This window comes from Hyaena hyaena, unplaced genomic scaffold (genome assembly GCF_003009895.1).
Source record: "Hyaena hyaena isolate Hyena2069 unplaced genomic scaffold, ASM300989v1 scaffold_74, whole genome shotgun sequence".
Taxonomy (NCBI): domain Eukaryota; kingdom Metazoa; phylum Chordata; class Mammalia; order Carnivora; family Hyaenidae; genus Hyaena; species Hyaena hyaena.
In genome coordinates, this window is record NW_024080706.1 from 481,193 (window position 1) to 769,550 (window position 288,358).

At 47.5% G+C, this 288,358-nt stretch overlaps 1 protein-coding gene, 1 long non-coding RNA gene and 1 pseudogene across 2 annotated transcripts; 1 reads left to right on the forward strand and 2 right to left on the reverse strand.

Moving 5' to 3' along the window:
• Positions 1-6,675: 6,675 nt before the first annotated feature.
• LDLRAD3 (low density lipoprotein receptor class A domain containing 3) lies at positions 6,676-241,409 on the reverse strand. Its single transcript, XM_039233380.1, has 6 exons — positions 241,335-241,409; positions 169,449-169,595; positions 129,631-129,756; positions 113,166-113,300; positions 11,563-11,908; positions 6,676-9,622 (listed from the first exon to the last, which is right to left on the reverse strand). Exons 1-6 carry the CDS (start codon positions 241,378-241,380, stop codon positions 9,385-9,387), a joined length of 1,038 nt encoding a protein of 345 aa, XP_039089311.1. The 5' UTR covers positions 241,381-241,409; the 3' UTR covers positions 6,676-9,384.
• LOC120232589 lies at positions 49,777-49,942 on the reverse strand (annotated as a pseudogene).
• LOC120232574 lies at positions 126,256-128,061 on the forward strand. The gene is made up of 2 exons (XR_005528592.1): positions 126,256-126,658; positions 127,478-128,061. It is a non-coding gene; the product is annotated as an uncharacterized LOC120232574 (long non-coding RNA).
• Positions 241,410-288,358: the final 46,949 nt, after the last annotated feature.

Here is a 288,358-nt window from a genome sequence, read left to right on the forward strand (position 1 = left end):
ACATCAGTGTGAATATACTTAATGCCACTGAAGTGTACGCTTAAAACTGGTTACAGTGGTAATTTATGTTACGCGTATTTTACCACACACACAAGAGGAGGTGCTGGGCGTGACAAACGTCCATTGTACGAACCTTAGGTTTTCATTTTCCAGAGGGAAAACGGAGGCCCAGAAAGTGACAAGACTAATTAGTGGCAAAGTTGGCCACTATCTGAATCTCCGGCACTTGCTCTTTTCCAGAAAGACACTGCTGGTAGGAATTTGGATGCTGGCTCTTCAGCCCTGCTCCCTCCAGGATCTAACAAGCAAGACAGGGGCCAGGCGAGCGATTAAACAAGTGGAGTGGGTTGGATGGGAGACACTAATGAGAAGTGGGGACTGCGTGATCAGGGCCGCTGTTCCCGGGCTCTGGCGGGTCCGACGTGTGGGAAGGGAGCCCAGTGCTGCTATAGCTTGTAGCTCTTTCAAAGAAGCCAGACTTCCAGATATTGATGTGCAAGTGCCTGAACCTTAATCATGGGCAACAGATTCAAACAAACAAATATAGCCTACAGGCCAATTAACATACAAGTATGGGTTGAATACTGCCCTTGGACTTGTGGTTTGCAAACTCAGGGTTGAGTGCAGAGGCAAGGACTCCAGATAAAGGCAGGATAGCAGTTTTGATGGTAAATGTAAGTGGCCCGGTAGTTTTTCAAAGCATAGGCTCCCCCATAAAGGCTGATAAAGTAAAACATGGCTAGTAACTAACTAGAATGTAGCCTCCGGTCACATTCTACTTCGGAAATTTAAATCTTCAGATCTTCCAGAGGAGGACTCGGACTGCAGCTTGAGCTCTGAGGGCTCTTAGCCACCCTCCTTGCTCCAAGGAGCACAGAGAGGCCTGTCTTCAGAGCTCAGTAAGCAACAGAGGGTGGAAGAGAGGACCGGGAGGGAAGGAGGGAGAAAGACAGAGAAGGACGGGAGTGGAAGCCTTGGGGAGAGTAGACATTCATTCCCTTTTCAAGGCTGACCCTTCCTTCTGGAATCTCTGGACTCTTGTTCCCACTTTGAGCAATCTGTACCCTGGTTGACATGGCCCCACGGATATTTTCACCTGCCTGCCTCTTACCTAGGAAATTTGCTTCAGCGAGAAGGTGTTAGTGAGCAGGAGAGAGGAATACCATGGAGGGGAGGGGCCAGAGGCCTTACATTTCAATGTGTTCTTTTGTTTCTAACTCATTTGGCTTCACAGCCAAACCTGTGGTCCATCTATCAGCCATTTCCCTCAGGGGAGAAGACATGCATTTTACTCCCATCTGCAGGAAGCTGCTCACCCAATACTCACAATTGTCCGTTTTGCATCTCCTTGGTACCACAGCGGGCAGGAGGAAGTTCTGTCCAGGGTCAAAACAGATCATTAGTACAAGTAACTCCCAAAGCAAAGCCTTTTCTATTTCCCAACACAAATTGTCCAAACAGCTTACCAGAAATTATAGCAAAATATAATGGAATTATGCCCCTATTCAAAACTATGGATTCCAATGAATGGATATAGCTAGAAAAATTACGGGGCAGAAATGACATTCCCTTCATTCACATATTACAAAGAACTTAAAGTCCAGCACTCATTGGACCCATTTGCTACACAATAAGAAATGTCACCTAGAGGACGGAGGGTCTGTTCTGGACCTGATGCACGGCCCGACCTCCTGGTCCCCACCTGTGGGCTGAGTGCTCATTGACTCCATTCTCACCTAAGGCTGGGGAGGCTTCCCAGAATCCCCTTCCCTGAACGGTTCCAGGGTGAATGTGTCATCAAAAGGAGCTCATGGAAGGTGTGAAAGGCAGAAGTACAGCAGAATCACTGTTCTTGGGGGTTTGGGATGATCAGACACATGGCTTTACAGTCCTTCTGTGAGCTCACTCGTTGCAGGGCTATTTTGGGGTCAATGTGGCGCCTTCTTGGCCTGTCTTGCAGGGTCTGGTTTCTGCATCTGTCCCTGGATGAGGCTGGGGTTGTTAGCAACATGTCTGGTGGCCTTTCAGGCCATCATTCGGCCAGCTCTTCCCACATCAGGGGAAGCCCTCATTTCCATATTTAGTTCCGCATTCTTATAATGCTTGCCGTGGCCCTGACTGATCCCAGCTGGTACGCACGCACGGGGCAAACACAAACAGCATCTTCATGAACGAGCCGCTTACTAGATTTAAGCCGAGTCAGCAAGTAGGGTCAAGACACTCACATTCAGTCATTTCCTGGCAACTGATTCCAATGGGAGGGATGAGTTATTTAAGTAGTTTATTTTTCACTTAGAAGGAAGCCATCTCCTTTTTTTCTTTCTATAATATCTCTATAACTCTTTCCCGTGTTTGAGCTAGATGTCAATTCCTCATCTCTGAACTGAAGATGCCCTCGTTTCCAAACAGGAAATGATGACCCTAGTAAGTTTCCACGTGCGTCTGTGTGCCCTTGAGCTGATTCACAGACTGATATACCAGGACACGCTCCAAGCTGAGGGTCTGGTTCAAGTTCCTTTCCAAAGAGGTCACACATCATGCAGGGGTCATTGGAAGAGCAGCCCCCCCCCCCCGGTGGGCACGTGTTCTCAGACCACCTCTATCCCGAGGTCCTGCTCTGCAGCGTCCTCGGCACAGTCCCGTGCATTTCTCATTTCAAGGGGTTTCTTAAGTTGGCTCACCTGTTGGCCCTTGGATAACATTAGCATTGGTCCAAATTAAATTTCTATACCACAATTTTCAAACACACTCCCTAATTCCCCTTCCCAAGTTCCGAAGTACTGCTTTGGTCTAGGAATCTCTCAAAATCATTTGGGTGGTAACTAGATTTTGGTCAGGAGAGAGCTCTGATATTTCTTTCTTCCTAGAGTCTCAAAGTGCCACAGCTGAGGTCCCCAAGACAGCACGATTAAGCAACTAAGTGGATGAAGGTCATGATGGTTCTCTGATGGGGAATAATATTCCAGGTATCTGGAGGCGGGTGTTTGGGCGGTTGGAAGAGCAAGAGCAAAGGGCTTGAGCTGGGAGTGTGCCTGGTGGGCTCGAGAGCCAGCGAAGGGGCCAAGGCAGCTGGAACAGAGTGAGAGTAGTGGAAAATGAGGTTAGACAGATAGGTAATGGCAGCTGATGGTGCCAGCTGACCACAAGTTTTATTTTTATTCCGAGTGACTTGAAAGTTATTCAAGCATTTTGAGGGGCACCTGGGTGGCCTGGTCAGTTAAGCATCCGACTTCAGGCTCAGGTCATGATCTCGTGGTTCATGGGTTTGAGCCTCACATCGGGCTCTGTGCTGACAGCTCGGAGCCTGGAGCCTGCTTAGGATTCCGGGTCTCTCTCTCTCTGTCCCTCTTCCACTCAACGCTGTCTCTCTCTCAAAATAAATAAATAAACATAAAAAAAGTTATTCAAGCACTTTGAGACTTAGGCTGAAGGGAGGCAATCTAAGAAGACAGATGATAAAAGGTATGTGGCGTTGAGAAATTGTCCTAATAGGGGGACACATTTGGATCTAACAGAAATTTTCACTAATCCTGGACACTGAATCTGGTCAGACTCAAAATCTGGTTGGGTTTCTTCTTTGGGGAAGGGGTGAGTGTATTTTATGGGAAGAAAGAAGTGTACAGACATATATTTGGCAACTGGCACCAAATTCCACTTCCGGTTCTTCCAGGACACACAGTCAACCTACGTTCCCAGCCTCTCCACAGGTAGGTGTGGTGGTGGGACTGACTGGCAGACTCTGGTCAATGTGATGTGAGCTGAGGGATGTGATGACTTCCAGGCCTGGCCCATAAATGCTGCCGCTGTGTGCTCCATTTTCGTGAAAAGTCCATAGGATTTCTTCATGTGCCTTTTCCTCTGCGGGCTTGCTGGGATGATTTATCAGGATGAACTTGGAAGCCCAGTAACCGCCTGGTACTGGAATTTAGCATGAATCACCCTTGCTCAGCCCACAGACCCAAACCCAACCCAAGTGAAGCATCAGTCATGATAAAATAAACAAGCTTCCTCCAATATCATATCCCAGTCTCCCATGGTCATGCCTTCCAGCCTCCACCATGATGGGAATTCAGCCCCTCAGCCCCTGCAACACCAGATGTCCCAGAATGGCCAAGCTGTGGTTCTCTAGATACTGATGCATCCTCACTCTCAGGGAGGCAGATAAAGGGATTAATTCGGAAAGCCCAGTTAACAGCATGTATAGTGGTGTCTAAGTCTTTGCGTAGCGTAACAAGGGTGGAAGATGGGAACGTATCTCTGATCTAACAACTTAAAAATCCTATGCAAGTTGAGGAGTCTTGCTAGGATATTTGCACCATTTCTGTACTTCCAATGGTCTGGGGACCCACTTCAGATGAACCTCTCACAAAAAGCACACCTACTCCAAGCCAATATACTTGTAGCTTGAAACTGACTTTGGCCCTACGTTTAAAGGCTGCTGTGTCCTGAAATTTTCACTGTAAACCTACCTCTGCTCCTTTCAGACCTATGTTGCCTGAAGCTTGTAGTTATATGCATGTTCTTATGTGTCCTAGAAATTCTGCCAGCCAGTTGTGGGTCCCATTCCTTGGTGGGTCTCGCAGTAGACATGTTGGTATTTTATTACCAGCCCCTTTCATATGGGAATCATCCCTGTCCTGTTTCGTATAATTCTGGCAGGACTGCAATTCAAGAGACTGACTCCCACCCATGATAGTGGCCATATGGCCAATCAAGGATGACCAATAGTAACTCCATTTAAGGGAATTTCTATGGACTTTAGGAGAAACAGGACCTCTTCTTCTGAGATTTTGAACTTGGATCACCTGGGACCCTCTTTTTTATCTAATGTAAAGCCATGATGCCAATGCTGGGCAAAGCAGGGCTCAGAAGTTGAGAGGGAGAAACCAATTCCTAATTACAGGTGTTGAGCAACGAGATCCAGCCCTGCCTGAAACCAACAGTTCCGCACCCTTGGACTTAGTTACATTAACTAATGGATCTTCTAAAAGAAGACTATAATACAATTAAACTTGCTATGAATTGGATTTCTATCACTTGTGGTTACTAGTGGTGAACCCATAATATTCTCTAACTGTGTAAGAGGTCAAGGAAGTCAGTATATTTCCTCACTGACGTTTTCCCTGAGAGTCTTGCTGGGTGCACTTATCAAACCTTCACTGTTATTTTATAGTTTATAGCCCCTTCCATTTTATAGTTCTCCCTTTGAATCTACTGCCTTGCCTCAGGGCGGCAAGCTAAGTGGAGAATATGGACAATACTTCTCAGAGCACCCCATCTCATGGACGTTTCTCTAAAAGATAGACGGTTGTGTCAGTTGATCATGTTAGAGAATCTCTAGTGAGAGTAATGTTTTGACCAGGACCTCTGCATTCAACCCAACGTCATTGGGAAAGCCTCTACTCCTCTTAATCCTGTATTTTCTTACTCACTGGAAAAGAGCTTACAAGGTCAATTAAAATTAATTTCACAGGTCCTTGAATTGTCTGCTTCATAAACTCTTCTATCTTTAATTTATTTTTTATTTTATTTTATTTTTTTAGAGATTGGTTCCATTTTAAGGGTTCTAACATGCCAGGCCATGAGCATACTGTTTCTTTTCCATAGCGCCTCTAGTTTTGGACCCATGAACCAAAGCCAGCCAGCTGCCTATTTTCATAAATTGTTTTATTAGAACATACCCACGTCCCATCTGCTTATTTATTGTCTATGGCTGCTCTTGTCACTCCTACAAAGACCATATGGATGCAGAGCTGAAAATATTTAGTACCTGGCCCTTTACATAAAAGTTTACTGAATTTTGTTCTAGATTTTAGTGCTTCTTGATCACTTCCTCACTCTGGTACCCCTAAATAATGGTACTCGGAGAGATGAAGGAGATAATATCCTGACAAATCTTTGGAGCATACTGCATGGGAAGGTCTACTCTAGAGTATGTGGGGCCGGCCATGGCCTGGTGTATATCTGGGATACCACTGTCAGATAGCCCAGTATTCTTTTTGAGACACCTGGGGATCAATACATGATCTAAAGCTTGGTTCCGTACATTCTGTGTTTAGAAACCCATATAGATTTCAATCTTGGCCAAGGGCAGGGTTACTTCTGTTCCTGGATGGTGGTGATCTCCTGGGCATCCTGACTTCCCATGGAGACTGTCCCTGCAGCATCAATAATCAACACAGGGCTCCAAAACAAGACTTAGAAAAGCACAAAGATGCCACCATCATTGGTGGGGCCAGTCTGAGCCATTTGGGGTTCAAAACTAATGACCAGTCTACCTGTGCCAGAGCTGTGGTGTGCCCTTGAATATGTGGTCAGACTCCTACAGCTGTCAGTCACTTGCCCTTTTCCCTCAAACAGAACCACAGTGATGGCAATTAATGCCCATCTTCTGATGGGCCCGTGATACTAACTGGTTTCCATGATGTCACTTCTGTATGTCAGTCACACGAGCTATGGAATCCTAAATCAATCTCATTTTGAGGTCCCATCACTATTCTCTTCCTTTTTCTCTTTTTATTATGGCATAAATTCACCACAGAAGCCAAAAGAAGTGACCATGCACTTGTTATATTGCTATGGAAGAGAAATGTGGATTAAGAACCATTCACACCAATAAAAAGAATGAAACTGCAAGTTTATTTAAAAGTATAAAAATTGAGAAACAAAAACAAAAACCCAAACCAAAACTTAACCAAAACACAAAAAGCAACCACACACAAACTTTCCAGTTTGCATCAACTTTGAACATAGCACACTATTTATTAACCGCTTTGTTGTGTGTTTAAAAAAGATGTCAATTTCAGAGTAGGGAGCTGAATCGGGGGTAAGCTATCAATTACATTGACGCTAATGTTAATGCTAAAATAGAAAGAATTTGCTGTTCTCATTTGAGATGGTTTTCTGGTTGGTGTAGATTCAGGCAGTGCATAAAAAAATATTCTGGATGGAATGAGTTAAAAAATATTGCTGGCCACTTATTTTGCCATTTTGAGTAGGGGAGAAGACAGGAAAATCCCCTGCGGCTTTGGTGCTCTATTTGTATATTTTTAAAAAGATTCATTAAAAAAATCAAATCTATAATAAAAATGTCCCTGTGTTATTTAAAAAAACGACAACATTAATAGGCTTTCTTATCTACTAAGACCATTTGTTTTTCCTAAGATGCCTGGAAGTGGAAAAGCGAGTGAGATTAATTCACTGCACAATTAATTAAAATTAGAATCCTTTCTTCTAAACAACTTCCAAAATACCAGAAAGAAGCACGGTCCCATCAAAGGGGGAAGAAGTAAAGCCATTCTGACTCACAGGAGATGAAACACACTCTGGCTACCATCAAAAAGTTCTTTCTTTATCAGAGTACTCGGAAAATAACTCATGTGTTATTTAAAAAATGAAAGACAGAAGCAACTAGCCTCCTTTTCCTTAACTTAAAAGAGAAAGAAAGAAATGATCAAGTCGCTAGCTTTCTGTGACATATTTTGGATATGGTTAAAAAAAAAAAAATCCAAACAAGTCCACAGAACAGGATCACTAAATGCCACTTTGTCTCCCACGCCTGCAAGCTCCATTTAAATTAGCATCAAAGAGGTTACGGGAAATTTCTTCCGCTGTGGAAAGAACTCCTGAATGGGTGAGAGCTGCCTGGAGTGGTTCTGCCTGGTTCCAGTTTTGTGCCCCATCGGGGTGGTTTCTTGCCAAATAGCATCTAACATTTCTACCCACTATTTCTCCAGGGAGCGGGCCCTGCGGCTAGCTAGGCACAGAGAAAGAAAAACGCTAGCGGAAACACAGAGGCTCTGAACCGAGGGAGAAAGACATCCCTCCTTCTGCAACCTTCACAAAGTCGATAAATAACAGCTCAAAGTGCAACGCTGCACAAACGCCAGGCACACAGGTCAGCCTGCAGTGACCTGGTGTCGGGGCTCAGCGGGACAAAGGTGTGATCTCCTTTTTGTATCTTTCTTTGGACCTCGCTAAGGGAAAACAAAAGAACACGAAACAAAGACACAGCTCTCCTATACACGTATAAATAATCCCTTAACTAGAAGGGAAAAAACAAACACACTGTTTCAAATGCATTTCTAAGAGATTAAAAAACAAAACAAAACAAAAGTCCGAATGGCAAATCTTGACTCCAAATTATCTACCGTCCACATCTTTTAGAGGAGAAACTGTGGCAAGTCAGAAGAAGCCCGAGCCTGACTCTAACTAACCCCAGCCCTAATCCTAGGTCAGGATGCTGGTATCTGGGCCTCGGGAAGGGGAGTGTGTCCAACACAGGGACCCAGGAGCTCTGGTGGGAGGTACTGAATGTTCTCATGTGTGTCACCAACCACAGTGTCCTCAAGTCCAAACGCACAGGTAAAATGACTTCTGGGTGGCAAGGGGATGTTGGAAGCTAGCGCTGAAAGCTGCATGGCTGGGCAAGACCGGCCAGGCGTGGTTTACGGGGACAGAGGACCAGATCAGATTTTTGGCCAATTCGAGTTGGGTCCTCATCCCTTGGCTCCGGGAAGGGGACGGTCCAGAAGCCAGAGAAGGACTGTGGGCCACAGCAGGCCCAGGCTCTCAACAGGCTGCATTTTAAGAGCTGAGAACTCAAACTCATGACGGAGGCTCCCTGCCTATTCCGGGATGAGGCTGATGACAGACGCTGCCAGAGAAGAGCCCTCGAGGCAAGGACTCTTGGGCAAGTCTTTAAAGCCCAAATCTATCAAGTAGATGGCTTCGGGGTCGTTCAGAGAACTAGAAGGACACTGGCGATTGCTGAAGGGCGTAACGCATGGCCGTTTCCTCTGGCCGCGAACCCAGGGCAGCGTGCAGGGTAGCGTGAGGCAGGATTTACTGCTCGCCTGGATTCCTTCCAGGGCCATCATCCACGATGGCCTCTTGGGAGGCTCATCCAACCCAAACCTCCGACGGAGCCACATGCTAGCAGCCACGGAGAATTCGGTCTGGGGTCTTCTGCCCTTCTGAACATCCAACAGGGCACAGGAGCGCCGCTTTCCCCAGGACTGCTGATCTGTCACCTTCTCCGTCCGCCTGCAAGCTTACACCGCCTACTCCGCAACATTCCGCCAGTGACACAATGATGTCGAGAGTGCGCTCACGATCCTGGGCCCCGAAGGACGCGTGCCCTCCCAGAAAAGATGCACAGTATATCGTGTCACCTGAGAGGCCAGAAAAACACCAGGTCTCCTTCTAAAGAACATCCCTGAAATCTGGGGAGGGGTGGGGGGAGGGGAGAGGAAGGGGACGGAGAGACAGCTGACACCCGGAATCTCTCCTCGAGGCACCCTGAGGAGCTCCCCGTGAGCTAAATTGTTAGGATGGTACCAAGTCAGAGCAGATTAACCCACACGGACTTTGGGAGCGCCGGGTTTACACTTCCGCGGCGCCCTGGCCGGGCGCGGAGTCCCTGGGCCCCGCAGCGCCCTCCGGAGGACCGGGCTGCCCCTGGCCGTGGCCGCTGTCTTCTGCGCTCAGGAGGCTGCTGGCCGCCTGGGAGCTGGCGCTGCCGGCGCTTCCGGAGCGCGAGCGGTAAGGGGGCAGGTCCGCTTGGTTCAGCGACTCGGTGTCGGAGGAGTAGGGCGGCGGCGGCAGGTCGTACCACGCGGGTCTGCAAGGGAGAAGGCAGGACCGGGCAGGAGAGGCAGGGGACAGCAGAGGGAGGACCATGTGTTAGGAGCCAAGGCAAGGAGGGCACCCCACCTTCCGCCCCAGGCTGAGGGATGCTGCTGTGTCCCCTGGGGTGGGGGGGGGCAAGGCTCTCCAAGCTCTAGGAAGACCCCTGGTCTGCGACAAGCCGAAGGGAGCGGAACAAGGTGAGTGTGCTCAGGCTGGCTAGTGCCCCATGGGCAGGGTCAAAAGCACATCCTGTGAGGGGCTCCTGGGTGGCTCAGTCGGTTGAGCGTCCGACTTCGGCTTAGGTCATGATCTCACAGTTCGTGGGTTCAAGCCCCGTGTCGGGCTCTGTGCTGACGGCTACCTCTAAGCCTAGAGCCTGTTTCGGATTCTGTATTTCCGTCTCTCTCTGACCCTCCCCTGCTCACGCTCTCTCGCTCTCTCTCTCTCTGAGAAATAAATAAAACATTAAAAAAAAAAAGCACATCCTGTGAGTGGGCTGGGGGTGAGGACCCCATGCACCCGCTCGCCTTGTCCTGGGTGGCCTGGCCAGGGACACTTCGCTCCACCAGTGAGGGGCCCTGCGGTCCAGGACTGAACCTCAGATGGCCCACAGAATTTGGCGTTCTTACTGAAAGTCAACTCTTCTTGGCTGTGTGGACTTGGGCGAGAGGGTATCTTCTCAATGACTCAGTGTCCTCTGCAGAAGGGGACAGTAATGACACCTAGCTTGCAGTGCAATAACTCAACAGCAAAGAGTCTGTTTTGCAGCTCTTCCTGAAGGCTTACTGTGAGTCAGGCTCTCTGCCCCCCGCCTTACTTTCATTACCTTATTTAGGGCTCTCAAGAGCACTTAGGGTAGGCCACTGTACTGGGGAGGAAACTGAGGCAAGGGGGCATTAAATGACTTGCAGAGGACCACAAATAACTAGCAAGCAGCACTTCTGGGATTGAGACCCAGGTGTTCCGTCTCCAGATTCAGCAATTTAAACTTTCCTCTACGTTGGATGGTCCGAACAAAGAGGTCATGAGCGGGGACTGAGGTCCCAGGCTCTTACACTTATTTGCAACGATGTCCTTAAGCACAGCCCGCTAAAGTGACGTTTTCCTTTTATGAGAAGGAGAAACAAAGACTAAGTAACACGAGAGCTGCCACTGGAGAGGGAGCCCTGTCAGCTGGGAAACAAGACCTGGAAAATGACTCTGCCACACCCGGGAAGTCCTGGGCTCAGGGGGAGAGCGCACGGGCACCTCAGAACCAAAGTGAGCTTCCGAAATGGGTTCTCTGGGATCCCCGGCAGGTCACCAAAGAAGGGAGGAGAGGGTCAGCGGGTCCACCGCCCGCTAGACACAGAATTCTGCTATGTGACTTTCTCCGTTGGGCTTTCCAGGGCACTCCATTTGAAATGAGGGTCCTATTGTTTTACAAAGGCTTGAGAGTGCTCCATCCCACTCCATTTATTTTATAAATGAAGGCAAACAAGGAACTCATTCATTCATTCATTCATTCACTCATTCACTGAATTCATTGGTTCAACGGTACGAACCGCCTCTGGTAGGGCCTGGCCACTGTTCTGTGGTAGCTCATCGGTGGCCTGACGTGTGTCAGTGTGGCCTTACTAGGGGGGTGCAGGGCTGAGCTGGCCAGGCTCCTAGCTCTATGTCCTCGGACAAATAACTTAACATCCCAGAGCCTCAGCTTCCTCATCTGTAAAACGGAGGCAAGCAGAGAACCTCCCCCAGTGGCTTGCAGAGGGGAGAACATGAGATGGTACTGTTTTGCCGGGACCCAGGAAATGTCACAGACTGCGGCAGCAGTGTCTGAGCAGCGGGCTCTTGGCAGGCACCAGGACCCCAGGTGTGTGCACGGGTTCCGCATTCCCCACCGGTGAGCTCCCCCCTCCCCACACCCCGTCCCTGCCGGCCAACACGCACCTTTGGTCCAGCAGCGCCTCTGAGTAGGAGGGCGGGGAGCCTACTTCCGACGCGTTCTGCTCGGCCTGGCTGGCCACGTACTGGATGCCGTTGTTGACGTTGTAGGTGACGTTGCAGTGGTGGGGGTGGTCCAGCACCACCAGGCGGGAGAGCAGCACGGGGTGCTGTAGCCGGTGCACCGGCAGCGTCATGAGGTTGTTCCGCTTCCGCTGGTGGTGCAGGACCAGGGCCAGCAGGGCCACCACCAGCACGAAGATGACGGAGCTGCCGATGATGGCGTAGGTGATGCTGGGGTAGTACACGAGCTGGTTCTCTGAGGTCACAAACACCTGTCCGCTGCCCGGTTCTGCGGAGCCCCAGAGGGGAGAAGAGAGGGGGAGGTTACCGATGTGGCTCAGCTGCTGCGTCAGTCAGGCCCAGGAAGGGCGTGCAAATGTTCACAGCGGCACGATTCACGGCATCCGCAAAGCGGAACCCCCCACGTCCAGTGAAGGGTGCACAAAAGGTGGGATGGCCATAAAAAGTACTGATACGCGTGACGACACAGATGAACCTCAAGACCATTAAGCCAGACGCACACACACTGTATGCATCCATTTACAGGGAATGTCCAGGAATGGCAAATGTACAGACAGAAAAGAGATGAATGGTTGCCCGGGGCTGGAAATTCCCTGGGAATTTGTAATACAAGGTCTATGGAGAGCAGTGGTCGGTGCGGCCGGGGTCCCTGTGTCTACAAGTGCTTATTTTACGCTAAGTCCTATCCGGAGCTTTTAAGAGAGAGCCAGCATAGCACAGGCCAGCATCATGCACTCGGGAGCCAGACTAGGTTCAAGTCCCAGCTGCTGTGCCCTTTGGAACTCACTCACTCACTCATTCATTCATTCATTTATTCATTCATTCAACAAATGAATGAACTTACTGTCTGTGTGCCCCTTGGAAACTGGTCAACCTCTTTGTGCTGTAACTTCCTCATCTGTAAACTGGGGACAGTAATAGTGACTGATTCCCTGGGCTGTTGGGAGCATGAAATGCATGAATAAGGATCGGGCACTCGGAACAGCTGACACACTATGCTACGGAGGTGCGTGTTCGAGACACACAGACACACGCTTCGTTCCATCTGCTTGCCTCACGGCAATTCCATGTATTAGATGCCATAACTGCTTTCTTTTTCAGATAAGGAAAGGGAATCTCAGAGGGGCTGGGTCCCCACACAAGGGTCACGGGGTCAGGAGGAAAGGAGCGGTGTGTGATCGGAGCCCAGTGATCCGACGTGAGAGCCTTGCCCCTAATGCTCCGTCCTGCAGCCCCCTAAGCAGACTCGCCAGGCAGTCAGCAACACTGCCTCAGAGGCCCTCAAGCAGCAGTCTGGTGCATGTCCTAACCCCCGCAGGTTGCCCACGCTCCGCTCTGCAAACGTGTAACAAGCCATCCTTCATATTCTCAGGTGAGGGGCTTTCTGGCCAGCAGGGCACATATGACAACAAGACAAGGCCCAGGCTGGCCCTGGAAACCAGAGTGGTGTCTCCTCGGAGAGAGCTGGGGGCTCCTCGTCTCTGCAGAAGAAGAATCACAACTACCACAGTTATGGCCCAGCTTGAAGAATAATCTAAATACGGCCCAAGTGAGCCAATCTGGCGACCACTCCCTGTGCATGTTCGACCTCTGAAGCAGTGAGGTTTGGGTGGGTCCACGGGAGCAGAAACATAGACGGAAAGTAGCAGTGGACACAGCAACTGCTGTCCACCCCGGCCCTGTGTCCTGGAGCTGGGCCAAGCATCCCAATCCCTCGTTACTAGGTGTGTACCTGTCCTGTTCTCCACAGCATCCCCACTGTGCAGGATGGGGGCTGGCACAGGGCAGGCCCTCAATAAAATGCCTTCAGCTCGGTGGAAAAAAATATGTATTCACACACCCTGGTAAGGCAGGTGTTGTTTGTATTTTATTATTCCTATCTTCCAGATAGCAAAGTGACTCAGAGGTGATTTAGCTTGTCTAAGTTCACATAAAATGCAAGTAGAGGAGTCCAGGCCTAGGACCCAGGTACATCTCCGTCAAAAAAACCCACATGCTGGGTGGGGGTGCACAGTCGGTTAAGCATCTGACTTCGGCTCAGGTCATGATCTCATAGTTTGTGGGTTAGAGCCCTGTGTCAGGCTCTGTGCTGACAGCTTGGATCCTGGAGCCTGCTTTGAATTCTATGTCCCCCACACTCTCTCAAAAATAAACATTAAAAACAAACAAACAACCACGTGCTGGGGAACACACTACCTTCTCTCCTTTCCTGATATAAACATCTCGATCCCCCGAAACAATCCTAATCTGAGACACATGAAGATTTTCTCCCTCAAACTCCAGGCTCTGTGTTCATTTCTTTCTGGTCATACTCAAACATGAACGAGAAGCTACGATGTTCCTGTAGGTCGCTGTTTCAATGATTAACTACACAGAAAGAAGCAAGTAACATCGCAGACCACAGGCAGAAGTGTGCTGCAGACAGGTGAGGGAGGGAGGCAGTTTGGGATTCTTCTCGAGTTGATTAGCTGTGACCCTCAGGCGTGCTGCTAGAGTTCTGTCTGCTCTGTCAGTTTAGAGAACTAAAAGCTGGGTGGGGGTTTGTATGTGTGTATGTTTCAGCACTCAGGCTGAAAATAATATATCTTCTTCACTCTGTGATGTCAAGCACAGAGCTGAGGGGTTGAGTCCTGGAGCCATCACTTCTAAAAATTTTTTAAATGTTTATATTTAATTTTGAAAGAGAGAGAGACAGAGCTTGAGCAGGGGAGGGGCAGAGAGAGAGGGAAACACAGAATCCGAAGCAGGCTCCAGGCTCTGAGCTGTCAGCACAGAGCCCGATGTGGGGCTCCAACTCATGAACCTGGAGATCATGACCTGAGCCGAAGTCAGACACTTGACCAACTGAGCCACCTAGGTGCCCCCTGGGGCCATCACTTCTAACTGCTGCTGAACAAGTTACTGCACTTCCATGAGCCTCAGCTGCCTCCATGTTTAAAATGGAAGCTGTGCAGTGGTGGGTGAAAACAGTAGCCAGATCCTTGGGTTATTGGGAGGATAAAATTCAATATATATGCAAAGTGCCTGGTAAGTGTTTGCCCGCAGTTAATGCTAGTTTTTTTTTTTTAATTGTGGTAAAATATATATGTAACTTATAAAGTTTGCCATTCTCACCTTTTTGAAGGGTGTGGTTCACCGGCACTAAGTACATTCACGTGGCTCTGCAACTCTCACCACCATCCACCCCCAGAACTTGTCGTCATCCCCAACTGGCTAATGCAAATTCTGAGTGTTCACGTTCTTTCCATTTTCCTCACTAACTTCTCTGGACCAGAGGCAGAGGCTGGGAGAGTACCTCTCTGGCTGGGGGAGCAAGAAGGAGGGAGGTAGAATAGAACTGAGGGTAAGGATGGAGTGAGCTCCTTTTTAGGGCGATATGTCTCCTAAAACACGAAAGCAGGCTTTTTATCAGGAAAGCAAATGGATTCAGAGATTTTAAAACACTAAGTTCCTTGTAACCGCTTGAAGTTTTAAGAACACAAGAGGGAGCGCTTTAAAATGAATGGGAAATGATTGCACATCTTAACGGTGTCATTTATGTCTCCGAAAGCAGGCTTTCTCCAGATCTACCCACTCTGGCAGGCGAGAAGCGGCAATCGCATTGACTCGAGAAATTATGATGTTACATAACTCAGTGGTGCCTGGTCTCCTTTCTGCTCGGTGTGTAAAATGTCATCTTGTATTAATTCATTAACTAGACTCACTTTTCTTAAGAGCTTAATGAGCCCGCTGGCCAAATTACTAATATCAGAGTTGCCTGGGACCTGAGTTCTAAGTGCATAATCCATAGATAATGAAGTTTCCATTTATTCTGGCTGCCCCTCAAGCTAACGCCCTCCTGCTCCGCTGTCAGACAGCTTGAATTCCTGTGCCATATCTGCTGCTTCCACTACATTAATTGCAGGCAATCTGGTTGCTACCCGGAAACCACTGAGCTCTCAAGAAGGCCAGCGGCTCCGGCCGCTGCCTGTGGTAGAGCTTGTCTCCAGCTCCAGGGGGTGTCTTCGCCTCGTCATCCCGGATTCGTATGGTTATCACAACAGTCTTCTGGCAGATGGCAGTCAAGTGTCCCGAGGAGGAGTGCCTTTTTCTAATTCACAGAGGCGCGCAGTCTGGCCTGGCGGAGGCATAAAAGCAGCCAGCGCTCATGACTGGGGTGTTCCATTGCTTCTCAAGTATCCCTTCCTCCAGAAGCAAATCAAATTTCCCAGGAGATGCAATTTCTCACCTGGCACACTGGCGCACGCACAGTTTGGTTTCACGTTTTGCTGGCCAGGTCTGGGGCAAACAGGTGTAATTATTCCTGCATGGTTGGTGGGAGAGTGAACTGGTACAGCCCAAGGTGGAGACGGGGTTCGCAATACACAGCAAAATAAAAATGTACGTATTCTTCAGCGCAGCCATTCTGCTCTCAAGGATCTAACAGATATACTCACACAAATGAGAATTAGCTTTTTCGTATGAGTATTCACTGAGGCATCATTTGTAATAGCACACATATCAGAAACAATCTAAATGTCTATCAGTTGTGGCTGGGCTAAATTAACCATTAACTGAGGTATCCATGCAATACCACACCTATCTAAAAAATTAGGGTAGTTCTACATACACCGATATGGAACAATTTGAAAGATATCTTGATACGTGAAAAGAAACAAAGTTAAATAAAGAATGCATGGAAGGGTGCCTGCGTGGCTCAGTCAATTAAGTGTCCAACTTCGGCTCAGGTCATGATCTCGTGGTTCATGGGTTTAAGCCCTGAGTCGGGCTCTGTGCTGACAGCTCAGACCTTGGAGCCTGCTGTGGATTCTGTGTCTCCCTCTCTGTCTGCCCCTCCCCCGCTCGTTCTCTGTCTCTCTCTAAAATAAATAAACATTAAAAGAAATTAAATTAAAAGAATGCATGGGGCACCTGGGTGGCTCAGTCAGTTGAGTGTCCGACTTTGGCTCAGGTCATGATCTCACAGTTTGTGAGTTTGAGCCCTGTGTCGGGCTCCGTACTGATAGCTCAGAGCCTGGAGCCTGCTTCAGATTCTGTGTCTCCTTCTCTCTCTGCCCCTCCCCAACTCGTGTTCTCTGTCTCTCAAAAATAAAAAAATGTTAAAAAATTTAAATAAAAAGAATGCATAGGACATTTTTAAAAAAATGCTTATTTTTGAGAGAGAGAGAGACAGACAGAGCAGGACAGACAGACAGGAGAGCGGAGGTGAGGGAGATTTGTTTACCCCTTTCTTTCTACTCTTTGTACTGCATTATCCATTCCAAAACCATGCCTACCTTCCACCAACTCTGGCACTGCTACACTGCCTGTTTGTCTTGGTTTTCCTTCCTTCTCTTTCTGTAATGTACGCACCTGACCCCTCAGGGCCTATGCCTCACCACTGCTCACTCACTTGAGACCCACGACCGACTCACCACTCCCGAGAACGGCATCCAATTCTGACCCCCAGAGTCCAGAATCCCGTGGGAATGTTCGCTGCCCGTTCAAACTGACTCCTTATCACTCTGAAAAATCAACTCCTGTGTGCCTTTTATTAAAAACAGTATTTTTCAAGTCTATTTTTCTCTAGATTACATATTTAAGAAGTCAGGTTGATTGACGTATATGTAATATACACACAATCAGATGCACCCTTTCAAAATGTGCACTTAAGAGTTGAACAACATGAAGCAGTTGTATAACCATGACCACAGACAAGATCTAGAACCTTTCCATTCCTCCCCAGAAGTTCTCTGTGGTCCCTCTGCTGTTAATTCACCACCCCTGGAAAATACTCGTCTGTGTTCTGTCCAAAGAGATGCACATTTTTCCAGAAAGTCATGTAACTGGAGTTACACAGTACGTAGCCTGCTGCGTCTGGCTTCCTTCACTTGAAATGATGCTTCTGAGGTTTGTCCACATTCCTGGGTATTAGCACTTCCTTCTTTGAAAATGCGGAGTTGGGGCACCTGGAGGGGGGGACTCGGTTAAATGTCCTACTTTGGCTCAGGTCATGATCTCACCGTTCCAGAGTTCGAGCCCCACGTCGGGCTCTGGGCTGACAGCTCAGAGCCTGGAGCCTGCTTCAGATTCGGTGTCACCTTCTCTCTCAGGAACACTTTTAAAAAATTTAAACTGCAGAACAGCGCTCTGTTGTCAGGAATCACAATTTGTACTGAGGGAGGGACCCGGGTGGCTTCCAGTTTCTGGAATGCAGGTCTTTGTGCCGACAAATATTTTTATTATTTCTTGGGTTTATACTTACGGGTAAGGCTGCTGGGTCCTACCGGGAGTGTACGTTTCTTATAAGAAGCTCTCACACTGTTTCTTCAAGGTGCCTGCAGCATTTTGCCTTCCCCCAGATGCTCTGCATCCTCACCAGCACATAATGTGGCTAGTCTTCCACAGTAGCCATTCTGGTTAGGTGCACAGCGATAGCTCGCGGAGGTTCTAGGTTGCATTACCCAGGGACTAGTGACGTTGAGCCTCTTCACGTGCTCATTTGCCATGTGTAGGTCTCCTTTGCTGAAGCGTCTCCTTAAATCTCTTGCCCATTTTAAAATTCAGTCGTTTGACTGCTTAGTGAGTACTAAGAATCCTTTGTACGTTTTGGGATCCAACCCCTTTTCCAGAAATGTGTTTTGCAAATATTCTCTCCCCAGTCTGTGGCTTGTCTCCTCCTTTACAGTGTCTTTTTGAAGATAAGCGTTAAATACTTTATGAAGTCTATTGTATTAATTATTTCTCTTATTTGTATTCTATCCAAGAAATCTTTGCCTGGAAAAGATTTTACAGCTTTAGCTCCTACAGTTACATCTCCGATCCACTACAACTTAATTTTTAAAACATTTTTTTAATGTTTTATTTATTTCTGAGAGAGAGAGACAGTGTGAGCAGGGGAAGGTCAGAGAGAGAGGAAGACACAGAATCTGAAGCAGGCTCTAGGCTCTGAGCTGTCAGCACACAGCCCGATGCGGGGCTCGAACCCACGAATCGTTAAGATCATGACCTGAGCTGAAGTCGGACGCCCAACCAACTGAGCCACCCCGGTGCCCCAACTGCAACTTAATTTTTGTTTATGGTACAAAGTTCAATGTTCTTATTTCCCCCTCCCTTTGGATATTCAATTGTTCCAGAGTCATTTGTTGAAAGCCTATCCTTTCCCACTGATCTGCCTTGGCACCTTTGTTGAAAATCACCTGACCATACAAGTCCGGGTCTCCTTCTAGATTCTCTATTCTGTTTGACTGAACCATATACCAGTCCTTGTGCCACTAAGCATGTTGATAACTAGAGCTGTATAATAAGTCTCAAAATCGGGTAGTGTGCGTCCCTTATGCTTTTGTGTCTTCCAAACTGAACTTTATTTCTGATTTTACACCTCCATTAAAATTAAAAGCAAAATGGAAATGTTCACACACCTCCTCCCACCCCCAAACCTACTAGGACAAAACAGTTAAAGAGTTTGGTGTAGACTAGGGTTGGGCAAACTTTTTCTGTCAAGGGCTAGACGGTAGGTACTTCCTGCTTTGTGGGGCATACAGTTTCAGCCGCAAGTACTCAACTCCACTGGTGTAGCACAAAAGCGGCTGAGGAAACACAGGTGAATGAGGACAGATGTGTCCCGATTTAGTTCCATAGACAGGCAGTAGCTCGGGTTTCGCTCACTGGCTGTAGTTTCTTCATCCACAGTGCAAATCCTTCAAATCTCCTCTATGGATGTCCACACGCATGGGTACTTTTGTTCCGGCTCTCCAGATATTTCTGCACGTGGACATCTTTCCTCACCCACCCACGCCTTTGTTAAAGAGCAGCTGTGAAGCAACCCACTATATACATGCATCACAACTTACTCAATCAACACCCTGCTGACATGATGTCCATTTAGGCTGCCTTTTTTTTTTTTCTATTTCCAACAACGCTACGCCATTCGGGTAGACTGAGCAGACCATAAGAGCCGCGAGGGTGGCCCTGCCTTGCTTCTGTCCGCCATGCTACACTTGGTGCCCAACACAATGCTGAGTAAGTCAGTGACCTGTGTTCACGGGTGCAGTTTCTTAGGACAGACTCCCAGATGCCAGCCACTTCCTTGGCCATCTGTTCCCCTGGGTTTGAACATTCAGGTTGTCTTGCACCTTCTCCTTTTCTCTGCCCACACGGAGCCAGCACGTGTGGCCAATTCCTGCTGTGCGTATCTCTCCCATCTCTGTTTCTGGGCTCCACTCGCATGGCCACGTCCATGTCCAGGCCAGGGAGAGTTCAGTGGTGTCCCCCCGCCCGAAGAGACGTCAACTTGGATCTCAGAATGTGATCTATTTAGAATAAGGTCTCTGTAGATACAATTAAGGTAAAGCCCCTAAGATGAGATCATCCAGAACTAGGTGGGCTCTCAATCCCATGATGAATGTCTTTATAAGACAGAGAAAAGGAGGAGACAGACAACAAGACGGGCAAGAAGGCCTTGTGAAGATGGGGGCAGAGACTGAAGTCACGTAGCTCAAGCCTAGGACAGCCTGGGATCGCAGCAGCCACCAGAAGCCAGGAGACAGGCATGGACAGACTCCCCTCAGAGCCTCTACCAACAGCCAACGCTGCCAACACTTCAACCCCAGGCCTCTGGCCTCACGACAGCGAGAGAACACAGTTCTGTTGTCTTAATCCATCCAGTCAGTGGGGGTCCATTACAGCGAACACAGGAAACAAATATGCCAGCCTATGAAGGAGCCCATTTTCCAGAGGAGGAAATGGGAATGCAGAGGCGTGAGGGAACTTGCCTATGTGGTCTAAAGCCTCCCGAAGAAACCGGGAGGAGCCCAGGCGCCTTCGTCTAGAACCCCTACCTCTTCACCCATGCCTCACTTTCATTTTTCACATGTCTCTCGCTCTAAAGAGGCAGCCCTGGGGGGCCGAGGCCAGCTCTCTCCTGGGAGTCCTCCTCGGGGCCCTGCAATCCTGTACAGAGGTAGGTACTCCATGAGTACTTGGTTCTAGCTGGAAGCTAACACTGGGACACAATCATTCACAATCTCATTTACAGAGAGATTCAAACACTGAATAAGATGAGGGTAACTTTGAAGTTGAGTGAAGCCTAGTCTTCCTGCCGCTAATCAAGATGTGAATGCTGAAGCCAAGGGAGGTTAAGTAACGTACTGAGGGTCACACAGCAAACAGGTGGCACAACTAGCATCTGCACTCAGGAGTCTGAGGTCCGAAACCAAGAGTGAGTGAGACAGCAAGAGACAGTTCATGAAAATGGGGAGCTCCGTCAAACAGGTGCGAGGAAAACTGGATTGGACAAATTAAACTACTCTCTTGGTAGCTGTTCAGAGTGCAGGCTCTGGAACCCAGGTGTTTAGACTCAATTCTCGGCTCTGTCACTTATGAGCTAAGTTACTTTTCCCCTCTGCACCTCAAAACCCTTTCATCTGTGAAACAGGGTAATAGTAGAAGCCACCTCATGGGGTTGATTATGGATAAAAAGAAATACACGTCAAAAGTTTAAAACAGTATCTGGCACACAGTAAGTACTCAACAAATCCTAGTTATTATTGATACAGGACTTCTCAGAGGCTTTATTAGGCAAATGTTCACCTGATGGCTTCACAAGATGATGTGACCATCCCACCAACCTCAGTGGTACCTGAGATGCCCAGAACACCCATCGTATTCCAAACAAGAACATTCCCAACATTCTGGAAGTTGTCTCTTCACAAATGGGGGGGGGGGGCCCTACTGTCGGCAGGGGGTGGGGGCGGGAGTTCTGCGGCTGCCACCTTAAGAGAAACAAATGCCTCGGCTCCTCCCCCGGCTTCCTGTAGCAGCGCCACCCTCCAGGCGGCTGGTTGGGGTTCAGCAGGTGATCACTGACTGATGGCCCAAGCACCAGGAGCCTTGATTGTGCAACTGTAGAGTGTGAAATGTGCCACTGGGTCTGGAGGGTTGCACGATGCCTCGCCCCACCCTTTCCCCCCCGCCCCCTCCCCACGGCACCTTGACACCTGACCAGACAGGTCTGCGAGCTGATCGTATTCAAATGTGCAGGCCTGGCCACCGGGTCTGCTCTCCGGGGCTGCAGGCTCCTGAGGGCCGCGGCCAAATCAGCTCACTGGTGCTACGCCTGCCCCGAGACCTTATTACCCAGGGAACTGCTGAGTGTGCGGCCTTGGAGCTTCCGAATGCATGCGACTTTCTGAATAATTTAGGGGCACTGGCTGCTAAGGGAAGCATTACAAGAGGGGCTCCCAAGAAGGAGCTTTATTGACCAGGAACGCATTCACCGCTCCTGGAGATTTCAGAAAAATCATAAGGACTTGGGCCCCCACCGTCCAGGGGGAAGGGAGACCTGTTTTGCAAACACTGGGATCTGAGGCTCCCGTCCCAGCCCACAGGACAGGAACTCCTCAAAGGGGAGCACGAGACACGGCTGATCCTCTCAAGCAGCCTACACACCGGCCCCTGGCAGGTCCTCCACCTCGTCCCGGTGTCACACCTTCCACCACTGCCACCCTTGGCCCAGCCAGTCATCCCCGCCCCACCCCCACTACCCTCTAGCCTCTTCCCCCTTAGCCACACAGCAGTCCTTCTAAAACCTGAATGCCTCTGTTGATGTGACTCCTCTGCTCAATACCTTCCAGCAGCTTCCCACATACTCAGTATAAAGTCCAAAGCTTCACCATGGCCTCCACCCTTGCCTCTCCCCAGCTTCTTGCGCTACAAACTCACCGGTCTCCTTTCTGTGGGTTCAGAACACACCAAGCATGCACCTGCCCCAGGGCCTTTGCCCTTGCTGTGCCCTTACTTCTGGATGCCACTGCTCCCTGGGCATCGGCATGACTCACTCTACCCCACCTGAGTCTCTAATCCTAGGTCAGTGTCAGTGGGAGGACCTCCGGAGCCACCGCCAAGCCTCTCCATCCAGCCCCTTCCCTGGCCTCATCTGTCTTCACAGCACTTGTCACCACCTGTAACCGTCCTCTGTGTTTGTATGGGATTATCTCTTCCCTACTGGAATGTAACTCTGGGGGGCAGAGCCGTATTCTGCTCGGCCACTGCTGTATCCCCAATGTCCTAGACGGCGCTCCGTGAAAATGCGCTGCTGGAAGTGGGCACGGGGTCTCTAACTCTGGGGCTCCGGAAGTTTCCGTCTCCGGGTGTTGTCCTGCCAGAAACACCTGCGATCTTCCACGTGAGGCTAAGTGCCTTACGTGCCAAGTGCTTCACGGCTATGAGTCCAGTTAGCGTCACAGGTGAGAAGTTAGTCTCAGAGCAGTCAGGTCGTCAGCCCCGGGTCACGCAGCCAGGAAGTGACAGAACTGAGACTTGAGCCCTTGTCTGTCTGACCACCAGCCAGAGATTCACAGGGTATGAGGACAGGTCCCACTCATGTCTCTTGAGGTGATCTGCTCACGGAATGTGGAACCACGCCCATGGCTGCCATAATCATATTGTTATTCAGTGGGCAGCCGGTGGAGCTCAGGATTGTAGAGAACTGTGCAGGTGTTCAGGGTACAACAACACTGTCCCATTCTTCCAGAACCTTCCCTCTCACAAATTAGTTGGGGAACAACTTAGCCCTTTCCCAGAGTCATCTAGCGACCCACCAGCTCTCAGGGCCAGGAGTGTGGAGGCAGCACGTGGGGGATGCTCTCCAAAGGGGCCAAGATGGCGCCCAGACCCAGTCAGGCCAGGCCCAGCTGGTGGAGACGGGCAGACCTGAGCTGGCTCTGCTCCCCTGCTCACAACCATGCCTGAACTTCCCCCGTCCCAGGGGCCAGGCCCCAGCTCCTCACTGTGAGAGTCCGTTCCTCCCTCCTCCTCTCATTGCATCCATCCCCCGCCCTCCTAGGCGCTGGCCAGCCCGGCCCTGGACAGGGTGCTCAGTTCTCCAGACACACCCACAGCTTTCCTGCTGGGTGCCTCCTGCCTGTCCAAGTGGGTCTCACCACCTCCTGGTTGAAAAAGGGAAACTGTGCTCAGTCGGTTAAGTGTCCGACTTCAGCTCAGGTCATGATCTCACAGTTCGTGGGTTTGAGCCCCACGTCGGGCTCTGTGCTGACAGCTAGCTCAGAGCCTGGAGCCTGTTTCAGATTCTGTGTCTCCCTCTCTCTCTGCCCCTCACTCTGTCTCTCAAAAATGAATAAACATTTAAAAAAAGTTAAAAAAGTAAATAAAAAATCAAAAGGGAGACTGGAAGAGTTTCACGATGGGACCACAGAAGGCTTTCCCAGCCCCAGGACTGCGTGGCTCCTAGGACCAGGTGACACCAAGGAGAGCCGAAAGGAGGCTGGGGGACCAGACATGCCACCCCTCTACCTTCTGCTGGTGCTTCCTGCCGGCCACAGCCGCCGGAAGCCAGAGGGGAGGAAGGCCCTGCCAATGCAGCCCGGGGAAGGGGGGCTGTGTGCGCAGTGAGAAGAAGTGGGGGGATGGGCTGCAGTGGGTGCAGCGAGACCATCCAGCGCTGGGACCCCAGCTTCTCTGCTGCAACCTCGCCCACGTTCTCCATCACAGCCTAGCAAATTCTGCCTGCCTCGTGGCCTTCACTCAAATGCCACCGCTTTCATGAAGCCTTCTGTTGGAATGACATGGTTCCTTCCCTCTCCTGGGCCCCTATGACATCCTGCTGGACGCCACAGGTGACATCCTGTTGGCAGTGAGGTGGCTCAGGCAGCACAGCAACAGCCTGCAGCCCTCCAGCTCGGTGCCCAGCAGCACTGCACGCCTGCGCTCAGGACCCCACTCGGGCACATGCCTTCCCTCAGCTGGTGCCCAGTTCCCCCACCCCTCCGGGTGTGGACATCAAGGAAAACCAGCCAAAGGGGGAAAGCAAAGGCTATTTATTCAGAGCTTGCTGTAGCCAGAGAGGCAGCCGCCGTCAGAGACTGAGAGACTCAGAGCAGGGAGAGGAGTGGGAGGAAGGGCAGGCTTGAGGTGTGTCCTGTGGGGGGGGGGCTGGTAGGGGAAGCTGGGGTGGTGCGTCCTGATCCTGTGAGATTCGTTAGGGGTGCACATTTGGCTGGTGGGTTCTAAGCTGGAAATGGGGACAAAAAGAGGGGGGCCGTCAGTTATCAGTCAAGTCATGGGTGTTTTGGGCCCCTTGTTACCAGGGTTATGTTTGACTTCATGGCTGGTTATTGCAGTTAATGGGGTGGTGTCCTGGGCTGGTTGCTGGAGGCTGTGGGTCACAGCGCCACTTTTCTTTTTAATGTTTATTTTTGAGAGAGAGAGAATGTGCACCTGTACAGAGGAGGGGCAGAGAGAGAGGTGGGGACGGGTTCCAAAGCGGGCTCTGCGCTGACTGCACAGAGCCTGATGCAGGGCTTGAGCTCAACATCTGCAAGATCATGACCTGAGCCAAAGTTGGATACTTAACCGACTAAACCACCCGGGCACCCCTCAGAGTTCTACTTTTACACACGGTCTGGCCACTGTCGGTCTGTATATTCAGTTTTCCACCAACGATCCAGCCCTCGTCCCCAAGTCCAGATGCAGATGGTACAGTCTGCATAGACAGTCGCTGCTATTACCACACACCTGTCCATTCACACAGGGAAGTAAGGCATAGCGTGAATGGGGACAGGTGTACCCCTATGAAGGGGCAGTGTGCATGGCAGTTAGTCCACGTTTGGGAGTGTGAGTGACGGGCTGAGAGTTCTGGTTTTGCCCTAGACTACATGAGTGACTTTGGCCAATGTGCTGCACCTTTGTAAGCGTCTGTAAAACAGGGACTGAAAACCTGTACCCAGCACACAGTTGATACAAACACTAAAGGCTAATGTACACAATCTGAGCCAAGTGAACCGCTGTGAGCTTGCTTCTGTCTTTCTAGCATCTGTGCAGTCTGGTCCCCTCACACCCAGTTGGAAAGGGGCTTGTGAGTGCCGACTGGTGGGGAAGAAGGACCGCTACCCAGCGGAAGGCAGGGAGGATGGCAGGACTGTAGGGATGCGGAGGCTGTGTGTCCCTTCCAGGATGCAAGAGAACTGATACTCCCTGCTGGTCTAGTCGTTAGAATTCCATGCTCTCAACAAGGCTGGAAGGAAGAGATGAGGAGGGCACACATTCGTTGATCCACTTAACGAAGCCCAGACCGTGGGTCAGGCCACACGCTGGGGATTCCAGTCAAAGAGGCAGAGCCCCAACCTGAAGGAGCTCCATGCATGGAGAGGCGCTGGGACCCACTTCTCTCCAGCACCCCGTGACTACCTCGACTGCCTGTGGCTGTTCTCTCCAGCACAGAAGCTTCCAGGAGCTATCTTGTCCACTGTGCACCAAAGGCATCCCCAACCCACCCTGACGGTCTCGTTTAAAACAAACAAACAAACAAACAAACAAACAAACGTCCCATGGGGCTGCAGCACCTTTATGGGTTCCTATTCCAAGCATATCTCGTGTCCCAATTTAGCTGCAGACTGAAAAAGTTTAATTTAAAGGGCAGACCGGCAAAGGACTGAATCGAAGGAGAACCACGAAAACCGCCAGCGAACCATTACCATGGTAACTCAAGTTTCTAAAATTAACTGGAAGAGGGTGATGGGAGAATCCACGCTGCCAGCCCATTCTGCATCCGACTGACCACAGCAGGAGCCGTCTCGCCTGAGCCCGAGGGAGACTAGGGGACCCATCTGCCGGGACGGAGCTAGGACTCTAGGACCATCCAGAGCCATGAAACAAGCACCAGAAGATCCAATGCAACATGAGAGAGGGGAGAGGAGTAAGACACGAGAAGGTGGTAAAACTGAAGGCAGAAGGAAGCAGACATCTCTCTGGGAATTCTTCGTTGTTCTTATTCTGAGAGACCAAAGGGCTTCTGGCCTTCCCCATCCCTCACTTACACCTGCTCATGGGCAGAGGGGACAGGGGAGCCTCCATGAAAGACCCTGACTTTTCAGCAGATGCTACTGAGCACATGCCAGTGGTCGCTGCTGCCGACAAGAAGGGCGACTCGGCAGGGAGGAAGCCGCCCATGATCCCCGAGCTCTTTGGAGCCTGCCTCAGAACGGTGCCCACCCTCTGAGCCTGCTCTCTGCGTTTGATGAGGAAGTGTGGCCGTGACAACCCAGGGAGTTAGGTGGCGAATGGCTTCTGCTAAGAAACAGGCACAGGGAAGTTACAGAGCTGGCTGGAGAATAAGGGACTTAATTGGCCACTTAAGGCAGAAAAGGGCATTTTTAAATAGGAACTCAGATGGCTACCAAAACTCAGTGGTGAGGGTAATTGGAGCCAGGGCCCCTGGGTGGCCTTTTTAGAACTCTGGTTCATGTTCAATCGGGTAATGGCTTTAAAGAAATGTCAACAGAAGAGTGCAGCAGAAGGAAGGGGGTAAGAATTCTCCAGTCCCTGCTCTTCTGCTGACCCGAAAGGCAAAAGCCAGTAGGAGCCAGCGGGGAAGGGGTATGAGGTGTGGTGCTGAGTTCAAGAAGTAGGATCAATGTTCCAATCTTTCTTTTTTTTTTAAATGTTTTATTTTTGAGAGCAAGATAGAGACAGCATGAGGAGGGGAGGGTCAGAAAGAGTGGGAGACACAGAATCCAAAACAGCTCCAGGCTCTGAGCTAGCTGTCAGCACAGAGCCTGACGGGGGGTTCAAACTCACAAACCGTGAGATCATGACCTGAGCTGAATGAAGTCAGACGCTTAACTGACTGAGGCACCCAGGCGCCCCATTGTTCCAATCTTTCTAACTGTCAAAGGGGACACCTCCAGGACACCCTCTCTCCTGTGCACAGACGAGCTCCAGGCGACCTGATCTCACAGCATGGGGGCTCCTGCAAGTAACCTGCTTGCTTCAAATGGATACACGGGCCTCCTGGAATCTGTCCAGTAAGGAGGGCTGCACAGAATTACTATTTCTACTGTGCACTGTATCTCTTTACCTCCAGTGTTTGGCGAGAGCTGCAAAATTAAATGCTTAGCAGACAGTCTTTGAACTGGATGGTCAGTTGGTTTCTGGTCCCGTAATGAGACTTGGTGAGCTATGGAACTATGGTCTGTTGAGCCTGCGGTGTCAGCGGCGGGGGTGGAATACTGCTAACGCAGGCAGGCCGCGGTGACGCTTTGATGGGTTTGTGAGCGCCGCGTCATCATACACAAATAGCATCGCAGGGACAAACCAACCTTAAAAACCAGGGAGAGGAAGCACATACACCTCAGGCATGCCATTGTCAGTGCCAATAAAACCTCATTAGTGGGAGCCGAGATGACAACTGTCATTATCAAGTATCCATCAAGGCCCCAACAGGCCATCCTCAGACACCCGTGAGCCCCAAGTCCCAGCAGCAGCCCTCGTTCCTGCCTTTCCTCTCCCCATTCCTGACCATCGCTGGTCCAGGGGCGGGAGCTGCTAACGTCGTTCCCGAATTCTGGGAAGCTTCCATGATCTGTGGCATGGATTCCCAGGTGGACTTCCTAGCTGGCCTCCCACTGTCCAATTTTGCTCCTTTCCATTCTCCATGCTGCGTTCAGAGCTTTGTAAGAAGGTTAAAATAAGATGCTGCTACCAGATTCCAACTCCAACTTCCTAGCAGGGGCCTCCTGAGGCCTCTCTGGTCCGGCCCTCGACTCTTCCACACCCTGACTCGAGCCACCTGCCTACTGGCAGCCCATGCTCTAGCCTGGGGATCAGTGAAGGCCAGGCTGCTTTCCTGGAACACAGTCATGGCCGTTCTATGTAGCGTCTACATCTGCTTTTGTACTACGAGGGCTGAGGTGCAGAATTCTAGGCTCTAGGGCACACAATGCCCAAAATACGGACTGGCTGGCCCCCACGGGTCTAATTCTGATTTCTGGAGCAGCCCCGCACGTAACGAGCGACATGCTGAGAGGCACACCAGCCGCTTTCATCCAGGGTGCTGTCTTTGGGAAGTTACTCTAATATACAGAAATCGTGATAGTACCATGTGGAAAATCAAGAGAGAAATCGGGAAGTCAAGGAGGGAATCAAGCATCCCCCCGCCCCGCCGTGCCTCCACCGGCTCTTGCTTTTTCTTGCCTATAGAAGCAGGGAATAGCAGATGATGTTCCCACAGGGAATGAGAGACTTGGTCTCAGTCTAGGATGTGAAACACAGGAATGGTTAACAACATGCTTGCTCTGTGCTGCTACCACCTCCCTGTGTGGCTGGCCAAGCCTGTCTGACTCCGCAGTCCTGTCTTTTGAGAGATGCCAGGATGTCGCTCATTTACGTTTCCTGAAATGAGGGCCCGGTGGAGGTTTTCATGTTCTCCAAGACAAGGGGCTGGAGGATCCGTTCTAACACCAGAGGGCCTTCTGAGCACCGGGTCAATGAACCAGGCTGTTCCGTAATGAATAACTACAGGGTCTCGGGCAGTGGGGGATTCAAAGTTACCTCCTTGATTCTTTAGAGACGAAACAATCACCGCGTATCCCCAGGGCTTCTGTAGAATCCGTGTTTCCCTGTCAAAAGCTTTCCAGACACCGAAGACAGGCAGAGAATTCAGGCAAGCAGTCAGAAACACTAAAGGGGCTGTGTTACAAGAAAGCGAAGAAATCAAAGCCTTCGGTCACTGACAGGACCCAAGCTGGCCTCCTTAGGAAGAGAATTAGGAGGACCCACGTGGATTGATGTGAGACAAAGATCAATCCCATGACGGGCCAACAGCAGAGTGAGTCACTTGCTCATTCACTAACCGTTTAGTGCGCATCCATTGGGGGACAGCAAGGGAGCCAGGAGATTCCGGGTCCCTGTGATGGGGCTGCAGTGACTGGAGAATGGACAGGCAGCCCGCAAATGTCGGAACTCCCATGGTTGCTTAGATTTTTTTTAATTTTATTTTTTGAATACATAATAGATGCCTGGTTTAAAACTCCACAGGGAAGAAAGGATTTGTAGAGAAAAGCAAAGCTGTTTCCTGCATCTGTCTTCAGGTCACCAGGGTCCTCTCCCTAGAGCCAACCAATGGCACGATTTTCTTTCTTTTTTAAAGATTTTAAAAACTGCTTTATTTATTTTTGAGAAAGAGAGAGCAAGGGCAGGGAGGGGCAGAGAGAGGGGGATAGAGGACCTGATGCAGACTGGTGCGCCAGGAGCAGAGAGCTCGATGTGGGGCTTGAACTCACGAAACGTGAGAGCATGACCTGAGCTAAAGTCGGACGCTCAATGGACTGAGCCGCCCAGGCGCCCCATACCATTTTCTTTTTGTGTGGGCTTCCAGAATTAGTCCAGGCACCTATTAACAAATATCTATTACTTTCACTACACATTTTAAATATGTTACTTTTAATGAAAAAAATTTTTTCACTTAAGGAACCACAGCAATACACCAATTTTTTAAAACCAAATACCATTTTGCCTATTTAATAAATACTACACTGCACTTACTATATGCCAGGCTCTTTATTTTTTTTTAACTCTTTACTTTGAGGTAGGTTTAGATTTACAAGAGAACTAATACAGAGAGTTCTCGTCTGCCCTATACCCAGCCGTCCTCAACGTTAACACCCTACCCAACCACAGAATGACCGTCGAAACGAAGAGGCCACTTTAGAACGATTATATTAATTAAATTCCAGGATTTAATCAGACCTTTCCCAGTTCTCCACTCATGTCTTTCTTCTCTCCTACTACCTGATCCAGGACCCTACAGAGCATTTGTCTCTTCTGAGCTGTGATAGCTTCTCAGTCTTTCCCGTCCTTGACACGTGTGAAGAAACTGAGGCGTTACTCTATAGACTGTCTGCCTATGTGGGTTTTTCCGACGCAATTTCACGACTGAGAAGAAGAGGTGATATTGAGGAGACCAGCAGAGGTGCCATGCCCTCCTCCATGTGCCCCACCAGAGGATGTATGATGTCCATCTACTGATGATGTTAACCATGACCATGTGGTTAATCGAAGCTGGCATCTGCCCAGATCCTTTGCTCTCAACTTACTATTTTTTCCCTTTGCAATTAATACATATCTTGGAGGAGAGCCTTTGAAACCATGGAACTACCCTGTTTCTGCTTAGACTTTTACCCACTAATTTTAGTATTCATCGGGGACCGTGCCTGCAGCAATTATTACTGTGCTGTTCTAATGGTGATTTTCAATTTCCCTTGTACCTTATGCATTCATTAGCTGGAATTTTTCTCTGAGGAAGATGGGCCCCTGCCTCCCATTTATTTATTCAGTTATTTATTCGCATCAGATAGACTCATAAATATGCATTTTACTCTCCAAGCTGTAATTCAATACTAAATTTATTATTTCATTTGTTGCTCAGGTTGTTCCAACATTTGGCCATCGGGAGCTTTGTCAGGCCAACTCAGCTCCTGTAAACTTTCAGCACAGCCTTACGATCCTTTGTGTTTGTGTGAGGGGCTACTTGTCCACTTTCTGGCAGAAAGCACTTCAGACCCTTGCATTTCCCACTCTCAGAACTGGAAACAACTCTTTCCACTAAATAGCCGGCATGCTGTGCTACTTGTCGAGATGCGTCAGGATCCATGATGGGCACCTGGGGTCGACTTCCAAGTGTTTCCTCTTAGAACCTTTCGCAGCAACAACAAAATCCTTGTGGATGGGTCATTCCGCAGTTCGACAACTGTTGAAGTAAAACCTGCAAGTCTTGGAGCGCCCGGGTGGCTGAGTCAGTTAAGCATCCGACTTAGGCTCAGGTCATCATCTTGCCGCTCATGAGTTCAGGCCCCGCATCGGGCTCTCAGCGCAGAACTCCCTTCAGTTCCTCTGTCTCCCTCTCTCTCGGCCCCTCCCCCGCTTATTCTCTTGTTCTCTCTCAAAAATAAATATTTTAAAGAAACCCCTAAAAGTCTTCACAAAGGCCTCTGAGGCCCTCTCTGACCGCAGGTCCTGCTTCTCATGTGGTGGGAGACCCCCAAGATGGCAGCTTCTGATCCTTTGTTCCTGGCGTTCGAGCTCCTGTGCGATCCCTTTCCTGTGAGACGGGCTGGACCTATTTCCCCCCTTTTCATGAAGAGACTGTGGGAGAAAGTATGAGCCGTCACTTCCAATATCAGGCTATAGAAAGACTGTGGCTTCTGTTTTGTCTTCGTGCTCGTTCTCTCTCCCTCCCTCGCCTGCTCTCAGGGCCACGGTGGGGGCTGTGCTACCGAGAAGTCCACCGGCAAGGACCTGAGGGAGGCCTCCAGCTGCGAGCCAGCCGGGGAGGAGCGGAGGCCTCATCCCAGCAGCCCGCCAGGAACAAAATCCCGACAGCAAATCCGACAGTGAGCTTGGCCGCTGATCCTCGCTGCATTGAGCCTTCGGATGAGACCACAGTCCGGCCAACAGCACCGGTGCGAGTGCGGAGGGGACAGTGAGCAGGAGCTATTTGTGAACAAAGGGTAAAGTCAACTCCTGCCTTAGGAAGCTCAAAGTGGAGAGAAGCCTCGTTAGTTACGGGGTCTCCAGGTAAACTGTGTTGGACGGCTTTCCTTCCTCGGACTGTCGCTCTTTTGGTCTACTGTGTCCTGGCCAACGTGACTTCCTGTCCACATCCTCACCAGCCTTCAAGATCAGAGCCACTGAGCCGCTCTGTCCCTGACTTCTCCCCCACCCCCAGCCCTCAACTAGGAATAACTTTTCTCTCCTACAACCTGTCACGGCCCCTCACCCGATCTACCTCACGACACTCATTCCCTTTCTTGCTAGAGAGTTACTGACACAGGGGACCCCTGGGGGGCTCAGTCAGATAAGAGTCCATCTCTTGGCTTCTGCTCAGGCCATGATCTCAAGGTCTCATGAGTTTGAGCCTTGCATCAGGCTCCACACCGACCTGCTTGGGGTTTACTGTCTGCCTCTCTTTCTGCCCCTTCCCCCATTCACACTCTCTCTGTCTCTCTCAAAATAAATACATAAACTTAAAACAAAAATTAGAGTTACTGATACAACCAGTTTCCTACCAAGAAAACCCTAAATTTCTTGAGGGTTGGATTCCCATTTAAGTCATGTTTAGAACCCGTTCTTCTTGTTTCAAAGCACTAAGTCCAGGCTTACACATATATATCAGATATTTTACAGTATCTGTAGAACCAGTAAGTAATAATAAGCCTTAAATTATGGGTTTAGGATCTACTTGTCGTCACAATGCTTACCGCACACCGCATTAGTCATTATAAGCATTATTGTCACCACTCAGTATTTCATAAATGAATGTTCTCTTTTCTCATATGGATTTGGTTCTCTGGAATCCCCACAGTCTTCCTCCCCAATGTTACAACTTCCCAGTTTAGAGGAAATATGAGATAATCCCTGACCAAAAGTCAAGGGCCTCTGGCTTAATTCTGTTGTTCTTCTGTATCAAGTGTCCCTTCTGGGGATGTCTTTGCCCAGAGCAACAAGGAGACACAAGTGTTAATACCAACCTCAAATCTCTCCTGGACGCTCAGAGCAGAAGCTTCCACGGAAGAGCACCGACAGAATCCCCGTCAATTAATATTCTATGCATCATTTCTGAGAGTTCGCTGGCCACCCCATCATCCCAGCAAAGCTCTCTTGCAGTTGTATCTATGTCCAATTGCACTAATTGAACACACAAATGAGGGAGATAAAGGAAGATGCGGCTAATTGTATTTTTTGTTGGCTCCAGGGGAGGAAAACTCCTAATCAGTCATGATTACAGACCCCCCCTTGTGGTCTCCACAGCACAGACTGAAGTTGGAGCTATTCTAGAGCATCTTGTCTGATGGCAGATAAACAAGCTTTTAACCCTTTCTCGCTCTCTACAGACCTTGAGGGAAGAGGAGGCAGTGCAGATCTCCCTGCTTCCTCCTTTGGTTTAGAAGATCCTTTAACCCTGGGTCTTCAGCTCAAGATGTTGTTACTTGTGGCACTTCTGCCATGATTGGTTCTCTTTGTGGATAAAAGATGGTGCGTGAGGGGCGCCTGGGCGGCTCTGTCGGTTAAGCGTCTGACTTCGGCTCAGGTCATGATCCCACTGCTCTTGGGTTTGAGCCCTGCATTGGGCTCTGTGCGGACAGCTTGAAGCCTGGAGCCTGCTTCGGTTTCTGTCTCTCTCTCTGCACCTTCCCACCTTAAGCTCTGTCTCTCTCTCTCTCTCTCTCTCTCTCTGTCTGCCTCTCAAATATAAATATAACCATAAAAATTTTTTTTAAAAAAGACGATGCATGAACAGCCCTGCAATATGAATGACGCTGAGGGTCAAAAAACCCTACAGCGCTGGCCCTGTGAGCCTGCAACCATCCTGCTCCTTGAAGGTCACGTCCCAAGGGGCGTCTGGGTGGCTCAGTTGGTTAAGGGTCTGACTGTTGATTTAGGCCCAGGTTGTGATCTCGCAGTTTGTGGTTCAAGCCCTGCATCGGGATTCTCTCTCCATCTTTCTCTGCCCCTCCCCCGTGTGCTCTCTCTCTCAAAACAAATACACTTAAAAAAAAAAGAGTCAACTTCTTAAGGAAGCAGAGAGAGGAACAGAGGTGCTGGAGGAAAAGGGCACCGGGCTTCCACTCGATGCAGAGATGAGCTGCGGGCTCCCTTAGGTTTTTCATACTGGAGACAGTCAACTGGGGGGTGAGTCCTGCCAACAGTGCAAATCTCAGGAAGAGCCCCAGCCTGCAGAGACCAAGAAGGGACCACGGTTTTGTCACCTTGACTTATCCTCATCTCACACAGGTCTTGTTAGAATTACAAATACAGCAAATCCAACTTGAATGGGATACTGAACACTGATCTCAAGCCCTAGCTGAGCTTGGAATATACACATCTCTGCTCCAGAGAATTCCAGCCTCCTATCAGTGAAGAGTGGGGGGGTGGGGGCGGCGCTGGGAGCCGGGGGGAGATGGAGCTGGGGAGGTGCTCGGGCAGGTGCTCTGAGCCTGGGGCTGCTAGCTCTCCGCAGACATCTACACGTATGACATAATGACCCGGACAGGCTGCCGGCGGGAGACGGGGTCTCAGGGCAGAACGTGACTTCGGGAAAACTCTGCAAATGTGAGAACCAGAGGAGAACAGAAATCATGACCGAAGACACTCCAATGACAGCAAGAAAGCCCCCAAGTGGCTGCAGAAGGGCACCGGCCCCCCGAGCTCAGCCCCGCTGCACCCCCGGGAGAGACGCAGGGGCAGGAGGCAGACCACTGGGCCTGGGCCTGCGTGCCCCCTGGCTGGCTCGCCCTCCAACTCTGGGCACACTGCTTTCTTCCTCTGTACCTCGGTTTCTCACCGCCTTATGCCGCGCCTGATGCAGCGTGAGGCCTGGGCCAGACCGCGCCCACCCCTAACGCCGCTGTCACGACGGAGAGGTGCCCAGGCCGCCGTGCCCGTGGCCTCCGGATCTTCCTCCGACCCGCACTCTGTAAAACGCTTCTGTCTCACTTCAGCGAGTCTGCCCATAAATACGTTCAGCTCCAAATTGCTTTAATTACAGAAAGAGGAAATTGCTTCCCTTGGCGGAAGGTTCTTCCCGGCCCACTAATGGCAGTCTGGCATGCGCGTGTGTGATGAGATTTTTTTTTCTTACTAAAGCCATCGAACTTAATGAGAATTGGAAGAGGGCCACGGAACCAGCATTCACTGGGACCCATCCTGGCCCTTCTGGTGAGCTGTGACTGCCTGTGAAGTCAGATACCATTCCAGAAAGGAACCCCTCACAGGAACGGAGTACTTCAAAAATCAAAAGTAGTCACTGACTAAGAGTGCGTGAGCGAGCCGAGAGGGGCTACAGCTGAGAGGCCTTTCTGCGGTGGTGAATTTGGAAATGAGAAGCTCAGAGAAAGTACTCCGTGTTAAATAAAAGCAAGACCCTGCAATGATTACAGTTTGACACAATCTACACTTCTCTCTTTGCTCTGGAGATTCTAGAAAGTTCTTTACAAGCATCCAAATATCGCCTCCGTTGCAACCGGGGGAAAATCTTCCAAGATGGCCAACACTCAGAATCTGGCTCTTGCCACCAGCGGGCGAGACTGAAGACGGCCTCTGTGGGGCCGTGCTTTCCTACCTGGGGGGAGGGGCTGCCCTTGGACACGGAAAGGGATTGAGAAGATGATGCCTGATGTTCAGTATATGCTCTAGCCTCTGGAGGCTGCCAGACCCATAATTAAATCCTGGCTCTACCACTCATTAGCTTTGCAAACTTGGCAGGTTACTTACATTCCTGGGCCTCAGTTTTTCCTTATCTGTAGAATGGGGATAACAGCATCCATCTCATGGCTGCTTGTGAAGACAGGACTTGGGTCATCATACAGTAGGTAGCACAGTGGCTGGCACACAGAGAGCTCAGTAAACATTTGCTGCTGTCACTGATGCATCCCCTCTCCCCTACCCCTGCAATATTATTCGTCATGGCTTCTGGCCAGGCGTTGCTTTACTGGCTTAGGTACCCCTGGTATGTCCACCTGCAGCAGGAGGCAACCTCAGAACAACAAGGATGCTGAATAAACTCTACCTGCAGCCTAAAGTGGGGACTAAAAGGATTTCTTTCTTTTTTCCAGCTTGGACAAACAGAAGAGTGGATGAGTGGTGAACAGCACAGGTCTTGGGGACAGAAAGAGCAGGGTTCAAACCTCGCTCTTGGCAAGTTCCTGAAGTGTCGGCTCTCTGTGGCTAGACGGCTGGGAGAGAACAATTCATGTCAGGTGCTTGCACATGAATGGCCTGCAGTAACAGCTCAATCATGGCGATGGCTGCTATGACGATACACTTGTCCTAACCCAACTCCCACATCCTGCACTGTAGAAAGGGATGACCAAGGAGGGCCAGCAAAGGGTCTTTGACACAGGCTGAACTAAAACAAAGTGGCCTAAAACAAAGTGGCTACGCTTCCTTGTCATATTTCAAGGAATTGTTCAGGCCACGCCCTGGGCAATGATGCATGCCATGCCAAGGATCCACGAAAACTAGGAGTCTACAAAATTAAGAGAAGAGTTGAGAAAAAGCCACTTGTGACTTTCTCCTTTATGTTTCTGGGGGCTATTGGTTTGGGAGAGGCTTTGCTAATAGTTTGGGAGACTGAAACACAATGCGGGCTCCCCGAGCTAAGCCAGCTAAAAGTTTAATTAAATACAATTGCTTGCTGTGCCTTCCTTTCCCAAATGGCCTCATACATATTCATCACGGTAATTATGGCAGTGAAAAAAATCCAAGACTAATTATTCCATGCTCCCCATCTTTTCACATGCCTAGAATTTTTGCATAATTACTGTTGAAATTAATTGCAAGTTAGTTAATTTTATACTTTGTTCTTTCAAAACTTAATTGAAAATTAATTTAAAAGATACAAAAAAAAAAAACCCCACACCAAAACCAAAACACAACCCAACAACCACACGAAACCCCCATCACCAGCCTTTACGGCAAACCTGGTTACTCAGACTTACGTGCGTTAAAAATGTGACGTAATTGCTGCTAACTCGAATGCAAGGTTGTACATGTCAAGCTATAATAAGAAGCCATCCCACAAATGTCCCTGGAGTAATACCTCTTTTTCTTCTACCTTCTAGCAACAAAGACCAGACTTGTGATGGCTGGAGAGGCCTGCCGATGGTCCGGCTATCTTCTGGCCATGGGCCTATCATTCCATGCTCCAGCCTCAAAGGACAGTGTGTGGCTTCCATTATTACCCACCCAACTTCTACCCTCAAATGTCTCCACTAATCACCATTTTCAGGATCAACTTCACTTTCATGCTTTAACAAAACAAAACATTTCTTCTGCCACTGGCCCTGGGCTATCACTGGCTCCTCTACTGAGTCAGCCCTGTTCACCCCATTCCCGTGATCTGTTCTGCGTGACACTTGAAAGGAAAGTTCATCAAGTGTCTACACCTGTCCTGCACTTGGTCTTAGGCATATACAAGGGTTTCATCTGATTGTCACACTTAACACGGTGCCTGACACGTCACGGATAACCAACCAATCCAGCAATCCACAGTTCTTTTTTAAAAATTTTTTAATGTTTATTTTTGAGAGAGAGAGAGACAGAGTGAGAGCAGGGGAGGGGCAGAGACAGAGGGAGACAGAATCTGAAGCAGGCTCCAGGCTCCGTTCTGTCAGCACAGAGCCCCATGCGGAGCTCGAACCCACCAGCTGTGAGATCATGACCTGAGCTGAAGTCGGAGCCTCAACCAACAGAGTCGCCCAGGTGCCCCGATCCATAGTTCTTTCTTGACTGACTGAATCAAGACTCGTAAACTCCTAAGTCAAGAACTCACTGCAAGCCCGTGAATGTGCATCCCCAGACCCACTTGTACAGAGCAGGAGAGGCGAGTTCTGACGGACTGTGTCTCGAGCTTACACAGCCAGTAAGTGGCAAAGCTGGCATGTGCTGCCCTCTCTTCCCACCGTGCCCCGTTATCTCCCCACCCTCCTCTTGATGCCTCACCAGCCCGACAGTTCAGATTTTATCTTCGACCAGTCACAGCCTCTTAGTAACATGCTCTTCTGAACCCCGAGTTCTGACACTTGTTGGTAATGGCCTAAATATGTGACTCCTGCCCAAATTCACATGTTGAAGCCCTAACCCACGTGTGATGCTGTTTGAGGTAGGGCGTTTGGGAGGCAGTCAGCGCTAGATGAAGTCACGAGGGTCGGACTTTGCTCACAGGATCAGTGTGCCCTTTTAAGAAGGGGACACGAGAGGGGCGCCTGGGTGGCTCAGTCGGTTAAGCATCCAACCGGCTCAGGTCATGATCTTGCGGTTTGTGGGTTTGAGTCCCATGTTGGGCTCTGTGCTAACAGCTCGGAGCCTGGAGCCTGCTTCGGATTCTGTGTGTCTCTCTCTCTGCCCCTCCCCTGCTTGAGCTCTGTCTCTCTGTCTCTCTCTCTCCTTAAAAAATAAGTAAACAATAAAAAATTGGGAAAAAAAAAAAAGAAGGGGACCCTAGAGAGCTTGCTATCTCTCTTGCTTCCATGTGAGGACACAAGATGGTGGTCATCTACAGACCAGGAAGAGAGTCCTGGAGGAACCACACTGGTCTACCCGTTGACCTTGGACTTTCCAGCCTCTGAAACTACGAGAAATAAATTTCTGTTGGTTAAAGCACATGGTCTGTGGTATTTAGTTATGGCAGCCTGAACACACTATAAGACCCTGGTGCACAAGTTTACTGAATGACCTTGGTTACCACCTTATAAGGCAGACAGACTCAAGGTGAAGCTAGGAGAGTATAAAGGGAAAGAGAAGTGAAAACCAAGTCAAAACAAGTCTTTGGGACACAAAGGAAGCTGGACGGGGTACTGTTCGAGGCTGAGGCTGGCACACGCCGGCAGCTGCCATCGCCCCAACTGGGACGAGGCAGGACGTATAGATGTATGTTAACAGAGCCCTCACCCAGAGCGCGGACACGTCTTCGACTGTACCACAGGGGAAAAGAATGAATCAACCTGTCACTGAGTAGATGGGGAGGAGAAAGAGGCGGAAAATCAATTCACAGAGCACAAGGCCGTTGATGATTTTTTTTTTTTTTGAGTCCATAAAACTATCTCCTTTAAAGGTGACTCATAGTGACCTGAGCCTTCAGCAATATGAAGACGAGCAATTCATCCACCAAGAGTCTAATACGGTTTAGGGGTTTCTTATGACCTCAGGGGCAAATCCCTTAGCAGGGATTCTTTAGAATTCAGGATCCCAAAATATAAGAGGTACTTTAAAAAGGAAGGTGATGTGCATGTGTATGTCAAACATGCTAAACATTCTGGAGCAGAACCATCCTGCCTCGGGGGAGGGCAGGGGAGGGGCGGGGCACAGAGGTGAGCCTGTGCACTGAGCCGGAAGGTCCAGAGAGGTGTCCACACTATTCGCCTGATGAAACAAAGTTCTTTAGGGAAAAATACGTACTTTTTAAGAGCAGGACGCCATTTTTGTGATGAGAAAACGTGTGTGTGTGTGTGTATTTTTATTCATTCATAAAAAGATATGGAAGGCTACACGGTAAAATGTTAACAGTGGTTATCATTGGATGGATAGATTATCGGTGGGTTTTTTTTTTCTTTTGTATTTTCTGAATTATAGTAAAACCTTAGATCACAAGTCACTTGCTCTGCGAGTGTTCCGCAAGATGAGCAAACATTTCTAATAAATTTCAACTTGATAAACGAGCGATGTCTTACAATATGAGTAGTACTTGACACTGAATGTCACATGATCACAACTGAGCCAATGGTTCTTGAAATGTGCTTTGATATTCAAGAGCTCTGGATGACAAACATGTTTCCGGAATGAATTATGCTCGCAAACCAAGGTTTTACTGTATTTTGGAATGAATTAACGCTTCTCCTCCCTCTGATCTCAGCAATCATCTCCTCCTCAGGAAAGCCTTTGATGACCTTCCTGATTAGGACAAGTCTCCTCATTGGGGTTCCCCTGGAAGGAGTTACCCTTCCCTCTTCTACTGTCTGAGTTCCATCATGATCTCGTATACAGTGTCTGCCTCTGTGCTCCATAAAGACAGGGACGGTGGCTTTTATTTTGTTTTTGTGGGCAGTTTTGTTCTCAGCATCTAGTAACAGTAATGATAATTAGTAATAATAACACTATCAACAATAGTAGCAGTGATGGTGGTGGTACACTTATATAGTACTTACAAAGGCCCAGGCACTAGTCTAAGGACTGTAAAATGAAGAAAGTATAGGGGTGCCTGGGTGGCTCAGCCATTTAAATGTCTGACTCTTGATCTCGGCTCAAGTCATGAGATTGAGCCCCATGTCGGGCATTCTCCCTCTCTGCCCCTCCCCTGCTCTCTCACAAGCACCCTTTGTCTCTCTCAAAATAAACAAACTTTAAAACAAACAAATTAAACAAGTAAAGTATGGTTGATTGCCCCATTTACCAAAGAGGAAACCCCAACACAGGAAGGCTGTGTGCCCAGCACAACCTCACACAGCGATTAAGGGTCGAAGCCAGGATTTGTACATGGGCCTCTGGCTCCTGTGTCCACCCTCCTTACAACTACATGCCCTGCTCTTTTTTCCAGCACTTAACTCAGCACACGGGGGTCCCTGACAGAGAGCTGTCAATGAAAGAGGGGTCACACATTGCTTTTTAGAATCCTCAAAATGCTATCTCCTTTCTTGGATGAACAGAAATAAATCACTCCCTTGGGAATGAACCAGAAGCATGAAAGAGGTAGTTATGAAAAACCAGAGTTTTCTGGAAAGAAATTTTCTTTTTCAGACAGCAGTGCGTGACTCTGAAGAAAAATGTTCCATATGAGGCTCATTCATTAAAACGAGCCCCCATGTTTTAACTTTCTTGAATCCAGAATGGACCAGGGACAGACAAGGCTCAATGCCTTTGTCTTTGCACATTCTGTAGCCGACTCAAGTTCCCATAACTTGATAAAGTCAAAGGTTCTGGTTCCCCATAAGTGGCTAATCAAAGGGAAAGACAATCCTTCATTTAAAACTTTCCCAGGCTCACAGTCAGAGCCCCGACCCTGAGAACGAGCGGTGTACTATGCTAAGGTTAAGACACGCCAAGTGCCTGGTGCATTGCATGAGGGATTTGGGTAAAACCATGTAGGCCTGGGGAATTATTGATCCCCCCCCCCCCAAAAGCAGGCAGAAGCGGTTATATTTGCATGGTCTTAGCAGAACATGGCTGCCTGTGTAGCTAAAGGGCCCCATGTGTATTGTTAGCTAGAAATATTTAACGGATTAGGACCGTGTGTACTGGCAGACAGACCTGATTTAAGTTTTTCACATGATGTGAACTCCCAAGGGTAAAACCCAACACGTTGGCATCGTTCCAGGTTATAGAGCAGGAGATAAAACTGCAAGAATTCAGGCCGCTCCATTCATTTCAAACCAAGAAAGAAAGCGGCTCCTTTATGGCTTATTGTTTCAGGATTAGCGTATGTGATGTCAGTGCCACACTGAATACCGATGAGATGGGGTCTCACTTCATTAAACATTTGATACGGTTAAGGTGCCACACCGTTTCAAAGCCTACAGGAATCACCGTATGCTGACGATGTGTCCCACAGATGGAACTTTGGCAAAGTCCGCTCCGCTCCCTCTTCTGATCATTTTAAAACCAAGAGAAAAAATAGATCCTTATCCCAACTCCCTTGTGTCTTAGAGTAAGATAAGAACACACTGCCTAGCATGTCTACCATTCCTTGGCTCCTGCCAGGGATATTAAACAACTCAGTGAAGCCAGATGTATTCTCCTCCTGCCAGAGAAACAGATCAGCTACCAGGCAGCTGTGAAATAGAGCAGCAATCCGTCAGGATTTAATTAGGCCAGCTTTTTGGATGAGGTATACATTTTTCTTTCCTTTTTTGGGGGGATGGATATTTTGGCAAAAGGTTGGGATGGATTAGGACTGTAGCATAGGTAGGTCCCTGATTCAGGTGATGTCTGACGGTCGCAGTAGCAAGGGTGACTTCCCTTTCTTTCCTCGATGATCCTGAACTTGAGTTGATACAGATCCGGAAGTGTCTGTATTTTGTGCGTATGTGGGAATTAGTGCCGTTTCTCTGGCGCCCCTGTCCTTCCCACCAAACCCACCACATGTCATTGCCTCGTCAAGTAGCCTGGGTGACTGAGCCCCAGAGACACGTCGCATGCATTTTTCCCTAGAAACAGGGACCCAGATCTGGCTTTCAGGAGGCAGACCCAGGCACTTGTCTGATGTATTGCGGGGAGGTTTCTCAGCTCTTTAGTCTGGCTTTCAGAATTATTAGCCATTTCCTCCCTTTTTGAAAATGTTCAATTTATATTCAGCTGTTCTTTCCATACTGTGAACCTTAACAGTGAAAAGCCACTTGAATGTTCAAAAGGGATTAGATGGTGAGACTTCAGAGGCCAACAATAGCGGATCTGTTGGAACCACATAATGGCTAATCACAGGGATTAATTGGACCCAGCACAAAGTTATAAACAGGGGTGAGGTGTGACTGCAGTGGCAGTCTTTACCAGGTGCTTCAGGCCCACAAGAAACAAGCTTCCAGGGACTAATGTGTGATGCAAACAGCCACTAATATAATATGGTTCTTGAAGGGAAAGGCAAAACTTTCCTTCCGGGTGCAACACCTTGCCATTCGCACAATGACCGTGGTGAGGAGGAGGATGGCAGCCATGATGACCAGAGGCATGGCTAATGTTTACCAGGTGCTTTCCATAGGCAATATCTTAGTGAATGTCTTCTATGAGTTCTCTACCTCAGTGCCTCTTTATAATAATCCTATAAGTATGCTTATCATTCTCACTTTAAAGATGGTTAAGACTGAGGTACAGAGAGTTCTAGGAGCTTGCCCAACATTCTGAGTAAGCGATGCAAACACTGGTAGGTGGGCTGTCTCTAGAGTCCATTCTCAGGCACTGTAGTTGACTGCCTGGTCTGTCCAACTGTCAGACCTGAGTAGGCAGGGAAACGTCTGTCATGATTGTCACTACGTGGTTATAAACACAACAGTGCTTGGTAGACAGCAGGTCTCGACAGTTATAGTATTTGTTGAATAAATGAATAAATGAATGAATGAGTCAAGGATGACAGAGCCCAGAGGACCGGGGTCTCTGAACATTGGTCATAATTTCCAGATGAGATACAACTTTCTTCTTTGCGTGTCCTCACTGCTGGGAGGAACGGCTGAGTCGTTAGGCAACTGGATTTGTTCTTGGTTTCTGGCAAAGGTTGGGGATCAGGCAGGAACCACAGACCCCTGCAGAACGGGACTGTATCTCATCACCAAAGACTCCAAGTGCCTGGCAGAGAACTGTACACCCAGAATTGACAGGAGGCTTTCAAACAGGCATCGCCACATGCAAAACCAGAGGCAGACTTCTGGAGAACACGGCCACCGTTAGGTGGTTGACCAATGTTCCTAAATTTCTCTCCTTCAAGATACACAGTAGGATTGGACCTCCCTGTCCCCTTAAGCATCAGGCTTGCCCTTGGGACTTGCTTTGGTCAATGAAATGTGAGAGGTCTGGATTGAGAAGGGCTTGCCCTACCAATCCATAATGGGCGTGCAGGATGAGCAAGAAATAAACTGTCTTAAACTGCTGACTCAGACCGACATGTTACCTAGCACACACTGACTGATACAGAGGGGTAAGCTGCACAAACAGAATATCCAGGTCCTGCACCTAAGGAGCTGGTGTTGTATCAAAGCAACAAAACAATGGAGGGAAGAAAATGCATATGTAAGCAACTAAATGCCAGATGTGATACTAAGGGACTTAGGTGGCTATTTCTTTTCTTCATTTTTAAATGTTTATTTTTGAGAGAGAGAGAGAGAGAGAGAGAGAGAGAAAAAGAGAGAGAGCCTGAGTAGGGGAGGGGCAGAGAGAGAGGGGGACAGAGAATCTGAAGCAGGCTCTGTGCACACAGCAGAGAGCCTGACATGGGGCTTGAACTCACAAACCATGAGATCAGGGCCTGAGCTGAAGTCGGATGCTTAACTGACTGAGCCACCCAGGCGCCCTAGATGTGGCTATTTCACAATGGCCCCTGCATTACTACACCTCTCGATGTCTTCATTTGTTAACGGGGAATAATGACGCTATTCCCAGTTCTCAAATTTTCATTTTACAAGGGAGGACACAGAGAGGAAAAATTATATCCCCAAGGTCTCCCAGCTGGTAAGCAGCACAAGTAGGATTTGAACCCAGACTGCACCAGACCAGTGCCGGTCACAGCCAGGCGCGCTGCCGAGCCGAGGCGACAAGAAGTGACCACAAGAGGCTTCCTGATGGCAGTGAGTTTCCAGTCAGCTCCTAAAATAAGTGATGTCGTTCAGAGGGGAAGCTGAGGAGGCACGGGATGGAGTGCCACCCGCATGGGCGGTGGACCCAAGTGCGTGAGGAATACAGTGAGGGCTCCCGGGCAGGAAAGAGGCAAAGCAGGAGAGCTGGGAAGGAGGTCGCTGTGTGAAGCTTTAAATCAGGCCGGGGTGTTTTTTTTTTTTTTTTTTAATGTTTTATTTATTTCTAGGACAGAGAGAGAGAGACAGTGTGAGCAGGGGAGGGTCAGAGAGAGAGGGAGTCACAGACTCTGAAACAGTCTCCAGGCTCTGAGCCGGCAGTCAGCACAGAGCCCGATGCGGGGCTCGAACCCATGAACCGCGAGATCATGACCCAAGCGAAAGTCGGATGCTTAACCGACTAAGCCACCCAGGCGCCCCGAGGCCGGGGTGTTTGATTTTATAACCACAGTGGGCTCCCCAGTGTGGGCAGGAAGTGGTAAAACCAGTTATTTCTGAAAACCTGTTCCGACACCTGTACGGAGGCTGAGCTACAGCAGAGACAGGGCAAGAGATGCAGTGGCCAGATTCGCTACTCTGCTCGCCAGGCAGGGGTGGCGAGGGCTGAGTGAGGACAGAGGCAGGGGGTGGGGTGGGGTGGGGTGGATGTATGGAAACAGAGCGAGCAATCACTACCCTCACAAACTCAGCTCTCACCAGATGCCGTGCCTCAGGCAAAGTCATGTGTACACATTGGCTCACATAGCGTTCACAACAGTCTCGGGCGATGCGGTATACCCCCATTTCACAGATGAGGAAACAGAGATTCGGAGGCATTCTCAACGTGATGTAGGGAATATATTACTGAGTTAACAGCTAGCATGTGATAGGTACTCTTCTAAGAATACATCTTAGGCGCTATTTCATTCTGTCCTATAGGTAGGATTGCTGTTTTTCTTTTTAATGTTTATTCATTTTTGAGAGAGAGAGAGAAAGAGAGAGGCAGAGGATGAGCAGGGGGAGTGGCGGAGGGGGAGACAGAGAATCCGAAGCAGGCTCCAGCACAGAGCCCGACGCAGGGCTCGAACTCACGACCTGTGAGGTCATGACCTGAGCTGAGGCCACTACTGTTATCCCCATTTTACAGAAGAGAAAACAGAGGTTCAGGGAAGGGAATTAACTTACTCAGAGCCACATCCAGCCGATTAGCAGCAAGGTCAAGATTTCAATCTGGTTTGGGTTGGTTCCATGCTCAAGCTTTGAGCCATGATGCTAATGAGAGTGTTTGGCCTCAGTGGCCTTGCGCTGGCTGGCCACCTGCCTAGGAGAGAGTGTCTGCTCTCACCCCAAGAGGTGCTAGGGGATGAATCAGGTAACCCATCCTGTGTCTGGAGCTTGTCAGGAATGTGCCAGAATGTACCTAATCAGGCTTATCTAAGAGCCTGAAAGAAGAGAGTAAATCCTCCTCCTCCTCCCCAGATCAGCGCCACGTGGTTTGGCTCTGAACACCAGGGCAGGATTATAAATGACCGCACAAATGACGCTTGTGCTGCCTTGTGTGTGACCCAAACCCACTGAGAGGGCACCTTGGCCACCTCTTCTGGCTTGTGGTAGACCAACATGCTCAGAATTGGATTTTTCAACAAACCACGCATCCCACAGTTATCCTGCACAGAAAACGTCAGGTCCTGGCTTCCATCAGTAAGGCAGAGCCAGACTGGGAGACGAGGGATGAAGCGATGTTTGGGACCCGGCCATCTGTGCTGAGGTGAGGGACCCACGTAACACCACTCTTGTAAATTTTGTTTTTAATGTTTATTTATTTTTTTGAGAGAGACGTTCATGAGTAGGGGAGGGGTAAAGGGAGGGGGGGAGAGAGAGAGAGACAAAGAATCCCAAGCAGGCTCCAGGCTCTGAGCTATTAGCACAGAGCCCGACGCAGGTCTCAAACACATGAACCGTGGGGCGCCTGGGTGGCTTAGTTGGTTAAGCGTCCGACTTTAGCTTAGGTCATGATCTCGCGGTTCGTGGGTTCGAGCCCCGCGTCGGGCTCTGTGTTGACTGCCAGCTCAGATCCTGGAGCCTGTTTCAGTCTGTGACTCCCTCTCTCTCTGACCCTCCCCTGCTCACGCTGTCTCTCTCTCTCTCTCCTAGAAATAAATAAAACATTTAAAAAAATATTTATTTATTTTTGAGAGAGAGAGAGAGAGGGAGAGAGAGCGTGCACAAGAAGGGCAGAGGCAGACAGAGAGGGAGACACAGAATCCAAAGCAGGGTCCAGGCTCTGAGCTGTCAGCACAGAGCCCAACGCGGGGCTTGAACCCACAAACCATGAGATCATGACCTGAGCCGAAGTCGGACGCTTACCTGACTGAGCCGCCCAGGCGCCCCTCTCAGTTGACTCCATAGCCATCTTGAGTTGGGTTAGAGATGGAGAAGAAAGAGTGATTAAATACACCCAAGCAATAGACATATTATATAGCCACTGAAAAAGAGTGGGGAGGCAGCGTGTATCTGCTGACATGAAAAAATACCCACTATCTGTTAAGTGCTAACAGCAAGATGCAGAACCATGCAAATGATTCTATCTTTGCAGTGAAACAAAATGCTGTGTGTGGATATGTATTTACCTACACGTCCAAATGTTTGTGTTCTATAGACACATGCACCCCTAGACAGGGCCTGGCTGTGCTCCGCCAAACCACGCATGACAGTCACTTCTGGGAAATGGGACTGGACGTGGGGAAAGACGTGCACTTTCTACTTTATCCACTTGTGAGCAGTTAAATTTTTCTTCTTAAGATAGACATGTTTTTTCCTGATCATAAAAAAGATGAACTATAAATTAAAAGAGTAACCAAGACAACAAAATCTGAGAAGAAAAGTACAGACAGTAAGAAGTCAGAGAGGGGAGCCTGGGTGGTTCAGTCGGTTAAGCGTCCGACTCTGGATTTCAGCTCAGGTCATGATCTCACGATTGGTGGGTTTGAGCCCTGCATTGGGCTCCGCTCCGACAGTGCAAAGCCTGCTTGGGATTCTTTCTCTATCTCTCTCTGTCCCTCCCTCGCTCATGCTGCCTTTGTCTCTCTCAAAATAAATAAAAAATAAAAATTTTAAAATTAAAAAAAAAAGTAGAAAGTCAGAGAAAGATGGGTGGTGGAGAAACAGCTAAGAAAGGGGTCAGGGGTTGCCTGGGTGTTTCAGTTGGTTAAGCGTCCGGCTCTTGATTTTGGCCCAAGTCATGATCTCACAGTTTGTGGGATCAGCCCTGTGTCGGGCTCTGCGCTGAGCGTGCTTCAGGTTTTCTCTCTCTTTCTCCCTCTCTCTCTCTGTCCTCCCCTGTGCACATGCACTCTCTCTCAAAATAAATAACATGGAAAAAAAAAAGAAAGGGACCAGGGTAGGCGGGGGGGGGGGGGGGGGGGGGGGGGGGGGGGGGGGGGCAGGTCACACACTTCTGCAGGAGATGTGTAACAGCTGTTCCTCCCCACAGCTGGTGACCACAAAAGGGCCCTCCTCAGGCCATGGTGACAGCCCATGCATCTATGCAAGCTCCACTACCAACTTATGGGGGAGAAAAATCTCATTTTAAAAAACCCTGTAATTTCCGTACAGTGAAATATACACATCTTGAGCTTACAGTTCAATGACTTTGAAAAAATGTATATACCCAGGCAACCCATGGGGGAATTTGTTTTTTAACATAATCTCCTAGCTGTATGTGGCTGGGTGGCTGGGTGGCTCTGTGGAGGACTGAGCTCAGCAGCCAGGCCAAACGCTGGAATGGCTTGGCTCTCTCGACCCCAAGAGGCTGTGACAGGTCAGCGGTGTGGGACTCACACCCCATCCACCTCACTAATTCCGAGTAGCACCTGCCCGGTGGTGATCTCTAGCCCTCCCTCTGCACGTCCCAAAGACTCCCTGATTCTAGATGCTCCTAATATGGGTGTCTCCCGGCTCAGTAACTCACACGTCTCTTGGCAATGACCGTGATAACCCTAGACCACACGTGCAGTCAGTCTGGCAAGGACGTACTGTGTGGAAAAGATCCTTGGATGTGGACCAGCTCTCTCCAGTAAGCCAGCTACCACTGTCAATTTCCTTTTTCAAAATGGGAGCTCTTAGCTCCCATGACTCATTGGAATGGGGGACTGTTTTATAGGTGTTGACAGTATCTGCACATAGTTGCTCTGGGCTAGCATAATAATCATGATAGCTCACATTTATTGAGTGCATGCTATAGCCAAGCATTCTATTCTAAGCAATTTACATGATTTATCTTTACAACAACACCATGAGATAGGTACCATCATTATCTCCATTTTATAGATGATGAACTCAGGCAGATATGAGTAACTCACCCAAGGTCACAGAATTAGTTAAGTGTCAGGACTGGAACCCCATGAGGCTCTGCTTTCTCTCACTGGGGAAGGACGGGCAGAACCAGAGTTGAAAATGTCATCTCCTGACTTCCTGGCTATAGCTTTCTTTAAATTTTTTTAATGTTTATTATTATTATTTTTTTATTTTTGAGAGAGAGCAAGCGAGCAAGTGGGGAGGGGCAGACAGAAAGGGAGGCTCAGAATCAGAAGCAGGCTCCAGGCTCTCAGCTGTCAGCACAGAGCCCGATATAGGGCTCAATTTCATGAACCATGAGATCCTGACTTGAGCCAAAGTTGGAAGCTTAACCGACTGAGCCACCCAGGCGCCACCCCTCCTCCCGCCCCACCCACAGCTTTCTTTGCCAAACTCCTTGGTCTCTGTCTAATATATAAAGCTGTCGAGTCCATCTTTCTTCTAAAAGACAGTAAATACAGTCATCTCTAGGTATAGCTCGGGCCACAAAGGGGTCTCTTAGCTCTGTCTAGACACAAAACCAACAGAGCATAATGCATAACAGGGTTTTATGGCCAGAGGTTTTTATCTTGTTGAGGAGTTGGGTGATAAATCAGGCTTCCCAGGTGGAGAGGAATGTGTGTTTTCAAGAGTGACTTTCAGGAGCAGAGTGAAGGGCAAGCGATAATGTGGCAAAGGGAAGCACCCTTCAGAACCGGTGGCAATCTCACCTCAAGAGACCAATTAATCCATCTGAGGGGATAATGAAGACGAGAGCGACAGGGCCCTAGTGCAGACCATCTACCCAGTTTTCAATGACAGAAGCTGGAGCACTCTTTCCTACTTGCATTTATCAGCCTCTGCGGTGGACACAGGCCACCTTGTGCCACTGCATTAATCAAAGCGCATCTGCTGGCTAGAGACACGCAGCGACTGCGAGAGGGAAGATTAGCCCAGGCTCATCTGAACAGCTGTGGCTCCCTGTCCCTGAGAATCTAAGGATTCCCGACCTCCATGGCATCCCCTTCGCCTCCTAAAAGCACCACTGGACCTTCTTGCTGCATTGCAGTAACTGGTGCTTTGAGATTGGAGCCATCTCACTTGAGACCCAGGGGTACCTTAGGGAGAACGAAAGTGAAAGATATGGGCAATGACAAGCATTCTCCCCAGTAGCAGGCCAGAGGCAGGGCTTCTGTTCCCTTCTCTATCAACTGTGGACTGGAGAGGACAGAGGCATGCTTGTCAAACTCTAGGACACAGGCTTCCAGTTCTGGCAATATGGTGGGCTATCTATTCGCACCAACCTTCCCAATGGAAAAAAAAATAACTATGACACTGGAGCAAAATATTTTCTACACTTGATCTTAGCCAAAAGGCCGAGAAGCAATTCAAAATATTTTCTAAAAAACATCTTAAAAGCATTGAAGAAGAGACAAAAAGTAATGAGTAAACATCTGGAAAACGAAGATAGCTTCTCTCCTAAGAGCAATGGTGGTTGTACCAACTTGGGTTTTAGTTTTGCCAAAGACTGAAGTTGAGATCCAGGGCCTGCCCAAAGCAGAGTCTAAAGGACCCCTCCTCTACCACATGACTCCAAAGAGTTAAGTCTTAGGATCAGGATGAAGCAGAGGTAAGGCGCCTCCTCCTCACCCAGGTGACTGCATCGAGGATTATCATTGCGACAGGTGCAACAAGGGAGACATGGAGGAATTTATCACTAGGAGTAGCCCTCTCTTGGGCTGTGTACCTTGGGTTTGCATTACTTAGGTGGTTTAGGGAACCTCAATAGTTTGGATTGAAGTGATACTGTACTGGTTAACACTCCAGGCACCTAGAAGAAGCCAAGCTCAATCTCTCTGAAGAAAGGCATTTTTATCATAGACCTTAATCAATCCCCACAAACAATTTTTCAAAGACTATGAGCAATATACAGCCCCAAATACCAAGCGCTTGAGGAACCAACGTACCATGAGTAAACTGGTAGAAACAACCGACATCAGACACAGACACACAAAGACTTCAACTATTAAAATTATCACACCAAACTGTAAACGTGCTTGCTATTTGTAAAGAAATTAAGGGTTGAATACATCCATCTGCAGCAAATAGTAAATGGCCAAAGAAATTAGAAAAAGAACCACACGGAAATATCTAGAAGTGAATAATACTGTAACTAAAATTGAAAACTCAATGGACCAGTTTAACAGTAGATTAGAAACAGATGAAAAGAGAATACATGGACTGAAAGAGGAATTACTCAGAAAGCTGCAGAGAGCAGCACAAAAAGATGGGAAATAACAAATAAGAAGCCAAGAGACATAGAGAGAGGCGGTCTGAAGGAAATTCAATATTATGTGCAGCAGAATCACCTTTGGAACTTGTTAAGATATAGATTCTGGGGCCCTAATCCCACCATCTCACTTCTTCAGGGCTACACTGGGGTCCAGGTCCAAGGTTACAGGAATGGAAACCACCTATACTTTAAGAAGTAGTGGAATAGAAACTTCCGGGTGGCAGACTTCAGAAGTTAAATTTTTTTTCTTTTACTTCTATATTAAGTTGTTCACCTCTCCCCGACTATGTATACTTAAAACAGTTGGGTTCAATGTGTAATATACCTTCTCGTATTATGGTCAATGTACTTTAATTCAATTGGGGCTTAGACAGCAGATTCAAAACATGTTTTGAAACCCAGTATTTCTATGCAGTGGATCTTTGGACAACGTGGGTTTGAACTGTGTACATCCACTCACATATGGTTTTTAAAAAATACAGTACTGCAAGTATATTTTCTGTTGGTTTTCCTAATAATGTTGTCTTTTCACTAGCTTACTTAGTTGTATGAATACAGCATAGGATACATGTAACATGCAAAATATGTGTTATTTGTTTATGTTATTGGTAAGGCTTCTGTCAACAACAGGCTATTAGCAGTTACCTTCTGGGGGAGCCAAAAATTATTCACAGATTTTCTTTTTTTTTCTTTTTCACTTTTTAACATTTATTCATTTTTGAGAGAGACAGAGCATGAGCATAGGAGGGGCAGAGAAAGAGGGACACACAGAATCCAAAGCAGGCTCCAGGCTCTGAGCCATCAGCACAGAGCCTGACACGGGGCTCAAACTCCCCAACTGTGAGATCACGACCTGAGCTGAAGCCCAACGCTTAACCGACTGAGCCACCCAGGCGCCCCACAAGTTATTCACAGATTTTCGACTGCACAGGGGTTCAGCACTCCTAACTCCTGCATTGTTCAAGGGTCATCTGTATTTCCAAAGCAAATGACACTTAAAAAATTGCTTCTAGCAGCTAAGATTAGATTTGCTTTGAGAATGTGTAAATTTCCTACATAGGCTTAAACTAGTATTTAATAAAAACTCAGGCTGCTGGTATTTTACTCACTTTAGCCTATAGAAAGTACTTCTCAAAAGCTAGCTAACTACCACGGTGTGTCTGGGGCTAGCTCACTCACTCCACCGGTGTCCCGCCTTCCTCGCCTGGAACACGAGCAACCCACCACTACATTCCTCACGACATGCATGGAGTCCTCAGCACAGTACCTGGTACACTGTCCAGTGCTCAAAAACTTGGAAGCCACTATTAATAAATGATGAGTCCATTTCTCAAACTGTAATCCCAACCTCACAGACTTCTCGTTTTCTCTCCAATTCCTTCTGCTTTCTCAAAGACAGCAACTTCTTGGTGCCGCCATGGTAGCCAGCCTGGCTCCTTTGCTTAATTAACATCAGGCTCTCCACGTGTGTAATGATAACCAAAAGCCTGCATTCCCAGACTAAGACCCGTGGCCCCTGGTAAGTCCAGGAACGGTTTCCCAAAGATGCAAAAGGTGACAGATAAAGGAGGAAAGCCTTTGTGACTCGTCATCATGTTCTTTTCTACAGAACGGTGCTTGCAAAAGCTTCAACAGGGAACTGAAGGTGACTGGCGGCTATCCACCGCCCCCACTTCAGAAGGCATAGAACTTCTGAAACCAAGTGAAGCAACTCTCCCAGGAATGCAAATATACTACTAAGCAGTAGATGTTACCAAGATGAGAACCCACTCCTTTCTTCTTAAAGGAGGGCAGGATGGGGGGAAAGTGGATAGGGCAGAAAAAGAAATGCTGAACGATGCCAAACATTTGAACCTGGGGGGCTGAATTCCCAAGATCAATCACAGCCATTACACTTCTGGCCTATTTTTCCTGACTTCCTTCCTAAGTCTCTTTCAAAATCTTATTTTTCCTTTTTGGTGTGTCTTCCAGCTCCAAAACCTGCAAACTGGCATACCTCTTGGTGATCAGTGTTCTATAGCTTCAGACCTCATTTATTCTACCTGGAAAGTACTGGTTCAAGCCCAGGACAGAGTTCCATCCAGGGATCACTTCCAAGCAAGCGGAATGCAAGCCACCTCCTATTTAGAGCTGGTCAGTTTACCCTCCTTAGTTTGCCTCCCCGAAGCAATTTGTTCCCAGTGATTTGCGCTGCTCCTGTCTACATAAGCTCCTCATGTCTGCTGTCTGCAGGCTCAGATCAAAGGGTCAGAGCCAAAGTTAGGGAGACAGGATGAGAGGCGTTCTAGCAGCTTAGTTGATTTTACCTTTTATTTCTAATGCTAAAGGTGTGTGTGTGTGTCTGTGTGTGTGTGTGTGTGTGTGCGCGCGTGCATCTCTGTGTGTATGTATGAGAGAGAAAAAGAGAGGGAGAGGGAGCCATGCAAAACTGACTCCCGTCCCCCTTCAGGGCCTTCTTATTAACAATTTAATGACACTTCACATTTTCAAAGTGTTATCAAACCATTAATAATTGAGCAACTTTTCAAAACAATGTTGGGCTGCCTTCTCAGGAGAGAAGCTGTAATTAGAAATATGGCAGTCTATTGAGAAAAGCCACGTTTAATTAGACCACTTTAATTTAATTTAGGTAGGGGCTACACTAAGTCGCTCGCATCCAACCCCACAGCAGGAGATGCCAGAGAAGGTTCAGGAGGCTCCTTCGTGAAAGCCTGGGGTTTCTGCTCCCAGGACAGTGGTCAAGAGCTGAGGCTTCTGGGTCTGAAGAGACACCATGACCACTGGCCACTCGCCCCCTCTCCCCCCTTTCACCAGCCTGGGGTAAATTACTCCCCTTGATACCACTTCCTGGTCCGGTACAAGGTGAATAAAGGTATCTACGTTTCAAAGCCTTGAGAAGAGATTATTGTGAGGAGATGCTTATCAAGCACTTAACCTGCTCAGGGCTGGGCTTGTAACCTGTAGAAACACATTATCTGCCAAAAAAAAAAAAAAAGGAGCAAAAAGCAAACTGAACAATAATTATCCCAGGACAGCAGGAGTAGCAAGGAAGACTTACTTTTTCACCTAAGTCATGTATTCTTAAAAAGTTGATTTTCAGGGGCGCCTAGGAGGCCTAGTCGGTTAAGCATCCGACTTTGGCTCAGGTCATGGTCTCTCGGTCTGGGAGTTCAGGCCCTGCATCGGGCTCTGTGCTGACAGCTCAGAGCCTGGAGCCTGCTTCAGGTTCTGTGTCCCCTCTCTCTCTGCCTCTCCCCCACTCACGCTCTGTCTCTCTCTCAAAAATAAATAAGCACTAAAAAAAATGTTGATGTTCAGCCATGTATGTGGTGGAGAGTTTCCAAACTGTCCAGAGATGAGCCATCTGAGGCCACCTGCACTCAGTCCAAAGGTGATACGCCCCCAGACGAGTTCCTGAGCTGTCCTTGCAATGCAATCCCCCTCCCCCCATCTCTGTTACCGGTGGCTCCATCCTGCCATTTCCTCAGGCCAAACACGCAGGCCGGCGTCATCCTCAACTCCTCTCATACTCCGCATCAAATCCATACGCAATTCCGGCTGACCCACTTCAAAACACAGCCTGATTCTCTCCCGAGGGCTTCTCACCACCTCCACTGTCGCGGCCAGGGGTGGTGGGGCCACCCTCGCATGCCGGGACGGCGCCCAGCGGCTTCCCAGCGCCCACCCACACTCCACAGGCTCTCCTGCACGCAGCAGCCAGGGACAGCCTGCGGGAGGCAGACCTTGTCATTGACCCCTCCGCTCGGGGCTCCCCACGGGCTCCATCTTCCCCGGAGGGGCGGCCAAAGTCCCTGCCACGCTCCTACCGTATTCGCCGTCCAGTCCCCACACGCCTCTCCACCCTGGGCTCCTTCCACGCTCTGCCCCCTCCCCGCCGCGGCCTCACGAGGCTCCTGCAACGCCCTCCTACGTATTTCTCGTGTTTCTAGTCTCTCTGGAGTCTCAGCTCCTGGCGGACAGGGATTTTCACTCATCTGGTTCACTGCCCTACGTCCAGGGTCTCAGGGGGTGTCTGGCCCAGAGAAGATACTCAACGATCTATGCTGAACAGATGGCGCCAATAAAAAGGTACTTCAAGAAAAGGCGCGTGCACGCGGTGTGCTTGGCCACCACCTGGCCGCAAGCAGCAGGAAGAGGCAAAGACGACGAATCCCAGGTGCAGAAGAGTGTGGCTTATGATGGAAGGGGCCTCGAATAACGCTGTGAGTGAGGAAAATGATACCCTACCAGAGGCAGGCAAGGGCCACCGGCGACCAGGATGCAGAACGGGAGGTGGCACTTGGGGAAGGAAACCAACATTCGCGCTGTCTCTTCTGATCTAAGTACTGGGGGGACCATGTGGATGGCAACAGCACCGGGCAGTAGAAGGTGGGAAATGACAAGGTCTGTCTGGGGAACGATAATCAATCCAGTTTTGCTGGGGCCTGGGGACAGAGTATGTCAAAGTCCACTGGGGTCAAAGCTCGGAATGGGAATGCCGGCAGAGGAGCTTACTCTTAATTGAAAAGGCACAGGGGGCGGTCTTTGGAGGGGGTTTGGGCGGGGGAGTTAACACCGGAAGGAAGATTGGGAAAGATCAATCTGACACTGAGCGTAGGAGGGGCTGGTCTGAGGAAGAACGAGGGGAAGGGAAGACCAGTTGGCAGATGAACAATGGGAGGGCAAAGAAAGGTGCCAGCTTTCTAGAAGGAGAGGATCCTCACAGTGGAAGGGGAGAGGCAGTAGGGAAGCCTGAGTCCAAGGTGGGAAGGAAGTTGAAGAAACTCATCCCAGGTGGACTGAATCTTCTCTGTCAAGAGGGAAGCATGAGCTCCCGCAAGACGGGGCTAGAAGATGAGAAAGACGATGGTTTTAAAATTGGATGGGCCACCAACTAGGAGGAGACCAATAAGAAGGATCTGTGTATCCAGCACATGAAGGGTCTGGCTGATGCCGGGTAACCAGAGTTTGCACTGACACGAGTCAGTAAACAGAAGGCTCTTGGAAGGGGCGTCAAAAAGCAGAGTGAGCCTCACCATGGGAACACAGTTCCTCATTACGCGCCATTCTTTCCAGCTACACTTCAGCCCAACTGTCAACACACTGAGAAGCATCATTTTCACGCTTGAAGAATGATGGGGGCTGTGTTCAGTCTCAGGTCCCCCTTGAGGCAGTCCTAAGAGTCACCTTGATTTGCTGAATTAGGTAGTTGAGAAATCACATTATCTAGGAGTTTGGTTTCTCCATGTTATCACTCTTAAGAAGAGTAATTTTGTTTCCTCGCCACTGATTTTGATTGATACCCCCCGCCCCCTGAAGTTGCAGTCACTGGTTTCAGACTTCAGTGCATGCGCATGGATGCGCATGCGCACACACACAATTGTTGCTGAGAAGTGAAATGAGTGACATTTACAGCTTTGCTTTCCTTGTGGAGGCTAACCCTATTGATCACAACTGACATATACTTAAACACTCCCTAGGGGTAAAAAATCTCTTGATTCTATCTCCTTCGGAAAATGCCAACAAATGTGCCCAAGGCAAGGGAGAGAAAAAAAAACCCATCCAGAATAAAATCATTTAACCATTTGCCTATAACAATGTTACTTTGGTAAGATTATGAGCTTAATTATTTCTTGAGTTCTTGATAGCTCACATTGTTAGCCAAACCCTCACCTGGGTATTGATTCTCCTCCTGTTAAACACAAGCACCAGTGAAGCACCGAGAATTGCCTGCTCAAGCTCATTGCTATGCCAGGAGGTTATATCATGCATATTAAATCTGGACAGCATTTAGGCTAAAGCAATCTTAACTTTATGATCCTGTTGGTTTTTAAAGCAAATGTTAATGAAATATGCATTACTTATGGCAAGTGGCAATCCCGGTGGGGGTACATTTTAATTAGTACAGTTTGTTCAATGAAAAGCAAATTTAACTCCTCCTCATCGGGTACCAGGCTGCCATGAAACCTGGGGGGCAGAGAGAAGAGAAAGCAGAGGAGACAGATGAGCATTTTCAGACCAGCTCTCAAGAAGGGGAGAGAAGAGAGGGGAGCCCTGACCAGTTCGTTCTCAGTCACAGAAGTTCTGAGCTTCTCTTCTCTGATGCAATGCTGCAGTTTGTGCATTTTCCAGACTCTGGGTCTATCTTTCAATGCAGTGGGTTACCAGAAAAGGCAAGTAAGTGATGATGTTCTTAGGCTTGTCACTGGCCTATTATTTAGGATTATTAGTTTTCAGCAGCTGGTCTAAAAAGTGCCACAAAGTATGTGGCTTAAAACAACATAAATGAAGGCTCTAGTGAATCCTTTCTTGCCTCTTCCTCGCTTTGGTGGCTCCTGGTAATCCTTGGCATACCTTGACTTGTAGATATGTCATTCCAGTCTGTCTCTGTCTTCTCACGGTCCAGTATGGGTACGTCTAAATTTCCTTCTTCTTATAAGGATGCCAGTCATATTGGATTTAGGGCCCACCCTAATCTGATAAGGCCTCGTTGTGATGGCTAATTTTATGGGTCACTTGGCTAAGCTATGGTACCTAGCATCAAACATCAGTCTAGATGTTGCTATGAAGGTATTTATTTCTTTAGATGTGGTTAACACTTCAATCAGTAGACTCTGCGTAAAGCAGGTTACTCTAGAATGTGGATGGGCTTTGTGCAATCAGTTGAAGGTCCTAAGAAAAAAGATGGTTGTTCTCCCAGGAAGAAGGTGGCTTCAGAGTTAGGACTGCAACATCAACTCTCTCCAGCCTGCTGGGCTGTCACGCACATTTTGGACTTGCTAGCTCCCACAATCACGTGATTCTTTCCAATTAGTTAATCAAGCTCTTTTCTCTCTCCAAAGATGACAGACGGCAAGATATCGATTCTGTGTTTCTGGAGAATGATAATACACTCCTCTTAACTTAATTACACCTGCAAAGACTGTTTTTCAGTTAGGTCACATTCGTCAGTCCTGGGGGACATGAATTTGGGGGGAACATGCTCAAACCCGGTGTAGATATGTGGACTAGAGCCTCGCTATTCAAAGAGTGGTTGCTCGGATCAGCGTCAACGGAGTCTCCTAGGAGCCGGGTAGAAATGCAGTCTTTCCAGCCCCCATGCATAACCTAGTGAATCAGAACCTTCATTTTAATGGATCTCCAGGTGATTTGTATGCACAACAGTCTGAGAAGCCCCGGGCGAGATCACACTAGCAAGCACTTACAATAAAAGGCTTGCAATCTAGACATTATAAAAGTTAGGCAACTCCAAAGTAAAGGGTCAGGGACAAGGAACGAAGAAAGAAAGTAGAAAGAACAGGGAGTTTCAAAATAGGTCACGTCTCGTTAATATGCACCTTACCAACAGCTGAGACTAGATAATATTTGTCACACGAGAGGACAAAAGAATAAATGAATAAACTGGGCTCTTTAAGACACAGAGGTTTTCTAATAAACTGGCCCCTATTTACAAGGAAAGCCCTCAGGCAAAGGAAAGGAAAAATCTCATTTCCACCAGCCAAGCCCATGGCGCCTCTCCCCTTTCCTTCTCAGAGGCACCCGCTCGGCTGGTGTGATTACTTGAGGACAGTGTCGTGCTCGAATACTGAAGTCTTGCTCTAGGCTCCCGCTGTAACTCATGTTGACATGGAGAAATGTTTCATTTTCAGATCCATATGTATGAATTTTTAATAAACGGTGTCAAAGAAATCAAATATTTCCCCCTCTACCCCTACTCTGAGGTATCAGGTTTTGACCTCCTGCCAAACAACTATAAATCATGTTCAGCACGAAGAGGAACAGGAGCCAGGGGCTGCCGCACATGGATTAGCCAGTTAATTTTCCTCCGTCAGACGTTCCCCTAAACTGTCACAGGATGGAGAGGGGAGGGGAGGAGGGAAGGAGGGAGGAAGGAAGAAGGGAGGGAGGGAGGAAGGAAGGAAGGAAGGGAAGAAGGAAAGAGGAAGGGAGGGAGGGAAGGAGGAAGGAAGGAGGGATGGAGGAAGGGAGGGAGGGAGGAAGGACTGTAAACAGTAGGCACTCAATGGTTACTTATTAAACAGTTAAAGTCAGAAAAATTAAAATCCAGGTAAGGTGGTTTAATTCCCTGCCCTTGTAGTTTGGTTAAATATTTCCTCAGGTAAAACGACTTACAGGGGGTGGGAGTGGGGGTGGCGGTGGTGATGAGAGTTTTCAAAAAGTAGAATGAAAATAAATAACTTCCTTTTTGAAGAGCACTTTCCTAGAATTTCCATGAACTATGCAAAATACAGCAGGTCTTCCTAAAATAAAGTCTCAATAGACACTTAACAGGGAGCTGCAGCATTAAAGACAATTAGATAACATTTCTTGACTAGCAATGTACAAGTCACTTAAAAATGGTCATATTCTATGTTGGCAAGGATGTGGTGAAAGGTTCTAGCCAATTACTTGTGGGGGTGTAAAAAGATACAATCCATTTAGAAAACAACTTAGTAATTGAAGTGCAGCAAGCCCTAAGTGTTCATACCTGGTATGAATCCTACGGAAATCTATCCTAAGGAAGTAATCCAAAAGATGTAACAAAGCTTTACAGACAGACCAGTACAGCTTTGTGTATAATAATTCAGTGGAAAAACCTAAATGTTCACCCATAGGTGTGTGGCGAAGTAAAAATAACAAAAACTGTGCAATCGTGAAGAATGCTTATTAAGGGGCGCTTGGATGTCTCAGGTCATGATCACAAAGTCATGACATCAAGCCCCATACTGGGCTCCACGCAAAGCATGGAGACTGCTTAAGATTCTCATTCTCTCTCTTTCCCTTGCTCTCGCTCTTGCCCCTCCCCCGCCCCTCTACGGCTCACCCAAGCATGAACTCTCTCAAAAAAAGAATCCTTATTAAGAGTTTATAACAATATGTGGAAACATTTATTAATACAAGTGAGGAAAAGGTAGGATGCTCAACTGAAAAAATATATCACTGCATAAGAACAAGAAACTCTCATTACATATGCACAGAAAAGAAAATGACAGAATATGGAAACATTTAAATTTAAATACAACAACTGCTGATAATCTATGTATCTATGTTGAGGGAAATATGTGTGACTGTTTCCTTCTGTGTTTACCAGATGTCCTAAAATAAGTTTTTATCCTTTTAAAATGGACACACAGGATTTTATTGGGCTTTTGTAAAGCATGTCAGTTGTAGAAGACTGAGAGATGTCTCCTTCAACTGACAGTAACAACTGAATCATGGCTAATTCAAGATGAAACAGATTTGTAAATAGCAAATTTTCCAATCCAGCCTCCAGGTCTAGGACGTAGAGGAATCTGGTCAGCCGCCTGCTTGCAAGGCATCTCTATCTGTCCAGAAGACGGCACTTAAGAAGCTAAAGGAAGAGTCAGAGCTGTCAGCTTTAAACTATGAGACTCTAGGATGAGTCAACCAGCTGCCACAGACACTCCATTAGCTGACGTTCCTTCACTGGCAGGAGATCCGCCGTGCGGTGCCTCAGAACAGACACACACGGGTGGACGAGCATGGACTGGACTGGACACTTCTCCTGCCGGAGATCAGCCCCAATCACGGCGCCCTCCTTTCGCTGCAGATCTGTGCACGTGACAGCCATCACCTCTAGCGTTCTGATCCTGCCCAAGCACGATGTTTTGAAGCAAGCCATCTGTTTTTCTGGGAACGAGAAGCGATCTAAGGCCGTATGCAGGGCATAGGGGTAGGGAACGGTGAGGTTATCAATCAGAGGAGAAGGACAGTGTGGGGGCAATGAGCACATGGCTGAGACCCACAGGACTCAACCACACCGCTGGCTTCTCTGAAACCTAGAGGTCACCAGGGGCAGGGGGAAGGGCAGGGAAACGCTCCTTACCACTGGGTGTCTTAACTCACTCTTGCCAACGACCCTGACCTCTTCTCTCTCATTAGAAGCTTTAGGTCTTCGTTTCCCTCACCTAGTCGGCCAGGTCGTGGGTGAAAGCAGGGGGAAGGGCACACACACAGAATCCCAAGCAGGCTCCAGGCTCTGTCAGCACAGAGCCCGAAGCGGGGCTCGAACCTACGAACTGTGAGATCGTGACCTGAGCCACCCAGGTGCCTCATCCATAAAAATTTTAACATGTTCCACCAATATAGACATTGACTAATTACTTATACACACGATCCTGTCAACCCACATACCAAATACACAACCTTTCTTTTTCTTTAAGGTAAAAAATACTTACTAGAAGTCTAGAGAATCACCTTCCCTACACATCCCTCTCTAGAAAACTGTTCTAAATACTTAGGCAGTTATCCAATACGTGTGGCAGTGACGGGGTGAGCACAAGTGTCAGGAAATATGGTTTCCTGCCTTTACAATCTTGTTGAAACAAGGAACACTTAAAGGGATCCCCATGATTGCTTGGTGGGTATCTCACACCAGCATTGTCCAAATTCCACTTTTGCACACTGGTCACCATACTAAATCTTGTCACAAGTAAGACTTCATTAACGTGGAGCCCACAAACTAATTCAAACCAGGCCGGGCTATGCTACCTTTCTGTGCTGTGCATTAAGGAGGAAGGGTCTGCTGAATAACTACAGTGGAGAAATCACGGGGGGAATGTTTAATTGCTGGAAGGAAATAGATTCTTTTCAGGCTCCATTTACATCTAAGCAATCCATCTACCAATTACAAGCAAGTTCTTATCCAGACATTAAAGCAGGCAACTGCCTGTGTTGGAAACCGACCAAAACTGCTTATCTTCCACCTTCCATAATTCCAGACCTTTTCCTGATTCACCCTGGCTTCCTGCCTAATGCATCTATTTGCACTGCCTTTCCTGCCCCTGGCTTTAGCCGCTAGCTTATACCAGACGCCTGTGCAGACAAACGCGGGCACGGCGGTGGGCACGTCTTTGTTTTAACTACCTGGGCAGGAAGACTCCGTTTGGCTTCGAGTCCACCTTTGTCTTGCTGAACATCACGGGGGCTGAGGCCCTGGAGAGGACCCAGTATAATGACAGCCCCATTCTGTTCCTCACCTCTGAAACAGTCCAGAAAAGAAGACTGTCATGAGAGGGGATGGGGGAAGTTGTAATGTCAGCCAACATTTTTTTTAACATGGAGGCTCCACACTGAATTATGGCTTGCCATTGCAAATCAAGCATTCGCTGTCCTCCTCCCCCTCCCCCCATCAGCCAAGCTAGCGCCCTGGCTAATTAAGTAGTCTCAAGTGCGATGCTGTGGGCTCAAAAGACGGTTGCTCGGCTGTTGGCTGAGGGGCTTGTGGCTAAGGCTCCAATCCGTCCTCCATATGCAACGGCCAGCAAGTCAAAGCTAATGCAAGAAGGAGAGCCACAGTCACTGGGCCTCCCCCCTCTGTCATGCGCGCCCACAGCCCAGGGCTCACATGTCCTTCCTCTGCGTTAACATTCCGTCTGGGTCTCCCTTCACACTCAGCAAGCCTACCACAGGCTGTGAATAAGGAGGCGAAGGGCGGGGAGGGACGCCAAGGAAGGGTTTCTTCCCACATGTGGTGCACAGCAAGAAAGGCCATTTAATAATGTGATCTGGAAAGACTCAAGAAAGATCGGATGTGCCCTCCCGTCCCTTCTCCCTTGACGAAGACTCCTGCCTGTGGGAGGTGATAGATATTCCCATTTTTCAAAATGCATCTTCCTAAAAATGTAGATTAAACTTTCATCAAAATAGCTTTGATGCTCCTCCAATTCCTCCTTCCCAGCATCCCTTCCCCACCCCCTGCGACAATGACTTAAAAATACCACACCAGGAATTTATATTTGGTTCAAATTTGCTTAGCACACCAAACCTAAATGCAGCTTATACACTGATCTTGTTTCCAAAAGCGCTTACTTGAACACGTATGAGATGGTAATGGAATGATTTATGGTTTTTGCTGAGCCCTTTTCACTGCTGGTTTTTGGAGATCTCTCCGGAGGTGATTATTTTTGGATATTTCTAAGTCTGTGAACTGCACAACTCTTGACAGATGTTAATTCATTCTCAGAGAGCCTCATGTTAATGGATTTACATGTTTCGTTCATTTCAACATTCAGTAAGCACCCAGGAAGCATTAAGTACGGCGGGGCGTACGAAACTGATTAAGGCACGGGCTTCCGTCCTCCAAGAACTTTCTCTTGTTCTCCGTCGTCTTACAAGTCAGGAGACGTGTTGCCACAGTGACCAAATTTACTGGCAGGATCAAACTTCCCTGGTTGGAAGCCACGATCTGTATGTCTACAAATGCATCTGTTCTAGCCCTTTAGCAAGAGGAGCTTGCTATCATTCCTGGCATGAAAATGGCCTTGGCCTCTGAGAATTGCTGGATTCCATGCATCCAGCCCAAAATGAATCACTATAAAGTAGACTCCACAAGGAGCTGAGGTTTTTGTGTGAGTGGTTTGGTTTTCTTGTTTTTGCTTTTGCTTGTGTTTCTATTTGTAAGTACATCTACTCCCCCCCGCCCCCGCCTGCAGGGACCCTGAGGCCTGAGCTTGATTTCCAGGTGCAAGAAAACTACTCTGTATCTCCATGTTGTGAATCAGAAAGTGGGGGTAATAAAAACCGCTTCACAGGGTTCCTGGGAGAAGTCAGCTAATGGTGACAAAAAGCACTTCACCCCAGGGTGTCTGCTCTCTTGCCCAGTGGACAGAGACATCAGGGACAGGAAGCCCTGGCTGGGTAGAGATGGGGAGACCGGCGCTCAGTGAGGTCCGGTTCCCACCAGGTCCCTGTGCAGCTCTGGGCAGGTCACAAGTGCACCTTCAGCCTTGGTTTCTTTGCTGTGAAAACACTCTTAAACAGAAAACTACTGGAGCACCTGGGTGGCTCAGTCGCTTGAGCGTCTGACTTTTTTTTTTTTACATTCTATTGAGCCAAGTACTATTTTATTTATTTTATTTTATTTTATTTTATTTTATTTTATTTTATTTTTATTTTATTTTATTGTTTTACAAATATTTTATTGTCAAGTTGGTTTCCACATAACACCCAGTGCTCATCCCCACAAGTGCCCTTTAGATCTCAGCTCGGCTCATGATCTCACGGTTTGTGGTTTTGAGCCCCGCGTCGGGCTCTGTGCTGTCAGTGAGGAGCCTGCTTGCGATTCTCTCTCTGTTTCTTTAAAAAATAAGTCAACTTTAGGGGCGCCTGGGTGGCTTAGTCGGTTAAGCATCTGACTTTCGCTTAGGTCATGATCTCGCGGTTCGTGGGTTCGAGCCCCGCATCGGGCTCTGTGCTGACTGCCAGCTCAGAGCCTGGAGCCTATTTCAGTCTGTGACTCCCTCTCTCTCTGACCCTCCCCTGCTCACGCTGTCTCTCTCTCTCTCTCTTAGAAATAAATAAAACATTAAAAAAAATAATAAAAAAAATAAAAAATAAGTCAACTTTAAAAAAAATAAAGAAAAATAAACCAAAAACAACTATAAGAAGGTTAACCAAGACTGTAAAGGGAATGAGACAGCATTATTTTATTCAAAGATCATCTCCTTTGACAACAGAATTCTTGGCTTGAACAATGAGATACAAAGATTTCAAAAACTGACCTCTGATGAGAAGGAGGAGAAACTCCCAGGGGCAGTATTGTAGTGTATTGTAGTATTATTGTATTGTATTGTTTTGTTTTGTTTTATTTGATTTGTTTGCTGCAAGGCTAAATAAAGGTTAAGTGGAAAGAACTGCTGAGCTATGCATTCATGTATCCTAGAATGAAATATTTCAGGGAGGATTTGGCCCAGCTGGCACTGCACATGGAAATGCACTCCCCCCACAGCCTTATCTCCTCGGGGCGGGAAAAGCACGCTGGCTGCTGGGCCTGCTGTGTCCCTGCAGCTTCCAGCGGGGCCGGCAGAGGCTGCCGTCACCGGGCCGCGGGCCGCACGCAGGGGCCACTGGGCGGCTCGCGCGGCTTCCCAGGAAGCGGCAAGTTGCAATGTTATCATTTCACTTCACCCGAGTGCTCATTCAGCACGCGGACTCCGGTTTCCTCTTTGTGTCTCAGGCAAGAAAGGGGATGGGGTGGGGGTGGGGGGGAGGATGCTTTTATTTTCGTCCCACCACTGCTTATCTGTCTCAGTCACAGCCCCGAAAGCCACGGAATTATAATTCTCCCACGACGGTCTTATCAGCCACGAGCAACGAACGTGCAGCAGTGGGGGGCCCAGCTTTTCATGGGGTCCCGAAGCAGGCCCCGCGGCTGCTGCCTGGGCCTCTCAGGGAAGGAAGACTGGGGCCTGGGCCAGAGGCAGAGGGAGGTGGTGGGCCCCCTACCGCGTCCTGGCCCCTGAGGACTGCGGGTGGGTTCTTCTTGTGGGAAGAGGCCACGGGCCCTTGTCACCTTGAGGCTGGGTCCCCGATCTCCCCTTTACCCCGGGCATTTTCACTTCTTCACATGGCATCGTCTCCCTGTCTAAGCCACTGTTCTTCCTCCTTTCCACTGTGATCCAAGTGGGGGCTCGGCCTTTCCTTAATGTCCTCAATTCAAGAGAGTCACAGTTAGGGGTTGTGACTTTTACTCGTTCCTTTGTTCAGTCAACAAAATCTTGAGTGAGCATCTGTCGCGGGACAGGCACTCCTCCAGACGTTTGGGGTTCAGTGCGTCAACACAACAAAAATTCCTGCCTTTGCCGAATTCACAGGGGAGCAGAGCAGGGCAGACAAAAAGTATAATACATTAGAGAGTGTATTGCTGGTCAGAAAGAACCAAGCAACAACCCCCAGAACCCCAGAGGGTGGACATTGTAATGAAGAGTGAGCACGAGTGCGGGAGGGAGGGGTGTTGCCATTACAAACAGGGCAGGCAGGCGAGCGACTCATCCAGAAGGTGGCACCTGATAAAGAATTGAAGATGAACCTTTGGAGGTCCGGAAGAAGCATGTTCCAACTGGAAGAAAGAGCAAGTGCAAAGACCCTGGGGTGAGAAGAGTCCTGCCATGTCAGAGGAACAGCAAGGGGCTTGTTCTGTAAAACTCGATGGAACACAAGTGAACCCCGGACAGTGACATTCCTGGGAATGTCCTAGCCAAGGCAGCTCTAGGAACTCATGTGCGGAACAACTCCTCATAGGATACACCCTTGCAGTGGCCTTTACACCTCAGGCCTGGGCCAAACACAAGGTGGAGAAACTAACACAGTGGGTCAGGGCCAGCATAAAATTAAAAGAGAGAGAATATATTAAACCTATCAGGGTGCTGCCTAGAGAGTGCATCCCTATCTGTACTTGACTGTGATGTAAAAATTAGTTCTTATTGTAGGTTGGGGTCAAGTTAACTTGAAAGCTACTGACCCATACCTACTAAGCCCTGTCTTCTGCCCCTGGGACAGGGACATCCAGTATAGGAAATCCAGATTCCCTATAATGCAGGCTCAAGAAATGAAGCCTAAAGAGACGATGAGGACATTTCCTTGCCCATCAGTCATTGCCTGCCTCAGGAATGACTAAAATAGAGGCACTCTACTTTCTCCAAAGATCGACACCCTGCTTCCCAGCCAGGGCTCCCCCCCGTCCCTTATCATGACCTCTGCATGACAGCGGGCATTCTACCTTGTGGGCAGTTTGATGGAAAATACCTCCCTGGCCTGACCAACGTTCATCTGTTCTCTTGCCCAAGGACTCATGGGTCACCTGGGATTTTAAAAAACGATGGGTAAATAAAAGGAAATTTAAGAATTAACAAAAGTGCTATAGACCATGGCTGCAATGTGGGGAAACTCTTCAGTCAATGGCCCTAATTTTTTCTTCTTCCAACAAAACCAAGTTTGTCTGGCATCCCCCAGAGGTCCTGCTTTATCTGGACAACTCATTTCTTGTGTTTGTAATATATCCTCTGCTAAGCAGGAAATTATTAATGTTCCCATTAAAGGTGAGAAGGGGCAGCAGTCAAGGGTGGGGGTTCTCCTGGCCAGCTCTGGGGGTGCAGGGGGCTGTGCAGAATCTGGAGCCCCCATCAGCCCCTTGTAGCACTGGCAAAACTATCCTGAACGAGGCCCTCTCTTTACAGCAGGAGACCAACAGATTGCTCTTAATAGAATTTTTAAATTGCTTAAAATTGCTGCTTCTATTCCAGGCTGAAAATTGCAGCCCTTGCTCTGTTTCCCATCCTCCCCCAGAGTTGCTCAGAGCCCCTGAGGAGATCTGTATTAACAACGACATCATCAACAAAACCCGAATGTACTTTGTGTGGAGAAAAATATTTGCAGCTTTTCAACCAGATCCAAAGAGGTTGTGACTGACACACAGGCTCTCCCAAATGGATTCGGCCTTCTCTCTCTCTCTTTTTTTTAACGCGATAAAAAAAAATTACCAGTGTGATTTATGTTGCTTTCTGAAAACATTACAAATCAGACGCTAAAAATCTTTGAAACCTTATCATGCTGAAGATGATGAACGCTGACCTTCCTCCTCTGTCATTCCGCCCGTCCTGTGGGTGGCAGAAGGTGGGAGGGAGGTGGCTGGTAAATAAGTTATTGTTTCCAAATAATGCCACATTGAGTCTGAGCGCTGAGACTGTATTCCTCACTTAACCTCCACCCAAGAGAAAGCCGTGTGGGTTAGCACACCAAACCCAATCTGTGTTTCTTTAGAGATGGGAGGCCTTCAGACAGTGGCTGCTCACCGCAGTGAGGTGGCACTGGCTTGGGAAGACCCAGGTCCTTCAGCTCATGCTAACGATGACAAATGGGGTGGGGAGGGACATCCCAGGGACCCAGGACCACCCAGTTCGTGTTCTGCCAAGGCACCTCACCTTACGCAGGGTCCCTCGGGGCAGAGCCGGCTGTATGAACAGAACAAACCTGCACTTTGAGTTTGCAGTGACAAGATACCTGTACAAACTGCTTTTAAAGTTGGGGATGATATCACCCCCTAGAGATAATGGCTTCTGATTCAATCTGGAAGCCCGAATGAAGATGGGAAACTACTGGACTTTTCTTATCCCTCTGAGTGCTCGGCATTCAATAAGATTCTATCATCTCCACTCAGTTCTCAATTAAAAGTCTTGGCTTTTTGGCCCTCGCTGCTTGCTGAATCACAAGGCCCCATCCCAGACCAGCAGAGTCCATTTTGGGGGGGTGGGGGCCCTGCCATTGAGACTGTATCAGCAGCTCCTTGGGCAAGTCTAATGTGTAATCGCTGCAAATGGCTGAAGGGGGGGCGGGCCACTTATTGGGGAATGCGGTCCCCCAGCAAAAGCTCTTTCTCATAGAACCCTCCAGGTGACCTCTGGGCTACTGTGGCAGCATCTTGAAGCTGGGAGGAAGAAAGTGCAGGGCCTTCGAGGGCTCAGGCGACCCTCCCATAGAGGATTCTCACATCAGCCATTGCAACATTTTCCTGACCATCTACTAAAGCCACATACCCTCACCAACACAGGAGTGAACAAGGGCCCCTTCCTTCTCCTAAAGGATGGATATGAAGGGGATGAGAGTATGCCACCCCAAAATATGCCGCTTTGGCATAAGGATTATTTGGGGAGGAAGGTAACTGAGAAACAGTAGACACAGGAAGGGTGCTCTGCCTGTCCTCATCTGCCTAAAAGCAGGGCACAAATGTCGCCCTGTAAAGGTGACATAAGTCCCTCTGCGAGGTGTCTTCTGCTCTTACACCAAGCAGAGAACGTCCTTTAGCCACCAGAGTCAGACGGCACTGAGATGAGTCTGTAAAAACACATCTTACCAAATAACTCTTTTCTACCAACGGTTTCCTCGTATTTTCACCTTCCCGCAATTTACCACCCATAGAAGCGTCAACCCTTTTCTTTTATCTGGTCACTTCTCCACAATTTATCACTTTCCCTTTGTTAAAATGGAATATAAACTCTGGGTCTCATCATTTCTTAAGGATTTTTAGTTCTTTTCCATAAAGTCTCCTTGCACATGAAGTTAAAAATATTACTATCAATAACATTTTTCTTCGGCTAACCTGGTCTTTCGTCTGTGTAATTTGCAGGACCCCGTGAATCACCTAAGAAGGTCAAGTTTTTCTCCCCCCGCCCCACAGATACCTCTGCTCTTGGGCTGTGTGCTAAGTGCTCTGCATTTTCAACTTCTCTCATTTGGTCCTTACCACCAATCTACGAGGTAGGTGTTTGTGGGCCCATCTTGCAGAGGAAGCAAGCCAGGCTCAGAAACATGAAACAGTTGTCCAAGGTCACAAAGTGAGGAACTGACACCAGTCTGACTTGTCGCAAGCCTCAGAGCTGGACAGGGGAGTAAACAGGCAGCAAAAACGCAGCGAGGAGCAGAGGCCTAAGTCAACACGGCTACTACTTAACCAGGGCCGGTAAAAAAGAGTTTTCATTACAATTCTTTCAACAAAGGAGGGAGAAACTCAAGTCATTTGGAATTCTTAATGACATGCTGAGGCATAGCTTCCAATACCCTGAATAAATAATGAATGTCACCAAAAGGACACAGATCAGAGTGGCTGAATCACATGCAGGCAGTGCCAGGAGCAGCCTGCACAGAAGCAAACACTTGACAGTGTGCTCTGTGGGTTGTTAACAACATCTGAAAACCTTTCTAGGTCAGCAGATTTCCTAGACAGCCACGATCTACTCTGAGGAGCCTGTCAGCTACCAGCTCAAGCCTGATCAATGAGAAACCAAGGGTGGCAAATAAACCACCTTGGACATGGAAGAGTTGTGGGTCTGAGGTCAAAGGCCATCCACTTACCAGCAGAGGTCAAGCTCAAGGGGAGGCAGAGGATGAAGAATGGGGAGTGAGGAGGAGAGGTAGGCTGGAGGAAGAGAGAAGAAGGGGAGGAAGAAGCATGCAGACGGATGATCTGAGCCTGAGGACAGGATGGGCGTGGGACAGGCACCTGTGGTGGGACGGCCACAGGGAGGCTGCCCGGGGTCAGCTGGTGATCCGTGTGCTCATCATGGACCACTCTGTTCCAAATGAGGTCGCCATCGGATGGACGCGGATGCCCCGCTGTGAGTTAGTTCGGCGGCTGTAACAAAGTACTGTTGACCAGGCGGCTTATAAACAACAGATTTGTTTCTAAGTTGGTTCTGGGGCTGAAGCCTTAGATGGATGGGGGTGCCCGTGTGTCTGGGTTCTGCTGAGAACCCTCTTCTGGGTTGCAGACTGTTGAATTCTCCTGTATCCTCAATACGGGAGAAAAGAGAAAAAGGTAGCTCTCTGGCCTGTTCTCACAGGGGCACTAATCCCATTCCTAAGGGCTCTACTGTTAGGATCCAATCACCTCCTAAAGGCCCCACCTCCTCATATAATCCACACTGGGAGTATAATTCCAACATATGAATACAGGGAGGGGGTGGGGGGGACACACATATTTAGGCTTTTTAAAGTTTACTGACTTATTTATTTTGTAAATATTTATTTTGAGAGACATAGCATGGGGGGGGGGGTTGGGGGTGGAAAGAGAGGGAGAGAGAGAATCCCAAGCAGGCTCTGAGCTGTCAGTGCAGAGCCAGATGCGGGGCTCAACCTCATGAACAGTGAGATCATGACCTGAACCAAAATCAAGAGTTGGACACTCAACTGACTGAGCCACCCAGGTGCCTCTTAGAGTTTATTTATTGATTGATTTTTTAGTACTGTCTACACTCAATACAGGGCTCAAACCCAGGACTCTGAGATTGAGAGGCAGTCACTCTTCTGACCAAGTCAGCCAGGAGCCCCTCAAACACTGAGTCTTTAATTCCCTGACACAGGCTCCTGGACAACCAGGATGGACAGTGAGACACACAGCAGATTCTGGACCAGGCGCCCTGCGGAATGGGTTTGCACAGGCGGGGAGAGGTGGGTGAAAAGGCGGGAAAGTAATGGGCTCTTCAGTCAGTTCAGGGCACACTGCTTACACAATGTTAGATTTCCTTCCAGCGGGACCTCTCCAAACCTCTTATGTGATTTCTAAGAGCAGGGCACTATCTCCCCAATCCGGTGACCACAGGTGGGCTGCTGCAGGTGAGGGCTATAAAGACAGTGAATCAGGGATGCTACTTGGAGACAGAAGGAATCCGTGAGGCCTGAGAGTCCTTGGGTTGTGTCCCCTCTTGCACACTAAAGGCAAGCCATCATTTATACACTCTGCCTCACCCTCGGCTTGGGGACATGGGCGGTGGGAGCAAGCTGGGTATATTCTTCACGTTTCATTCCACCTGGTGTTTCAAGTGTGATTTCCAGTGGGTATGATATTCTCAGAAACCAAAATCGGACTCTGCGCAATTGACTAGGGAGTGTGGGGAAAGCTGAGAGCCAAGCACAAACTAGTACCCTCCCCCACTCAGGTGGGATATGTGCGACATTCCTCAGGCACTCCTGGCTGAAGGACAAAGGAAAGGACAGAAAACAAATGGTTAAACTGATAGCAGAAAACAAATGGCTAAACTGATAGCATCTCCATCAGTTTACAAACATTAGTAAATTACAAGAAAAAGGCAATCTTATCGATGGCCTAATCTCTAGTAACCTGGAGACTCAGTTTCCTAGAGCCCCATCGTCACCCCTCCATAGCAATGTGGGGAACAAAGGCAAGAATATGAAAGTGTCTTTGGAAACTTCCCTTTTGACTTTACCTCCCCAAGTCCATAGTATATGAGGAGCCACTCCTCACAAGCCCAGTGCAGCTCTTCCTGCCCAGGGGTTCTGTCCCAGCGCTTTAATAAAACCGCCTTTTTGCACCAAAGATTCATCAGGAATTCTTTCTTGGCCGTCAGCTCTGAACCCCACGAACCCCATCATCACCCCAAAACCTCATCATGATGACCCTCTGAAAGAATGCCAGAACTGTAAGGGAACATTCTGGATCATCTCATCACTTACAGAAGAGGAACGGCCAGAGTCGCAGGGACCACCGAGTGGTGGAGAAGAAACCGGGACTGGGGATTCCTGGCCCTCAGTCTGAGCTCCCTCTCCCCTTGCTCCTCTGACTGCCCTCCTGCTCATCTGCTGAAGGCACAACTCCAACTAACATTTAAAATTTCAAGAGGAACTGGGGCTCAATGGGTTAAGTGTCCAACTTTGGCTCAGGTCATGATTTCATGGTTCGTGGGTTCGAGCCCTATGAAGGACTCTGTTCTGACTGCTCAGAGCCCGGAGCCTGCTTCAGATTCTGTGTCTCCTCTTTCTGCCCCTCTCCTACTTGCACTCTGTCGTGCGCTCTCTCTCTCTCCAAAATAAATAAACATTAAACAATTTAAAAAAATAAAAATCAAGAGGACCTATGTCCTTGGGCTGCGGGGAGGCGGTAAATTCCAGCTTCCCTTGGCTGGCCAGCCTCCTGTTGGTCTCTGATGACACTTCCACATTATTTATCCTATAAAAGAAACATTAACAAGAAAGCAAGCCAGAGAAACTCCTCAAGGCAGGGAGGGTAAATGGCTGCCCACCACTGGAGCAAGTAAGTATGCAAATGGTGATATCCTCCCTTCTCCTTTGTTCCAGAAGCAGAGGGGGAAAAATGGCATAAAGGGAGCATTTGGGAAATGGGTCACTGGGATCGTGAGATGTTCCACTTAGGCATTCAAAAGGAGAAACTGGCTAATTAGATCATGTACTTGGGAACTGGGTCTACATTTACAACTTCACAGACTGACCCAGAAATAGATAAACTAAGGTAACCCAGAGGGAAGTCTGTGTCCTTGGCAGGGAGAAGGAGGCTCGCTGATAAGTCTAGATGGAGGAGTCCATAGACAGGAGGTCTGGGTGGAGTGGAGATCCCCCCTCTGCCCCGCCCCCAAGGCATTCTATCGAAGGTTCTCTCCCAGGACAATCAGAGGCCAGCAGGTAGTCACACAGAAACTCACATGGAATTTACACACCTCAACTGACTGTAACCTCTGGGTCCTCCTGGACCCGGGTGCTTCCCTTCCCACAGCAATGGCAGGTGATTTATTTACTCTTGGATTATACATTCAGCACATTTACTATGGGGGTCGTCTACTTGCTGGGGGGCTGTGTTCTCTGAAGTGGGGACACAGCACTGACGACACGCAGCTACTGCACTCACGAAGCTCACACCAGCCACACATCTCTTCCGCTAGGTCTGGCATCACACTGACTCCTCAAGTATTAATATCCCCAATGTTGGGGACCTGGAGGCTCAGAGCGGGGAAATGACTTGCGCCAAACACACAGTAAATGGCAGGGTCAGGACTGGAACCAGGTGAGCAGGACTCCAAAGTCTTCACTCATAGGCCCTAATCATCCCTGCTTCTCTTAAAGAAAAAGGGTGTCTGACTGTGCCCTGGACTTGGAACTCATTTCCCCCTGAGTTAGGGGTCCCTAAGACCACCGGCAGAAATGACAGTTAAGTAGGAGGACTTGCTGTGCTCATGGTTACAATTTGTTACGGGACAGAAATCAACATTAGTAGTGGGAAAAGGGACCTGGGGCAAAGTCCAGGAGTGGCCAGATGCAAGCTTTCTAGAGTCCTCCCACGTGGAGGCGCACAGGACCGACTTACTTCCCCTGGCAGTGAGCTGCACCACCACACCGGGAATACTGTGCATCAGGAGAGCACGTTAGAGACTCACTGCCCAGGGGTTTACTGGGGCTGGTGGCACAGGCCCCCTCTGCCTAGCATGTGCCGGGTCCCAGACTCCCCAAAGGAAAGCAGGTGTCCGGCATAAACCACACTGTCCGTACAAGTGGGATGGGCCCAGCGAGCCTCAGGGCGGAGGGTGCTGGGACGGATCCAGGTCTCTCAGGACGTGTCTGGGAAGTCCCATTCCTTGGCTGTGCCAGTCTGTATGTCGCTCAGCAATGGGCTGCTTTGGGAAGAGAGGTGGTGTCCACAGAGGGCACTGTGGACTCGGAGTTGCCCAGCTGTGGGTGCTGGGGTCAAGTCCAAGAAGGTCATAGCACCCCTGGAGCGATCTAGTTGGCGATCCAGACTCTCCTTGTAATGACAAGATAACAGGCTTGGTGCCTGGGCTTTGCAGGAGAAGAATTGTGTATTTTGCTTCTTTCAACTCTACTTATTGATTTTAAAGCCTAACCTACTCATTTGAAGCCCTGCTAATAATGCCAGAGTCTCTACTACTGTGTACCTGGCCCTCGACAAGACGAACAGTTTTGGCCAATGAATGTTTACTGAGCTCAAAGGTGGAGAGGGAAGATTACAAAGAAATCAGATGGGGGACCCTGACCTCACAGGGTTTAGCATCTATTAGAATACGATGGAAAGAACACAGGCTTTGGAAACAGACCTGAGTTAATTATTGCCCGGCCCCATCACTTACTGGCTCTGTAGGAGCCAGTCAAATGGAGGCGGCGATGATCTATGTACAGGGAGTGGCCCCTGAACTGTGCAATGTGAGCCCTGGCCGTGTACGTACGTGTAAGAAGTGCTCAGTCAACGTGGTGCTCTCACACTCCTGGCAGTGGTGCTGCTGTGGGAGTCAGAGCTCCGGAGAGTTCTAATTGATCTGAGCCATGATGGAATTCAGTGTCCTTCCCAGATATCACTACGGTTCACCCCAAGGAGCCATCTGAATTAGAATTTGAACAGCTGGAGATCTTCTGCCTGGCCGAGACAGGGAGCGCATTCCAGGAAGAGGGAAAAGCGTGAGCAAATGGTGGGAAACCAAGGAGGACCTACAGGCAACGGTGAACAGAACCTTCACTACCGAGCAAGAAGCTGGGCTTTACGCAGCTGGCAGAGAAAGCAAGAGAAGTAGGACTGGGCTGGAGGAAAACGAACTGGAGGCAGGGCGGACGAGGGCCAGGGAGCCCCTGTGAAGGCAGGAGGCATAGGCATTCAGCTCCAAAAGGGGATTTTCACAAGCACCAATTCATGCCGCCTTCATTCAACAAACCGTGTTCTCAGTCCGGGGATAGGTGGTGACTAAGACAGACATGGCCACTAGGAGGTGCCATGGCTGTTCTTCCCTGGAGAATGGACATCGCACACAGTCTCCAGGTGGAGGACACCTGTCGGTAGCTGTTTCCAGGAATGGAAGAGGATCCCCTGCTCTTTCCAACCCCCACCCCCCAAGGCACTCCCCAACTTCATCGCCCATCCCTGCCGCAGGCCTTACGTACAAAAAACCGACTCTGTAAAAATGAACCTGAGCTTTCTTTACCTTCTCACTCAGCAACACGGGGGTCCTGGGGAGACAGGCGCATAACCCTTTTCAGAACCCCTGTCTCAGCCATGACGGCACCTGCCTCAGCACTCCTGGCCAGAAGGACGCTCAGGCTGTGCACATGCCCTCACCCCTACTTGCTGAGTCCCAGGTGATGGTTGTTTTCCCAATTATCGTCTGAGACAGACAAGGCAGGACAAGGCAGTGCTTCGAGGCATGGACCCCTGAGAGCCAGCACACAGGCAGTCACGTGGCTCCGACATTTTTAACAAGAAGTAAACAGGAGCAGGGGTCAGACCCAACTCCCTCTTGTCCTCATCTCTTACTGGCCAGTGGATATTGCTATGCAAGGTCGGTGACTCAGCCTGAGACAGTGTCCCTCGAATCATCTGTCTTTCTAGATCCTTCCAAATTGGGTTATTTTGTCTTTTTCTTTCTTTTTACCACATGCGAATACCTTCTTCCCTGTTTTCCTCTGGCTTTCTGCTCGCTTAATTTCATCCAGGATAGTTTTTGCATTTGCTTCTCCAGCAGCCTCTTTCCATTCTCTTATAGATTCGACTTGACATTTCATCTCCTTATTTCCATACAGAGTCCCTTGACATTCTTTCTTCTCTCCACTCGGTCCTGAATGCCTGCTTGGTGCCGAGAAGTCTGCAGAAAGCCCACCTTCCCCGGCCCTCCAAACGGGGTTAAATACCACCCTTATCTGCCATGTTGGTACTCAACAGAACTCATCAATTGGCCTCGGTCTGTTCCTCTTTTTAGGCCCTTAGTTTCTTGAGGGCTCAGATCTTACTTCTCTTTACAATCCCAGCACACAACATGGGCTGGCACCGATAGAAGGTGCCAACGACGCCGGCGGAAAGGACGGCTAGGGAAACGGATAAAGCAAGGGCTCGCTTCACAGACTTTGGCCACCCCTTCTAGATTGCCTCCCTGGACAATCTATGACAAAAGTTTCAACATAAAATGTTATTTCAATTCGTTACCAACACATTCCCCTACTTGAGACAGGGAAGACACCTCCTTCACAGGCTAGTGATGTGTGGGTGGCAGAAGACATTCTCCATGTCCCTCAGAACTTGGAAGATAGGGTTCCAAGCCCTGTTGTGTGGGAGAGACAGTTCCACAACAGCTCCCCTCCTGCCATGTGTGCTCAGGGGTCACCACAACCCAATGTCCAAGAGATAGGGAAAACCCTAATATGGCCCCGTTGCCTTCCTCTTCTTGGCCGTCACTCAGACCTCCACTTAGACCTCCAAACCCTTTGCCTCCATACGCTTCTCATCATAACTGCTATCAGACTCAAGGCTTTCCTCTGGTCCCACTGGCGAATACAGCTGTCAGGAGCATTTCCCAAAAGAAGGCAGCAAGGGAAAAATAATAAAGGGAGCAACATCCCAGCTCAGGAACAGAAAAGCATGACCTGCCACTAAATGAACGCCGATGCCCCCGAGCAACCACAGAGATTCAGAGAGGAAGTAAGAGCCGAGGGGCATCAGGCTAGCATCCGCGGACATGCCCTGCCCACCCACAAACCACTGAAATGACAAGGAGCTCAAACACAAACCACACAGGGGTGGGAGACTAGCACATCCTCACTGGCCCACCGATTTATGCTTTTCTTTTTGCTTGTCTGTGTTTTCTAGAATCCCTAGAAAACACACAATAGAAAAGGGGTAATGGAAAATTAATGGGGAAAAAGGGAACAAAGCAAAGGAACAGGTACTACAGACTCATGCCAGCAACTCACCCCTGCAACACTGCACAGGTGGAGGCTTTATTCCCATTACTCTTCTTCCGGTGGCTTTCTCTCTGGACTCGAACAGGAAGCAGCAAAATGCAGAATTCCCAGATACAGGTTTCTTCTGCCCCATGAGGCCATTCCTGGGCTAACAATTACAGCCAAGGTTTCTGGCAAATCCATCTTCTGTAGAAGGTTCACCAAGCCCAGTGGGAAGGTGAAGTGGTCAAAGCCACATTCACCATACCTGCCAACCTCTTGTGGTTTCTCATTTGGAGCCACAGGCCACCAAGGGGGTGGGGCGGGGGTCCCCAGGCTTGGTTTTCTTTCAGGCCAACGGGGAGCGCCTGACTGGCTGAGTTGGTAAAGCCTATCTATGACTCTTGATCTCAGGGTTCTGGGTTCAAGCCCTACACTGGATATACAGCCTACTTAAAACACACACACACACACACACACACACCCCACACACACACCCCCGCCCCCGTGATTTCTTTTTCAGGCCAGGAGGTGCTTTGTGACTTGCAGATAGGGAAAGCAAGGGACGACAGGATGGTAACAGGCTTTGGAAGAGAACTGGGTTCAGTGACTGCTTTCAATCACCCCTGTGCTTAGAAGCAAACTGCTTCCCCAAGTTGAGACTCTGTGTCCTCATCTGTCGGTGAAGCTAATCGTCCCCACCTCACGGCTGGGTAAGAATTTGCAATGCCAAGCACTTAGTGTCGTGGCCACCATACAGGAGGGCCTTCATAGATACTTTTTATGTGAATTAATGGAAAAGTTTCATAAACTTGGCTCCTTTTTCAGTGGTATTTAAATCCCCCTGCTGTCATCTGGCCTTTCTCCTCCTGCAGTTACATGAGCCTGGAAGCCGGGTTTTTGTGTGACTGCACCAGCTGATAAAAGGACTCTGAATTTCCATTCCCAGCCTTTAAACAGCACCTTAGCCCGAAAATTCTTAGCCCGAGTCCTTTTGATAAACCAAAGATGGCAGCACCCTCCTCCATGACAGTGTCGGGCTTGGAACCGAGCTGGGGCTTGTCTTTCAGGGAGTATGTGCATGGGGCCCCCCTGGCGGTTACACAACTGCCCACCTGCTCAGCCTCTTGAAGACATTTACACCTAGGACTCAGGGTGTAGTGCTCAGGGGTCAGGAACCAGCCGGGGGCGGGGGGGGGGTCCTGTCTGCACCACCAAAAGTAAACCAGTGCCTATCGGCTTTGGCTTTGGCTGTGGAACCGGCCTTCAGAGTTAACGATGGGCCACACTTCAAGTGGGCAGGTGAACAAGCTGTACCATTAAGACTTGCACCGTGAGATCTCTGTGGTAGGTATTAAACCGAACGTGACTGCAATCACAGCAGAATCAGAGAGGGCACAGAGAGACAGATGGATTTTCTTGCGTCTAGCTCTTTTGCAGCTCCCTTAACAAATCCAGTGGGGACGTCTGAATGAGGTCTAGACGGCAGGACAAACCCCAGGCAGAGGCTCAGGGTGTTACTGCACTCAGAGGGGCTCTGGCAAGAGGCCAGGGGCGCTACTGAGTATGGGTGCGGTCCGTCTAGGACCTCCGAACACGGTTTGGGGCGGGGGGAGCTTTCCCACAGAGTGAAGAAAGGGGGGGGAGGAGCTAGCAACAGAGATTTATTTTTCTCAAAAAATGGAGCGAATTAGCTCCTGCACATCTTCTCTGAGATTCAAGGCAAAGTCCCAATCGTATGGCTTAAGAAAAACAAAACAAAACAAAACACTGATACTGCAATTTCACAGAGCAAATCAATATTGCAGCTTAAATGAGAATCTACTGCCTTTGGAAATGCAGATGCGCCTGTTCTGAGTCTGAGCCTGCCTTCCGCCCGGTTCTGTGCCCAGTCCTGCTGCTGCCCATGGCTCTGGTTGCTCCAGCCGGCTAACTTCCCAGGGAATGGAGGGAGCTGTACGCACACCAGGCCCGTCTCCTCTGGCTGGGGACACCCGGCTCAGGCTCGTGTTGCCATAGAAACCACTATTTGAACACCTTGCCCTTCATCTATATTGGATAGCGAACGTCCCTTTCTCTCCCATCTCCTGTCTCCCTTTATTGACTGACTCTCTACCTCCCACCCCATCAAACTCTCCTTTCCCTTGAACTCTGGACACTGCAGACACTGTAATGGAGCAAGCATGCGCTCAGTGTATCAGATCTTTTCCAGAGACTGTGACGGCCAGAGAGAGAAAACCCCAGGACCTCAGGACAGCTGTCTCTGTTTTCCGGGAGGGAAGCATCTGCTCGCCCACATCCTCCCCAGCCTTCCAAGAGGCACATAAAAATCCAATCCCAGCTTTCTCTTTACTTTTATCTCTGCCATGTGCTCGGGGGGGGGAGTTTTTACAAAACAAACGAACATGAACTTCAAGGTATGGAGAGTGTAAATCACTGCAAATCCTCCTAGGCCTCCAAAAGCTACTTAGCCAAGGACCAAAGAAAAGCCCAATAGGTGGTTATTCTTATTAAATAAACACCACTTTACCTTTGCCTTGCATCCTAGTTGACAGAGCATTTTCACATCTATTAACACCATCAGATCCTCAGACAGCCCAGCAGGGAGAGGCAGGGCTTGGTAACATGCATGTCTCCTTTTAGGGTGGAGACTTTAAAAAATACATAGAAAAAAAATACGTGTATTTGTGTGTGTATTTATATTCAACAGTCAGAATTAAAATTGGCCAGGATTTGTTACTTTCCATTAACTAAAAAAATATCTTTCAGGTATAGCAAAGGTCTCCTGACCCAGCCCCACTCAGTTGTACTGTCTGCCCATCCCTCAGCCTGCCTGCGCTACGTAATCAGTTTCTTGAGTCTCTTTAACAACTTTAAAGTTCATTTTTAAATACTTTCATATACACATTTATATCTATAGTCAATATAATAGCACTAGTTTGCATTAGTCAGCACTAATTTTTTCTTTGAGAGAGAGAGAGCAGATATATATACATATCTATATATAAATATCCATCTATCTATTCATATATATATGTGTGTGTATATATATATATATATATATAGAGAGAGAGAGAGAGAGAGAGAGAGAGGAAGGGAGGGAGAGAGGGAGAGAGGGAGAGAGGGAGAGAGGGAGAGAGGGAGAGACCTTAAGCAGGCTTCATGCTCAGCACAAAACCCGACGCGGGGCTCGATCCCATAACCCTGGGATTATGACCTGAGCTGAAATCAAGAGTCGGATGTTCAACTGACTAAGCCACCCAGGTGTCTCTGCATGTGTGTGTGTGTGTGTGTGTGTGTGTGTGTGTGTGTGTGTGTGTTTTTAATGTTTTTACTTATTTTTGAGAGAGAAAGTGTGAGTGGGGGAGGGAAAGAAAGAGAGAGGGACAGAGGATCCGAAGTGCGTTCTGCGCTGACAGGTGAGAGCCCAATGAGGGGCCTGAAGTCACAAACCATGAGGTCATGACCCAAGCTGAAGTTGGATGCTCAACCAACTGAGCCACCCAGGTGCACTCCATGTGTTTTTCAAAGTGCACACGACCTGTATTGTTACCGTATTACTTACTGATCCACATCTTGCTCTTTTTTAAAACTCAAAGGTTGCAAGGTATTCCATCATATAGTTTGATTACTCCATCGATGGACATTTAAACTGTTTGGAATTTTTTTCATCATCAGAAACAATGAGAACAAGAAAATCCTTAAGCTCATCCTTTCAGAAATATGGCAAGATCTTCTCTGGCATGACAGAGGGCCCTTGCATTCTGATTCGCTCTGCCCTGTCTTCTGAAATGAGTGAGCATCTTCTCCTAGGCTCATGGTTCCCTGAACTTCCTCTTCTGCGAATGGCATTTGCTAAGAACAAGTCAGTCACATTTTAGGTAAAAGATACAGCGCTTTCCAAGGCAAAACAAATCACTCCTCTTGTCTTGCTCATCATTATTGACTCCTCTTTTCACAGCTGCCAGAGGGAATGTTTACTCTTCCCTGGCATGGAGCTCAGTCCAATAAGAGATGTGTCATTTTCCCGGGCATTTCAAGGACATCGGGCTGACCCCACACCTGACACGGTCTTCGGAGCTGCAGCACCATAGCCACCAGGTGCCCAATTCTACAATGGGGAGCATGCTGTCACTCTAGCTGGCTGTCCGCTGCTAGGGCTTCGTGGACGAAGAGAGCTCGTCACCTGTTCTTTCTGCACCACTTATTCCCACGTCCATGCACAAAGGGCACTCCCAGCCTCCCTGCACTCTCATCTCCTAGAGACCATTTAAGAGAATTTCTGAACCCCCGACAGGCAGAGATCTCAGCTACCTTCCCACTGCCCTCTCTGACCTGGTGAGGTTGTGGTTTCGTGGAAATGGCACAGGCTTCCATTCATCAGCTGTGTCACTACAGGTAAGTTACCTACCGCCTCTGAGCCTCAGATATCTTCCCAGTAAAAATGTTAGTGGTTTTAGGAAACAGGAGAAAATATGCAAGAAGTGATTGGAAAGTTATCAGGCACTCAATTCACGGTAACCCAATACCAATGTATCAAACAAGGATCAGGTCTGTGGAGGTATGAAGCTAAGATGTGGACCACATCCTGGATGGGAACACAAGAGGAAAACAAACACTAAAGTTGAGATCACCTAGAATTAACCGGTGAATACTGTTGGCTGGAAATGATGAAATAAAGTCTTTGTGGAGAAGGTAAAATGTTAAGGTGCGCCCGACACCCCAGGGACACTTGGCAATGTCTTAAGAGACATTCTGGCTGTCACAACTTGAGGACAGGGGTGCTAATGGCATCTGGTAGCAGAGGTCAGGGGCGCTGCTGGCCATCCGACAGTGTACAATGAGGAATTAGCCACCCCCCATGTCAGGAGTCCTGAGGCTGAGCGGCCCCAGGTTGGGGCACGGGGCAGAGAAGGGCGCTCTAGGGCAGGGAGAACGTGTGAGGGCAGCATTTTCCTGAGGCTGTCACGACATTTATTAGGCTCAAGCCAAGGCCACAACCTGGGGGATAAGGGGTGGGAAAAGAGGGGGCAGGTGGGATGTGCAAGAGGTAAAGATGGTCATGATCTCTATTAAAAGTAATAAGCTGAGGTCAGAGGGCAGCTGCCTGGACCCCTGCGGGCTCACAAAGCTGTGCCCTCCAGACAGGCGGGTCTCACGGAATCAGAGAAGGCTCAGGGGAACATGCCACCCAGACCAAGGGTTCCAAACCTTCCACCACCAGGGACTGTTTTTATTGCCCAGCCACCCCCCTCTCCCCCCCCACCAGGGGTCACAGGTCCTGACAGCTGCCATCTTCTGAGCCATGGGCAGTTTTCAAGTGAAGACGTAAGAGGCCAGTCTGGCAGCAACATCTATCAGCACAATGCAATTATTCAGTGCTAATTCATCTGATCCCTTTTTTTTTATTAACCATGAGCAAATGGAATGCCAATCCAAGGCTCTCACTGGCACGAGATAACAGGTGTTGCTCTGAGGCTAATTGAGCCGAGCCAAGAGCAAAAAATAAAAAAAAATAAACAATAAATCTGGTGTTTCTTATTCAGACTAAAAATGCCCTGTGGACCACCCCCATTCATAGGTTTATGGAACACTGGGCACCTGAGGACCCCATTTTGGGAACCCAAGATGTGGTCTGATCCCTTCACTATACAGAAGGTGAACCTGGTCTAGAAAAAACTACCCATGAAAACTAGCATCCTTCTAGCCCTGTGTCACGTGGCAGGCACGGGGCTAAGCACCTGATGCATCATCTCCCCCATCTTCCCAGGCACCCAAGGAAGTAGGAACTGCTATCATCCTTACTCACTTGCTTTTCAGAAAGATTAAGAATGGGAAGAGCCAGGATTTGAACCCAGGTCTCCGTGGGTCCAGAGCTCATGCTCTTGCGTACAAGGCGCTGCTCCTCTAGCAGCGGGCAGCCAGCTGGAGTGGCTGCAGACTGCGGGCCAATGCCATGATCTTCAGTCAAGTACTCAGGCTGAGGCTGCACAAGTACAAGGGTGAGGGGCAGCCCCTCAAGTTACATACGGCCCAGTAAATGGCATCCTTCTTTCCCCTTTAGTCTGAACACTTTAACATTACCTAAACCTTAAAAAATAATGAGCCCAGCTGCGCTAGAGAAGTTTGCGTATACAGACGAAACAGTTACTCGCCACTGGAGCAAATAAACCTGTAAGTGGTTATTCTGCTCCCCTAGCCTTCATCTATGTGGCGGGGAAGAGCAGCATTAATAGCGTCTTTCAAGTAGTGGTCTAGGATTATGTGGTGGAATTATTATTTATCCATTCAAAATATGAGTCTTGCTAATTAGGTCATAATGGTACTCATTTATCATTGGAATTTGAAGCATATATCGTATTGATCTACAGTGCTGTCCGTGGGCACAAGGCACTTAGGAATACCAGCTTAGCTCTGCCAAACTGTTCTCATAAACCTTAAGCCCTCTCGGAAACCAATTTAGGCGATCTGGGCTGACTGCAAATGACGAGGCTGATGTGATTACAGTTTCCGCTGGGGCTGCTAGGAAGGGGCGCTCTGGCTTCTGAACCTCCCCCACCCCACATCGCAGACGATCTGTTCATTCTGGCGGGAGAAACTATGGGTAAAGTGAACCCACACGGTTATGTCATCAGCGGCTCGGGGGATAAATACAGAACCAGCAGGTATGTGAACTGAGTCCCGTATTTTCAGAGGTGTTCAGGTGGCCAAAGGGTGGAAGTGCCTGGCTAAGGAGGCAGGAGGCTGTTCCCTGGTCACACACAAGTGACAACTGAGGCTCAGTATGGCTTCGTTCTGCCCCATGGACTCTTCCCAGTGGTTATGCTGAATGCTGGCTCTGCCCTTTATTTGCTGCAGGGCCTTGGGTGACCGAGATAACCCCTCTGTCCACCAGGTGGTGAGCCCGTGACACAGGGATAATGAGGCCTACCTACATCACAGTTTTGCTATGAAGTCTAGTAAGAGAGCAAGCGAAAGAGCCAGTGCGGGGGAGGTACTCAGGGTGTCACGCCTCAGTCTGATCTCAGAAATGGTCAGCTTGCTTGCTGTAGCTCACACCTGTGCGGACAAACCGTCACAGGCATCGGACTCAACGTGCACGGGTCCGCGGGCAGATGATGAACGAGGCTACAGCGAAGGAGCATCCTATCCTGAAGGGATGGTACTAGAAAGTCTCTGTCAGATTTTGGCAGTGTCGAACCACAAGATGTAACAAAAAGAAAGAATTCTATGGTCAGGTTCTTCGGGGGAAATGCCAGAGTCTGTCCGTATCCCACTTAGGGATGCCTGGTGGGCCCAAGTGCATCCAAAGCACTGAATAGTCCCAAAACAGACAAGATGGTTTAATTTTTTTTAATATTTTATTTATTTTTGAGAGAGAGAGAGAGAAGTGTGAGCAGGGGAGGGTCAGAGAGAGAGGGAGACACAGAATCTGAAACAGGCTCCAGGCTCTGAGCTAGCTGTCAGCACAGAGCCCGACAGGGGGCTTGAACCCACCAGCCATGAGATCATGACCTGAGCTGAAGTTGGACGCTCAACCGACTGAGCCACCCAGGCGCCCCAAGATGGTTTAATTTTTTTAATCATGTTTCTTTAAAATGTTTCGTTTGAGAGAGCATGCGCGTGCGCACGCGCAAGAGAGAGAGAGAGAGAGAGAGAGAGAGAGAGAGAGAGAGAACATGCCCACAACTGCCTGAGATGGAAAAAGAACAGCACAGAGCCTAATGTGGGGCTCAAACTCACACACTGTGAGATCATGACCTGAGCCAAGATCAAGAGTCAGATGCTTAACTGGCTGAACCACCCAGGTACTCTCCCCCCCCCCCTTTTTTTTTCCATAGTTCTTAAATCACAGATCTTCTCTAAAGAGGGGGTGGCAGAGGGCATAAAAGTTACCATGTTAGACACTCAGGTTAATGAAAAGACTCAGAATGTGCTGGGGCCTCTGGTGGCTCAGCCGGTTAGCATCTGACTCTTGACGCCCGCTCAGGTCACTGATCTCACAGTTCGGTTCATAAGATCAAGCCCTGCCTGCCCCACGTGGGGCTCTGTGCTGGCAGCGTAGAGGCTGCTTGGGATTCTCTCTCTCTCCCCATCTCTCTGTGCTCCGCCCCTGATGCACGTGCACTCTCTCTCTCTCAGAATAAATAAACTTAAAAAAAGAAAAGGCTGGGGAAAGAGTACTGGACCGTCATGACTGTCACCACCCCAGGCCCTACAGGCCAGAAGCGGCAACCGTCGACTCCACCCACGGAAGAAGAAAAGCTGGCCCCGTGTGTCTCGTGAATCAGATGGCACGGGGCTGGAAGGCACAGGCACAACTTTCCCCAGACCCTTCCCGGGACCTCTGCTTTGACCTGGGTGAGCTGGTTGCGAGCCGCAGCAGAGCCTTATGCTTTACTAAGCCTGTGTTTAAATGATTCCTATAGGCAAGTGGAAAGGCCGCATCTCGAAGGTGGGAGCCTCGGGCAACCCAACTGTACACCAGCCTCACAGTCATTCTGCCGCATCCACAACAGGGAGGAAGTGAGAGGGAAAGGGGAAAATCAAAGGAATGGGATGCTGAGTATGGGGCTGGGGTGGGGGGTGGGGAGTGTGAGGACCCAGGGGAAGAGAGAGAGGAGGAACCAGAGCAGCCAAACCACGAGAAGTGGTGTCTCATCCCGTGTGGCGCCCCCTGGTGCCGGCAGCAGTGGCTCTCCTGGGTGCCCAGAACGCCGGACGGACCCACCACCACCTTGCCTACTCCAAGCTCTCCTTCCTGCTCGGGCTGGAGGGCAGATTTTCCAGGCAGACGGGAGGCTCCAACGGTCACAGAAAGAGCCTCGGAGCGATTGCAGGGGTGATCCCCTTTCTCCATGAGGGCAGCAGCAGATGCCTTGTGTCGCTGCTACCCCCACCCCTATAATTCCTACCATTCAGCAGAAAGCCGGGCTTGCACTTAAATAACGACACCGCGGCCTCCTCCCAGGTCCGAGAAGGGGGCCCACATGGGCTCTCGGGACAAACAGATCTCATTTCCTACACCGCCATGAAGAGAGTATGTAAAATCCCCTCTCGGAGCTCCCTACCTTTGGATTAAGAAATCACTTCCTTCAGACGTGCCAATACGACAGACTCCATGGGTGAGAATCTGGGGAGCCTGATGCTTGACGGGAAAATAGGACCAGGAGAACCCAGTTTTTACAGGAACCGAAGAGAGAGCTTATTAATATTGTTACTTCACCTACAACACATCCTGCATATTAAGGAGACTGGCAATGACACTTCACACAAGTTAAAGTGCGGTAATGAGGGCTGTATAATGCGTTTCCATTTATCATCCCCGGCACGCAGGAAATTTCTCAGGATTTCCTTCCTCGCGGTTTCCGTTAAGATGCTAGATAGTATGATTTTGCGTCATACGATGCGATGTACAGACGAACACAATCTGTTCCCCGATGTCTGGTGTCTTGCCATCCATCCAAATGTCTGAGGTCTTTCTGGTTTTATCACCACTCCTGTTATACTTTGTCCAAACTTACCCAGGTGGATACAAATGCATGTCTGTGTGTACCTATATGTATGTATGCAGGTTTGCATATATTCATATGGAAATTGGAAAAAGAAGAGATAATAAACCCAACTTTCTCAGCTTTCGGTGCTCCCAACTAGAACAGACATTTAGGAACCAACGTCCACTTGGAGCCAGACCATCCCGTCCTCCAACGCAGAAAATGGACGCAGCCCTCTTGGGCGACAGAGCACAAGAATGTCATAGCAGAAGGTACCAGAAGTACGCGGCCGGAGAGCTAACGTACAGTTTCACTTTCCAGATCAAAAGTAAGCAACAGTAAATTTTATTTTATCAGTGAAGTATAGCTGACATACAATGTAACATCGGTTTCAGGGGTACAATATAGTGATTCAGCAAGTCTACATATTCAGTGTTCATCAAGGTAAGTGGAGTTACCATCTATCACCACACAGTATTACGTTATTACCGACTCTATTTCCTGTGCTGTACTTTTCATCCCCGTGACTTATATATTTTACAACTGCAAGTATGTATGTCTTAATCCCCTTTATTAACTGCATCTTCCACCCACCTCCTCTCTGGCCTTTTCTCTCTCAGATAACTTAATCTGACTTCCCTCAGGCTTCCCTCTGCAAAGTTTGTTCCCCTTAATCCCCTTCACCACCCCCCTCCTTTCTGGCAACCACCAGCTTGTTCTCTGTATTTATGATTCTGTTTCTATTTTTTGTTTGTTCATTTGTTTTGGTTTTCTTGGTTTCACAGAGAAGTGAAAACATAGGGTATTTATCTTTCCCTGACTGACTTACCCATGTTGTTGCAAACAGCAAAATCTTATTCTTTTTTGTGGCTGAGTAATATTCCATTGTATTTATACCAGACACTCTTAACCTACGCATTCATCTATCAGTGGACACTTAGGTCGTTCCCGTATCTTGGCTGGTGCAGGTAAATGCTGCTATAAACACAGGGGTGCATGTTTCTTTTCAAATGAATGGTTTCTTCTTTGAGTAACTATCCAGTAGCAGAATTATACTAATCATATTTTTTTTCAGAGAGAGAGAGAGCACGCACATGCACACACACACACACACACACGTGTGTGTGAGCGGGGGAGGGGCAGAGGGATAGAGAGAGAGGGAGGGAGGGAGGGACAGAGACAGAAAGAAAGAGAATCTTAAGCTTAAGATTGACACAGGACTCGATCCATGACTGTGAAATCATGACCTGGGTAGAAATCAAGAGTAGGACATTGAACCGACTAAGCCACCCAGGCACCCCTATATTTCTATTTTTAACTTTTTGAGGAACCTCCACACTATTTTCCACAGTGGCTGCACCAATTTACACTCCCACAAACAGTGCACAAGAGTTTCCCTTTCTCCAGCTCCTTGCCAACTTGTTGTTTATTGTCTTTCTGATACCAGCCAATCTGACGGGGGTGAGGTGGTATCTCACCGTGGTTTTGATTTGTATTTCCCTGCTGATGAGTGATGTTGAATAACTTTTCATGTGCCTGTTGGCCATCTGGATGTCTTCTTTGGAAATGTCTATTCAGGTCCTCTGCCTATTTTTTAATTAGACTGTAGGGTTTTTTGGTGTAAACAACAGCAAGATTTAATGAGCACATAAGTGGTAGACACTGTCCAAGGTGCTTTTATAATCAGTATGTCACGTATCCTCTCAAAAACAACAACCCACTATAAAGCTCACTTTATTTTGCTGCCACATGGAGGAACTAAGGCATAGGAGGGGAAACCACTTGCCCACACTCATGTTGTAGGTAAGTGACAGAGCCGGGGACCAGCCTCAGACCTACTGACTCCACACCGTTCCCCCTTCCTCCACATACAGCTTCTCATGGCTCCCTGCTCTGGAGCTCCCTACACCAAGCCAGAAACCCCAAGCAAGCTTCGACTGCATTGTTCCCACAAGCCGTGCTGCCTCGGCTGTCTCCTGGCACGGGGCGCCGAGGGGCCCCAAACTAGAAGGGACACGTGGAAATGAGAGACAACGGCCTCTGCCAGAAGCCAGCTGAGGGACAAGGGACAGCAAGGGAAACGTGCCATCACCTGCAGCCCTAACTAAACCCCAAGGCTTCGAAATGCCTCCATCACAACACACTTACTGTGACCTCTGCCCAATTACTTAACCATTCCGTGCCTTGGTTTCCTCCTCTATAAAATGGGCAAATAGTAATGTGAGTTTGGGCTGTCGTGAGGATTAAATAGTTTAAAATATAAAGCACTTGGAAGAGTGTTGGACAGTATTATATAGGTTTAGCTACACTGCGTTATTCCTCTTATGACTACTATTAGAATAACCACACATCTTCAAAGCATGTGCATGTGTGTGTGCACACACACACACTTATTCTTTTTTCTCTTCTCCCACACAAAACTGGTGACAGGATCACATTTTCCAATGAGCAAGTAGACTTGGCAAACGGGCCCCTCAGTGCAGCCTTCTTTATTTTCAGCTCGTAGCTCTCTTTTATAAATAGGTTCACGAAATTGATGCTTAATAGCCTCATATCAGGTTCATATTAATCTCACCCTGTCTGAGCTTCAAAGGGACAAATTGTTCTGACTATTAATGAAACAGATCTCAGCTACAAGTTTCCAAGAGATCAGAGCTGGAAAGAAAACCGGCGGATCTCAAAAGACAGACACCTCCTCGGTGCTCTTTTCCGTTTGGAGAGCCACCACCAGGAGCGTGGGACATCCAGCAGCCCTGGCCCCGATGGCACAAGATCCCACCAACACTAGATGGTGCTAGAACATGCTCAGAAGAAAGCTACCCCACATTTTGGCTTCCCTGGGCCCTCAGCCACCCCACCCCACCCCACTACCCAGATGGGTTCAGGGAGGCAAGACGTGGAAAAGACAATGCAAATCGGAAGAAACGACTCAAATGCTGGTAACTAGTCAAATGTGAGTAGTAGAGTCTTGAATGCTGAGAACGAACTGAGGACTGATGGGTATGGGGGGGAGGGGAAAGGGGGTGATGGGCATGGAGGAGGGCACTTGTGGGGATGAGCACTGGGTGTTATATGGAAACCAACTTGAGAATAAACTATTTTAAAAAAAGAATTAACACAAACAAAAAAAATGTGAGTTGTAGTCGTGGATGGTCAAGGAAGTAATATCATAAGCTTGCTTTGACCTCTCGGCACAAAATAAATTCAGGCTTTCTTTTCTGGATTTCAAAAGACAAAATCATCACAACGCTGTGAATATATTCAGCACTACTGAACTGTGCAGCTAAAAATGGTTAAGATAGATAATCTTACGTTCCGTATACTGTACCACAATGGAGGAAAAAAAGCCGACTCATCCCCAATAACAGGGACCGCCTTTTCATTCCCTAAAGAAGCACAAGAATTCGGGGATGGCAAGGATACCCTCTCTTGCTCTCGTATGAAGCCCTCCAGCAGCAAAGCAAGGGAAAGGCAGGTGTTTCACGAACGGGCCGGCTCCTCCAGGCGGCTCACAGCTCAGGACATCATGAAAACCTCACCTCTGGTAACTACCCACTTTCCCAGCTTTGAGACGGTTCTAGGCGGGTTGTTCTTATACGAACAAGGTTCTGAGCCCCAACTAGCGCTCCAACCCGGGGGCTGCCGCTCCCTGTCTATTTGCATCTTGCTCCTGTCTGAAGGCAGGAGACCCATGCTGAAGCGGGTTCCCTGCAGTGGCGGGGCAGGTGCGGCCGGACGCCCGGGGGTGGGGGGGGGGGGGGGGGGCTCAGACAGCCTCCTAAGTGCCGCCTGCTCAAGTGGGAGGAGCCGCCCCTCCGGTTCTCTGCCCTCCCTGAGTGGAGACCTGCACGACTCCGGTCAGGACCGCGCGTCCTGACAGGGGCCAGGACTGGGGCCGGCTGGCGGGGCAGCGTGAGGAGAGTGGGAGAGCCAGGGCACGGAGGGGAAGGAGGGCATGGGCACTGGACCGGACTCAGCCCGGAGCCTTCTAGAAGAGTGAACCTGGGCGAGTCTCTACACCTTGGCTTCCACTTGGCAAAGCAAGGAGGATGACAACGAGCCTCACTGGAGGATCACGGGGTTACGGGGTGCCAAGGACCTACCAGGGCAGCTGGTGCCAAGTGGGCGCTCTGACTGGGGCTGAGACGCTGGGAATGACGGGACAGCAACAGGGACCTAAGAGGGAACTTTGGATGCATCAGTCTGGGCTCACAGGTGGCCCTGGCTTAGTGGATAAAACTGGTGCCCCTGTGCCACAGCCCTGCAAGGCATTTGGGCTTCATCTGGGCAAGGCAGCCCTTCTCCAGCCATGCCTTCCAACAGCCCTTCAGACCCTCCCCTGGCCTCCCGCTGCTCTGGGGAGCAAGGCCAGGGTCGTAGTACTATTTTTAGGACCCAACCCCACCCAGCCCTGGTTGACCTTTCAAGATAGGTGTCTCCATACTCCTCTCCATGTGTGGACCACATTCTCTTCACCTATGCCCTCACGCGTATTGTGCTCTCCTCCTAGAAAGCTCTTTCTTCTCCTCAAACTCCTACTCACCCTTCAGAGGCCTCAACATAATGCCCTTCCCTCATGGAAGTCCAGCTTGTTCGCCATGGTGGACACGTTTTCTTACATGAATTGTCATGTTTGAAATTGCCTGTCTCCCCACAGTGCAGTGAACTAGGAGCATAAAATCTCAGCTGATAAAAGGGAGCCATTACTGTTATTATCCACTCGGCAAATATTTCCTGAAAACCTCCCGTGTTCCAGGCACTGTCCTGGGGCTGAGGATACAACAGTCAACAACAATAATAACAAATATAAATTTATATACTATAAAACCACAGAGAGGCTATTCTCAATCTGCTGGGAAGTATGCAGAGAATTAGTGCCATAACTCTTCTTTTAATGGTTGTTTATTCATTTCTTTATTTATTTTGAAAGAGAGCGAGCCCACACAAACACGTGAGTGAGGGAGGGACAGAGAGAGGAAGAGAGAGAGAGTCCCAAGAAGGCTTGATTCCACATCTGTGAGATCATGACCTGAGCCGAAATCAAGAGTCGGATGCTTAACCCTCTGAGCCAGCCAGGCGCCCCTGCAAGAACTCTTTTAAATTAACCTTTCTCTCTTCTCACATGTTGACCCAGGCACTCATATCTGGGAAGACCCACTAAACCCCTCCCCAACATCAAAACTAGGACTGGGATCTGTCACTACTTTGCTAATGTGTCTGGAGTCTGCCCTCTCCCCTCCCTCCACGGGGCAGAGCACCACCAGCCTCCTTCTGGAGGACACGGGTGGCCTCCCAGCCATGTCTCTCTGTATTACTCGTGGCCTCTGCCCTTCATTGCTCCACTCTGCAGAGTGGTTTTACTAAGAGCAAATCCGATTGTACCTCTGCCCTTTGGATTCTCCTTGTCTTTGGGATAAAGTCCAATTTCTGCAGCCCACAGGCTCCCACGGTCCTTCACTAGAGCCCTCTGGCATCTCCATCCCAGGGCCGCAAAGGAGCATCCGTGCGCTCGACAGCTGCATAATCTTTACTTGTTGAAGTCTCCAGCACAGAGCGAGGCAGACCAATTCGTGGTTAAATGGGTGAGACGGACTGACATTCCCCAGCTAACAGGAAGCAGAGGAGCCCCTCCTACTGGGCCCCGCCCTTACGGCGTGGATACTTTTACAGATGCCGATGAACTGTTTGCCTGGACACTGTACTACAAACAGGAAATTAATGATTTACCTTTCAATTCCCACTATAAGTTTAATTGCAAGCCATATAATTGCTTTACATTTCTGAAAGCCCTCTGCCATCAATAGGTACCGTTTGAGTTATGAATCTCCCGTGGCCTGATCCATCAGATCAGTCGATGCAGGTGGTTCCCGCCTCTTTGGACATATACTCGCCAGGAGGTGGCTTGATCTCTGCCGTGGGGACACAGATTGAGAAATTCCTGGCATATACCTTTGGGAGAGCATTAAAGCACCTCGACTGGAGGTCCTCTGACCCACGAGAGGAATGCCAGGGAAAGCAAAGGCAAGTGTGTATCTTGGGCACAAGATATAAGACAAGGTGATGGAAAATAGTGATTCACAGCATGAACTTTGGAGCCAGGGTCAAATTCTTACAAGCTGTGTGATCTTGGGGAGGTGACTTAACCTCTCTGAGCCCCTGCATCCTGATCTATAACATGAAGATAATAACAGAATCAATGTATAGAGTAGATGTGAGGAGCAAATTAGATAATTTAAACAAAGAACAGAGCATGTGGCTCAGAGCTCTATCCATGTTCCCTAAGTCACTATTGTAACTTTACTCCTGCTGCTACTTCTAATATGGAAGCACAAAACGTAGCTAAAAGCCAAAATATCAAAACAAGAGTAAAACTGCAGCAGCAAACATTTTACTGAGTAACTGCTACATGCTGGTCTTGTTCTAAGAGTTTTGCAAACATTAATTAATTTCATTCTAAGAAGAACCACTAAGGCACAGAGAGTTTAAGGAACCAGCCCAGGGCTAAACAGCACCTGCTATATGCATTTAAAAATGTAAGTGCAAAAATCCATTCCTCTCGAGTACAATTCTATTTTCTGATTTTACCCTAAACAATAAACTATTCATAAGCGATGTTCTTTCAAACCCCTGTTCAACCAATCCCACCTCCAGTGCAGACCTGCAGCTTTATTATATTACTATTTCCTCAACATAAATAAATAATAAAACAGATAGCCTTTTAAAACCTGTATACGAAGCTTCTAACAGTCATCTGCCCAGTCTTCTATACTCAGCTCACAAGATCAAGTGTTCAGGGGCATTGGTGTTATTTATTTTTAAATGTACATCTCTCTTTCAAAGCACGAAAGCAAGGTGCTGAGGGTGAAAGAATGAAAAGTGTCTACAACCAGACATAAAAGTCCCCAACGATCCACCCCCAGAGGCGACCACCCGCTCACATTTCGTGACTTCTCCTCCCAGCTGGTCCTGTACAATTTTGTTTACGGAATCCAGCTCCCGGCAGCCATCACTCTGCAGCGGGTCTCATGCTGGGTGGTTACGTCAATTACTTAGCCATTAAAGACACCCACTGGCCTTACAACATAGGTCCTTTGTAGATTATAATTCCACGGAGCTCTTTCTTCCTCTCAACAGAAATTAAAAAGGAAATTAAAGTCACAGGCATGCCACGCCACAGCGGGAGCCCTGGAGTGCCCGGGGGATAAAATCCCAGGGCCGCTTAGACCACCCAGCACCCTTTTATTGGATCTGTTAATGAGCTTCCGTTGGAAAACCCAAACAAGGCTGACAGCCCCGGTGGATGACCTGGGCGCCGAACCTTCTTGCTCCGAAGCCACAGCCAACAGCCAGCTGGCTTCTTCCGGGGACCAGCTTCCCCCTCCTGACCACTCTGAGAACCAGGCTCCCTGGGATAACTTACTCTCTTTAGTAAGAGATGTGAACATTTAAAAAAAATTTTTTTAAGGTTTTATTTATTTTTGGGAGAGAGAGAGATAGAAACAGCATGAGCAGGGGAGGGTCAGATAGAGAGGGAGACACAGAATCTGAAGACAGGCTCCAGGCTCTGAGCTGTCAGCACAGAGCCCAACATGGGGCTCCAACCCAAGAACCGTGAGATCATGACCTGAGCCGAAGTCAGACACTTAACTGACTGAGCCACCCAGGTGCCCCGAGACGTGAGCATTTTGGTAGGATAAGCAATTACACTGGGAGAAAGGAAACCCCATTCTCAGCAGATGTAAGCACCGAGGAAGGGAGATGCCGTGTGACTGAGAAGCTAGCAGAGGTGGGCGGCAGGAGCCGGCAGCAGAAGCCAGCAGAAGGAAGAAGAAAGGAATGGAGTGCAGGGAGGGTGCTAAAGTGTCGGGGCGGGGGGGGGGGGGGGGGGCAGGGGGGCTTCCGAAGAGGCAGAAGGCAAGGATGAGGGTGAAGAACGGGGCTGGACCCCCCCCAAAACAGACTGTGTAAGTGAAAGGTGAGGAGGGGCACGGCGTGCACAGATCACATGTGAGGCCCGCCTGGACCCTCAGCAGCTCCAAATTGGCCTCCTTTGCCCCCGACCAGGCCGCAGCATAAGCCTGCAGCTTCTGCCCTGAGATGCCCTCCAAGGGGAATGAACGTGCATAACAGACTAGATTGGTGGAGCTGTCAGTGGGGACAGACCAGAACCACCAACCTCACCCTCCTTGTGGCCTGGACCATTTTGCCCCCTGAGGGAGTAGGAAAGGACCATTCTCCACCAACAAAATCGCCTGCCCAACTCCACCAAAAGGATTTACAGAATTTACATGGGCTACTATGTGCTGCTAATAATAATAATATGAATAACAGTGATAATTATAGCAGTTAACATTTACTGGGTCCTTACTGTGTACCAGGCAGGGCACTAAAAGCATTTTTACAGATTAGCTAACCCATTCTCCATAATAACTCTCTTAGTATCCCTATTTACAAATGGGAAAACAGAGGACAGAGAGATCTAGTCATTGGCCTAAGGTCACACAGTCTGAGATGGGTGGCAGAGCCGGGATTTGAACCCAGGGAGTTGCTTCCAGAGCCTGTGCTCTGAGGCACTCTACTGCCTCTGCGTTCCAGAGTCTGGGCACGCAGAGCTGAATAAACAGGTACAAGTCCCGCTTGCAGAGAGTGCAGACCAGAAGAAGACGTGCAATCGCTGGTAAACAAATCTAAGAACTGCCCTGAAGAAAGGCACAGGGTGCTGTGAGCATGAATAGAAAGGGCCAGGGGAGGACAGCCTGCTTAGAGAGGGTGGCCAGGAAAGCCGTGGCCCCCGCGGGCACAGGGTTCTGAGCAGACGAAGTAGCACCTGCAAAGGCCCTTGGACAGGAAAGAGCTTGGCAGGTCTAAGGAACAGAAAAGAGCCCCGTGTGGCTTGATCCAGCACACAGAAGATGTGTGTGACTGGAGCCCTCTTGGGAGGGGGAACATTCGAGGCGTTGTAATCTTGGTAAAGAGTTCAGATTTCACCCTGAGTGAGGTGAGAGAACTCCCAAAATACCACCTTGCAGATTCCAATCAGGGGGGCCACAGATAAGTAACTCACCAGGTGCCCCCAAACTGTGGGGGACTGTTTCAGTTTACTAACCCCCTCCAGGCACCACTATCTTCCTCGGTAAGACAGGAATTATAATAACACCTACCTTACAGGGTTGTTGTGACAATCAGAAGACTCAGTTATACGTTCAAAAACAAACAACAACAATAAAAAACCCCCAAAATCAAGTAGGCTAGTGCTTGGCACACCAGAGCTCATTCATCTGTGTCCTACTGGTAGATTCTGCTCCTCCCACTCCAAGTTTCTGCCACACACCCAGTAAGTTTCCTATTTTACTGGGGGAAGGAGTGGTAAGGGCAGAGCCAAGAAAGCGAAGAAATGAAGCAAAATTAATTTGCGATCAATACTGCTCGTAGCCATTATGGTGACAGGCACCAGATAAACACATAAATAGCACCGAAGACCAGCTTCCTCCGATAGCTGTTGCCATCGGCCACTTTAGGCAATTATGCAGGCAGACGCAGAACTTTTATGTAATTAAGCATTCCCTGACATTTTATTTGCAGCTTTTTTTTTTTTTAATTCCCTCCCCCCTTTATTTAGTCTGCTTTCAGCTGTGAAGGTCCAGCTGCTGGCTTCACTCGGATGCACTGACTTACAGTAATTTTGAGTTAAGCTTTATTTTACAGTCTATGTAAATAATGAGTCAGAGGCAGACTCAATAAAAGGCAGTGCTAGCTGGGGCCAGGGTTCGGCTCTACGACCGCCGCAGGGCTTTAGGAGTTTGGGTGGTTGGCACAGAGTGTCAAGGTGAGGAGGGAGGTGCTTTGCCACAGCCGGGTAAATATCCTGGAGATCAAGACATCTGCCGGGTCAAGAACAGACATCTGTGGCCAGAACCTACTCCCCCTCCAAACTTCAGTGTGAAATGTCGCTTGCTCTTCCCCATTCTTTGCCCTTTCCCACAGTCATGCCCCTGGCCGTGTAACCCAGCAGTTTTCCTCTCCAGAGGCAGAGTATAAATCCTGTACCACTGACCTTGGGCTTGGCCTTGTGATTGGTTCTGGCCAATGAGGCCACGGTCTATGCCATGAGCAGAGGCTCAAAATGTGCTTGTGCAGCTGGGCATGGACTTTTCCACTTCTAACACCCCACCGTGAGAGAAACATGGCCCGGGTGGCCCAATCCTCCCCAAAGAGAGAGAAACAGGTGGCGCAAACCCAGACCCAGCGTGCATGGAGGAGGTGAGCCTGGCCTGCATCAGCCGAGCCCTCCAAATGGCAGGCCAGGTAGAATTCTCATGTGGCGCATATCACATTACATGTTAAGATAGTCACCGATAGTCACTCATCTGACAATGTCGCCTTGAGTACTCACAGTCTGGGAGTGGGGAGTGCGAGAAAAAGAAACAAGCTGTGTGGAATGGTCTGCTCATTCGCTTATCTCCTTCACTAGCCACTACGCTCCTCCAGGGCTGGAGCTGGGTCTTACGCCTCTCTCCTGGGCGGTCCAGCCCCTAAGACAGTGCCTGTGTGGTTATAACAGCAGTGACGCAGCAGCAGCGAGTAACAGCGGCCACTATCTCCTGAATGATCTCACCCGCCAAGCCCTCCGCTAAGCTCTTTACCACATTATTTCACCGGATAGTCACAGTAAGTGGGGAGATGGGTCATGTCCTCATTTTACAGAGGAGAAAACAGAGTCTTGGAGACGCTACTTCATCAGTTCTTAACCCTTAAATGCAAGCCCTTTCTATTCCCTCCCACACTCTGAGCCCCCATTTTCTGGCCCACGGCTCCATCTTGGACAGCATCTCCAAGCGGTTCATCCAGACACCCTCACTGGTTCCCTCGGGCACAGTGCACAGCTCTTCCTTGTTGTTTGCTCTGCGTTCACTTGGTCACCCAAACCAAATGGCGAGAGCCCAGGGGGCAGGGTTGTGTCTTTAGACTGTAATAGTTAAGAACTTCAGATGTGAGGTCACAAAAGTGTGGATTCAAGTCCTAGCTCTGCCATTTACTAGATGACTGTACAGCCAACGTTCTCTAGAGGAACAGAACCAAAAGGAGACTAGATAGACAGACAGAAAGATAGATATTTACTATGAAGAACTGGCTCCGGTGATTACAGAGGCCGCGAAGTCCCATGATGTCTCCTCTGTAGGCTGGAGGTCCAGGGAATCTGGTGGTATAGTTTGAGTCCAAACCCAAATGTCTGAGAATCAGGAAGCCAGTGGAGGAAGTCCGTATCTGAGTCCAAAGGCCCAATGACTAGGAGCACCAATGTCCCAAAGCCCGCAGGCAGGAGAAGATGGGTGTCCTGGCTCAAGCAAAGAGAGTGAATTTGCCCTTCCTCTGCCTTTCTGTCTCAATAAGTTGGATGAGACCCACCTGCATTGAGAAGGGCCGTCTGCTTTACTCACTCTGCTGATCCAAATGCTAACGTCTTCCAGAAACAGCCCGCACAGACACACCCAGACTCTGGGCATCCTTAGCCCAGCCGAGGGGACACCTAGCTTCAACCATCACAAGGACCTGAGGCAAGCCCCATGATCCCCCTAACCTCATTTCCCTTCCTTGAAAAACAAGGGTCATAACAGCAGGAGAAATGTCTTCAGTGGATTCCGGTAAGGTGCAAAACGCGAGTGCCCGGTGCCCCGCATGCTGCGAGCGTTTCCTCTAAGACTAGTAACTGCTGCTCGCTCTTCACAGGTTGTCAGGGGCAGGTACGGCTTCTCAAGGAAGCCAGCCTCGTGGCTTTGCTGCGCTCTCACACCGGCTTGGCCTCAGCCCTGCGAGCTGGAGGCAATTTTCCGGCTTACGGACTGTGAGAGAAGCAACGGGGCTCCACGTGCCCAGCTTGACGGACCGGTGACAACGCGCTTCCCGGTGAACACCTCTGGGGGATACCACGTCTCCTGAGCTCCACAACAAGCAGTTTCTTCCCAGAACGACAATCATGCGACAGGCATGCCGTGCCACCTCCTCATAGCCATCAATGTCCTGCCAGTCTGAGGCGACGCCCTGCTGGTCTGCAATGCAGCTCCCGGGCCCGGGCTCCCAGACCCCAGGCCAGCACCCTTTATGCAGTGGCATCAGATGCCCGGATGTATGTGCTTACTGGATGGCATTGCTATACTTTGCCTATGAGACCGCTTCAAGGGCTGCAACTTGGCAGCTCCCTCCTCACTCGGTGCAGCACTCCCCCTTCCCTACTCCCAGAGCTAGCCGGTTCCTCTCCCTGGGGCTCTGCTGGCTTGGGAATCATTCTCACTTAGGCCAGCTCTATGGACATCACTCCTCTGATCTGCACCCATAAATCAATCCGCCCTTCTCTTGGCCACTGCTCTTCTGTCTGGATTGTTCCTCGAGTCCTTTATTCATTCCATCCCACTGTGCATTCGACAAATGGTTACTGAGTGCCAACTGAGTGCTGGGCATCGGGGATGGAGTGGTGAACAAGAGAGGCCCCGTGGCCGTACCGCTGAAGTGGCCAGAGCGCGCACTGGTGTCTGGAGCTGGGTTGCTGGATTCAAATCCCACTCTTCACCTATGAGCTGACCAACCCAGAGCAAACTAACTAACCTCTCTGGGCCTCGTTTTCTGTGTGGATAAAATGTGGATAATAGTTACTGCCCCATGGGGTTCTCCAGGTTTAAATGGATGACGCATACAGAGTGTTCAGGGAAGTGCCTGGCACAGAGCAAACGCTCCTGCGAAAGTTTCCACTTAGTACAACTATCATTGCCTGTGGAGTAAAAAAATCTTATTCTGGTGAAGGAGACCGCACTGCCTTTATGAAGAAGAATGTGCTGTTACCAAGACGGCCAATGAGGAAGGATCTGACCACTTAAAAAAAAATATCTGCTGTATCATCACACAGCTTTGTCTTCTTTCTGAATATAAGTCCCTGGAAGGCAAGGACTGTTGTACGCTACTTATGAATTTGTCCCCAGACTAAAAATATAGCTGAGGGAGTCTAGGGTGGTGTATTTATTAAAAACAAAGCAGACAAGGGTACAGAGACCATTTCAATGAAGGAAGAACAGTCTTTTCAACAAAAAGGGGCTGGGACAGATGAACATTCACATGCAGAGGAGTGATGTTAGACCCCTCCCTCACACCACACATAAAAATGGACCCAAAATGCATCGGAGACCTAAATGTCAGAGCCAGGACTCTTAGGAGTCCAGTAAGAGCCTACGTCTCTTAGGGAAAAAAGTAGGAGTAAATCTCTGGCGCCTTGGATTAGGCAATGATCTACTAGATATGAAAACAAAAGCGCCAACAGCAAAAAGAAAAAACACATGAACTGGACGTCACCAAAACTGAAAACTCTTGTGCTATAAAAGATACTATTAAGAAAGCAGAAAAGACAATCCACAGAATGGGAGAAAATACATGCAGAGCACAGGACTGAAAGGCCTTGTGTGGAGAACATGTACATTTGGCCGGGGATATACTGGAAAGGGAGACGGCTGAGAACAAACCTCGGGGCCCCTGATCTTTCAAAGTGCACACAACGTGCTTCTAATGAACAATAATAAGGAACAATGATGGAAACAAAAAAAGACAGAAGCAGAACCAAGCTTAGTTCAGAAGCCAGCAAATTAGTACAGCTCCTTCTAGCTTTCGTTGCATGTTTCAGTTCATATTCCAGATTTAAATATAGTATGTATTAAATATGATGTGAAGCCATACTTTGACACCCTCTGTGCAAATTTTGCAATTCTAATAGAAAACACGCCATAAATTAGTCTGAGGTGACTTTTCTTTTCCAAATGTCTCAGAGTGTGATTGTTTAGAATGGATGATCAGTGGCTCCAGAGACATCTTACTCCCTTTTCTTCTACCCTCTACCGTACCACTTTTGCGCTAAAAGATTACTCTTGCGAACAGAAGGCAAATCTTTGTTCTTCCTCATGAATAATCAAAGTAATTACCTCCAAATGAATCAAGATTTACACGCAGCTTTTCAACTGGTGCTGGTCCGTAGAAATGGAGAGAACCACATAACGTGGGGCCCTTTCTTACTCAGTGATGCAGTCCAGGGCAGCCAACATTCAGTAGTATTTGCCGAGTGAACAAAGGCCAATGTGAGACTCACCTCTGTCATTTACCAGCAAGATCTTCCCTCCAAGGACACAACCAGTTAAGCTATCACGGAGACACTTTAGACAACGCAGGCCCCTCCTGAACATCTCCCAGCCCTGCCAAGCTGGTAGAAGGTCTGCTCCGCCTCCCACCTATATCTGAACGTTCACACTCCAGAATGTTCCACCGCTATTTCCACTTTTGTCAGGCCAGGAAGCAAGATGCCAGATGGAACCGAGCCTGTGGCCTGGCTCTCTGCTGGTAGGCAGGAAGGAGAAAAAACCTTGTTAGCTGGCAGAGACGGAGTACTCTGGAGAGCTCGCCGGATTCGTTTACACCGAGTGTTCCCCCAAAGAGGAAAAGGCTCAGGCCTGCACCTGTGGTGGTTGTTGGTTACACAGAGGAACTGCTGACCCATATGGGGAGTGGAATCCACAATCAGGAGCACCTGCTCTGAGCTAGGTGCTCGGCAGCCTTCTCTCATTCTTCCTTCCAGTGCTCCTGGAGGCTGGCCGTGGCATCTCGGTGTTGAAGAGGCTCAGAGTGGTTAAGTAACTTGCCCAAAGCCACCAAGCTCCTAGCTGGTAGGGCTGCTGCCTGACCCCATGCAAAGTCCGAGATCTCGACGTGTTGTACCATGACTATGTCTGATCCAGTCGCTAAGGGGACAGAAAGGTCTTGAACTACAGCTTGCTCCTAAAACCCATACCCAAAGCCTGATGGGATTGGTGGTGGTGGTGTTACTTTCTCCCATCGAATGTTCTCCTCTGTCTCCTCCATGCCTAGCACGGGGCTGGCCAAGGAAACTAAGGCTCCCCCAGATCTCTGTGGGCAGGGGCCTGGGCTCAGCACCTCACACGGCCTCCACGGACCACACCTGAGGTGTGATCACACTTGGGGGATGTGTCTGTGGGGTGTGCAGTACCACGTTTGAGAGCACTAGGGAGCAGGAAGACTACGTGAACGCTCTCTTGGGAAACGAGGCACCCAGCGAAGGCTGTGGGTCCATCAGCTTCTCTACCTCGGGGAGCAGATTAACAGCTCAGGGAGATGCTTTCTGATGGCATGGGGCTCCAGTTAGCTACTGCCGCATAACAAGTTGGCCCCAGATTTAATGACTTACAACGATGACACGTGATTCTCTCCCACAGTTTCTGTGGTTCAGGAACTCAGGACAGGAGTGGGAGTTCTCACTTGGGGTCTCACATAAAACTGTGATCAGACAGTGGCAGAAGCCGCTGGGGGCCGCCCAAACACCCTCTCCATGGTCTCTCTGTGCAGCCTGCATGGGGCTTCCTTACAGTATGGAAGCCTGAGGGCAGCTGGACCACTTAAACGGTAGGCAGAGCTTTTGCAGAGACTATTCCAGAGAGCAAGGAGGAAGCTGCAAAGCCTTTTACTCCCAGCCGTGGAAGTCACAGAGTGTCACTTCTACCATACTCTAGAAGTCACCTAGTCACAGAAGTTTCCAGGGGAAGGGACACAGGCTCTAGTTCTGGATAAGAAGAATACCAAAGAATCTGTGGACATACTTTAAAGCTGCCACACTGAGAGGCGCCTGGGTGGCTCAGTCGGTTAAACATTTGACTCTTGATTTCGGCTCAGGTCATGATCTCACGGTGTCATGAGTCTGAGCCCCATATCGGGCTCTGCAATGACAGTGCAGAGCCCACTTGGGATTCTCTCTCACCTCCTCCTCCTCCTCCTCCTCTCTGCCCCTCCTCTGCTCACACATGCTCTTTTTTTCTTTTAAAAATACATAAACATTAAAAAATAAAATACAACTGCCACACTGAGGTCGGGACAGAGACAGGGAAAAGTAATTAGCTGTGGACAGCACAGGGATGTGTCCAGTGGGGACAGTGGCACTATACGGCCACTTCCCTAACACACAGCATATTTCCAGAAGGGAGAAACAGGCAGGCACTGGTAGACCAAGACAGTGAGAAAGAAAATAAATAAAAGGTTCTGAGCCACAAGAAAGGCTGCCTAACCAAACAGCTCGTGAGGACAAAGCTTTGGTCCTTGGAGATTTCCCTCAGCTGCAAAGTGAGCCGGATCTGAGGCCCACTGACTTCTGCGGGAAAAGCAAATGAAAAGTCAGGTTCCTGTCATCTGAAGAATAACTGCCACTTTGATCCAAGATCAGGGTAAAAGCTTGGCTCTTGAAGGGTCATAACGCATTTACAGTAAATGAGTCCATGAAAGAAGGAACAAATATGTAAAGTGCCTCTCCAATTAGGCATCTTGGAGTGAGAGTGGCCACCAGCACAGGGATACTCAGTCCCACTGCGTGTGAGAGCCCCAGGAAGCGACGCGCCCACAGAGTGCGCTCGCTCAGGCAGTGTGAGCAATGCCACTCAGAGAAGTCTGTGGTCTAGTGGTGGCCAGTACCAAAAACTGACAGGGCTTGTTATTGGCATAAAACAACCTCGGTCTCTTGGCTCAGTTACAAGAGCCTGGGGCAGAGGGAGGCTAATTATTCCCCATTCGCTCCTATTCTGCCTCTCAGAACGTATACTCCTGAGATTTAGCCGGGCATTGGCGTACTCATAATGATAAAGAATACATGCAGGACACCTGGGAGGCTCAGTCGGTTAAGTGTCTGACTTCGGCTCAAGTCATGAACTCATAGTTCATGGGTTCAAGCCGTGTATTGGGCTCTGTGATGACAGCTCAGAGCCTGGAGCCTGCTTCACATTCTGTGTCTCCCTCTCTCTCTGCCCTTCCCCTACTTGTGCTCGCTTTTTCTCTCCCTCAAAAATAAATAAACATTAGGGGTGCCTGCGTGGCTCAGTAGGTTAAGCATCTGACTTCGGCTCAGGTCATGATCTCACAGTTTGTGGGTTCGAGCCCTGTGTTGGGCTCCGTGCCGACAGCTCGGAGTCTGGGAGCCTGCTCCAGATTCTGTCTCCCTCTCTCTGCCCCTCCCCCACTTGTACTGGCTTTGTCTCTCTCTCTCTCCCTCAAAGCTAAATAAACATTAAAAAAAAAAAAAAAAGAAGACATGCCTCAGCCTCTCTTGCAGCTCGGTGTGGTCATGTGACTAAGTTAAGGTCACTGGGTTAGGAAGAAAGGTGACCTGCGCAGCTTTTGGGTCACCTCCTTAAAGAGGAAGTGGCCTGTCCTGGTTTTCTCCTTCTTTCTCTCTTTCTGATGTCTGGGAAATGGTGGCCCCTGGAGCAGCCTCAGCAGGGCAGCACCGGAGGGCAGGGCTCCCTGTTGGCCCAGACGGCTCGTTTCTGCGATGTCGCATGTGAGAGACTTCGTCTTATTTAAGGCACTTATTTAAAGTGTCACTACCACCTTATGTTAGCCAGTGTCTGAGCCAATCTCCTGACTAATAACAGAGGCCCTGGGCCACTTCAAGCCTTCCAAACTAAGAACGTCATGGTGAAAAAAATCAGAGAAGAAACACTCAACACAGATCCTAAAGGTCCCAAAGGATTTGCACTTCTCCCTCTTTTCTCTGCCTCTCCCATCGTCCTATTCCCTCCCACCTGTTTGAGTACAAAACGAAGCTTCTATGACTCCGTGAATGGCTGACGCTTATCATCACGTGGTCCACGCGAATCAGCTCATGTGGAAGGGAAGGTTTACCCTGGGAAGCATCTGGGATAAAGCAAATACCGTCTCCTCTCTCTGGGGCGCCACGGCCTCTGACCTCTTAGACGTCTCCTCCTCTCGGCAGACGTGTACCCTCTAGCCTGAATTCTGCCTTTCTCTGCTGGGGTTTCCACATGGCTGTGTCCCATCCTTACACCTTTGCTCAACCTCTTAAGGCTGACTCAGCCCTGAGCATCTGAGTTTGAGGGAGATACCCTGATCCGCTCCTGGCCAGCCCATGAAAGGACTGGCCTTGGGTCACATGTCCATGCCTCATTGGGTCCAGATGGCTTAGGGGGCTGGGAACAGTCTCAGAACATGGAGTGCTGGGGTCTTAAGCTGACCCCACAGTCAGGGAGGAGCTGAGGACAGGGCAGCTGATATGACACATCTAACGTATGTTGGTATCCAGAATACAAGGCACATTAACGTATACTTTTAAATGCAAGGATTAACACAACATTTTTCAGGTTCATAGTGCTGGCCAGGGGGTGACTGTGCATTCCTGGTCTTTCCCTCAGCTGAAAATTAAGCTCCTAGGAATGACCTTGACTCCTCACGACACCCAGCAGAGTGCTCTCCCAAAGACCTTCCAGAAAAGCCAACGACCAATGTAAATTACAGAAGGGACAAGATTTCAAGGAAGAGAACTCACGGAGGGAGAACGTGGTCACGTGTCCCTTTGTGGCATTCCAGAACCAAAGACTCATAACCTGCAGCTTTCAGAGAGCAATGGGGAGGGAATGAGAAAGAGGTCCGGGGACCTCTGGGGAATGTGACAAGGGATCTGCAACATCAGAGAGCGTTTCCACATTTCACAGGCCGAGAGTGCTCAGGTAGCCAAACGGGAGCCAACAAGGGAAAGATAATTACAGGGCTGCATAACCCAAGAAGGAAGTGCACGCTATTAGTCAAGGGTGGGAGATGGGAATACCTAGCCCAGAGTCATTGGTCCTCCCCAAAGAGTCTCATCCTGGAGAATTCACAGGATCGATTACCCCCCAACCTCGTTTACAGTCTCCCCACATCCCGGTCAGGCCTCTCCTGCTGGTGGGAAAGCAGAGCCACGGAGAATCACCACGCTGGTTGTATGCAGTGAGAATCAGCCCCTCCTGTGACTTCCCTTACCAGGGTCGAGTCTCTCATTTCTCATTTTCTTCCTCTGGATCCACCTTCCAAGAGAGGCACTCAGGGAGGCGGGCGCCAACCCACCCTGACAGCTTCAGCCCCACCATGCCCCCCTGCCCCACTCGTACGCACACGCACGCTTCCTCCTACCTTACCCACTCCAGCTGGAGGCCCGGCCTCATGCTTGTTTCTGAGTCCATTTTTATTGATCCTTCAAGAGTATTTATCCATACTCCCTAGGGAAACTGTCCTTGCTCACTGTCTCGCTCAGGACCCTCGCGTGGCCACAGCGTGCTACTCGTTCCTCTGCGACAGCATTTATCACACTTTTGGGTAATTATCTGCAGGGCACTCTGCTTCCCCCTCGCAGACCATGAGCAGTTTTAATCTGATCTAGCGTGTTTCTTCCAGAACTCGAGTGAGGCAGGCAACAGGAGGCGCTCTGCAAACAGTGTGTGTGCGAATGAGTGTCGGGAAGAGTCAGGAAAGGAACAGGGTGCTGGGGGGTAGCGTCCACGGACGGGACAGATGATGGCACCTGCGCGATCAAGCAGCAGCTCCGAAAACTTGCAGAGCAGACTTGCAGTGAGGCAGTAAGCCCTGCACGCCATCCCACTGCCCCGAAACTTTGTCCACTGCCTCGCGTGTCCGGGTTGGATGCTGGGTCCCTCCCACATGCCAGGGGGAGGGAGGGACCGACAGACAGATGGAGGCGGAAGCCGGGAGAGCGAAGAGGAGGGCGACGTGCACAAGCCATGGGGGAGCTTGAAGAAATAGCTCTGAAGATTAGCGCGGTGGCTGCGGGATCAGGAAGCAATTACCACCTTGAGAGGAGAACCATTCTGACTTGCTGCTCAATGAGGGACATTTCAGGACTCCTCAAGCTTCTGCTGCAGCGGTTACAGGAAAGGAAGCTCTCATGATGCAAACACTCAATTATTAAGAAGTAAACTCGGCAGGTACAGAAAGACAGCAATCATCCTTGCCCACCCTCCTTCTTTCTGTGTCTTCCAAGGAAGTCAGCATTTGCGCCTTTCCTAACCCAGCTGGGCTCTCAAACTCTCAAATTAAAAGTGGAAAAAAGGTTCTGCCATCCTGCCATTAACAGTACCTCCAGCAGCTTTATTGTCGGCAAAGCCAAATGAGTTGTTTCGTGGCGACAATTCTTTCCGAGGGCCCAGCTAATGCAGCTCTCGACATCACTTGGTGGCCACAAGTTTTGTGGGAAATGCTGACCACCCACCAAATCCGAGCTTGAGACATTTTTGGTTGGATCCTGTAAACTCATAATGCTCTCTCTTTTTTTAATGTACAAAGCTCTTTTCTACTTGAAAAGTTACAATAAACACTAGCATTCTTCCATCTCATGCTCTAGAAATGATCTTTGGCTGTTGAATGATTCGGTTATGTTGTGTTGGAGTCCTGTGGCTCTGGGGTTTTCTCGGAGGTGTTTATCTGAGAGGGTGGGTAAGAAGCAATCCCTGTCCTCGCTCCCCCTTCCTGCAGCTATATATTTATTCACCGGAAGCCTGGGCTCCAGCTCCCACCCGGAGTCCGTCACTGGCGGATTTAGACTTGGCTGCGGCATCAGGATCGGCGGGTGAAAGCCACAAGCGCAACTGCCCTGACATCTCCATCAGACACCTGCGGGGGTGCTGACTCGCTGCGCAGACAGTTAAGGAGGCCTGTGCACTGAGAATAGGAGGGGCGCGTCTTGAGGTTAAGTCTGGGAGATGTCCTATCACTGAAGCATGCCCTCCAATGCCAAGGGCAGGCAGAGCAGCACCCCCCACCCCCAACCAGAGGCTTCGTGCTCACTGGCCACGGCCCCTCAGTGCACCGCGTGCTTTTACCTGTCCCCGGGCCCTGGTCTCACTCTGCTTCGGGGCTCCGGCCACCCTCCAGCAGCTCCCACCCCCTCGTTCATCCTTCTGCTGCGCCTCTTGGCGCAAGGCTGTGCCCGGCCTGAGGGTGACGTTCCGGGGGCTGCCTTTGCTGGGACCTCTGGTCACAGCGTGCCACCCGCCACATGGCGTAAATAACAGAAACCTACTGTCTCACAGTTCTGGAGGCTGGATGCTGGTGGGTGGGCTCCTCCCGAGGGCTTGAGGGAGGGTCTGCTCTGTGCCTCTCCCTCTGGTGGGACAGCTGGCTATGTCCGGAGTTCCTTGGCTCATAAGTATATTAGCTCCCTTTCTGCTTTCACGTTCACGTGGAGTACTCTGTGTGTGTGCGTGCAAATTTGCCCTTTCTGTTGTAAGGACACCAGTCAGACTGGATTCGAAGTCCACCTGATTCCAGTGCGCCTCATCCTAACTAATGACATCTGCAATGACCTTATTTCTAAATAAGGTCACATCCTGAGGCAATGGGGTTAGGACTTCAATATATGACTTTTCGGTGGGGGAGACCACAATTCAAGAGAGGCCAAGGCCATTACTGTATCCCCTGTATGTGGCTCAGGGCCCAGCACATGGAGACACCCGTACCTTCCCACTGACAAAATAGCAGAGAGGACTGCCTGCTCTCTCTCCCTCTCTTTCTCTTTCCCTCCCTCCTCCTCCTCCTCCTTCTCTCTCTCTCTCTCACACACATACGTACACACTTCTACAGAAGAAATAGGACAAAGCTGTCACTGTTAGCTTCTGGGGAGGTGCCAAACCTCACGGCCAGCTTTCCAAATTTTCCCTGAGCGTTATCACCAGGATACAGCAGGCGAGATAAAGAAACTGCAACCCAATAGCCAAAATACTCAATTAACTGTCTTGGCATTGGTGGCTTTTTTAGAAGAGCTTAGCTCCCCAGCATTGCTCATCAAGCGGGAAGGTGGACAGGCATCATTAGTCTTTCACACCGAGAGGAAAACCTGAGTATGGAAACGGGGAAAACGTGTCAGCCTTCATAGGCCACCTTCCCCGTGAGCTCACAGAACGGCCAAAGGTGGGGTGTGGACGGATCACCTGGAGTCCCTGGTCCCAGGTGAGTGACAACTGGGAGGCGGGATCACGGGACGATGAAGAACCACAAAGATTGGTGTGTATGCTGGACGAGCCAAGTTCCCATCCATCCTGGCCTCGCTATTTCCTCACCATGTGAATGCGGCACAGCCACGAACCAACCTGTGGGTTCCTGGGGCTCTTCATCTAGAAATGGGGATCATCTTCTGGGAGAGGGGCTGCTCTCACAGGGATTCTGTGAGACTGGATGGGAAAATAAAAGTATAATCCTTAAACCAGTGCCTGACGCTTACTTACCGCGCAAAGCAACGGCTATCCATATATCTATCTCCTATGTGCCTCATCTCCCTTCAAAGGTCTGGCCCCCTCAACAACACCTAAGTCTTCACAAGTTCTCTGTGATGAGAGTAATCAGAATTGGGACTCACTCAGGAAGTATTCATTTTATTAGTTATTTATTATTGTACTCCAAAATTTATAGGCTTAAGACACCACACATTTATTATCTGACAGTTTCCATGGGGGTCAAAAAATCTAGGAGGGGCTTAGCTCTGGCTCAAGACCTCTTATAAGGTCACAGTCAAGGTGTGTGCCAGGGCCGCAGCTCAGGGCTGGGCTAGCGGAAGATCCAGGCTCATTTCAGTCGGCCAGTGACAGGCCTCAGCTGCTCCCCGCCTTTGCTCAGAGCCTGCCCAGTTCCTTGCCACCTGAGCCAATCTGTGAAGCAGCTCACATGATGGCAGCCAGCTTCCACTGGCATAAGCAGGAGACAGTAAGCAAAACAGATGCCAAAATCGTCTCTAATCTAATCTTGGAAGTGGCATTTAATCAACGGTGCTGCTGCTCTCTTTACTAAACCTAAATCACGATTTCTACAGCCACATTCCTACTGGCTGTTCTCCACAACAGCCAAAAGGTGGAAGCCACTCAAATGTCCATCAACAGGTGAATGAATAAACCAAACGTGGTGTAGACAGACAATGGAGTTATTATCCAGCCTTAGTTAAAAGGAAGGAAATTCTGATACACACTATAGCACGAACGAACCTTAAGGACATTTAGACTGAGTAAACTGAGCCAGTCACAAAATGACAAATACTGTCTGATTCCACTCATACGAGTTATCTATGGCTGGACACAGAAAGCTGAATGGCGGCTGTCAGGGGCTGGAGTAAATAGGAAGGTGTTCAGTGGGTACAGTGTTTCAGTTTTAGAAGATAATCAAGTTCTGGAGTTTGGTTGCCCAACAATATGAATACACGTAACACCTTTGAACTATACACTTAAAAATGGTAAGGTGCTACATTTTATGTTATGTGTGTTTTGACACGACTAAAAAATAAAAGAAACCATGCAATTCACAAGGTCCAGATCACACTGAAAGGGTGGCATTATACCAGGGTCTGAGCCCCAGCGGGAAGGTATCACTGCAGGATGCCTACCAGTCATCCACTTATCCAAAGCTGAAAAGAATCTATCCTTTCAGTTAGGACAGAATCTAACACATCTAAGGCTACCTGAGTGCTCGCCACACCCAACATGTGCGCCGTGGTACCGCTGACTCTCAGACGGGTTCCTAAGAAACAGAAAAGCCATATGCAAGCCTGCTCCGAAGCTACTGCTTTTGGAATGATCTGATAAACAGGCTACGTTTCCAGTCAGTAAATCCCCAACTAAAAATCGATTCCACCGCAGAGTTCTTCGACCTCGAATACCCGCCGCCCCCCGGTGAAACGGAAAGGTACGGTAACGGCTGCACTTTCACAGTCCAATCCCACTTCTGATTTCAGACAGCTTGTTGTTGGTTCCAAAGGCCAAGATTAGAGGAGGGAAAGAAACCGGGATGAGGAAGAAAGGGAGGCGAGGCACACACAGCTGGTGTCTCTCAAGTGGAGACACGACTTTTTCATAGCCTCATCATGTCGGAAGGGAAGTATTTCAAGCACCCTATTTCCTATTTTAGGGCCAGTTCTCTCCACTCCATCAAAATAAACATTATAAAATATAATTTTCTTTCCCACATCAACTGAGAGCAAAGACGCATTTTTCAAGGTCTGGAAGCCCAGCCAGGGCAGATAGGATGTATTCTGCTGACTTAATGAGTTCATGTGCAGAAGGTGCTTAGTGCTGTACCTGGTGCACGGTAAGACTCGATGAATGTTCACATTATTCAGAGGACAATGGGTCAAATCTCGTGCTGTATGAGGCCACCTGTTGTCAAGTCAAGATGCCTCTCACATTTTTCAGGAAGCCACTGCATGGAGCTTGGTCTCTCAAAAGCCCGGTATGAGTCAGGCTTTCCCCCAGCACTGGAACACTGGCATTCCTCTGTTCAAGCCCCAGAAGTAGTAGCCAGTTCGCATTTAGAAGCCACGTGACAGAGACAAGCATAGCCTCTGATACTGGAATCACACCTGGAGCAGGAAGCCGCTCACCTCATATTGGGAATGCAGAACTGCACACTGGCCAGGCTCACAGGTCCAGACTTGTATCCCCTGCTCACTACCGGGCGTATTCATTCCCATTGAGGGAATGATGGAATCATCCACTCTATTTAAACAGCAGTGCGAATCCTCATTATTTTACTAGACTGTGTATACTTGAACTCACATAACTGAAACAGATATACTTCCATACCACAGAAGGTACAAATTAAATGCAGCTTCAAAACATAACACCCAATGGAGAAATGTCTTCTAGCGTCCAACACTTACTGAATCCACTACGTGCAGAGTGCTGTGCTGCTGGGTAGGATCAGTGGGATTTAGGGGCAAAAAAGGGACACTTCCTGTTCTTGGTTAGCTAGCAGAAGTGCCTTTCCACAACGGAAAGCGCCCGGGCTCACAGGCTGTCATACCAAACAGCAACTGACAGCTGCCACCCATGCCCGGATGGGATGTGTTTTATGAGAACACGTGCAAACAAAGCTTACATCATACGGGGGTGCCGTTTGTGTACGGGAAGCACAAAGCCGAAAGTCTAAGGAATGCTGCTCCAAGTTATGTATCAGCCAAGAGCTGGGCTTCATGTGTATAGTCCTTGCCACTGACTTACCCTCCACCTCTGTTTAGAATATGAGAGTGCAATGCAGAGAGAGAGAAAGGAGATGCATTTAGAAATACAAACTTCGCCCAGACATCAGAGAGAGTGTTCTTAAGGGCGAGCAAGAATCTGCCTCAGCAAAATGGAGGGATAAGCATGCGGAGGGTAGAGGGATGCTGCCAAAATCCATCAGGACAAATTCCCTAACTTCCAAGTTTTAGACGTAGGGGTCGTTTTGATGAACATGTCACGGCACCGTGGGTGAGTCTAGGATATATAAACGCATAATAAACTACATAAGAAACAGTATTTACAGAAAATGTTCCTCCATCCCTCCTATTTATGCTGTTCTTCCCCTACGTGGTACCTATCGCTGCTGATGGCAGATGCCATGGCAGTAATACTGGCACGTGGTGGGTTATAAACATCTGACTCTGTGTGAAGGCTAGAAACACCTTGCCGTTCAATCAGCAGTTTAGAAATTCCAGGCAAATGGCAAGATTAGAAATCTCTCTAAAATTAGTGTAAAACAGTGGTTCTCAGATTTAACGTGTGTTGGAATCACTTGGACGGCTTGTTAAAACACAGACTGCTGGGCCCACTTCCCAGGTTGATTCCGCTGGTCTGGGGCACAGCCTGAGCTCTGCATTTCCAGAGAGTTCCCACATGATGCTGCCGCTGCTGGACTGAGGATTATAGTCTGAGAACCACTGATGAAGAAAAATCTCAAGGAGGGAATTTTCTGGACAAGGACAACCAGAGGGTAATACTAGCCAAGACTTAACTCCCAGAGCTGTTCTCTGTACAAATTTTGGCAAAATCTATGTTGATACACTTTTGTCTTTTCTAGTCTATGGACCTCAGGCACACAGATTTAGATTGGTCATAATCCTTGATGACTGGTGACCTACCCTCACCAGCAGGCAATGCCTAACCCATCTATCCATCCATCCATTCATTCATTCATTCACTCAATCATCCATGTTTAATAATGGCTTACATCTAATCATAATAAACATCAACCAAAATAAAAGCTAGGACTTTGAAAAAGGCCTATTTGTAACTTCACAGAGCTTATTCCATCCATCTTGCCTCCTGACATATGAGCTAACCAGTTAGCCACCTTTCTCTTGCTTTTCTGGTTTACAATTTTATTAAATCTATAAACCGTGGTGCACACAGCAGAATACAGAGTAACAGTCACAACAAATGAACTCGGCCAAAAGCAACAATGTAGGCAAATCACAGCAACAGGATATTAAGTGGAAAAAGTAATAACTGCACACAGATCATGCCAGTTTATAACATTAGAAATACATACTTTATAGGATGCCTTAATTTGGATGTAGATTTTTAAATCTTTATATATATTTTTAATCACTGGAGAAAAGAGTCAATAAGTAGAGAAAAGAACCCGGTCCGTTTTAACAGAGGAGGATATGACCTTGCTGTGTCCTTCTGGGCTCCCTCAAAAGCTCATCTTTCCATCCCCCCAACTCTAACTCTTCAGATCCCATGAAACAGTTCCAAGATCAAGACTCCTGATAGGAGCAGGCAATTCACACAAGAGGGAATAAAGTAGTAAACAAACACACGGGGGAAGATGTTGACTTTGCTCATAATCAGAGAAATGCAAATGAACGCATTTGGGGAGCTATCATTCTATGACTCCTAAATTAGCAAAACCGGAAAAAAAATAGAACAGCAGCGAATGCCAGGGATATGAAGATAAAACTGACATGTGCAGACAATGTTAGCAACTGTGTAAAGAAACGGAAATATTGTTTCAGACTGCTGCAGGTTGAGGTGTAAGCCACAGGCTGTGCAGATACTGTGCTCTGCAGAATTTAGCCTAAAGAAGTAATGCCATGGGAAAAAAAACCAATCAACGAAACAAACAAAAAACCAATCCAGGTGGCCTTCAACCATGCAACAACTTAGAAAACCACAGTGGAGCACCCTGACTATATATATGCAAGGCAGCTGGGGCAAATCACAGTTTTGAAGAGAAAATGTATATGCGATACTGCATCCCGGAGAAATCCAAAATCCAAAGTGGTAGGTGTGTTAGGGTTAAAAGCATGTGTACAAGGGGCACCAGGGAAAGTGCAGAAATGAACACGGCTGTTGTATTTGGAGGAGGCACAGGTTTTTGTTCCTTTCCGCTCAGTGTTATTGTGGTGTGGCGATACAATTACTGTTGAAAGCTTGGGAGGCTTCCTACCTTGAGAGCTTTCACAGCTTTCCTCGTCGCTGTTGTCCTGACAGTTATTCTGCCCGTCGCAAATGAAGCTCTTGTCGATGCAGAGGCCGTTCTTGCAGTGGTAGCGGGCGGTGGAGCAAAGCAGAGGGTTCGCGGCTGTGAAGGGAGAACAAAGCAGATCATCAGGGAGGCCAGCGAGCCCCGTGGAGAAGCTCCCCAACCAGGAGTGCATCCTGCTCAGGAAGCAGTGAGCTCATCTGCCAAGACGGCTGACTCAACGACCACCCTGGAGTAAGACAGGACAAGACTGGGGAGCCTGGGTGGCTTAGTCGGTTAAGAGTCCGACTTTCGCTTAGGTCATGATCTCGCGGTTCATGGGTTCGGGCCCCGCGTCAGGCTCTGTGCTGACTGCCAGCTCAGAGCCTGGAGCCTGTTTCAGTCTGTGACTCCCTCTCTCTCTGACCCTCCCCTGCTCACGCTGTATCTCTCTCTCCTAGAAATAAATAAAACATTAAAAAAAAAAATTTAAAAAATTCTCATAGCTCCTTCTCCCAAGTCACCAGGCGGTGCCCTGTAACATACCAACATGGCCAGGAGGCAATGCCTCACTCCACATGGTCAACCTCGAAGTGGCCTAGCTGCCTCTGAGGGGCCTGGGGCACAGCCTGAATCTTCTGGGACAGTCAGAGCGAAAGGGCAGGTAGCATAAGACACGCAGAGAAGCAAAGCCTGGAGGAGGAGTTGAGTTGGGGATCTCTGAACCCTGCCACCCAGGGAGTGACATAATGATCTGGTCCAAGAGCTGGGTTGGATTCTTCTAGTTCTGTGACTATGGACCAGCCTCTTACTCCCTCCTGTATCTTTCTGGCTTACCAAGGTAAACTCAGTGGTCTCATTTCATTGCAATCCAAGAGCCATTAACCTTCTTGGCCAGCCTGACCAGCTCTGCTGTGAGGCTCCCTGGTCAAGGCACCTTCAGGACCTCAAAGGAAATGACAGGTGTCGTCCCCTCCCCACAAGGAAAAGGGTGGTACTGGCCAGCGTGAGGTCTACACAGAACTGCTTAACACACAAGCAGACTCCACAGAAAATCAGTATTTCTAGAACGCAATTTACCTGCTTCCTGTTTCCCACAGTGCAATTCAAACAAGGCTCATTGCTATTTTTAATAAATGAAGTAGCAAAGTAGAAATCAGTCCAATCCTAGCTCTTCCGGTTACTACCCGTGTAATCCTGTGCAAGTTACTTCACCTCTTGGAGTCTCCATTTTTTTTATCTATAGGCGGGATTGGCTACATCAGGGCCCGGTGCAAACTGAAAACATGGGGTCAGGGCAGCTGGGTGGCTCGTTGGTTAAATTTCAGTTCAGGTCATGATCTCACGGTCGTGAGATGGAGCTCTGCATCAGGCTCTGTGCTGAGCACGGAGCCTGTTTAGGATTCTGTCCCTCCCTCCCCCACCACCCCTCCCTCACTTGCTCTCTCACTCTCTCTCAAAAAATATTTTAAAATATATTAGAAATGAAAATGCAGGGTCAGCTGTTCAAAAGTTAGTTAACAATTTAAGAAAGCAGTGCAGGGCATAAAAGCCAGCATGAGGCTGTCCCCAGCGGAGCCTGGACCCTGCCTGACTGTGCGGGTGACACGACCGTGAAGCCCACCCTGCTTACAGCATTAACTGGCATATGACATGAGATGGCGTGTGAGAAAACATGCAGCGCAAAGTCTGACTCGTAGCACAACGCTCAGGGATGGTAGACAAACAGCCCTAGTGACATCTGTCTTGGTGCCGAGAGCCAGGCCCTCCTTGCACAGGCAACACTAGCAATGGTGAGGAGGGGTCGTACGGGATGTGGGGCACTGAGCCGAGCCCACACCTGCATCACACATGCTGGGAAAGGCACCAGACTGGGGCGCCGGGCCCAGCACAGAGGCTGCTACGGGATCAGGGGCAAGTCCGCTGTACTGCCCCTCAGCACTCCTCAACTGCGAGATGGCATTTGTTTTTGTTTTTATAATTTTTTTAAATGTTTATTCATTGTTCTCAGAGAGAGAGAGCATAAGCAGGGGCGAGGCAGAGAGACACACACAGAATCCAAAGCAGGCTCTAGGCTCTGAGCTGTCAGCACAGAGCCTGATGTGGGGCTCGAACTCACGAACCACAAGATCATTACCTGAGCCATAGTCAGATGCTTAATCAACTGGGTCACCCAGGTGCCCGTGCAAGATGGCATTTGTAACAAAGCTCCCCATGCGCTTCACTGGGCTATTGTTAAGATACACACAGATCGAGGGGTGCCTGGGTGGCTCAGTGGGTTAAGCCTCCCACTTCGGCTCAGGTCATGATCTCACGGTTCGTGGGTTCGAGCCCCGTGTTGGGCTCTGACAGCCAGCTCAGAGCCTGGAGCCTGTTTCAGATTCTGTGTCTCCCTCTCTCTCTGACCCTCCCCTGCACATGCCCTCTCTCACTCTCTCAGGACTAAATAAAAAAAAAATTAAAAAAAATTTGTTTTTAAAGATACACACAGATCGAGGCTGCAAGGGCTGAAGACTTCACAGGACTTCATAAACCCGAAGGACTGCAGAGGGTTTTTTTTTTTTTTTCTTCTCTCTCTTTTTTTAAATATCTTTAACTATTTAACTCAGAAAGCTTGACTTAAAAGGTCACAGGAGGAAGAGGGGAGGAGGAAGCCAGAGCTCTCAGGTTTAAAGATAATGGACCAGTGTAAAGTCAAACAAAAGTAGTCTGGCCTGAAAAATAGAAGTTTAAATTATTTAAAGCGCTGTGGGCCAGAGAGCAGTTCAACTTGATCAGAGTGAAACCAAGGTCTGATTTCAGCCAAAACCAAAATGGGGAAGCTTAAACCACAAATCACGTTCGGTTTCTGTCCAAGGCAGCCTTCCAAACCCTTCGGCAGCCCTCCGTGGTGGCCTTCAGCCTCCCTGGGACCTCGCAGGTCATGTGCCCACAGCCGAAGCATCAGCAGCAATCAGCTCATCCCAACGGACGGCCTCGGGATGGCGCTGTAAGGGCTCTGAGAAAGGACGCTGCGCACCTGCAGGAATGCTCTGGTGGGGAGTCTGTGCTGAGTCAACTTTGCTGACGGTGCCGGCATCCACTTACTCTCTGTCAGCTGCACCCCCTGGCAACCCTGCACACCTTTGCGCGGAAAAGGCGACATGGATGTGTGCGTGTGGGTGCGCGCGCATACGCACTATATATATGTGTGTTAGGTGTGTATACAGATCACACATATCTTCAAGATGAACTGAGCCTGGCTATCCCTTATGACACAGCTCTGATAAAGAATCCAGACTGAAAACTAAGTCACAGACCGGCTTTAACACAACCAAAAGGACTATCAGGCAGGCTATACAAAGACCTCTCACAACTCAAAAGGAAGAAGACAAACCACTCGGTAGGAAAACGGGCAAAACGATCGTGTGATTCCCACTAGAGGAATGGCCGATGGTCAATAACAACTTGAAAAACTGTTGACTGGCCGCGGTAAGTAAGAAAGCACCACTTTAATCACAAGATTCACCAAACTCATGGTCCTAAAATATCAGTTTGTCAGCAAGGATGTGGAGGGAGAGAAGGTCTCAGGGACCACCAGTGGGAGTGCAAATTGGTGGGTCCACCTCGGAGACCCATTTAGTCATAGCCCATAAAAAGCTGCACGTGCCGTACAGCCCAGTAATTTCGCTGACTCTACACTCCAGGGAGAATCCTGCACAAACAAAAATGTTTACTGAAGCACTGTGTTTAAAATAAAAAAATTAGAAATGACCCAAACGTTCACCCACAGGAAAATAGGACAAGGTGCTACATTGTTAGAACTCTGTAGCACGGGTTGGCTGACGGGTTGCTGACATTTTCGGTAAAGGGCCAGTTAGTAAATATTTAAGGCTTTGCTAACCATTCTGCTTCTCTGTCTGCCATAACTACTCAACCTTGCCATCGTAATGCAAAGCAGCCACAGAAAATTCATAAACCAAAGGGCATGGCTGTTTTCCAGTAAAATTTTATTTACAAAAACAGGTGGTACGGGGCACCTGGGTGGCCCAGTAAGTTGAGCGTCTGACTCTTGATTTCGGCTCAGGTCATGATCTCAGGGTTCATGGGTTTGAGCCTCACGTCGGGTTCTGTGCTGACAGGATGGAGCCTGCTTGGGATTCTCTCTCTCCCTCTCTCTCTGCCCCTCCCTGCTCTCTCTCAATAAATAAATAAATAAATAAATAAATAAATAAATAAATAAACTTTAAAAATTAAACAAACAGGTGATAAGGCATATTTGGCCCAGGGGCCATAGTTTGCCACCCCCTGATGAAAAGGAGTAAAAAGTCAATCAGCAACTACAACAACAAAAAGAAAGAAACCAAAGAGCCAGAGTCAGGATGGATAAACTTCACAAATATGATAGTGAGGGAGAAAAGTCAAGTTTAGAACAGTAGATGCCTCTGGAGAGAAGGGAGAAGGATGGAATCGGGGAAGGAGCACATACTGCGAATTTCTAATGATATCTGGGAACCTTTTATTTTAAAAACCGGAAGCAAATAAGTCAATGTGGAAATCATGAGTTTTTAAGCAAGATCTAACTGACATGTAATATTATGTTAGTTTCAGGTATATGAAATAATGATTCAGTATTTGCTTATATTGTGAAATGACCATCACAATAAGTCTACTTAACATACACCGACATCCACAGCTACTAATTTTCTTTCTTGTGATGAGACCTTTTGAGATCTACTCTCTCAGAAACTTCCAAGTATACAATACAGTATTATTAACTATAGTTAACATGGTTGTATCATTATTATATTATTAATAATATGGCAGATTATTACTATAGTTAACATAGTTATAATAATATGATAACATCAATAGATAATGAGATTTTAAAAACATGGTGCTGGCGACACAGGTGTTCATTTAATCTGACTTCTCCTTTTCATATGTTTGAAAGATTTCACTAAAACATTTTAAGTGTCTAGCCTGGCAGAAATGTTTCAGGGATCGCTCACTTTCCTTTTCCTTCACTCTTCCCTCCCGGAATTCTCTCTGGCCCACAAGCACGTGTTTTAGCATCTTTCACACTTAGGTGCCCAGTTGCTCAGAAGACATGGGTACAAGCTCGTGAACAGCCACACCTGGGGTTCCTCCTCCTCAGCGGCTCCTCGGGAAACAGCGTACCCTCCCCCCACCCAATCTCAGGGCAGAGGCACAGAAGCAGAGGAAGCCGGAGGAACATGCAGCAAACCTAGCAGCAAGTTGGAGAAAAAAGCCTTCGAACCATCAAGACACACACTGAAATGTCCAAGTCCTTCAAATGCCTGGAGCTTCCCCACCGAAGGGCCTCAAGCCTTCACCTCCCTCAGGGTCTGTTGCTTCTTCGTTTACGTAAATTCCGGCAAGGGTGGTCGTCCCATTCCCAGGGACAGAGCAAATGAGAAGGGAGAGGGGCTTCTGCCTGCCCTTCTGCAGACAAGGAATAAAAGCAGATGTCTATGGCAGGAGACAAAAAAGCTATAAAAAGCTGCCTTAGGAATTCCAAAAACAGAGCAGCCTACGATTGTTTCAAAAGAGACCAGAAAGTTCTAAAAGGAGCCAAAGCAACCCTGTATTATAGCCTGGTCTAAAAATTAATGTTCCTAAGAATGGCCCTGCACTGTCACCAACCAAGGTAAACACTGATTAAGCCAGGATGCAGCACATCTCAGAGAGATCCCTGTCAACAATGGTCCGCAGAGGCATACACAGATTCAGTTACTAGTCAGACTCACTTTCCCAGAGGAGCAAATCTCCCCTGGGGGCGCCTGGGTGGCTTAGTCGGTTAAGCGTCCGACTTTCGCTTAGGTCATGATCTCGCGGTTCGTGGGTTCGAGCCCCGCGTCGGGCTCTGTGCTGACTGCCAGCTCAGAGCCTGGAGCCTGTTTCAGTCTGTGGCTCCCTCTCTCTCTCACCCTCCCCTGCTCACGCTGTCTCTCTCTCTCTCCTAGAAATAAATAAAACATTAAAAAAAAAAAAAAATCTCCCCTAAGACCACAGACAGCTCGAGTTTCACTGTATTTCTTCCAGGCTCAGCCAAAGCTCGGAGTGAGTGTACACGGGACTGTGGTGAACCAGCCCCATGGGCTCTGGGTGGGCAGGAAGAGTCTTACGGGCTGCGTGGTCCCATGGAACCTTCCGCAGGACCCTGAAACAGTAACTGCTCAATGCACAGCTCATAAGTCGAGCGGGAAATGCTCTGTTCTTTAGTATGTTCTGTCTCAGTATTTTCTAGCAATACTGAATGTGCTCCAAATGTATGTTTTCTTTGTCCTTGGTAAGCTTGACTGGTCACCAGAAGGTGTGTTACTTTACTTAACTAGAAAGAGGAACGTTATTTATCTCAACAAGGATGGAAAAAATGGTCTGTAGAGTTGATTTCAAAACCTCAACCACAGACTCAACCACTCCTCAGTTATTATTAGCACAACAAACAGGGATCTAAGGATCTGTTTCCCAGCCTACAACATTCAGGAAAGAGAACTTGTCTTTCCCTGCCAGAGAGAGAAGGAGAGAGAGAGAGGAATGAGTTAAGGTTAAGCTCAGTGGTTAATTAAACTGGCAGCGTTTACTTCAACCACATCTGAAGGAAAAGGACCCGGGGCCCACAGCGGTCACCCAAAAGCAACCGACCGGCTTGGAGACAGGAAATGAAGCAATCTGTCTCTAGCAGGATGTAGGAAATGTCGCCTTTAATCCATTTTAAGTCTGTGAAGTCAGCCCCTCTTCTACCTCAAAGGGTTCTTCATAAAACACATCAATGAGAAACCCCTCATCACCGGCTCCCTCATTTCCCATCTGTTGCCCATCCCGGGGCGGTAACTCTTCCCTTCTTCACCGAGCATCCCGACCTCATGGCCTCCAGGAAAATCCTGTCTTTCCAGCCCCCATTTCTCTGGAAGCCAGGCAGCTGGGGGAGACGGAGCTGCCGGGAGACTTCCTCTGTTCCAGGATGCAGGGCGCCTGGCCGCAAGCCCCTGCGCAAATCATCCGTCCCATTAACAGGCACTCCCCGTTTAGCGGCCTGGAAAACGCCTGCCACCCCGACCTTCAAAGAGGCAGCCCGTGTGCGGCCAGCTGCACGTTCCTGCCTTCCTTTCTGAGTCCGCTCCGCAAGCCCCCTGACCCCCACCCCCCGGCCGTCCTCTGCTCACCAAGCCCTGTGGCCCATGCGCAGCCACGTCCTGGCGCTAGAACCTCTTCCGAGTCTGGAGGAGGGGAAGAGTCACTACCCAGGGCCAGAGGCTGCGGGCAGAGAGTCTTCGAGTCCCCTTGCCTGTTGTCAGTCTCAGGGCTCGGAGGATTTGAATTTCCAAAACCCCTCCAAAGTCCACTACGTGCCGCTGGCAGAATTTGCTGATTTCCTCCTCCCTCGAAGGGCTTCCCGTACGTGCCTACTTCCTGTCCGACACCCAGTTTCACTGCCCAACCACTGCCTTTTCATGGATGGCTTCCCAGACCTTCCCTCTTGCCCTGAACATCATTCCTGACGCCCTGTGGACACTCTGCTTGAGTATCTCCTCACCCCAAACTCTGCGTGTCTGAAATGGGCGACCTCCCCTCTCTCTCTTCCTGGGATGCCACTCCTATTAAAGGACCACCATGTCGCCGCTCCTCAGGCCCCGGCCACGTTTGACCTTCTCCCTCTCCTCACCCTGCACGCACTTGGCTCAATCCCAACTGCTCCTTACTGGGTATAAAACACAATCCCCAATTCTTAACTTGTCTTCTCTGCCCCAGCGCACCAGGCCAAGCAGACATTCTGTTAGGGTTAGAACTGTGTGTGAAGACCACCTGGGCTCAAATTTCAGCTTTACTACTCGCTAGCTACATCACGTTAGGAAAATCATCTGACTTCTCTCAGCCTCATTTTCCTCATCTGTAAAATGGGGAATAAAAATACTGCCTTTATCGGGGCACCTGGGAGGCTCAGTCGGTTAAGCATCTGACTCTTGAACTCAGCTCAGGTCTTGAAATCAAGGTTGTGAGTTCAAGCCCCATTCTACTTAGAAAGAGAATAGTGCCTATGTCACTATGTCATAAGATCTTGTTATAACTGAGCGAATGCATGCAAATAACTGAGAATAGCATGTAGCCCACAGAGGCATTCAACAAATGCTTGTTATAATTAGCATTATACATATTACACGTAACTATCCCTACCCATATAGTGGTTAAGGGTTTGGACCCTGGATTTACACTGCATGGGTGGAGATCCTGACTGCACCATTTACTGGGTGACCTTGGGCAAGCTACTTAACCTTTCTGTTACCTGTTTCCTTGTCTATAAAAAGGGAGTAACCTAAATGAGACAATCTAAAATGAGACTGTCCATGTAAAGCACACAGAAAGGTGCCACACGCACGGTAAGCTGAGCGCTCAGCAATCATCAGCCGCGTGGCTTCTATGCCCTGCAGTTTGCACACCCCCAGCCTCTGCCTGGGCCTCAGCCTGAAACTGCAGTGCTAACTTTTTAACGGTATTCACCTCCTAGGTCCACGTCCTTCAGCAGTTCCCACTGATGAGCCCAGAGGGAAATACCTCCCCCATCACAGCTTCCCACAGCACTCCCAACTGGCAACCCATGTTACAAGTATCTGGATGTGAGCATTGCTGTTTCCCTCGCTTTGAGTCCGATCTCAGCAAGGCCGGGTCCTGTATCTGACCCAGGTTTACAGCCTTTGCAGCATCTTGCAAAGGTCGGGCATAGACATTGTGGAAAGAAGAGAATCTGAAAGGTAGGAGCGGAGGGCTAACGAATAATGCATGGCCTAAATATCCCCTCTGGGTATACATCTGAGACGCAGGAGAGGATCAAGACATCCATACGTTAGGAATATATCCTGACTGCCTGTCTTCCTCTTTTAACCCTTTGTTTGATTAGTTAGTTGCTTCGCCCATTCATTCAACAGACATTTACTCCTGACTATTTCCTTTACATAAAGCACTCTGCTAGGCACAGGGCATAAAAGAAAGCCAGGTCTGTATGCTTCCAGAGCTCACATTCCAGTGGGGAGACAGGCAGGTCAATATGCAATGAAGGTAAAGCATGACAGGTGTGATTTGTTCCACACATATTTACTGCGTGCTAAGGCCGAGCCCAACCACACGCTCAGCGCTGGGATACGGCTGTGACTCTGCCAACAATACCACCCTCACGAGGTCACAAGCAAGGAAGACAGAAAATAAACACAGTGGTTCTAAGAAGGGTGAAGCAAGGAAGGAAACAGAGCTGAAGACTGGTGAGAAAAGGGGTTATTTCTTAACAGGGTGTGCAAGGCAGGCCTCTCTTCTTAGGTGGCATTTGTCTGGAGAATGGCCCAGCCCAGCCCTGGAAACCAGGGACGTTTCCTGAAGGAAGCAGGTCACACAGGAAGGAGTCTTTAAGGGGACCTTGATGAGGGGGCTCTGGAGCTCTGGGTGGAAGGGTCTTCCTGCTGCCCATCCGATGTGGGCCCGACTCCTTGAGGCCACTGTCACCGGCTGAGGAATGATGAGGAAATACAGCATCTCATCTGGCTGACATGAACAGAGCTCTGGGAAATGCCAGCACCCAGGGGCTCCGTGAACAAAAACCATAGGGACACTGGCGAAACCATTCAGTTGCCCAGGGGGGACAGGCAAGAACTCATCAGCAGGGGAAGAACACCGTCTAGGACCCAGTGGTGTTTATGGGCACGAGTACTGTGAAAACAACAGCATGAATCAATGGTCACCCAGGCCACCCTGCCATCTCAGTTCTGGGCAGGAGTCTCCATCCTCACTGAATGGGGACCTAGGTCAGGGCCACGCGGCCAGCCGAGCCAGGGTCTTCCCTCCAGCCAAGAATGTCTGAGCACAGGGAGGGGGCTAAACACAGCCAAGGGAGAAAGGACACAAGGCAAAAGAGTAAAATCTCAGCACTGTGAGCCTCTAAGAGGAAATACTGGTTCTTGCTTATCCTCACTCCTGAGTCAAATGCAAAAGGTAGGAAAACACGTCTATAAAAACAAAGCTCTTTAAAATTACAATTCTCCAAGGGTTCCTGGGTGGCTCAGCTGGTTAAGCATCCGACTTCGACTCAGTTCATGATCTCGTGTTTCATGAGTTCGAGCCCTGCATTGGATTCTGTGCTGAGAGCTCAGAGCCTGGAGCCTCACTCCCTCTCTCTTTGCCATCCCTCGCTCATGCTGTTTCTCTCTCTCAAAAATAAACATTAAAAAAAAAAGTATGATTCTTCAGTTATCTATGCAAAGTCAAGACAAAATTCAATGAAACCTCTCCTTTAGCTTATATTTTTAACGTTTTATTATAGAAAATTTCAAATATACAAAAAGAGAGACTGGCATAATGAACCCCAATGTCCCAATCATCCGGCTTTAAAAATTATCAACTCACGGGGCAACTCACTGACAATTTCATTTCAACCCTACCCCGTCCACTAGCCCTCATAGGATTTTATCTTCATATACTTCTTTATTATTATACTTATTATTATAAATATTTAATATACTATTAAATATTACATATGTACACATATAGATACATCTTTATATATGAGTATGTTTTAAATAATAAACAGATTATCATTCTCACACTTCATTTTTTTCCCCATGCTCACACTTTAAAAAACTAACAAGATTGCCTTAACATCATCACATATACAACCACAATTCACATTTTCCCAGTTAATTCAGTTTTGGGGGTTATTTTTTTTCAAATGTTTGTTTATTTAATTTGAGAGAGACTGATAGAACACAAGTGGGGGGGAGAGAGAGAGAGAGAGAGAGAGAGAGAGAGAGAATCTCAAGCAGACTCCACGCTCTCAGAGCTGAACCCAATGCAGGGCTTAATCTTACAAACCATGAGATAATGACCTGACTTGAAATTAAGAGCCAGAGGCTCAACTGACTGAGCCATCCAGGTGCCCCTATTTTTTTTTTAACAGTTGGTTTGTTGGAATCAGGATTGAAATGAGATCTGTATATTGCATTTGGCTGATTTGTCAGTCTTCTTCAGTCTGTAGGTTCCCTCTTCTCATTTTTCTTAAAATCTACTAATGGATGAAATGGAGTCCTGAAAAATCTGCCATATTCTGGATCTGGGATCTGACAGTGTGTCTCCCCATGGAGTCGCTAACACGGTCCCCTGTCCATGAATTTCCTATAAGCTAACAGTTAGTGTTACAGACCGCATGTTGTGTCTCCCAGAGCTCATGTGTTGAAACCCTAACCCCTAATAAATGGGATGGTCTTGAAGGGGAGCCTTTGGTAGGAGATTAGGGTAAGATGAGGTCACAAAGGTGGCATTCTCATGATGGCATCAGGCCCCTTATGAGAGGAGGGGCCCAGGGATTTCTCTATGTGTGGGAAAGTCAAGTGAGAACATGAACAGGAGAAGGGCCCAGGCCAAGAACCCAGCCATGATCATACCCTGGATGGTGGACTTTCCAGGATTATGAGAAATAAGCTTCTGTTTAGTAAGTCACCCAGTCCATGGCCTTCTGTTACTGCAGCCCAAACTGACTACAGCAAATTCAGAGGCTACATCGATGAGACTCAGGGTGGAAGCAACATCTCACAGTGACGATGGTGTTCTTATTGGGTCGCATCAGAAGGCAAGTAACACCCAGTTGTCTCTTTCCCTGCAATGCTAAGACCGACTTGAGGGAGGGTCCCATTCCAGGTCAGAAGCAGTAATCACACCCACTCCACCTCTGTCACTGCGTGCAGCTGCAATAAAAACCTGGCCAAATACATGGTGCAGCTATTTTTAGATTCTGGAAAGTAAATATGAGTAGACCAACTGGGAAGAGGACCGAAATTCCATCTATCACTGAAATTGTGGTAAGTTTACTATTCCCTCCTTCCCCTAGCAGCGTCCCAGGAAACCAGAAAGTATCAGAAAGACAGTGTTGGAGGGGGAGGAACGTGGAAAAGCAACCCTAGAGCATTATTTATGAACTTCTAGGCTGATCCCCGGTCTGCACGACCATGGATCTGGTCCTAATGAGCATACCCAGGACTTTGCGAACCAAACTCATAGACCACTGCCCAGGGCCCAGACACAGGAGGTGGCCAAGCACCGCACAGCCAAACAGCAGTGCAAAAACAGTTTGAAATCTATTACAACGGCAGTGCACAGAGTGCTGGTAGGAATCTGTGGCCTGACCCAACAGAGTCATCTGCTTACTAAAACAAAAATATAAGCATTCTCTGCAGGACTGACACAAAACCCAGAGGATCCTACATAATAATCAAAATATCCAGAATATAATCCATTGCCTTGCGAATAATCTGGAAAATCTCAATTCTCTCAGGAAAAGATCATCAACAGACATCGATGCCAAGACAAGACAGATGTTGGAATTATGTGACAAAGGCTTTAGAGCAGCTATTACAGAAAGACTCTAAAAAGCAATCACACAAACTCTTGAAACAAATGGAAAATACAAAGTCTCAGCAAAGAACCCAGAAGGTATAAAGAAGAACCAAAGAGAAACTTTAGAACTGAAAAACACAGTGACGAAAAAACGAAAGAGACACACTATGTGGGCTCAGATTGGAGATGACAGAAAAGAAAGTAAACTTGACAAAAGACTAATAGAAATGATCTAACCTGAACAATGAAAGGAAAAAAGGTTGATTAGAAACTGAACAGAAAACAAAACAAAACAAAACAAACAAACAAAAAGAAACTGAACAGAGCCTCAGGGGCCGGTGGGTCGATCAGAAAAGATCCAAAGTTGGTATCAGAATCCCAGAAGGAGAAGGTACAATACTTGAAAATGATTTGAAGAATGAATAGCTGAAAATGTACTGAGGATAGCAAAAGACAAAAGCTTACCCATTCAAACAGAACCCTACACAGAATATACTCAAAGAAATCCACATAGCCAGCCACACACACACTGTAATCTAGCTGCTGAAAGCTAGGCTAGGAGAAAACAAAATCTTCAAAGCGGCCAGAAAAATGATGCATTTTCTACGGGGAAACAATCTGAATGGCTGCAAATTTCTCATCGGAATCCACAGAAGTCAGAGGAAGAGGGACAACATTTTTTAAAGTGTTTAAAAACAGAGCTGTCAACCCAGAATTCCATATGCAGTAAAAATATCCTTCAGGAATGAAGGTGAAATCAAGACATTGTCAGATGCAGGAAAACTAAGAGAATGTGTTGCCAGCAGACCTGCTTTAAAAGAATCTCTAAAGGAAGCACTTCAGACAGAAGGGAAATGATACCAGAGGAGACCGGGAACACTAAGAACCAGAATGGCAAACCTCCGTGTAAATTTCTTAACAGACTGCTCATCTCCTCTAAGTTCTTTCAAACGCATTTGAGAGTCTAAAGCAAAAATTAAAACACTGCCTCTTAGGGTTTTGAAGGTATGTACATGTACCATCTCAGATGACTGGAACATAAAGAGATCTACGGAGCGACAGGGTTTCTGCGTTCTACTTGAAGTGGTGCAATACTGACTCAGGTCTGTCTGAGGAAAGACTTAATGGCTAGTTTCAAGGGGTTTCAGCCTGATCCATGCCTTACAAAGCTCCCCATCAATTTTTCATCTCATGGTTTCAGGAACCATTGATGATCCACATCTTCATCAGGGTTACAAAACAGACACTTTAAGTCTCTCCTTTTCCATTATAGTTCATTAAAAAAAAAAAAAAAGAACCCTTTCCTATGTTGGCTATTTAATTACTCAGAAGCACAATGCATCTAGAAAAAGGAGGCTAAATCCTTGATTCTCTCCTTTCATTTACTATTTCAAAAACAGTGAATTAGAACCATTATTTTTAGATGGTAGATATGCCAGAGGAAAATGCTGGCTTAATCCCTAATGATCTCATTTGGAATGGATAGAATTCACTCATTTAGACAATTAAAGACCAATATCCAAACATTTAAATCATACAGGGTCTTTAATATGACAGGGAGTATGTAGAATGGCACAGTCATTTAGAATGTACATACTATAATGTATCACACTTGCTTTTTATTGCTATTCAATTACTGTCTAGTATGTATATATGAATATATATATACACACACATATATGTACATATATACATACACATATATGTATGTATACACACACATATATGTGTGTATATATATATATATATATATATATATATATATATAAATTTCCCCTTAGATAAGATCCCCATAGACAGTAGGAAGAAGCTAAGATCAAGTTGAAACTTACTAAAGAACTTAATGAAAATAAAACAAGTATATCCTTAGACCTCCTAAGCCAAAGGTGAAATGCTAGTAAATACAGTCTTCCTTTCAACAGCTCAAGTTTTAAGTCACTGTCGGTTTTCAAAATCAACGACGCCTGGCCAGCCACCACACGAATCACATTTCAGATACAACCTGGTCTAACTGTCACAACAACCCAGGAAGCAGGCTCTTGGTGCCCCCATTTCACGAGAAGAGGAAACCACCGTGCAAGGAGATTACGTAGCACAGCCAAGCCACGCCTCATTAGCGCAGATGGGAAACCTGGAGCCAGACTTCCCAGCTCCAGAGTCATTTTGTTCAATCAGGCTGCTACCCTTTCAGTGACCTGTATCCCGCTGCTAAGGGGTGGTTCTGCTACGCTACTCACCATTCAACAATCTAGCCATTATGTCATGTTTTTGCCATCTGAGATCCAGAAGATGAAAAAAGGCAACAGGAGAAGGCACACGGGAGAGTTACCGACTTCCTCCCTGGTGGGGGTGGCAATCATTGTTCCCTGGGGGGGCATAAATGGTCATCCTCCTCTTCAAGGGCTTAAAACAGAACCAATGGGGTAAAGGGAAGTTGACTTCTCAAAACAATCACTGAAGTCATTAAAGCTTTTGTTTTGAAATAAATTTGTCACATATATAACAATTACATTCATAACAATGACAATCCTAATGAGTAACATGTGTACATACATACATACACATACATAGATATACACAGGGAGAAAGAGAGAGGGAGAAAGGACGGGCACAAAAAAGCCCACATATTACGTGTGTTATTCTGGGCAAATTTCATTTTCCATTTTATATCTTCTGTATTTTGCAAGTTGCAAAACCATTGCTGGGAGAGCCAGTACAGCACCAAGGCTGGGGAAGAGATGCCCGAAGGCCACTAAAGCTGACGCATGAAGTAGTTCTGGACACAGGGATGCTGCCCGGGGAGGGACTGCGTGCATTCGGGCCATGGAGTATGAAGCTCAACATCAGAGCTGCCAAGAGGCAAGGTGGGGCAGAAAGAACGAGAAGGGGGTGTGTCTGTCTGTGTGGTGATGCCCTGGAATATTATACAGCAAGGAAAAGGAATCAAGGCAGTCACAAGACAAGAAGAACTTTAGCTTTCTATAGTATTTGCGTATTTTTTTCAAAAATATATTCTTTTAAAAAATTTTAACATTTATTTATTTTTGGGAGAGAGACAGAGAGACAGCATGAGTGGGGGAGGGGCAGAGAGAGAGGGAGACAGAACCTGAAGCAGGCTCCTGGCTCTGAGCTGTCAGCACAGAGCCTGACGCAGGACTTGAACCCACAAACCACCAAATCATAACCTGCGCCGAAGTCAGATACCTAATTGACTGAGCCACCCAGGCGCCCTTCAAAAATATACTCTTATGACATAAAAAAAAACCTTTTTTAAGAGAGGCAAACCATGAGAGATTCTCGAATACTGAGAAAAAACTGAGGGCTGATGGGGGTGGGGGGGAGGGGGGTGATGGGCATGGAGGAGGGCATTTGTGGGGATGAGCACTGGGTGTTACATGGAAACCAACTTGACAATAAACTATCTGTAAAAAATAAAATAAAATAATTCAAAGTAGGAAGGAAAGCAGGCACATGAACACGGGTGCTGTGTGCGAGAGTCAGAAGCAGGGAATCAGCTCTGACATTCAGGACCCGAGTGATGCTGGACAGGTTCACCGACGTCCCTACACCTCAGATCCCTTATTTGTTACCAAGGATCGCATGCTGCACCTGCAGAGCTACAGTACTGAAGACAAAGTACGCCCGAGACCCAAGTGCCCAGTAGAGACCCCAATAAATGGCAGCTGAGTATTCACCCATTTGCGCAAGAAAGAAGCAGTGAGGACCGGGACGCAGGGGCGGCGGGTGGGGGGGGACAACGCAGTGAGGATGGGACGTGGGACATGGGGCGGTGAGGACGGGACACGGGGGACGGGACGTAGGAACGGACACGGGGGAAGACGCGGTGAGGACGGGACGCGGGGGACAGGGCGTAGGAACGTACACGGGGGAAGGGGCGGTGAGGACGGACACGGGGGACGGGGCGTAGGAACGGACACTGGGGAAGACGCGGTGAGGACAGGGCGTAGGAACGGACACGGGGGAAGACGCGGTGAGGACGGGGCGCGGGGGAAGACGCGGGGCTCTGGCCCATGAGAGGGAACAAGGCACGGCGGCCTGGCGCCCCGGCACTTACTACAGTTCTCCTCATCGCTGCCGTCGGGACAGTCCTCGAAGCCATTGCACTGGAAGCGGCCAATGATGCAGTGGATGCCGCTGGCACAAGGGAAGAACGTCGGGCCGCACTTGGACTTCGCCTTGGCTACAGGAGGAAATGCAAGACAAACAGCAGGTCACTGGGAGGTGAAGCTTCCTGACCACCACAGGCCCATGCCCATCCCTGCAACTGAGTGCGCAAATGAGTCCTTTCCCCAGTACCCTGAAGTCCCCAGAGGTTTCTTACCACCTCCACCCCCCTCCGATGCCCGGCCAGATTGGAAGCCCTCATGCATCATCCTCCCGGAAGGGGGAGGCTGATCCTGCTGTGTTTACACACCCTTGCACCAACATTGCTCAACCAGTATGTGCTGGACAAAGGAATGAATGGGCAAGCAGTTGCGGTGATGGACGGAGCCTGCTCTAAGTGCTAAGGAACCATTCAAAATTCGTTCCCTGACTGTCAGAGTAATTGTCTGCATTTATTAAATGCTTCCCATACTAGACAGCATGGCCAGGGCTTTACACGGATGATGTCGTTTAATCCCCCCAGCTAGCACCAACGGCATGTGTGCAGAAGAGAATTACCGCCGCAGGCCCAAGACGGCTACCCTTGAGTAAGGCTTGCTGACCTGCAAGGCTGGCCCTGGCCTGGCTGGTCTCAGGGACCTGGGGTTTCGGGAGGGTTCACACCACTTTCTCGTGAAAATGGCTCACTGTACCCAGACTCTTTACACAAACAGTGCAGCTGATGCCGAACACCCGCTTTTCTTCCGGGAGTCTGGGATTTTGGTACACGCCGGACAGACAGCGCCTGCATACCTAGCCCCCAGGAAAGACCCCGGGCACCGAGTCTGTAATGAGCTTCCCCAGTGGAAAACATCTCACACGTGTTGTCACAACTGGTTGCTGGGGAGCTAAGTGCACCCTGTGTGACTCCACAGGGAGAGGACTGGAGGCTTGAACTTGGTTTCCCCTGGACTTCACTCTATTTGCTTCTTTCCTTTGCTGCTTTTGCTCAGTGTCCTTCCGCTATGTTAAATCGTATGACTGTATGCTGAGCTCACTGAATCCTCCCAGCAAATTATTGAGCCTGGGGACAATCTTGGGGGCGTGGACAAAGATGGGTACGGCTCTTATCCCGTTTTGGAGGTGTGCTTTGGGCACAGCTGGAAAATTTGACCCTGGGATGAGCCCTCCGGCACTCAGATTCCAGAAGCCAAGCTCTCAACCAACTCAACCATGCTGCCTCTCTGCCAGTCTGTCACTTCTCCCAATAGAAGCCAGACTCCTGCTCGGAGAAATCCTTCTTCCACTCCTGCTGTACAAACAGTTTTAACGGAAACTGCTGTAACTCGGGCTTGATTGAGTGTCCCGCTAACCAAACAGCCCTGTGGGGTAATGTACTTTCCCGTTAATGGTGCCGGCTGCTCTGGCTCATGATTACGAGGTGTAAGATAGCATCTATTGCCGCATCCCAGGCAGCTGGTTCCGACTAGCATCCCTCCCATCTCCTGCCCTCGAGGCAGACCCAGGGTCCTCAGGAAGGAAGGGCCATTTCTTGGGAACAAACAGGCAGTAAATTACCTTCCTGTTCCTGCCATCAGTAGCATGCCCACTTTTGTGGCACAATCCACAATCAACAGGGTTTTAAAGGCCTGAGACGTGCCTCGGTTTTAAAAACCCACACTACTCTGTTTCAACCGGGAACTTCTGCAATGGGGCCGGCGTGCTCTTCAAAAGCACAAACTTGGGAGATGGCATCCTGGATTCAAATCGTGGCTCTACTGTCTATGAACTCGGGCAAGTTTCTAAATATTACTGAGCCCCAGCTTCCTCATCGGTAAGTTGGAGGTAACATCTACCTCACAGGGCCTAGGAAGGGTTTGATGAGATCATCTTTATAAAATGCTTAGCACACACCATGGTATGGTTGGTGCTCATTAATGGTAATGCTTCTTCTATTCTTCATCTTTAATTATAGAATTTTAAAACTTGGGCTCCTAATTTTTTTTTTCAGATTACCAAAGTTAAGAAAGCTCATTATGGAAGACCTCTATGAATTGGTACAAAATGATCTCCAGCACACACTGTTAAGTGGGGGGGGGAGCAAATTGCAAAAGAGTATCTACAGTATTTTAATTATCTTACAGCAAAAGAAAGGGATATAAGAAAATGTACCTGGAGTGGCTCACCCGTGCATAAGAGACACAGGAAGGACACCCCAGAAACTGGAGACTGCTTACCCGGGGGCGGGGTGGGAAAGGGCTGGAACGAGGCAGCCATGATGAGAAGGGTCACATTTCTTGGAGTCTGTATGGCTCTGAGTCTTAGAACCCTAATGTCTCAGGTGACTGCGTGGCTCAGTTGGTTAAGTGTCCGACTCTTGATTTCGGCTCAGGTCAGGATCTCACGGCTCGTGAGAGCAGGCCTCGCATTGGGCTCTGCACTGACAGCACGGAGCCTGCTTGGGATTCTCTGTCTCTCTCTGTCTCTCTCTCTGCCTCTCCCTTGCTCTCTTTTTCTTTCTCTTTCAAAAATAAATAAACATTAAAAAAAAAAAAAACCCGACTATTCACATAGCCAAACAGTAAATAGTTAAAATCATCCACATGTGTTTATGTAGGGGAGGTTCAGAATGGGACAGAAACAGTGAAGTGAATGCACCTAGATGACAGATGAGTAAGCCCACCACACCAAAGGGTGAGGGGAAGAGCTGAACCCCCCAATTCAGCACACTGTTATTTTGACTGGATTCTATAAGGCTAAGAAAAAGAGAATTATACACAAATATGGCATTCTACTTTTATCTGTCACCGGGGTATGGATTAGCCGTTCTGAAACTACCTTTGTGTGTACTCGGATTGAACAAATAAGTAAATATACTGCAGATAATAACAGCAAGGCTTCTCACTCTCAGAGGAAGAAGTTACAAATAAGGAAAGTAGAAAGGTTAAATGATCCCTGAGGCTTTGGACTGGAAGAAAAGGCATCAGTATGAACTCAAGATTTGTAAAGACAAATAGAGAGAAAGACAGATAAGAAAGAGAAAAGAGAACTACTGACCTGTGTATGTGCATGGGTCAGTGTACATAATACATTTATTTCCTAGTTCCGTCTGCCAAGAAAGACACTCTAGTAGCAAATGACCACACGGGGCGCCTGGGTGGCTCAGTCAGTTAAGCAAATGACCACACCCAGCACCAGACCCTGATTCCTAAATACCATTACCCAATAAAGGGAACCAGGGCTTCTTGGAGAAGCATTTAGTTCCAGCAGGAATTTCAAGATGAACTTGATGCATCATGTATTATCAGAAAGTCAGGAAGTACTCAAAACATGATGAAGACACATCAGAAGGACACAGGGGTCAACCTGAAGGAGCTGCCCAATGGCTAAAGCTACAACACTCTGAGGAACAAAATAATGACAGTACGGGACTGTAACCTATACAATAAATATCTGTGAGTCCATACTGGTATCATACATCATTGGATAAATAGGTAAATGGGGAAGGAGGAAAGTTTTTCCTTATAGAAGAATTCCAATTATTAAATGTGAAGGGGATGTAGGAAACAGAAAGTCACCATTTTAGCAAAGACCAGAGTATCAACTGTTCCAGGCAGGACCCAACAATGGATGCTCAAATTAAGAGGCTGAGTTGGCCTTGACCTGGTTGCGCTTTGAGGGATCAGGGAAGAAAGGTTGTTTATAGCCTTTGACCTCTGAGAAATGTTCACTTGTAAACCTCTATTCAGAATATCACTGCCCTCCCAGCAGCTTAGAAAAGCCTAAAGCCCCCATCAGAGCATCAGGCAGCTCTAGACACGTCTCTAATTCACACCCGCACCCACTCTCCCTGCCCGGTTTCATGGGCTTCCTGGCTCCCAGGGGAGCTGCCTGGCACCGTCCTACCCCAGGGGGTGCACCCTGGCCCCCCCCCCCCCTGCACTGCCTTTCTCCAGGGTAGCGTGGCCCTCCATTCATTTAGGTATCTTGAACCACTCTACTGTCTACCCAGAAACTCTGACTCGCACTCTCCATCTCTCTAGCCCTCACTCTGTTTCTCTTTCTTCTCCTCCTAGGAAAGGATGTTACCAGCTTTGTGCTGTGCTGTGCTGCTGATGAACATACACTCATTCGAGTACTTTCATTCACCACTTCTGACAGAGCTGTGCTATACAGCGCCGACACCAGGTAATAAATGCTTGCCAAATACACAAATGAGCCTGTAAAACAATGAGTGGGATTGGGTAATGACGGCAAACTGGCTGAATGTTTACTGTGGGCTAAGCACGATGCTCTAGGTTTTACAAATATCAACCTCATTTACTCCTCACAGAAACCCATTTCACAGATAGGAAAACTAAGGTCCGGAAGTGAGGGAGCTTTACCACTGCTAATAAACAGAGTCCAGGCTCAAACCTTGCCCTTGATTCATCTGCTCTTCTGCCTCTTCAGAGATTTCTAAGCTCCAGTCCAGCTCCAAAGGACTGGACTTGAGACAAAGAAAAAGAATATGAATAATTATAAATGAACTAGCTACCGTTCAATTAACCAGCCTTTGGGCCCTGCCCCTGACCCCTTTTCGAGAGTTACTGAGGAGACCCGATGCTCAGTCGCGGTCTGTGTCAGGGAGCCCGTCCTGTTACGATTTACATCTGCACCACCGGACGCCTGCTACGGCAACCGGCGAGGCGCAGGACAGGCGGCCGGCCAAGCGCCTGGCTGAGGCGCAGAGAGAAGCCAGCCGCTGACAGCAGCTGTCGGCCCCTCCTGACCCGTACAACCCGCCGGCAGGCTAGAGGGGGTAGTGCTGGACCAAGTCTTGACTGTCCACCCCTGACCCCATTTCCATGACGGGGAGGTTTCAACATGAAACTCAGCAGCCCCGGGCAGAAGGCGGAAGCCTGACCTGTCTCAAATCGGCCTGACAAAGGGGGGACAGGATGACTCCACGCCACTAAATACCCAAGTTCACGGTTTTTCGAGGACTTGCCCCATGAACTTTCCAAGGTGGCAGCTTTCACCAGCCGTGGGACCCGACCCAGGGCTCTCCTGGAGGCTGGTTTATTTCCTGATCTGTGTCCTCTCCCTCCTTAGAGCCGAGCTGTCACAGTTCTGATTTCCACGAGTCAATAAAATAAAAAAATGTTTTTAAATGAGATGGGCATGGGTCAAGGACAGGAATGCCTGCCAACTTTTTAATTTTACCAGCAAGGACATAAACCTGCAAGACTCTCTACTCACTACCATCCTAAGCGAAAATGCTTTTGCCTCCCAAATGCGGGACAAACCAAGTCCTCGGCCCATCACTGGGGGATGACGTCAGAACCAGGGGGGGACCGGGAGACATCTGGTGTGGTCAGGCCGGGCGGCCCTCCCAGCAAAGACCTGACCTTGATCCGCACAACGTCTGGAGCTGGTGGCTCACACAGCTTCGGTCAGTAACGAATTCTCACTTTCAACAGGGGAGAAAACGGAGGCCTCAGGACAGGCCATTGGAGGCGCCCCAAAGTCACACAGCTAATTAGAATCTGACTGCTCTAGAATCCGGTTCTCAGTCCCCAAGTCTAGCCTCTTTCAACTACAATGAGCTTCAGGCAGGGTGCTACAGGGCCAAGCCCTCAAACCCCACACCAGGCATCGCATTTGGGAGAGCTCCCATGAGACTGAAAGCCTCTCTTCCACGTGGCCGGAACTTTCCAAGCCTTGGAGAGAGATGCTCTGCACAAGGCATCAGGCCTGTGGCTCCCGTCGGCAGGGAAAGGGCTCAGGGCCGCTGCCCACTGGCCCTGGAGGACACTGGGGCTGCAGCTCGGACCTGCGGTCTAAGGCGCCTGGCCCCGACCCTCCCGGAGTGGGAATCCCACAGAAGAGTCACCCAGGAGCTGCGACGCCAGAGCCTCCCTATGCAGCCACCACCGCCAGGAAAGCAGCTCATCAGGCCTACAGCCTCTCTCAGGCTGTGGCAACAGCTCCAGCCACGAACACGAAAGCTTGGGGTCTCTCTTCCGACACATCTGTCACTGGCCAAATGAACAACAGCTGCTACCTCCGGCCCCCTGCCTGCATCCAATTCCTCTCCAGGATCCTGCCAGTGTGTCCCCGTGACAGCCCGAGGAACCAGAAGCAGGAGCCATAAGCTCTTCTGGAAAATTACCATCCTCATGACACAACTCGCTGTGAACAATTCAAACTACAGAGCAACGTACAAAGGCAAAAAATAAGAATTGACCCCAAACTGCTGTCGCCCAGGGAAAGCCACTGTGGCCATTTCTGCAAACTTGCTCCAGAAGCACGGTCTCAAAAACTATTGTGTGCAAATGGATCGCCTTAGGACCTTATTAAAATGCAGCAGGTCTGGAATGGAGCCTAGGATTCTGTATTCCTAATGCTCCCAGGTGATGTCGATGCTTTGGGTTCCAAGCACTTCACTTCCAAGGACCCCTGTTTTGTTCGCTGTTCTATCTGCGATGCCCAGGAAAGTATCTAGCGCACCAGTTACTCAACAATTACTGAATCAATACACAGAAATCTGAGCATACAGTTTCGCTTAAATGTACCCATAAAATACTATGTTATTCTAAACTTACTTGTGCCACCTACCAAAACATTGACGTCATTTCATGTCGATAACGAAAGATGCCCACGATCACTTTTAATGGCCAAAGGTAATTTCACTGCATCTCTGTACCCTTAAGTCTGACTGCTGATGGATATTTGGGGTGTTTCCAATAGACAATGCACATACAGATGCAAATATTATTTTCGCAGCTTGCGCAGTATCTCTTCAAGGTATAACCAGTAGGTCAAAGGCTATGCATATTTCACATTCTGGCATCCTTTTGATCACGGACAACCTCCTCCCAGAGGACCAGGTACTGTCTTCTGGCCACAGATGGCTACAGGAAAAGCCTCCAGCTCAGGACCGGGCAGCTGAGATAGGCTGACTCTCCCCGGCTGGCTGTGATGCTCCTCAAAGCACACAGGCTGCGAACACCCCGTAATTCCCTCTGTGTTTATATTAAGCAGATCCTTCCCTACTGCTGGTGCTCCATTATTCTCCATTCGTCTCTGTCTCTCTGAATTTTAACATCTGTGTATTTCATTACCTTGCAGAGTAGGGGACATTCCTACTTAGTCAAGGAAACCATGACTCTTCCTTTTATCTTTTAAAACTTGCACCGGGTGCAGAGCATCAATCTTTGCTGGCAATGGTTTCCCTGGGTTACACCAATCACAGGCTAATGCAAAGTGTCCCTCCTTTCAGGAGATGCTCCTTGGGCTAACTTTCCTAGACTGCACTGTCCCCTCTGAGGGCCCAACAAAGGGCAGGCTCTCCCTCCTTGGCAGTATTTCTGCAGAACATAGTGTCCCGTAAGGCAGTGTTTAACAAACAAAGGGGTCAGTGATCCGGAGAGGGGTGCTGGGAAAATGCAAATTCCCAGGCCTCTCCCCAAGGGCGGTCTGCATTTGTATTAAGCACAGAGGATTCCAACAGACACTCGTGCAAACACCCCACTGGACAGACTCTACCTATGTCCTACATCCCAAGGATAAATGACCTCCTCAGTCCTTTCTTCCTGATGTTGCCACTGCACAGACCAGCAGCCACTCCAGGAATTCCGGCACAGGGCCACTGTGGGGCCTCGTCCGGCCACCACCCTGGTAAAGTCTAGCACTCGCATCCCAGAGAGCATAGTGATCATGAAAAGAGTACCCACAAGAAAACCATGGGACTCTTTACTATCCTTCTCCATTTCAACAGGTTCTCTCTTCCTCCGTGTTCACGTGCAAGACACAAAATAACGCTGCTTTACATGTAAAAGCTCTGGGCTCATACTCAAATGGCTGCTGTCCTAGCAAAAAGGCCCTTTTAGAACTTTAAACCCCCCTAACAAGTTCTGTCCACTCTTTAAGGATTTACACTTTACCTGTGCATAATACAAAATAGCGATAAAGGGACCAAAACATGTTTAATGCCCCCTCTTGGCAAACAAAATATTCCTGAGCATCCTACTATCCGTCAGGCACTGGGTCAGTTCTGCGGTGACCCAACAGAACTCCCTAACTGAGAGAGAGGAAGGACAAAGACGAGTCAATAGGCCTCTGCATGCAGTGCCATGAGTGCCCTGAAGGGGGAGCTACAGGTCACCCAATCTCAGAACGAGGCAGAGGCTGGTGTCTGAAAAGGCTTCAGCAAAGACTTCACACAGGGCTAAGGTAGAAGTGAATGCAATGTTTAGACGGGCTGAGGCCTTACTCAGTTATTCACTCCCCTAACATTAATTCACAAACTCCGTGTCATACCCACACAGAGTGAGGATACACTGGAGACAGCTCGGCCACAGATAAAAGTTTAGTGCCGGTGAGACTGTTCCAAGAAGGAGGAACAGCATGTGCAAAGGCCTAGAGGCAGAAACAATGTGGTACTGGGAGACTGAAAGGGGGTCAACGCGAGCTTCCTTCTCAGGTCAGGAGAAAGTGCCTGGTATGTTTTAATTAAAAAGAATTAAAACCCTATTTCTCATAAGAAAGGTGCCACAAGTCAGTTGCAATTCAGTTCACACTAAAAATGTGAGAATTATCTACACCAAAGTATGAGTCAGAAAAAAAGTCAGATTATAAAATTCATGTAATTTGGATCGACATGCACACCGCACCCCCCCACAGAGTGAATACCCACGTGCGGCCACCGCTGGCAAAAAACTTCTCAGAAAGTAATGGACCTAAAATTGCTGCTATATTCAGTCCCCTGGTTCATTTTGTAAAATGTCAAACTGTGGTTCCTTTGAAAAGTCAAACATGACTTCATGGTTGGAAGCAAGAAAGCAGAAAGAGCCTTATAAAAAGTGACAAGCTTTTTAAAAAACAATATGCCTGGATTCTCTAAGAAGACTAGGAAAAGAGAAAAAAATAACAGGTGCTTCATGGTGGTCCTGGTGCAGAGGAAACACACCCCAGAAAGCCATGTCCGTGCCTGGAATTCAAGTTTGCACATCCATTATTACGTGAACAAAAACAGAACAAAACAAAAAACCACCACCACCACCACCACCACCACCACCAAAGGCGCTCTGCCTGTCACAGCAGTGAACGCCACATGACCACTGGAGTGGACTCCACGTCTACTGATCAGATATCGCCATGTGTTATTCCTTCCTAAAATACCATACTGGCTGCTTCAGAGATAGACACCAGGGAGCAGACAGAGCAAAAGACCACCTGCTCGCTGGAACATAAATACAGAAAGAAGGCATCGAGCTGCAACAGCCTCAGCAGAAGATTGTCAGAAAATTCTTTCTAAATATCTCTTTCAAAAGAATAGGAGAGTATGACACTTTGGGGCTAAGAAGTCAGAAGGGCTTAGCGTTCCGAAGCTTCTGGGCTTCTATCTCCGTTCTGCCACGTAATCGCCGAGACCATGGACAAGTCACTTAACCTCCAGTGGCCTCACTGGCCTCATCTGTAAAAGGGACATAAAAATAGCACAGACCTCATGAGTTGCTGAAAAATAATATGAGATTTTGCAGGTAGAAAAAACACTGTAATGGCTTGATATCTAATAGGGATATAATCATGTCTTCTCCTCCCTAACATCGTCCATGGGTCTACAATCTGCTCTTCTTCCCATATATGGATGGCCCTGAGAAAAATGAGATGGAAACTGATGTAACAGTCTAAACTGTAGTTTAGACTCATTGCATTAATGTTAATTCTCAGACTCTCTATGCCACACTTTGGACCAAGTGGGGTTGTTGCAAAGAGAATCAAACATTCAAATAGAACTTCTAGGAGTAAGGTGCCCCTAGCTAAGGCCAAGAAGAAGTGGGGGGGGGGGGGGGGGAAGAGAAGAAAAAAATAAAGGACAATAAACAGCTCATTGCAATGAGATATGGTAAGTGCTATATAAGCTGTATAAGTGTCGGTCTTTCAACACTGTACTATAGTAGGGTTAGAGGCCAGCCTGTCAGGGTCCAAATACTGAGTCCACCATTTAATGGACACATGACTTATGGCAACTCATTTCACCTCTCTGTGCCTCCATTTCTTCATCAGGAAATGGCGACATTAACAGTACCTACCTCACTGGGTTGCTGTGGGGATTAAATGACACAATACATTTAATTCCTTCGCCTTTTTCTGGAACACAGTATTAGCTATGATGGTTAATAACCATATTAGCTATTGTTACGTATATTACATATTAGCCATTATTATTTAGCATTACACTACACTAGTATTCTATATAGTACTAGAGTATTATATGGTATAATTACACAGCATTAGCTATTATTATTACTATTCTTTATGACTATTATCTTCAAACACTTTCTGCCCCATCCTGGAGGACCCCAGGAGCACAGCACAAACGATGGGGAGTCAGTCTAGGAGATTAGTAGGGATGTGTCAGTGGAAAGGGAGAGGGAAGGGCTTACAGGCAAAATGAATGACATGCATAAAAGCTGACTTGTGGCAGGGCTGTGGCAGGGCTGTGGCAAGGCGAGCCCATCTATACAGAGATCTGGGAGAGTTTAGGGCATGTGGAACCCAGATGTAGCAGGAGACGATGGTGGCAGAGGCAGGGAGCATTAGACACCCACCTACCCCACAAGCCAGCTGGCCAGGCAGGTGATTTGTCAGGTTTGTGTTTTATGAAGAAGATTTTTCCGATTCACAAGAATATTACGAGGCTCTGTAAGCATGTAAATATCCTTACTCCCAGAAAGTCCCGAGGGAACTGAATGGCCAAGTCTATAATATTCTTTGGGCTTTCAGGAAAAATGGCACTATAAACAGTAAGGGGATCCCAAGTGCCTGTCCTTGTCCTTTAAAATATTAAAAAAATTTTTTTAATGTTTATTTATTTTTGAAAGAGAGAGAGAGAGCGCATAAGAGGGTAAGAGGGGTAGGGGTAGAGAGAGGGAGACACAGAATCCGAAGGAGGCTCCAGGCTCCAAGCTGTCAGCACAGAGCCTGACGTGAGGCTCAAACTCACAAAGCGTGAGATCATAACCTGAACCGAAGTCAAACACTTAACCAACGGAGCCACCCAGGCACCCTGCCCTTTAAAATATTTTTAAGAATGAAAGGGAAAAGGTTAGCAAGTTTGGGATTAGGACATTATCTTGTAACCTGAGGGTCTTTTTCCCCAGGTTATTAATTTTAGCTACTTGAAATACACAAACATATGTGCATGAAGGTACGTGTGTATGTACATTTATTGGAATGAAAATTCCAGAGAACCCGTAAGTAGGAAACCAAGACATTCTCAACTGATTCTTCTACAGGCAAAGTTTGAGAGGAAAAGCTCAAAAAAGATAATAAATAAACGTGGGTCAGATAACTTAGCTTCCAGAGGCTTTTCACCACTTGGAGAAAAAACTTCCTGACAGTGGATCAGAGTCCCTGGGATGAAAACCAGATGTGGGAACAGACGTGCTGAACTGACTAGTTTCCAGTTTAAAATGGGTACTTTGATAAAGGCGTCATCCAAGGAAAGGTGATGTGCAAGGGCAACTCCTAAGACATGGGGGGGGGAGGTGAGTGATAAAGAAAAAAGTGGGGAACGGGGGATGACGGAAGAATCAAAGTTTTCAGGTTTGAACAGAAACGAATAAAGGAGAATCCATTCTCAGTCACTTTCCATCTTGCTGGGCATCACCTGTGCCCGCAGAAGCAGGTTGTACTTTCCTTAGTCTCTACCTGCCTCTACCCCTTGGGCCCTTGACAAATGCTAAGGTTTTTCTTCCTAAAATGCTTTCATTTCTGTGCAAGTCCTTTACCTTCAGACTTGTGAAAAGGATGCTCATTTCTGATCAGCCTCCGAGAAGTGTCTCTGACGGCCCCCTTACCCACCCCTCCTCGCACATCCACAGGGACACAGACTCAGTCAGACCCTGTCTCCTTAACATTGCGACACTGGCCAAGAGAGCCAGACAACGGCCTCTGATGGAGGATTACACTGTTGTCAGACCCACAGGAAAACAGGATGTGCCTTCACGGACATGAGGCGTAATCCTTCGTCGGCTGGTGCCAACACAGCGAGACAGGGGAGGCGGCTGAGAAGCTGAGCTGGAGGACACGGAGTCTGTCACGAGGTAGCCTGGAAACAGCAGCTTAACCCACCACAAATCTGGCTCCAAGAACGGTTTCCACCAAGGCGTCTGGAGGTTTCTATGATGCCTTCAACACCAGTCACAGGAATCACATAATCCCCTAGATAGCGTCTCTTAGTAGCTACAGGCTGGCTTTAAAAACAAAACACCGACCCTCAGCTTCTAACTTATCTAATAAGAGCAGTGACTCAATCCTGAATGCACATCACAATAACCCAGGAAGCTTCAAAACAAAACAAAGCAATCCCAAATGAAGGGATTTGACTATACTCACGTCAAACAAAATAGAATTGAAGACAAAAAAAATGTTCCTAGAGACAAAGAAATGGTCAATCCATCAGTAAGACATAATACATACACTTAAATACGCAGTCCCAAAATACACAGGACTGACAAAACTGAAGGGAGAAACAAATATTTAAACAGTAAGAGTTGGAGACCTCACTGCCCACTTTCAATAATGGATTAAATACTTAGGCTGAAGATCAGCAAGAAAACAGATGAGCATGAACAACACAGTAAACCAAACACATCTAACAGACATCCATCGAAATCACAATCCCAAAGGAGCAGGACACACATTCTTCTCAGGTGGAAATGGAACATTCTCTAGGGTATTCCAAATGTTTTTCCATAAAATAACCTCAATACATGGGGCTCCTGGGTGGCTCAGTCGGTTAAGTGTCCAGCATCAGGTCAGGTCATGAGCTCATGGTTTGTGGGTTCAAGCCCACACATTGGGCTTTGTGCTAAAAGCTCTGGGCCTGGAGCCTGCTTCCAATTCTGTGTTTCTCTCTGCCTCTCCCCAACTCACGTGCTCTCTCTCTCTCTCTCAAAAATAAATAAACATTAAAAAAAACCTCAACCATTTAAAAGGAATAAAATTATACAATGTATGTTCTCCAATCACATTGGGATAAAATTAGACATCAATAACAAGGAAATCTGGGAAATTCACAAAAATGTAGAAAATTATCAATAATCACCAATACCAGAATAAACACAACTACGTAGAAATTCCCAACAAATTACCAATGAGTGGAAGAAGAAAATACAAAATTAGAAAAATACTTTGGGATGACTGAAAACAAAAAGAACATGCCAAAATTCATGAGATGCAGCTAAAGCAGTATTGAGAAGGAAATAAATAGCTGTAAGTGTATTTTTTAAAATCTCAAATCCACAAAAAACTCTTAGAACTAACAAACAACTTCAGCAAGGGTGTAGGGACACAAAATGAAAACACCAAAATAAATTGAATTTCTATACAACAGCAGTCAAACATCCTAACATGAAATAAAAAAAACAATTTCATTTATAATTAGCATTAAAGCAAATACAGAAAACAAATAAAATACTTAAAAATACATTTATAAAAAGGCCTTGTGACCTGTACACTGAAAACTACAAAATACCGTTCAAGGAAATTAAAGGAAAAACTAAATAAACAGAAAGACATCCCATGTTCATGGATTAGAAAGTAGCTAAATATTGGTAAGATCCCAACACTCTCCAAATTGATTTACAGATTCAAATGCTTATGGATCAACAGAATAAAACTGAGAGTCTAGAAATAAACTAACGCTTTCAGTCAATGGGTTTTTGACAAGGTGCCAAGAAAATTCATGAAGGGAAAAGATAGTCTTTTCAACAAATGGCTGGGACAACGGAATACCCATATGCAAAATAATATGGAAGTTATTCATTCCATATAATGGAATGTTATTTGTTAAACAAAAAGATGAAGTACTGAGGCATGATCCAACACAGATGAACCTTGAAAACATCATGCTAAGTGAAAGAGTTACACATAAGGCCACATCTTCTATGATCTGTTCAGAATAAAGAAATCCACAGAGACAAAAAAAAAAAAAAAAATAGATTAGTGGCTCCCAGGGATTGGCGGAGGGAGGAATGGAGAGGAATAGGATTTCTTTTGGGGGTGATAAAAATGTTCTAAAATTAGGTGGTGGCAAGAATTGCACAACTACCTGCATGTAACTAAAGAAACAAAACTTTCTAAGAACTTCTGAGATCCAGGAAGGTTGGTGACATCAGAAATGAGAAAGTTGCTCTTTTCCAAGAAGGAAACTGTCTGAATTCCTCTCTGGTTTCCTCCCCAGGGAACATTTGGCATACTAGAGGAGAACGATGGGGGGACCTGGCTGGCTCAATAGGTACAGAATGCAAAGCTTGATCTCGGGGCTGTGAGTTCAAGCCCCACACGGGGTGTAGAGAGTACTTAAAAATAAAATCTTTTAAAAAATACTGGGGGTGGGGGGGAAAGGAGTGAGTGCTACTGGCATCCAGGGGGTAGACCAGGGATGCTGCCAGAAGTCTCATAATGCACAGGACACTCCCCCCACCAAATATACAATTATCTGGCCCCCAAAATGTCAACATTTCGAGGGTGGAGAACCCTATACTAAGAAAAGTCAATACTCTCGAACTTTTTGCCTTTTCTGAATTAAAGAAAGACCTAACTCTCAACTAATGGTAAAAAAAAAAAACAAAGGGTTAGGAATCCACTGCTTTTGGGGCGCCTGGGTGGCTTAGTCGGTTAAGCATCCGACTTTCGCTTAGGTCATGATCTCGCGGTTCGTGGGTTCGAGCCCCGCGTCGGGCTCTGCGCTGACTGCCAGCTCAGAGCCTGGAGCCTGTTTCAGAGTCTGTGTCTCCCTCTCTCTCTGACCCTCCCCTGTTCACGCTGTCTCTCTCTCTCTCTCTCCTAGAAATAAATAAAAATTAAAAAAAAAAAAAAAAAAGGAATCCACTGCTTTCCAGAAATGAGACCTTGGGCAAATTACCTACCTGCTCTGGGCTTTACTCTCTCACCTGTAAAATCGGATGACGGAATCAACCTTACAAAGTAAGTAAGGATTAAGTAAGAAGATGGAAGGTGCCTAGTATCAGTAAAGGCAAAGAGCTTTTATTACTATAGTTATTTTTCGTTAAGCCCCAAAGTGGCTTAGTACCAGGAAATGGGTGACTGGGTCATCTTAAAATAGGACTATTTCCTCCAGCAACAATTAGTATGTAAACTAGGACATTTTATGAGCTAATAAGCAACTAAAACATAACAGCTGACATTCCTCACTAGTATATTATGCTCTAGCTAAAGAGGGACTGGCCAAATACCCTGTTGCCATAGTAATAAAAAGTTTCTGTGAGTCTGACTCATTTTCTTTCCAGTAAATGCTTTCTATTTGTCAGGCTACACTTCATGTACAAGTTCAATGCATGGTGGCAGAGTCTTTTCCACCTACTACACCTAATACCTTTCTGCTACTCAAAAACCAATTTACTGTCATGGAAATAGCACCAAAAACAGGACAAGATGACAGGCTGTCATTTGCTATGGGTCTTTGTAATGGAGCTCACCAGTTAGTAGTGGACAAGAATGGCTCGATGAGACATTAAACCACCCAGGTCTTCCAACACCTCCACTAGACCAAGAAGTAGTTTGAGAGCCCCTCTTCCTCACTGGAAATGAGGGAAAACAGATAAAGAAATGAACACTTAACTAAATTCTTGCTGTATGTCAAGAGTCACTTTGGTGGACTTCATCCAATTTACATTCCACCAAAAAAACAAAAACAAAAACAAAAAAAACCCTAGAATGCTGGTTACTAACACTGCATAGAGGACACTGACAATCAGAGAGATTAATGTTTCCAGGGACACACTTTCCATATATATTTGTTTTTGCTCCATCTCAACTCATAAATCGTTTGAGTTGGCTTAGGGAAAAAACTCAGAAAAAAAATAAAGAAAACAGGGTGTTACAGGCAAAAGAAAAGAAGGGTAGTAGACAAGATGCACTCCACAGGGTATTACAGGATTACTAGCATCAGGGCCATGAGTTGCCAAGTGGCGAAAGCAACAAAGGAAACATGACAAGAAGTCACAGGAAAGCATACAGAACACTAAGACCTAACCAGTTAAGAGAAAAGAGATTCTTGGTACTCTGCCCTCATAACCCAGACATAAGTGAATAAATCACAAAGTGTGAGTCACAAAATTTGAACCCAGGTGGCCTAACATCTAAGCGTTCGGTGAAGGATGGACATGAATGTGCCATTGGTATTCCACATTCATGCCAACAGTGTGGCTGGGCAATGGAATGATTAAGATTCTGCAGTCATGATGGGCGCTGAGGAGGGCACTTGTTGGGATGAGCACTGGATGTTATTTATACGTAAGAGATTTATTAGGGGGTTCTACTCCCAAAGCCAAGAGCACACTGCATACACTTGTTTGTTAGCCAACTTGACATTAAACTATATTAAAAAAAAAAAAAGATTCTGCAGTCAGACTGCTTATGGTCAAATCCCAGCTCTGCCCCTATCTAGCGATATACTTTTTAACTCTCGGTGGCTCAGCTTCCTCCCCTGTCAAGTGGCGATGACCATCATGGTACCCAATCTCATAAAGCGAGTATTATTACCTGTAAACCATCTAGAGCACTTCTCAGGTTCTACTGCACAAGCGTAAGCTATTACTAGCACTCCTACTCCCACCACACTTTACTGGTAACCGATCACGTGCCAGCACTGTTCTCCGCAGCAGAGGACACACCCCTGTCCCAGGCAGGGGAGGTCCCGCCCTTACGGAGCTCCAGCAAACACGTGAACGAAATCTGACAGTGCTGAGTGCTCACGGAGATGGAAGAAGACGTGATCGTGGGTGCATGGTTGGTTCAGATGATCAGGAAGGGAATTTCAGAGGCCGAAGCAGTTACGGTCAGAACTAAATGACAAGCAGCAGCCAGCCAAGCAGAGATGAGAGGGGAGAGAGCCCATCACAAAAGCACACCAGTGACAATGACTGGAAAGGCCCTGGAATGGGAGGGGTGGCCAGGCAGGGCCGAGCAAAGAAACGGGGTCCAGGTCCAGGAGTCTGGGTTTGATTCCGAGTGAGAGCAATAGGAGGTATTACAGGGGAGTGATTTTATTTCCTTTTCTAAAAGGTGGTTCGGCTGCCCTTGGGAGAGTGGGACAAGGCAAATGAGGCAGGAAGCCATTCCAGGAGGGGAAAACAGTGCCTGGAGGTGTGTGGGAGTGGTGAAGATGGAGGGCTGTGCCCAGACTCAGAAATGTCCAGATCAGGGTGTCTCAACTGTGGCACTGCTGACGTTTGGCGCCGGAGAAGTCCTTGGCGTGGGGGACTGTCCCGTGCATGCAGGTATTTCACAGCATCCCTGTCTCCACCACTAGATGCCAGCAGCATCCCCGGTTCTGACAACCAACAACGTCTCCAGACTCTGCCAGATAACCCTGGGAGCCACAGTCGCCCCTGGCTGAGAACCACTGCTTTAGAGGCAGAGCTGGGCCGGCTTTTGCTAACAGATGGGATCAGGGAGAGAGGGCAGTGAGCGAGAGCGAGGCCTCGAGGATGACTGATTCCTAGGGTTTCATGCATAACAAGGCAAGATCACCTCACACATTGAGCATGCTTGCCTTGTCTGCCATTGGACTTGCTTTGGATTTTCAATGTCACTCATTCATTCATTCAAAGAGTCCAAAGAGGGGCACCTGGATGGCTCAGTCAGTTAAGCATCCAACTTCAGCTCAGGTGTTGATCTTATGGTTCCTGAATTTGAGCCCTGCATTGAGCTGTGCTGACAACTCAGAGCCTGGAGACTGCTTCGGATTCTGTCTCCCTCTCCCTCAGCCTCTCCCCGACTTGTGCTCGCAAGAGCGCTCTCTGTCTCTCTCAAAAATAAACAAACATTAAAAAAAAAACAAAAAACCAGTCCACAGAGTCAGCCTTACCTCATGCCAGGGAGGCAAACAGACTTAAAGAGCTTACAGTCTAACAGGGATGCAGACATATAAGCAAGTCAAGTTGGTACAGGACACGTGCACTGAAGCACCCGTGAGACTAAGCAGAAGCACGAAGGAGATCATGGCGCTTTACTCCTGGGGGAGGCAGGGAGGCACCACGGAGGCTGAAGGCTGTGCCGGCAGACAGAGGCCCACAGCATGTGCAAAGACCCAGAGGATGAGCCTGAGTGGCTGGGGAGGCACGCAAGGTGGGGCAGGAGCTGCAGCCGGTGAGATGGGCAGAGCCAGACAGGTCTCTGTGGGACTCCGGAGTCCCCTGTACTCCACGGGGGACCTGGAAGCCACTGGAAGGCTGCCGTTACTCATATTCCTCACATCTAAGGATTAAAAAAAAAAACCCTCCAAAGCGGGTTATCTACTGAGTGCTTGCATTATGCCAACCCCAGTGTAGGGCACTCTGCATAGATGAGGTGCCTCATCCCCTCCTCCACGTGAGAAAACAGCAGCCTAGGGAAGTTCAATGACTCGGTCAGGACTCCCCAGCTGCCAAGTGGCAGGGAAGCCCTGCCAGGCTGGCTGGCCCCGAAGCCCTCTGCTTCCTGTTTTAAGCAAGGGAGTAGTAACATGACTTGGCCTGTGGTTTAGGAAGATGATTCAGGAAATAAATATTTGGGCATCACCAGTTTATGGGAGTGGAGGAGATCTCCAAGGTGGGGAGTGGGGGGAGTATTGGATGGGAAGGAAGGAATTTATTTCTAGTAAATACTGATGCAGGAAGCAGATGAAGAGGGCCTCCCCACCAGGGAGAAGGGCAGCCTGGAAACAGTGGATGGAATCCCAGTGAACTAAAGATGGAAGTAGAGGATGTGGTCCGTGGTGTCCAACACGGCTTGAGAACCAGATAAGGTCAGATCTTGACACTGGATCTGACAACCAGGAGTTTCCTGTGACCTTCCCCAGAGCAAAGTCATGGCTGTGGTGCATGTGAAAGCCACACTGCAGAGGGCTGAGTCACAAACTAGGCACAACGAAGGAGAAAGGCAGTGCAGGGGCCTGTAGAACTCTGGTCTCAGGCAGAGTCTGGGGCCAGGGGAGAGACTAAAGATAAGGTGTTGAGTTCCCAAACCGGAGTGCAGGTCAGACTCACCGGGGGAAACAGGACCCAATAATTCTGGCCCCACTCTAGGCCCGTAAGCCAATCTTTCCCAGGATGACCTCAACCCACAGAGGGCTTGACAACCACAGTGGCTTAGGAGCCACCGCACTGGGCAGTGTTTCTCATAGTGTGATCCCGGAAACACTCAGCTCCAGGGTCCCCTCCTCAACCTGGTGGTTGGGAATCCTCAGGAAGGTCCTAGGAAGCTGTTTACTGAGGCCTCCGGGTCATTCTGATGCAGCCTAGAAACCACAGCCTCTAGACCCTCTCTGCTCAAAGTGTGGACCTCAGACCTGCAGCATCAACACCCGCCTGGGAGCCTTGCTCCAGACTCACTCAATTAGAATCTGTAGTTTACCAAGACCCCATGCCTTTCTGATATATACAGTGTTTGGGAAGCTCTAGCCTAGAATGGGAGGAGGGTCCTGGGGGAGAGGGGAGAGATGCTCGGGTGCCCTCCTGCCAGACATCTTTGTGCATACTGCCCTGAGATTTGCCTGCTGCCAATTTTTACAAAAGACAGCAAAGAGTTGCTGAAGTGAACCCCATACAAGTTTTAACGCTCAGGGCCCCTGCTGAACCCTGTGGGCAGAGGAGCAGTCAGGCATGACCACAGACATTTCAAATGCAATCCTTCCTTGCATAGGAATGGGACAGGCAGGACATTTAACATGCACTCCCCTTGCAAGGGAGGCAGGAAAGCGGCATCTGAGCCCCAGATTCTTTTGGTACAGATCCGCCATGACACACACGTACCTGCAGGGGGCAGCAGAGCAGAGCGGTCAAGCTGCTCCCTCAAGCCTGCATGTCTGCTTTCCTAACACACTGGGCCCAAACCCATTCAGCCAATGACCTAACTTCTCCAAGCTGCAGTTCCTCATCAGTAAAATGGGGATACTGGCAGGGCCTGCCTCATGGGGCAGCTGTGAGGACTAAATGAGATGACCCATGCAGCGCGCTGGCTACAGTGCCTGGTCCGTAGGTAAAAGTTTTATAGTCTGACCCCAGACCCTGTACACCGACTTGCTCACTTAGGGTCGCCACCATTCTGCACAAGCCTCAACAGGCCTAAATCCATCCCTGTGTGTGTATGCCCACGTGCCAGAAAACATTCTGTATTTTCACAAAGGGGAGGAAGCTCTATTTTAAATCACAGGCATCTGTGGTTGTAATGGGAGTTGGGGAAGATCCAGTCACTTTGCAGATGAGAAAACAAGGCTCAGAGAAGGCAGAGTGCATGCACACAGCAACGGTGAGTTCTCTGCGTCAGAGCAGGCAGCGCGGCGCAGGAAGAGTGGAGGCTACTGTCCTGCCCAGGCTTCGGCTCCTCCTCCGAGCACAGGCACCCAGGCTACGTAGGAAGCGCTGAGCAGGGGAGGGCTGAATGTGCTCCCTGGGGCTGTGCTAAGCACAGTGAGTGTCCCCACAAGCCTGGAATTAAATGAAGAAGCCGCTGAAGCTGCTGGGTGCCCTGTGTTCCTGAACACGAAAGCCCTTCATTACCCCCTGCCTCTAGTCTTTAAATCCAAGCAAAATATCAGGATACAATGAGCTGATAATAACAGGTGTCTAGGAAAAGGTTTAGAAAGAGAGAGAAAGACAAGGCTCTCCCAGAGGTCACACCCCTTGGGACCCAAAGGAAAAGGACAGGGCCTAGGAGGAATATTTACCCTCAGGAGAATGATTAATTAATGAGGAGGAACGGGTCAGGCAGAGAAGGACGGGTCAGGCTGTTAGAGCTGATCAGTCAGGTGACCCCTTTAAAAGTCCTGAGGGAGAAAGTGTGTGTGTGTGTGTGTGTGTGTGTGTTGTAGGTGGGAGTCAGGCTGTTAGAGCTGATCAGTCAGGTGACCCCTTTAAAAGTCCTGAGGGAGAAAGTGTGTGTGTGTGTGTGTGTGTGTGTGTGTGTGTGTGTGTGTGTGTGTTGTAGGTGGGAGGAATCCTATTCCTACTTAGCAACCCCATCTGGCTCCACATTAATAGGAAACCAGCTCTGACAGAGCAGTAGTACTAGAGGGATACAAGAAGGAAAGCAGAGATTTGCTCCCAAAAGTCCTTATAAACAGTCACTCTTCTCTCAATGGATGCTTTCACTGGTTCACCCAACAAACGTATACTGCGCATTTTCTGTGGGCCAGCAGCTAACACCGTTTGGTGTGAGGATAACAGTGAATAAGATGTATGTGGGGCTTTTCCTGGTTGTCCTGAAACTTCTAATATTACCTAGAAGACTGTACCTACCACTCTTTACAGCATCTGCTTGTTTACAAGTCCAAGGCAGAGAAAGGCTATGGAAGCAGGGACAAGACGGCTATAATGGAGAGGAAGGTCAGGAAGGCTTCTGGGTGGGGATGTGGTTATAGAATTAGAAGTTTCAGGGGTGCCTGAGTGGCTCAGTCGGTTAAGCGTCCGACTTCAGGTCAGAACACAATCTCGCAGTTTGTGGGTTCGAGCCCCGTGTCGGGCTCTGGCTGACAGCCAGCTCAGAGCCTTGAGCCTGTTTTGGATTCCGTATCTCCCTCTCTCTCTGCCCCTCCCCTGTTCATGCTGTCTTTCTCTTTTCTCTGAGAAATAATTTTTTTAAAAAAAGAAGTTTCTATCTTTATCCATCCATCCATCCATCAATTCACCCACTTATCCATCCATCCACCTATCCATCCACTCGCCCACCCATCCATCATTTCATCCACTGAGCCATCCATCAATCCATTTATCCATCAATCTATCCATCGATCCATCCATCCATCCATCTGTCCATCCATCCATCCATCCATCCATCCACTAACCTACCCATCCATCCATCCATCCATCCGTCCATCTGTCCATCCATCCATCCATCCATCCATCCATCCATCCATCCATCCATCCTTCTATCCATCTATCCATCCATCTTCCCTCTTTTTGAGCCGCAGTCTCTGCTGAGGTTTTCTAGTTCTGTTCTCCCATCAGCAGGGAAGTCAAAGAACTGGGTGATATCAATCCTGTAAATGTCTCTGGGAAGATGTCAGAGAACAGGCTCCTTCTCAGAAGGAAAAGAGAGCTCAACAAAGTAAAATCACATGCCGTAAGTTCCACAGAGAGTCATGAACAAAAATAGAGTCTGCACCCCTACCCTGCTCAGCTGTGGCATCCCAGCCTACCCTAAAATTCCCCCACAGAGGCACTGTTTTGTTTCCTCAATTGTTTGTTTTGTTCTGATTTTACTCACGGCCTCTGCAGTCACGCAGAGGGTAAATATGATCCCAGTCCTCTGTAATTTTCCTAAAGGCCAGCCTCACATATCAGACTTTAAGGAGGACTGCTGATCAGTAGGAGAAAGAGCCTGGCAGAATTAGCAAATTAAGTGATGAAACAAATCTGCCTTTGTACTCCTACGGTCTGGAATGAAAAACAAAATATTTCTGAAATGCAGCACACAGGGGGAAACCTGGCATGGGAACCAGAACGTTAAATAGGAGCACAGGGGAAGTGTGTTTCACATATGTATTGTTTTCATAGTGGTTCACACTTGCCAAGGTTTGGTTTGCATCGGGGCACGATTACACAATCCATGGCTCATGTTTCTGCTGAAATACGCCCTGCAGTGCAAAGGAAAGAGCGGGACGTGATGGATGCTACAGGAGCCATGTCCGTGGCCTTGTCTGTGAAGGACTTCACAAAGAGACAGAAAGAGGATCCCAAGCAGATGTTCGCCAGTCACTTGTGATTATTAGAGCAGTCAGGTCACCGACACCCACCACCCACAGTATGGAAATACTGTGCTTATAGCCTCATATTCCTCACGCAGTCATGCAGCCGGCAATTAGTGAAGCTGAGCGTGCTATCACCCGAAGCCTGAGCGGTTCTAAAAGCAGGGGACTCGTGAGTACTTAAGGCACCCCGGTGCTTCCACTAAAGAGTTCCAAAAAGCAGATCGGGGCCCATCACACAGAACAAATCCCTGAGGGCTCTTGTGCTACGGTAGCTGGACGTGAGCTCTGTCCTGGAGAAGGACAGTCATGGCGCTGTCTTTGTGACTGCAGGCACCAAGAAGGCAGCCAAGGGGACAGGGGCTTGTTAGGGACCTGGTCCGGTGGAGCCGACTCTTTTTGTCTGTTTACTGCAGAACCCTCCATGGTAAAAACAAAACCTTATGCAAACCTGCCAGGGGTTAAAAGAGAAAACTGTAGCTGCTTCGCTCTCAGACAGAAGAGCCCAAGTTCAAAGCCCCCAGGCTCCTGGCTCCCACGGTGGCACGAAGCCGTGATACTCCAAGAAGCAAAGTCTGAAACACTGACAGGAATCTCCCCCCTAGCTGTAGACACGAAAAGTCAGGCCCCAAACCAGACTGCAGCTGGCTGGCTCCCTGCAAACTCCTTCTGGTCTTTATAGCAGATAGTCTAGACCTTTCACACGTTAGCTCCTACAGTTGAGGCAGCCTCACTCTTCACCCTACGGCTACCTGACGCATGTACATGAAGATGATGATGTTATTATTAATGATGACAGATGGGGGTGCCTGAGTGGCTCAATCGGTTGAGCATCCAACTCTTGATTTCAGCCCAGGTTGTGATCCCAGGGTCATAGGATCAAGCCCCAAATTAGGCTCTGTGCTCAGGGGGTACCTCCTTAGGATTCTCTTTCTCTCCCTGGCCCTCTTACATTCTCTCTCTCTCAAATAAAAAAATAGGGGCACCTGGGTGCCTCAGTCAGTTAAGCATCTGCCTCTTGATTTCAGCTCAGGTCATGATCTCATAGTTGTGAGATCAAACCCTGTGTCAGGCTCTGCACAGAGTATGGAGTCTGCTTGGGATTCTCTCTCACTCTCTCTCTGCCCCTCCCCTGCTCACGTGTACTCACACAGTCTCTCTCTCTCTCAAATATTTAAAAACTTTAAAATAATAATAGTAATAATAACAATAGCTAATTCTTCCCAAGAGCTTAGTAAGTGTCAAGCATTGTCTAAACACTTAACAGATATAAATGTATTTAAACTTGGTGACGTATTTGATTATTCCTTCTATTTGACTGTTCCCCATGTTACAAATGAGGAAACTGAGGCACTGAGAGAGTCAATAACATGCCTAGTGTGCAGAGAACTAGGACAGACCCAGGCAGGCTCGTGCCAGGCTTATGCACTCTGAAGCACTCCACACACTGTCTCCCATGCAAAGCCTGTAAGAAGTTATTAGAAAAGAACAGCAGCCCATCATCCCACCTTCCAGAGATACCCACTGTTAACGGGGATTTAATCTTGTTGGCATTACTTGCTGAGATTTACAAAGGCCAGGCACCTCTTGCTGACAATTTCGTTTCTGGCTGAGATAAAGTCATTTTCTTTCGAGGGCAGTGCAGGGACAGCACTCAGGACCCATCGGCTTTCTTTAGGAGACAATACGCATGAATGCACCTTAGAGCAAAATGCTAACCCTTAGCACATGGCCAACGCATCCTGCGTTCAGGACGTTTTGCTCTGGAGGCCAACACACTGGCTGAGATACTTCCTGCTGGGGCTTCTCCGAAGGGATGCTCTCTTGGGTGTCCTTCCTTCCCTGATGTGGAAAGAGGCTGACAACGTGAAAGCTTTGTCCTAACTTCCTCCTCGATGGAGACTGTCAGTTGAACCACAGGACAAGTGAGTCTCACAGCGCAGCGGGCACACGGCCCACCTGGGCTGCCAGCTAAGATGCACAACCCTGGGTCCCCTTCTTGGACATTCTGTTTCAGAGGTTTTGAGTCGCCCCCAAGTCTACATTAAGAGATGAGTCAGGGGACCCACTGAGTCCGCTTCAGGAAACACTGGCTGGGAACTGTCCCTAAGGGCCCAAGGGCCCCAGGTGGCAGCCGCTTCGAGCTTCGTTCAGTTGTTGTTCAGGAGAAAACGCATGGAAACTCAGTTGTTGAGGTCTGGGTTTTTCATTTTTGATTCTGTCAATATTATACGGAGCGGCTTCATCCCGGTCCAAAGACACAACACTACCGCACTTTCATTCATTCAGAAAATGTGCCAATCGTGTCATTTTAAGAAGCCTGGTGACTGTCAGATGCCAGCAGGCAAGCATTTAAGCCTGTCAGACCATGATTTTCAAACAGGACACTTTAATCTTCATACTCCGATGGGACACACCTATCGCGATATCATTCTACAGACGGGGCAGAGAAGTACAGAAAGGTTAAGTAACTTGCGCAGAGCTGCACAGCTGGGAAGTGGCAGACAGGATGTGACCCACTCATCAGGCTCTTGACCATGAGGCACACAGCTAATGCCCTTTGTTGGTTTACAAGGCCCCGTGATTGGTTCCCCATCACATGCTTTTGTAAACAGCCCCTGAGAATCTGTCCTTCTCCCCACGAGCCACAGGAACTCCTACGGACACGCTTAAGTACACACCACCCTCTCTTTTACCCTGAGGGTGTGTGCAGTTTTCTCTCTCTGTTGGAGTTCTTCCACCTCTTTCTGGGTCATTAGCTCACCCTCTCTCTTCCAGCCTCAGCTTAGACCATGGCCTTCTCCCAGAACACGCCCTGGGTGCCCCGGGTGGGATTCGGGTCCCTTCCGTGGGGTGCCAGGGCACCCAGGACGTGGCTCTGCCCTGCACAGATCACATACCGCTGCCACCGCCTGTTTGTGGATTCACCTCCTCCCCTGACTTAGGGCTCTCATAGCACAAGGATTTCCTCATTCGTCCTTTTCCCCCAGTGCCAACGAGGGTCAAGTGCACAGAAAGTGCTCTGTAAGTGTCTGTCAAGAGAATTATGAATGTATAACCTAGCTCAGCAGTGGCTGTGACGATCAGGAAAATGCACTCCTCAGATCCCTGAGAACAGGAAGCATGACTGATGGTCCCAGCAGAGGACCTCTGCACCCACTGCCACATCTGGGCTCAAGCCACACCTCCCCTGAGCTGCTCTGAGCCCCTGACCATGCACGGCCGGTGTGCCAAGACAGGCCCACCCTTGGGAGACCGGGACTCCTGCAATAGGTACCTTTGGCTCTAGGACATCGCACGGGTCTGGCAGAACCTTCCGTGGGCCTGCCCACCCTGCAGTGTGAGGCTCCTCCTGCCCTCCTCCCCGGGCCGCTGCCCACTCTCCTTTCTCCAGTGCCAAACCTCCGTCACGGCTCTCCCTGCCCCTTGCACGCCCAGTAAAGCTCCTGGGTGCCAAATCCCATCCTGGTGGCTGTGTCTCAGCAGACCTAAATAATACAGTCATAACAGCTCCCCTTCGGCCTGTCCCCAAAGTCAGGGTGGCCAGACAGGCCCTTCCTCAAGTTACCGCTAGAGCCAATATCCCAGCACGCTGGGAAAAGGCTAACTGGAGATAGATGTGGGGCCTCGGCTGCATTTCCATCTCAGGAGAAGCTCAGAGGAGGTCCTGAGTGGTGGCAGGAATGGGGAAGGGAGTGGGCGCAATGGCCAGGCCCTGGCTCAAGGCACCAGGCACCATCGCTGCTGTTACCCCAGAAAAACACCTTAACTGTGGGCAGCAGGTGACACCCCTCACCCCTTCCCAGCCTCAGGGTGGCCAGTGTCCTCCATCCCGGGGAGCTGGGAACAATCCTGGTTTGGCTTTGAATGCAAGACAGCAAGTGGCTGAGACCCGCCACGTTGCGCATCAGACCATCTGCTCCCCGTCACACGACAGAGCCTCACTCCGCTGCCCACCAGCTGCCCACCCGCGGCCCGGCTGCTGGGAGCAGTGTGAGCATCTGGGAGAGCACCAAGGGGCAGGCTGTGCCCAGAGCGCAGCAGCCCGTGGCCCAGCGAAAGGCAGCACAGCAACAGCAACGGGCTCGAGCAAGCTCCTGCCACAGCTCCCCAACTCTTGGCCAAAATGTTCAAAGTGGTCCGGTGGAAAACAATACATCACGCTGGGTGATCCCCACAAAATCACTGGGTAACAAGGCTGCCCTCCCTGAAGCACTTCCTCTTAGCCCAGGAAGTCAGTAAAAACCACCAGCTTGTTGCCAGATTCCAAAAGAACTCAAGCAGGAAACGATGCTTCCACCCGACAGGAGGCAAGGGGTGCCAAGATGGACCCCAGGCCCTGCATATTTCAACCCCATCAAGAATCTGAGACACTGACTACCTACCTGCCTCCACACCCTCATTGATGCCTCCAAAGTGACAGGCACTGATGATAGAAATAAACAACTCAGGCACCTGCAAACCGATGCCTTTCCAAGAGACTCAGAGACTATACTCTACTTTGGAATGAACCTGAGGCTCTTCCAGGTGGTGGAGCATGACGTCCCTGCATATAAGTGATTTCGGTCCCTTCCCTTCATCCACTGATGCGAGCAAACCTCTTAGACCTACGTCAGTCTCATTCTTCCATTTTATGACTCCTTTTGCAGGAATCTTAGCAAAGGACGTGACATTAACAATGTCAAAAGCCAAAAGTTCCTGAAATGCTTTTTTAAGAGAAGTATATACAGTTAGCTTTTGACCTCAAAGCCTCTCTCCCCACCCCACCCCCATCTCCTCCCACTCTAAACCATCAAAAGCTATTCTTCTCAAGTGTTACAAGCAAAAGAATCTCTCTGGTCACGTGTCTGAATTCTATGAATGCCCCACATCCTCTTCTTTTAATTATGACTTTCTCATCTGTCTCTGAATTTTTTAAAAAGCCATTAGGCAATTGCAAACTAGCCGTGTCACAGATGAAAGCACACGTCTGCGTTAAAAAAATAATAAAAATAAAAAGACTGCACAGTCACAGCCTAACTTGGATCGGCAGAATTTGTCTAGATGTGCAGGAAAAAAAAATTTTTTTTGATGTTCTGTGATTTTGCAGCCATTTACATTTTATTAGCAATTACAGAGTCTGTTACCACTGACTGCATAGTGCGGTCACGGCCAAGTCTTGGCTCTCAGAGCGTGTCTGAATGACAAAGGCCTGGGAGACCTGGCCACACTCGTTCTATCGACACAAGAACACGTAGACGCCCCCAGCTCAGGCTACTTCATTAGGATTCTCCGGTTGCAGGGAAAAGGCAGCACGCAGCGCCGATAATAACAGAGTTCTCTGGAAGTGGCAGGGAGGGCCGGCGAGGCGGAGTGAGGCTGATATTTGCACAAGAGTTGATTTAAAAGATGACTTTAAGATGACTATGCCACTAACTTCTCTGCTGGTGATAGTACTGGCATTTCAATTGGTCGTTCCCAAGAAAGTGGTGGCAGGTTCCCAACCACAGCTGGCATCACCTGGCAGGGATGGAGGAAACCAGAGGGGGCTTGATGGGACTTCTGGTAGATGCCATGTGAATCTGTCACCACCAGATGGGACTGGAATGCCCCCAGCAGGGATGTGTGAAGAGAGCCATAATGAAATAATAAGACAAAACTTTCTAAGAGGTAGGGATGTTGGTGACTCAGAAATGAAAGGCGGTGGAGGGCGCCTGGCTGGCTCAATCGGTTAAACATCTGAGTTCGGCTCAGGTCATGATCTCAAGGCTCATGAGTTTGAGCCCCGCACTGAGCTTTCTGTTGTCAGCACAGAGCCTACTTTGGAACCTCTGTCCCCTTCTTTCTTTGCCCCTCTCCAGCTCGCTCTCTCTCAATAAATAAATAAACTTAAAAAAAAAAAAAAAGAAAGAAATCAAAGAGCTGCTCTTCTCCAAAAAGAGACCAAATTGGACAAATTCTCCCAGTCTTTCTCTAGGCTCTAGAGCACCTTACCTCAACCTTTCCCCCCAATCAGAGTCTGGGGTTTCCTGTCCCAGATCCAAGGGAAGGGCCACAGGACCTTGGTAGACAGGCTGATCCTTCCCGCCTTCTGGAGGAATCGATGGGGGCTCAAGAGCACTGTATCTGGAATGAGGCTCCCCCACCCTAAGTTGCCTCATAGTACTCCCCTCAAAACAAATATCATGGGGTCCTCGGGTTCTGGCTTCTGAAAATGGTTTGGAGAAGGGAAGGTGCTCATTCTGACCAGCATGTGGCTGTATTTCTGAAAGAGGAGGGTTCACCCTCCTTAGCTTAGACAACCTGCCAGAAAGCACAAACAGAGAGTCTCCCAGGCCATGTCCGAGGACTACAGGAGCCCAAGGAAGCCTGGATCAGAAATTATCAGCAACCCTAGAGACTACCTTTCAGGGACTCGTGCACAACTCAGGAAGCCAGAAGATGGGAAAGTGTGTTCTATTAAGCGCCTACTGAGCACCAGATATCAGCCCTTGCACATGTGATTTTCACACACCTCTTTTCAAACCTGTTCCCATTTCACAGATGAAGAAACTGGAGCTCCGAGAAGGGACGGGACTAACCAGCGGCAGACCTGACATCTCAACCAGAAACGTGTGAGCCTGGGTGGCTCGGTCAGTTAAGCATCTGACTTTGGCTCAGGTCATGATCTCATGGTTCTTGAGTTTGAGCCCCGCATCGGGCTCTGCACTGACAGCATGGAGCCTGCTTAGACCCTCTGTCTCTCTATTTCTCTGCCCTTCCCTGACTCAGGCTCTCTCTCAAAAACTAAATAAATAAATAAACATTTAAAAATAAATAAATAAATAAACCAGAAATGTAACTCCACCCAGCCAGCAGGAATACAGCTATTATTTTACTCAATGCTTCCTATGTGCCAGCAGCTATTTAAAAGGCTGTCAAGGTGTCAGCTCACTTAATCCGCCTAAAAATGCCATGGGATTTAAGGAAACTGAGGCTAAGTATCTCACCCACATCCCCAAGTTCAGCTGTGGCAGAGCCAGGATCCAAGGCATGCAGTGTGATTCAGAGCTGCCCTCCCTCACCCAACCCCGGAAATTTTGCACCTGTATCCTGTCCTCAAGCACCATATGGAAAACGTACACATGGTGAATTCTACCTGTTCGGAAATGTCAGTAGTTTGGGTTGAAACATCACGTGCTAATGATCAGAGAAAATTCTACTCTTTTTTAATTTTTTATTATATTTTTTTATTTATTTCTAGGAGAGAGAGAGAGTGAGAGCAGGGGAGGGTCAGAGAGAGAGGGAGATACAGATGCTGAAATAGGCTCCAGGCTCTGAGCTGGCAGTCAGCACAGAGCCCGATGCGGGGCTCGAACCCACGAGCTGCAAGATCATGACCTAAGCAAAAGTCGGATGCTTAACCGACTAAGCCACCCAGGAGCCCCTCTTTTTTAATTTTTTTATAGTTTATTTATTTTTGAGACAGAGACAAAGCACGAGCGGGAAAGGGGCAGAGAGAGAGGGAGGCACAGAATCCGAAAGATGCTCCAGTCTCTGAGCTGTCAGCACAGAGCCTGATATGCAGCTTGAACCTACGAACCACAAGATCATGACCTGAGCCGAAGTCAGATACTTAACCAACTGAGCCCCCCAGGTGTCCTAAGAAAATTCTATTTCACTGAATCTAACACACCATGGATTGGAAGGCATGCCACCGTTTTATGCACAACTAAGAAAGGAAAGAAACCTGGCCAATTAAGCTAGAACACCATGTTTTCCTACCCCATCCATTATCAGAGGCGTCTCCACTTCAGAGATCTGAAAACATGAAAAGATGCGTGTCTCAGAACCAAAGGAATAGTGGAGGCCTTTGAGTAAACAGGACAGTGATATGCATGACAGACACAGAGTGGGAACAGGGACTCTGGGTGTAGAAGGCATCCTGACGCTAAATCTGACTTTTCTAGAATACAGGATAATCCTAACTTTCATGCGCAATTTCCCAATTTAGAAACACTGGCAACTAATTGGTGTTTTTTGTGTCCTTGGGTAGGACAGAGGGGACCCGATGACAGCCCAAGCTGGCTGGGAGCCCTCCCAACTTCCTCCAGGTGGCCCAGAAGGCAGAGAGCTATAGGCCTGATGCAGTATTAGTAAGAGCCACCCTGAGGCCCTTAAAGGCAAGGAACGTTCATAGGCTGCCTCCACACTCACCAGTACCCAGAGTACTTTCTCATCATGGTAATGGCCAAATCAGGATGCCAGGTGAATTTTTAAAAAACTCCTTAAAAAGAGCTGAGTTTTTAAAAAATATTTCATTTTCTCATATAAAAACAAACCACATTCTCCCCAGGCTCTCAAACCACTCCTGATCTACTGACATGCCTGCACTTGACCCACGGCCATCAGGCTCTGACGGGAGGGATAAAAAAGACCACACAACAGCCCGAGTGGACCCAGGAGGATGCACACAGCCCGTGCACCCCCAGCGGGCCACGGGGGCTGCTGGTCAGGGCTCCACACTGACCCCATGGGCCAGCTTGTGCTCTGGAACCTGGGAACAAATGGAACCTCATTTGGAAACAAGGTCTTGGCATATGTCACCTACTTCAGGCTAATGATGGGTGTCCTTTTAGGAAGAGGGAAATCTGTGCACAGAGACAGAGGCACAGGGAAAGGTCACATGAAGGTGGAGGCAGACCCTGGAGCGTTGCACCCACAAGCCGATGACGCAAGGAAGAACCCTCCCGAAGAGCCTTCAGAGAGAGCAGGGCCATGTCGCCACCTTGACTTTGGCCATCCAGCTTCCAGAATGGAGAGACTTCCCTTCCATGCCTCTGTGCCATCCAGTCTGTGGGCCTAGCTAACTGATACACTGAGAGCACTCTGTACCTCTCTTTGTAGAGGAAAATCACCAGCATCTTCCAACAGCTACAAGGCCCTTTTAGAAAATTACACAAGGTCAAATCTGTGTTAGGTCAAGTAGAGCATGACAAGCCAGAAATGTCTGTATGCAGCTGTCGGGGGCTACCTGGGAATGTAAGCTGAGACAGCAATGCCAGGACTGAAAGTCTCTCCTCGCGTGGGCCTGGGCCACAAAGAGCACACCTGGGGGTGGAAAGTGGGCCGGGAAGACTGTCCTTCCTAAGGATTCTAGGTGGAAAACCTTAGAGGCCACCGCAGGGTGCCATGAGGGTTTCAATCCAGCACAGCAACGGTGGGGACTGAAAAAGACTGTTCAAGCAATGAAGCAAACTGCCATCATCAAAATCCACTTAGGTGCCTAATTGTGCGGGGCCTCGGCAGAGCCAGGAGCAGCCGCTGCCCGCTTAGTGGGCGGGGACAACTTCAGGGCCATCAGCCAGAGGTGCCCAGCTCCGGGCAGGAGAGCCACTTCCAAACGTCCCTCCCTCCCAGGCTCATCTCAGACCCTCAAATGTTTGTTTCTTTCCCTTGTGCACCAGCTCCGGTGTGTGGCCAGAGCTCTGGGTGAAAGAGAATCTCCTAAGAGCTCATGACAGTGCATTCAAGCCTCTCTAAATCGAAGAGAAGATATTGACCCAGCCAAAGGAGGTGTTGCCATGGCTTTGGTTCTGTAAGGGAGAGCAGGATGATAAGGGGAGAGGAGAAGGGAGCATGAAGGTCTAGGGGAGGTAGGCAAGGGGTGGGCTGGACCAGTAGTGTCCGGCACTGCACGGGCCAGCAAGGTGGCAGCAGATCTGGGTTTCAGCGTAACGTCATTAACACTTATGGAGGGACAATGGCAACTGTCGTTTACTGAATGCTTAACACATGGCGGGCCCCAGCTCTAAGCCTCACACGCATCAGCTCGTTTAAGACAACAATGTCCTGTGATCAGCAGAGCTGATCTTCACCCTATCTGTACCCGCAAACAGTGCCATTGTTTAGGGCCAGCTCATTTCTAACTGGCCTGGACACAGTACCTATCAAATGTTTTCAATATCACCCCTGAGGTAGGTACCACCACGAACCCCCTCTTACAGATGAGGAAATAGAGACAGAGTAAGGGAAGATTAAAGATTAAAACACATTAAGTGAAGTGGGGGACATGCCTGGAATTACCGAAGATGTTTAAAGACAAGGACATGAACAAACAAAAAGCGTAAACTAGAAAAAAGGCAACATTAACACCCAAAGGTGTTGGATTTCTTCCACACCGTGAGCACCATGGAGGAAAGCGAGTGTTCGCTCTGAAGACCTTAATGGACTTAGCGCTAAATCGCAGTGATATTCTCCAGACTCCTACACGTTTCAGTTTTGTTCTGTGAAGCTCAACGTCTTCCGAAAGCTTTTGAAATTCTGCCCTTAACAATGGCTTGCTAGGCTTCAGATCTGGAGGAGAAGGACATCTCAGTCACATGAGCAGGAATGAAGGGCATGACTTGCAGAGGCTGGCGGCATGGCGGGGGGCGGGGGGGGGGGTGTGAAGGTCCTCTGACTCCCAGATGGTTTTAACCGTCCCTGGGAAGTACGTGGATTAGACTTCCGGGGCTGCCACTTCAAAAATACTGTAAACCGAGCGCCTTCGAGCAACGGAAATTTTTTCTCTCACATTTCTGGAAGCCGGAAGTCGACAACCAATATGTCGACAGGGCCAGGCTCCCTCTGAGACTGCGTGGACCCTTTCCCTGCCTCTCTTCAGCTTCCGGTGGTGGCTGGCAATGCCTGGCACTCCTTGGCTCGCAGCTGCCTCCCTCCGATCTCTGCCTCTGCTGTCACCAGGCCCTCTTCCCTCGTTTCTTCACTCTGTCTTATTAGGACACCTTACTCCAGTATGGCCTCATCTTAACAAATCCATCCTCAATGACCCCAATTCCAAATAAGGCCGCATTCTGAGGCACTCGGGCTTAGGATTCAACATATCTTTTGAGGGGATGCGATTCAACCTAGAAGAGTAAGATTCTTGCTCTCTATTAAAGAAGCAGAAGCAGGATGCCTGTGAAATGTATTGTCTCTGTCTGGTAGGCCAGAAGCCCCAAATCAAGGTGTCAGCAGGTTGGCTCCTCCTGAGGGCGGTGAGCACAGGTCTTTCCCAGGCCTCTCTCCTTGGCTGCAAATGGCCATCTTCCCCCGTTTGTTCCTCTGCATCCAAGTTTCCACTTCCCGACTTTCTGGGAATTCTGCACGTGAGCCAGATACGAGGGCCTTGCTGGGATAGTTGAACTATTGCTGCAGTTTGATAAGGATAATACCTCAGACTCCAGTTTGGGGCGCCCATCTCTGCTCGCCCTGTAGCTCCAGGCTTACAAGAAAACACCGCACATGGCGCCACCCAGAGGCAGAAGATGAGAAAGACGATAAAAAGGAGGAAGTTTCGGTCCTTGCCCTTTCCTCCCCTTTTGTATTTCCTGGCAATCCTTATTCCAAACTCGCCCTTTCAACCCTCTTGTGGATTTCTGCCATCACACAGGAGCAGTGAAAAGTCGTGCTCAGAAAATGGTTGGAAACAGTGAAGGCCAAATAAACTCAATTTCCATTTTTGTAATTTTCTGTCTCTGGACTTGGAGATTCATTGAAATCTTATCATTTGACAAGATCCTTGAACGGATCCCCATCTCCTCTCCACTCCATCTACACGTGCACACATGTGCACACACGCATGCACACACACACACACAAGGGGCCTGAGATTTGAAAGTCTGTACATGCCTGATCAAAGATATCGATCAATTTCACTTTCCAAAGAAGAAAACACTTTGTAACCCAGAACTCAAACCGCCAAGATCTCTCCCCCACTTGGTCAGGACACAGAGAAATGGCAGCTAAAATCCAACACCAAGCTGGAAGGAGATTGTAAGGCTTGTGATTCCAGGTCACGTGTGAGTTCTGGATATTTGGACTGCTGCTTTATCATTACAGCGCGTGGCAGTAATTACAGTAGTCTCTTCTTTCACAGACTCGCAGCCCTAAAGGCCATTTTAGAAATCATATGCATAGAAGAACATTACTGACATTTCTAACTTTTTTTTAAAAAAGCAGGTTAGGGGGCGCCTGGGTGGCTCAGTCGGTTGAGTGTCCGACTTCGGTTCAGGTCATGATCTCACGGTTCATGAGTTCAAGCCCCACATCGGGCTCTATGCTGACAGCCAGCTCAGAGCCTGGAGCCTGCTTCGGATTCTGTATCTCCCTCTCTCTCTGACCCTCCCCTGCTCACGCTGTCTCTCTCTCTCCCTCAGAAATAAATAAAACATTAAAAAAATTTTAAACAAAAACAAAGCAGGTTAGTAGAGGGGTGCCTGGGTGGCTCAGTCAGTTAAGTGTCTGACTCTTGATTTCAACTCAGGTCATGATCTCAGGGTTCCTGAATTCACGCCCAGCGTTGGGCTTTGTGCTGGCCACAGCATGGAGCCTGCTTGGGATTCTGTCTCCCTCTCTCTCTGCCCCTCCTCTGCTCTCTGTCTAAACTAAATAAACATTTTTTAACAAAGAAAAGAGAGCAGGTCAGTAGCAATAACATACAGGAGAATCTGATTCGGCAGAGTAACACAGATCCAGGAGATCTGGCCTGTGATGGAGGCTCATGGCCGCTGATGGAGGAAGGGGAGGGGCGCTGCTTCTTTGGGACATCAGGCGAGTGCTGCATCATCTCACTGTGGCTCAGTTTCGTCATCTGGAAATGACAACGGTCCTTTCCTCATAAGCCTCCTAACAATCAAATGAGTTGCAACTAGTTGCAAACTAGTGCAAACACCAGGGAGAGTGCAACCTAGAGAAAGGTCCCAAATAACTTGTGCTTCCATGGAAGGGGCTTCTACGTTTTTCTAAAACATCTCTATTCCTTTTACTACCAAAAAAAAAAAAAAAAAAGTTATTTGGATAAAATGATCATTTGGGACATTTTACCAACCAAAAGCAGAAATTCACTCAAACTATCCCAAAATGAGCCTCTTCTCTCAAAACTCTAAGGAGGGGGTTCTCCAGATCACAAGGTGGAAAATTTAATGACTCAACCCGGGTGGAAATTTATTCTAGTCCATTAATAGATATTTCACCAAGGCAGAAACAGGACTAGTGAATAGGGGTTGGGAAAACACTCACTCTTTAGATAATAAAAAAATAAAAATATATAACTTCTCTATTAGCCAGAAAAAATATTTTTAAAGATATTCCTCATGCTGCCAAGACTAAAATAAAATCAGAATTCTCACACACTGCCAGTGAGGGCACGCTGGTGCAAACCTTTAGCAAAACAAGTGGGCATCTGTTTCAAGAACCCAAAACGGCTTCCTGTCCCTTGACCTAGTAATTTCATTTCTGAGAACCCAGCCTAAGAAAATCTCTCAAAACGGGCAAAGTCATATCCACCCTCATGTTCACAACATTGAACACTACTTCTAACAGTGAAAAAATAGAAGCAAATGCCAAATAATGAGTACACAAACTATATTATACCAACTCAGTGGACTATTTTTCTAGGCGTTAAAGCTCCTAGAGAAATTGAAAAAAAAAAAATACATTAAAATGTTAAAAGGTCAAAATGTTACCTGGAAAGATCAAAATAGAACACTGTATACCCACAGTGATTACAACTGGGAAAAACCCTGAGTAAAAACTTCTAAGAGGCTAACAGTGGTTCTTTAGAGTTGAAACTTCAGGTGTGATGCTGTCATTTTTCTCCTCCGCTCCAAGTTTCACAGTATGTGATTTTTATTATGTTTATGATAAAAAAAAGTTTCTTCCTGTCTTATGAAAACCTCTCCTCTGCTGTGGATACAGAATAACTTCTCACTGCATCATAACCCCACCATGACACAGCTGTCTGGCCTCTTCTCTCACCCTTTGGAAAGGGCATGAATTCTCTTTTGTCAAGTGTACAACCTTGTAAATGGCAACGCTATTTCACAGGATACCTGAAGCAATCACCTCTCTGAGGTGGGGCAATCAGCCACCTTCTCTCTCCTCCCCTGAAGTACCGCGTTGTTCCGAAGAATCAAAGAAAGGACACAAGGTGGCATGAATTCTATAACAGCCACTCTCTGGGTGCCCTCGGAAAGCTGATGCAGTTGGAAGACATTAGCCCGGCGAGTCTGGCTCTGGCTGAAATCATTGTGCATACTGTCCTCCAGGTATGGAGAGGTTTCTTAACTGACCCCAAAGGTTTGAACACGCAACCACAGGGGAATGGTTGGGTTACAATGGCATCAACTTCATGCACCAGTAGCAGCCTCACAAAACAACAACCGTGAAGGTGAAGTATGGTCACATGGCAGAGGGCCCCTAATATGAAGTAGAAAAAAATGGGTTACGCAATCATGCGTCGCCATGATGAGGCCTGTATAAAACACTTTGTGCAGAGTGGCCAATAGCAGCTAACGTTTACAAGCCACTTGCTACACCCAGGCACCGTGCTATGTGCTCAACGTGCATTTAAGATTCACGGCAATGCTTACTAGAAGCCTTATTATTCTCATTTTGGAGAGGAGGAAACAGAGGCACCAGGAGGTTAAGGGCTTCTCACTCAATCCTCCTAGTGGCTAAGGTCTAGAACATGCTGGTACCTTCCCTAAGATCACAGAGCACGTGGTCTGGGCAGAGAGACTTGCACAGTCTTTCCCCAGTGCTCATACCATCAGGTCCTAGATGAGGAACGAAGATGTAAACAATTCAAAAGGCAAGGAGAATTTGTTTGAGAAAAGTGACCTCTTTTCCACCCCTCTATTATCTCACTTTTTAATGCTCTGTTTTTATAAGTGAAAGACAAAAGAAAAAAAAGAGGTCAACAGAGGAGAGATTCTTTAATGGGCGTGTTTGTGTGTATGTTTTTTTGGTGGTTGTTGTTTTTAATGTTTATTTGAGAAAGAGAGAGTGCACACGAGCAGGGAGAGGGACAGAGAGAGAAGAGAGAGAGAAGCCAAAGCAGGCTCCACGTCGTCAGTGCAGAGCCCAATGTGGGGCTCCATCGTATGAACCATGAGATCATGACCTGAGCCAAAATCAAGAGTCAGACGCTTCAGTGACTGAGCCACCAGGCGCCCCTAAAATTATGCTTTGATCAAAACACTAAGTGAATCCAATCAAGTCCTTACTATGCCTGGGGGTTATGGGTAGGAAATGAGGAGAAAAAAAAGAGAACAGCCAAGGCAAACCTGTTCCAAACCAAACCAAATAGTGCCAGGCAGCTGCCGGGCTTTTTTTTTTATTTATTTAAATTCTCTTTCCATCACTTTCTCCAGTTTGTGCGTGAATTCTGAAATCATGGAACTGGACTGACACAAGACACAGAATATCCTAACATTACACAGCTGCTACTGACAAAGCTGGAAATAAAAGTTAAGTCTCAACTCCAAACCCTGTATTCTTTCATAAACGGACCCTGTGCTGAATGGCCCCAGCTCAGCTAGAGAAAAATCTGCATTAACTGGAGTTCAAATATACGCCATATTCCAAAAATGGTCATTCCACATATTTGTGTACTTTTAATAATGCTCAAAACTGGACAGATTCTAAATTCTTTTTTTTAATGTTTGTTTATTTTTGAGGGGGGTGGGGATGAGTGGAGGAGGGGCAAAGACAGAAGGAGGCAGAATCCAAAACAGGTTTCAGGCTTCAAGCTGTCAGCACAGAGCCCGAAGCGGGGCTCAAACCCATGAACTGTGAGATCATGACCTGAGCTGAAATCAGATGCTTAATGGACTGAGCCACCCAGGCGCCCTAAAACTGGACAGTCTGTAGAGTTCACACACACAATCACATATGTAACTCAAATTACAAACATTACGTTTCGAGCAATTTTAAAGACCTAGAAACAGAGAAAGCTGAAATAGACATTATTAATACTGTTGTAAAAATTCTGAAAAATGAAAATGCATTACGTATGCTGGTCCATTTAGAAAAAAGTCACCTGCAACAAGCAAAATTAATATTCCACATACATACACACACACACACACACACACACACACACACACAACAACATATTCCTAGTCCACCCCCTCCCAAACCCTCTCTGGATCTGGGGGCAGGCAGGGATATTGGAGCCCTGAGACACACAAGGCGCCAGCCCCTGAGTGGGCAGCCTGTCTGAGGGAGAGCATCACGCAGGTGGGGGAGCGCTGGCTCCAAACTGAGCTCCAAACCCAGTTCTCCTTCCTGTGCGTCAAATCCCAGTAACAGCTACGTTCAAGTTCAAATTATCATCTCTCAGCCATTTCCTCAGCTGGCTTCTAGAGAGGGGGCAGATTCAGAGCCAGAACACACAGTTCTCCTGTCAGTGAGGCCCAGTGGCCTGCTGCCCAAAGCCCACAGACCAGCCAAGAACCAGTGGCCAGCAGTGTGGTCCCACGGCAGTGACCCACTAGAGAACCCTGGGCCCAGTGCTCCTCAAGTGTGCTTACCACCTGCCAGGGCGCCATGGCCGAGCTCACTCTGTGGCGCCACACTCTGGTGTGGAAGGGAAATGCACTCTACGGGGCAGGGAGAGTGATCATCCGACACCCTGGACGCCCTCAAGTCACACCTGCAGATTTTGAGGGCACAAAATATGAAAGAGGCTGAAGAAGGAGGTGGGGTGGGTGGGGAGGGTAAGAAAGAATGCCACCCCCATTCGCCCATGCCATGTTAGCAGGGAGGAGAGCAGGTGAGAGCAAACTGCTATCAAGTCACTACCAGCCCCATGCTGCATACTTGGCATGATGCTGCACCTTGTTGAACCACTAAGAACATTCCACCAAGTACAAGATGTGAAAGATGATTTCCAGCTGGGGCCTTGGGGTCAGGCAGCCCTGAATTCAAATCTAGATCTGCCGCCTGCTAGTGGGGAGAGATGGCAGCCATATAACCTCTGGCAGTCTCAGAGTCCGCATATGGAAAGCACAAGTAGTGCCTCAGGGTGGGGTTTAGAAGAGCCTGGTGGAAGGGACCTCTGTTCTCCTGAGGCTGTGACTCTGTCCCCACCAGGGCCCCTGTCTCTGCACAGACCATGCTGCTCCCAGGCAGAGCTGTGGAGTGGAAAGGGTGGGACGGCTGGCCCGAGGCGCAGTGTGCCGAGTCTGAGTGGGATCAGGCCTTCCTCCCCTCTGCCCCGGGATCTCCCCCACCCCACCCTGCAGGGCCAGGCCACTCACGGCACTCCTTCTCGTCACTCTTGTCGAAGCAGTCGGGCAGCCCGTCACACTGCCAGGCGCCGGGGATGCACCGCCCGTTGCTGCACATGAAGTTGCCTGGAATGTTGCACTCGTTGGTGAAATTGTTTCCAGGGAGCAGCTGGCTCTCTGCAAAAGACAGAGGGGACAGGGACATGAGACAGGCAGAGGCGGCCGGGGTTCCTGTTGGACATGGGTCACATACGTGAGACTTCCAGTAGGCAACATTACTTCCCTGGGCTTCAGGTTCCTCATCTGCAAAATGACCCACCCTACCCCACCCCACCCTAGAGATTCAGAAAGAACTAAATGGAAAAATACAGGGAAAGCCTATAGCAAGTACTTGGCACACAACTGATGTCCACTGCTTTTCTTCTTTCTCTGTCAAAAAGCCTGGTCGTGGGGCACCTAGGTGGCTCAGTTCAGTTGAGCATCCGACTCTTGATCTCTGCTCAGGTCATGATCCCAGGGTCATGGGATCGAACCCAGCATCAGGCTCTGCACTGAGCACAGAGCCTGCTTAAGATTCTCTCTCTCCCTCTCCCACTGCCCCTCTCCCTTGCTCTCTCTCTAATATATGTATATACATATGTGTATATATATATATGTTTTTTTTCTTTTTTAAGAAAAAGAAATAGGGGCACCTGGGTGGCTCAGTCGGTTGAGCCTCTGACTTCAGTTCAGGTCATGATCTTGCTCAGGGGTTCAGGCCCCACATCAGGCTCTGTGCTGACAGCTCAGCGCCTGGAACTTGCTTGGGATTCTGCGTCTCCCTCTCTCTGCCTCTCCCCTGCTCACACTCTGTCTCTCTCTCAAAATAAATAAACCTTACCAAAAAAAAAAAAAAAAAAAAAAAAAAGGTTGGTTGTAAAACCCAAATCCTTTCCAGGCCATCAGCTGTGGCTAAAAATGATGGTTCTGGGACAGGAGTGAGTTCTAAACTCCCAATGCCTCTAACTGTAAGAATCATGGGCGCTGTCCAGGCCTCGAGCTCCGTGGCCCCACAGTCACCAAATTCTTGAACCTGGGCCTGTCAGCAGGAACACTGGCAGACCATTTCACTTTAGCCCACAAACCCACCTAAGGTCATATGGGGAGGAAGGGCCAAACTGAAACTTGAACTCAGGGCACAAGGTCACTGAACTATTCGCCAAGAATTCCTGGAGGTTTAGAACCAAGCCCCAATGTCTAGATTCCATGCCACTGAGCACAGTCACCAAATGCCAAGGCCCTGACGAGAAAGGCCAAGTGTTAGTCTGGAAAACCAACAGGGAAGGCCAAGGGGTCTTCGTGGGGATGGGAGTGCTGAACATGCATCCACCAACAGACCCCGGGGACAGATTTTCAAGGGAGCTCGAATCTAATCAGTCTGAGCCAGTGTGTTCAATGGCCAGGAGATAAGGAGGCATCTGGAAGGAAAGTTTTTTAGGGGAAAAGGAGAAAAAAAGACCAGGCCCCCTTGAGTGTCCTTTCTGAATCTTCAAAAAGCATTTATTGAACATTTATGACCAGGCCTATGTAGGTCTGGTCCTAAGGCTCTACATCCTAAAGATGCAGAGATGAAAGGTGGGGCTCCCCTCTCCAGGCCAGGAAGGCACGAGACTATGCTACTGGTCCTAACTGCCATGTGCATAGAAAGAGGGGCGTCCAGACCTTCCTGGGAGCACAGGAAGAGAGCCGGAACCAGGATCCTCTTTCATGAGCTTTGCCAAAGAGAGGCATCTCATTCCAGATCCCGGACGGGACCTCTCATTCATGCCACTAGCGTTTACACAGCTTCTTATGTTTACCCGGAATGCCCTTCGCTCTGTGAGTCCGCCAGGAAGCCCCTGCGTACCTCTGCATACAACTCATATGTTACGATCCATCTGAACTGCTCCCTGACTTCTCCAGGCAGGAACGAGCTCCCACTCTGTTGTGCAGCCCTAGCACTACCGAGGTGGTGCTAAAATATTTTACAACTAGGACAAATGGGCAACAACAAACTGGGAAGGACACAGCCCCGGGCAAGCAGTACCACGTCGGCCGTGGACCTTCCTCGCAGCCTATGCACCCCACCGCGCTGGATAACAGCATGCGTGCACACCTCCCTACTGGAGACGAGCTTTCGTCGCTCACTGAAGAATTCCAGAATGGTAGCCAGAGCGAGGGGCCTCGCCCTGCCCTACTGCCCACGTTAGCACCCTACACGTGTCTCTTGACCCCTCCTCACTCCATCACCGCCTGTGGAGGGCCAACCCCCGCACCCTGCAGTCGAGTCCCAGTGCCACAGGCCTGACTCCAGCCCACAGATCAGCATCTCGCACCAGTCTGGCCCCCTCGCCTCCCTGCCATGTCCTTCTCTGTAGCCAGCAGGATCTTTCTAAAGAGCAAATTGATCACGACACTTCCTCCCTTTAAAAATCCATTAAATGGCTCCCCAATGTTCTTAAGATGAAGTCCAATTTTAACGCGTTAAAGGGAAGAGGTGGCATTCACAGTGGATGTTGATACACACAGAGATGGAACAGAAGGCCCTTCAGGCCTAATGAGCACAGGAAGGCTCAGCCCAGGGCTCTGAAGGGTATGGAATAGAAAATACTCACAGCCCTGACTGTCGGGAATCGCCAGCACACCGTGTTCCCATTCCCCTATGCCACCACTGGGTCGTCCATTCCCGATCATGGCACTATGTCACTGAGCCCACACTCAGTAACAGAATCCCTCTCAAAGCTGGACTCCAGAAAGCCTCCAGCAGCCCTGAGAAGAGCATGAGACCAGCTCATCACCTCCGCCCGAGTGTAGTCACAGGAGAAGGGGAGTCACGGGAGAGAAGCCTAGAAGGACAGCCAGGTGCTGGATGCCAGCCAGCCACAGAACGCACAACCCAGACGGCCCACCCAATCCAGCTGTTTCTGTACAACTGTGCTGGGCTCCACCAGCAAGCTCCCAGAGAATTCCTCAGGGCTCCAGAAGGCAACTGTCATTCTCTTTTGTTTGGAAAGCGCTCACATATGCCTCTGAAGAGTTGCCTCTTCGAAGACAGGGCCCCTAGAAAAGCCACTGCAACTGTGAAATCCTGTTGTGATAAACAGATTTCCAGAGCCAGAAAACAGGCCAGATTAGGTTCCGGGGTGTCAACAGGGTGGGCGTTTAAGGCCTTGATGAGTGGAAGGGTGTGGGGCAGAGACCAAACACCACATCCATCATACACAGGTGGCCCGGCCAGCTATGGGCGTGAGGGGCTTCACAGCAGGACCATGGACCCCCGGGCCTGGCGAAGCCTAACAGAGAGGAGCACTCTCTGTGAGCTTCTGAGCAACTCCATGATACATGCGGGCGGTGCGGAGCCTTGTGCTTTCAGGAAGGGACAAGGTCACCAAACGCAAACGTGAGAGGGGAAAGAAACCAAAGCAAAGAGATGTTAAATCCTATTGGCTTTGTCTTCAAAAAGCTTCCTGAAACCCATCCAATGCGCCTTTATTAAACTGGTACCATCCCATCCAAAACAGTGATTCTTGGGGCGCCAGGGGGGCTCAGTCGGTTAAGTGTCGGACTTTGGCTCAGCTCATGATCTCACGGTACGTGGGTTCAAGCCCCATGTCGGGCTCTGTGCTGACAGCTCGGAACCTGGAGCCTGCTTCAGAGTCTGTGTATCTCTCTCTGCCCCTCCCCCGCTCTGTTTCTCTCTGTGTCTCTCAAAAATAAACAAACATTAGAAAAAAAATTTTTTAACCTCGTGGTTCTCAACAAGGGACAATTCTGCCCACCCCGGGGCACACATGGCAATGTCCAGGAGATGTTTTTGGTTGCAACATCTAGCAAATTGAGGCCGGGAATGCTGCACATCTGCGATGCACAAAGCTGCCCCTCACAACACAGAGTCATCCAGCCCAAGATGTCTGGAGTGCCGAGGCCAAGAGATACTTGAGAAAGCTGGGGAAACCAACCCTCCGACTTGCCTTTCCCCTGCCCCCCAGGTTCCTCCAGCTCACAGCACAGTGAGACTTTAAAATGCTACCGACGGCTTCTCTGTGCCCTTATGAATAAGGAGGACCCCATAACATGGCTACTTGCAGACGCCAATTCTTCCTTCACCTGGTGAGACAGGTTGAATTGCGCCCCCCATTCATCCCCCCAAAATGTAATGTGTTGTCCTATCCCTCAGGACCTCAGAATGTGACTATACTGGGAGCCAGGGTCATCAGAGAGGTGATGAAGAGCGCAACACATACCCACGGCTATTCTAGAAGTCCTGGTTTATTCTCACCCTGCAAAGTCCCACCCGCTCCCTCAATCTCACCCCCAAGAAAGGCAGTGGGATCTACACATACATAGTTAAAAATAAGGGACGTGGGGGCGTCTGGATTTGTGCACGTAAATTACTACCGTCTGCTTTAAAAGAGGTAAGAAATCTTTTCAGACTGACAGCAGGACTTTCTAGTGGCTGAAATATTTATCCCATCTCAGTGCCCTGGGACACATTTAGAATCCAAAAAAGACAAGCATTAGCACGCAGTTGGCTAGCTGGGGTTTTTCCTTCCCCCTTTTCTTTTTTTCATTAAGCTGAAAAATGAAAAGAGTTGCCCATGTTCACTGCAGCACATCACTTACTTAAAATAACTCTACCATCTGCACCAAGAATGAAAAAAAAAATTTTTCCAAGTCCTCCCCCAACGGGCAAAGGCTGACAGCGAGCAGCAGCTTCTCCCGAAAGTTCTGGCACCCACGAATTTATCCTGGATGAGGGGGCCACACCTGCAGCAATAGCAGAAACTCAGACAGCTGCTGCATCCTCCCAAACTGTCCTTCTGGAACGCATACCATGAGTGATGCTGACTTTTCCAGCTGAGAAACAGGAAACCCATTCTCCCCCCCAGAAGCCCCCATACACTCCTCCTCTCCCCCTGCCCATATCCACCAGGATGCTCCTTGCCAAGACGCGATACAGAACTGACATCTGCAAACTATCGACAGGCCACCCCCCCTTTCCGATTTCTGTCCAGTCAACTCCGTTTTTTCCCTGTGCCTCCTGACAATGCTGTGTGCAGGCTCAGAGAACAACTAAGCAAGATACGCACACGTATGTGCCGACAGCTTGGCGTTCTGTTCTTGAGCTCTCAAACAGAGCTTCCCTAAAACCTCCCCTGGAGAATTAACACACCTTTTCCCACGGCCGGGTGCCAACAAACATTAACGCTATGAGGCCACTGGAAGCCACCGTCTGTTTTCCCTTTGAACTCACTTCTTCCTCGCACACATACATTCCACGCACGGGCACGCGCAAGGTACCAAGTGAGCTGGTCTGCAATGATCTGATTGTAAACATCCCTGGAAAATCCCTAAAGGTCCCTTGGACCCCAGACAGCGCCACGTGGTGGCATCGGTGTCAGACAGAACCAGGGACCTCTGTCCCAAGTACATCCCAGAGCCAATCAGTTCTCATCAAATTGCATCCTGCTGAGCTCTACTTCAGGGAGCACTCTGGCTGCCATCAAAAGGGAGCCATCACATGGAGATGTCCTAGCCTGGAGCGAGGCTGTGCCTCCAGCCCCACGTATCTCTGGGCTGCCAGGTCTGTAGCTCTGTCTAGCCTCTGCACACAGCTCCTCCCTGGGAAAACATTCCAGTAGCCCCAAACCCCATTTACACATCCATCCAAGGAAGATACAGCAAGGAGGAATTGATGAGATGGTATAAAATGTCTCACAATTGAGCCCAGGACGCCTGACCCTTGGCATTCACATATTTCGTATTTACACAGATTCCGTATTTACACAGGAGGCAGGGGATCCTATTTACACTGACACTGAAGGGAGATCAGGAATTGTTGCTGCAGGAGTAACTAATGAACGGAGCAAGCCACCTAAGCAGGGAGGGAGTCTGGCTGTCCACTCAGCCTCTGCGCTTCACACATGCTTCCTGTTTGCTGTTCCCGTGAAATGCAAAACAGCAGCCATTACAAGATGACCAATGCTTTGTTTCCGCCCTAAAATGACTTAGCAGAGAAACCCAATGGCTACTATTGATGGGCCAAGCAAAGGGAAAGCGAAGAGGTCTTGGAAAAGGATGGTTCTTCCCCAGGAAATGGCTTTCTAAATTATTTCTGCCCTGTATTTATAGCCTCATTAAGGGCCTGAAGCTGTTACTTACATTTTTTAGTTATGCTTCATCGCATTTCATGGGGAAAATTCTAGGAACGGCGTTAATGTCAGGGGGATTTGCAGAGCCTTCCAGATGCAGCCCTTGGGAGGTCCACGGTCCCCAGCTCGGGGGGACTGGATGGCAATGCTGGGGGAGGGGATTGTTCCTCATGATGCTGACCCTCAGGGGTGGGCACGGAGCCCCACTGCACCCTGATCCCCATCCCTCCTGACTCTCCCTTTAACAGCCCTTAAGAAATTGATTATTATTGATCTTTCCCTAGAGATGATCTAACATCTGCTGTAGCTCTCAACACATCACAGGACCTTAACATCTGTTCTTCTTGTCCTTCACAATAGCCCCATGAACTAGGCAGCCATGCCCATTTTGCTGATGAGAAAATAGAGACTGAAGAAGTAACTTGCCCAAAGTCACATAGCTAGCAACACTTTAGGCCAGGGAGTAAATATTTTAGTCTGTGCAGAACAGGAAGACAAATTAAAGACAGACAGGTAGGTACTGGGGCGCCTGGGGGGCTCAGCGGGTTAAGTGTCAGACGTCAGCTCAAGTCATGCTCTCACAGTTCATGGGTTCAAGCTCCACGTCTGGCTCTGTGTTGACAGCTCAGAGCCTGGAGCCTGTTTTGGATTCTGTGTCTCCCTCTCTCCCTGCCCCTCCCCTGTTTGTGCTCTATCCTCTCTCTCTCCAAAGCAAATAAAACATTTAAAAAATTTTTTTAAAGATAGATAGGTACTTAAATAAAAAGAGAGAAAATATATTCCACAAAACATGTATTGGTAAAATTTAAAGTGTGATCATTACTGAGAACAATTTTTCATAATACAGATCTACTAAGGAGAATAGAATTACTGGGGTGGGGGGAGCAGGGGCAGGCAACATTGCACTTGATTAAATTTCAAGGTTAGTGTTCCCTATCATCAAAATCTACTGCAAATATTGAATTTTTTTTTCACCATTTTAAAATGGTAAAACCTTAACTAGGGGACTGCAGTGGGTTGGCTCTGGCCCATGGGGCACAGTCTACAGGCTCCTGAGCTAGAAGATGGCACATCGATTCAAAATAACAAAATGACCTTAGGGGCCTCATCCAAAGACACTTGCTCTCTATCCCACATCCCCACCACACTCTGAAATGACCCCTGAGGTTCAGCGGCTGCTCCCCACAACCGTGAGGGCACGCACCTTGGCCATCCTGCTCCCCCTATGTGTTCAGCAATGAGCAAGGTGCCAGGAACCCAGCAGACACTCAGTAAATGCTTACTGACTGAAAGAGGGATGACGCATCAGGACCCTTCCAGCTGGGACAATCTCAAGTTCTGTGACTTTACCCAAACCCTACGTGAACCCATTTAGATCTCGATGCAAAATGCAATGGATAGATGCCATTGGGTCTGTAGAACACTTCTGAGCACCTAGGAGGAAAGGAACAGAAGTGAAGAACCACCAGACGAACTTGTACACACACCAGTACCCTTGCCAAGGGCCGGGTGCATGCCAGGCCCAGGTGGTGAGAACCTGGGGCAGGAGCTGTCCCCCACACGCCTTCTGTCTTTTCAGCTTCAATCAGCAGCAGCAGCAGCAGCAGGAAGTGCGAATCAGGCAGTGCAGCTAAACTAAGGATGAGACGGGACAGCTTTATGACCAATTTTATCAGGCTCCCAGATAAGCCAGGCTTAAGTGAGGGCCAATCAACCCTGCACTTAAGCACCTCTCAGAAACAGCCATAGGGTCAAAAAGAAGGATTCTACTCTGACTCCAGGTTCAGCTCAGCCCTATCTGCCTGGAGATGTCTGCAGTAATCCCTACAGTCACTGGGGACCATTCTGCAGCCTATACTAGGCTCCACACAGAGACACCTAGTCAGGGCGCTTATGGAAAATACCAAACCAAACCAAGGAATAAGGTCAGAGAAACAAAATAAGCTTCACTCAGGCTGAAAAGCATATCTTTATGAGCTCAGGGTAAAAGAAGGATTTCCCAAATAAGACTCAAAAAAAAAAAAAAAAAGCACAGAGCATAACGATTGAGAAACACAACCAACACACTAAAGTATAAAAACTCCTGGTCATCAAAAGATACCACCAACAAACCTAAAAGGTAAGCCACTAACTGAAGGGCTGTATCTGCCACATTTAGGACCCATGGAGCTCACTACCCAGGATTTTCCTACAAGACTGTATGAGAAAACACAAACCATCCCATAGAAAACTGGACAGAGCATATGAACAGGTGCTTTCACCAATGAGAAAACTCAAATAGCCACTTCATGTATGCTCCATCTCACTTGTAATCAAAAAATGATTAACAAAACAAGAAAGTTCTCCTTCACATCCATCACACTTGCAAAAAAGGTGGAGTCTGACATTCTCAAGTAGTGAGGCGATGTGACGCCACAGAACTCCGTCACTCAACGTGACGGAGGAACTCAGAAGAACCACCTGGGAGCTCCTAGTGAAGGTGTAGATGCTTCTACCCTTTGATCCTCCCCACCATCTTGGGGAGCACACCCCAGGCCTGGGGAGAAATGCACAAGAGACAGCAGCAAGAGCACATTCCTGGCTGGTACCACTAGCATAGAAAATTGCAAGACAAAATGAATGTTCATCAAAAGCAGGATGGATGAAAAATCAGGATACATCCACATGATGGAATACTACTCAGGGCTTCAACTTCATGAACTGTGGCGGCATGAGTCCACACGCGTCGATGTGAGAACCCTGAAGCTCAGGGAAGAAAAAGCAAGTTATAGAATATCACTGAAGTCAAGCCCGAAGACCCGAAGTCTTTAATGGATAGATACAAATGCAAAAGTTCTTTTTTTTCCCCAATGTACAGGAAAAGAAAAATAGCAAAATTCAGGAGCATGGTCACCCTCCGGAAAATGGGATCACAGGGGACACAATGAACTTCAAATGTAAGATTTCTTTCTTTAAAACAATCTGAAGCAAGCATGACAAAATATTCGAATTCAAGGGAGCCGGATGGAAGGCACATTGGCTTCCTGTTATTCTAGGTCCTCTTCCCCATCCTTTAAAAAATGTTTCAATAATAAAATTTATTATAAAGAACAAAAATATGCTAATATTTGAGGAAAATCTCTGAAAGACATATGGAACCATTTACCACTGATATCCTAGCTTCAAAAACCCCATCAACTATGAAAGGATGAGAAAAGGGGGCAAGTTATTCATGCTGGGGGAAAAAAAGAGCAAATGCAAGGACATCCATCTGGGAAATTCAGTCTATTATGAGCTCTTTTCATTTTCTGAAAGGCAGCAACAGTTGCAGAGTAGAAGCAAATTGTGGAGGAAAAAATAAACACATCTCATAAGATAGATATACCCACCCAACTCATTAAGCCGTGACATTCCAAAAATAAAAATAGCAAAGCCTAGCCAGAAGGTCAGATATTTTTTTAAATACTAACTCCCTGAGACATCGGGGTGGGCAATGCCACAGTAATCTGCCCATCTCAGAATAGCCCATGCTATGTGCCCCTCACCCCTCAGCAAGGAGGCCACTCAACGAGGGGCCCCACGATGATCTGGCACACCCAATCACAACTGCGAAATGCCTGATTCTCTATAGCTGTGTGACTTCAGACAACTGAGTTACCCTCTCTGAGCTAAGACTGTCCACTCGCAAAACTGGGGTAAGCCCACCTTCTGAGCAAGGTTGCTGAGGAATAGAGGTCTAATATTTATACATAGATAAAGGGATGAAGTAAATATAGTCAGAGAAGTTGGCAGATACGTGGGGTTCAAGAAATAGTACTGGTATTTGCTACTGGTATCTGCCCTCCATATGTTCCCCGGACTCTCCTCACAGAGCTGGTACTGTCAGTGCTACTCAAAGGCCAGGTCCTTTTTCTCTACCTGCCTCCCTAGAAAGGGAGTAGCCGGGAGAAGGGGGGCGGAGGGGGGGGGAGGCTGGCAAAGAGTGTACGTCACTCAGGTGCAAAAACACAGACTTTGGGGACAGACACTGCGTTGTAAAAACATAGTTACGGAGCTCACGTGACCCTGGCTTTGTATCTTCTAACACCCAACAGTCTCAGTTAGGTAATTCCTAAAGAAATAAGTAGCCCCTCGGGGCATTTGCAGGTCTCAGTTGATTAAGCATCCGACTCTTGATTTTGGCTTAGATCATGATTTTGCTTGTGAGTTCGAGGCCCACATGAGGCTCTGCAATGACAGTATGGATCCTGCTTGGGATTCTCTGGCTTCCTCTCTCTCTCTGTCTCTCTCTGTCTCTCTCTGTCTCTGTCCCTTTCCCAGTTGTGTTCTCTCTAAATAAACAAATATCTTAAATTAAAAAAAACAAAGAAGTAGACTTTCTTAGATCATCCCTAGGGCTCCTTAGCAGCAGCGAAACCATAAACATGAACCAACCCTTCAAATAGTGTGGTTAGGACACGAATCAGAAGAGAAAGGTACATGGGATTCCCCATCAGGATCAGAGGGAGCTGCTCCATGTCCGTGGGCCTCAGGTTCCCCACGTGTAGAATCAAACAGTAGCAGATGCCATCCAAGTTCCGTTTTTGCTCTCAACTTACCATTCCTGCTTCTGAGGACACACGCCGAGTCCCCATGGAGGCAACTCTCACCATCTGCCTGTCCTAGATACATTCTTCAGCATTTAAAAATAATACCTGGGATTTACATAGAGCTCCTCCACCAGAGAGCCGAACACATCCCTACTAGGCAGGTACGGAAGGTAGTTCCTCCTTTTTAAACACAGAGAGACTTCAGACCCAGCCCATCAAAAAGGCAGCACGAGAGCTGGCCAGAGAATCAAGGATCCCAGACCCCGGATGACACTGCTCCTGCCTCCTCCGCTGGACAGCGCTGGCCCCACCTTCCCCCGCAACGGCAGGCAACAGGTCATCTCCAGGGGGCCAGAATCAGACATGCCTCCTGTTCCCTACGGACCCAAGGGCCTCTCCAGTTCACTCCAATTATCCACAATCTTCCATCACGCCTCAGCAAATGAATGGCTGCCTGGCTTATCACTTCCGATCACTTCCGGGAGGAACCCGGCCAGAGAAATCAAAAACGCCAGCCTGTTACCTGCTGAACAAGGGCGGAATACGTATTAACTCGTGCGTCTTCTTAAATTTTCTTAAGTAGCTTTTAATCCATTAAACCGGTCCATCCAGCTTCTACAATCTGCTCTTGCGGGCACCCTCCCTCCACGTGGAGCGTGCAGACGGGCCCTCCATCATGAGGAATTAGCTGACTTCTTGAGCAAATGATGTTTGTACATCTAGCAAGTACCAGAGTTAAGCAGTATTTACTGCTGGCGTCCCCCGCTTCAGGATGCACGTCTGAATGAGCTCGGCTTTCGGAGGGAGCAATTTACCTTTGCGAGAGACTTGTCGGATTTGGTAAATCAAAGGGCTGACACCCTGAAGGCTAACCTGTTTGGGTTCTCCAGACTGTGGAGCATTGCTTATGATGGTCCAGAAAAGAAATCGAATTAAAGATTAAAGAGGGATTATAGAGCTTGCCTTGCTCAGGTCAGCTGGGGAGCCGACAAACTCTGAATTCTAATTCCACTCCTCCCCCACTCAGGGAATGGCTTAAACCTCTGTGCCTCAGTTTCCTCATCTATAAAATGGAGATGGACCAAAGGCCACCTTGACAAGTTCCCTGGGGAACGGAAGGGCTGTTCTGCCCATCTGGCACCAGTGTTGCACAGTGACAGAGCCAAAAACCTCAGAGCTCCTGTCCTGTTTGCCTCACACTGGAAAGAACTAAGAAGTCAGTGAAGCTTCCAGGATTTTCACCCATATCGTAAGACAGCATGCAGATAGAGGCCTTACAATTAGTCAGAGTTCACTTGCTAAAGGCATCCTTATTCACTACTAAACAATTACTATTACATGAAGACTAGGTGTAACGCAGGCACATGATATGCCATTCTACACAAGACATACTGTTCTAATGCAGTGACACGATTAACAACTAGAGGGAGGGTGATTTCCAGTGCAAAGGGGCCCATCTCCAAGTGTACACAATACAATCCCACCAGGCAAGAAGAGAGACCAGAAGGAAGTTGCTCATTAAGAAATGATTTTCAATAAATTGAGTCTACCCCACAGGAGACCAGTCTCCGGGTTGAGGCTAGTACAGTGCTCTGCTCCCGGGGACAGCTCAGGGCGGAGACACTGGGAAGAAATCAAAGGCTTGTGTGTCCTGGCCAGTCCATTTCTCCTACAGTTCTGTTCTGGGCTCCCCCTCCCCCCCAGGGTTACTTTACAGGCTCCCCATCAGACCTCTCAACATAACCGATGCAAACCTCTCTCTCTTCACTTCTCACAGTGCCCCATGGTTCCTGGGTCTGTCTTCCCCACCATGAGAGGAAAGGATGTGTCCTAATGTAGCCCGGAGCCAAAGACAGAAAGTTTATCAGGGTGCATAGACGGAGGAAGGAAGGGAAGAAGGGAAGAAGGAATAAATAGCGCAGGTGGACAGAAATATGGCTGGTGGCTTCTCTGTGCTAAAATACTACGGAAATCATTTCACCCCACATTTTTGTGGATAACTCCTGCAAGTCAGGATTATTCCTCAACCCTGTGGACAGTCCACATTTGTATGCAGCTTAAGACTGATATAACAAAAACATGTTGCTTCATGCTCAGATAATAATTTGATCTGAAGTCATTTATTTGGAAAATGGGAGGGCAGGGAAGGAACCGAAAATATTTTTTATTCATATTATTATTCTCTTTCCTGAGAGGTCTGTGGACCCTGGGATTTCCTACAAAGCAATCTTAACACCTGGATTCGCTTGCACTTAAACCAATCATTCTTCATGGATGAACATAAACAATTCAAAGGTAGCCCAATGCTTTCAACCATCACCTCAGCAGGTCACAGCTTGCTTCCAGAACTTGTGGGCACCAGGACTCTGTAGAGAATGTGAGCTGTCCGTAAGATCTGGCACAGCTGCCCAGAGACAGAGCCAACATTCCGTGAGATCTCTCTCCGAGCCAGCTCACCAGAAATCAAGGACGGACACGTGTTAAGTGGGGAGGGGGAGCAGAAGCAGGTTCAGGAGCATCCAGCAGCCAAACACACCCGCAGGAGTCAGCCCTGTTTCTGCCCGTACTGGCTGGGAGGCAGCCTCAGTCAGGCCTTCAGGCCTCCGTCCACAGGGAGGCTGGTTTCCCCTTGGCCCAGGGCAAATCCCAAACCATCACCACCCTACACTTGGCCTTTGTTTGTTTCTTTCCGTATCCAGGGAGTAGTGACAGCTGTACCAAAGACGGTGGCATTTGGGGTTGGGACTCTGCTCCAGAACAGGCAAAGAAACAAGCCATCAGCTAGTGGAGGCAGTGAGGGTGGCCTAGTGGAACAAAGGGGCCTATGGGGGCTCGGTCAAGGGGCTGCCATCGTCATCAAGGGCCATGGGAGCACTGAGACCCAGGTCCCCAGTAACTACCCTGACATCCTTAGAACAAACAGGCTGGCCTGTTTACCCACGCGGAAGGTGGCAACAGTCCGCAGGCTCTGGGCGCGAAGAGAAGAAAACTGACTTCAATGCGAACCTGCCAAGGGTTTAAGAAGCAGCACTGATCTAGGAAATGCAGGCAGAATAAAGAAACAGAATGAACCAGAGCTGCCAACACGGCTTGAGAGGCTCTCCCTGTCCCTTCTTCTGTCAATCATGTTGCCTTTATGTCAAAGATGTGAGAGATCACAGTTTCTTTAAGAGAAATGAGGCAAGGGATCCAGCGTCTCCCTGAATGTCCGCGATAATCAGCCCCGACAGGCGCCAACCCCCGCCTGGCACCACTTTCCCTGCACGTCACGATTCACCCTGCGCTGCACAAATGATAATGCATTTACAGACAGCAGGGACTTTCCAGCCAGGGGGAAAATTTCACCTAATTAAATAAAAACAAAACAGAAAACCCAATCCTTTAACCAGTGCCAAAAAGAAGACCAACTGCTGATGTTTTGTGGACCTCTATAGCCAGGAATGCCAATCAAGATGATTTCTCCCCCTAAATCTTTGAAGGCGATCCTGTGTCCCCACCTCCAAAGAACTCCTTAAAACTCAGGAGGAAAACTGCCAAGAAAAATAGATAAAGTAAATGACCGAGTGTGTCACAGAACATAAAAATGGATAATAGACCAATGGAGAGTGCACGGCCTCGCAGGCAGGGAAAGAAATGCAAGGGGACACGCCATTTTTTAAAGCAATCTGATAAGCAAAAGTTAAAAATGGGTAATACTGAGAGCTGGCATGGATGTGGGGGAAGGGGCACCATCACCCGACTAGTGAGGCTATAAACTGGTGCACCCTCTTGACCACCACGTGCACCACGTGGCAGTGCCCAGCTCTATTTATGGAGCGTACCTTTGGATTCCATTTCTAGGAATCCATCGTTAGGGATATATAAATGCACAGAGAAACACACAGGGCTTCCCCCCTATATCCTTTCAAAACATAAGAGAACTTAGATGTCGATCAAGAGGGAGATGGGTAAACGTGGAAGAACATCTACCACAGAGTCGGGGTGGTGGGGTGGGGAGTAAGTTACAAAACAATATGTACAACATAGGCCGTTTTCGTTTATCTGATAATATACAGGCACCTGTATTTGCATTCACACCTGCAAAGTCCTAGAATATATACTCTGTGGGAAGAAACTGAAAGGTCTGTTAAAAAAAATACGGACATGTTCTGGGGCACCTGGGTGGCTTAGTGGGCCAAGCGTCTGACTTAAGCTCAGGTCATGATCTCCCAGTCAGCAGCTTTGAGCTCCGCATTTGGGCTCTGTGGTGACAGCTCAGAGCCTGGAGCCTGCTTCAGATTCTGTGTCTCCCTTTCTCTCTGCCTCTCCTATGCTCATGCTCTGTGTTTCTCTTTCTCTCTCTCTCTCTCTCTCAAAAATAAACATTAAAACAAATTTAATTTTTTAAAAAAATATATGGGCATATTCTTATTAGCATCTTTTGTTTGAAATGAATTCCTTAAAATATCACCATAGCAGGGGAGCCTGGGTGGCTCAGTCAGTCGAGCATCTGACTTTGGCTCAGGGCATGATCTCAAGGATCATGCATTTGAGTCCCACATCAGGCTTCCTGCTATCAGCGCAGAGCCTGCTTCGGATCCTCGGTTCTGCTAGCGCTCTCTCTCTCTCAAAAATAAAGAAAATGTTTAAAAAAAGTAGATCACCATGGTAAATAAGCCTGAAGAACTTATAAGAGGAACCAAGATGATCTGGGGGAGGGACTGCAGAGCACTGTTCATTATCAAGTCAGATGCGCGTGCACGCGCGCATTCGCTCCTTTAACCTTAAGAAGCAAAAGCCAAAAGGAAAAGGTCATCCCGTTTACCACTTTATAACATACGAAAAGAGACAAAGCATTCCTTGAAACTTCAGGGAAGCAAGTTGGGTGAGAGCCCTTTTACATAATTATGAAACTAAAAGCCCCAAACATTGGCCCAAACTTAAAAAAATGAATAAATAAATAACTGAATAGGGAATCCTTTGCAAAAACCTGCGGATGGCTTTCTTAATGAGTTACTCTGGGAAATTACCCAAGGGTTTTATTCCCTTTTAGTCCATTTATTCCCTTTTAGTCCATTTTAAAACACAACCCCCACCCCCACCCCGGAGCTTCTGAGCCACCTTTCCAGACACATTGCCCTTTCCTCCTGCCCAGCCCCACTCCCCACACAAGGGGCCCCCACAGTCAGTGGCCTGCATGGAAGTCCAAGCTCTGGCCCTGATCAAGGGACATAAATGAATTTGTCCTTTGTGAGGAACGTAGCGTGTCCCTCCAAGACACTTGTGCTCGACGTGAGCCCACGAATCCAGCTCGCTCTGGGCCCCTGCTTCCCGCTGCCGGACCTTTAGGTGGCGTGAGGCCACACATTCTGCTGAAAGACAGAAGAGCTCATTCAAGGGCGCCTGCAGCAAGAGCGCGGGACCCGGGAGCCCTGGGAGCCCCGGGCTGGTGGGACTTCTGTTCGCCAGGGCTCCAGAGTTGTCCTCCCGACCCAAGTGGGTGGAGGGTCATCCCACACCCCGCCTCCTAGAAAAGGCGACGGAAATTAGATGTTTTTGACATTGAGCAAAAGGAGCCAGACACTTTTGGTCTTACCAGTTCAAAACCAGGCAAAATTAATCTACAATGTTGGAAGTCAAGGAGAGAGGGGCAGGAGGAAGAGGCGGGGACATGGTACGGGTCCTGGGGGTGTTGGTGACGCTCTATCTCCTGACCTGAGAGCACTGATTTGCTTTATGCAAATTCACGGAGCTCCCCACTTAACATCTGTGCACTTTTCAGTATGTATGTTAAATTTCTATAAAGAGTTTACTTAAATAACAAAAGAAAATCCTTCCAGTGGGAAGTTGGCTCACAGACACTGCCTCTGTCCATTATGGGCTGATTCGCTCCTTTCTTTCCTACAGCCCCAGCCACCGACAAATGTACTGGTCAAAGTCACGCCAAGTCCAACAGTCCCCGGTGCCATGATGCGGTGACGGGCAGGGGACTGGTGGTGTGAGCGGTGGGGAATGGAATGTCCAGCATTTATTTTTAATTGATTTGCTCATTTTCTCCTACTATCAAAACAGCCCCACTCCTTTTCTCCAATGCCCAAAATGGCATCAGCCCCACCCGGATAAACCCCAAGCATGCAAACTTCTCAGGCCTGGCACAAGGCTCTGTGGTCCTGTCTACTAAACCCCGTCTGGAGAACAAGCCTCCAGGAAGCATCCAGAAAGTCTGCCCGGCCGCTCCAGCTCTCAGTCCAAAAAAGAGACTGAAGCAGGGTGTGAGTCTCCTCCAAGTCAATACCATCCCCAGTCACTTTGCCCTCACTCCCCACACCCTTCTGGGGTTACTCTTGGTTATTGTCGATACTTGGGGTCTCAACGAACTTCTCCATATGGCTGGTTTGGGGGTTCCCCCTCTTTTGTTAAACAATAAGGATTTTCGTTTGTCTTTGACAAAAAGGAAAATGTAAAGATTACAGAAAACTATATGGAGAGAAAAGGGATCCAGAATATTTATATTCGATGAACCCACAAATCAGGCTACTGAATGCTGGTCTCTGCCTGAGGCCAAGTGAGAAGTCTGAGCTCTCATGCGCGCCCTCTCTCTCTCTCTCTCTCTCCCCCCACCTCTCCCTCCCTCCCTCCAACCCTCCCTAACTACAATCTGCTTTCAAAAAGACACTGCCCAGTCAGCACCACCACTGCCCAGATGTTCAGGGAGAAGAGCCTCCACTCAAGGAAAGTACGGTTGGTTGTAGCTCACCAGCAAGGTGACTGTCCCCTCTGGAGGGCACAGCAGGGAAGCAAGCAGCAGCGAGGACCAGCACCCCAGCCAAGCGCAGTCTCTGATTTGAAGACCCCATCGGCATACTGGTCCATATGCCTGCATATTGCATCCTTCCGGCAACTTGGACTTGTCTGGCCTGACTAGGACCCTCATTTTATGTGATGCTGCTACAGCCTTTTCATTAAGGGCCAGGTTGGTTAATACCCTACACTGTGTTCACTACACAGATACATTATGTTTCTGTCCAGCACCCCTTTGTCGGTCTGTCTCTCTTTCTCTCAGACCAAAGAGCTTCTGTTCAAACTTCAGCCAGGAGGAACTCAATCTCCCGACACCTCCCACACCCCAGGAAAGCTCCCAAACTTGTGTAAACACGGAAAGACCGGCTCAAAGCTTAGCCTGGGAGTGAGGCGGGCAGTGAGGTGCGCAAGGAACACCTCAGGCCGCGCTCGCCGGGCCCAAGAACCCCAGACCCACGGCTGAGCAGCTGGCCACAGATCCAAACATCACACAGGAGAGCCTGAAACTGAAAAAAACAACTGAAGACTTAAAAAAAAAAAAAAAAAAGTTTCTTTATTAAGGCAGGGGAAAGGGAGGGTACCAGCAAAGCCAGACTTGACCAGCTGGCTTCCGCTGCCTTCTAGATCCCCGCACACAGGCACATAAACACAAGGAGCTGAGCCGCAGACTGCCCCACCTCCGGCTGTCAGCAAAGCTGGTCAGTGAGGGGCAGGAACCGCCACCCCAACTCCTCAACAGAAGGGAAAGCCTCGAACACAATCCCCTGGGGGTTACAAGCACGTGAGGAGGAGAGAAGGAAATCGGCCCTGTAAAACACCATCCAAAGGAAAAGCCGCCCATCCTTCAAAGTCCCTCGTCATAAGCAAGCTGCCAAGAAGAGGCTGAGGGGCCCTGTTAGTGAGCACATACTTTCAGGAAAACATCTGCTTTTACCAGACTCCTCTGCACTAGGCGCTATCCTCACTTCTTCTTCTTTTTTTTTTTTACGTTTATTTATGCTTAGACAGAAAGAGAGTGTGCAAGCAGGAAAGGGACAGAGAGAGAGGGAGAAAGAATCCCAAGCAGGCTCCATGCTGCCACTGCAGAGCCAGACGTGGGACTCAAACCCACAAACCGTTAGCTCATGACCTGAGCCGAAACCAAGAGTCAGACGCTTAACCAAATGAGCCAGCCAGGCACCTCTATCCTTGGTACTTCTTAAAGAACAAGAGAGAAGAAAGCCCAGGAGTAAGACAGGTTATTTCTCGGAATTCTGTACAAATACGCAAGAACAGCATTCTATCCCTACATATACCAAATATACTCACCGATGGGCAAGCCAATTTATACACAGCAGATCTTTTTATAGTTCAGAGTTAACAAGTAACTTCAGAATTTAGAAGGGAGAAATAGGATTTCAAACGTCACGTGAACTTCCACTCTCTTCTCCCCCAAAACACCATAGTTTGTTTGTTCCTACCTCTTCCATCTGGTTTTCTCCAGTTTCAAAACTTCCCAGACATTCACATCTTTGATAGAGCAAGCTCAGAATTCCTAATCTCCAACTACTTAGAATATAGATGGGAGGCGATCTAAATGTACTGATTAAAATCAACAGGAACAAACCACTTTCAAGGACATTAGCAACAAAAAAGCAATTTTAGACATTTCAAGTTAAAAACGGCTGTGACTCTGCCCAACTTCTTCAACCACAGCAAGCAGACCATGATCACTCATTAACAAGTGCTGGTAACAGGCCACCCTTCTCTTAGAAATAACCCCTACACATGGCATACCCACTATGTGTTGGAGCCTGTGCTGGTGTTTTATGCATGTTATTCAATCCACACTACATCCCTACAGACTAGATTTTGTGCCTGTTTTACAGATGGAAAAACTGAGGTTCAAGATGACAAACCAGTCAATGAAAACTCGGATGCAGACTGAGGTCCATCTGGCTTCCCAAAACACTCTTCCCTCCACCACCACCATGTTCCCAAGACAGCACAAACGGACCCAAGTCACAACGTGAATGCCATTGGAAGAGCAGGACTCCTGACTCACAAATCCTAACAATTATATATCCAAAGTGTGGAAGGACCATCCAATCTGAAACTGGGCAACTGCTGTGTTCCCATTGCCAAACCACCTGAGCTAACGTTCTCTTTGACAATGACAGTGTGCCACTGCACTGGGTCCGTGAGGAAACAAGATCCTCATATTTAAATCGACCCATTACCTCCGGAGTGCTCTATTTTGCGATAAGCATGCATCAATTAACAGAGCCATTCAATGACCCAGAAAGAGCTGAGCACCTGATATCCTTTAGATTATGACAAATACAAGATCTGAGCACATCAAAGCCTACAGTTTGGCCAGAAGAGAGGAATACGCACCTACTGGCTATAATTATAAAATGTGGGGTCATAAATACCATAAGAAAGGAATAGAAAATGGGATGTAGGAATCACTACAGAAAAAATTATTCCAGGGAAGCATCATGAAATGCTTCACAGCCCAGTTTTCAACCAGGCTGGCTTTGCAGGGTGAGTAAGATGTAGACCTGCATTCGAGAGAAAATGTTAAGTGCCTCGGTGGCTCAGTGGATTAAGCATCCAACTTCAGCTCATGATCTCGCAGTCCGTGGTTTGAGCCCCCATCAGGCTCTGTGCTGACAGCTCAGAGCCTGGAGCCAGCTTCAGATTCTGTCTCCCTCTCTCTCTGCCCCTCCCCCGTTCACAGTCTGTCTCTCTCTTTCTCAAAAATGAGTAAATGTTAAAAAAAATAAAAACGTTAAGCTAAGCAGAGGCAGGAAAACAGCCACCTAGAGGAACGAGGAACAGAAGGCTGAGAAAAACTTTAAAAGCCTGACCGTGGAGTTTCAACGTCACTTTGCAAACAATGAGAAACGAGCAGCAACAGGATTTTTTTTTCTTCACTGTCATTAAGTAACCTCTATGCCCAAAGTGGGGCTCAAACTCACCACCCCAAAATCAAAAGCTGCATGCTCTACTGATGAGCCAGCCAGGCGCTCCAACAGCAAAAGTTTTGAGCAGAGGAGTGACAAGTAATAAATACTTTGCGTAGGTTAACCTATCAGCTATATAGAAAAAGGCACTGGGCTAGGGGGATGGTAAGAAAATTCGGCTAGGAAGTTACGGGAAATTTGTAGGCATCTATCTGTGAGTCAAAGAGTTGGGGCTTTACTAACTCCAACACACAGTCTGCCTTCTAATAAGAAATATCACGAAAGACTGGTCGGAGTTAAATAAATAAATACATTGAGTCTCTTTGACTATTTGCTGAAGGAGGAGACAACCCAAGTCATCCATCTTTGGCTTTGGAAAACAGCAGATGGTATTTCTGGCAGCAGATCTGCTGTCCTGGTTATATGTTTTGCTCAAGCTAATGGTGCACTCTGTTTGGATTTCCTGAGCCTGCACCACTAGAACACGGGGCAGGCAATCCCAAAGCATAATAAGCAATAAAGGACATTACACTAGGCTTCAAATTTGAGCATTTGGATAACCTAGACACAAATAGACCCAAGTAGAAGACATTCTTCAAACTCTTATGCTGGTGGTATATTCTGAAGCCTAAACAGTCTATACACAATTCTGACCATTTTCCTTTAAATCTTCAAAATCCCAAAGGTAACAAATGGGGGGGTGGGGGGAGGAATAAAAGCAAAGAGGTGAATCAGATAGTAATAGGTGGCTAGGTGTGCAAAGCTGGAAAATTCCTGATACTGGCTACTAATTTCTGGAAAATAACTGCTTCGGAAGACAAATAAAACAAAACAAGCTTTTCGAAAACTGTGTTCTTAGACCTGTCTTTTGATGTGCTCCTTCCTGCGATGATAATAATAATAAAAGAAGCGTGTGCAGGAAACGGAGTGACTCACAGCATTTTCTGCATGGATTAAATTTCTGCTACCTTCCTTAAGCAAACCAAATTCATTTGCATTTGAGTAGCACCAAACCCACTCTACAAGCAGCGGTTGTAATGGGGGCGGGAGGGCCATTCTTTCCAAAAAAGCTTCATTTCATCCTCCAATCCACCTTAACCCCTTGACAGAACCCTTTGGCAGGGGGCAGAATCCATCTCTGTTCTAATAGAAACTGATTTTTCAGGTAGGTAAGTGAAAAATGCCACAGGACTATCTCCCGCACTTTTCCCTTAGCCTTCTTTTCAGCCAAGTGACCTCGACCGTCAACCAAATCCTGCAAAAGGAATTGATCACAGGCCTTGCCGAGGAGGACTGTTCTCCCAAGCCACTGGACTTAAACTGTAGTCTGGAAACATTTGATTTGAATTAAAAGAAAAGGTCAGTCTCAGAGCTGAAAGGGGATGTGGATCCTAGGAAGTGATGCCAAGATACGATATGAGCTCTCCAAGAAGTTCCAGGAAGAAAAAGGCGGAAAAGCACCCACCACCAGCATGGGGAGAAAGGATGGGCAATAGGATGGTGCAAGATCCATTTCACTGGGTACCAGGAAGTAGGAGGAAAGTGAAGGTGTGTGCTTAGGCGTTGATCTCAGACTGCTGGGGAAGGCAGAAGCAAACACAAGGGAACGAGCTATCTGGCACAGCCCCACGTGGAAAAAAGGGAAGGAGAGAGAATGGTCAATTAACAGAAATAATACCACCACACACAGTACTTTCAGAATCAAAGTGGAAAGAAACCGCTGTAATCTCCACAGTTGTAGTTCTGCTGTAAAAACATGTTTTTAAACAAGGCCTCGGTGGACACAAGTCCGAGCTGGAAAGGCTACAAGGAAAATAAAGTAAGACTTCTTCTGCCCGCAGCACGGTTTCCCGCAGCAGCACAATGAGTGAGGAGGGATTCAGTTCTCACAGAGACGAAGCAAAGCCTTCAATTCTCCGGAACGTGTTTATTAATATTGCGCCAGTTAAGCCCGGGCCCTTCGCAGCCGCGTGCACGACCCCACAAGCGTGCTCGTGGGAGTGGACGCAGGCGCGCATGCGCACGCCTACCACCCACGTGCGCCCCCACGCACGCGTGCGCACACACGGAACGCATTCGCCCGCATCTCCCACCCGGCCGGATGGAGAGACCCGCATAATTGTCCGCGTATGTGCTAACCCAACCGCGCAGTACGAGCACGCGAAGTTCTGGTTCCTGAGCTCAACCAGCTCCTGGGGCAAAGCGTCTCTCTCCCTCCAGCCTCCACATTCCTTACACTTTTCAAGCCTCGAGAGGTCCCGGGGCCGAACGTTCCGGAATCGCAGGCTCTTCGACGGGCCCTGGGATCGGGATGAGGGAGGCTTCTGTTTGGCAACAAGCCCACTCCCATCGACGACACTGTCTAGCGCCAACCCTCATTTTCAGACCTTGGGGGTATGCACAAATGGCTTTTTGAAAGAATGAAGGATTCCACCCAATCTGTCTACCAATTTGCCTTGCCTGCCTTGCCAAGCGTTCTTTACAACTGATAAATAATATGCCCTCCCCAAATATAAATGGCACGGATAATAATTACCATTTATTGAGTGTTCTCCATGTGCCAGATGCCTTTACAAACATCTAATATTTATAACAGCCTTAATCAAAGGAATCATTAGCTCCGTTTCACAAATGCCGAAAGGCTGCTCAGGGAGGTTAAATATCTGCCCAAGGTCACATGGAGTAATTGAGAATCTGGGCTTTATACCAGGGCTGAGTCTGCCTACGATTCATTTTGTCTTCTGCCAGTCTCTTTCATCCGGCCACAAAAACATAACCATGGGAAAACCCAGTCGGCTCACGCCCTCCTCCTCGCACCCCACAGAGCACGAAGCCTGCACTTCAGCCTAGAAGATTCTCCTGCACGTCTTCCCAAAAAAAGAACATTTATGAGGATTTTACAAAAATCACTGGTCTGCAGAGGCTGCAAAGTGACTTCCAGTTTTAAGAACTAACAAGAATCTCCCCAGAGCCGATTATTAGGGCTGATGCAGCCCATAAAACAGACCATAAAACCATTTCAGTTATATTAGTGTTTTTCTTTTCCAGAGGCCCAGGGTGGGGGGGCTGCTGAGGAGAGGCCTTCCCCATGCCCTGTGGTCCACCCACACCCACAGAAGCCCAGAGTCTTGTGCCTTAGACTCTTCCCTTCCTCACCCTCATCAGAGCCTCTCAAGCTGGTACAAAGGAAACATCATTAACCAGCCTCCTGTACCTGAGGGTGACCTCAGATGGGTCCCAGGAGCCGGTTCTAATTTACTTAAATGATTGAGATCTCCAGTTACTCAATCCTGCAACACCGGCCAGCAGATATAATTGCAAAGCAGGTAGGCTAGACTCACCAATCTGCCAATTTGGTGCCAGCTAACGTTGCAAATTACAGGGTATAAATTTAGCAGGGTGGGGTCTTGACACACATTCCTGCAAATTACATGTTCCCTCTCTAGTAGAAAGTGCATTAATTACTCTGGGTGCATGCACTACTTCCACTTACTGGGGGCTTTCGGGAGCAACTTCAACAGCTTGAGAGCAACTCCGAGTAATCTACAAAGATTAAGGCATAAATAAGTAATGCCTCCTGGGGAGGTGAGACTTTTCCAAAACTCTTGGAATTAGAATTGTTAACTTTCTCCATGCAGATTGAGAGTCACTGAAACCCACTGCGTGGAGTTGAAAATGGACTGACCCAAAACAAGACACAAACAGGGGGCCCATAGGACTGAATGAAAACTGAGCAGAGTGGTGATTTCAGAGCAGCGGCTTCCTCCTGCTTGTGATACAAGGGCTCTTTTCCTGCAAGAATGAGCATCAGGTGCAACAGGGCAGATATGGCCGGAAGTGAGGTCCGGATCCACAGGCGTGAGCCCATCAGATTTCACTCGGGGTAACGGAGTGCTGCCTGGGTGTCAGGCACTGAATGGAGTACACAAAACCTGCATTTTCGCTAATCCTTCACTGCAACTATATGGGGCAGGAAGGAACTACTGCCAACTTTACAGAGGAGGGAAACTGAGGCTTGGAAAGTTACATACCTTGCCCAAGGTCACATAATCAGAGAGTAGTGGAAGCAGGTCTGTGTGACCCTCCAAGTCATGCTCTCCAACCAAGAGCCACCACAGATGCCCATCGGGGCTCTGGGGAAGGAGAAACCACCACCTGCAAATTCAGCACCTCCCATGTCCTGGGCACACAGCTTACCGTCTTCATGGAAGCTGTCGCATTTAATTCTTAGAACAACTCTGGGCAGCATCCCATTCTCTCGGCTGCACCCATGAGAAACCAAGGCTGGGAAGAGTCAAGATCATCCAGCTCATAAGTAGCAGAGCCAAAAATGTAACCCCTCTATTTAGCTCCTGAATTCAAGACTTTTCCCTCTAACCTTAAGAGCCTCATCTGTGAATTAACCATAAATCTGGTAAGTATGCAGCCTATGTGAGTCAGGGAGAAAGAGGACCAAACCACTAGAGCCAGGGGAAGAACATCAAATGGTACTGCCCACAAGGTCCCTCAGGCCACACTTCAGCGAGATGGGGAGTGAGCTGGTCGTTCTGAAGGCACAGTAGACACTGGTGGCTAGTTTTTAAGTTTGTTGGCCTGCATTTCTCCTTCTGCTTTATTACAAGAGGGCTCTCTCAATGGCTACAATGCCATGGCTACAATCAAGGGTCCTCCGCTCTCCGGTCCAAAGGAAGACAATGTGATCTGAGCTTAACTAAGAAGATGGCTCCCTCCCTGGAGTGTGACTTCTCAGGAGAAAGGCAAAGGTGCCTAAAACAGCCCATTCCTTCCAAGAAGTCCGACAAAGAAGGACTCTTTTTACCGTAAAGTGAAATCTCTCTGACACCACCCTGCTTGGAAAAAGCTCATAGGTTTCCTGGTTGAAGGGGTTTCACTGGAGCAGGAAAGCAAGGCTCAGAAAACACAGGTAAAACTGGGGAAAAGCAACCCATTAAGTTCTGCAAGATCCATGTGCCGTGTGCACTTAAACAGAAAGGGGGACTGAAGACAGCGTGGCTGGCGTCCAGAGGGGACGTGCTCACTCCGACAAGAGACACTGCCTGGACCCACCAGATAAGTTAAGATTTAAGACCTTCACAAGGGTGACGCAGCACAGCCAGACCGCCATCTTGTCACCGTTAATATTGATAGGACATTTCCTCTTAGTAATCATCATTTGGTGGATTAATTAAACCTGGAATTCCTGAACACTCAAGGTTATGACCTCAATCCTGACTCCAGGAAATTGCACATTCTTTGTCGTAATTGGAACTGTGTATGGCTTTACCTAACAAAACTGTGGATAGTAACCTAATCACACGTGCAAGATTACTTCCTACCACAAGGCTAACGAGTAGAGCTGACACACTTGTATATGAAATGGCTGTCCTTCCCTTAATAAATGTGTAGCAGGACTGTGAGCTTCTGTGGTATAAACACGACCTTATTACTTAGGTGGGCCCTCTAAAAAGTGGGAAGCAATGGGGTCAGTGTACCACAGGGCCCTTGAGCCACCTAAAAAGGCAAAGATAAAAATCGTTTGAAAGCCCAACGATCTGGACTCCTGGGGCCCTTTCTCTGAGGTGAGACTTAACCATCCTACAGCTAGGTGAGATTCTGGGGAACCCTCCTCAGTCTGGGAGAGGCCCAATGCCTGGATTGGGAAGACCCCCTGTGACCCAGGGTGGGTGCTAAGGCAAAGAGCCAGAGATTTAAAAGAGGGGATGGGTGGGGGGAGCAGCAGATGATGCTAACTGAGGGTTATCAGTGGAGCTCTTTGAAATGACTTCATGTGCTCCTCTCCCATCCAGGCAGCAGCACTAACAGAATAACGGGGCCATGACTCTAGGTGTTAACAGAATGAACGATAAGGATGACACAGGCAGACAGTGACAACATATACACAAGGCAGTAAGCTCTGGGGCCCCGCCCACAGGACCCAGCCTAAAGCAACTGTCCCCACTTGTGCCCATTCAATGCTGAGGGACACAAATGGGTGCAGAAATTCTGGAAATTGTTTTTAATCTACAGAAATGACGAGATGTGCACAAATAATAGCTACAAATATGCTACCCACAATGATGTTTAAAATAAACACAAACTTGGAAACAACACAAATGCCCAAAATTAGAGCAATAAATTATGGAACATATGCTGGACGGAATTCAACACAGCCATTACAATGGGCGTGGAGTTACTGAGGGCAGGGCTGTGGACCCATTCTCCCTCGAGGAAGGGCAGCCCAGGCCAAAGGGGCACCATGGGGTTCCGAACAATCAATTCCTGTTAGAATAACCATACTGAATTGGGAGACAGATAACGAAGAAGCCTACTGTTTTCATAATACGGAGCATAGAAATGAAGCTGATAGGAATTATACTGAACAAAAGAGTTGGGGTAGACAAGACTGAAGAGACACTAAAATAGAAATGTTTTGGGGCACCTCAGTCGCTCAGCTGGTTAATCGTTGGTCCAACTCTAGATTTCAGCTCAGGTCATGATCTCACCATTTGTGAGTTTGAGCCTCGCATCAGGCTCTGCACTGACAGTGTGGAGCCTGCTTGGGATTCTCTCTCCCCCTCTCTGCCCCTCCACCACTCACACGTGTGCACTCTCTTTCTTTCTCTCCCTCAAAATAAATAAATAAATGTTAAAAAATAAAATAGAAATGTTTTAATAAATAGAAAAATCTTCAGCATGTGTAAGATGGAAAGAGAAAATATAAGAACTACGTACGTGCACACAGGTAAAGGATCCAAAAGAAGGATACGCCAATTTTTTTCTGAATGGTAGGATTTACTGATGATTTTTATTTTCTTCTTTCCAGTTAACGGAATTTTCAACAACAAATAACAGGAACAATAGCAATAAAAGTTATTTTTCACAATTTTAATTTTTTTCTTTTTCTTTTTTTTTTTTGGAAGTCCCACTGAGATACTTTTCACAAATTTAATGGAGACAGAGACCATCACAGAATCCAACTGTCATACAAAGCAGGCGGTACTCTGACACTCCAGGGACCATTTCCACGGAATAATTCAATTTAAAAAATGTTGATAAAGACAGTGCACAGTAATGCAGAAATGGAGCTTATGATTATAAGAATTCCTCCACAGAACCTTTCCGTAGTAAGTGACATCGAGTGTGTGACCTGGAGATACAACAGGTACCTTCCATTTTGAGCACGTGTCCACGTGACACTCAAATCACAGAACGTTCTAGACTCAATACCTGACCACTCAGAATGGGAGACAACCACCTCTTCCTCAGAGTCACTGTTTGCTCCAAGCTCTCTTTCCAACCATCACCTGCTTTCCTGGACTCTCCCTGACAGAGGAAGTACCACCGAACGGCTTGGACACTCAGCCCCGGGATCTGGTTAGACCAGTTCTATCACTTACAAGGCCAACACTCCCTTGGCCAGGGCTCCTCTAGAATGTCATCCTCACATCCAGACTGTACCAGGTCCTGCTGCTTCACCTCACACCTCTCTGATTCATCCCCCACTTCCTTCCCGTGTCTGGCCTTGACCCACTCTGCCTGGACCACTTCATACCCAGCCTCTGGGCCCCCGAGCTCTTTCCCCCGCAGTGATTCCTCACACCGAAGACTGACCACCTCACTGTCTGCAGGTCAGGCCTCTGCAGCTCCTACATCCAGAACCTCACTGGCTGCAAGACTCAGGGCCTGCATGACTGAGATTCCACCTGCCTTTCATCCAGATCATTCCTCCTCACAAGCTACGTTCCAGACATCCCACATAATCGCCTGTTCTCTAAACACACTCTTTAACGATATGAAATATTTCAAACATATAATGAAACAGAGATTTTAACACAGAAGACTCATGTACCCAGACCACCAAATTCACAAATGCTAATATCCTGCCATATTTCATTTTTCTTAAGGAATAAAACACTAGTGAGATGGATGGTTGAGAGGCCCCTCCCACCCATCATCCCAGAGGGAACTACTTTTACAACACGTGCTTTTACAATATATAATTCAACTGGATATGCACATCTTATATGTATGGGGTATATATATTCATTATACACCCATATATAATGTATATATGCATGTGCATATATAATTCTGCACGTACACACACTCACTATATATATACATTCACACACTACATAGGTAAACAGGCATACAGTTTTTGTAGTGTTAAAATAAACTCAAGTGGCATATACCATATAGAGCTCTCCTCCTTCCCATCTAAATTTCTTTAGAGATTTATCCATATCAGTGTGTGAAAATCTGGTCTGTATTCACTGCAGTCGCTAGCTAGCACTCCAGTTTGTGATGGCACTGCCATCTGTTTACTGTGTCTCCTTTAATGGGCAAGAAGACCTTCTCTCATGTTTCACTACAGCCAACACAGCTGCAGTGAACATCCTCACATACATACCTCTCCAGAGGCAGAGACCTTCTCTTGAGCAACGATGCTGGACCCAAAGGACACATAACTCACCTTTCTTAGATGCTGCTGTGCCCAGGGCCCCTGATGAGCAGGTCGCCAGTCATTTGGGCTGCACCGACTACTGCTGCCCGAACCAGGCAAGCCTGAAGCCAAGACGGGACTGCCAGGGGCCAGCGGCATGTGTGGTGTGGCCAGAAAAGACGAACGGGTGGCCCAAAGTCCTGCCGTTGGGTGTTTAGGATTAGGGCACAGCTGGCCAGCGAGCCGCGGGAGCTGGGCTGGAGGAGGCGGAGGGAGATGGGCCGGGACAGTGAGTCCCGAAGCCGGGAGGCAGGAGTGAGGAGCGTGGGAACACAGCAGGCTCCCCACGAAGCCGTGAACCAGAGACCCCCGGGAGCGTCAGGAGAGATGGGCAAAGGCGCAGCCTCCGTCTGGAGAGGCCGCTGGCTCCAGTCTAGGTCCTCGAGAAGTAGCCCTGCTTCGAGCTCCTATCATCAGCGGGGCCCTCCTTCAGAGATCAACAAATGTCACCTCCACCATAAAGCTTCCCGCCCTCCAGCCAACAGACCTGGCTCCTTCCTCCACGCTCACGGCACGTTCTGCACCTCTTACAATGCACACTCGGTTCCAGGCTGTGCCCAGTTACCTGACTCCGCGGCGGCCCCCTGCACAAAAGGGTAAGGGCGCTACCGGTACGCACAGGCCGCCGACATTCGGTCTTCTGCACGACGCCAAGCACGGGCTCTGCACACAGTAGGTGCTCACTCCGTTTCATGACCGAACAAAAGCTGTGAGCACCTTAAAGGCAGGGCTCGCGCCACAAAGCCAGGACTTCACCGGGGTGTCAGGTACAGAGTGGGGCCTCACTAACTGTGTCCTGAACACATGGCTGAAATGGGGCTTCCGTGAGCAAACGCGTCCTCCTGAACTACTCTCCCAGGGCTCGTACCAACAATCAAGTTTCACAGTGGAGGTGACCAGGCCAACGGATAATTTATCTCCTTAAAGACGCTAAGTGTCAGTTAAACTGCTGTATTTAATAGGGCCTGACTTAGATGGGCCATTCTGAACAAAAGCAATAACGGGGCCAGTGATGAGCCTGCTGTAAACTGCTGTTACTGTTACCTCTCCGAGTCCGCGGGATTCCTCGAGCCCTGAGACCAAGGCCCCAGTCAGAGAGCGGCCACCTTCACAAACAAACCACGCACGCCGGGGCCCCCATCTTCCACCACCCTGGAATCAGGGGATAGCTTCCAAGGAAACCCGAGATGATCCTCTCCAGAGGTTCATTCCAGGATTGTTTTCTGTTTTGTTTTTAATCATCTTGCCCGACAGGCTCTAAGCGATCTCCATAGCTGAGCGCGCAAGGCTGACGAAGAGTGAAGACGCTCTGTGGCCCAGAGGAGACGGGGCAGGAAGGCCTCAGAGAATCAATCTAGTATTAAATGTGTTTATTCTGTTTCTTGGGAGCATCCAATACTTATTAGCCCCGAGGAATGTTTGCCAGCATCAAAGAAGAGGGAGGGAGGGCAAGGGCCTTTATCTGCCACGACAGATTACAGTCTCCAACAGACAGAGCAAACAGAAAGCGCACACATACTGAAACTGGAAGACAAAGGAATCTGCACAACCAGAAGTCAGCTGAGTCCCTTCAGTTCAAAAGGGCAGTGGAAAACACCTCAGCCTCAGCAATGCCCGGAATGGAGGAAGAGGGAAGGGAGGGACACGGGTCCACTCCTACATGCTGTGTGACAGCCCTCCAGCAGTGCACATCCTTGAGGTCACCTGGGAGAGTCAACTCGCTCTGGGAAGACCAGAAATCTGAAAAGGCAGGACAGACCCCCGCCCACGGCCTTCATGTCTTCCCTAAGCTCACACCTACAGCCATTCGTCAGATGACTTGCAAGGAAAACACAGGGGAAAAAAAAAAGAGGTCCGGAGTCAGGCAAGCCTCAACTACCTAGAGCAAGCCACACAACCTACTTGCACCTCAGCATCCCAATCTGTTGAATGGGAATAAGGAAAGGTGCTGCGTAACCATAAAAATAGCTATCATTTTTTTTTTAATGTTTTATTTTTGAGAGAGAGACAGTGTGAGCAGTGGAGGGTCAGAGAGAGAGGGAGACACAGATTCTGAAACAAGCTCCAGGCTCCGAGCTGGCTGTCAGCACAGTGCCCGATGCAGGGCTCGAACCCGCCAACCATGAGATCATGACTTGAGCTGAAGTCGGACGCTCAACCAACTGAGCCACCCAGGCGCCCCAAATAGCTATCATTTTTGAGCACAGAATATGGGACATTCTGAAGGCTACACACGGTCATGTTTCACCTTACGCCAGCCGTGTGTCATCCCTCAAGGCGAGCACAGTACCGTCCTGGTGTGCTAGAGGAGGAAACAGGTTTGGAAGGGGTGACACTACATTCCCCAGGCCACACGGGAGCACGTGGAGGGGCCGGGCCTGGAGATGGGTCTGCCAAAGCTGGGAGCATCTTAGCCTTTCTTGCAGACAAAGTGGCACGGTTTGAAAGAGATTTTACACCAAAAAAGGTTAATCATTACTATTTGGTTACGTATTATTTACAGCTGCTGCTCTGATTCTCCTGGTCATGCTCCCAGCCCCTGGCTTTCTCAATCAGGCAAGGACAGACATGGGTACTTGGTCGACCAGAGCTCCGCCCCACACTGCCACGTGCACGGGGGCTCTGGCTGCAGTCAGGAACCCAGCCAATGGTGGATTTCCCTTCTGGGCACCAAGGGAGACAACCACAATCCTGCTGGAGGCCAACCCTCAGGAAGGACAGGCCGTCCCCCCCCCACCCCCTCCACTGCAGAGGGGATTTTCTATTCCTGAGGTGGCCCCTTGGTCTAGCACTCCATTCAGAAGGGGAGGAAGAAAAGCAGAACTTTGGGGCACCTGGGTGGCTGGTCGGTTAAGAATTCCACCTCAGTTCAGGTGGTGATCTCATGATTTGTGAGTTCGAGCTCTGTGTCAGACTCTGTGCTGTCAGCTCAGAGCCTGGAACCTACTTTGGATTCTGCGTCTCCCTCTCTCTCTGCCCCTCCCCCTCTGCCCCGCCCCCTCTTGCACTCTCTCTCAAAAATGAATAAATGTTAAAAAATAATTTAAAGAAAACCTTTAGATCCACGGGAGTCTTTTTAACACAGGAAATGGCCCTGCGGGGAAGGAGCAAGTATGTATGCAAATAATTAACCAAGGAGGTACAGTGTTCTGTCCAAATGTTGAGCAAAACTTAGTAATAAAAAAAAAAAAAATAGCCCTGGCCATGAAATAGCCTCTCAGGGGGCACAGGAGGGGACAGCGGTCTGAATCTGCTCCTAGGTACTCAGAAATGAGCCCTGTAGAGAATGCGGTACACACCTACAGTGCCAGGGCCCTTCTGGGTATCTCCACTCCCCACCTCCCTCCCCATCCTTTCCCCAGGGAAAATTCTCTTGTCTTTGCATCTCTGGCCAAGGCTGCGCTGTGTTCATTGACAATTCACTGGCACCAAACAGCTGATTCAAGAGCTGGAGGGAAACACCAGCTCCCTTCTCTCCTAATTTCCTGTATGTGTTTTCTCAATTTTCTATCAATCCCTACCTCTAATTGTACTTTCAGTGGACGGGCTAGAAGCCAGGGAGTCTAAATAACAGGCAGCTAGAAACTTCTCAAGTTTTTACCCTACAATGTTCAGAAAATAGAATCTTTGCTTGAAAAATAAACAAACGGGGCCCCCTGCATAAACTGTGGCCACGGGGCGTACGGTACGTGCACGGAATATTGTGCCAGAGGCAAAACCGTGCAGCCAGCCCTCTGCACTCCAGACCCCGCGGGAAGGCGCTTACAACGCGGCTATTCATCACCAGCACCTCTTTTTAACCCCAACTTCTGCTCAATCTTTTAAAAAAGAACATCCAACCTCTGGGCTAACACAGAGAGCCTGCGTGTCAGGAGACTCCGCTTGTAGTCTCAATTTAGTCATTAATACACTGGGTAACCCTGCACCCACTTCTTAAACCCTGGGACTCAGTTTTCTCATCTGTAAAATGGAGAGGAATCTATCAATGTGTGGGTTATGGAAAATCAATTTGGTGGGGGAACAGCCAGCAAGTCTTTAAAGAAACTGAATGGAACAGATTGGAATTGATCATAATGTATCAGACACAGAAGAGCAGGTTTTGATTGAGCTTCATATAGATGATCTATATGATCCCTATAAATGTGATTTTTAAGAGCTTGACTTCAATATAATTCACATGCTATATAGTTTACCCATACTTTTACTTTAGTTTTTAAAATTTTTTAATGTTTTATTTATTTCTGAGAGAGAGAGAGAGAGAGAGAGAGAGAGAGCGTGAGCAGGGGAGGGGCAGAGAGAGAGGGAGTCACAGACTCTGAAACAGGCGCCAGGCTCTGAGCCGGCAGTCAGCACAGAGCCCGACGCGGGGCTCGAACCCACGACCGCGAGATCATGACCTGAGCTGAAGTCGGACACTAAACTGGCTGAGCCACCCAGGCGGCCCCCCCATACTTTTACTTTAAAAGTATGCAACTCAATGGCTTTAGTAAATTCAGAGTTACACCACCACCACATCGGTTTTAGAGCATTTCATCACCCCAAAAGGACGCCACATGCGCACTAGCAGTCACTCTCTATTTCTTCTCAGCCCTGGGATACCACCCATCTACCTTCTTTCCGTCTCCAACGATTTACCTGTTCTGGACACTTCGTATAAACAGAATCGTACACCATGCGGTCTTCTGTGGCTTGCTTCTTTTACTTAATATAATGTTTTCAAGGTCTGGTCATGATGTAACATGTATCAGAACTTCATTCCTTTTCGTGACTGTATAATATTCCAATGCATATACATAATACATTTATTTACCGGTCCATCCACTGGTGATGGCAGGGTGGTTACCACTTAGGGCTATTATGAATAACACAGCTGAGAGCCATTTGTGTACAAATGCCTATGTACATACAAATGTGTTTCTCAGGGTCGCTGTCAACAACATTTGAAGCCAGTGGGCTACAGGGTTAATCTGGGATAGCTACATCATCCTATGATTGTTTTTAAAATCAATCTGCGGACTTTTGCTTCAGAAAGGAAAATAAAAGATCATCAAATCAAAGCTGCATTCTTACTGGTGCGGCCACTGGAGAATCTAAGGGCAAATTTTCAAGAACCTATCATTTCAGAGAATTTCAGCCCTTGGAATAAGCAACTTCACTGTCCAAACAGAATGGGAGAGGGGCCATTTCCATGCTGTCAGGAGCTGCTGAACTATCAGCAGAATTCAGTATTAGGTCAATTTCCTTGTCTGAGTCAGCTCCAAGTTGGATCGAATTCCAAGATGTAAATTTCTACATCGCACAAGGGTACTCACAAGATACAGTGAGAGGCCACTACAAGCTCTTTCCACCATACACACACACACACACACACACACACACACACACACGCACGCACGCGCTATTCAATTTATAAACTGCACCATATGAAATCTGACTCCTACAACTGCGGCTATAAAAGAGCTGATATGTCAGAGGAGAGGCGATGGTCAAAAGCCACTCCCTCCACTAGCAAACCTGCATTAATAATTCAGCTATTAACAGCCATGTAACCCAAGAAGCTTGAGAGGAAGAAGCTGTGGTCGTCTGGGACACCAAGAACATCTCCATCGTTCCCCTCTTTCTATTTCGAAACCAGAAACTACATTGTGTTAAAGAACTTGTCACCCTTGGAGAGAAGGAACATGACAAATTTGTGAAATCTAAGGAATAAATACAATTCCTATATGCCTTAAATTTACGGCCCTCACAAAGCCTGCAAAATATGATAAACCATTATAGGTTTTTCCTGTCTCCCCTGCCTTGGCCACAATTAATTTCACCAAGTTTGAGTGTAATACAGAATGTAATATATGGAGGCGGGAGATTTAGAGCCCTCATTGCCTTGCAGTAAATAAGCTTCTGCAGTTTGGGGCCCCAGAGGTAAGAAAGAAGCAATAACGAGAGTCCTCATTTTGGGGAACCATTTGTGTGCATTTTCTGTTTTGCATCGTTAAGCAAGACAAAGTGCCCGGAGGAAACCGACAGCACTGGGCTAAAGTCACTCAAAATCCAAACGCCCAAACTGTTCTGTAATTGAGATGCACAGCGACTCATGTACATACCCTCGAAGAACATCGTATTGCAAATAAGAGCTATGCATTACCAAAAAACAACAGAAAGTGCTATGGTTTTATTAATACCAGAAACCTCGAAGGTCTATGTGGGTTTCCCCAAACGCTTTCCTGAGAAAAGAAACGGAAACTATTATTTAACGAAGGCCTACTACTATGTGCACAAACCATGTCAATCCTTTACCCACACTTACGGTCTTTGCGTCTCCCCTCCCCACAAAGATATGTTCAAGGTCTGACCGCCAGCACCTAAGAATGTGACCTGTTTGTAGATGCAATCAGGTTAAGAAGAGGTCGTCCTGGATCAGCACAGACCACCCTCAGCCAATGGCTAAGGGAAGGGGCACTGCCAATCGGACCCAGATTTTAAACGTCAACACAGCCAACAGGTGTGAGTGCTGAGAAGGTGTGAGGAAGAGAGTCGGCAGAGGGTACAAGATTTACAGAAATGCGACCCCTGACTCTGAGGAGCCCAGGTCTTCATTTTTTCTCCAGCAAATGGGCCCGAGCACTTCCTTGGATTTAACGAGCCATCACCAACAGGCGTGCTCTGTGGCAGAGCGGTGCTCACCCCACCTGAATTATCCGTACCGCTGGGCCCAGTGGTGCCTCCCGCTGCCCCCACGTCCCAGGCCGGGCGAGCCCACATGACTAGCGTGGGCCAACGGAACGCGGGCAGGAGTAATTCCTATCACTGTCAGGGAGAAGAACAGAAGAAGTGCACATGACGAGTCCTGCAAAGCCCGGGACAGAGTCACCATGAGGGGGGGGTTCCTGCCAGAGTCCTGGTGTGCGTGAACAAAACACGCATCCTTGGCGAGCACACCACTGCAAAGGAGCAAAAGGTTACATTCCAAGACCCAGGGCCTGACTGGAGCCCAAGCGCAAGAAGTCCCACTGACTTTTTATTTTTAAGTTTATGTATTTATTTTGAGAGAGAGAGAGTGAGCACAAGCAGGGGAGGGCAGAGAGAGGTACAGAGAGGATCCCAAGCAGGCTCCGCAGCTGTCAGCACAGAGCCTGACTCAGGGCCTGATCTCACAAACTGTGAAATCATGACCTGAGCCAAAAGAGTTGGACTCTTAACCAAGGGAGCCCCCAGGTGCCCCTAAAAGGCCCCATTCACTTTTAGCGTTACCATCCCATTCTCCAGAAAGTTCAACCACCTCAGCAGGCTGACTTACAGAATCTGCAGAAACATGCCCTCGCATGGAGCCCACTACATGGCCTGACTCATCGAAAACGAAAACCTCAGGGCGCCTGGGTGGCTCAGTCGGTTAAGCGTCGACTTCAGCTCAGGTCATGATCTCATAGTCTGTGACTTTGAGACCCGCGTCAGGCTCTGTGCTGACAGCTCAGAGTCTGGAACCTGCTTTGGATTCTGTGTCTCCCTCTCTCTGCCCCTCCCCTGCTCACACTATCTCTCTCCCTCTTTCTCTCTCTCAAAAATAAACATTAAAAAATATTTTTTTAATGAAATAAAATGAAAACCTCAAAATGCTACAGGTTAATACTGAAGGGACAAATGCAATGGACGATCCACAGAGCCAGAGAGAGAGGGTGAATGAGGGAGGCATCAGGTAAGGAACAATGACTTTCAAAATGAGCTCCGCATAGATGCCTCCTAGCCTCCTCAGGTGTGGGGGTGCCAGGGGAGGGCACAGACTTCCTCGCACCCACAACCCATCCCAACAATTCCCACCTAAATGACCCAGCCCAATGACCTGTTTTACCCATTTTGCTAAAATGTCACCAACTTCTCAGAGAAAAGGTAAGACTGGCTTGATTGGGGACTCAGTTTCCCTACTTGCTCTGTGTTCCTGGACAGGTCACTTCACCCCGGAAAGGAGATCTGTCAATCAGGCAATAGCGCTTCCCTTGCAAGCCTAGCGTGAGAAATTAACTAAAATGACTGCACAAAACTGCCTGATGCACTGTAGGCAGTCAACAAATAATGTTTCTTTTCTCCACCAGCATAAATACTGGCCTAAGAAGTCTGCAGCACATGGGGCTGGAAATGTTTATTTTGCAATTAGCAGTGTGAGAAAGCCTTTCCTAAACTTTTTGGTGGGAGCCCAAAATCTCTAGGTAAACTAGAGGGTAACACCATTTTCCCAAAAATGGAGTGCTCCAATTCAAGTATTTAATGAGCACCAAAAAGACAGCAGATCTCTAGCCAAGCAGGAAGAACTCCTCAGAACCAGCAAACTGTCCCTCTTCTTCCCCATGCAACAAAACAAACAGGGGAAATAACCCAAAAACCGGGCAGATGGCCTCCCAGGGCACACGCAAGATGCCTAGACCTGAAGTGTCCCCAGACTACTAGGATCACTGCACAATCACCCACCATCCCATCGTCGAGGTTGAGGACAATGGCGTAGCACCTTTCGCCACAAAAATGAAAACTTCCTTCACTGTGGAAACTCAGCCAGGCACTTTGTATACACCAGCACTTTTAATTTCCAGAATAAATTCTGTACTGTGGGGCTGGGGTCTGTGACAACGACAGCTTAACAGCCCAGCCCATTTTTTGCACTGGCATCTTTTGGTTCCATTAGGGAATTCCTCCCCTGCCTCCATCAGATGTAGTGGGGCGCCATCTCCTTGTATGAGCTTTTTAGGGTCTCTGTGACAAGCGACCACAAACTGGGTGGCTTACATCAACAGAAGTCATTCCCTCACATTCCTGGAGGACAGGAGTGTGAAACTGAGGTGCTGGCAGGGTGCTTCCTTCCGGACACTCGGAAGGAGACTCTATCCCATGCCTCTCTCCTAGCTTCTGGTGGCTGCTGACAATCCCTGGCATTCTTCCACCCTCTGCCTGTCTTCACACGGCCTTCTCTATGTCTTCTCCTCTTACAAGGACAATGTCATCAGATTTACAGCCCACCCAGATGATCTCAAGTATCCTCAACTTGAGATATCATCTCAAGATCCTCAACCCTTTTTCCAAATAAAGTCACATTCACAGGTTGGGAGCAGACAAATCTTTGGGGGAGGCCACCATTAACTCACTACACCTCATTTCAGTGGTCTAAGCTAGCCACTCAGAGCACCTCATGCCCACCTCTGCCCCCAACCCTCAACCCAGCCATGTAACCCAGGTGGGTCGTTACCCATGTAATGACAGAGAGGCCTGTAACCAGCACTAACAGAAACACACTGCAGGGCTCCTGGGTGGCTCGGTCAGTTAAGTGTGTGACTCTTGATCTCAGCTCAGGTCATGATCTCATGGTTTGTGAGTTTGAGCCCCACATCAGGCCCTTCATTGAGAGTGTGGAGCGTGCTTGGGATTCTCTCTCTCTCTCTCTCTCTCTCTCTCTGCTCCTCCCCTGTGTACTCTCTCTCTCTCTCTCAAAATAAATAAGCTAAAAAAAAAAAGGAACACAATACAAACCACATATGTAATTTAAATGTTTTTAGTAGCCAGAAAGTAAAAAGGATCAGGTAAAATTCACTTTAATAATACATTTTATTTAAACCAGTATGTCCAACATAGAGGCCCCGAACATGGGACTAGTTACTGCAACCCAGAGCAGCTGAGAAAATAAAACCGATGAAGGAAGGACCAAAGGGCTCCAACTCATAGGCCGTGAAGCCAAGTAGAAAAAGGACCTTTCTTCAGCTTTTGATGGAAGAACCAAGAGTAGAAAATGCAAGTTTTCTGACATGCAACCGACGCATGCCTCGAACACCCCCACACACACCATGTTCCCAGCCTGGGCTGAGCAGGGGTACCACCAGCCCAGGCCCACAGCTGAGGCTAGGGCAATGCCAATTCAATGGGGGATGCCCAGCACTCCTGGATGGCCAAGGCCACGTGGCCACGGAGCTGTCTGTGACAGTGGTGGTTTTAGCAAACTGCAGGCTAGGAAAGGGCCGGAATGGACTCCCCACCCCAAAGTGGAGGGGAGTTGGGAGGTGTGAAGATCACAGTATTAGGACTATCTAAAGGAACATGAGAGAAGTGTGCTCTTAAAAACTATGAGGATATGAGAACCCAATCTTTCAACAGGATGTGCACCAGCCAAAGACTCTTCTGTCTCCATGAGTAACTTTCTGTTCTTAATACCGAGAGCCTACTGGGTGCTAGCCCACGGTAGCCCTTTTTCATAAATGTTATCCCAATTAGTCCTCACAATAATCCACTGAAGTGGTTATTGCCTCCATTTTGCAGATGAAGAAACTTGAGATCAGAGACATTAAGTGACACCACTGAGAAACAGCCTGGGGTCTGGTCCCAAGTCACTCTCGCTCCCTCTGACTCCACCTTCCCATTGATGTCTTTATTTCCGCATGGTGTGACCTACTGACCTTGACCGTGGGGGAAGGAACCAGTCACAGCTCTAAGTAGACCAAGGGAACCCCGAGGAAATTATTTTCTAGATTTTTTTATATGAAATTTCCCAACCAATATGAAAACCAGAACCTGAATGATAAATGACTCCCCTGGGGTCAGCAGTGGCCCAAGGGTCTCCATCCACAGCTTCCAAATGAGGTCTCCAGTGGCTGGGAGTATGAAGATTCCCAGGGCTGGTTCAAAGGGACCAACCAAACATGTCCACTTGCCTAAATGTCCAGCAATCAGCACATCCAATGTCTTTGTTCAAACACATTAGTGTGGTAACAATAACTACATCCTTCCAAAGGAATCTCTCACAGATATAAAGTCTCTCATTAATGTTTTAACAATACAGATTATTATTCAATAATTGCAGTTTGGTAACAAGCAAGTTCAAAACATCTGGTTTGTGTGAGAATATTCTGCAAGAAGTCCTTGGCTGGGTCAGACAGAAAGGAAGTAGCCTGGGATTTATCAGTGGCTGTGTCATACACACTTGGGAAGCCGGAAACCGCCTCCGTGAGGCCCAGTGGAAGAGCCCAAGTTTACCATTAAAAATATAACATTTCTCATGCTGTCATTCTCCCAAAACTCACATTCCTTCATTAACTTTCACGGCAGGGGAGTGAGGTGAATTAGAATTTCCGTGTTATATGTGTAAAGAGAAACAGTGATCACATTTCTACAAGGAGTAACTCAAACCAACTAACCAATCGTCAGTAGATTAGTTCCCAGCAAGACCTTGCCCATCCCGATAAAGTCAATGGTGAAGAGGAAAGAGAAATGCCAGGGAATCCTGGTGATAATTCCCTCTGTGGTTGGACTTTTTATTGGTCAAATATTTCTCTATAAGAAGCCTCAATTTCCCCAGCAACGGAATGGGGATAACATCTGCCACCTGGTAATGAAGACATAGCTAGGAATTACTTTGGACTGCCTGGATAATCAGCATTATGCAAATTGATGCTACCATTACAGAGCAACTAAACACGGTTATAAATCTTATAAAAATACCTCCATGGAAATAAAGGCTCAATTAAAAGCCTCCATTTAAAAAAAAATCTCGATCACTTTGTTCTTTTAAAGACAACAATATTTAAAGCCAGCTTAGCCACTCCTAGAGAAGGCATATGCTCAACTAACTTGAATGATGGAAACAGGAGTTAGGTAGAAGGGCCCAAGTGACTCACCTCAAAATATCCATAAGCCTTAGTTGACCAATGGTTACTTACACCCAGATGCAGGTACAGAAAAGGAAAATTCCATACGTTCCCATACCTCCTTACCATCCCCCTTAACTACAGCCCCCCACCACCGCCTCCTGGCAGTCTCTCCTTTGCTGTCCTACCTCCTGCTCTCCGGCAGTGAGTGTATTCAATAAAATTCTATCTCCTTTGTTCTGCCTCGGTCAATTCTTTCACCTGATTGGGTCATCCCCTAGGCTACAGGACCTTTCTCTAACAGTCTTGATAAAGCTCCACATGGACAAACAGCTGGCTAATAAGAAGGGACAAGAGGGGCGCCTGGTTGCTTAGTCAGTGAAGCATCTGACTTCAGCCCAGGTCATGATCTCATGGTTTGTGAGTTTAAGCCCCACGTAGGGGCTCTCTGCTATCAGCACAGAGCCTGCTTCGGATGCTCTGTCTCCCTCTCTCTCTGCCCCACCCCCCACCCCCCACCTCGCTCACACTCGCTCTCCCTCTCAAGGATAAAAAGACATTTAAGAAAATAAAATAAGAAGGAAGAAGACAAGGATAGACCTGGCAAAACGGAAGCAAGGCAGGCTGGAATCAAGAGACCAGGAGATCCCTCCCCAGGAGAGTCGGTGACCCAAGAACCTCGTCCCAGGTACGATATTGACACCATATTTCTCTGCACAGAGCTGCAGAATCCAGTATACCAAATGGACCAGAAGCTCTGAGACTCACCATTCCAACACTCATATAACTTAAAAAGATACGTGCACCCCCACATTCACTGCAGCTCTGTTCACAATGGCTGAGACACGGGGGCAACCTCGGTGTCCATACTGGACGAATGGATAAAGAAAATGTGCTTCAATGCTATACTGCTTGAAACAAAAGCAGCATCTAAACTAAAAGAAATCCTCTCACTCTCCCTGACCAAAGGCACTTGGACGGCTAGAGGAACATCTCTGAGTGTGGGTGTTTAAATTTTAAATGTTTCGATGAGCTGACTCTCATGGGCTCAGCTGCTGATCAATTTAACTTTTAGTAACTGTCTTTTCCTGCTTGGTAATTTGCTCCAGGTAAAGCAGTGCCTCCCACCTAGGTGAGACCATGAGGCTAAGAAAACATGGCAAACCCTACCAGGACTGAGACACAGAGGGACCCTTAAGTCTAGGGGACTGGGTCTGGACACAGATGCCAAGCACAGCAGTGCCGGGGATCCAAAGATGTGTGAAAAATAGCCCCAACCAAACCAAGGGGCTCAGAACACCAAGAAGAGCCAATGCACGCAGGAAAAAGTTTAACATGCATCTGTACCGGACACATGTCACGTGAATGTTACAAACAGAAAGGATGACCTCCCGGACCGCCCTGGACAAGGACTGGATGGAGCAGCTCTGTACTGCAGGTATGCAAACCTCCAGGGACTATGAGGCTGGAGAAAGGCAGGATCCATTTCACAGAGGGCTACGATTTGGATTTTTTGCCTTTGATGGGATGGGGGACATGCGTCAGTGCCACTTCCCTTCCTCCTAAAAATGTAAATGAGCTCCTAACTTTTTAAAACTGCCCAGGATACCCTGCATCACCCTGGGCATCGCCAGCCATCGGGAATCAACACAGAGACCTCACTCTGGATCACGTTCCATGGAGCTGCCCCCATGCCAGGCCGCAGGCCTGCTAACTGGCTTCTACAGCCCAGGATGGCCACCGTGGACGGGGAGGGTGGGGTGGAGCTCTGGCTGATACCACTGCCGGTTTTCCCTAAACCCTCACCTGACGGGGCTACGTAGGGTCTCTCCCTTCCTGGACTCTCCATGACACCCGTCATTCCCCTTTCAAAGCTGTCAGGGGGGATAAGGGATGTTGCCCGTAACATAGCAGCCCAGTGAAGCCATCTACCCCTGTACCCTCTCCCATCCTAAAACAAGTTTTCAGAAGTAAAACTCTAGGCCTTGCTCTTTTTCCCTCCATAATGCACTCCCACATATACCCTCTATGATGTGCTTTTTCCTCCTGTAGTCACTAATAGGGCTCCCAATTTCACCCCAACACAGTGCTTGGTCTCTTGTAGCAGAAGGTGCTGTGTGACTACACGCTGGCAACAGGACGTAGACAGTCCTGTAAGTGACTTACAGGAAGGACCTTTAAGAAGAAAGAGGTAATTCTTTTTTTTTTTTTTTTTTGTAAGTTTATTTATTCATTTTGAGAGAGCGCGCACAAGTAGGGAAGGGCAGAGGGAGAGAATCCCAAGCAGGCTCCAAGCTGTCAGCACAGAGCCTGACAACATCCGTAAGATCATGACCTGAGCGGAAACCAAGAGTCGGCCGCTTAACCAACTGAGACACTCAGGCGCTGCAGGAAGGAGCTCACTCTGCTTAGGGTCTTCCTCCTTCCTGTACGCTGGAATTCAGATGCCACGGCTGGTACTCAAGCAGTAGCTCTGGGCCATGGAGTAGTTAGCAGAGGAATGTGTGAGAAAGGGAGCCTGGGCCCCTGATTACACGGAGCCACCAAGCCTCCCAAATCACCTACCTCCAGAAAGCTCTGAAAGCCACTCAACGGGCTAAGCACACGTCTGAGTAATGGAATTTTCATGCTATAAATCATGATATTGAATTTGGCTTGAGTTTTGGTAGACTGAGAGTACCCAAACAAAACAGGTTTATAAATACATTTAAGCACACATATTTCCAAGACTCCAAGAGAAATAAAAAGCCAAAGCAACACAGCTAAACATGCACACACAAACCACACAGGCATGCATATGCACACGCACACACACACACACACACACAGACCACTGAAGTCACTGTCCACCCTGCCACAAAGCAGAATTCGACTCACACAGATGCTTCCAGCAGAAGTTCCATTTGTTCCAATGTCGTCTCAGATCCTCCACAGTGTCTTTCCCACCCCCACTTCACTGAGCTTCTGGAGAGAAGAGACTGTGCATTATTCAACTCAGTACCCCCAAGTGCCTAACACAATGCCTGGAACATAGTAAGTTTGATAATGAATGAAATACAATTCACCCATTGGCCCAGGAGAAGGAAAAAGAGTGTACACAAGATATATCAACATCTTCCCTCTTGGAGGCATCTAAGTCTGTTTGCAGTAAACATACTCATCCATTCCCTGAAGGCCCAAACCCCTCTCTTCTGTACACACCCCCCCTGCAGAGGCTCCCCCGCCCCACAGCTCACATCACCTGCTTCGAGGCAGAAACCTTCCGGCCCCACCACCTGGAAGTCCTGGGTCATCTCCACCAACCTTCCTTTTCCTACTAGGACACTGACCATGCACACTTCTGGAAGAGCTGGATCCACAGAATCAGTCCTTAGAACAATCCTTTTCTTGATTGTGAAGGGACAGAAGGATCCAACTGCATACACTTCCAAGTTCAACTTCTACCATGATTACAATTCACTGGCAACAACTTAAGAGGACTTCCTGGCAGGTTTATTGCCAACATCACCTCATTCAACCCTCGTGGCCCGCAACTCTGGGACCAGCCTATTCCTACTTCTGGGTCTGGGTCCAGCTCCCCCCCACACCCAGCACCCTGTACACTCTGGGAAATGAAAGCCCTCAGACTCCTCTTACCTGATAGCAAAATGGTCCCCACTCTGCAACAACTGATTCCCCAGCCCTGCCAAGGCATATTCTAAACAGCCACTCTCCTGAGCCTGGCCATTCAATTCCTTACTTGTTCTAAGAAGCTTTTACCACCATCAGCACATCAAAAGAACACTAAAATTCTTTTTTGGTCTCACATCCTTCCACTTAAAAAAAAATCCCTTACTACCCCCTCTTCACCTTTTTTTTAATACTTTAAAAATAATTATTTCTTTATTTTGAGGGGGAAGGCAGAGAAAGAGAGGGGGCGGGGTGGGAATCCCAAGCAGGCTCTGTGTGCTGTCAGCATGGAGCCTGATGCTGGGCTCGATCTCACAATCCTGAGATTATGACCTGAGCTGAAATCAAGAGTCTAATGCTCAACCAACCCAGGTGTCCTCCCCATTGTCTTTTAATTGCTATTTAAATCCTCTACTCCCAGCAGACTAATCAGTCCAAACAACTTTTGTGAAAGGAAATGGGATGGGGGTGGGGAGGGGGTGCAGAGACAGAAATTATAGGTAATAAAACGGACCTAAGGCTTAAGGAAGTATGAAGAGAACACAGCTGCCAGAATTCCCATCCTTCTTCCAGAGGCTGGGCCAGTCCTACATGCTCATGTTCTCCAGGGAAGAGGACTGATACCAATCCATCAGCATCTCTAAACCGCCCCCCCCCCCCCCCCCCCCCCCCCCCCCCCCCCCCCCCCCGCAAGCTTATCTTATTTCTGCATTCTACTGGGATAACACTTTCAAGCTGCAACAACACACTTGATTTCATCTGGAGGCAGCGGTGCGGCTAAAAGGTAATATTCACCAATATGAACATAATCTCTAATAAAACACAGAATTCCAGCTCAAGGGCATGGAAGTGAAGCTGCAAACTTACACCCAAGCCGTTGCTAGGTTATCTCAGCCTGGAGACATGAAGAGTGTGGACGTGAAGGCGGCAGGCAGCCTTTGTATCAAGTTCAGCCATGGAATGAAGCCAGTTGCCAAAGGTCTCAGAGATACAGAGTCCCCAACAGGCCAGGGTGAGTTAGGCCAAGGTAGGGAGTCGGGAAAGATGGGCACCTGCTCCCCATCTTCATGCAGCTTTCTCTTCCTCTACACCACTCCTCAAAAGCTGCTGGGTTGCAGAAATGGGTTCAAATATATATAGAAATTTATAGCATAATAAAGTCAGGGTAACAAACCCACTCTCAAGAAGGCGCCAAGGCCGTCTCCCCTACCTCCTCATGTGAAGCCCTTGTGTGATCCTCCCCACTTGAATGTAGACAGGACCCGTGATTCTTCTAATCAACAGAAGTATGAAGAGAGCCCTCTTTCTCTTGCTGACTTGATGCACACAAAGGCTATGCTGGGACAGGACAAGGAACTGAGACTCGCCTCCAGCCAACAGCCAGCAAGACAATGAGGTCTCCACTTGACAGCTGCGAGGAAACAAATGCTAACAACCGCGCCAAGTTTGGAAATGGGTCGTCCATGCGCAGCCGAACCTTAGAGATCGCAGCTCTAGCTGGCCCCTTGCGTGGCGCCTCCAGAGGGCCTGGCTATGCCGCACCCCGTCTTCTGAACCGCAAATGAATACATATGCACTATTTTAAAACACATCGTTTGAGATGATGTTGTTACGCAGCAATATAAAACTAATGCAGGTCAAGTCAGGGGCAAGAAGGGGTTATTCACTAAATGAATGGAACGCATAGATAGCCACCTGGGAAAAAAATAAAGTAGAATCCCTGACTCACACATGAGTGTGATAACTTCCAGATGGGTGAAAGATTTAAATATGAAAAATAAATAAAAAGAAGAAAACAGGAGTTTTTACATCTGTAATTCTGGATCACGGAGCACCTTCATGTGAAAACCCAGAAGAAGTTCTTCATCTAGAACGGATTAATAAATCTAACTAAAGTGAGAAAAATCTATCTTCCACTTGCATCACAAAGGGCTAATTTCCTTCAAAATGGCGCCTACGAATAACAAGACATCGAAGCAGCTCCCCCTCACCAACATGAAAAGATCATTTTGAAAAGATGCTCACTATTGTAAGAGAAATAAAATAAGGCACTAACTGAAAGAATGCTGGTAACACAGTGGGCTGGAAAGCAGTGGGGGCGACCAGCATCCTCATTTACATAGTGGGGATGGGGAGATTGGAACGGACTCTCTGGAGAACAATTAAGCATAACCATCAAAATATCAAATGCACTTAACTCTTCAACTCAGCAAGTTCACTTCTCTAGACATTTAAAATAACCTACGTATAAGGCTATTTAATATAACACAGTCCCAGCAAAGATGTAAGTCATCCTATCTTCCAATAGCAGATAGGTTAAATAATTTATGGTCCATCCACATAACAGAACACCATGAATACTATAAACCATAAAAATAAATGAGGCAGCTCTTTCTGTTCTAACAGAGAGATCTCTGAAATATATTTAGTAAATAAACAACGACAATAACCAAAAAACAGGTGCCTCCAGAGAGGGGATGATGGGTGGCTGGGGATTAGATCCAAGGATGATTTTCACTGTGTGCTCTTTTGTACTATATGAATATCATACCATATGGCTGGGTTTCTTTTTCAGAACAATAAAACTCAAATCAAAAAATTCATGCAAAGTTGTTGGAAAGCATGAACAATATAAAGATTATTAAATTGGGGCGCCTGGGTGGCTCAGTCGGTTAAACGTCTGACTTCGGCTCAGGTCATAACCTCACGGTTGGTGAATTTGAGCCCCACGCTGGGCTCTGTGCTGACATCTCAGAGGCTGGAGCCTGCTTCCGATTCTGTGTCTCCCTCTCTCTCTGCTCCTCCCCTGCTCACACTCTGTTTCTCTCAAAAATAAATAAACATTAAAAAATTTTGAAAAATAAAGACTTTAAGGTTATGTTATAGATACATAATATTATATATGCAAGTATAGAAAGATATCTACAGATGTTATATCTATATATCATAGGTTATGTATTATATATTACGTTTACATACTACGTATTAAACAGCTCCTCTGGAAGAACACAAGAATCTGAGGACTGGTTTTCCCTGGGCTGGGAACTAGTATAACTGGTAACTAGTAACACGGGTAGCAAGGCAGCAGGGGTAAGAGAGGGAACTACTTTTTCACTCTTCCATTTTTGTTCCAATTTAAAATAGACCATTAAAAGGTTTAAGCCACTGTGCTTCCTCTGGTCCTCTATCTTTCCTCCTTTAAGGCACCCTAATGGCCCCCACACACACACCTCACTGCTACAGACTCCCAGTCTTTGTCTCCAGGTGAAAAACTGCAGGTGTCCTGAAAGGCGGACAGCTGAAAGTCACCACGTTGAAGGTGTGGACTCGGCAGGCACCATCATGCCATCCCCCCACGTCTGTCTCCACACAGAGGCTGAGTGTACTGACGCAGGACGCTTAACACCTCTGAGCCTTAGTTTGTTCATCCTCAAAATGGGGTTATTCCTACCGCTTCACAATCTGCTTCACAGATTGTCACAAACCAGGTGGCTTGAAACAATGAAAATCTCTTCTCTCACAGGTTGGAAGTTCAAAGTCAACGTGCTGGCAAGGCTAGGCTCGCTCTGACAGCTCTTATGAAGAATGCTTCCTCGTCCCTCCCCTCGCTTCGGGTGGTGGCCGGCAACCCTTGGCGTTCCTTGCTTTGTACCTACGTCACTCCAGCTTCCAACTGTGTCTTCCCATGGCCATCTTCCTCTATGTCTGTGTGTCCCTTCCTCTTCGGGACACCGGTCACTGGAATTAGGACCCACCCTAATCCAGTATGACTTCCTCTTAACGAACTGCATTTGCAAGAACCCCATTTCCAAATATGGTCACATTCGGCAACTGGACTGGAACGGATCTTTTCTGTGTGGACGCCACTCGACCCCCCTCGAAGATGGTCAGAGGATGAAGAAGACGGCCACGCAAAGCACCAAGCACACTGCGGGCACACAGACAACGATCAACAAGCGGGGGCCTCACCCCCGCAAGCCGCATGCGGACGGAACAGGTTCCCGCCACACGGCAGCCTCCCCCGCAGGACAGCAGGCCCGGCCTCCCCGCGCCTCTGTAAAAACCAATGCTGCAAGCGAGAAACCAAACGCTGCCAAGCCGGCACCCTTCTGGCTGCTGCGTTGTTGAGATTCTTCAACACACCAGGGCCCGGGACCAAGTCACTGACGATGTGTTCTCAGCACGGCTGAGGCAACGCCACCCACGCGCCTCCCCCAGGGGCGGCTGGTCTCCCGGGAAGGGGCCCCGCGGGCTGCCCTAAAGGTGTGTCCTCTGGTTCCAACATCTGGCTGCCTTCCACCTGAGCAATAAGTTCCAGAACCAAAGCCCCAGAAGCCTCGGGCTGAGGCTGAATCCCGAGCAGCGCACCGGCGGCCTTCCCAGGAGGCCCAGGCGCGATGGGGAAGCAGTGCGTCAAGCCTGGGCAGAGCCCTGTCCCCACTCCCTCCTCCGTGGAAACCAAAACACCCGTCGGGACCATCAAGGCTGCTGCCCACACCATGAGATGGACCTTGACTGAACTCATTAAGGCACAAGCTTCTGTAGGGGTGGATTTTGTCCATGGAGAACGCTTGCAAATTAGGAAGCAAGTGGCCTGGGCGACGCTGGCCCCCATGAAACACCCAGACAGACAGAGCTGCCATTAAGAGGGAAATACCTGAAATTCTAGGTAAACCATCCTTGACACCATCCTTGGACAGCTGTTCCAAGATTCTATTATGAAGGCTCACACCAGCTTGGGAGAGAGGCCTCCGAAGAAGTGAGGTGAGAAGAGCCCAGACGGAGACGGCAGGGGCCAGGGCTCAAATCCTGCCTGCTTGGGGATCCTGCTTCTCCGGGAGCTTCAGTTTTTTAAGAGGCAGAAACAAGCGCCCCGGAGCCCCCGCTGCCACCTCTGTGCCAGACACACGATTCCAGGGCCCAGATCTGCATACAAACCAGCACAGCTTAGCCACAGATCGGTGCCCACACCGGACACATTTAGGAAAGGACTGTGGGTAATAACAACGGCAATCTGTGTATCTGCAGATCCCATCTGCCAGTTGCCAAATGATGAGACTGCACTTGAAGGGGTGTAACCAACCGAAACGGTCACCACGTCACAAGACAGCCAACCACACAGGTCCCAGAGGGAATGAGAAGTGCCGTGACACATCACGACGGTTACTCCAGATAAATTACAGGAATCACTGAAAGGGCTCCCAGACAGCATGCCGATGCCACCCCAGAGTTAGGGACCCGCAGAGAGGAATAAAAGGAGGCATCAAGCTCCACCTGAACCTCAACTCTGTGACCTAGCTGGGAGATGACTCAGGTAGGTACACCGAACACCTGCGTGGCTTCAGTTTCCCCCTCTGGCAAATGGGAGCAGTAGTGCCTCTGCCCCAAAGACTTCTTACAAGAATTAAGTGAAAGATCGCTTCTCACGCATTCCTGCTAGATGCTCAGTAAGCGGCCAGTCTGCCCCCTCCACTGCCCTTCTTCCCTCCCTCCTCTCTCTGGCATTCTCCCCTGCTCCCATGTTCACAAGATCCCTCCCCAGCTCCTATGGACACAGCCAGGGCTCCCTGCCCTAGAACATCCTTCTCTAAATCCTAAATACCCACAGGGCTGAACACTGGGCACTTGCATCCTCCCCTTCCCCAAATGACATCACATCTGGGGACAGAACAGCCTCTCCCAGCAGGTCCCAAATGTGTGTGTGAGAACACCCAGAGACTGCAAGGTGTTCACTGCGCTTTAGGAGCAATGGCTGTGAACTCTCCTTACAAGTAACCTGTTCCATTTATTTTTTTTTAATGTTTTATTTATTTCTAGGAGAGAGAGAGAGAGACAGCGTGAGCAGGGGAGGGTCAGAGAGAGAGGGAGTCACAGACTGAAATAGGCTCCAGGCTCTGAGCTGGCAGTCAGCACAGAGTCCGACGCGGGGCTCGAACCCACGAACCGCGAGATCATGACCTAAGCGAAAGTCGGACGTTTAACCGACTAAGCCACCCAGGCGCCCCAACCTGTTCCATTTAAAGGACCATCTCTACTCTGAGGATGAGAAATTCCTACATTTTTGCAGTAAAACATGACTTCTTATAGAAAACAGTGATATAATAAAGGGTGGGGTTTTTCTACCTTGTTCTCGAGCGATCAAATAAAAGTAGGTGACCCAACATCAGGAGCCTACCCTTTTTGGGTTTATTTTTCATTATTTTACTGGTTCAGAAATCCAAGTCTGGGAATCGCCTGATACAAGGCAGCCAGTACTTCCTCCCCAGCTCAACGACTTGACCTCACTCACAAACCCGGCATCTGCTCTCACCATTCCAGGGAAACGGCTTACTCAAAGGTATCCAAATCCAGGCCCTTCCCTGCAGCCTGCATCCGGCAGTGCATGCCTGGCCTTCGTTACTCTCAGACAGAGTGGAGCCTCCACACTCAACCCCAGCGTGGCCACACAGCCTCGATCGAGGCCAGGGCCTCGTAACCCCCATCACGCAAGCTCAAGCTCTCGCTGGCCCACGCGGCCCTCATCACCACCCTACCCACAAAGGCACAATCCATGAGCTGGGAAAGCCCAGGGCCCGCAGCCTACCCCTTGCCCACATCCCAGCAAGCTGCTGGTTTCTCTGAGCGTCAGTCTCCTACCAGGTCAAGTAGCAATGGCAACAGTGCCTGTCTCATAGGGATCTTGAGTAAGGCATCTTCCACGGTGCCTGGAACACAGGAAGTGCCAATAACTGGGAACATGGTAAGGAGGAGTATTCGTAGTACAGCATGCCCTCTTTCTAGCTTTTGCCCCCACTGCCCCTGGAGACCCCAGCAAAACTGTCATCTTTGGGGCTCCCCAATTATGCTGCATACTTTCCCAACTCAGGGACCCTGCCCATGCCAGCCTGGCACTCCAGCCTATTTTCCACCGGTTCCTCCACGTCCACGTCAGGACCTCCTTCACGATCCTTGTCTATCCATCGCAGCAGGAGCAAGCGTGGACCTCCTCTGAATTCTACCGCGTTTGGTCCACACCAACCTTGTGACCGTATGACTCCTCATGCCACTACACGATGCCTTACTCAGACCTATCTATCTGCACATTCTCCCTCTGTGGTTGTGCTCGTTACTCAAAGTCCGGGGTAAACTCCGCATAACCAGCAGGCCTTGCCACGGTGTCCTGAGGTAAGCGAACAAGAAGTAATTGTTCTAAAAAGCCCCAGTGATGTAGTCCCCAGTCTAACACTTTAAAACAGATAAGCAGATACAGGATGGAAGTGCCTGGGTGGCTCAGTCGGTTAAGCGTCCAACTTCGGCTCAGGTCATGATCTCACGGTTCGTGGGTTTGAGTCCCGCGTCGGGCTCTGTGCTGACAAGCCATCTCAGAGCCTGGAGCCTGTTTCAGATTCTGTGTCTCCCTCTCTCTCTGACCTTCCCCTGCTCACGCTGTCTCTCTCTCTCTCTCTCAGAAATAAATAAAACATTTTTTAAAAATTAAAAAAAAAAAAAGCAGATACAGGATGAAGACCTCCTATGTCTCATGTGAAATCTCTTCCTAGGACCAAAACTAGCAATGTTTATATGTGTACACACGCGTACACACACTCACACATATATATACAGGCCTGTGTGTGTACACACACACACACACACACACACACACACATCCATCCCCAACTCTCGGGCAATGCACATGAACAGTAATTAAAATTCAAGTCCAGGGGGATTTAAATCCATTGTCCTTGGGACCCAGGCCATTCAGGCGGTGCATGACTACTTTGCTCTGCCATTAACATTTACAACTTTGTACTTCTGACTTCTGGGTTGTTTTGCTTGTCCTCTTTGGGTTTAATCTTTACCACATTATTTTCCTACCTTCATCCGAGTCACCTTCTCCAAGTGGAGGTGTTATTTGTTTATTTTACAAAGCCAGGCTTTTACTCTGTTTTTGGTTCCCTACCCCCTCCCCGCTCCCACTTGGTTTCTAAATCCACTCAATGGCCTTTTTATGGCACCCTACGTGTGCAAATAACTCAAGTCCACAGAGGTATCTGTTGCTTCCCATTCTGTTCTCACCCTCCATTTCTCAGAGAAATGAAAATTACTTCAATAGGAAAGGGAGCAGTGAGGGGCTCCTCGAAGCCCCCCTAAATGTGCTTAGAGAAAGGAGACTTCTTGTTCAAAATCTTTGAGGCTCTTCTGTTCACCTTAGGAACTCATTTAAAAGGAGGTGCTCCAGAGAACGCAGGCAACTTAACGAACCTCCCAGAAGCAGGCTGTTCATCCCGTGGAAGTCAAAACGGAACCAACACAGGGACAATTACCCTCCATCACTTAGCCTGCAGGCCGGCTCTGCAGGGCACACACAGCCCCGGTGACACAAAACTCGCTATGGGAGAAAGGAGTCCGCAGCAAGACAACGGACTGAGTGAGCCATGTGAACCTGTGGCCAAACGATCGTACATTCAGAATTCTCAGGGCTCCGCCTCCAGAATCGAACTCAGCACTGAACCTTCAATCCATACCAGGTCATGTAGGAGAGTACCCCGTGGAACCTGCAGACTAGTTTAAGTTCAAACTCCAAACACTTGGGTATTTCAGAGCCACTAACAGAAATAAAACTACTTGAATGTACTTCAGAAGGACCATGAAGGCAGGGAAGAAACATCTCAGGAAGGGGGGAGATGGGAAAATACATTTGTAAAACTCAGCGTGAAAGTGAGTCAGAAAAACCTGACTTCGGGTTCATGAAATTATACGACTGAAAATGTTAGATGGACCAACAGTCCTCATCTCTGTTTTAAGACCACAAACAGGATCGCAGTAGTCACTGGTTAAAAACATTCTCGGGGCGCCTGGGTGGCTCAGTCGGTTACGTATCTGACTTCGGCTCAGGTCATGATCTCGCAGTTTGTGGGTTTGAGCCCCGCATCAGGTTCTGTGCTGACAGCTCAGAGCCTGGAGCCTGTTTCAGATTCTGTGTCTCACTCTCTCTCTGCCCCTCTCCCACTCGTGTTCTCTGTCTCAAAAATAAATAAACTATAAAAAATACTTTTAAAAAAAACATGGTCACGGCTCTTAGTATAAAACTCAAAGCCTTAATGTAACCTGCTGTACGTACAAACTGAAGCACATACGTAGGTAGAAACTCATATATTCATTCAACAAATGTTCCTGGCATAAATGACACCCCCAGCCCCTACACCTGTCTCAGAGCATGGACTGGCAAGCATGTGAGTGTTGATGAACCAGGCACTGGGCTAAGAGGCACCTTGCAAGCAGGACCTTGTCCACTCTTCCCAAGAATGCTATGAGGATGGCATTATTCTCACCTCCCTTTTACAGGTTAAAGAGGTTAATGAGGCATAGAGAGGCTCTATAACCACCCTAAGGTCAACAGCCAGTATCTGAACTCAGACCTATTTAAGAGCCTGCCTTCTGAGCCAACAAGCCCCTACCTCCATCATAAGTGGGGTCCAGAAAGTGGCTCCCCCCACAGCTTTGCTGGTTTGCTCAAGAACTTAGTTCAGTGGTCTCAGCAGCCCTCAGAGAGTAAAGCACAGGACTTCCTTCTAGATGCTATGCCACAGAAGCATCCAGAATCAATGGGAAAAGGAAACATTCTGCTCTCCAGCAGAGACCTTATCGGCCAGCCCTAAAACTCAAGAGTTCCGGACCTGACCGGAAGGTGGAACAACCACCTCTTACCTGCACAGGCACCAAATGCCCTGAGGCTTCTCTATCTACATCCAAATGGGGGGAAAGGAGAGGGTGGGGTGGCCTGAAGCCAGGCCACAGCCCACCACACTCCCCTCCCTAGTTGTCAGGAGAAAAGACATTAAAACACAAGCAAGTCACCATTCTGTGCCCTTGGGAAACTAAGAACCCTTAATTCTAAACACTGGAACACGTGTGGGGAGACAGGTGCTCTCATAAACCACTAACGGGAGCACACGAGGGGAGGACCATTTCAGAGGGTGACTTGGCAATATCCTGTCAGGAAAATGTGCAAACACACAGATCCAGCAAGCCTACCTCGAGAATATTCTAAAGTCCTGCACTTGTGCACAGGATTTGCACTGCAGTGTGGCCAGTCGTGGTAACAACCTGAAGGTCTTGTTAAGAGATGAATAAACAAATGGACTGTCTTATAGCAGTTTAAAAACTACATATATACTGGGGTGCCTGACTGGCTCAGTCAGTAGAGTGGGTGACTCTTCATCTTGGGGTTTTGAGTCTGAGCCCCACATTAGGCATAAAGTTTGCCTAAAAAAATACATCTACACGTGGCAACATGGATGGACCTCAACATTATAAGAATAAATGAAAAAGTAAGTTGAAAAATATGTTCAATATGACAGCATTTATATACACTTTAAAACATGTATAAGGGGCACCTGGGTGGCTGAGTCAGTTAAGCGTTCAACTTCAGCTCAGGTCATGATGTCATATCTCCTGGGTTCAAACCCCATGTCAGGCTCTATACTGACAGCTCAGAGCCTGGAGCCTGCTTTGGATTCTGTGTCTCTTTCTCTCTCTCTGCCCCTCCCCTGCTTGCACTCTGTCTCTCTCTCTCTCTCACAAAAAAAAAAACCATAAATAAACATTTAAAAAATTTTTTTAACATTATGCATTAGATATGGACCCACAGAAATATGGTAAAAAAAAAAAAAAAAAAGAACAGAAAGGATATATGTCAACTTGAGGACAGGAGTGACCTCTGGGCAACGGACAAAGTAATGAGATGAGGGCAAGTCTTCGATTGTACCTGTATCTGCATTTCTTTTTTAAAAAAACCTGAATTAAAATGGCAAATGTTGAGGCACCAGGGAGGCTCAGTCAGTTAAGCGTAGACTCTTGATTTCAGCTCTAGTTCTGATCTCACAGCTTCGTGAGCTCGAGCCCAGAGCCCCATGTCAAGCTCCATGCTGACAGTGTGAAGCCTGCTTGGGATTCTCTCTCCCCTGCCCTCTCTCTGCCCCTCCCCCTACATGCACTCCCTCTCTCTCAAAATAAATAAAGTTCTTTAAAAATGGCAAATGTTAAAAATCTGATAGATCTGTGAGACAAGTGCATTAGTATCTGTTATTTTATTCTTTATATCTGGGCTGTCTTATGACGTTTGAAAGATTCCAGAGTAATCCTTCCAAAGAAATTAAGAAGCATGTATTTTAAGACACGCAGTTTACTCAAAGCCATCTAGGTTCAAGACCCACGCAAGTATGGGGAGGGAGCACAAATAAATTCGAACACCACATGTTGAGTCCAACGTGATGCAAAGCAGAGGCAAATGCAAGGCAGAAGCAGCTGTTAAGGGCTGAGATTATGAGGGGCGCCTGGGTGGCTCAGTTGGTTAAGCATCATACTCTTGGTTTGGTCTCAGATCACAATCTCACGGTTGGTGAGTTCAAGCCCTGTGTGGAGCTCCATGCCAATAGTGTGTAGCCTGCTTGGGATTCTCTCTCTCTCTCTCTCTCCCTCTGCCCCTCCTCTCTCTCTCTCTCAGAATAAATAAATAAACTTTAAAAAAAATACGTGAGATTATAAAATATTACCCAGCCTTTAACAGAGAAAGAAATCCTGGCATTTGTGACAGCATGGATGGACCGAGAGGGGATTTTGGAAAGTGAAATAAGTCAAAGACAAATAAAAGACAAATACTGCATGATCTCACCTACTATGGAATCTTAGAAAACAAACAAACAAACAAACTCACAGAGAAACAGAGAACAGATTGGTGGTTGCCAGAGGCAGGGGTGGGGATAGAGAAACGGGTGACAGAGGCCAAAGGCCGAAACTTCCAGTCATAACGGAAGTAAATCCCGGGATGTAATGTACAACACAGTGAGTCCAGCTAACTTAGCCTGGTGCTATACACCTGAAAGGTGCTCAGAGAACAGATCTTAAAACTTCTCATCACAAGAAAAGAAATTCTGTAACTCTGCGAGGTGATGGATGTTAAGTGAACTTACTTGGTGATCATTCTGCAGCATATCCATATATCAAATTTTTTAAAAGTCAGTTTAATTCTGCGGTTGGGAGCTGAATAGGGGAGGACGGCTTTCGAGACAAGGAGAGTCACTGGCAAGGTCCTGAAGGGTGAAGAGGAAACTTTCTTTGAGAAACTGTACAAACACAGACACAGTCTAAATCAATAGTAGGACCAGACGGTAAACATGGGCACCCAGTCCACACATAATGGCTGCATTTAGCTGTGGGGGAAGGAATGAGCCCGCGAAACACCATCCTTTCTCAGTTAAGCTGGCCAGAATCACTTCCAAAAATGCAAGGGGAGGCAGGGATCCCTCTGGCACCAAGAGCATCCCCAAGAAAGTCAGAGCAAGGGTTCTTTGTCACCGCTCACCCCACGGGCAAGGTGTAGGGAGTGTTCCCACTGAGGCCTGGAGGCCGGGGCGCAGAGGCTGCTGGAAGGGACAGGGGAGGGAGGGCCCACCTCTGCACAGCCCTCCTGCGCAGTGCCCGCCAGGATCTGCGAGCCATAAAAGCAGAGCACGTAATTTCAAATGACTCAAGGGGAGTTTTGTTGTCATTACTGTCTTCCATTTAATGGAGAATGATTTCAGCCGTTTTCCCCCCAACAAGTAACACTACCCTCCCAATCTGAGTGGGGAAGGGGGCCTAGCGGTTTCCTCTCCCCCAACCCTTGCAAATCATTGTGGTGACATGTAAGGGGAGTTCATTTGTGGGGAGGGAGGAACTGAAGAGTTGGGCGGCTAAGAAGGTCCAACGCTCGGCCACGAGCTGGGAAGAAAAAGCAGCAGTGACACCAATGACCAGGTCAGACACCCAGGGTCCTGAGAAATCCGACAGGAAGAGGCCTCATCAACTGACTTGTACCAAATCTTGAGCTTTCGGTGAGTGGGAACCGTCAGGGCCAGATTTGACTGTATTTAGAAAAATCAGGAAATGCCATGTTGTTCCCCAAGCACCCAGGGACAATCTCTCTCTCGCGCGCACGTGCGCGCGCACACACACACACACACATAAATTTGAATCATTCTTTCATAAAATTTTCCCTTCCACGTAAGAATCAGTTTCCTAGAGCAGTGCTATCCAAAAGAACTTTCTGAGATGACGGAACTGCTCTGCACCTGAGCTGTGCAATACGGGAGCCACCAGCCACATGAAGCTATTGAGCCCTTGAAATCTGCCTGGTGTGAATGAAGAGTTTCTGATTGGAGTATTTCATCTTAACCCATTTACATGTAAGGAACTGCATGTGGCTAGTGGACAGCTTATTAAAGTGCAGGCCTAAAGCATCCCTCTTACTGTCTGCCTAGTATTTTAGCACTTGATGTGACAGCTCACTTTCTTCTGAGTCTTTTGTTGCATCCAAGGCTGCCACACACAATATCGTAGCTGAATGTCTGTACACATCCCAAACTATCAGGATAAAGTCCCAGAAGCAGAACTATGGAGTCAGTGGAGAACGATGGTTCTAGGTTTTCCCTAGATTTTTCCATCCACTTACAGTAACACAGATACGAACAGCATCTTACCTATTATTAGCTGTTCTTTTAAATATTTATTTATTTTGAGAGAGACAGAGAGCGAGAGAGAGCATATGCATGTGCACATATGCACACACGTAGGCAAGGAAGGAACAGAGAGAAAGGGAGAATCCTATGCAGGCACCATGCTGTCAGCACGGTGCCCAACATGGGGCTCGAGCTCACGAACCATGAGATCATGACCTGAGCTCAAATCCAGAGTCAGAGGACGCCCCACTAGCTGTTTGTGAATATATGATCCTCCCGGGGTCCTCATGACCACCACATAAAACTAGATGGGGCAGGTAATATCACGCCTACGCATAGACAAGGAAATGAACCAAGCAAGCTTGCCACTGACTTGGTCGGGTTAGGTGGTTTTATAGCCACCATCAGAGATGTCATCCAGCCATTTGGTGACATCAGACCATGTGTTCCCCTAGATTACTTTAACAAGGGAGAATACCTATACTATACTCACAAGAGAAAAGAGCAGGATACAAAAATATATTCACAGCATGATCAAAAATACATAAAAGAAAATAAGCCAATGTGTTAACAATCTTTAGTTTGTAGCACTGTGTAACTTGTGTTTTTCTAAATTCCTCTCCAAACTTTTGTAATAAACCTAACCGTTAAAATCAACAACTAACATTTAGTATGCAATTTTAAAAATGAAATACTTTGTGTGCAGTATCTCATTTAAACTATTTCGAAATGGCAAGGACCATTATTATTCCTTTTCACAGAAGAAGACACAGTGAGTTGGTAAGAGTTTAAGAAACTTGACCAAGGTCAAGGCAGTGAGCAGGATGTGAACCGAGGTGACTTCCTTGAAAGCCTGTATCCCCAGTCACTACATCAGCACCTCTCAAACATCACTGTCTGCATAAATCACCTGAGGATCTTGTTAAATTGTAGATTCTGGTTCAGTGATGCTGACGTTGCTGGCCTGTAGATCACACTTTGAATAGCAAAGCATATGATAATCCTTACACTATAATCTTAAAGGAGGAAATCCGCTATACTCAACCAGGAAAACGTCTGCTCATGATTTAAATACTATCAATGCTTACTAATCTATACAAGGAAAAATAGTCTTTCCTTCCCAATAACTTTCTCAAAGCCTTCTTTGCCATCTATACGGCCGGCCCTCCGCTGCCCTTGGAAACTCTCATGCACAGACTCCGGCCTCGGCAGCCACTGGTGTCAGACTTGCTCAGCCCAAATGAAAGTTTCATCAACTGTCTCTTCTCATTAGCAGGGAGGATTTTTTTCATTCCCAAAGCTTCCATCAGCAAACACTTGCATGAGTCTGGGAGCAGGTGTGTGGAGGAGAGGCTGCTGGGAAGAGAGGAACACATCCAGCCCAGCCTTCATGCCCCACTGCAGACAGCAGCACGTCGGCCATCTGCATGCCCCTATTCCCACGGATGTTTCTTTTGAAACATTAAAATTATGTATTCTTTAAGTATTTTAATCTTCCAAAATTTGGCAAGCACTAACTAATTTTATACTTGAAGAACCTTCAACAATTATGAATTAAAGGACCTTTTAATTATGTTCCTAATTCTTCATGTCTTTTTATATGGGATAATCAGATATTCATTGTTTAATGAACCTTTAGCTATCTGTAGTAACCCTGTTTATCTATCTTATTGCTTAATGCTATAAAATTACTTATCTGATAACATAAAAGTAGCCCTCACATAATGGATTTTATTTCCCTAACTTTTCATTCTGTTTATATCTATTGGTTTTTACTATGTCTCCTATAATGAATAGATGGGTGATTTTAAATGGGTGATTTTTTCAGTAAGAGTTAGTGACAGTTTTTTTTTTTTTACATTTACTCTTATAACTGGTATATTTCTATCACTCTCCATTTCTAAGATTATACTTATTAATCTTTCTAATAAATTAATACTTACTAACTTTCTAAATCATTTACATGGTTTAGGTGGCAAATTCTTATTTCCTTTGTGAAATTAGACCAGAAGACAACCTTAAGTTTCTTACTAGTTAACATTTTAACAGTGATATTTTACAAAATGGAACTGTTTTTACTTTTTTCTCTTGGTAACTTCTCCTATTAACTCCCTTCAAATGGAATTAAGATGCAAATCAGTTTTCACTGACCTGTCCTACACCCCTTTCATATGCCACACCCCAGCCTCACAAGGGACTAATTTATCCCCTGATCATCGTGATCAGAGGTTCCCTCTCAAAGGCCTCTTCCTCTTTGTCTTTTTTAAGTCTCGGGTATCTCTGGTAAAGATCTTTCTAGGTCTTTGAAAATGAGTAAGACTGTTCCAAAATCTGAGGAGAAACAATGTGCCACCCAACGGCAAAACCAGCTTGACCACGGAAATTTCATTCTTCCTTCAATTGCTTCTCTTCTTCAAAACCACACGTCCTTAGTGTCACCTCCACTCCTTCTAGGAAACCTACAGGATATCCTGTTATGTGACTGACATTATGCCAAGCGCTGACTCAGGGGCTAGACGACCACGGCAACTAAGGCAGCCTTCAAACCTGCCTGACTCCATCCTCCCGCATGGAACTTTAGTCATACAAGAAAGGAAGAGTCCTTTCTTCTGTTCAGGATTGTTACTGACTCACACTTTATAAGTACAGTAAAACCTTGGATTGCGAGCATAACGCGTTCCGGAAACATGCTTGTAATCCAAAGCACTTGTATATCAAAGCGCATTTCCCCATAAGAAATAATGGAAACTCAGATGATTTGTTCCACAACCCCAAAATATTCACATAAAATGATTACAATACTATAATAGAATACAAAACAATGAAGAAAATAAAAAATATAAGGAAAATAAACAAATATAAATAAGTTAACCTGCACTTACCTTTGAAAACGTTCGGCGCTGGTGTGAGTGAGGCAAGAGAAAGGATGTATTGTGTAGGACGACTTTCACAATCACTGACGGAATCGCTGCTATCTATTGGCTCAGTGAAATGTTGTTCTTTTCCTGCAACTTTAACAAGGAACCTATCCAATGACACTTGCTTTTGCCTCCTTTTGAGGATTTCGTGGAAATGCGACACTGCACTGTCATTAAACAGATTCATCACTGGCACTGCTACAGCCTTAACTGGGTGGTACTTTTATACCCGAATTACCCAAAATTTTTACAAAATGCTGCAGTTTCCCACATTTTACACATCTCCCCAATCTCATGTGAAGGGAGGGATTCCTCCGCTTTTTTCCTCCTCTTCTGCAGAAGAGACGCAGAGGTACACTTCTTATAAAATCTTGCAGTTGGCCACTTGCATACCTCCTTCGTACTTCTCCATGATTTCCTTCTTAACCTCCACCATACTCATCTCTTTCTTACTGCTCTTCTTTCCAACCTTTTTCTGCATGGGGGTCACTGTATACACTTACATGGATGTTGGCTACAGGACAGTATTAATAAACTCTTGTCATATACTGTATTTAATTAACTGGCAATAAGGCAGCAGAGGAAAGGGTCTATAGCTGCAGGCAGCCTGACCTAGGATGAAGCAAAGCACTCCTAAGCTTATTCTTGTATGGAAAAGCAAAGGACTATCCACAGGTGCTTTGAAGTGACAAAAAATATACCAGTGCCAGTGTGAGTACCTTCCAATTCTGAAAAATCACTGATTTGGGCCAAACACCACAGCCTGAGACCAAGCATCCAAGCAGGGGAGATGATCACCCACAATCCCACAGCAAGAGAAAGAGAGAAGCATCACTGGCTCAGTTGTGATCATGTGGCATTCAACAGCATGTGCTACTCATATCACAAGACATCGCTTGTTTATAAAGTTAAAATTCATTAGAAATCTTCACCCATCTTGCAGAACACTCACAGAACAAGTTACTTGCCATCCAAGGTTTCACTGTGCTTTGAAAAGATCATGATACTCTCCCCTCGAGGCTGGACAGTGTTCCTTTCCCTGAATATATATTCCAATGTCTGAGCATCTCTGACTCCTCTGGTGTGTTTAGAATTCAAACACTGAGCATCCCTATTATACTTTTGACATCTGTTAGTTTTTCCTGTATTGTCCTTACCATCTACTTGGGCAACATGAATGCACTTGGGGCCTTTTAACTCTCTGTCTCACTGCATCACTGCTGCCCTTCATAGATCCCACCAGGATGTACAGTTTCTCTATCTATGACACTACAAGACTTGCTCTATCTTTCACTGACACAGAATATTCCTGACAGGCTATCTCTTCAACTTCATCTCTTCCATGGTAGTTAGCATCCACGCCTTCCAGGCCTGCTTCCCTAGGTCCTGCCAGCTCGCCTTACTTGCTACTATCACACTTTTTTATCAAGCTTATGCTGCTGTTTCTATGAAATCTGTTTTCAAAACGCTTTATTCCATTCTGTTTTCTCTCAGCATCGACATGTTTTTATGGCGTTGGATTTTTTTTCTGATGAAACACCCTACATTGCTAATCACCCTTCCATCGCCCCCCAAGTCTCCCATTTTATTTTTATAATAAAAAACAAGTTATATTTAGAACTTTCCAAACCAATTGAGAGGCTTTTTTTTTTCAACTGACCAAGGAGCTACAGGAGTGACTGGGACTCATTTTTCAGCCATGTCCAATTAGTTTAACGACTCCCGGAGAACACTGCTCTGATTCAAGGCAAGGGCTGAAGGAAAATGTTCCAGGGCTGCCGTCAAAGACGACACACTTCTGATATCCCCAAAGCTAACCTCACTAGGCCTTATAATAACAAGAAGGGATTTTTAATGCAGTAAAATTAAACACCCTTTATGCTTTCATTTCTGTATGCCAACAGACACATGACTGTCCCACGTGGAACACTGGCTCCCTGGGTTTGCGAGTTTTCTCAATCAAGTTATTCATAAATTCCTGTCCCTCCAGCACCCAGTTCCCAAAGGCCTGTTCCAGAGTAAGCTAAATGGCTGCCCTCCTTCTCTGTGGCCTCTCTCCAGGCCAGAGACAACCTCGTCTTCACACTGTACTATTTGTCTGTCAAAAATCACAGTTGGATCTGAGCACCAGCCAACCCACCCAATTAACAGTCTCCTGATATCACAATGACTCATGAAAAGGAGGGAACATGGGAGAGAGAGTCTGGAATCCTGAGGCTCAGCTCACTCTGGTCTGCCTACAGTTATTAACAGCTGACAGATCTGTGGCCTTACTTTCTCACAAGGCACGGCCCACTGCCAACAAGAGCCCTGGGCTTGGGGCAACGAGATGGGGCAAATTATTTCTACCTTCTTTCTGAGGCAGTACATCACCATGTCACCTTTCACAATAAATAATACCACTGACTAGTTCAGAAAAAGTTCTCCCATATGGGAGCCATACAAGCATTAGCTCTGGGTCAGAAAGTAAGAATAAACCTTCAGTTTTTCTTTTTATATGAGTTATTATAACCAGCGCTGTATTTTTGTCTTAAAAACCTATTTCTGGGCTTTTTAAACAGTGGGCCTTTATATTTGGCACCCAGCAGTATTGGAGGGAAGTACTGACCAAAAATAAATTGCTTTAGGTTGACATTCCAAGAAAATATTTCCAGCAACAAGGGGATAAATATTGTCCATCATTAATACATTCAAAGGCAATTTTCCTGGTGTTAATTTATTTGTTGGTATTGTTTCTTTTAATAAAACAAGCCTCCACAAAGGCCAATTTAAATACCTAAAATGACAAGTTCTCCATAGGGAAGAACGGCAGAACATCAGTTTAAATCTGCCAAAACCAAGCCACTTGAACAAAATCAATTTAGGACGCCCCCTGACTCTAACAGCTAACATCATTCTATCCAACATGATAAACTGGAATCAATATTGATATCACTACCCAATGATGGAATTGTCTAGCACACGCTAGGGAGTACACCTGCATCTTCCAGCATACACAAACTTGAGTTGAGTGTCTACTCAATGCCAAAGCAGTAAAGTCAGCGGTCAAGTGGTTAAACGCACAGGTTCAAGTTGTATAGTCCTATATGCCAATTCTGAAACCACTCTTATTGGCTGTGGGCTTGGAAAAATTACTTAGCCTTCTAGTTTCCTCATAATATTTGGGGGGGGGGCCTGGGTGGCTCAGTCAGTTAAGCCTCCGACTTTGGCTCAGGTCATGATCTCAGTTTGTGAGTTTGAGCCCATGTCGAGCTCTGTGCTGACAGCTCAGAGCCTGGAGACTGCCTCAGATTCTGTGTCTCCCTCTCTCTCTGCCCCACTCAGCTCATGCTCTGCCTTTCTCTCTCTCAAAAATAAACATTAAAAAAAATTTTTTAAAAGAAAATGAAATAAGATTCATCTGCAGAGGAAGCATTAAGTGAATTATAGTATAGGACACCTGGGTTGCTCAGTCAGTTAAGCGTCCAACTTCACCTCAGGTCATGATCTCAGGTTTGCGGGTTCAAGCCCCACGTCGGGCTCTGTGCTGACGGCTCAGAGCCTGGAGCCTGCTTCAGATTCTGGGTCTCCCTCTCTCTCTGCCCCTCCCCCACACACACTCTGTCTCTCTCCCTCTCAAAAATAAAAATTTTTTTAAAGGGGTTTTAATAAAAAATGAATTATAGCACATATATATATACCAGAAGATATTTTTAAAAGAATGGGTAGATCTATAAGAACTGAAAGATAGTTAAGAAGATGCATACCTTTGTTATCATAACACACCTGAGACCAGGATGTGCCCAATTTATCTTTAATATTGAAATATCTCTAAAATCAAGTTGTGCTCAACAGCAACAGCATCTTGTGATAGCATAGGACAAACAGAACCAGTGATTTACTGGTCATTGGTGGTACCTGGGTAAACCTGGTCACAGCTGTTCACGGTGTCCTCACCTCTGTCCAGTTCCAGGCACTGATGGTGCCACAGAGGCTGGTATTCAGAATGTCTTTTAAAGATTGTACTAAGATCCTACACGAGGATAAAACTTAGGGGTGCCTGGGTGGCTCAACAGGCTGAAATGTCTGACTTATGACTTTGGCTCAGGTCACGATCTCACTGTTTGTGAGATCGAGCCCTGCATCGGGCTCCATGCTGACTGTATACAGCCTGCTTGGGATTCTCTCTTTCCCTCTCTCTCTGCCCCTCCCGCTCACTCGCACGCACATGCAGTCTCTCTCTCAAAACAAACCTAAAAAAATTTTTGAAATACAAAATTAATGTGTACACAAAAAGGCAAGAAAAGTGTAAATCTGGTGCTAGAGAAGCAAATATCTGTCATTGGGGAAATGACTGCAATTCCATCATTTTTGCAAAGCAATTCCACAACTTTAAAGCACTTAAGACAGGAAGACACACACAAAGAGCTGGAGCCTTACTGTAGTGCATGTGAAGGTGAGAGGAAATGCCAAATGCTTTGGAATAAGTGACATTTCCAAATGGGAGTGGGGGTGGGGGCAGATGTAACTTATTCCCATAGCTCAGAGTAAAAGTGACAGAATACAGATTTAAGTATGTGCAAAATACGCATTTAAGTGAAAACAACAAGTCAAAAAATAACAAATACAGAGACGTATGAGCTCTTTACATTCTGTGTGTGTGTATGTGTGTGTGTATAAATCCATACAAGGGCTAAAATGATATATATCAGTTAATAGTAATTTAGGAAAAAGGAGAGATATGTAAATGAAAGATGAAGGAAGATTTTTAATTTTTTACTGTAAGGATCTTATTTTGTTTAAATTTTTATAATAAGAAGCTATGTGGTGTATTATTTTTGTAACGTTTTTTTAATGTTTTATTTATTTTTGAGAGAGAGATAGAGACAGCATGAGCCGGGGAGGGTAAGAGGGAGAGGGAGACACAGAATCCGAAGACAGGCTCCAGGCTCCGAGCTGGCTGTCAGCACAGAGCCCGACGCAGGGCTCAAACTCACAAACCATGAGATCATGACCTGAGCCAAAGTCGGACACTTCTGACTGAGCCACCCAGGCGCCCCTTGTAATGTTTTTAATTCAAGAAGATTACAACAAATAATGTATACACAGCCTTGGCACCTTGCCAGATAAAGTAAACCTTCAAGGAGGAGCAGCCATTATTACGCATCTAGATACCACAAAAGAAACAAGAAATATGACATATTTGGTGAACGATAAAGAAGGTTGCTGCCCACAAGCCACAGAAGAAACATCTTCAAATTCCAGAAGCCAAGAGCTACAAGAGTCACACCAACACGCGTGGCCCAACAGTCTAACTAGAAGGTGAAAGCAAGCAAGCTAGGATGCGGGTCACCACCTCCGAACCCTGCTCGAGGACTCATCCGTTAACTAAGCCAGAAGGTGAGATAACCACCTGTGCCGAGGCCCTGGGACGGCCGAGTGGCTCTGTTCCCATCAAGGTCAGGGGCGCGTCAGTACACCTCACATCCAGAACGCCTTCGCAATAGCGCCTGCAGAAAAGTGCCTTCCCAGTTAAGGACCGAAGGTAAACAACCCCACTTCCACCAGATCATCTGGTTCTTCAAGGACAACGAACACATTTACACAGCTTCTAGCCCCTAGAGGCCAGAATGCAAAGCACGGAAGGGGCCGAGCTGGGCCCGCGCTGATGAAGAGCCACATAAAACTTGGAGAAGAACTTTCTAGTTGGTCCAGAGACAAACGGGAACACACACGGCGTGCCTGGGGAGCGAGAGCTCCTCCCTGGAAAAGCCTCTCTGGAGAGCACGTGACCTGGGACACAGGTGCCTGACCTAAGCTGACACGCGCTCTCCCTTCGAGCCCGGGGTCCCTCGAGGCTGCGCCTCCTTTCTTCCTGCACAAAAGACCGCAGACAATGCCCGCTGCTGGTCTGAGGAGACAACGAAGGAAAACACTTGAGGAAAGCTGGACCCTGAACAAAGGGAAATGACAGCTGGAAGGCAAAGCGTCTTAAAGGAATCCGAGTGTCATAAAGCAACACAGAGCATAAACTCTTTATAAAAAGCCCTCAGAGAACAAAGTCCAAGATGAAAATTCCCCCAAAACCATCTTGCCGCTAGTGCAGATGGTTTTCCCCGCCACCTGCACAACCGACCCAAGCTGTAAAGCCCTTTGATGGGAAGGAAGCAGGAATCACAGGGAGGGGAGGGAAGCTGAGAAGAACAGTGACTGCTCTGTAGAGGGGAGGAAGGGGGACTTCCAGGGTTAAGATTTCAACACACAACTCCCAAGGCGGACTTCCAGGCAGGGCGAACCTCCCCAGCTTCACATTTAGGAAACCAAGTGGCTTCTGGTGTCAGCTATCACCTTGCTCAGCGAGTCTCTCCCAAGAGAACTGAATCTACAACGTAAAACTCCCAAAGTTTTCGCTGTGGTACAAGGGGAAGCGAGAGAGAAAAGGGTCAGTGCTGGGCGTTTCCAGTCACAACTGTACTTTCACATTGAACTTCTGGGGCTTTGGAAACAGAAAGCAGAAACCAGATTACTAAAAGACCCGTTGGGAGGAGGATGCCATACCGACCCACCGCATCTAGAAGATATTTTTAGGATGAGTAGTAACAACGCTCGAGGTGTATGGTGAGGGGGGCTTGCTCACACCAGGCTATGGGTTCCCAACCCAGCGGGGGGGGGGGGGGGCGGGTGCATTCTGCCCCCAGAGGGCTTTTGGTAACATCTGGGGACATCTCTGTTTGTCACAAGTGTGGGAGACCAGGAGGAAGGGGCTGCTACTGGCATCGAGAATCAGTGATGCTGCTGAGTGTTCTAGAATGGCAGGACAGTCCCCACATTAAAGAACATGAAACCCTAAAATCGACAGAGCCGAGGCTGCAAAATCCTGCATTAGACCAACCCCTTCCCTGCAACCATGTCCAGAAATTCTACCAATCCTACCCGAACTACACATCTGCCAGCCCCTCAGACGGAGCAGCTACCCGGTCACAAAAGTCCACTTCTTCAGGTAAGCACCATCAAACAGCAAGCAGGGGCACCTGGGGCAGGGGTGGGGGGTGGGGGGGAAGGCTCAGTCGCATAAGCCTCCCACTCTTGATTTTGGCTCAGGTCATGGTCTCACGATTCGTGAGACTGAGCCCCAAGCAGGGCTTGGCACTGAGAGCGTGGGGTTTGCTTGGGGTTCCCTCTCCCTCTCTCTGCCCCTCCCCCACCTGTGCAAGACTCTCTAAAAAAAATTAACATTTTTTTAAATTAAAAAAAAAAATCAAGCAGATGACGTGACAAGCAAATGCCACCTCATCAAAGTACCTGGCTGCTCCCCCAGCAAACATTTTTAAAGGCACTCCTCAGGATCCAAGAGTGGATTCTTTTACAACAATTACAAAGAAAGGACAGCCCTTTTACACACACACACACACACACACACACAAAACCATCTTAAAAATCTCATTGGAGGTCAGGTATAGGCACTGGCAGAAAACCCAGCACACTTAGGATGGCTCAAGCATTTCCAAAATATTCTAAAGAGAGAAAGAAGAGGAAAAGAGAACAAACAAGAAAACTCCACAAACACAGGTCCCGGAGGATCCAAAAAGCAAAATTTGTCTCCAGAGGCTTTCTAACAGTTAAAAATAGTTCCATCAGTCTATGGCATAAAGTATCTTTTCTTTTTTAATTATATAATACAATAAACATATAAGAAAAGGGGAATATACACATATAGATCTCAAATGAATGAAAACAACCACCCTCCCGAGTAATTACAACGCAGGTCAAGAAATCCAACCGTGGCCAGGGGTATCTTCCCCCCAGGTGTGCCTCCCCCCACGTGCACAGCAAAACAGACCCGTGCTATTTTGAAAAGTTCTATCTTTCCTCAAGCATTGAGATGTACTTTATGTATTTCCCATGAACACCAACTGCCTACTTCAGAGCAGTGACCACAAAGTGAACAGATTTAGGGAGGAGAGGTGTTTATGGAAACAACCTCATTGACTGTTAAATTCACAAAAGCAAGTGGGAGTAAAGGCGTGGAGGCTGTGTGCACCAGAAGCCAGAGTTAGAATCCAAGCGTCAGTCCTCACTCCGGCATCCTGGGTATGAATGAGCTCTCGTGAACCATAAAATGACTTCCTGCCACACAATAGCATTGAAAAAATTCAACAAGATCATGCATTTAAAGTGGCAAGCAACGCATCTCACACATACCTGTGCCTGCCATCAATACTGGGTCCCCTCTGCTCCCTGGGCCCATGCAAACAAGCAAGGTCAAGTCTTTCCTATGAGGTTATTTGACTACAAACTCTCCTAAACTGTTTCACGAAGGTGAGATACAAGCTCACTTTCAAGTTACCCTGGTGACTTCCATAAAAAGGCGTCTACACCGGTCTAGGAGGCCCAGAACTGACCAGCCTGCCCTTTCCTCTTCACTGGACTGTTCCTTCCCCCCCCACCCATATTGAGGTCAAAGGCCTAAGTGGGCTGTCGAATAAAAACACCTCAGACCCCAGCAGGGAACCTTTGTCCCTTCTCTTTGAAGAGGAACAACAACAACGTGTGTTTATTTGTACTTCGGTTCACATCGTACACAGTGCCCCGTCTCTCCTACCCGGGCTGGGCTGGGAAGCAACTCAACTAGTTAAAAATAACAATAAAATGCACCCACTCACGCCATTAGGCAGATCTTTGCAGGAGAAAAGGTCAGTACTCACACTCCTGGGAGTGCACATGGGGGGAAGATCAAGCGTGCTCACTGACAGAAGAGAATGTCGGGAAATGGAAGCAAAGGTCAGCCCAGGAGGAGGTGAGATTGACCACCCGCAGGACATGGCCACCATCGGACACGGTTCGCCATCTGTGCACTTAAATCCCAGCAAGTCCACCACGGGAAGAGAACTAGACGTTGGATGGGCCGAGTCGTTCTCACAGGAGACATTAAAACACAACAGCTAAAAAATCAGTGCCTCACTTCCTGACACAAACAACATAAACAAAGGAAGAAAAAGAAAACACATGGAAGTGTCTGAGGTTTCTGAGCAACAAAGGCCTCCAAATTGCTCTTGAGGTGTCGGTGGCCTTCCAGCCCTATGAAGAAACTCAAAGTGGGGCTCAACCATCTCTAACCCGTTTCCTTCACAGACTATCCAAGAGGAGACAGAAATCCAAAATACCGGCTTTTACAATCTCTCTTGTTTTTTCACCTTCCCAGAAGAGGATCAAGGAACTGGATATGAGATAGAGGGGGAAAGTCTCTGGTCCCACTATGAACCCCAAACTGAACATGGGCTTCTCTAGGGGCTGGAAGGCCAGGGGCACCTGGTGGCATCGAGAAAAATAACCAGCCCTGTTTCTGGTAACACTTGGGGTCCATGCGGAATCCACGCTAAAAGGATGCTGCTTAATGTAACACAAAAAATGCACACGCACCCCAATCTGCCTAAAAGTTTCTAAACCAGCAACTGTAAAGGGGATTCAAAGCCACACAGACTCAATGACCACAGAGAACGGACCGTGGTCCTATGGACAGTCGGGAGGTTCTGTGACCCCCCCCAATCTCTCCCTACCCACTGTGACTGCTTATTGGAACGCTCTTTTATGTGCACACACATAGTAAATGACCAGCACTGACCAGCGAAGGACAAAATTAACTTCACAGCTATTTTTACAGACATGGAGACTCAACCAAAGCAACCCAGTACCAACTGGGAATTGCAAAAAATAAGTTTCCACTGAGCCACAAGCAAATCTGAGGACGAGCCCGCTTCCAGACTGTCCTACTTGGACATTATCAGGGGATACATCACGGCCATGCAAATCGAGAGCATGAATTTAGAGGCCCTGGAAAACTCCCTGTTCTAACAGCCCCCACATGCTCATTCACACCTACCTGTAGCTGCCAATGTCCCCTTGGGACTGTTTCGCTGGACTGGCCTGATAGTCCAGGAGAAACTGTCCCTTAGACCGGGTTAAAAACCCAGGGCACCTACCACCATTCCACCATCACTGGAAGGCACAGCAAACACACAGACATCAAAATGGGGCCTCCACTCCTGGATGATGTCACAGGTCTGAGAGGTGGGAAACGCTGCCCAGTGGATTCTGAGGATGACCAGGACCAGGGACGGCAAGGAAAGGGGGAGGGGGGTTTCTTTCCAAATGCACATGGGAAAGGGGGGAACTCAGAGTGATGGGAGTCTCAACTTCCAACGCATGCACCACCACAGACACCTCCACAGCAAACAGCTAGAAGCATCTGGGGAAATCAGGCACAAATTAAATAAGTGGATGGCACAAATGTCAGGCAGGCATGCTGCTGCCGAAGAAAGTTCACTGGGCCCTGTCACCTACTTTCTGGGCATCAGCTGCCCAGAAATAAATGTCAGGGGCCGGAGCGAGCTGAGGAGGGGCAGCTGGCAGCTGTGGCCAGCGGGCCAGGGCAGAGGAGGAAGGGCTCCTGGGCTGGAATTCCGAGCGTGCCCACATCAGCAGAAAAGTTCCAGGGGAGACCACGCTGTCAGGAAGGGAAAGAGGCTTGCTGCTTCCCAGGACCTCAGGATGCACCCGCCACGGTGATGTCCAGGTTCAAAAGGCCGCCAGATGACGCCCCGGTGCACTCCCACTGGCACCTCGCCAGTCAGGGCGCACGCTGAGGGACAACTCGGGGTGGTCAGATGACAAACGCTCTGCTCCCAGGATAAGTGGGAGAGATTAATAATTCCTAGGTCTGGCCCTGCATCATCTCTCTTTACCCAAACCAAACATAGTCCCTGGAGAGAGTGGAAAGAAGCGGCGATGCTACCCGCCTGATATTGGGGGCGCGGGGGGGGGGTACTGAGGCACAAGCATGCATGCGAGAGATGCGAGAAAAGGCCCTGGGGAGGCTCGCACAGCGCCAAGCACCGGGAGCCTAGGAAGATGGGCTCAGGGAAGAGTTCCCTCCCCTCCCCTCCTCCCTTCCCTAACACACACAACACACACACGCACACACATACTGGAGCTACGCCCAATCGGGGCAGCAGCCGGGCTCTCCGGAGCCGGGCTGCGCACAAAGCCCCGCCCGCGCACACAGCGCTCGGCACCGGCCGGCCCGCACGCCCACACAATAGGACGGCGCGCACCCCGCCGCGGCCCCTCGCCCGCGTCCCGGCCAGCCCGGCGCCGGGGGCCGCCCTCCGTGCACGCCCGCGCGGGAGACGCAGCCCCGGCGCGGGGAGGGCGCGCGATCGCCGCCCGGCCGCCGCGCCCCCGCCCCGCGCCCCGCGCCCCGCAGGAAGTTCGCCCGACGCCCTCCGACTCACCGGCGGCGCTGCTCAGCAGCAGGCACAGCGGCCCCAGCAGCCACATGGCGCGGCCGCCGCTCCCGCTGCCCGGCGCCGTCGCTGCCCCCGCGGCCGCGGCGCTGACCCCGCCCCTCGCCGCGCCGGCCCCGCCCCCCGCTGTCCCTCCGCCCGCGCGCCCCGCCCGCCCCGGCCGGGCCGCCGGCCGCGCTCCGCCAAGTTCTGCCAGCACCCCGCCGCGCGCGCCGCCCGCGCCCTGTCCCGCGTGCCGGGCTGCAGGGGCCGCCGAGGGGGCCGCCGAACGTCCGGCCCCCTTGGCCTCGCCGCCTCCTGCCTGGGCTCCCAGGCTCTCCCAACAGCCCGGGCTCTGTTCTCTGCCCCCTCTTTTTCCTCCTTCCTTATTCCATCCTCGAGGACGCGGCGCTCACCGCCTCTCCGGATCCAAGCTGGAGTTCTTTCTTAACTGTAAAATTAGTTTACTCCAGGGAGGGACAGAAAAAGTTTGGAAGAAAGGGCCAACTATTATGAGAAAATATGCATTTTATTTTTAGTAGCAAGAGCGGAATACCACGACCAGTGCTTCTCAAACTTTAACAGGCATTGGACACTCTTGGGATTCCTGTTAAAATCCCGAGGCTCCGTAGGTCTGGGGTGGGGCCGGAGACTCTTGCTTTTCTAACAAGCGTCTAGGCGGTTCCGAGACTGACGTCTGGGAACCGCAAGAGGAGTAGGGAAGCTAACACCTTTAAGAGAGTTATTTCGTCTGGATCTTGTCTACTCATACCAGTGGAACACTGGGGCCCCAATTTGCGGAAAAGAAAAAAATGGAAGGGCCTCCGCCCAGATGCAAAATGAACAGCTGCTCAAATGCAGTTGGAGCTCGGAGAAGCACTGGCGAAAACTGCCAAAGGGTTTAGGCAGTGGAAGAGTGCTGAACGCTGTGGCACTTTTGTGCCCCACCCATCTCCTGACCCTCCCCAAATGTGTAAAGTTGTGTTACACAATCAATATGCCGAGTAGTCCTGCCTCCCCATAATCAAGTTACAGAGTAGTCCCCCTGCCCCAAAAGTTCACTGCCCACCCCCCCAAAAACAATAAACGAATACAGTTGCCAAAAACTGGAAATAGTTTATACGTCCATCAACTGGTGAATGGATAAGCAAATTGTATTACATCATGTAATGCCATGTGAGTGAATATCAAAAGCATGCTAAGAGAAAGAATCCAGCCCCCAAAGGTGCATTCTGTATGATTCCATTTACAAGACCCGGGAGGAGGAGGGAAGCTAAACTCTAGGGACCAAAATCAGATCAGTAGTTACCAGGGTCTGGGGCTGCGGGAAAGAGATGAGTGCAGGAGGCACAAGAGAACTTCACACACTTGCCAAAACATAGGCAACTGCATCCGTAAAGGGCACACGGAAGAGGGGCGAATTGTACTGTGTAGAAGTTGTACCTGTTTGGAGGAGTCCAGAGGGTGTGGGCGCTGGGACGACCCAGCCGGGGAGATTCTAGCGGGGATGCTGGCATCACTTTGGGGGTGCACTGGAGGCAAGCTGACAGATGCTGAGGTTCAGTGACTTTTTCATTGTCAGCTCTAGTCTGGAAACATGACTGCTCAAGTGGATCAGGTCAAAATTTTAAAACACCGATGACAGTTCAAAGTAATGAGAAAATGTGACGTGATATAGGAAAGCTTATTAGCTTCCACACTACAAATAGTTTATCTAGTGTGGAAAATATGAATAAATTCTCTAAAACATTTAGCATTCAGGGAGTACATCTTGGGATCTATGGACACTAGAGAGACCATCCCATGGGCTTCAGGGAGTTTTAAAGCTCCCAAAATTGCATGCAAAACAGGTACAGGTGGGTATGTGCATTTTTTCCGGGAAGTCCCTAACCTTTGATAATGATACCCAAGAAGGCAAGTAATTCTCCTCCAGCTGCTCATTTGCCTCCTTAGCAATATAGAAAGGCAATGGACCTGACCCACTGCTAACGATCTTGTTTCCTTAGGTTCCTTTGGGCCCATGAACTTCAACTTCAGGAATGATTTAGCATACGTGGCTTACTCTCCACGTGTCTGTCTGTCTGTCTCTCTCTCTCTCTCTCTCTCTCTCTCACACACACACACACACACTTTTTAAAAATGTACTAATATCCTTGAAATGATTTGAAGAAATGTAAAGCCCTCTTTAAGTTCAATTGTTTTTATACTGAATCATTCCCAACCTCCTCACCATATCTGCTGGGGCAGACCCTGAAACCATTCTTTATACTTCATTACTCTCCCCTTTCCCAGCTCTTTAGAATCTCATCAAAACCACAGGGCATTCTCTTCCCGGAAAACATGATAGGTTCTAATGTTGATTGTTCAGGTCTCAGAGAACCAGTTGCAAGTCTTTTTCTACGGTAGGTTAATAAAAATCAAAACCAGATTGCATTTGTCTCTTATTTACCAAGTGACACACTTTGTCCTTTATTTGTGCTTCTGACATGGTTTCCCATTGCTGACAAAGAAGTGAAGGGACTTGTCCCTCTGCGGTCATTGGTATAACGCTCCACAGCTCCCTACATTTTCTTATCCCTCCTCATAGCAGCCCAGGAACATCACAGGTGAAACAGCATACGAGGGGCTTGAGCTCAGGTGTCTGGGATGTGCCCCCATGCTCTTCCCACTTCTGGCTCTGTGACCTTGGGCAGGTTATTAGCCTCTCTGAGCCTCCATTTCCTTGTGGGTAAAACAGGCATCCTATGAATGCTTAGAACTTAGGGCTGCTTTCAATGTGAAAGAGACGGTATATGTAAATTCTTTGGCACAGTACCTTGTACATAGTAATTGCTTAAGAAAAGGTAGCCGTGGTTGTGGTTGTTACTACAAGGTAGCTGGTGCGGTGGCCAGTCCCCAAGACGGCTCTCAAAGATCCTTGCCTTCTGGTATCCATGCACTTGTACAGTCCCCTCCCACACAGAATGGCCTCTGTGACCAATGGATATTGTGGAGAGGTTGCTGGGGAACCTCGGAGGCTGGACCACTTGGGTCCTAAGAGTTTCTTCCTTGTGTCTCAGATCCCATGCTCCGGGGGAAGCCAGCCACCACACTCAAGCAGCCCCGTGGATAGGGCCATATGGGGAGGGACTGAGCTTCCTGCCAAGCTGCCAGCCACTGGAACAAACCATCTTGGAAACAGAACCCTGAGCCGCAGTCAAGCCTTCAGATGAAAGCAGTCTTCATGAGAAATTCTGGGCTGGAGCCACCCAGGCACTCCCGAATTCCTGATCAGCAGAAGCCGTCAGAGATTGTACATGTGTGTTGCTGTTTTCAGCTACTAACTTTCAGAGTAATTCACTGTGTAATAATAGATAACTAGTCATCTGTAGGGTTGACTTCATGATTCTAAAGGAGATTTTAAATGAACTAATACATGGGAAACACTTAGAATGCTGCCTAGTACATACTTAAGCATTCAATAGATGTAAGTTTGGTTGTTACCATAGTTTGTTTTTCTCTCATTGTCATCATCACTACCTTTCTTCCAAAGCATCTAAGATTCAGGCCTTTCAAATTTCAAGAAGACCATTTCAAACTTGAAGAAGAGTTGAAACCATCAAGAGGGTTGAAGAGGAAGAACTAAAAGAACTAAGGAAAAACTTTATTTGCAAAAAGTTCACTGCAAGGATGCCTGGGTGGCTCAGTCAGTTGGGTGGCTGACTTCAGCTCATTCCCTTAGTTATTTGACAAACATTTGATGAGAATCAGCTGGGCACAGAACACTGCTCTAGGCTCTGGATTGCTGCTGTGAGCAAAACTATGGAGCCCTCATGGAGTCCCTCGTCTGCGTGGGGAGGTGGACACACATCTCAGCAAGCAATGAGCACGTAGCATAACGTCTGGCACCCTAGGAGCTATGGGAAGCATTTACCAGAGCTCCTGACTCAGAGCTCTGATTTCTTCATCTCTTTTGACTTAGGACCTACATGTGAAGGGGAAGTAATACCAGGAAACATGAGGGTTAAAGTTACAGGAATGTGTGGTTAATGACCTCCCAGATGGCCCCCAACGATCCCACTTCCTCATATTCACACTCTGTGTCACCCCCTCCTTTGGGTGCTGCTGGACCTAGTGACTCAATTTTAACCAACAGAATGCTGCTAAATGTATGGGATGTTACTTCCAAAATTAGGTTACAAGAACACTTGGGGTCCTATTCTCCACCCCCAACTTCTGTCTGTCTGTCTCTCTGTTTCTCTCTCTTGCTCTCCAGCTGCCATGTTGTGAACTCTTTATCGAAAGGCTCAAGTGACCAGGAACTGTAAAAATGTCCAGGCAACAGCCAGTGAGGAATGAAAGCCCTGAATCTAACTGTCCACAAACAGCTAAATCCTGCCAACAATCATATAAGTAAGCATAGAAACGGATCTTCCCCCAGCCCAGCCTTCAGATTAGACCTCGGCTCTGGCTGACAACTTGACCATCATAAACACTAAGTCAGTGAACACTTAACATCATTGAGTCTTACCTGGTCACCTGAGGAAGGCAGTATGAGAGAATCATCACTAATCAAGTGTCTGCTTCAGATATTGTACTTTTATGATCACATTTCTCTTCACAATAATCTGAGTTCGGTTTTTAAATTTTTTTTCAATTTTTTAAGTGTTTATTTATATTTGAGAAAGAGACAGAGCATGATGAGCAGGGGGGGACAGAGAGAGGGAGACACAGAATCCAAAGCAGGCTCCAGTCTCTGAGTTGTCAGCACAGAGCCTGACATGGGACTAGAACCCACCAAACACGAGATCATGACCTGAGCTGGAATCAGATGCTCAACCGACTGAGCCACCCAGGTGCCCCAATGAGTCAGGTAGTATAATCCTTTTTGCACAGATGGGGAATCTAAGGCCCAGAGAATTTAAGTGAGTGGCTCAAAATAACCCAGAGAAAACTAAAGTTCAAAGCCAGATCCTTTTGATTGGAAAGGATTTCCGCAGCACCACACTAAACCATACTGCCTTCTAAAACAAGAAAATCCCCATTTCATAAAACCCAGAATGTGTTTACAGCTTGAAGGATAGTGCGCTCACTAGGTAAAGATGCTGGGCACGCCAAATAGAACCTAATTTATTACGTAGTGCAGTTCAACTCCTAGAAAACTTTTCTGGATGCATCTAATTATTGTAGTTCCCACTCTCACCCCCTCAAAAAAATGCTGAGCAGGAGAGTTCTTCCACCTAGAAATTAAAGTCATCCCCGAGCTCCCAAATGTACATACACACTTTTTTAAAATTACCTGGCTAATCTACAGAAAAATCCTGCTGGGAATCAACTGAATTCTTGTAATTCACGTTTAATATAGTCTCTAGCATACAGAAGAGACATCTACTGACATTTCCTAATGAAAATGTTGCACCATCTGAAAAGGATAAAATTTTTAGCCCTCATTTAAAAAAATACCATGCAGCGTGTTATTTATTCTAATGCCTCAGTTTTACTGTCCCTTGAATGAAGTTGTCCACACCCTTAAAAGAGTGATTTTTCATTTGTGACCAGTCCTGGAACCAAGAAACAATTAATACGAAAACAAACTGAACCTGCAATTTATCATCAGAGCCGTTTTGCCAGTTTTCTTAGCAGGCAACATTTTTTTTTTCTTTCTCTGTGGAAAAGGGAGGAGAAGGTGGATTCATGAAACGTGTAAGCCTACCTATGCTGACAGCAAGGAGTCTGCTTAGGATTCTCTCTCCCTCTCTGCCCCCCTCCCCTGCTCATTCTCTCTCTCTCTCTCTCTCTCTCTCTCTCTCTCTCTCTCTCTCGTCTCTCTCCCTCCCACCAAAGTAAACAAACTTTAAACTTTAAAAAAGTGTAAGCCTACTCTTGGCCTATCAATTTGAGGGGAAAAACTGTCATTGAACTACAGTGTCCTGTGTGGTAGCCATCAGCTACATTTGGTTATGTACAGTTCCACTGCAAACTTGAATGAGGCTATTCTGAATTATGATCTCTCCAGGTATAAAACGCAAACTAAATTTCAAAGACAGTTCAAAAAAAGTGAACAAATCTCAGCAAGATTTATGTTGACCATATGTTGAAATATAATATTTAGATATATAGAAGCAAATAAAATAATATCAAAGTTAACTAACTCCACTGGTTTCTGCTTTCTTTTTTTTTTTTTTAATCTTTTTAATGTTTATTTTTGAGAGACAGAGAAAGAGAGAGCGTGAGCGAGGGAGGGGCAGAGAGAGAGGGAGACACAGAATGTGAAGCAGGCTCCAGGCTCCAAGCTGTCAGCACAGAGCCCGACATGGGGCTCAAACTCATGAACCATGAGATCATGACCTGAGCTAAAGTCAGAGGTTTAGCTGACTGAGCCACCCAGATGCTCCTCTTTCTGCTTTCTTAATGTGGCTGCTGGAAAAAATGTTAATTTCATATGTGACTTGCATTTGAGGCTCACAACATATTTCCTTTGAATGGTGCTGATAGAGACAATATTTCATCCGGTAAATAAACACATGATCTACCAATGTTCCTTGTTTCACAGTTGAATATAAATCCCCTTGAAGATCACTCACGTAGGAAGAACATTTTCTTTCCCATTTCTCCATCTGACTAATTCTGCCTTCAAAGCCTGTTGACCTTATATTGTAGGCATCCAAGTCGACTGAAACAAAAGCGATTTTAATGTCATAATATCAGTAGGACAAATGTACTCCAGGTCAAGAAGGGAGGGGAAGAAATGAATAGGAAAGAAAGAAATCATCTTTTGAAATAACATGAACATTTGACACTTGAAATCTGCAAAGAACCCAGCACTGAATAAGATCTCCATTTTCAGTAGGGAAATTTATAGAGTAATTAACTAACAAGGCAAAAGTCACAGGAGATATTCACTCAGTGACAAATGCCAAGAAAATGATTCCAGCATACGTAGGTTTGATTACTTTACCCAGGTAACTGACTCTTTTTCACAGACAAACAGGTAAGCAGTAGATTTTAATTAGAGTACTCAAAAAAAAAAAAAAAAAAAAAAACCATCTGGAAGGTAAACAGATTTACATTTTTAATCGGGCATTATTGGAACATTTTCCCCTCACTGTGAAAACTCTGCTTTAATAATTTAAGTTGTTTTTCTCAGAGTACCTCAGCCTACTTCTTTTAAACACCTCTTCATTTCACGCTAGATTCTTTGGGCTTGATTGATTTTAATGTTTAAAAGCTTAATTCCGAGAGCTGTTTGATTGCCTGATCGGGGGCTGTTGCTGTGTAGGTTTGTAGTTCAACTTGGTTTGGGGGGCGGGGGGTGCAGGGAAAATGGATTTTTTTTTTTTTTTGCATTTTTCAGTGAGTTCCCACACCCAGTGTGGAAGAGAGAACAAAAAGGACCAGGAAAGGAAATTTTTACCATTTCCAGAACCCTTCAGCACACATATAATGAAAACGCAGTAGAATTGCATGTACTGTTTGCTTCTGTCAGGCACTAATCATAGCTCCTTAAACGTAGCTAGTACTTTCTACCCTGTTGTTCAAGCCAGAAATCAACATGGACCCCTTGCATTCCTTCACTCCCCAACATGATCAGTTACCACGATTTGTACATTCTACCTACTGAATGTCTTTTGAATCCAATTCACCCCTTCTCCTTCCCTCTTGCCACCCCCCTTACCTGAGATCCCCATGTACCTCTGCCTGCGTGCCTTCAACGCTCTCCTAACGAAACTTCTCAGATCTTGTCTTGCTCCTTCTCAATCTGCTGGAACCCTCCATTGCCTCCACTGCCCACAGGACAAGTTCAGACTTAGCTGAGTATATTCTTTTTTTTTTTTTTTTAATTTTAATGCTTTATTTATTTCTGAGAGAGGGGGAGAGACAGCATGAGCAGGGGAGGGTCAGAGAGAGAGGGTGATACGGAATCCGAAACTGGCTCCAGGCCCTGAGCTGGCTGTCAGCACAGAGCCCGAAGCGGGACTCGAACCCACGAACCATGAGATCATGACCTGAGCTGAAGTCGGACACTTAACTGAATGAGCCACCCAAGTGCCCCTAGCTGAGTATATTCTTAATGAGCTGCTGCTGAGGCTGACGGCAGCCAAGCACAGAGAGAAGGGTGAAAGGTGAGGCCAGAGGAGCGGGCAGGAGACTTTTGGTTATGGTAAGTTTAGTCATTATCCTATGAGCATTAGGAAGTCACAAATGGCCATTTTTAAGCAGGGACATGGCATGAACAGATTTCCATAATCCGTCTTGTTAAAAGCAAGGGTTCTTAAATTAAAATAAAATAAAAACAATGAGGGTTCTGGAATCAAACTTAAGTTCAAAGTCTGACCATGCCACTTAGCTGTGTGTCTTTGGGCAGTTTATTTAACTTTTCTGAGCTGGTTTCTTCAACTATAAAATGGAGTTTAAGCCCCCTCTAAGATAGGCACAATTGTGATACCTCAACGAAGTAGTACTTAGTGTACTACTCAGCACATAGCACCCTACTAATTATAACTAAATATTACTATTAATAACTCCTTATCTTTCTGTTTTTTCCAAGAAGCCCTCCATGAGCCCTCAAGACTGAGTTAAGCTTCCTTTGCATGTGCTCTAGTAACACCCTATATTTATCTCTATTTGTAGAATTTATGAGTTTGATCATGATTGCCCATTAAGATCGCCAATGTGTTCTTTCCCCCACCGAACCACAGCTTCCTGAGATGAGAACTAGGGCTGATATGGTGAGAGTTCCTTCTGTGTTTGCCAAATAAAAGAATACCTTAGGGGGCCTGGGTGGCTCAGTCTGTTAAGAGTCCGAGTCTTGATTTAGGCTCAGGTCATGATCTCGGGGTTGGCTGGTGAGATTAAGCTCCCATTGGGCACTGCACTGACAGCATAGAGCCTGCTTGGGATTCTCTCTCTCTCTGCGCCTTCCCCATTCATGCTTGTGCTCTCTCTCTCTCTCAAAATAAATAAATAAACATAGAAAATATCTGAGACTGTTTCATACTTCGAATTGCATGATCACTTCTGTCCCATCTTTATTCCCATTTTGCAGTTAAGGAAACAAAAGCTCACAAAAATCCAATTTTAAACCCAAAGTCCTGTAGTCAATAAGCATCAGAGCTGCAACTTGTCTCTGGTTCTGTCTCTCAGCATGGGCTGGGAGAAGAGGATCTAAAAAGCAGTAACACCCTCAAAAACGACCTTCCAAGGGGAAAACCAGTGTTTTCACAACACTTCATGAAATGGCAAAGGGAAGAATAAAACGTTTCAGCTGGAAAAATACTAGGTAGCCAGAAATCAACCCCAATACTACCAGAAATAATAATTCCAGGAAATGGCGCTACATACTCAAAAGGGAACATACTCCAGGATACACATAATAAAGTCACCTTGGCAATGTTTGTGCCTTTGTGGCCAAGCCAGGGAGGGATTGAATTTACAAGAGAATTGCAAGGAGGACATTTGCCCAAGCTAGCCCATCCTAAGAGGTGTACCAACCCACCCCACAATGTTCAGCTCCCTCCCATGTAACTGTGAGCCTAATCACAGCAAAACTCCAGAGTAATCGCAATGAAAATTTCCAAAGGGGGAAAGATCAGAAGGTGGTAAAGCTAGAAGCTGTCCACGTAGGCCAGTTGGCCCAAGTGTCACAGCCAGGTGCCAATGAAGTCAAAGCTGATACTGGTATGGGCCAGCTGGCTTTGCACTGAGGGGGAAAGAGGTTTTATGATCTCTGGCTAGAATCTTCACCTCTCACTTATCCTGCCAATGCCAGCATTTGGGATCAAAAGGGAACTGGGTAAAAGAGTTTAGAGAACTTAATGCCAATCTTGACGACGAGGGCAGACATTCAGGTAGCACACATTAATATAGACAGCCAACTGTCAGAACAAACACTCTGGACTAGTTGGCAAATAGCACTGAGTCCCCTGAGTACCTCCCACATCACCCCAGCTGCCCAGCTCCTCCCCAAAGCAAGAGTGAGGAGGAGTGCCAGGAAAGGAAGAGAAGTATAGCTTCCATGAGTTTCCAGTATTGGGGGGATAGTCTGATTTTATAGGATTTGCCAGATGTGTACAATGCAGCAGTGTTTACCAATTTGAATATTTTTCTGTTTATTATTTGAAAAAAATTTTTAATGTTTTATTTATTTCTGAGAGAGAGAGAGAGAGAGAGAGAGAGAGAGAGAGAGCATGAGCAGGGGAGGGACAGAGAGAGCGGGAGGTACAGAATCTGAAACAGGCTCCAGGCTCTGAGCTAGCTGTAAGCACAGAGCCCGATGCGGGGCTCGAACCCACGAACCATGAGATCATGACCTGAGCTAAAGTCGGACGCTTAACCAACTGAGCCACCCAGGCACCCCAATATTTTTCTATTGAAACCAATATTTTTCTATTGAAATAACATATCAAATGAGAAAGAAAGCCTCAACATGCATCTTGAATTTTGGTTCCAACATTAGTCTTCCTAGGACCAGAAAAGCTTTTCCATGAGAGTATTAACAGCAAATATTTATTAGGAGTTTTGTGAGTTGGGACTCCCCAGAGCAGAGCTTGAGACAAGGACTTGGGTGCAGGCAGCTCACTGAGAGGTGATCCCAGGAAGCAGAAGGGAGGGAGGGAAGGTAATGGCAACAGCTAGAGAGAAGTCAATGAAAAGGTGCATTTGTTGAGCTGGTTAATGTGGGCAACTGAGGCTCAGTCCTGACAGTGGACCCTATGGGATCTGCACGGACCACACCTCAAATTATCCCCCTGAAAGAGGGAATGAAACATTTCTCTACAGACTCCTGTCTCCCATTGGTTGAGAATTAAACCTCTGCATTTCCAGGTTGCCCCACTTTGAAAAAGACCCTGAGGTAGAAAAGCTGAGACCGTCAGTGGATGTTTGAGGTAGGACCAGCGGAGCTTGGGGCAGGGGGGAAATCTGCCCTTGGACCCAGAGCCCAAATCCCACATGGGCCACGTGAAGAGGCTTTCCATATACCAGGTACCTTACATTGCACAGGTAGGTCCTATTATTTTCAGTATTTTCAGAAGTAGAAACAGACATGGAAAGCTAAAGTATCTTATTAAATGTCACAGAAATGGCTGAAGTTCAAACCTGTGTTATCCAACTTCTGCATCTAAGCTTTTAACCATATGGAAAAAAAATGCTTGTAATAAGACTTCAGAAAAGAAAAAAAAGATCAACCCTTTGCAGATGGAGTGGGAGTGAGGGAAAAACAATAGTAGAGAAGATTTTATAGCTATACACTCCCTTCTTTTTATGGAAATAGAGAAAGATAGCCAATCTGGCTGTAGACTTAAAAAACTCTGAAAAAAAATGTCTCCTAATGACTTGACACAGAATTACAGACAGTCTCTTCCCCCAAGCATCAAATATACTATATGTATAAAGGTACACCTATAGCCCATTATTCTAATGAAATCCCAATGGGTTTTGACAACACTGATGGCCCACACCACAGCTCTAGGAAGACTGAGGATTTGTTATTTAGTGCAATTCCTGATACAGTCTGTGATTCTTCTTGGCTTAGATTTTTTAAGAGGTCAAGAGTATTGCTTTCTATGAAAGAAACGAAACAAAAGTGTGTTGGGTAATGTTAAAGACAGGCGACATTTAGAGACATAAGCAGAGCTATTATGTCCCTGTTCAGCTGGTCTACATGTAAAGAGAATAAGAAGTTCAATTTGGGATGAATTTCTGAACAAGCCCCTCATACCAGCAGGAATGTGGGGTAATGTTTTATACGTGATGTGCCAGCCATCTACAGAGCTCAGCAAACCTGGAGATCAGAGGCATTAGGCTCCTGTCAGGTAGCAGGTAAATGATCTCCAGGGAGGTGAGGGGAAGCTTTCTGCACAGATGATAAAGACCGCTGAAATGACCTGGTTCCTCTCCTTAGAGCTCTTCCCGCTTTTTCTCCTCCGTGTCACGCCCTGTGCTCACTCTCAATTTGATTTCACTGGAAGGTTCCGTAAGTGAATTTGGAGCTTCTGAGTCATGACTGAGACCCAGCAGGCAGCTCTCATTCTCTGACCCTGGGCCCTCCTGTCCAACAAGGTTTCTCAAGCATGCTGTCTGCCCTCCTTTAAATGAGATGGCAGTGGGACAGGTGACACATTTCCCGTGGGGACCTGGTAAACCATGATTAGGAAGCCACTACCCATATATTTCTCCTGGTGGAAGAAAAAGAAATAGGAAATGCTTGAAGGTTCTACAGCACCCAAAGAGAGAGAAGCTTGTGGGTCTCAGCAGTAGAAAAGATGTTAACTGTGTCCTGTCATGTGATGCTATGCAAGCAGGTCAGTCCCTAGGGGAAGTGCCATTTGGTAAAGCCCACGCCAAACAGACAAAACAAATTTACAAGTTCTTAACTAGAGGCTTCCAGAAATTCAAAAGATTCTGATTTGTAAAAGCTCACATACACCCAACATGTCTCATAATCTCTTTTCTTTCATCCCCGTATTATAGATTGCACACTATCTAGCACCCTCTTCCTGAAATTTCCCAGAAACATTCATTAGGATCATGCATTCAGCACCTACTCACTCCCTTCCCTCCCCCACTGTGGGACGAGGAGACTTCCTACCCCCACTCATGGCCGACTTGGCCAGGTAACTTGCTTTGGCCAATGGAATATTAGTAAATGCAAAAGGAACAGGGGCCTTAAGTTTGCTTGTGGGTTTTGGTTTGACCTCTTTTGCTCCAGTGATCTACCATGACAGCATGCCCTGGGGATTTTCTGCTCAAGCAATATGGGCCCCAGGTCAAGCATAAACCCTGGAGCCACGCCCCGGGAGCCCACAGCCCGAAGCAGAACTACCCAGCTGAGCCCAGCCACTGTCAGTCTCTCGGAGACAAAGGCGAACCCATGTGTTGTTAGCCACTGGGTTTTGAGTGGTCTGTCCTCGGCCAGTGTGTCTCTTTGTCGTTCTCCTCTCTCATTCTTCCTGATTCTAATTCACAAAAGCCCAAAAGAATGGCAGCCCCCTCTTCAGAGGAGAAGGAAGGGAGAGAAAGACAATGGAGCAAAATCAGAATCCTCCCAAGACACAGAGAAAGGAAAAAAGGCCGGAGCTCTTCACGTGTTGGTAACTGCTGAATCGTCACACCCATCCTACCAGCCACCATTTAGCTGTTCTGTGACAGGCACAGCGTTAAGTGCTTTATAAACTTGAACATATTTAATCCGCCCAGTATCCCAAGGAGTCAGAATAAATATCACCATTTGACAGAAAGAAAACTGAGTCTTCCAAGGGTTACCTATCTTGTTACAAGGCGCCAGAGCTGGGATCAAAGCTCAGCTTTAGGCAAATCCCATATTAGAGCACAACCTGGGCAGCGAACCAGTCTTAAAACGAAATACCATTCTTTAATGTAACAAATTGGCAAAGATTAGAAACACTCTAACACTGAGTACTGGCACAGGTACGAAAGCGGCATCCCATAAAATACAGGTGAGAATGTAAATTGGTGCTAACCTTCTGGAAAGCAACCTGGCAATATTTATTAAGAACCTGAACATTCGCATACCCTTTAAACCAGTAATCCCACTTCTCTGATTACATTCTAAGCAACTAATCAGAGATGCTGCCAAAGATTCATGTTCAAGGTTGTTCTTCAAGACATTGCTTACCACAGTGAAAAATTGAAATCAACTAAAATGTAGAATAGTTGCAGAATAGCTAAATAATTGGTATTTGCTACAGGCTAGAAATGTGTGCAGCTTATATAATATGGTTAAATCATATTTTAGTGAAATGAAGAAACGTTGGTACTCTGGGCTGAATGTTTATGCCCCTCCCCGCAAATTCATATGTGGAAATCCTACCCCCCCAGGTGATGATATTAGGAGGTGGGGGCTCTGGGAGGCGATCAGGTCATGAGGGTGGGCCCTCATGGAGGAGATCAGTGCCCTTATAAATGACACCCGAGAGAGCTCCCTCACCCTGTCCACCATGTGAGGACACAGCAGAGAATTCCCATCCATGAATCAGGACCTGGGTGTCCACCAGATCCCGAGTCTTCAGGCAAACTGGTGTTGGACTCGCCAGCCTCCAGAGCTGTGAGAAATACATTCCTGTTTATAAGTTACCAGTCTCACGTATTTTGTTATAGCAGCCTGAATGGACTATGACAGTCTGCAATACTGTCTACACGGGGGAGGTGCGGGGGGGCTGATGGAATTCGGGAAGTAGGATATAAAACTGACTATACTGTGACTCCAGTTTGGGGAAAGAGTAAGATAATACAATAGAGAACATGCATTAATTCTGCAGGCGGATTATTATTTTCTATGGCATTTTTCTTTCCATTTCAAAACATTTTTTGTATTTCTCAAATTTTATAGAGTAAGTGAATATTACTTCTGTACCTAGAGAAACATATATTTTAAAGTTTTATTTATTTCTGAGAGAGAGAGAGAGCAAGCGAGCAGAGGAGGGTCAGAGAGAGAGAGAGATACAGAATCAATCCGAAACAGGCTCCAGACTCTGAGCTGGCTGTCAGCACAGAGCCCGACGGGGCCTCGAACCCACAAACCGTGAGATCATAACCTGAGACGAAGTCGGGCTGAGTTGGATCGCTTAACCAACTGAGCCACCCAGGTGCCCTGAGAAACATATTTAAGTACTGGAAGAGCAGGAATCATCTAGAGGCTTCTTCCCTCACGGGTCTGGTGCCCGGGATGGGATGGCTCAGAGGCTGGGGTTAGCTGGGACTCCCACACTGTGTCTCCATCCAGCTTGAGCTTCCATGGTGGGAACAAGAAAGGAACGTTTACTATGGTAAGACATTGATGCTTTGGGGCGCCTGGGTGGCTCAGTTGGTTGGGCGTCCAACTTCGGCTTGGGTCATATCTCACGGTTCATGGGTTTGAGCCCCTCATCTGGCTCTGTGCTGACAGCTCAGAGCCTGGAACCTGCTTCAGATTCTGTCTCCCTCTCTCTCTGCCCTTCCCCAGCTTGCACTCTGTGTGTGTCTCTCTCAAAAATAAATAAACATTAAAAAAATGTTTCTAAGACATCGATGCTTTGGGATTTGCTGCTGCAGTGGGAGCGTACCGTATTCTGGACGAATACAATGATTTGCAGATATACAGCTATGTCATCTAATGTGATATACCTGCATTTACTTTGTCTTCTTGTCTCTTAGCCTGGAGGTCAGCCTGAGCACCGTCTTTCTGTTCCATCACAGGCAATCTGCAGGGCAGAGCTGCCGCTCCATGAGGCACATGAGGGTGCCCTCCTGGCCGTGATATTTCCACACGTGGCCTTGGCCAAGTTACAGAAACTTTCTGAGGCTTGGTCTTCTCATCTGCAAAATAGGAATGAGGATGTTTGTCTTGGGATCATTGTAAGAATGAAATGAGATGAAGATCTATTATAAGGGACTTGGTACAGCAAAAGCACTTAATAAATGTTCATTTTTGTATTAGTTCTGCTATTATACAATGTCCATAATGTCTTTATCTGATGACTAGGATGGTGTCAGCTGTGCACAATTAAAAAAAAAATAGTCATCACATTCAGGGAGGATTTAGCATGTTTCGTGTGGTTTGGGTTGGGGGATAAAGGACGAAAGAGGAGACTGAACTCCTAAAGCCACAGATAAGAAGTAAAAAAAAACCAAAACAAAATACTTCCCTTTGGATGTATTAAATATCTGCTTATTTATACAGCGCCTGGTTCTATAGGAGAAGGGAGAAGGCAGATTTCATGCCATCTCATCATTTGGAAACAAAAACAGACATTAAAACAAGAATGGGGATATAAAATAGAAGCAGAAAGGAGCTCCAAAAAAAATCTTAACCATGGGAGCCTCGCTGCAGACTTTGGCTGTGAGCTAAGCTCTCTAGCAGACCGCACATTCCCAAGGTGTGCTCCCACGGGGAGGGCTGTGAGGGAAGCGGCTGGCAAAGGTGACTTCAAGATGGCACTGGGTGTCTGCCTAGCATGGTGGCACGCGGTTGAGGCACCCAGAGGCATAATATGGTGCGGCTGCCAGGCCCCACGGGAAGAAAGAAGCATCCAATTTCTCTGTTCATCACCAGCACTCAGATCCAGAGGAATGTCTTAAAAAAAAAAAAAAAAAAATCTCTGGCTTGCACTTTTTAGGCCATTTAATTTTTTATTGTTGAGCATGAACAATGAAACAGAGCCGTTTCCTGTTTCTCGGCCCCAACCTCCCACTGCTGAGGAATTTGGGTTTAAATTGCCGGAGAGGAACATTTACATTCTATAAATTAGCTTCACTAAAGATGCTTAAGCGTTTATGAAAACATTCCCATTTTATACTCAGCTTTATAAAATCTTAAAGAAAAAAAAAAATCCCAACCTGCCACGTGAAGCTAAGCCTGGCAGAGAGAGCAATGGGCTCAGTGCAAATATGCCAGCAGCTTTACAAATGAGTAATGTGGAATCAGGATTAAGAGCCTGCGGATCATTTATCAGTGACAAAGATTCTTAGCCTCTGTACTCCAGGCCATGGAGACTCTCACAGGCTAAATCCTGCGCCTCAGAAGCAATATACAGTATTAACTCATTTATACCCCCACGGATGCCGGCAGCAGGGAATCCCGCCAGGCTCTGCCTCCAGTGCCCAGGACAGGCAGTTTCATCAAAGGCAAAGAGTCTGACTTCAGGGGAGACCTGGATGTAAATCCTGGCTTATACTAACCAGCCAGTGACCTTAGACAGTGGAACTAACCACTCAGAGACTCAGTTTCCTCCTCTGACAACTGGGGACAATAATGACACACAGGTACTCATAAGGGCTAGTGTGCCTGATACCTTCACTTCTGGACAAGCAGAAGAAACTACAAAGGAGTTGCACTACAAAACTACAGAGGCGTTTCATCCTAGATGCACTGAAATAAACGTGTTTAGAAACATGTTCCCCACCATCGTGGAAAAGAGTATGTGACGGAGAAAACCTTTCATTCATTTCCTTCTATACCCCTTCCTCCAAATTTTTCTAGCTACATTTGGACCTTCTATGGCTCTATGGAAAAGAGGTCATGACCAAAAGCAAAGAGAGACTGAAGAAATTAAATTTGGATTGTGCTTCCAAGGGTGTTGGTTTAAGAATAATTTTAACTCTTTGGGCACCTGGGTGGCTCAGTCGGTTAAGCGTCCGACTTTGGTTCAGGTCATGATCTCACCGTTCATGAGTTCGAGCCCCACCTCATGCTCTGTGCTGAGAGCTCAGAGCCTGGAGCCTGCTTCGGATTCTGTGTCCCCCTCACTCTCTGCCCTTCCCCTGCCCTTCATGCTTGCTCTCTCCCTCTCTCTCTAAAAAATAAACATTAAGAAAAATTTTTAATAAAGAATTAAGAATAATTTTAACTCTTGACTTTATAGAAATCTCCCCTTACGTGCTTACTTTGAAGTCTATGACCTCCCCATTCTGCAGCCCCGGAACCCCGAAACACACAGTTCTCATCACCCCCCTCACAGCGGGGCAGCAGGCCCAGGGGAGCAAACAGCGGTATGGTCTGGCTGCTAGGCCACCGACGCTGGTGGTCTAACTTCCTTGGACATCAGATATCAGGCCTCTGACAAAGAGGGTCTTAGAGCTGACGTGCAAATTCTTGTTCACTAAAACTTATTAAAGCATCCTGAGTGTTTTCAGTGTGTTCTACCTGATTTACATCTTTTCTGTCCGTCAAGTTTAGGTGATCACTCTGATGGATAAAAATCATATCTGAAGCTATATCCTGAGCAGCACTTAGAGGTTACCATTTCCAAGGATGAATACCTTATTTAATAATCCTTACCACCAACCACATGCTATCACTATTTGCACAGTTTTATCTTGAATATGACACATTTATTCTCACTGCACATCATCACGGTCTCAATGAACAATGGCTCAGCAGCGAGGCAGTGCTTACTTAGTGATGCGCTGGACCAGCGTTTCCAATAGAACTTTCTGGGATGATTTAAGTCATTTCTACCCATGTTGTCCTACTAGCCACACGTGGCAATAGCATTTGACATGTGACTGGTACAACTGAGAAAATGAATTTCAAGTTACACTTACCTCAAGAAATTTACATTTGGATATCATTGTCTTGTGTGGCTATTTGCCAACATACTGGACCGCCCACTGCTAGATACTACCCACTTAGGACTTGGGCTAGACCAATGGTGTCCAATGGAAATATAATGTGAACCACAGATGTAATTAAAATTTTTCTAGTAGCCACACTTAAAAAATAAAAAGGAAACAATGAAATGACATTAATTTAAATTATATACTTTATAATTATCAACTATAAAATACTATTATTTCAACATATCATCAATACAATATAATGACATAGTTTACTTTTTTTTCACACTAAGTCTTCAAAATTTGGTGTACATCTTATAATTACAATGTATCTCAGTTCAGACCAGCTGTATTTCAAGTGTTCGACAGCTCCATGTGTCTGGTGGCTACCATATTGGAGAACACAAGGCAGATATTAGCTACCCTGGGGCTTACTTTTCCATCTGTAACATGGGCATCTTTACAGCAACTGTCATCTAAAACACTCTTGTATTTAACAAGGGATGCTAAGGAATTTTTAATACAGAGTGTTAAACACAAAGCCGAACTCTGACTACATTTATTTTTACCAAAGTATACATAGCTATGCAAAATACTCGGTGTTCCCTCTCTAGCCATATTTCTTGTTCTTTTGCTTTGAATGAAATTAATTAACTAATTTCACTAACATGTCAATATTTACTGCTAATTATACAAGAACTGTTCTACAACTCGAAGAAATGCAATGTGATTGTGTACCAAAACTTTTAAGCTCAGTGCCTCGTAATTTCCATATCAATAATTTCCATTAGTGTAATGGGACACAATAGAAGCCTGCTCCTGGAATGAAAATGTGTAATGAGAAAAGCAATCATAGAGAATCACTTGGCAGCAAAGGAGATAGCCAATAAGCCAATGACCTGATCGATGGGTATTAGGTACATTAAATGCAGAAGATGATTCACAAGTGTCCATTAGCAGAAATTTTAACAAATAAATTACATAAAAATAATCAATACAGCTAGCTGACAATGTAACCTATAACGGTGGATTCAGAAGCAATTTCAAAGATCTGCACTGCTCACACTTGAATGCTTTTCAAGTTTAACATTGCAAACTACACCTCCTCCCCCACCTTTAATGCTTTTTCGGAATTAGCTTGTTGTTTCCACCATACCGTGCACTCATGAAAAACGGATGAAGGCGGTCATGTGGGTTTTCTGTCTCTTCAGGACACACCTTGCTGGAACATGGTAAATATTGGCTAATGGCTTTGGAGGCAAGAGCTAGGACAGTACAGTCTTTGCTTTGGAAGACAGAGGGAGGTAGCACGGGGGTGAGGGTGGCGGGGAGTAGTCGTAAAGGCTGGATGGCTGCCTTTCAAACGTAGACAGGAAAATGGTTTCATAATGATTGTCCACAATGTCGGCCTGGCTCTTGACTGGAGAAAGGGAAGCAGAATACAATTCCTGTGGCCTTGGACTCTGCCAGACTAATCAGAGTCATTCCTTCCACATTACAACAGTTCATGGAGTTTGATTTTGTTCATCCAATAAGTGTTTACGTGCTACAAACTTAGCAGACTGGGAGAAGACAGGATAATGACACCACTATTATGTATTATTTAGCTGGTATTAAGCTTTCATTTGCTTCTCTGGCAGAAGCAAGATTTTTGCTTTGCTTGGAAAAATAAGCAGGACTGGGCTACAAGTCATATTTGTGGAAGACTTGCCCTGCCTTCAAGGGGTTTGATGCCAGGGTACAGTCTTTCCTCTCTTCACCTTACACAGTATATTAGAAGGCGGCAGAGGGCTACCTTTTTACTGAACACCTGTTATGCATCAGGCACCATGCGAAGCACACGTAGGTGATATTTAATTTTACTGACTTTGTCTTTCCCACAAAAGTATTGCTAGTAACGGGAAAAATGCATTATTTTGAACATCGAAAGGAGAAAACCCTCTGCCCATCCCAGTAGCAAAACCCCAAGATTTCAGGAGACAAGATCAGCAGGGTCCTTTGATATTTCATGTTTGTAATAAGGAAATTAATCTAGAAGTTGTGAGGTGGGGCTGTTATCTGCCTCTCTTTCATGCCAAGGCAATGGGGGTGGTGTTACTGGCTGCTCCGGCCACCTCAAATTTAAGCCACTTAAAATGAGATCACAAAAAGCTAGAAACATCATCCTTCCAAAGCAGCAAATAGTATTAGATCTGAAGAGGTACAATTTGAATACTTCTTTGGGGTAATTTCTGGAAAAGGGAAAGAGTCTCATTAATAATGCATGTAAAAGTAAGCAATGTATCCATTGCTTTTAAGGGAAATTAGAAATAACTATTGATGTTACAGTGATGTTAAAGAATAATAATTTTAAAGATAAAATCATAATTCATAGCGATATAAAATGAACACATGTTAAAGATTTTACTTCATTCATTCATTCATTCACAAACCAGTAAGATGATAAAATAGGTTGAGAGGAGCTTTCAAAAAGCAGGTACTTACATAGACAGGCTGATAGAAATGTACTTAATAGATGCAAAACTGGCTGGAGGGAGGATGGTAGGGACAATTTTCAAAATTCAGTTGCATGCTGCGGTAGGCAGAATCCGGAGGTGTTTGCTTCTGGGTGCACATATCCGGTTCAATCCCCTCCCCATGAAGATGGGCAGGACTGTGGATTTGATGGATTTCTCCCCCTGGTTAGGTTATAGCAGGTAACAAAGATGTAGGGATTTTGCAGACGTAATTAGATTTTTGAGACTTTGAATTAATAAAAAAAAAAAAACAACAGATTATCCCTGAGTGAGGCTGACCTAATTAATCGAACTCTTAAAGGCTACTGGACCCTTCTTGAAGTAAGAGAGTTGAGGTATGAGAGATTCTGCTGGCCTTTGAGAAGCCAACTGCTGAGTTGTAAAGAAGGCCACATGGTGCGGAATAGCAAGGGGCCTCTGGAGCCTGAGAAGTGACTGCCAGCAACAAAGCAGGGACTTCACTTTCGTAACTGCAAGATGAAGCCTGCCAAACACCGTGATCTTGGACAAGAAACCTGAACCACACACGAGACCAGGCCAGCACCCTGATGTCAGGTTCTGCAGGAAGCCTGGGAAGAAGACCCAGCTAAACTGTGCCTGGACTCATGACCCACAGAAAACTCCAGATGATACATGAATCTTATAGGAAGCTGTTCGATTTGTGGTAGTTTGTTAAACAGCAATAGTAAACTCATACACGTCGACAGAAAAGAATTCTTTGTATTGCTATGGGGAAGCTACAACTTACAAAGCAAGTTGTACAAAGCAAGTAAACCAAGCTCAAGGCAATCAAAGGTGCAGAGACCCCAGAATCAACCCGGAAGATGACACCTAGGTTTTCATGGGATGTGTCCAGTAATCCGTGTGGTCCTTACGATGAGAAATATTTCATTCGGCAAAGCGCCTGTTTCATAGACAATACTTCTTAATTTTTTTTTTATTTGAAGAAAACCTTTTTTTGTTTTTCTCTGGAATGGATTTAGACTACACTTTGTTTTTCTGAGCATAGGAGGGATGCCTCGCCACCAGGAGCAACAGAGTGGAAACCTAAAAAGCCTCCAGAAAGCACCAGTGGTTCTGAGCACCATGCACCAGTCACTGCTGAGAAAAGGGAACTGGGCAAAATCCAAACTGGACCATGAGCCGATGTTCCATGTGCGGGGAAAGTTGAGGCTGACTTCATCCACTGATTCATTTATTCAAATAAATAAGTAAATAAGTAAATAAATCCAGTGCCCACTTGGCTCTAGACAGGGAGACAGTGACCCACGGACACTACATACTCCACAACCTCACAGAGTTTACATTCTGAAGAAGCCCAAATAACCCAGATTTGGAGAACTACACTGAAAAGTACCAGATGTGGAGAACTATAGTGCTATTTGACCACAGTGGTTAGCCATGAATACTTTCTTGAGGTAAAAGGTTGAGACCATATCCCTGTGGGTAGAGTTTCAGAGATCATTTGGTTGCTAATCATCCTAGAAAGCAGCAGATCCTGGCATAGAGAAGGAGGGTGGGGACTCCAGGCCCTCAGCTGGTGGGCGCGCAGGTGCCAGCCCCCTCAGGAAATACAGATTTGGTCCTTGGTGTTGGGTTCAGCCTCAGCAGCCAAGTGGAGGGTGCCCTGCACCGCTGAATAAATTAACGCAGAAAATATAAGATAATCTATGTGTTCTATGTGTTGCTCTGTTTACCTCTGAAGTTAGTAATAATGATTTTAGCTTACATGTAGAAGCACTTTGCATAGAGTAACTTACTTGATGCTCCTAATAACCCATCGAGGTAGGTATTATTATTACTCCTGTGCTGCAGATGAGGAAGCTGATGCAGAGAAAGGTTAAGTGACTTCTCTGCAGTCGCAGCTGGTGAGGGTGAGAGCTGGGACTCCAGCCCAGACAGTCTGGCACCAAAGTCCCAGCTCTTCACCTTCACAGGGAGCCTCTTTGTAATAAGGGTTCCCTTGGGCATGGGCACAGCCACATCCGGGAGTAGTTCTGAAGCACACTCAGCCTTGCAATTTACTTCCATCACCCCAAAGCTCCATTTCCTCAGGAGCAGGTGTGCGACTTCAGCAATAGGACAGGAAATTAAGGGATTTTTATCTTCTCCTCCGGCCACGGGGGGGGGGGGGGGGGGGGGGAGGGGGGGGCACGCTGATTGTCCATCAGGTAAAACGAAGAGTTATTTTACCATCCTCTAAAATCTGTCATCTACTTAAAAAAAAAATTTTTTTTTTCCATCTCTGAGCCTCTGCTTTCCTGCTGAAGAGATGCAGTTTCTCCTCTGGGTGTTCCATCGAAAGTATATACAGCTCTTCTCCCCACTAGGATTCAACCCCGGGACCCGAGCTCTGGGACGGCAATCCCCTGCAGCTGTCCACAAACACTAATACACAGGATGACTGAGGGTTTCAAGTTTCCTGTTTACAGCCACCATCCAATGAGGATCTTTCTGGGAGAAACGGACACTGGCAACAAATTAACAAGGGTTCAGTTACTTTACAAGGGAGAACAATGGTTCCTCTGACCACTTTTGATTCATTCTATCTCTGGTTTCCATGGAGCATCATAAAGGATCTGTGTGTGTGTCAGGAGAGCGGACAGACGGAAGTGGCCCTGGGCAAGCAGGAGAGGAAGCTTCTGCCTCATGGGTCTCCATCCGAAAGTGAGTTATCCCCAGCACTGGGTATTCAGTCCCTGAGTTCTGGAATCGGTGGGCTGCTTTGCCTGGGGCAATGACAATGACCAGGCCAGGTAACACAGTCCCCATTCCCAGGTTGCTTTCTTCCCTGCTCAGAAGACCTTTGCCCCTGAGCTGTGGTCCCTTTATAGGTTTCTGCTTGCTGCCATCTTTCCCTTTCATAGCAACTTGCTGGAAAAGCTGTGTGGGAAATCAGAGGTGCCCGCTGAACTGCCTCTGGGAGGGAAACAGCTAAAGAATTTTCAGACGCTAGCTCTGAAACTTACCGGTTCTATGGCTCTTTGGCTGCCCAGAACGCGTCCCTTCTGCTTTTCACAGCTCCACGCCCCTTCTCAGTCACGTGATTTTAGAAGGCTGAGACCGCTGGCTTAGGAGCAGGGCATGTGACTTAGGATGAGCCAATCACTGCATTGCATTCTCGACGCCGCCAATGATTGGTTCATGGATAATCATGTGACTTAATCGGAGCCGTTTAGAGGGGCGGTGAGACTTTCGGTGGGAATTCTTGGAAGGAGATTTCTCACGCTGTTATTGCTGGACTTGAATGAGGTGTGAAGTTGGAGACCTAGTAACCATCAGATAACCCTCAGGGAGCCGTAGTCTTTGAATACGATCAAGTTAGGAAGAGTAACAGAAGGATGCCAACTTGAGAACAGTGCCTGAGCCCCCGAATTAGCTTGTGTCTGAACAAGTCCTGTTTCCAGACACCTGGCTTCGTGACTCGATACCACTTCCTTCGGGCCTGCACTGTCTCCGGTTGGATTTTGTGTCTTGCAGAAAGAGTTGCCTGTTTCCCTTTAGGGAAAGTGGAGAGGAAGCTCCAAGAATAAGAGGTGCTTCAGCCAGGAAACCAATCCTCATCTGAGGGTATTCATCCCTTTACGTTTATCACGAGAAAGCAAAATCTGCAAAATATGCTTTTAAGAGCCATTAGCCTTTCTATTTCCTTACATCTAAAACTGACATTTTTAGGGGGAGGAAATCGGCCCATTCTGTTCTTCAAGTGATTGCTGGGCCTCCCTTAAAGTGGACAGATATGGGCTGAAATTCTCAATAGTCTTCCATGTCTTTTTTTGGTCACCATGCCTTTTAAGTGCATATGCTATCATCTCAATTATACCACCAGACATGGTGTGTGAACACATTTGGCGGGGGACCCAAAATCACCTGACTCCCACCTTGGCCTACCAACCCCAGCTCTCCACAGTGCCCGGGGGGGGGGGGGGGGGGAGCAGTAAGTAAGTTATTTTTAGCGAGAACTTTGATCCAAATCCTTAATGGAAGTCCAGGTAAGTAAGGTTGGACCTCATGTTCGTTCTCTTTCATTTCAGTTCCAATTGTCAGATGTAACCACACAGTTGACATAGACCTTTCCTTTTCTGGGAGAGCGAAGCCTGAAAATATAGTTATGCTGTGGTTTGCTGACGTGGAGTTAGCATAAGGCACTCCATCTTGGGTCCAGCCTTGGCCAGGTCAAGGAATCTGAACATGCTTCTGGTGAGAAGATGAATGTGTCCAAGGAAAGAGGAAGTGAAGGGGTGGGGAGAGGGGCATCTAGGCTTGCCCTGCCATGCTGGCCGCAAGGAAGGGGAAGAAAAAGCAACTATTTCTCTATTACATGTACTGTAACCTTATTTCTGTTGAAATGTCCACCTTTGGAGAGTGTGAGTCAATACATGGAGGTAAAAAGAGGATTTCTGAAAGCTTGTTGTTTTTTTAATTTTTTAAAATGTTTTATTTATTTTTGAGAGAGAGAGAGAGAGACAGCGTGAGCAGGGGAGAGCCAGAGAGAGAGGGAGACACAGAATCTGAAGAGAGGCTCCAAGCTCTGAGCTGTCAGCACAGAGCCTGATGCAGGGCTTGAACCCATGAACCATGAGATCATGACCTGAGCCAAAGCCAGATGCTTAACCAACGGAGCCACCCAGGTGCCCCTGAAAGCTTGTTCTTAATAGTTACCATTATCATATTAGGATAATGCTCACTATGATAATGAATCACCTCTAGAATTCCAAAGCCTAATACAGTACAAGTGTACTTTTTAAAATTTTTTTATTTTTAACGTTTATTTTGTCAGAGAGAGAGAAAGAGAGAGAGAGTGGGGGAAAGGCAGAGAGAGGGAGAGAGAGAATCCCAAGCAGGCTTCGCACTGTCAGTGCAGAGCCCAATGCAGGGCTCTATCTTACAAACTGTGAGATCATGACCTGAGCCAAAATCAAGAGTCAGCCGCTTAACTGACAGAGCCACCCTATCACCCAAGTTCCTTCAGTCTTAAGGCTTTCCTTGAAGGTTAACTGCTTCAAGGTTATGGTTTTCAACTTTAATTGCACTTTGTCATTACATGATGAGCTTTAAAAATGCTAATACATGGGCCCCACCCCAGGAGATTCCCATTTCACTGGTTTGAGCAGCAGTTGGGCATCAATAGGTTTAAGATCCCCCCCCCGGAGGAGTACAAAGTGCAATTGGTATTTCACTAGAGCGTTGCCCGAGGGCCGTTGTTCCACTCTGTGGTCCTCAGACCAGCAGCAGCAGCATTTGGGAACTTAAACAATTTGCAGATTCTTGGATCGCAACCAGATCTGTGGAATAAAAACTCCAATCTGTGTTTTAATCGTCTTCCAATTGATTCTGATGCATATTCAAGTTTGGGAATCAGTGCCCTAGTTGTCTGCATCAAAGAGCCTCAAAGTTCTCTGCATCCAGGTGGAAGGAGAGAGAGGGAGTTTGCAGGAGCACAGCTGCTTTTTAACTACCTTGGACTGGCCATGACCTCACAGTCTCTTGGCAATATAGTCACACGGACCCAGCTAGAGGCACAGAGGACTGGGAAATGGGACCCTGGCTGGGCAGCCTGTCCTGCATAATCATACATTCCTGAGTTATCTACACTGACTCTGAATTCCACACTGATTCAGGATGGAAGGAAAATGAAAGGCAATTCCAACTTCTACGTGTAACATAAATGGTCAAGGTTCCCAGGGGCTAGGAGTTAAGACTAAACAAAAACCTAGAAGAAGATATGCAACTTATTTATTTTTGTTATAGAATAGTATGGGTTCATTCTTTTTAAAAAATTTTTTTTTATATTTTTACTTATGTCTGAGAGAGAGACAGAGAGAGAGAGACAGAGAGAGAGAGAGAGAAAGACAGTGTGAGCAGGGGAGGGTCAGAGAGAGAGGGAGACACAGAATCCAAAACAGGCTCCAGGCTCTGAGCTGGCTGTCAGCCCAGAGACCGATGCAGGGCTCAAACCCACGAACCACGAGATCATGACCTGAGCCGAAGTCGGACACTTAACCGACTGAGCCACCCAGGTGACCCTAGTGTGGGTTCATTATGACAGAATAATTAACACAAAAAAATTCACAAATTTATAAGCAATATACCCCATCTTCAAACAGCAGTTTTTCATTAAAGTGATAAAATCTCTTGAGTTCTCATTCTGATTAGATCTCTCTGTGATACACCTTGTTTCCATTCACTTCCCCCCAACAACTCAGCTGCAACTCTGAGGCAGAGATGGAAGACTGTGGATTGGTAGGCGCCAGGTCTGCTCAGAAACCAATCCAGAAAGAATCTACCCACCCAAGACTCCACTATGCTGTGGTGGAGAGAAGAGAGACATTGAAGTCAGTCAGTTTGTGATTCGGTATCCTGGCTTTGCCATTTCCTTCCTGTGTAACCTTGGGTGTGATGCCTAACCTCTCTGAGCCTCAGATTCCTCTTCTGTGAAAGAGAGGGAGAGTCCTGGTTTGTAGAACCAGAGGGACAACTACATGTAATAACATAGGTAAAGATGCCCTTATACATCTTAGGGCTTCTAATCCCTAAATTCTCTCCAAACGTTCAGGATGGGAATAGACCAACTGAACACAGGCAGATGACGTAGGCCACATTCCAGTCTCCGTTCCAGGAGAATGCCATCTGGTTGAGTTACGGCTGCCTCGTGACGACAAAAAGAATTCAGGCCATTGCTGTCCCTGACAGGACACATACAGGAGAAGCCCTGAAGACGCTTTGAGATTGTGTGAGGGTGGCTAAGTACGACCTATTCTTATTAAAGCTATTTATAGTGAGAAGTCTTTCAGGTCAGGCCTGCCTTTTCCGGTCTGCCTCACTGGCAAGGCGATGGGCCCTGGGCTCTATTTGTTACAGGTTGCTTGTGGTTTCTCTTGGTTCTGGCTTTGGTGGTTTATTTCATTCAGACTAGATGCCAAGGGGACTGTATGGTCCAGTGACCTAAGGAACAGCCTGGATATCTGGGGACTTGGTGCTGTCTGTGACATTTCAGAAAGTGACTCAAAGAGCCAGTGGCAACAGAAAAAAGGGAACCTATGACTACTTTATCCATTTGAATGCAGAGACAGCTCTAGCCATTTGAATGCTTAAAATATATGCCAACCCCTTGAAAACTGAAGTCTAATTTGGGCTCCATGATTCTTCCTAGAGGTCAAGTAGCCAGGGAGGGGCTGGAGAGGGGGTGACACCAGGCAACTACGGGCACTTACAATTGTGTGCCTCCAAGATAAAATAGATAGTTCCCAGATGTTCTTGATATTCAGATCTCAGAGTCAGTTCAGAGCTTATAACACAGTGACAACTGGACTTAACCTGTATGTGTACGGTGCCTTCCAATTTCCAGGACAGTTTTGTACAGTATAGGAAAGCTGATCCTTTCCATTTCCTGGGAGCACAGAAGTTATCACACTTATTTGTCTTGGTCAGAGATCCTTTGACAGCCGGAATATTTACCCACTACAAGCTACCAATTGCACGTGTGAGAGTCAGATGGCAGCACTCTCTAAGTAACGCAGCCCTGCATCAAAGTTTTTTGTTTTTTCTCCCCAGTCCCGGCCGAAGCTAAAGCTTGGCGATGATTCTTGCTGCCAAGTTTACAGCATGGTTGGGATGGTGAGAGCTCTACGGAATTCATGTGAAAGGTAATCCACATTCTGCCTCGTGCAGCTGCTCTTAAATTTACAAGGACATGTCCCTACATGGAGTCTCTGGATATTATACTGAGATTGTCACGTGTCATTAACGCAGTTCAACGCTGCAACTTAACTGATTGGAAAACCTGATTCAATTGCAAATTTGTTTTTGGCAATGGCACCAGCATCTTCCCCAAATATATTAGAGTTGCCACTGACAGATGGTTTGAGATGGGCCAAGGGAGGCTGTTGACAGAGATCTTGAGATAGATCTCATTACATTGACATATCTAATGAAGCTCCCATAGGAAATGCCTTCACAGACCTGGAGGCTGACAGAACAAGATGGAAACCCTTCAAGAGAATTGCCAATAAAAAGACTGAAAATGGGCACAGCCTTCTGAAGGTAACGTGGCCGTATGTATTGAATCTGAAAACATTTATACCCCTTGACCCTGTATTTGTCTTTTCAAGTTTTAGTTGAAAGTGTAGCTCAGACTTGTGTGCAAAGATTTATGTGTAGAGATTTTCACTGCAGCATTAACCATAGAATAATGAAGAGCTGCAAATCACCTAAAGTCCCCCAACGGGGGGCAGTTTGAACACACTGGTTGTATTTATGTCCATGCTCACTGTGGTAAGAAGAAGCCAGGTAAAGAGCTGTCTGTGGAGGGTGATCTAAATTTTGCAAAAGGAAAAAAAAGGACTGGGAAAAATTATTTTATTTTATTTTTATTTATCAATAATCACTTTATTATTTTTTAAGCATATGGCACTTTTTATATTTTGAAATTTTTATTTAATATTCTAGTTAGTTAACATACAGTGCGACGTTGGTCTCAGAAGTAGAACTCAGTGATTCATCACTTACATACAACACTCAGTGCTCATTAGTCATCTAGCCCCCACCCACCTCCCTCCATCAACCCTCAGTTTCTTCTCTATACTTAAGAGTCTGTTATCTGGATTGCCTCTCTCTTTTTCCCCCTCCCATATGATCATATGTTTTTGTTTCTTAAATTCCACATATGTGAAATTGTATGGTCTTTGTCTTTCTCTGACTGACTTACTTCGCTTAGCATTATACTCTGTTGTAAATGGCAAGATTTCATTCCTTTTGATGGCTGAGTAATATTCCATTATATGTATATAGCCACCTCTTCTTTATCCATTCAATAGTCAATGGACATTTGGGCTCTCTCCATAGTTCGGCTATTGTTAGTAATGCTGCTATAAACATGGGAGTGTATGTCAGAATGGCTAAAATTAACAACACAAGAAACAACAGGTGTTGGCAAAGATGTGGAAAAAGAGGAACCCTCTTGCACTGTTACTGGGAATGAAAAAAACATTTTCTAAATGTTAATAGTGAGGATCTCTCAGTGGTGATATAATGCGTAAATTTGTATCATTTCACCTCTTCTGTATTTTTAGTGAATATGCTACTTGAAAGGGTCAGAAAAATATGTGCTTTTTTAAGTTTATATAAACAATAATTTATACAAAATTTTGGATAAGAAAAAATTTTTCTAATAGTTGTAATCAATACAACTATTTAAATACTTATATCCTAGGCTTTGTCCTTGTACATGCAAATATTTTATTATAGTCAGAGAGTACCTATAGCTTTGTGTTCTGTTTTTTATAATCTAAGTAAGAATAACACTTAAAAAATCTGATGAACCTTGAAAATTGTGTGTATGTATGTGTGTGTGAGAGAGAGAAAACCCATACACATATTATATTGTTTGAAAAATGATAATCAACATATATGGGTTAACTCTCTTAATCAGAAAATCTGCTTATTCAAAAAAATTTAACCTCTACCTAATTCTATAGCCAAAGTAACTCTCTGTAAGCTTAAAATCAGGGATATAAAACTAACTCCCTGAATTTCACCCGTTTAGCAGATTTTTGAAATCTACAAAAAATTCTTCGAGAACATAAAATTTAAACATGATCCAACCACTGGAGAGAGAGAATAATGGATTTGAAAAACTAACGGATGAAAAACTCTATTAAGCGTTAGGAAGCAGTAACAGTGGTAAAATTATTTCTGAGACAGATGCACACATGAAATCGAGGGTGACGGCACAGCACAAGAGGCCGTGGCTGTGCCAGTGACTTGATGTCCATAATGGCAACAACCACAAGGGAAACTGAGGAAAGTATGAAAATTCAGTATTTAGGATCACAACAGGCTTGATGCAGAAAACAAATCCCTAGCGCCTCCCAAAAACAATGCAGAACCTGCAGTTGTATTTTACCCAGGCCTGCCTCACACGATTCAAGCCAAAATATTACTTTCATCAGAGAATAATTTTTGTTCTTCCATGAAAGAGCACAGGAAATATGTTATGAAATTGCTTGCCAAGGTCAAAAAAATCTCATAATCTTGACAAGAGGCCAGGGAGAGGGGGTGTAGAGAAAGAATAACAGTGCCGTCTTCTAAACCAGTAGTTCTCAACTGGTGGCAATTTTGTCCCTTCAGGAATATCTGGCAATGATTGGAGACAGTTTTGGTTGTCACAGCTTGGGGGATGGGAGAATTTGGGAGAATGCCCTCTTACAGGGCTCAGGGTGGCCCCTCCAATAAAACACTGGCCCCCAAAATGTCAGTTAGTGCCAAAGCTGAGGAACCCTGGACAGTGACAAATGATCTGGGAAGCAATGACCAAATGTAAGGTCTCTGCCCTCTGTTCTCTACCTGGGGGAGGAGGTGGTGGGGGTGTGTGCTAGGGAGAGACCCCCTTCTCCTCCGAGTCCACCTGCGGCTGGTCTGAGGCCAGGCAGAGAAGGAGGGGGCCCTCGCTCCTGATGGCTGCGGCCGCAGGTGCATCTTTCATTAGAATTAGATGAGAAAATTTAAATACGGTAAAATCTTGATTTAACTAGAATTTATACAGCCAAAACTCTCAGGGCAGCCAACTTTTTTTTTTCTACACAAGGGAAAAGGGAACAAAACATATGGAAAAAAAGCTTACTTAAGCAACTTCAAAAACATGTCCTAGGGTCAAGGACAAATTCTACCCAATCTCCTGTTTTGTTTTCTGGACAATAGGAGTTGGGGGTCCAGAATGTTTAGCCTGAGATCCAGCCTGACGCATAGCTATCACAGAAGAATTTAATTGCAATGGGAGTAAACTGTGCTTCTTAAGGCAGGAAATTCGACTCATACTTTTCAGTAAGATTTTCAACATCAAGGGTTGATGTGAAAAGGGATTTCTGGTTAACTCTGAGACGACCCGGAATCTCTCATGCCCTGGGCATTTTGACAGATTGGCGTCTTCCTGTGGTTGACATTTCTCAAGATTCCTTGACATTGGCAAGGTTTACAGGAAGGGCTACCGACGGTGTTAAAACCTCCAATCCAGATTTCCCCTTTCTACGTTCTGTGTTCGTAACATTGGAATGCGTCAAAATAAGCATGTAACGTTTCTGTGTAATTAAGAAACACAAGTCCGCTGCTTTTGAAATCTAGCTAAAATAAAACGCTCAGCAGGTAGAGAAGAGTTAACGGGCCTACAGAGCAGCAGCAGGGGAGGGGGAAATTTTGGTTCCGATAGGCAACACCCTCCAGACAGACAGCTTTGTGTGTCTGTGTCAGTTTCGGGGAGCTGGGAAAGTCTGATTGAAACATTTGGATGATAGTCTTGCGAGGAACAAACCACATGGAAGGAAATGGTTTTGCCTGAATCTACTTGATCTCATTCTGACAGGTGCCCGTACAGGCTGGCAACAGCCGGGACTGCTCTGCTCCAACATTATTGCTAATTGGCGGCAGCAGACAGTACGTGAGTCTGAGTGTGTGAAAGATGGGCGAAAACGAACACAAAGCCCAAACTCTAAAACTCGAATCAGCTTTAATTAGTCAAGAAAAGTCAACAGCTTGAGAATGTACACCTACTGAGGCAGTGGGAATCAGAGGCCTGCAAAGTGTTTCTAGGCCCAGATAAGGATCTTGCACCCTTCACCCATCTCCCCTGGCTTTTGGGTTTTCCACCTTTATAAATAAGGTGTTAAAAATGGCTATTTTCTGTTCCTACCAGACATAGCAATGCTTAATTCAGAAAGTGCAAAAGTAGGGGCGCCCGGGTGGCTCAGTCGGCTGAGTGTCCGGCTTCGGCTCATGTTATGATCTCACAGTTTGTGAGTTTGGTTTGAGCCCCACGTCAGGCTCTGTGCTAGCACAAAGCTTGCTTCGGTCCCTCTGTCCCCCACCCCCACCCCCGCATCTCCCCCAGTCATGGTCTCTCTTTCAAAAATTATAAATAAACATTAAAAAAAAGAAAATGCAAAAGTATCCTTCAAAGATCTGGTGCTTAGGAGGTTTGTTCCCACATCCCTGTCTCCTTCCCTGAATATACAGAATATCCTATATTATGCAAATAGCCAGAGTCAAAAGTCTGTTAGCCAGAATCTACCCAACAGGGCCTCCAATCAAGGTACTTTATAAAATTGTGTAAAACATGGGGCTCCTGAGTGGCTCAGTTGTTTGAGCGACTGACTTTGGATTTTGGCTCAGGTCATGATCTCATGAATCATGAGCTCATGAGCCTGTGTCCGGCTCTGGGCTGACAGCTCGGAGCCTGGTTGGGATCTTCTCTCTCTCTCTATCTCTCTGCCCTTCCCCTCCTTGCTTGCTCTCTCTCCCTCTCTCTCTCTCTCTCTCCCTCTTCCAAAACAAATAAAATAAACATTACAAAAATTTTTTTAATATATAAAACATGGAATAGTGGAAACATCATTAGGTTTAGTTTTCCTTAGACCTGGGTTTCAGATCTTCCTGCATGGCTTTCCAGCTATGTGAACCCTCACAAAATCAGTGTGCTTCTCTGAGACTCAGCTTCCTCACTGGTGAACTGGTTTGATCGTAATCGCTGCATAGTATGTAATGAGGATTAAACAATACAGGAAATGCAAATAGCTGGAGCTCAGTCTGTAATATTCCCATTCCCTGCCCTTCTCCCCACACGACCCAGCTCTCAGCCCTCACAGGCATTTCTTGTTTTTACTGTTGAGTGTTTTGTTTAAATACGTTTTAGGGAAAAGAAAGCTTTAGAAAGTGAACCAATAGGGAGGACTTAAATGAAACAAAGCCAACTTCTGTAGCAAGTTCTGGGACAGACTTATGACAGGTAGAACTCATTGTCTTCTGCTTTCTACACACAGTGTTCTAATGAGAACTGGAAGTTCTTAACAATGATCCCCAAATGCTGCGAAACCCTCTATCATCCCTGCAAAGGGACACTGTGTTCTTATGTACCAGTTGGGACTCTTCCGAATGAGCTTAGATCTGGATTTAGGAGGGGTTGTATATGTGGGTGTTGGGGGCAGGATCTTAAAGTGCCTCATGGAGCCAAAGCTTGTGTCCACTTCTCTGTGTATCTAGTTCATTTTTACCTTCCCAATCATCCACTTTTTCTTCACGTCCCAAATGGCATAAAACAGCTGTCTGAGGGTGTAGGAGGTTTTGTATTATAGCCCCAATCACATGAAGATACTGATGCAACCGGATAGTGCCCCACTCCAGATTCCCTGCGGAGAGAAGGTGACTGGCCCAGCTAAGGTCCACCGCAGGCTTGAGTTCCAATCCTTTATGACCAGGGAGGCAGGAGCCCATTGTGCAGATGTGATGTCAAGGCTTATTCCTGCCATCCTGAGGGCGGGGGGGTAAAGGAGGAGTTCTCAAGAGTGGGAGGAGAGAGGGGCGCCTGGGTGGCTTAGTCGGTTAAGCATCCGACTTTCACTTAGGTCATGATCTCGCGGTTCGTGGGTTCGAGCCCCGCGTTGGGCTCTGTGCTGACTGCCAGCTCAGAGCCTGGAGCCTATTTCAGAGCCTGTGTCTCCCTCTCTCTCTGACCCTCCCCTGCTCACGCTGTCTCTCTCTCTCCTAGAAATTAAAAAAAAAAAAAAAAGTGGGAGGAGGTGTGTCATTAGCTGTAGACACACCACCAGTGGTGTTCCACCTTATGCAGTAGGGATAAGAATGAATGAATACATTTTAGAATAATTTTTTTTAGAGAGAGGGAGAGAGTGAGTGGGGCAGAGGGAGAGACAGAGAACCTCCATGCTCAGTGTGGAGCCCAACACGGGGGATCCCACAACCCTGGGATTGTGACCTGAGCCGAAATCAAGAGTCAGACACTAAACCAACTGAGCCACTCAGGCGAGCCCAGAATAATCTTTAATAGCCAACGTCACCATCTAAAAAGTTTTCTGCATATCCCTTTGGTAAGCCAAAACTTCAGTTAAGCCAAACTTATTTTACTCTGCATCCCAACTGTAGAGGACACAGATGGTTGCCTACTGGACAAGCTGCCCCCTTTGTTCTTAGCTGGCAGGATCCTGCAATTATCTGGGTGTCCACTCTTCCCTCAGAATGGTCATGTCATGGAAAGGTGACCCTATCTCTGTGTTTAGCAGTAAGTTGGTCTAATGGTTGCACTGGGATTCCATTTCTCTTTCTAGCGATTATATTAGACATAGGCTTATGACACATTTTTATTATGACCAATAAAACATGATGGGGAATCTGTTGTGAGGCCTTCTGCAAAGACCCTTTTCTCACTGATAAAAAGAAACTTACAGGAACACTCCCGATTCTTCTAACACTTTCATATCTGGGTGTGATGCCTGGAACTATGGCAGCCATTCTGTGACCACGAAGGGACCTAGCATGAGGATGGAAGAGCAATAAAGTGGAAAGAACTTGGGTCTTTGTAGCCACTGGGTTAATCCACCGGAAACTATTTTACCTCTGGGATTCTTGTCTTATGTACAGATGTATGTATGCATATGTGTATGTATTTAAAATTTGAGGCACAGGGGCACCTGGGTAGCTTAGTCAGTTAAGCGTCCGACTTCGGATCAGGTCATGATCTCGGGGTCCATGGGTTCAAGCCCTGCATCAGGCTCTGTGCTGACAGCTCAGAGCCCGGAGCCTGTTTCAGATTCTGTGTCTCCCTCTCTCTCTGCCCCTCCCCACCTCGTGCTCTGTCTCTCTCTGTCTCAAAAATAAATAAATGTTAAAAAAAAATTTTTTAATAAAATTTGAAGTACAATTGGCATATAACATTATATTAGCTTAAAGTATAAAACATAATGATTCGATATTTGTATGCATTGCCAAATAATCACCACAATGTATCTAGTTACCATGTCACCACTTAAGCTGCCAATTTTTTTTCTTGTAGTGAGAACTTTTAAGATCTGCTCTCTTAGCAACTTTCAGGTATGAAATATGAGATTCTTAACTATAGTCACCATGTTGTACATTACATCCTAGATTCTTGTTACTCAATGAAAGAAATATTCTTAATTGTTTAAGCCAGTTGAGTTTTTGTTACTTGCATCCCCAAACATCCTGACATACCTCCTCATTAATACAAATAAATCAGAGAGCTACAAAAGAGACACACTTTAATAAAAAGCTGACGTCATACCATGGAGAATAATCCTGCAGATGCTTAGGAGATGCCCCTTAGGCAACATTGATATGATAGCCAAGAAATCATAAATCATTTCTAATGCTCCCAGAGCCTCATCGAGACACAACATTCTACAAACAGACCAACATTATTTTTGTGTATTTATAAAGACCAACTCAGAGGAATTATTTGTTTAGAGTAGGTTCTTTATGCTTCAGAGTCCTTGCTCCTTTAGACAGGGAGCTGGAGAAGTTTAAAGTGGTTTCATTGTGCTTTCTGCTTGCTCCAGTTTGATAGGCTGTGTTCTCCTGACAGGTCTGTCCCTGCCGTGGGTGTCGGCAAAGCTTTGATGTGGGTTGCGTTCGGACAGCCTAATACTTGGGGGAAAATGTGCTGAAATTGAGCAAGATTGCTTTCTGCCCAGCTGTTCTCCAAAGGCTCAGACATTTTTAGCACTGAGCAAAGAAGCTTGTATTTGTTTTGACAGTCTTGGCAGGGAGAACAATGGTTGATTATCCCCGCACTTTACTAACAAATAAGACTGCCTCCAGCAGAGATAAAATATGGATCTTGACTTGATTGCATTTCATGTCCAAGGGAATTATCTTCTATTCAGTGTGATGCCCTTTCATTATGCAGTGTATCTCTTTCTTTCTTTCTTCTTGCCTCCCAGAGTAACCCATGGCTTTCACTCAGAGAAGGCAGATTCCCCAAATCACCATGGGCAAGGCCATTTGATTATCATGTAATACATGTATTTTCACTTCTCCAATTTGATTTCTTAGAAGCTACTTTTGTTTGCATTTGGTTATCCAGATGTGTATGGTTAGTGACTTCTCTAATTTTCTGTCTGCTTGCTGCCCATATTTGTTTGGGTCACTGATACAATTTGAGTAAGTTGGAGTCTTGGTCAGAGCTACATTTAAAAGGGCTATCCCAGATGCCTTTCTTCACCCATGTGGAGAAGTGTCTTGCACAGAACTATTTCTTTAAAACAAAGGACCCTTTCCATACTTTCATGACAACTCTTCTCTTTTCTGCTCTATTATTTGCTTCTTTCTGGACAATGCAAGGACTTTAGTAGAATACTTCCTTTTTAAAAAAATTTTTTTTTAATGTTTATATTTGAGAAAGACAGAGCACGAGCGGGGGAGGGGCAGAGAAAGGGAGATGTAGAACCCGAAGCAGGCTCCAGGTTCCGGACTATCAGCACAGAGCTCTACACAGGGCTCGAACTCATGAACCATGAGATCATGATCTGAGCCGAAGTCAGACACTTAACTGACTGAGCCACCCAGTTGTCCCAGCGGAATAGTTCATTTATTCCCTTTTGCCTAGGTAGGCTTGGGAAAATGTTTATGAAGATAAAGCTAACCAGGTAAAAAGGCAGGAGAAGACATTCCAGGTCGTGAGAGGAGCCAGCCTGTGGGCTCCCCCATCTGACCCCTGCTTTCGCTCCTCTGTGACCGCTGAGGCTGGCCACCATTTACCGCATCACCAAGCAGCCTCGCCCTCTGGCTTTCTGTTTTGTAGCCAGTGGACGGCCCTGGCAGGGGACGGCAAGGTTAGAGCGATTGGACTATGTCTTCTCTCCCTCCCCGGCTCCCTCCAAACCTATGTGGTTCTGACAGCTGCATCTTCCCTGGGCCACAGTGGCTGTCAGGCGGCCCCTTTTGCAAGCTCTGACTCTAGCCCTTATCTGCTAGCAACGCTCCTTCCTCCTGCTTCTTGAGACCTTAGCAGTAACTAGTGACTGTTCCCTGCTCCTGTTAGTTACCAGGTGATGGGTTCCCTTAACTTAATTCTCACCTGTGCCCCTGGTCCCTAGGGTGAACTTCCTGGGAGGGTGCCATCTCCTTCCTGTTGTGACTCTTGATGTTGATACATCAAGGAGAGAAGAGTAAGGTGTTCTCAGGCACAGGAGCACAGTTTAGTGGGGTCTAACCCCGGAGCTGAGATGAAGGAGGCCTGGAGATGAGCCTGGGGAATTAGGAAGGGGCCTTTTCACGAGGGTCTACGCAATCCAGCCCAGACTTCACCCTGTGGGCTATGGGAGTCAGCAGTGGTGGGCAGAGTTAGCGTGACATGGCCAGGCCTGCCTTCTGCAAGGGTCCATCTGGTGCAGCAGAACAGGGGAGGGATTAGGAAGGAGGGACCAGACGCAGGGACACTAGGCTGGAAGCGATCGCTTTAATATTCCACACTCAGTGACTGCCCAGTGTACAGATAATCAAACCCAAACTCCTAGCTGTGGTCTACAAAGCCCTACTTGATTTGGCCTCTACCTACCAGTCTGGCCTGTTATGGTCCCCGCCTCCCACCCCACACCACATCTTTTCTCCATAAGCATGCCAAGTTCCTTCCAGCCTCAGGGCTTTGCAGTTGTGTCTTCCTGTGGGGACACAATTCCCTTTTCATCATTCAGGTCTCAGTTCAATGATGACATCCTCCAAGAGGATCTCTAACAGGGTGCTCTCTCTAAAGTGACTTCCTCTGGAAGCCACATCTTACTGGAGGTTTTCTACCCATAGGACTTATTACTGTCTGGGGTATTTTCTTTACTTACTTGTTGACTTGTATATTATTTGCTTCCCTTCTGTAGAACATAGAGTAACTCAGAGAGTGACCTGGTCTTATTTGCCAGTATATCTAGTTCCTGGAAAACTACCGGGAATAGAATAGATGCTCAACCACTATCTCTGGAATGAATGAATTAATGAACTTGTCTTTCCATTGGGCTCCCAAACATCCCCCCCGCCCCATACACACATTCCACCCTTTATCACCTCCACTCCACTTCTGCCTTTCTCTCACCGATAAATTAAGGACCTTTTCAGCAAAGACCATCACTGCTAATGCCAAAGGGTGGCTCTGTTGGGGAAGGATTCCTAGAGGAAGTGGAATCCCATGCGGTCTTCAAAGAGAGGCAGGGGGCTTGTATGTGAGCAGCCATTCGGCAGTGAATTCAGGACCCAGAACACCAAAAACCAATCCAGCCAAAAATTCCAGACCAAACCATTCACAAAATAAAAGCACTTCGACACTATTAGTTTCCTAGCGCTGTGTGACAAACACTCAGCTCTTCCTGAGTGCTGTATGTAAAAAACAGCACTTAGTCTCCCAGTTCTGTAGGTCAAGAGTCCACACAGGCTCTTCTGGGCTCTGAGCAATGGACCTTGAAGTTGAAGTCAAGGTGGCAGCTAGTTAGGCTCTTATCTGAAGTCTCTGGGGAAGCTTCTACTTCCAAACTCATTCAGGATGTTGGGGAGAAGCCAATCCTTGAAGTTGTGGGACTGAGATTGCTGTGGGCTGACTGTCAGATGCAGATGTCTCTCTCAGCTCTGTAACGCCACAGGTATTCATTCTCACATACCCCTCCATCTTCGAGTGAGAAACAGCATGCCAAATCCTGTTTGCTCTCCAAATCTCTCTGACTTTACCTTCTGCCATCCTTTTCCACGTTGAAGGGCTCATGTGATTACACTGGGCCCATCTAGTTAATCCAGAATAATCTTCCTATTTTAAAGTCAACTGATCGGCAACTTAGGTACAACTACAATGTCCCTTTGCCCGTGTAACCTAACACATTCATGAGTGTAATGTCAGGACCAAGGGTCGTGGGCATCAAAATTCTGTCCACCACAGATACAAACAAAAAAATGGACCAAAGTAGCTCTTGGAAAGGTCTGAAGGACCTTAAAGAAAGGCCCCATCTCTGTAAGGATAAAAAGGCAATGGCCCTTTTGATTTTGTTGAAAGTTCTATCTTCATCTCTCTTTTTAGAACTCAGTCACCTTCTCAATGGAATACAAAATTTTATGTTCTCTTGGTTAGAGGTAACCAGGGTCTTAATAATTTTTCAAAGAGTGTGAATGATGAGTATGAATTGAACGTTCTCACCAGGATACTGTTCTTGAGAGCTGGAGCTTTTGTTCATTCAGGGCTGATGGGTGCATTCTAGATGATGATATTCTTTCAGCTTCCCTAATCATGGTCAAGCAGATGGCTTACATGTAGAGTCACAGAAGCGCCCAGTGAACCAGAGCGGCTGGTGTGAAACTAGAGTCTATTTCTAACTCACTCAACTCAAGGTGATCCTTAAGCCCTTGAGGGTTGAACCACACAGTTCACTTCTTCCCCAGGATCTGGCAAACCTCCATCATCCCAAGTGTCAAGAGAAAGTCCCAAGTCATTTCCTGAGAGAAATGCCAGGAAGTGCTAACAGTTTCTAGCTCATGAGGAAGCCATCTTAGCTTCTGTGTTAAGTCAGAAGGCTAGCTCAAACCCTGGGGATGGAGCCTGGAGTAAGGGAGAGACCGGGAGGGGAATGAGCCAACATGGCTGAGTAAGTGCTTGCGGGGAACAGGGAAGCAGGCTTTCCACTCTACTGACAGAGAGAGGCAGGAGGTAGGCACACAGCACACATTTCACTATTTGTCCTGCAGCTGGCCTCTGACAGGAGAGAGCTTTCCCTCCATCACCTCTTAATTTCTGCCACATCCTGGGAAGGAGAGCCAAGCCCAGTGGTGGCTTCAGCCTCAGGAATGTCACAGTGCAGGTGTCTCTAGATTTACTGCACCCCCACCTCGAAGACAAACGCTGGGTTATACTGCATCCCATTTATCGTGCTTCCTCCCTGCCTGCTTTGCTCACTCATCTCTTACCCCAGGTTTGTGGTAAAGTGTATTGGCATAGATTTGGGTGCAGATAACAGCTGCCTGGAGGTGTCTGGGGAGGCGTGAATTCGAGGCTGTTACTTCATTCCCCATTTAGGCAGCTGGCCAGCACCTGGTGATTTTTCTGGATTTGCCAAACACATATTCGAAGATGAGAGGAGGGAGAGTGTGGTGGGAACAGGGAGGCAGCTGGGTGCTGAGGAAAGGGGGGCTTTGGAGGCAGACTTTGAACCCGTGCCTGCCATTTCCTGTGTGGCCATCGGCGAGTCATTCAACCTCCCTGGGCCTCACTTTTGTTGTCCTTAATAAACAAGGCTTTGGGAGTTCCTGGGTGACTCAGTCAGTTAAGCATCCAACATCAGCTCAGGTCATGAACTCACAGTTTGTGGGTTTGAGCCCTCTGTCCAGCTCTGTGCTGACAGCACAGAGCCTGGAGCCCACTTTGGAATCTGTGTCTCCCCCTCTCTTTGCCCCTCTGCTGCTCGTGCTCTCTCTCTCTCTCTCTCAAAAATAAATAAACATTAAAAAAAACTGCTTGGCAAGTTTGTTCACAACTCAGTGCCTCAGTTTACCCGTTTGTAAAGCAGGGACAATAATAGTACTTCATAGGGCTATTGTGAGGCTTAAATGAATGAATACATGCAAAACTCATTAGAACCGTGCTGAGCACATAGAAAGTTTTCAAGAGGCAAGTGTGATAAATTACATGCCTACATTGTGTGCCCATCTCATTTAGGGTCCTGTGGAGATGCAATGGAGAAAGCTGGAAACCTAGGACCCCAAGGTAGGCCCAGTCTCCCTCAGGACAAGAAAGGAACTACCCTTCTGCCTTGGTGGGCGAATCTTCCTTTCCTCTCTGGAATGGAAGAGCCTTCCCCTGCAGAGAAGGCCCAGCCAACTCCCTCTTCTTTCTACGTAAATTCAAGAGTGCAGTCAAATTATATTAATTATTCACTACAGCCTAATAAATCATCCCGAAACTTAGTGGTTTAAAGCAAACATTTAGGTTTCTGGGGGTCAGGAGTCGGGGAGCATCACAGTTAAGGGCTTGTGGCTGAGGTTGTAGCCAAGGTTGTGGTCAGAGCTGTATTAATCTGAAGGCCTGACTGGGACTGATGGACTTATTCTCAAGACAGTCACTCATTTGGCTGTTGGCGGGGGACCTTAGTTTCTCACCATATGGGTCTCTGTATGTTGGCCACTGCAGCGTTCTTAAAACATGGCAGCTAGCTTCCCACAGAGCAGGGACCCAGAGAGAGAAACAGAAGAAGCAGCAGTGCCTTTGTCTCTCGTGGCCCAGCCTCAGAATGAACACATCACCATTCCTGCAATATCCAATCTGTTAGAGGCTAGTCACTAAGACCAGCCTACAGTCAGGGTAAGGGGAATCAGGCTTTCTCTTTTGAGGGAATGTTGTCAAAGAATTTTAAGGATGTCATTTACAGATATCTTTTAAGTTTATTTATTTTGGGGGGGGGGGGAGAGAGAGAGAGAGAATGAGAATCCTAACCAGGCTCCACACCGGGAGCATGGAGCCTGATGTGGGGCTCGAACTCACAAACCGAGAGATCATGACCTGAGCTCAAACCAGGAGTCAGATGTTCAACCAACTGAGCCACCCAGGCAGCACCTTTAAAAAAAAAACGATTTTTTACTAAGGACGTAATTGAAAACCATTATACCATCATGCCAACAATGGTAGACGCATGGCAGATTAGGAAGGGAGCTTGATTCCCAAATGAGCCAGTGTCTTTGTTATTTGTCCCTTTAACAACCCAGTTTACCTTTCCTGGAATAATGTTTGAAACGTTTGATTTCTCATAGAGTTAAAAATATGTCCAGAGGTGGAACAGAAAATGCTTATGTTTCATACCACAAATTCTTATCAAGCGCCTTCTATATGCTGTGTCCTGTACGGGGCATTAAAAATGAAGAAGACAGGGGTGCCTGGGTGGCTTAATCGGTTAAGCGTCCGACTTTCGCTTACGTCATGATCTCGCGGTTCGTGTGTTTGAGCCCCGCGTCGGGCTCTGTGCTGACTGCCAGCTCAGAGCCTGGAGCCTATTTCAGAGTCTGTGTCTCCCTCTCTCTCTGACCCTTCCCTGCTCACACTGTCTCTCTCTCTCTCTCCTAGAAATAAATAAAACATTAAAAAAAAATGAAGAAGAGATTAATACAAATCTCTGCTCTCAAGAAACTTAATGTTCAGTGGAGAGAGAGAGAGAGGTAGAGAGGAAGTTAGAATAAAATAGGATACTATACCTGAAACTAATATGACACTATAGGTTCACTGACTGGAATTTAAATAAAAGCTTGAAAAACAAAACAATAAATAGGATAAGGTTGTCTTTATTTTCCTCCTCGCTTTCCATTTCTATACTCTCTTCTTCCCCAGTACTTATTACAAATGGTATTTCCTCATTGCTTTGGTTATTGTCATTGTTGACTACCATTTTCTTTCCAGGGTGTCCTCAGTGCCTAGCACATGGCTGCTATGTACAAGGTTCAGTAAACACTCCTCAGTGAGTCACTCCGATACCGTAAGGGCAGGGAACTATAGTAGCAAGTAGGGCGGACACATGCAGGCCTCGAAGGAAGGCTCCCTAGAGGAAGCGATCCTGTGCTGAGATTTGAAGTTCGCATAGGAATTGTCAACATGGTACCAAAGTCTTTGATGTTCTAGCAAGTGTGTAAAAGGCCACCCCAGGCCCCACACCAAGTTTTGAGACTGGGGGCTACAGACCCCCCAGGAGTCAGAGTCCAGAAGCTTGCATTGCAGAAGAGCTTTCTGGACCAACTTTCTGCAACGTGCACTGCCCCCCACCCCCCATTGCTCTGCAGGCAAGGCCGGGAGCATGAAACCCCAGCTGCCACAGGCCCCTGATGCCAAGCCTTGCTGGGGCCCCACCCAGTGGCCCTTGGAGCCCTTGGAGCTTCCGAGGCCTGCTCCTCTCTGTTCTCTGGCTCCCTTCCAGAAGCAGAGCAGGAGTGAGTGCTTCAGACCCGATGACCAGAGCTTAGAGACTGTGAGTTAGAAAATGCGTTTTCCCTGCAACATGAGAAGAGGTGCTGCTTTCTAGGCTCCCCCCACTGGAATTATCTGTGGAACGTGCAGAATAGCAGAAAAGCAGTTTTCTCTTGGAGCCATATGGAAAACAGTTTGTTTGCTTGGAGGAAAATCATAACTTGTTGTGTTTTTTTCCCCTCAGAGGAAAATTAAAACTCTCACACATGAAGTCTTTTCAATCCCTTGCTTGTCTCGTGCTTTTGAGCAAACTGTGGGCATGGAGGAAAGTCGTTTTTGTAGGTGAGCAGGAAATCAAAGTTGGAAATCTGAATGACAGTGGCCAAACTACTGGAATTCCAAACTTGAGCCACCAGGTCATGGTCTCTAAGGCAAGCATGGGATCATTAAGCCACAAAACTAAATGACACATCTTTCTAGAAGAGAGAAAGGCTTTGATCGCCTAGTGGACGTACTGATGGGGGCAGAATGATAAATGATGGCAGAGTGTGAAATATCCAAATATAATTTCCCAAAGTAGTCTCGAAATAAACCTTCCTTTGGAGACCTGATATTCCCAGTCAAGATGGAAACAAAAGAAAATGGCCTATCTTTCATTTGGTTCACTGGTCCAGAAAATGGACCCTGGGAAGATAAGCAGAGCTGGGTGTTTGAGGTGAATAAAAGGAGTGGGTAGCATTCACTGAGGATCTCCTTTGCCCAGGGGTGTCCTCAACCCAGTCTTCCCCTCCCAGGAGACCCACGGGAGCTGCCTTCCTCCTCCCTTCAGTATCTCTCTTTGAACAACCTCAGACGCTCTTTTCTTGGGAGCAAGAGAAACCATATGCAGGGCTTCAAGGATACATTCTGAATGATGATTTATGCCAGGCTGTTCACAGCCTCCTCTCCCCATCAATAATTCTTGCAGGGAACATTTAGCTGATTTGGAAAAAGTATATCAGATCTCCCAGAGAACAGTGTGTATCATAACTGTGGATGAATGTAATTCTCATGGTTCTCTGACTACTCAGAGCTTTACAAACTGAGTAACACAAATGCCCAAAACACTGCTTGGCAGCTTCTGAAGAGAAAGTTGATTACTCCTGGGGGCAGGGAACTGGGAGTGGGTAGAGGAGGTGGAGATCGACTCTCTAGATAGGCTATTTGAATAGCCTTGTGGGTAGTTCCAGAAATAGGACTTACATGAGCCAAATTAATCATGCCTTCCTCCTTAAAAACATCTTACTAAGCACCTAATATGTGCCAAGAGCTTTGCTCAATGCTTGTAAAGATTTACGAAAAACATGGCCAGTGAACCTTGAGCAGAAGAAACACATTGAGGAAACAACCATTCTGTCTAACTTTCTACCAGGACACACTTTCCAAATGGCAGCACAAGAAAACAGATCCCCAAAGGCAGCAGTAGTCTCACTGTGTGGAGTCAACAGAGTTCAGGATGCTGAGGTGGCTAGAACTTATGGGGTAAGGTATCAAAGAAGAAAGAACTGAACAGAGAAAAGTTGCCTCAGAAATCTGCATTCAGTTCTCGGTCAATCTTTGGCCAAATACAAAGCTGTACATGTGCAAGGGGCAACCCTAAAGGGCTGGACAGAGAATAGCTAAAGAGACTGTGAGCTGGATGAAGATTCTTGGGGTTATACAGTGATGTAAGATAGAGCTTCTAACACACAGTATAGCTATATTATTGAAGACTCTGGACATTCAGTTGAGATCCCAGAAAGGCCAATCCAAAGAACAGGACTATTCTAGCCCTGGCACATGGACGATTCTTGAGCCACCATCGCAAAGCTTTAAAAAAGCCTCAGTAATGGGGCGCCTGGGTGGCTCAGTTAGTTAAGCATCTGACTGAGGCTTAGGTCATGATCTCATGGTTCGTGAGTTCGAGCCTCACGTTGGGCTCTGTGCTGACAGCTCAGAGCCTGGAGGTTGCTTTAGATTCTCTGCTTCCTTCTCTCTCTGCCTTCCTCCCCTGGTGCCCTGTCTCTCTCTTTCAAAATTAAATAAACATTTAAAAACTTTTAAAAGAAAAGCCTCAATAGGATCAAACTGGGCCACAAATAAATACTCAACACTCAACATTCTTCAAAAAGAAAACAACATAATCCAAACTCAATGTTATAGCATTCATAATGTCCAACATTACAAAAAATATATTAGACATACAAAGTAGCAAGAAGATGTGATTCACAGTCAACCTAGAATTCTGCATCTGCCAAGAGCCTTAACAGAAACAAGGTAAAATAAAGACATTTTCAGATAAGACAAAGTTGTTTTAATCACCATTGTACATGCATAAGAAATATTAAAGGAAGTTCTCCGGGCAGAAAGTGATTACATATGGTATCAGATTTATATGAAGAGTAGTATAGAAATAGAAATAGAGGGGCGCCTGGGTGGCTCAGTCAGTTAAACGTCAGACTTCAGCTCAGGTCATAATCTTGCCGTTCGTGAGTTCAAGTCCCATGTCGGGTTCTGTGCTGACAGCTAAGAGCCTGAAGCCTGCTTCAGATTCTGTGTTTTCTTCTCTCTCTTCCCCTCCCCTGCTCATACTCTGTGTGTGTTTCTCTCTCTTAAATATAAATAAACATTAAAAAAAGAAATAGACATAGGAGATATGTGAGGTATAAATATAAAAGATATTCTTATTTTGTAGTTTCTTTAAAAGACATTGACTGCTTAAACCAAGTACAGTAGCCAAGCCTTGTGAGGTGTATAATCTATGTCGAAGCAAAATGTATGACAACAATAGCACAAAAGATGAGAAGGGGTAAATGAAAATATATTAGGTAAGGCTGTTATATTATATGTCAAGGGCATAAAATCAATTCAAGGTTGGGGTGCCTGGCTGGTTCAGTCGGTAGGGCATGTGACTCCTGATCCCAGGGTTGTAAATTTGAGCCCCATATTGGAGGTAGAGATTACTTAGAAATAAAATCTTAAAAAAAATAAAATAAATTCAAGGTAGACTGTGGTAACTAAAGTAAGCTTATTTTAGTTCCCAGAGCAAGCACTAAAAATTAAAACAAAGACACATAGCTAAAAAGAAAATAGCAACCACTAAAAATTAAAACAAAGACACATAGCTAAAAAGAAAATAGAGAAGATAGAATGGAATACTAGAAATCATTTACTTAATCCAAAAGAAGGAAGGAAAAGAGAGACATAAGAATAGGCATAAATGTGACAAATAGAAAACAAATAGCAAGATGGTGGAATTCAACCCAACCAAATCACGAATTACATTTTAAATAAATACACGAGACAGTCTAACAAACAGCAATACTGCCATCCTAGATTAAAGAAAATGAGACCCAGGGCACCTGGGTGGCTCACTCAGTTAGGCATCCGGCTTCAGCTCAGGTCATGATCTCATGGTTCATGAGTTCAAGCCCCACGTCATGCTTGCTGCTGCCAGCACAGAGCCTGCTTTGGATGCCCTCTCTGCCCCTTCACTTCTGTCTCTTTCTGAAAAATAAAGACATTTTTAAAAAAGAGACCCAATTATATGATGTTTATAAGAGACACACTTTTAAACATGAAGACACATACAAGTTAAAAGTAAAAGACTAGAGAAAGATAACCATATAATAATTTGTTGTAAAAACATAGGAGTGGGTGTTATTAATATCAGACAAAGTCAAGGATAATTACCAGAGATAAAAAGGGACATTACATAATGACAAAAGAATCAATTCACTAAGAAGACATACAATTCC

What these genes read in the sequence shown, in the direction of transcription:
- LDLRAD3 (XM_039233380.1), bottom strand. Translation starts at nt 241,380, where the DNA reads ATGTGGCTGCTGGGGCCGCTGTGCCTGCTGCTGAGCAGCGCCGCCG. An exon ending in GCTGCTGAGCAGCGCCGCCG is followed by an intron (nt 169,596 to 241,334) that starts GTGAGTCGGAGG and finishes TGTCTTTTGCAG; the next exon opens with AGAGCCAGCTGCTCCCTGGA. An exon ending in GAGGCGCTGCTGGACCAAAG is followed by an intron (nt 9,623 to 11,562) that starts GTGCGTGTTGGC and finishes TCTCCCTTGCAG; the next exon opens with ACCCGCGTGGTACGACCTGC.